The sequence below is a fragment of the Hyaena hyaena genome, unplaced genomic scaffold (assembly GCF_003009895.1).
Source record: "Hyaena hyaena isolate Hyena2069 unplaced genomic scaffold, ASM300989v1 scaffold_1032, whole genome shotgun sequence".
Classification (NCBI taxonomy): domain Eukaryota; kingdom Metazoa; phylum Chordata; class Mammalia; order Carnivora; family Hyaenidae; genus Hyaena; species Hyaena hyaena.
The window spans coordinates 340,529-628,886 of record NW_024081665.1 but is presented as its reverse complement, the minus strand read 5'-3'; the positions used below and the strand labels follow the sequence as shown (position 1 = coordinate 628,886).

At 36.1% G+C, this 288,358-nt stretch overlaps 1 protein-coding gene across 1 annotated transcript; it reads right to left on the bottom strand.

Moving 5' to 3' along the window:
- Positions 1-53,773: 53,773 nt before the first annotated feature.
- Positions 53,774-198,369, bottom strand: KCNJ3 (potassium inwardly rectifying channel subfamily J member 3). The gene is made up of 3 exons (XM_039221942.1): positions 197,668-198,369; positions 187,322-187,538; positions 53,774-54,598 (listed from the first exon to the last, which is right to left on the bottom strand). The coding sequence occupies exons 1-3, from the start codon at positions 198,367-198,369 to the stop codon at positions 54,012-54,014; spliced, it is 1,506 nt and encodes a 501-aa protein (XP_039077873.1). The 3' UTR covers positions 53,774-54,011.
- Positions 198,370-288,358: the final 89,989 nt, after the last annotated feature.

Here is a 288,358-nt window from a genome sequence, read left to right as displayed (position 1 = left end):
TGTATGTAAAATTTATCATAATTTTTAAAATTAAAATTGAAAAAAAGCTGTTTCGAGGCTGTCTAAACATTATAGGCAACAGATCAAGGGATCTTTTCTAAGACAATTATTTTTAAAATAATGACATTTGAATTATAGGCAGGGCTGCTATGAGTCATGACAATCATTAATATTGTCATTATCACAAAATGGAAAATGTGTTGCACGATATACAAAACAGATTTGAAATGGACCCTCTCAGAGACTATTCTTGTTTTAAAATGTTATGTGTTTCTCGGCAGAAAAGTAATTAAAACTGACGAAGAGATACTTCAAATGCATAGTCCAAAAATTAATTTTAGATAGAAAGGCATAATAAATACATAATCTAATAAAGATATTTGTAACTTTCAGAGCTTCAAATTTCTGGATTGATTCTCTTGTGTCTTTTCTCTTTGCTGGGACTCAGCCTGAGGCTTTCAGAGACATTAAATCTGTTCTGAAAAAAATAAAAGTGAAAAAGAAATCTGTTCTGTTGACAGTATTTCTGCCCAAAGTTTTCTAACTTATATCTGGTGAAACAAAGTTGAAACATAATAGTCAGCTACCTTTTGTTTCTAGCATCTTATGACAACATATCCTGAAACAAACGATTGGACTTTACGTTGCTCATCTGAACAACAGTGGACCGTATTTTTGTGAGGTCAAGCTTGCTGAGGAATAAGTTGATTATTCATTGTAAGAATATAATTTCCTTATATAAATTAAACCATTCTCAGTGAATAGTTCAATAGTTTTATCAAATGTATACACCTTTTAACCACTAATATTATCAATATGTAGAATATTTCTATCACCCCAAAATGTTCCCCCCTTACCCTGTCCAATCAGTCCCAAGTTCCACCTGTGATCAGGAAACCACTTATCTGATGTTTAGAGCTGTAGATTTGGGTTTTCTAACATTTTCATAGAGGAAATTGTACAACCTCTGTTCTTTTGCATCTAAATTCCTAAAACTAGAGAACTCCCTGGAGGAAGAAGAGATGTGTCAAAAAGAGAAGCTCCGGAAGGGCATGGCTTGCTGACACTGGTGTGAGGACCAGGGGAAGCGGGGGAATGGGGAGGGCACCACAACAGCAACGCGAGTGGCACTAAAGAGCTGAGTGAGGTGCCTTGCTGACTCACAGCAAAGCAATGAAGACCTCAGTCTATGGCCACAATGAAGACGTACCAATGCCATGAATTAGCTGAGAGGCGGGTTCTCCCTCAGATAAAAATGCAGGGAGGCCAACAGCTGGATGGTGGCCTTGTGGGACCAAGAACAGAGGAATCAGTAAAGCTCATCAGGGCTTCTGACTATACGAATGTAAGACCATGTGAGCAGGGTTAAGCCACCAGGTTAATAGTGAGTTTTACAGCAGCAATAGCAAACAAATGCAATATACAAATCAGGAAGAAGAGAAAAAATGTACCTGCAGGAATAATTACAATAGAAACGGACTACAAATTAAGAAATGACAAAAAATAGGAGAATGAAGCTCTTTGAAAGCACTCATGAAAGAGAAAAACACTACTGCAAGAAAAGTAAGAAACCTAGATGATTTTAGAAAGATAAGAATAATAATGCTAAAAACTTACACTACTGATATCCAGATTTATTCCACATTATGATATTTAAGATATGGTAATTTGGGCATAAGTTTAGAAAAACAAATCATTGGAACAGAATAGGGTCTATAAATAGACTTACGTGTACACAGTAACTTGATTTATAACCAAAAACCCATTATAATTTATTGAAGAAAAAATAATCTTCAACTGAAAATGGTACTCGGTCAATTAAATATTCATATAAAAAAGAGACAAAACTGTAACCATTATCTCAAACCATGCATAAAAATTAATTTGAGATAGATTCGAGGCCTAAATGTTAAAGATAAAACAAGTGGCTGCTAGAGAAAAAAACCAGAGCAATAAATTCATAACCTTGGGAGAGTAATAGATTTTTTAAAGAAGATGCAGAAAGTACTATCTATAAAAGTAAAAAATAACCTCCTTCATCAAAAGACAAAAAAAAAAGTTAAAAAGAAAAGTCAGCCATGTAATAAATGCACTTGAAAAATATACCCATAAATTCTGTAGCATGCGTAGGATAATATGTGCAGCATCATTAGTCATCAGGAAAAGACCAGTAAAACCAGGAGACAATTAGACCCCATCACAATGGTTATAATTAAAATGACTAGTGATATTGAGTATGTATCTAGGATATAGACATCTAGAACTCATACAATTCCAACAGGAGTTTAAATTGATACAGCTGCTTGGAAAATTAGGTATATCTATATGTAAAAGTTATCAAGTTATACATTTACAATTAGTGTATATGTAATTCTTCAAGAAAAATTTAAAAAGTAATGTATAAAAAGGAAAACCATAAGGATAAACAGTAGTTATAAGAAGTACTATGAACTACATTATGAGAATAAATTTGAAAAAAATGATCTAATTAATCCAAAGAATTATGCTTTTTTAAGACTGAATCAAGAAGATATTTTTGTCATTTCAAGTAGTTAGCGAAAGAAATGAGATTTAATGATTGGTAAAAAACTGATTATTCATAAATGATACATTTTTATTTTATATTTTATTTTTGAGAGACAGACAGAGACAGAAAGAGAGAGAGAGTGCAGGAGAGGCAGAAATAGGAGGAGACAAAGAATCCCAAGCAGATCCTGTGGGTCTCAAACTCACAAACTATGAGATCATGACCTGAGCCAAAGTCAAGAGTCAGACACTTACCCAACTGAGCCACCCAGGTGCCCCATAAATGATATACTTTTAAGCATAGAAAATCCAAAAACAACTACAAAATATCTTGAAAATGTATGAGATGTTTCAGCAATATTGTCACTTCTAAAATCTACATACAAAAATGGATAAAATTTCATATACCAGTAACTTGATAATATTACTTGCAAAACCATCTTTTTATAAAACTCTAATAAATATAAATATAAATATAAAAACTCTATTCTAAACTAAAATAAGAAAAAAATAAAATTCTATGCTAAATATCTAAATTGTGATAACAAACCAAGAAGTAAGGATATCAAATATTTTCCATATTAGAAGGTGGTCTTGGAAGCAGTGCTCTGGATCAGCAAGGAAAAGATGTACTTTTCCTACAAATTACGGAAGGACCACTGGCTCTCCATGTCGAGAATGATAAACTAGATGCCTACCTCATACACACTCAAAAATAAATTCCAGATAAATACCTATATGTGGAAAAAATAAAACATTGCAGCATTTATAAGAAAATATGTGAAAGTATCTTTATGACATCACTGCAGAGAGAGAGAAAACAGCAACAACAATAACAACTACAAAAACAAGACAAACAACATTATCCTTCTAAGATTTAAAAGAAATCCACAGTCTCAGAAAAGTATTACCAATATATATAAACAATCCAAGTTTGGTGGTCTTTCTCCTTCTGGAAACACAACACATGCACAAGGATAGCTATGAAGAATCTTAGGTGAAGTATTGTTTGAAAGAGTGAAAAAAAGTGAAATTTGGAATTATACACACATATACCTAAGTATACTTACATGTATATTAGATAGAGAGATAGAGAGATAGAGAGATAGATAGATAGATAGATAGATAGATAGATAGATAGATAGATGATAGATAGATAGGTATGTACTGTAAGTATGTTTGTGCGTGTACAATAATACATGTATACATTTTATATAAAGACATTGTATTTTCCCTTCCAATAAGTACAGTGTTTTCTTTTCCCTGTGCACATACTCAGTTTCAAGAATCAAGAATGGCCAGATATTTACTATAGCAACTGAACTTTAAATTTGCTACCAATTTGGCTCCTTCAATGTTTTTTTGGTGTAGAATAAGGCTATGTCTATGCTAAGGTGGACTTAGTCAACCTTTTTAATGGTGGGCCCAGAAAAAGCACCACCAAGTGGAGAGTCTCCCCAACCAGGGACGCTCCCAGGCATGCCTTGTGCACTCTGGAGCTTGGCAATGGTGTGGCTGCAGACTTCCCAGCTCTTGCTGCTGATGTTTAGATTCTTTTTACCTGAAGTCTGATTCTTATCAAGGCGGTTGCTAATTTCATTACATTTGTCAAAAATCTTCTGTTTGTCCTCATTTTTGATCTTGACTTCAACAATAGAATTCATCTTGAATGCATAGTGTTCAAGCAGCTTCTTGGAAAATATCTTGCTTCACTACTTTTCATCTTCATCTTTGTACTTCTCAGCTTCCTAGACCATATGCTCGATATCTTTCTTGCTCTCATATGTATACATATATGTGTGTATGTGTTCTCTTTCTTGAAGTATGTATAGGATAAACACACATATACATATATGCATACACACATATATACACGTATATTCATTTATGTATATTTCTTAAAAAAACACAAGACGGAAAATGACATGAACTATTTAATCTGAATTTTGTCATACTCATGACCTACAAAGATACTTACCAAATATATATATTTAAAAAAAAAGGCAACAGAAGTGAGGAGAGAAAAATAATAGATTTTAAATGCATGCATAATGTTCTACTTTCATGAAAACTTTGAAGCAAAATGAGATGTTAACTGTGACAAATCTTAGTGAGGTATATATGGATTCACTTATATTTTATTCTGTATTTTATTATTCTTGTTATTGTTAGTTTCCAAAGTATCAAAATAAAATGACTTTGAAAGGCATGCTAGATTTCCCAATGAATGTCCTTTTACCTATAAATTTTATAGTTTCCATCAACAACTACATAAAATGGATCTATTCTGTGCAAATTTATTTGAAAGGAGTAGAAATTACATATAAAATATTACCTCTCTCAAGCAATACCATGACAGATATAGATGTCATGGCATGAAATATAAATATAATAGGACAAAAGGAATAGACACACGGGAAGACAATATAAATGTAAAAGTTTTCATAACCTCAAATGGGCCTCAAAATTCATACAAGAAAAAGAAACAGGTCAGCGCAGTGGATCTTACTAAGATATGTTGAAAGGTGAATGAGGAACCTAATCTAAATGGAGCAGATATTACATTCTGGGGCAAAGTGATAATGTAATTAGGGATTTAGAGGATGGCATTGTGTCATGATGGGCCTTGAAACTAGTTAGAGACATTAGCAGTTGATGTATATATATTTCCTACTTGAACAAATTTAATCTTTATAATTAGAGTGTATTTGATTGGCTCAACAATGGGTATGTCTAGTTGTCTCCCAGGGCGGATTAATCCTCGTATTAACCTACTGGCCTCCAGCTGCTTCAACACCAGATATAAACTGGTCCAGAACGACAATGATGCTTTTACCCTTTAATGATATCAGGCTCGCCTAACTTTCCACTTCCCAAACATCTTCCCATAAGAAACACAGTCTGTATATCCAATGGAAAGTTTAATAATTTCCTGATGAAAGGACCTGGAGATTATTCCACAACAGTAACATCGGATTGACTTGGAAAAGTGAAGTCACAGCATGCTTGATTTCTGGATTTTTCCTTTTCCTAGGTTTTTCTGAGTTGGTATCTCGATTTGGACACTCAAGGCCTTCAGAAGTTCTCCCACAATCTCCTCTAATTCCCCCACTACCCATCCTGTCTCTGGATACATTAGAAATATTTTTTTTCTTTTCATATAACTTTGACTCTGTATCTTCTTAAAAAAAAAAAAAAAAAAAGTAATACGTTTTCTCTGAAACCAAACTGCCTGGGTTGGAATATACGTTTTGTTACTATCCATACAACATCAGGCAAATTTTTACTTTCTTGGGTTCTCTATTTCCTCATATAGTAAAGATGTATCTCTGAATAGGGTTTTTCTGAATATTAAGTAATTCAATGCATATTAAGCACTTGTAATAGTGCCCGGCACATAGTAAGAATCCGAGTTGTTAATTGTTTGCTGTTTTATTATCTGATATTTATTTTACATGTTTCCTGGTAACCTCCCACTGACATCCTTGAGGGAGGCTAGTAGTCTCTCTGTTTCTAGAGTAGTAGATTCCCACTCCTTTCTCTCCAAGTGGGCATTGGACTGAAGCCTGCCAGATTAGAGCAACACATTCCTCTAGCCATTTGGTCAGTAGGGGGATTGGGAATATGGTTCAGTTAAGGGCAATGAGAAGGAAGAGAATTGTGGGGTGAAAGTGGGGGAGGGCAGAGCAAGGTACAAGAAATGAGACGGCTGTCTTTTTCTTTTTGCTTATGGGAGTTGTGAAAATGCCAAATGAAAGTTACTGGTAGTTATTTCAGTATGCCACAGTCAAAACTGAGACCATGTCCGATTACATGTTTCCTATTTTTCTAGCTTAAGTTGTGCTTCTTGTCACTTGAAACAAATATTCTAAATTATGTAGTTGGTCTAATAAGCTAAAAAGGAAGATCGTTGCCTTTCTATACTTAGTTAAATCACAAAATTCCTTCTTAACATTTGGAGGAACTGGGTCTATAGCCTTTAATCCTTCATATGTCTTATCCATCTAAAGAAATAGTAATGAAAATAAATGTTCAAGGAATATACATGTTTTCTTGCAATCTTTGCAAATGAAAACACCAAGCTGGGCTAAAAAGGGTAAAAACTAAAGATCAGTCCAGCTACCTAAAAAAATAAGTCCAATCTTGAACAATTAGTGAGTCATTCTCTCACCATTTAAACTAGTTGATATGTTCATTATTGTTGTTTAAAACTATATGTAAAGGGGCGCCTGGCCAGTTGGTTAAGTGTCCAACTTTAGCTCAGGTCATGATCTCATGGTTCATGAGTTCTGTGCTGACAGCTCAGAGCCTGGAGCCTGCTCCAGATTCTGTGTCTCCCTCTCTCTCTGCCTCTCCCCTGCTCACACTGTGTCTTTCTCTCTCTCATTCAAAAATAAATAAACATTAAACAAAACCTATATGTAAATATAGTTTGACATTTTACTTTGATATCTCACTGTAGTTAATGAGGCAAAAAGTAATTTTATAGGAAGTATTTTGTTATTATAGTCATGAATAGCAAAGTACTCAGACTTCTCAATCATTCGATTTTATGTTAGAAAATCCAAAAAAGAGATTTTTTTTCAATATAAAAGAACAGAAAGAGGGAAATATCTATGGCAAATCTATTCAAACTACAGAGATTCAATAAAATCTGCAGCGTCTGATTCAACAAATTGATACATGCCGAAAAGAGTCAATGAAAAGGTGATCTTATACACGTTCATGGTTATTCCTAGATGAGCAGATTACTTTCTTACTGTTTAAAGGTTTAGAAACATTTCAAACTCCTAATGGCCCTTAAGCATTTAATTTTGATAAAATGTATTGCAGATTAAAAACAAAGATTGAAATTTCTTTTGATTACACACTGGGATATTTTCTTCATTGTAACATCACCTTAGCATTTTCTAGATTTACTTACAGAGAGATGTATTTTGATTTTGTTTTTAATTTTAGTATACACAGTAGAGTTAATAAGTGACACTTCAAAAAAGAGTCTCATTTTACTTTCCCCGTATAATAAAAACAGGTCATTCTTATTTATTTACTCAACGTGATCTGAATTTTAATATATAGTAAGGCTGTAACTTGCAGATTAATGCAAATGGAAAAATAAGTTTAAATTAAATTTGGTCTCAGAACCAATGCTTATCCATTTCTTAAATAAGCATTTTGTTCTTCATTTAAATTTTAGAGTAAGACATGTTGGAAAGCTCTCTATCTCCTGTATTGCACAAATGAAAAGGGAGTCTAAAATTAGAAAGCATTACACAATTAATTTTGAGAATCTGAGTAATGAAATGCAAATACTGACTTAGAAATCTAAATATCAAAAAAATATATAGTACTCCAAAACATTTATTTTGTCACTGATTGTTCATGACATTATATTAAGCTTGACAATAATCAAGCGTCCTCAATTTCAGTGATATCTGTTATACTGTGCGTTTCTAAAGGATAGAAAATACACTATTTCCTTTTAGAATTTCTCTGCTCTCTGAAGTTCTGTTGGTGATTGGCTAATAAGCATAAATAAGCATCAAGAAAGGCTATATTAAATCCACTGTTTGGAAACACCTTTCCCAATGTTATAAGAACTATAGCTATTTTAATTTAAAGCATTTTAGTCATATTTTGTAGAACGTAATTCACATTTGATAAAAATCACCTTTTTAAAAGCTCAACAAGTGTTGACAAATGAATACAGTAGTGAAACCATATTATAGTCTAAATATATTTCATCTTAAAATTGCCTAGCTCTTTGTAATCAATCCCTTCCAGCCATCTAAAACCCCTGGAAATCACTGATCTAATTTCTGGCTTTACAGTTTTGTCTTTTCCATAATGTCATATAACCACCATTAATGAATGCATAACCTGATCAGTCTGGTTTCTTTCACCTAACATAATGCTTTAGTGATTCATTTATAATGTTGCATACAGCAGTAGCTCTTTCCTTTTGATTACTGAGAAGTATCCCACTGTGTAGATATACCATGTGTTCTTCCATTTCCATGTTCACAGTCATTTGGATTGTTGCCACTTGGGGGCAATTATGAATAAAACTGCCACATCTATTTGTGTACATGTCTTTATGTAGACATATGTTTTCATTTTTATTGGGGAAATACATAAAAGTAGAATTGGGGTTATATGTCCTGTGTATAGTTAACTTTATAACTGCCAAACTGTTTTCCAAAGTGTTGCACCACACTGCCTTCTCAGAATTTGGAATTACTAGTATTTATGAATTTAATTTTTTAATGTTTATTTTTAAGAGAGAAACAGAGTGCAAGCAGGGGAGGGGCAGAGAGAGAGAGAGAGAGGGAGAGAGAGAGAGAGAGAGAGAGAGAGAATCTGAAGCAGGCTCCAGGCTCTCAGCTGTCAGCACAGAGCCCTAAGTGGGGCTCAAACCCACTGACTATGAGATCATGACCTGAGCGGGAGTCAGATGCCTAATCGACTGAGCCACCCAGACCCAATGCATTTAAAGATTATAGTAAGTATATTGAAGTAGCTCATGATGAATGTAATTTGCATTTCCTTCATGACTAATGATGGCTGGACATCTTTTCATGAATTTATTTGCCATATATATGTGTCTTTGTTCACATCTTTAACCATATAATTCACTGTTTTTATTATTATTGTTGAATTGGAGTAACTTTCACATGGTTTATATACAAGTACTTTAACAGATATGTATTTTGTAAGTGTTTTCTGCCAATCCACGACTTATATTTTTATTCTTCATATGGTATCTTCTGAAGAGCAGACATCTTAAATTTTGATGTTTAAATTATCATTTTTTTCTTTATGGTTCATGTTCTTTTTCTTCTAAGAAATCTTTGCCTAAATCAAGGTACAAATTTTTTTCTTATGTTTTAACTGAAATTGTTATAGCTTTATGTTTTACATTTAGGTCTATTTCTTCAAGTTAATTTTGTATATAGTGTGAAATAAGGGTAAAGGTTAATTTTATTTTTACATATGAAAGTCTAATATTGCATTCTTTATTCAAAAGGCTAATCTTTTTCCCTTTGAATTATTTTGGCCTTATTGTTAAAAATCAATAAATTTCTATATGTGAGTTTATTTCTGTACTGTGTATTTTTTTTCATTGATGTTTATGTCTTTGTTTTCCAAAATGACATTGTCTTGAATTTTCTCAGCTATTGTTTTTCTGAAAATGTCTTCATTTAGAGTAAATCTTAAAATCCAATAGTTTGTGCCTTTCAATTTATGCCTTCTTTTAAAAAATAGTTTGGTTGCACTGGTGCTTTTCCATATAAATTTTATAACTGAGCAGCCAATGTAAAAAAAGTCAGGAATTTTTATTGAGATTGCATTGGTTTTGTAAGTCATTTTGGAAAGAATTTGATAGCTGAACATATTTTTTCTTCCAATTCCTAAACTTCATACATGTTTCCCTTCACTTAGGTCTTCCTTAACTTATCTCCACAATATTTTACAGTTTTTAGTGCAGAAATTCTTAAATCTTTCATCTTTGGACATTATTCTAAAAGGTATTATTAAATTTCAATTCCCAATGTCTCTTTGTAATCTTCAAACAAAAGTCTTCTTTCTATCCGAGTGTGATGTCCCTGAGTAGGTGGGGGAATGGAGGTTAATGTACAACAAATGGGGCTTTAGTTAAGATCATAAATTATTTATGTATGTATGTATGTATGTATGTATTCATTTAAAATTTAATTTTGAGAGAGAAAGACAGACTGCAAGGCAGGGGAAGGGCAGAGAGAAAAGAAGACACAGAATCTGAAGCAGGCTTCAGGCTCTGAGCTGTCAGCAAAGAGCCTGATGTGGGGCTCACACTTGTGAACTGCAAGATTATGACCTGAGTTGAAGTCAGATGCTCAATGGACTGGGCTACTCAAGCACTCCAAGAATTTACTTATTAAAGCTGAATAAAAGGCATAGCCCACAATAACAGTTCTGATCATTCATAAATCTTACAGTGAACTACATTTGAAAGATATTACGTATCTTCCAGATTTACATGCTGGTCTTAGATATTCTTCTGAAATAAGAGGTAAAGAAATGGTCAGCGGTAGTAGGTTATTAAACAAACAAACAAAAAAAGCCTACATTGCCCCTCATTCAAATATTAGGTTACCACCAAGCATTTCAAATAATTTTACTGTGTGAGTAATATCATATTTGTATTCTGACCTTTTTTAAGAAAATTCTTTTAAGTTTTTTGTTTGTTTGTTTTGGTTTTTGTTTTTATTTTTTGAGAGAGAGAGAGCACAAGTGGAGAGGAATAGAGTGAGAGAGGGAGAGAGGAAATCCCGAGCAGGCTCTGCAGAGCTGGATGTGAGGTCTCAAACTCATGAACTCTGAGATCATGACTTGAACTGGAATCAAGAAGTCAGTCACTTTACTGACTGAGCCACCCAGGAGTCCCATGTGTTCTGGCCTTTTAAGAGGGATAATATGCTTTTTTTAAGAAATGGCTTCCATATTTAGAAACCTATAATGAAACACCCTGGAAAATAAAAATAGAGTAGAATTTATACAACAAACTATCAGTACTTTGAAATAAAATTCTCATCAATTTAGGTGTGAAATAAAGTTAACTTGAAGAAACCATCATTCAACAACAATAAAAAGCATCGTAAAGTAGAAGTTAAATTATGTAGAATATCCTACTATATATTAGTAACAATAATTACAGATTTGGTCCCTCAACAGGTAAATTTTTGGTTTATGTAAATATAAACTTTTAATTGTCTTATATTTTCTAGGTCTGGGGGTATTAAAATATTATGTTCTAGCTCATACTACCCTCTGCCATTTTTATGATTCCAGATTGTTTTTTTTTTTTAATTTTTACATGTTTTATTTATTTCTGAGAGAGAGAGAGAGAGAGAGAGAGAGCATCAGCGTGAGCAGGGGAGGGTCAGAGAGAGAGGGAAACAAAGAATCCGAGCAGGCTTCAGGCTCTGAGCTAGCTGTCAGCACAGAGCCCGACACTGGGCTCGAATCCTCAAACTGTAAGATCATGACTTGAGCCTAAGTCAGACACTTAACCGACTGAGCCACCTAGGCGCCCCAGATTGTTTTAATTAAATGGGAAAATGATATAAATGATTCTCAAAACTAAAATATGATGATGTTTGTATTTATATTTTATTTCAATTGAGGAAATAAGATTTTAAAATTTTACAAATTTAAATGTCAAAAAAGAAATAGAAAGATAAAATTATAAAGGAATATCTCACCAAAATTCCCCAAAAATTGAATCCATAAAAAATTTTAATTTGTTTTTTATTAGCAATTCATGTCAATATTTACTAAAAGCATTAACAAAAATTTCTATTATAAAACAGACCAATCCCACATAATGAAGATCCCACACCTCTAGATCCCACCTTACACCACATATTTTTTTTCTATTAAAATAAATCAAGATACCATGGGAAAATAAATGATTCCATGCCTGGAAAAAGAAACAAAGAAAGTGAGACTGAAAGTTCTTAGTATAGTAGGAAGTAAGGATACTATAAAGACAACTAAAGATATGTATGGTAACCTGCCTCCAAAAAGGCTGTGAATGACCTGCATATCTTGTTAGTCATGGGCTTAAATAGCTCCCTCAATAGTGAGGAGAGCTGACCGATGTAATCAATAGGATACTGAGAAATAACTGTGCGTGTATCCGGAGGCTAGGTCAGAAAAGACACAGGTGCTTGTGCCTTGCTCTTTCTGACGCGACTTGCTCTGGGGAAAGCCACCATACCATATCATGAAAGCACTACAATGGCCCTCTGGAGAGATCCATGTGGTAAGGACTTGAGGGCTCCTGCCAACAAGCAATACAAACTTACCAATTATGTGAGTGGGTCATCTCAAAAGTGGGTCCTCTGTTACCATTCAAGTCTTCATAGGATTGTACTTCAGACAAATATCTTGACTGAAAGTTCATAAGAGATGTCAATCCAGAACTACCCAGCAGAGGTGTTCCTGAATTCCTGATGCACAGAAACTATGCAAGATAGTGAGGATTTTTTTGTTGTTTACAGCTATTAAGTTTTAAAGTAGTTAGCAATATAGTAACAGTCAATATAATAGGTCAAAAGGAGTAATGAATCAATTGGACTTGGCTTCCATTATCCAAAGATAGGATAATTTGAACTTCAATAAGAAATATATAACTGCATAGGTCAAATCACTGCAAATATATTTAAATCCATATTATAATGATCCCCACCCAAAAAACCCTTAAACTCTTATTTTTTTTCCTTTTGGAAGATACTAGATGACCAGTGCATCATATTCAAAATTTATAAATATGAGGAAGAATTCAAGTACTTATTCTGACATCCCTGTGTTAATAAACATCATAATGCTAAACAAATATTTGGTAATGGGGAGTGTTAAAGAGTTCCCTCTACTTCTGCAGATGTCGGGAAATCTCCATAATAAAAGCCAAAGAACAATACTTAATGATGAAAGGGGATGATATTATCTTAACCCACTAATTCTGTTTGGAACATATAATAAAATGCCATCATAGGACCTCAGCCTCAAGGAAAATGGACTGGATTTTGCCTATTCCTCCCACTAAATATAATTTAAAAGTATGGGCATTATATGTGAAATAAATAGACTTCAGAAGACTCTCAAAGGTAGACAGAAAAAGGGGCATAGGAAAGGGATCTTGGGATCTAAAAATGACACAGTGTGTAGTTTACTGGGTTTAGTTTTAAGTTCATGTGTATCAGACATGGTAATGAAAAAGCTAGCAACAAGAAATGTCAAACAGTAAGGAAAAATCAGAGACTGACAAATAGCTTCCCTTTTCTAGCCAAAGGACCAGAAAAGGAGGATCTCTGTAAAACAGAAAGTGTTAGACAATATTGAATAACTTCTCTACTTCAAAGAACAAAGGAAAAAGAAACAAATGTGGTCCGTCCCCATGCATGACTACAGAAGCTGAGTGGGGAGCCTAGGCTTCTGTCCTGAGAAGACTGTTAGGAAGCAACACAATCCTCCAGCTGGTAGAAAGAGGGGACGAGGGAGGATGATGTCAGTGGTGGGACGTTCAACCATACTGGGTGGGAATGATGACCTTCAGCATCAATGAAAACCACATGGGGAACCTGAGCATCAAGCCCCAGCGGGCAGTGATGAGACACCATACTTCCGAGATTGGTGTTAGAGGAACCCTAGGGAAAGTCAGAACTTTCATCTCAACATAAGGTAATGAGGGCACCTCCCATTGTTTGGTAGTGAGGGCACATGAGGAGCAATAATGAGACACTTCTCTACTTCTCAGCCAGAGATAGATCAGTGGAGACCTACTGGTGAGCCAGAACTATCACTTCTACCTGTGTCAATTGAGATGACAATCCAGAGTCTCCTAGTACAATACCCAAACTCCCAGTTCAAATTGAACACCAATCAGGCTTCCAAGAACCAAGAAGATCCCAACTGAATGATAAAAGACATTCAGTGCTGATACCCAAATGACAGAGATGTTTGAATTATCTGATAAAGATGTTAACACAACCATCATAAAAATGGTCAATAAGAAATTGGAACTTTCTTTAACAAAATACAAAGTAGAATCTTAGCAAATAAATAAAAATCCCCAGCAAAGAAATAGAAGATGTCAATAAAAAGACAAATGGATATTTTAGAACTTAAAAGTATAACTAAAAAAGCAAAGTACAATAAAAACAGAAAAGTACTGAAAGAAATAATGACTAAAAATGTTCCAAAGTTGACAAAAAAAAGAATTCTACAGATTGTGGAAGCTTGGTGAATCCCCCAAAAGTAAAACTTAATCCACCTCATTTCAAGATGTATAAAGTTACAGTCAACAAAATTATAGCATTGTTAGCAAGTAAAATTAGGGGCAAGTGAATATCCATATGCCAATATATATATCAACCTACACCCCATACTTATACAAACCTATATCAAACTGTCTCAAAGTGGATTACAGACACACATATAAAACAGAAAACTATAAAACTTCTAGATAAAAGCCTATCACAAAATCTTTAGTATCTTACTGCAAGGCAAAGTGGTTTTAGACTTGATACCAAAAATAGGAACCATAAAAGAAATATCAATAAGTTGGAGAGTATAAAGTTAAGAAGTTTTGTTTTGCAAAGGTCCATGTAAAGAGGATGAAAGGACAACATACAAACAGAGAAAATATTTGCAAAACTTACATTTCAACAGAGTATTACTATCTAGTACATATGAATTATTCTCAAATCTCAGCTGTCAAAGAAACCCTAAGAGAAACTATAGAGAACAAATTGAGGGTTGGCGGAGGGGAGGGAGAGCGATGGGCTAAGTGGGTGATGGACATTAAGGAGGGCACTTGTTTTGATGAGCACTGGGTATTACATATAAGTGAAAAATCACTAAGTTCAACTTCTGAAAATAATATTATATGTTAACTAACTAGAATTTAAATAAGCACTTGAAACATTAAAAAAAACATAATTCAATATGAAAGTAGAGAGAGACTTGAACAAGACATTTCCCTGAGGAAGACAGAAGGCACACAAGCACATGCAAAGATGTGTGACATCATTAGCCATTGGGAGAATGCAAGTTAAACCTTCAATGAGATATGGTACCTATCAGGATGACTCAAATAAAAAAGTAGCAACTGAAAGAATTTTTTTGGCCAGCATAAATAGTGACAAAAACAAATTCTCTGAAGAATTCCTAGGTAACTTAAACATCGCTGATGGGAATGTAAAATAATATGACTCTGGAACACAGTTTAACAGTTTCTTTAAAAAAATAAACATAAATTACCATATGACCTAAAAATTGTACTCATGGAGAACTACCCCAGAGATTAAAACAAATAAAGGGTTATGTTCACATAAAAATCTTCACACAGGGGCACCTGGGTGGCTCAGTTGGTTAAGTGTCTGACTCTCAATTTCAGCTCAGATCATGATCTCATGGTTCATGAGTTTGAGCTCCACCCTGGGCTCCATGCTGACAGCATGGAGGCTGCTTGGGATTTTCTCTCTCTCCCTCTCTCCCTGTGTCCATTTCCTCTCTCTCTCAAATAAACTTAAAAAAAAAATCTTCCCACAAATGTTCATAGAAATTTGATCCACAATAGCTCAAAAGCAGAAACAACTCAGAAGTGTCTCAAGGAGAAAATCGTTAATCTGTGCTACATTCATACCTGGAATACCAGTTAGCAATAAAATAAACAAATTTCTGATACAAATGACAATTAAATGAATTTCTAGAGAATCCTGGATGAAAACAGCCAATCCCCAACATTTACATTCTCTATATTTTCATTTATGTAACATTTTTGTGATGGCAAAATTATAGAAATGGAGAATAGATTAGTAGTTACCAGGGATCAGGGGTGGGGTGGACTAAAAGGGATGTGACATGGGTCTGAAAGGGCCACATGAGGGGGGCTTAAGGGTGATGGAAATGTTCTGCATCTCAGTAGAAATGTATGAATGCAATCTAACTTGGAAACGTACTGGTAACATTTGTTTATTGAAAAAAATATACATTTCAAGTATAAATTAAACAACTGTAACTTTTATTACATTGCAGAAATATTTGCCTCATGGATCCTTTATGATATTGTTGTGAGGCCTAGAGGTTTTATCATGTTTATACTGCTTCTGGTTTGTATATGACACTGTTAATATTATTAATAGCATCATTTATATTAATGACAACCATTCAATTTTTAGTAAACATTATTTTTCCCCAACTACTATTGCAAATATCAATATTTATTTGATGAATACCTTTCTCCATATTTATTCATGCTTTCTTTCATATTTTTGGTTAGCTGTATTTCCACAAAGACAATTTCTCAGGGGATACGTATACTTTAATTTTTGAAGTATAATGTAAAATAATCCTCCAGAAAGGCCATACCATAAAACTTTTCCATCAAAAGTGTGTGAATGTTCCCATTTATCCAATATTAGTTGACCTCCAGGAATGGATACTAGCCAGGAAACTCACTTTGGCAATTCCAGAGCAAACTTACTAGCTATTATTATGATAGAGGCAAGGGGATATACAGGTAGTGAAAGCTTCTGTCCAGAGTTGAATAACAGAGTGAGGCAAAAAGATGGAAAGAGAAAACTTACACCTTTCAAACACCTGAGAAAGAATCCAAGCCAAAATGAGGTAAAAATCAATATTGTTCATGATAGGGTTGCTTTCTGATGACAACAATTGATTATTTTAACAAAAAACAATCTGTTTATCACTGTTTCAGAATAGGAGAGTAAATTATTATGACAAAAAACTGTGTCTTACTATTTCAAATTAGGAATTGTATATTTTCACCCCAGAGTTACATGAACATAGTCTGATGAGTTTGATTTTAGTGCCAAGTGATTCAGATGCCCGTGAACACTGGCCAGCATCCCTCTCTATTCCTCCTAAAGCCATCTACGCACGGTTGCAGGGTTTATGTCCTGATTTGCTCCATTTTACAGAGGAGGCGTCTTCTTAAAGCCAAGATATTTTAAACGGGATAGACTTAACTGTAGATCATCAACTCCCAGGAAAGGACAGAAAGACACCAAAATGAGCTCCACAGCATCAAAATACATCATTAACGTGTCATCAAAACAAAACTTTTGATGTCTCAAGTGTGGTAGGCAATTTATGGATAAACTTTCTAGACTTGATTATTTTGTATGGAATGAGCTGTTTTAATGAATTGATTATACAGAAAACATTTTGCTAATCCTAGAATATAAATATAAACACATAAGTTGTCTTTATATCGTTGTGCTTATAAAAATAGATGTGCGAAATAGAGAGGTTTGTGTAGATTATGAAGTTGTAAACACAGTCACTAGCCCTGCGATGTAAGCCTGACTCCACCCATCCTTTCCCAGCATAGGACATTAATAAGCTATTACCTCTTTAATCTTCCTTCATCTTTATCTGTAAAGAGCAAAAGAAAACCTGCCTGATAGGGTTTTTGTGATAACTAGAGATAATGTCACAAAGAGTGCCTGATACAGAAAAGCTAATCAATAACTATTATTTATGGTGACTATCATAAAGCTGGTGCCTTATGGGAGATTTCACCTAACACAGTGAATTATACTTATGTACTGCATATCTATGTTGGCCAACTAAACTGTGAGTTCTCTGAGCATAAGGATTATGTCTTATCTCTGGGCCCTATTACCTAACACATGGTTGTTGCTACATAAATTTTTCCTGGGTTCAACCGAAAAATGCCTCAAGTTCCTGAAATCATTTCATGCCAGATACAGGGATTACTGTAATCAATTTTAAGGATATGAAGAGAATGTTTATGTGAATAATTAAAGTAACCCACATGGATTTTATGCAATTTCAACCACTACTGAGTATAATATTATTAAAGCAAATCAACGTATGCAAAAACTTACAGTTTATTCTTTATTATGTAGTTATTAATATCCTGAGGCTTCACAAGCCAGTGTTTGTAAAACCTGAAACGTTTTCTCTACAAATAGCCAAATGTTTCTAAAATGAATTCTATAGACATAGCGAAATTTATTCAATAATTTCAATAATTTCCTGAAGTGCTTTGTCATATATCAGGAGAAAGATAAACTGCATTTTAAAAATAAAAAAGAATATTTAAAACTCCATATACTCCAAGGGAATAGAGGAAAATGGTTAAATATTGAGACTCCGGGGAGAGAAGTCAATCTAGACCTCCTTGTGTTTCTCTTTGGTGATGAACTAGTACACATGCAAATTAAGGAACTTCTGATGCCAACTGTATCCACCTCTTAATAGCATATCTACATTCTAGGAGTCTGATGGCTTACTATTATTTATATCATATTATATATACTATATGTTATACAATAAACATATTTTGTATGCATATTATGTAATATTAAAATGTCTTATATAAAGTATGTCAAGTATGTGTTATTTCAGATTACTATTACACATTGCCTATTATTTTCTTGTCCAAATAGTGAGCATGGGCCCATAAACTATGGACATTTTTAGATCTTTTTGACTTGCATTTTCTTTCTTATGAGTTTTAATGTAATCATCATTTCTGCTATCATTTTATTCCTAACTTTTCACAGACTGTGTGTCTATTCCTGCAGATAGTTGTCTATCTGCCCCCTCCACTCCCGCCCCAACCTCTAGTAGAGCTGGTTGCTTTTCCTGAAGCAGGGTTCTCACACTCCGCCTTCCAAACCCAAATGTGTCAGTATGATTTTTACTTGTAACATCCTGCCATCATGGTGTATATTAGTGTAATGCTTAACGCGATAATCCATACTAATGTGTTCTGATAGAGAAAGGGCAGGTAATGATCACCCCTGTATAGGTCATTTCGGTGCATTTTTGAAGTGACCTTTTAGAGGACAGTCCATCCACTGTACCGAATGTTTCAGTCTAGAAGGGAAGTGTTGTTACCTTTCTGTCAGTTCCACAATCGGGTCAACAGAAGTTGAAGTATCTAGAAGGACAGACGTTGTTCTTTTCTCAGGCGCCCACAGGCACAGCACCCAGGCAATCACAAGGTTGAGACAATCTGCTTTGCACATTCCTTAACCACTTCCTCTACTTCATTAGCTTCCTTTTATCTAAGGAACTCCTAATCCCTTGCCTGAACACCCAATAGCTACCTCTCTGGATCCTAGTACCTGAATCCTTCTAGTTATCACTTCTGCCAAGGGAGACTCATCATGCAAATCCCAACATGTCATGACCTTGTTGAAAATTCCTCAGTGGTTCTCATCAAATGAAGGATAAACGTTCATGTTTATTACATGACATGCAGGGCCTTTGTTGTTTGGTCCACCTTCCCACCTCTATCCTGAAACTCTATGCTACAGAAATGTTGAATTATTTTCAGTCTCCAGAGTGCAATGCACAACTAGAGCACTAGCTCTGCATTTGTTGTTCGTCTCTCTGAAATACTCAACCTGACTTGGTACCGGTATCTTTTCTTGGTAAGAAAAATCTTACCCTTCTTTCAAGTCTTGGATTAGTGTTGCCCATTTTGTGATACACTACGTGGCTTTACGAAATGATCTAAAATCTTCAGCTATTTTTCCACTTCATCTTGTAAATGATATTCATTATGAGTAGTGTTTTTATCATTTTTAATTTGCACAATCATCTTCCTACTAAACCACACACTTTCTGAGGATGGAGAATAATTATCGTCAGCACTGTGTTCCCAGGCAGCAACATAGTCATGGCACATACTAGGAACTCAATAGATATTTGTTGAATATGAGTGCAAGAAGGCCCTGGGCTACCACCCACATCCTAATTGAGTACATTAATGACTAGTTCATTGCTTGATCAACCTATGTGATTGTTTTTAATATTCACGGATCTGGGGGTGAAAGCCTGGTTTTCTTGTAAGTAGATACCACCCAGTTCCTACTCTTAGAATGGAGTACTCACAGAGAGTTAAAGTGGAAAAGGGAATCATGGTCACTGTTAGTGACTAAATCATATCCTTATTTTAGAGAAACATTAGTATTATCTAGTGTTTCTCATTTGACATTTTCTAATACCTAATATTCCTAATACTTAATATTACCTACTGCTCTGTATCCTTGGAAATATCTAAGGATTGTACATGGGTTAACTCAATTAATATATAGGTGCTATAATTGTTTTGATTTTATAGATGAGGGAATTGAGAGAGGTGTTGTAGCTTACCCAAGATATTATAAAAAGTAGCTGAAGGAGCAAGAATTTAAACACGGGTCGTGTAGTGTTAGTGATATATGTTCCCAACCATTGCACTCTATCACCTTATAATTGACTATGGTGTCAAAAACTTTTGACTCAGTCTATTTCTAGACTTGTCTGATGTGTAGTCGGTAAGTACACCATGAGTTATTTGCAAAAGGGGTTATTTTTAACCTGAAAAAAAAAAAGTTAGGGAAGAGGTTTCTGTGCAGGTGCCAGGGGGAATTGGAAAAGACTATGGAAAATAGCATGGTACCTGTTTGGGAAATTGTTGCCCAGTAAGGGCAATGAACTTGTGCTTGAGGCTTAAGGAGAGAGAACTCTAAACCAGAAATAAGAAGCTGTTTTTACAAGAGGCACAAGGCACAAACAGCTCTCCGAACTCCAGATGACCACTCTGGGGAGATTAACATTTATCTCACTTCAGCATCGTGCACAGCATGGATCTGGCCTCTCAGCACTTTAGGGCAGTGCTTCTAAAACTTTAATGTACATAGGAACCCCCTGTGGGGTTGTTAACATACATCAGATTCGGTAGGTCTAGGGTGGGCCTGAGATTCTTCATTTCTAACAAGCTCCAGGCAATATTAATGCAGCTGGATGAGAGATTGCACTCAGAATGGGAAGACTCCAAGGAAAATTGAGGAACTTTGCTTTTAAGGTCTGTCCTTTGAAAACCTTGGTCCACAGAATGAACATTGGACCTCCTAGCTGTGATAATGACGGGGCTCTCTTTGGCAGCGTGCTGTGGCACCCAACGAGGAAGCTAAACAACCACCACTGCCGCTGCCGCAGCCGCCATCAACATGGGGGAAGACTATTTGCAAGTGAACAGGTGAGGCAACATGCAAACATGAAATTATCTGATTGAAGCTCTGAGGTGATCTAGATTCCCTGTATTATTTAGCAGCAGTGGGAAGTCCTTCTTAAAACATAAGTAAAACTCTGATAGTTTACATTTTCATAGCAACTTTGAACTACCAATCCTGGCCTCTGCTGAAGTAATTCTTACTTGAACCCCTTCTTCTGTGGATGTTTGTTTTCTGCTTTACACTCTGACCCAGATGGACAGTTGAAGTACTTTTTCTAGTTTTCACTCCAAAACATTGCATTCAAAGTTTTTAAGGAACAGCAAATTTCAGTGATGCTTTTGGGTGGTGAAGGATTTTTATATATGTGAAAAGTGTCCATCTTACCATTTTTTGTATAAGTTCTTTGGCCTTCTCATCTCTGGGCATTTTTCTCTTGCCAACTTTCTCTACAAAATCCAGCATCATGCGTCCTCTTACATGACGACTTCCCTTCTCACACTCCACTTTTCCCTGATTGTAGCAAATTCCCAATTCCTTATTATTGTTTTACAAATAACAGTAAAACAGTTTACCCTTGAACGGCTTGAGTTTGAACCTCATGGGTCCACTTACACGTGGATTTTCATTGATACATATGGTACAGCACTGTAAATGTATCTTCTCTTCCTTATGATTCCTTAGTAACATTTTCTTTTCTCTGGCTTACTTTATGGTAAGAATACAGCATATAATACATATAACGTATAAAATACGTGTTACTAGACTATGTTACTGGTAAGGCTTCTGGTCAACACTAGGCTATTAGCAGTTACATTTAGGGAGAGTTAGAAGTTATATGTGGATATTGATTGCATACGGGTCAGCACCTCTAACCCCCACATTGTTCCAAGGTCAGTTATACATTGTTTTGCATAGACCAAGCCATCAAAGGCCCAGATCTCTTCTCCCAGGGCTGCCTTTCAAAGTAGCCTCCCCGGGGCGCCTGGGTGGCTTAGTTGGTTAAGCGTCCGACTTTCGCTTAGGTCATGATCTCGCAGTTCGTGGGTTCGAGCCCCGCGTCGGGCTCTGTGCTGACTGCCAGCTCGGAGCCTGGAGCCTGTTTCAGTCTGTGACTCCCTCTCTCTCTGACCCTCCCCTGCTCACGCTGTCTCTCTCTCTCTCCTAAAAATAAATAAAACATTAAAAATTTAAAAAAAAAAAACAAAAAAAAACAAAGTAGCCTCCCCAAACTAAAAATAATAAGCTCAGTTTTAAAAAAATCCCTTCTTTACAGAGTTCCTGATGGTAGAAATTAAAATAACTTTTACATCCTACCACCTACGAATGTGTATTCTTTATTGATTGTCAAATGGATGGGTAGTACAATCCTGTGCATGTCATCAAGATTTGCAAAAACTTCCACAAGCTCTCACTAATTATTTACAAAGAAATTGTCTCATCACGTTTTAAAATCACAGTTTAATTAATTTGTGTTTTCATTAATTGATCGAGCTTAGCAATTTAAATAAAAATTTTACTTTTTTAAATGTTTTATTTATTTCTGAGAGACAGAGAGAAAGACAGCATGAGCAGGGGAGGGTCAGAGAGAGGGAGACACAGAATCCGAAGGAGGATCCAGGCTCTGAGCTGGCTGTCATCACAGAGCCCGACGCGGGGCTCGAACCCACCAACCGTGAGATCATGACTTGAGCTGAAGTCAGATGCCCAACCGACTGAGCCACCCAGGAGCCTCTAAAAATTTTACTTTTACATACAAACTCATGTATATTTAAATTTACATGAATAAAACAAATGTAAGCATATCCCCAAATATTTTCATTTTAGGGCAGTATTTCTTTTTTCTTTTATGCTGGTGTCTCCCTATTCTTCTTCTCCTTCTTCACTCTATATTTGAGCCCTTATTCCCATGGTACTTGTTAAAAAATAAGTGTCTTCCTGTATTCATTGTACCAATAGAAACATAAATAGAGCCATATGTCTATCATACACATAGGCACACAGATACATGTGCACGTGTACATATGCAAAAGGGAGATTGCTCATTTTCTCACTCAAAAATACATCCAGGAAGGGGCACCTAGGTGGCTTAGTCGGTTTAGCGAATGACTCTAGATTTCAGCTCAGGTCATGATCACACAGTTTGTGAGTTCTAGCCCCGTGCTGTACTCTGTGCTCTTCCTGTTTGCCCTCTCTTTCTCTGCCCCTCACCTGCTCACTATCTCTCTCTCTGAAAATAAACAAGCAAAAACATGCAACCAAGGAGTGCCTCTATGAAACTCATATAGCCATAGTTAAATCTTTTTTTTTAGTTTTTTTTTTTTTTTAATGTTTTATTTATTTCTGAGAGAGGGACAGCACAAGCAGGGGGGAGGGTCAGAGAGAGAGGGAGACACAGAATCTGAAACAGGCTGCAGGCTCTGAGCTGGTTGTCAGCACAGAGCCCTACAAGGGCTCGAACCCACAAACTGTGAGATCGTGACCTGAGCCAAAGTCGGACGCTTAACCGACTGAACCACCCAGGCACCCCAGGTATAGTTAAATCTTCTTAATGGCTATATTTGACTTCTTAAAATTTACAGACGAGTAGATAAACATGTCTGTCAAATGACCCTTTTTCTAAAGCAATGAGTTTATTCCCAAATAACCAGGGAGAGCAATCAATAAAACCATGCCTTTTATAAACTCTAAGTTATTTTATAAAAGCAAACATCCATATCACCTAGACAACTACAAAATTGTGCTCTGAGGGATCCCATCGTACTTTGCATTGTAACAACCAAAAATGATATTTTTGTTTGTTGTTGTTAAATTTACTAGTAGAAGGCAATTATGGTGGCTCTTGGACAGAGTCATTGGTTTAAAGATCCAGTTGTTTATAGTATATTATGAAACTTGCATTTGGAAGACTCATATGCGTTTTCATTGACATAAGGAGGTTAGCCAGTATTTTTTTAAATTTTGCCAAACAAAGATCTTAAGTATTTTTTCCTACATTGATAAATTCATTGCAAATGCATAATGAACACTGGCAGGCATCATAAGCGAATGCAGTATGGTTTCAGACAATGGCTCCTCTGCATACTAGCTAGCATTCATAGCTCAGTAGGGAAAATGCCAATTTACCTGGATGACCTAAATGGAAAAGGAACATAGGTTACGTTTAATGTAAGAACAATGCAGAAGACTGTGCTCACATGTCAGGCCATAGGGTAATTACAACAGGCGAAAAAAGATGTTAAAAAATAGAAAACACATCATAATCGCCAGAATCAAACAATAATTAACAGACCTATTTGTATAAGACTGTTTAAATAACAGCCATCTTGTGAGTAGTAAATAAATGCTTTTGTTTGCTCTATTGGCAATAGTAGTTCATTATTAGGAGAGCAATATAGATATTCACCCTGGTTAGTAAAAGACTATCTGTTTTCATATCTTACTGCCTATTTCTGGAAACTCTTTTTATCAGATTGCTGGATTTTTGCACAGAGTGTGTCAGAACATGCTGTGTGTTGGTGTGCTGGAGGGTAAACTGCATTGTTACAGCGGTCTTTTTATCTGGAATCTCTTGTTCTAGATCCCAGCCTGGCCCTTCCTCTTTCTTTTCACAGTAGGAGAAAATGCCAACAATGCTCTTTGCTCCAGAGAACAGATAGAACACGCCATTTATTTGTTATTTATTTCTCGTGTTTCTTAGCAATAGATGCTCTGTGGTGCTGAGACTCTGATCTATAGTAACATCTTTTTCTTCAAAAACAACAAGGCTCCAACCATAATAGTCTGGAGACAATAAGAAAGATGAGGGAAGAAGAAAAGAAGGAGAATAGGTGTGGTGGAAATGAGGTATAAGTGAGAGTAAATTGAGAAGTAAGAAACAGAGTGACACAAAGTGCAGGAAACGGAAGATTAAAAAGTAACGAAACAATTAAAATGTAAGAGCTTGTGCTAAGAAAAGATTCTTTAGGATCTTGTGACTGTTCATTTGTTTTCTTGACTCAATAAATCTGAGCAATCACCAGAAATCTGTACTCCTGTCCCCAGAAATCCTGAGGTCTGTAAGTCAATTACCCAATAAGATTGCCAAGTATTTTCTTTGTGGTTTCTATCATGCATATGCTGCTGTTGGTTCCCCCACTACCTACACTCACACGAGGAGAATTTTTCATAAAGTTATACTCCTATTTTAATTTTTAATAATGTCTTTATTATTTCTTTATTTTTCGAAAGTTTGTTTAGTTATTTGAGAGAGAGGGAGAGAGAGAGAGAATCTCAAGTAGGCTCTGTGCCGACAGCGCATTGAGTTCAATGCCGGCTTGAACTCAAAAACCATGAGATCATGACCGGAGCTGAACTCAAGAGCTGGACACTTAACCAACTGAGCCCCCCAGGTGCCCCTATATTACTGTTTTAAAACATGTATATTGTATGATAATTATGACCTTAGATAATTTTGCAGAGCAAATGTATCCAATAAAAATTGGACAAATTTACAAAGATAAACATGACGTTAATAAAGCTATCACTTCATATCAAATTCACGTCTTATCTTTGTTATCTATCCAAAGTAATATGGTAAAAATCTCTAATCTCTATTGCTGTTTTTTTCAGTTCTGTTTATGCAATTTAATATAGTTCTAATACTTTATTTCCATTTAAAACAGAGTACATAGTCTTCTCATTTTATTGACATTGTGGTATCCATTTTGCTGGTTGCTTGGGAGAGTGTTTCCTTTTAACTCTCGTGCAGTACACTATATTGTGTTCCTTGCTAAAAAAATTAATAATAATTTTTTTCTTCATATATATTCCCAGAGTGTAGACTCAAACATGCAATTGCAAAGTCTAGGTTTATGTTTGAGTCTCAAACTCCAATTCCTCTTAATGGTTCAAAGATTACCTGTGTTCTTGGGATGACTTATGATCTGTTTGCTTTGTGTTAAGTTACTTACCCACTTTGAGGACTTGCTAACTTTAAATCAACAATAATCTAGACAGTCTGGTCATACAATAAGGATAGACTAGTTGATCAATAGAACAGACTTGATAATCCAAAAATAAACCTTTACATCTGTGGTACATTGATTTTTCACAAAGGCACCAAAGCAATTTGATAGGGAAAAGATGGGCTTTTCAAGAGAAAGTCCTGAGACAATCAGGTATATACATGGAGATCTTTATCCTAATCTCACACCAAACATAGAAATTAGCTTAAAATAAATGACAGACTTAAATACAAGAGCTAAAACCATAAAACTTATAGGAAAACATGAGAGCATTTTCATGGCTTTGAATTAAGATTTCAAAGATGTGACACTAACCATATGATAAAAAAACCCCCACAAATGATAAGTTGAATGTCATAAATATTAAAAACATTTGATTTTAAGGAGATCATTAAAAAAACGAAAGCAAGCCATATACAGGTCAGATATGATAAAAATATTTATATTTTAAAAAATAAAAATAATCTGAGGGGCATCTGGGTGGCTCAGTCAGTTAAGCATCCGACTTCAGCTCAGGTCATGATCTCACAGTTCGTGGGTTTGAGCCCTGCATCAGGCTCTATACTGACAGCTAGCTCAGAGCCTGGAGCCTGCTTCTGATTCTGTGTCTCCCTCTCTCTCTGACCCTCCCCTGCTCACGCTGCCTCTCTCTCTCTCAGAAATAAATAAAACAAAAAAAAATTAAAAAAAAAATTCTGAGCCCAATAAAGTGATAAAAAATCTTGGAATTGATAACTCATCAATGGAAATACACACTTGGACACTAAATACATGGAAAGATGTTCATTGTCATCAATTATTAGGGAAATGTACATTAAACTACAGCAAGATATCACTTCACAATGAAATAGACAGTAGTAACTGGGGTAAGAGTAAGAAATGGGAACCCCCCTACCATGCTGGTGGGAAATGGTGAAACCAGTTTGAAAATTGGTAATTTTCAGGATGTTAACCATAAATTTACATACAAACAATTTGCATACAACATTCACTTTTGGGATTCTACCCAAAAGAAATAAAAACACAGGACCACAAAAAGACTTCTGTGATAATGTTTATAGCAGAATTATTCCTAATAGACAAAAACTGGAAACACCCAACACAATGTGATATATCCATACAATGGAATATAAGTGAGCAATAGAAAAGAAGAAATTAACAATGCATCATGCTACAACATGGATGACCCACAAAATTATTATGGTAAGTGAATTAATTCAGACACAAAAGATTACATATTTTATGATTCTGTACATATGAAATATTTAGAAAAAAAGCAAATGTAGACACAGAAAGGAGACTAGTGATTGCCTACAGGTAGGAGTAGGAAAAAGTAGTGATTGCAAAAGAGGGAAATTTGGGGGGTAATGGGAATGTTCTAAAATTGGATTAAGTGACGGTTGCAGGACTTTGCATATTTACTAAAACTCATTGAATTGAATGTTTAAACTGAATACATTTTATGTGTGTAAATTCTACCTCAGCAAATGGTTAAAAACCAAATTCCTTGTGCAACCTAAAGCATTACCATTGAATTCAGCATGGAAACACAAAGTGTTTGTGTAGTGTCATGAGTCTGTAATTGATGCATAATGTAGATTGGGCATGATTTAAATAAATAAATTATGCACACGATTACTCTACGTTTTAGAGGTTCATACCTAAACTCTTGAAAAATCCATACCTGCTAAACCTATGTTTCCCGATACTACCTTGAGACTTTTTTTTTTTTCCTTTCAAGAAATATATTTTGGTTGCCTGCCAGGTGGGATGCAGAAATAGAAGTTGAAAGTGGTGAGACAGGGCAGAGTCGATTCATTGAGGACTGTGTAAGCACAGGAAGGAATTTAAATGATCGATTAATTTGTCTGTCAAGAATTTTAATTCCCAGAACTACTCTTTCATTGGACACCAGTTTTATGTATCCTTTTCCCTAAACTTGCCATTCTTAGTGTAGTCACATTTGAAACCTTTATACTTATTTCCCTGACACTCTATCCCTGACACTCTATTTGGAAATGCCCTTTTGTACTTGGTAAGACTCACAAAATCAGTGGCAATAACTTACAGTTTCACCTCCTTTTGTACCAAAAGCAGCTTTTCACACTGTTTTTATTCACAAAACTAAGCCAAATACCATTGGGCTCTTTCCAAAATCAAATCCATTTTCAAATATAAATGTTTGTTCTCTTCGGGAGTAATAGAAGAAAATTGGGCTACAGGCTCTGAAAACCTGAAAATGGATTTAAAAACCTGTTTAAATGACTTTAGCAAATTACAATAATGTACAGCAAGTGACTCCTTTAAAAAGGGCAACTCTAAAAAAATAAAAGAAAAAAAGAAAAAGAAAAAAAAATTTAATTCCTGGACTACTCTTTCATTGGACACCAGTTTTATGTATCGTTTCCCCTAAACTTATCTCTTTTTTTAAATTTATTTTTTAAGTGTTTTTTTATTTATTTCTAGGAAAGAGAGAGAGAGACAGCGTGAGCAGGGGAGGGTCAGAGAGAGAGGGAGTCACAGACTGAAAGAGGCTCCAGGCTCTGAGCTGGCAGTCAGCACAGAGCCCGACTCAGGGCTCGAACCCACAAACCACGAGATCATGACCTAAGCGAAAGTCGGACGCTTAACCGACTAAGCCACCCCGGCGCCCCTCCCCTAAACTTATCTTTAAAGTAATAATCTGAAAGGATGTAGAAAGGAAATTATAATCTCTGGAAGTTGCCAAGAAAGATCTGTTTGTATATTTGGAAATATCACAAAAAATCTATTTGTATTGTATTTCTGTAACACATTGAATAGTGCTTCTCATGGTACCCTTTAGTACATTCATTTATTTATTTATGAGGTTTATTTATTTTGAGAAAGAGTGTGCGTACATCTGTGTGGCGGGGTGGGGGTGGGGGGGCGGTGCAGAGAGAGAGGAAGAGAGAGAATCCCAAGCAGGCTCTGTGCTGTCAGTGTGGAGCCAGGCGCGGGTTCAAACTCATGAACTGTAGATCATGGCCTGAGCCGAAACTAAGAGTCAGACATTTAACCAACTGAACCACCCAGGTGCCTCTCACCCTTTAGTACATTTAGAATAGTGCATTTTCTCAATAGATTTACTGCTACCTATGGTGATTTAGACTTTGGCCTCAAATAACCAGATAAAGATCTAATGAAATACACTGGAAAAAAATAGAGTTGTCAAAAAATATAGAGAATGGTCCATTATGGTAGTATTTTTTTTCTGGGGTTTTCGGGGGGAGGAAGTGGGTTTTGGATATCTATTCTTCTAGGTAATATCTTTCTAATTTATTCTATTGCATATACATGGTAGCTATCTTTTATACCCCTCAGAAACAGGAGACATATTTTATTCATTTTTAAATTACCAAAGCCCTAAAATGTTTGAACCCTGGTGAAATTGTTTATTGAGATGGAAGGTTTTAGCTACCAATGCATTCTCTGGCAGTGGAATAAATCCACTTCTCAGCTCATTTGGCCTCTAGGAAAGCCTCTTTTGTTTAAGAGTCTTTAAAAAAGAAATTAATCTCTTATACATGGTATTCTTTTTTTTTTTTTTAATGTTTTATTTATTTCTAGGAGAGAGAGAGACAACGTGAGCAGGGGAGGGTCAGAGAGAGAGGGAGTCACAGACCGAGACAGGCTCCAGGCTCCGAGATGGCAGTCAGCACAGAGCCCGACGTGGGGCTGGAACCCACGAACCGCGAGATCATGACCTAAGCGAAAGTCGGACGCTTAACCGGCTAAGCCACCCAGGCGCCCCTATACATGGTATTCTTATGCCCAGATATTTTGTACATTCTCTGAGAACTTAAAAGGAATTCTTTTGTCTCATATATACATATATATGCATATATATATATACATACACATCATATAACTGCCATACTGTCATAACTGTAACTGTATACATATATGCATATGTGTGTGTGTGTGTGTGTGTGTGTGTGTGTGTGTACTGTGCTTTTAGGAATACCACTAAGTGGTCTACCCACATATACTTGTATTTTCTTTATTATTGTCATTTCTTTGGATTAAGAGCTGGGTGTTGAGAAAAATATTCTGCTAACAGTGAAATATGTTACATAAAGGATTTGGTCTTTGGCAACTAATCAGTGTTTGCAACTAGGGTAATATGTTTATTTATTAGAGATCCTCATAGTCAAAGATACAGAGAGGCAGTAAACTTAAAGAATAACATGAGCTCAAAGTGGCCATGGTTTGATAGGCTCCTCCACTTCTTTATGAGGTGTCTTGAATTAAACTACATTTATGAATGTAATGTAAATTACAACAAAGATTGTAAAGGTGTAGTTTTCCCTCAGTGGAAAGGTCAATTAAAAAACAAACAAGATTTTTGCCTTCCTTTCCTAATCATAAAAACATTGCTTCTAAGGAAAGAGGAAAAATTTCTTCTATTATATCTCTTTTATTAAAATAGTGGCAAACTTGAAAATATTATTTTAATCTTTTAATATTCATCTTTGTTTTTGAGTGAGAGGGAGGCAGAGCATGAGTGGAGGAGGGGTAGAGAGAGCTGGAGACACAGAATCAGAAGCAGGCTCCAGGCTCTGAGCTGACAACACAACACAGTTCATGGGCTCAGCTCATGAACTGTGAGTTCATGACCTGGACTAAAGTCTGATGCTTAACTGACTGAGCCACACAGAAGCCCTGAAACTGTTCTTTTAAATATTGTACTAGGCTTATGCTAGTGTCATAAAACAGTTTGGGGAGTGCACTCATTCTCAATTCTCTGAAATTGTTTAATATTTCAATAATTTGTTTTATGACTATTTACAGAATTTACCAGAAAAACCATTTATTCATGGAGTTTTCTGTCACGAGATTTTTGTTTGCTGATTCATTTCCTATAAAGATTATAGAACTATTGCAATTTCTATACATTCCTTTGGTAACTGAAATATTTTCTAGGAAAAAATTCCATTTTCAAAAGCATCAACATAGAATAGTTCATAATATCCTTTTTAAAAATCATTGTATTGATGACAGCATCTTAGTAATACTTACTTTTTTATTCCTGATGTTTTGGTAATTTCTTTTTCTTCGTGATCAATCTTGTCAGAGGATTGTCAAAACTTTACCTCTGTTAAACATTGCTATTTTTAATTTCCTTTATGACTCATTATTCTTGCTGTCATCTCTATTATTTATTCATCTTATTTTTAAAATTTATTTCATTCTTTAACTTCTTGAGAGATATTCTTTGCTGATTGATTTTTATTATTTTTCTTTTCTAATATTTGCATAAATTTGAGGTATAAAATGCTCTTTGCTTTAACTGCATCTATAAATTTTTATAAGTTGTATTTCTGTTACCATGTCATTCATATATTACCATCATTATAATTTCTTTGAGCCTTGGAAACTGCAAAATGTTTTCTCTTTAAATATATGGTTTTTTCTAGTTATCTTTGTATTATTGATTAATAGTCAAACTGTGCTATGATCAGATAGCATTTTTTAACTTTCAGTAATTTGAGACATTTTTAAGTTTATTACTTTATTTTGAGAGAAAGAAAGCACGAGTGGGAAAGGAGCAGAGAGAGAGGGAGAGATAGAATCCCAAACAGGCTTTCTACTACCAGTGCAGAGCCCAATGTGGAGCTTGAACTCACAAACCACAAGATCATGAACTGAGCACATTTAAAGTTATTAAATGTGTTCTGATTTTTATTTTTTCTACTATCCGTAATAATTTTTGTCTGATTTTCAATCCATTACTGAAAGAAATGTGTGAAAATACCCCACTGTGAATTTGTTGATATCTACTTTTAGTTTATTAATTTTTTATATATCCTGTGTTTATATTTTTAAATTGCTTTGACTGAAATGTGATGTATTTTCTTGTGATTTATGCCTTTCTTCATTTTTGGTGAAGTGTTTTAACTATTATTAATACACCTACCCCAGGTTTGTTTTGGATATCAGTGTCTCATTCAATGTCTACTTGCATTCTTGACACATGTCTTAGAAAAAAAGCCGGAGTTTCATTTTGTTTACTATTCAATCATACAATAGAATTGGTTGATAAATTCCATTTCTATTAGAGTTTGCAGTTTTAACCACAGTGGAATTAGGATACCTGCCAAGAAATTTCTGAGCTATGGAAGTATTAATTATGCCAAAATATTCTTAAATTGCCCTTAGTAACAAAATGTAATACAGTGTAATTACAAATGTAACACATTTTAAGATCTATTTTCAGAATTTAACTGATCAATTTTATAGTCTCATTTCCTTTTAGCTGTGATAGTCCCTTGCATTTTTATTTGCACTGTATGAAATATTGATAGGCAAGAATAACAGATTTTGATTTAATCAACTAAGGGGGAAAAAGAAGACTGTGTAGAAAGACTTTTGAAATTGCTTCAGTTTTTCCATTTTCTAACCAATCATGTATCATTTTCCATACGATTCTTATTCTAGTTCTGTATCCTAATCGCATTTCTGGAAATTGCTAGTCTTTCTTTTCATTTAGTTGGCCTATGCTCCCATCCAATTTACAGGCAATTTTTTACCCCTAAACTCAATTCCAACATATTGTATTGCAACGTGTATATAAAGTAATGCTTCTAAAATATAGTCAGATATCTAATCATTTTGTGCAAAAGTGATTGTCCAGGTTTTTTTCTGAATATATTCACAATATTGTTAAGAAACTGAGAGCCTGAATAGCCCTTACAAGATGAGGAAGTTCTTACCTTTAGCTGGGTTATGACACAGGTTCAAGTGGATTCTGAATTCAGATCATTGTAGACACTAACATTAGTAACCAGTTGTGGACTTTTTACTGGTAAAGGTCATCATTGAAATCTTTAAAATCAAATCATTTGAAAATATTCATATAGCATACACTAAATAGGATATATTATTTTGGTAAACTTAAAAAAATGGTAAACTACTGAAAAATAAAATACAAAGTTATATATTCGTATATACATTCAAGTAAAAAACAAGATGTCTTTATTTTTATTAGATCATAATTCTAAAATATTATAAGCTGATTAATAATTTTGGGTATATAATCACATATTTCAATCTGTTTCTCAGTCATATCTGTCTCTAATATTGTGTCCTTGGTTTCCCTCTCAAATGTTTCTAATATGGCCTTATTATTTTTTATTGTTTCAAATTTTATGCATTCTTATTCAAAGTAGCAAAATAAATTTAATATTTTGGCACCTCAAATAGTTTTTAGTGAAAACAAAACATAAAACATCTCTCTCTAGGTGTGAGATAACTGGCAACTGCTGATCAAAATCTTCTGAATGAAGCCTGTAGTTCAGAAGGTAGTTTATATCTGCAATATGTACAAAGAAATGGAACAACTTAATCTCATAAAAACTATGAAGACTTCCACCTTCTTAACAATAGTGTTAATGTATTTAGAAAAAAAAAAAGAATTAAACTCATGAAATGCCTAAAAACAAGAGGTACATGTAATTCAAATGTCATTCAGTGCCAAGTACCAAGTATACGCACCGCAAGAGAATCAGCGACAGAGACCAGCGGTATTAAGGTTTTATCAGAACTCTGTCCTCATCGGCTGCGGATGCTGTGATGGGCACTCATCCAAGGCCCCTTTAGTGACTGAAGGACTAGTTAACCCTTGCTTTGGGGACGTTGTGGGCTTTCAGTCATCAGTCTAAACAAAGGTCGCCTCTGTTCCAAAGTATCAAGGACGTTTTCTTTGGCAGGTGACTTAACATTCAGTGTTTGATCAGTGAAGGTACCTGTTGGCCTGGCGTCACAGGGGAATTGTAGTCCCGGAGCTCTCTCTGAGGCAGCAGAACTCTCCTGGGGCTGCATCACAGCTGAACTTTTCCTTCTGCGGCTTCCTCAGATTTTGATAATCAAGGCCCTCCTTAATCAGCATCTCACACTAAACGCTATCCAAAGAATCTAATCTGCGACACCGGAGAATAAATGTGTGTTTGTGCACGATAGGAAAAAACTTAGATCGAAGCTCTACAGAAGAACTCTAGGAGAAGTAGGGGCATTGACATTCCACACAATTGGACTAGTCACAGGAGAATGTAGAGATTGAGACATAAGAAAAAGCCGACTCACCAAGAGAATGGGCAAAGGTCATGAACGGGATATGCGCAGGACTTCAGAATACGACCATATGCTGAACCTCTCTCATCATGAAAGAAATTCAGCCAGCAACCGCACAGCACTTAGGTTTCATCTACCAGTCTGAAAAATGTTAAGTTCATAACTAATTGTACAAGTGAGGATGGATGGGCAGTGGGCCAGCCGATCACATCGAAGGTGAGAGTAAAGTGGGCGCCTCAAAAGTACGCAGCTCAAAAGGGCAATATTTATCACAATGTAAAATTTACATGCTATGCTTGACCCAGCAAACTCACTGTCAGCCTCTGTTTTACAGGTGTATTCCGAGACATGTTACATGAAAAGAAGAAAGGTTTGGATGTGGGAGGAAATAAACTTTAAAATATGTAGCAGTATAATAAAATATGTAACTGTATACATAAAATATGTATATAAATATGCATATTAATAAACTACATAATAATATACATACATAATAAACTATATACATAAAATATGTAACTATATAATAGAGAGCCATAAATAATTATCGAAACACAAATATGTGTGAAAGTGTGTGTGCATATAAGTTTTTACAAACTCTAGGTTTAGAACTGTATAAAATGTCTCCAGAATATTCAGTGAATAATATCTGTATACATATACAGAATATTTCTGGATACATAAAAAATGAACTGGCCACAGTCTTTGTCTCTGGGAATGGGAACAAAGCAGTTCAGTGAGAAAAGTATAGAAGATACACTCTTCACTATACAGTCGATTGTAAATTCTGAATCTTGTACTGTGAAATTGCATTTACTACTTGAAAAATAATATTAACCCAAAATATTGAGACATAAAGTCGTACCCAATATGCCATAACAATTACCTTCAAATCATCAGCTGGAGATGAACAATGAGTTTTCCTTCAAATCAAATATGAGATGTTTTGAGTGCTCAGATTTTCTGGAATTTCTTTGAACAATTCTAGGGTTCCTTGCAATAATTATAAGTTAAAAATAATGGTCTCTGCTAACAGTTATGACATCCTTTATCATTTTAAAAAAAATTCTGTCTATAACTTTTTCTCTTCTAAACAGATGTTAATAAAAATGGGCATTGCTTTATTTAAAAAATCCGATTTGTGTTGACTTTATAAGAAAAATTTAGCCTTCCTTAACTGAAATTTTTCTCCAGCCATATGTCTTTTAGTTATCTGAGTTTGCCCTTCAGGAGTCCTCTGAATATTGACTAGTTACACACCTGTTTTGGGTTAAATTCATTAACTATGTATAATTCTGAAATATGAGAGATGTCTTAGGAAAGCTAATATTTCTGTTTCTCTTAATTTTTTTATAGAGTATCACAGGTAAAAGTCTCTTTTTTTCTTTCATCAAATGCTGACACGAACTTGAAGACAAGAATACTTTTACCTAGATCAGTCATACTGCAGTATATGACACTGCTTTCAAAATCTCAGTATTACAGCACTTTGATGAAAATTAGATAAAGGAGCTCTTTCTGTAAAGACACATTAGAGAAAAATTTCTTCTGTGGACTGAGCAATTAGACAAAAAAGGATGCCCATCTGGTAAAAAGCACAGTGCACAGCTTAGTTGACTGGGCAGAGGCTGAATAATACCACCCCCAACCCCCCAGCGAAAGCATAAAGCACCCAATACCATGAGGAGAGTTGCCTTCACCAGCCTAAGGGTGGAGACAAATTCCAGGTGCAGTTCAGAACTATTGGTCTACTTCATATCAACTAATATAAGTGATGTCAAAGAAAACTAGCATCTTTCCCTGCCTCCACTTAAAGAGAGCTTGCATTAGAACTTAAGGCAGAGAAAAAAAGAACTTTGTTCTCTCAGATAAAGCAAAACAAACAAACAAATGAACAAATTTCTCCAAACAGAGCCACCCCATCTCCACTTAGTTCCAGTCTTCTAAATAAATGATACCTTGAACTTTTCCTGAATTTTCCCCCAGGAGACACCAATTTTCCTGATTTTAGAGGACTCATGTCTGAAAATCTATGATAAGACTTGCAAATATGATAATCATATGGAAAAATAGCTTTTCATCAACAAGTGGTTTCCATTAATAATCTTGCTCTATGTGTGGATTTTTTTTAAATTTGAGAGAGTACATGATTTGGGGAGTGGGGCAGAGGGAGAGAGAAAAAAATCCTAAGCAGGCTCCATATTTAGCACAGAGCCCTTTGGGGCAAATCCTGTGATCTTGGAATCATGATGTGAGCTGAAATTGAGTCAGATGCTCAACCAACTGACCCACCCAGGCACCCGGATTTTTTCCTTTAAATACTTGAGACATTTTAATTTGATGAGCCACCACCTCTTTTACATGCTTCTTTGCAAGAAAATTTCTTTTCTTTTACTTTTTCTGTGTCTTATTTGATTGTTATCATTGGTGAGAGAGACAAGGTTACAATGTATGTATGGACAGTTTGATTGGTCATGTTGTGTTAAAATTATAAAGGCCATTGTATTCTACCATGCCAGCTACCTTCAAAAATATTCAGACTGCAACCACTTCTCACTGAATCCATAGCTGCCTTCCTGGTTCTTTTGTTAGCATCTCCCACGTAGATTATTGCAAAAGCCTTCTAAATTATCTCCCTGGGTCATTTGTGCCCCTTATCAGTCTCTTTCCAACATTGCAAGCTGTGTGACCGTGGTAAAATGTAAATGAGATCAATGTCAGTCTTTTGCTCAAAATTCTACCAACAACTCATTTCACGTCAGTAAAAGTCAATAAAATATTCCACACATCTTTACACATTTCCACTCACCACCACATCCCATTACACCACTTACTTCATCTCACCCTTCTCCATTCTTTCTAGCTAAATTGTCCTTGCTGCTTCTTGAAATCAAATCCCTAAACATGTCCATCTTGAAAACAGACCCACTAAAGAGAGTGTCTGGGCTCCTTCAGATCATTATTCAAATCCCACTACCTCAGGCCTTCCTGTGACCCCACTCTGGCACTTCTAATCTGACATTTTTCTGGGTAGTATATATCACTCTCTGCATATCACATATTCTACCTATTTGTTTTATTTATTGCTTATATTTGCAACACTACAACATAGGTTCCATGAGAAAATTTCTTTTTGTTTTGAGTGTTTTGTCTTCTGTAACATATGTTTGTTTACAAAATACATTCATTGGATTCACTGAGCATGCACTTGCCTCTGTCAATATCTTCATTTTTATCATTTTTTTAGAAGTGAACTCTATACCCAATGTGGAACTTGAACTCAGGAGATCAAGAGTCGCGTGCTCTACCAATTGAACCAGCCAAGCGCCCAACACCTTTATTGTCAGCATAAGAGTAATAATTATATTTGTCCCATTGAATTTGTGTGAAGGTTAAAAAGAAGAAAATGCACATAAAAGAGTTATTATTATGTCACATAGTAAAGCTCCATTAATATTAACTGTTAATAATTATTGTGAATGGTAATGATTTGCTATAATTCAGGGAATACTTGGTTGGATTTGGTTTCTCAGGACACAAAAAGCAAAACAAAAATCCTACTGCCTATTCCTTAAAGAACTTAGCCAAGCAAAGGTTAGTTGACTGGAGAAGATTTTTGTTCTCACACACTTATTACTATTTCCTTGCCATTCTACCTTCGTCAGGACACTACACTTCACATCTGTAATTCTGTTTCCTTTTCTTTCTTTCCTATTCACTTCATTATAATTTTTTCTCCCTAGATATATTGTCCAACTCAAAATCATCTTTTGAAACAAATGATTCTCTTTTCACTTGTTTTATTTTTCAGCTGTGCAGTCCAAAACATACAGGCAAACATTTCATCTCCCCAAGGCTTTAATTCTCAGATGGAATTATAGCCTCCAAATCATTCATTCCAAATCATTTCACTTTTTAATATAACTTCTATAGCAATGTTTTCCATTTCCCCTAAATAGCCACTCTCCCTTCCACATTATTAGAATGTTACCTATATGTACTCCCTTTTCCTGTTATCTTTAACTGTATGCTTTTACTGTTTTGCCACACTGCCTAAATGTCATTCCCTAGAGAACTAGATACTATTTTACCAGCAACTTAGTGATACTATTATTACTCCATCAAAACATTTAAGAACCCAAATGTCAAAATTATTATGCACTACTATTCTGCAATCAGCTTTTATCTAAGGATCACACTGACTTTGAAGTATTCTATACAAGATATTGTCTTAAGTATGTTCTATACAAATTTTTGATTGCATTTTACAAATTAAATTTTCCATATTAGATTTGAAAACTGATCTCAGAAGCTGAAATATATATATGGCTTAGTTTTTCAACAGTTTTACACAACACACTTTGAATATAAACACACACACACACACACACACACAAAGTTACCTTGTTTTTACCCAGAGAAGTGAAGATTTTAAGGCCACAATCATAGCTTGTTTTGCTTTAAAAAAAAACCTCAAAGAAAAGAACAAACAAAAACAGGAATAGATTCATAAATATAAATAATAAACTAGTGGTTGCCAGAGGGGGCAGGGGCTTGGGGGATGGGTGAAATAGGTGAAGGGAATGAAGAAGCACCTGGGTGGCTCAGTTGGTTACGTGTCAGACTCATGGTTTCCATTCAGGTCATGATCTCACCATTTGTGACACTGAGCCCTGTGTTGGGCTCTGAGCTCAGTGTGAAGCTTACTTAGGATTCTCTCCCTCTATTTTTGCCCCTCTCCCACTCACACTCTTGTGCTCTCTCTCTCTCAAAATAAATTTAAAAAGCATTAACAATAATATTTTAAAAAAAGATAGAGGGGCACCTAGGTGGCTCAGTCATTTAAACATCCAACGTCAGCTCAGGTCATGATCTCACATGAGTTTGAGCCCCACATCAGGTTCTGTGCTATCAGAGCCTACTTCAGATCAGCTGTCCCCCTCTCTCTACCCCTTTCCCACTTGTGCTCTCTCTCTTCTCAAAATAAATATTTAAAAAAATTTTTTTTGAATAGATACAAACTTGTAGTCATAAAGTAAGTCACAGGGATAAAAAGCACAGTATAGAAAACATAGTCAGTAATGTTATAACTTTGTATGATGACAGATGGTAACTACACTTTTCATGGTATTTTGTAATGAATGTAATTGCCAAATCACTATTCAGTAGCCTGGAACTAATACAATATTGTATATTAATTTTTCTTCAAAAATTAAAAGTAAAATATATAACATTAAAAAATTAGTGAACTAGAACGTTGCTCTTATCTGTATTTTTAAAGTTTAATTGTGCTTTGATCTTACTACAAAGAGATATGTTTGTACATAAGTCAGTTTTAACAGTGCTTGCTGTTTGAAAGTAGTTCTTGAATTCAGTGACAGACTGAACTTGTGTGCACAGGCTTGTATTGATACTGGAGTTACTTCTGAAAGATTTCATTTTAAATGAAAAAAAAATTCATTATCAAAGAAATAATTCTTTGAAAAATTATTTCCTTTTAATACAAAACATCAGTATTATCTATGCGCTTACACAGAATATACAAAAAACAAATTCAAAACTTAGAATATAAATGCCATTTTGCTTTTGGAAACAGGATAAGGTTTAGTCTATGTGTGCAAAAATTGTCATCTTATTGGGTACTTTTGTGGGAAAAACAGCGTTACATTTCTTGCTGAGCCTTTATAAATTCTTATCCAAATAAGTATGTTAAAATGCTCACATTTTATCCAGTGAGGTTTTGTGGTAAGCTTTCATGGTTTATGACTTACAGAGGCAGGCTCCAGGATAAAACTGTCGGAGCCTGGTAATGCCAGTACCGGTTGCAGACAGAATATGATTGACGACATAATCCACGGTATCTGTCAAGTTGTCCTTTGCAAAAACACATGTGGGAAGTTAATTTTCATTTTTTTTCTTTTTTATACAATGTTTTGCTTGCAAAATTAATCTATGTTGTTATTTGTGGTCTAGTTCCTTTATTTTCATTGCTTTATAGAATTCAATACCATAGACTAAAATTTCATTTTTCCTTTCTACTATTGCAGGACATGTAGGGGTTTTTTGTTGTTGTTGCTTTGATAATATAGACAATGCTATTGTGAACATTCTTTCATGAATCCTGGCCTTACTGTGCCTTTATTGTGCCTATGGAGGAGTGAAAACACTTACTGTAGATGGAGATAGCTTTAATTTTAACACATAAGACCATATTTTCCTACGAGTTTTTCTGTACAAAAAAAATGAAATAATTGTTCCTTCTATCATTTTGCCTGTAAAGTCAGCCCAAATTCTCAGTCTAGTTAAAAGACAATGTAAGACCTTTTATGTCACATATTTCTGTTTAATTTTCTGTCTTTTTAGTTTGGTCATGCTTATGTTTGATTTTTTAAAATCTTTTTGTTTACATTTTGCAGTTTTATTGTATTTAAAAGGCTACTTCAGAGTCTTTGTGGTTGAGAATCTAAAAAGCAGGAAAAAGAATTAAATACAAAATTAATAAATAGACAAGAAAACAGAAGGGGCACATGTGTGTAATTAGGAACAGAACATATTAAGAATAAAGAAAATATATATATATAACATACATGTATATGTATATAGCAGTGATTAGGAGAATATATATATATATATAAGTGTATGTATGTATATCTATCTCTATCTATCTACCTATTATACATATACATACATACAGTAATACCTTGGATTGCAAATAAGTTATTCTGTGAGTATTCCATAAGATGAGCAAACATTTCTAATTGTAACTTGATAAATGAGTGATGTCTTGCAATACGAGTAGTACCTGATGCCAACTGTCACATGATCACAACTGAGCCAATGGTTCTTTGAAATTTGCTTTGATATACAAGTGCTTTGGATTACAAGCATGTTTTCAGAATGAATTATGCTCACAAACCAAGGTTTCATTGTGTGTGTGTGTGTGTGTGTGTGCACACATATATGTATATGTAATATATGTATGTATTCCAGTAAAAGTCTCACTGAACATCGTGAGTGAGGTCTGACTCAGAGGTATACATCTTTCTTTCATGTCATTTTGTAAGTCCTACTTTTGTAGGACTAAATAAAAAAGTAATTGTCAAGCTACTTGGAGGTTTGTGTAGAATGCTACCCATTTGATATTTGATATTTTTTAAAGATGGAGTGAACAGCAGAGGATATTTTTTAAAGATGATGACAACAGCAGAAAACATATTCTGTCAATTTTGGGAATTCATCTTTTCATATTGTGAAATTCTTTTCAAAATTGTCATAGTCTCCAAGGCAGACCAAAAAAAAAGTTCCTCAGATGATCCCTATCTCCTTCATGTAATCCCCACATGTGAATATCGGTAAGACCTGTGGCTGGCTTAAAGGGAATGAGTGTGGCAAAGGTGATGAGATTTAGAGGGTTATAATATACATGACACATAAGAGGTGCCTGGGTGTCTCAGTCAGTTAAGTGTTCTGGGTTTCTGCTCACGTCATAATCTCATGGTTCATGTGTTCGAGTCCCGGTCAGGCTCTGCACTGGCCACTCAGAGCCTGCTTGGAATGCTCTCTCCCTCTCTCTCTCCACTCCTGCTTTGCTTGTGTGCATGCCCTCTTTTCCTCAAAATAAATTAATAAAACTTAAAAATAAACAAATACAGGGGCGCCTGGGTGGCTTAGTCGGTTAAGCGTCCGACTTTCGCTTAGGTCATGATCTCGTGGTTCATGGGTTGGAGCCCCGCGTCGGGCTCTGTGCTGACTGCCAGCTCAGAGCCTGGAGCCTGTTTCATTCTGTGACTCCCTCTCTCTCTGACCCTCCCCTGCTCACGTTGTCTCTCTCTCTCTCTCTCCTAGAAATAAATAAAACATTAAAAAATTAAAAAAAAACAACAACAAATACATAAAAAGTGTAACACCTATCTCTCTTTCCATTCTTGGCTTTGAGGAAGCAAGCTGCCATGGATCCTACAGCCCCAAGTGAAGAAATATTTCTTACCTGTCTTGATCATATTACTTCTAAGTAGGAGAGTTTTTATAATGCATAATTTAATTATTATTCAAAGACGAGCAGGCCCATATATTTCTCACCCAAGAAGATCTCTCATTTTAATTAGATTTTGTAAGAAAAATAGCACCCAGCAACTATTACTCCATATTTTATGATAGAAGCAACCATTGTGTTGAAAAGGAAAGGAGCAGATTAAGGAAGAGTTCAGTGGGCTCCTATTGAAAACCTTCTGAGGATGGTTGGACTCATAATTGCACGCCCACTATTACCTGAGGAATGTTTCCTTGTACCACAGTTCTGGAAGACAATCTGATACATCCTCATTGGCATGATGCTAACTTCTATTTGGAAGATGATTATGGAAAAGAAAATGGCTCTCCAGTCTGGCAAATTAGATGTCATCTCTTAACTGAAAAGAATTACTGACAATCAAGCCATGGCATGAAGCAAATGATTTGAACCATCCAGATTGCACAGAGGCCTGATGCAATGACTTGTAATATAATGTAATGACTTTTCTCCATTACAGTATTAGTTTCCTCCTCTAGACTGAACTGAATTTATTCTATGACCTAAAATTATTCTATGAGAACTGAGTGTCTCATTTGTAGATAAGTACAAAAGTAGTCCTTGTAAATGTGTTTTTAAAAAAAAGTATCAGAGAATTTAATCTATTTTTCATATCCTCTTTCCACTTGCATATTTAGTTTGAAATCACATATATGTGAGTGCACACATCTAAAATCATGATTACCTCTTTCTTCTCTATCAAAGGGCATAATTTTCACATTTTCAACTTTCTGGAAATGTGAATAAATATATGGATACTGAAACACATTGGGTCATATATTATTTTGAAACTTTAGTTATTCTTTATGTATTAAACAGACATGACTTCTAACACTAATTAAAACAAATACTTGGCTTTCTGTGGGTTATAATACTCTTTATAAACAGGCCACTACTTATCTTTTGTAGATGGAGTATGGCTGACTTGCTGCTTTGGCACTGTGTCCTTTTTGCTTTTGGCCAAGTCACCTGCCAGTAAGCATTTTGAGTGCTCAGGTAAGTCCAGAAATGAATTTCTTCCAAGAAAGCCTCTACACTGAGGTTTTTCTTTTTCTGAGAGAAAACTGAAAACAAATCTGTTAATAAGACCAAAAAGCGTCTGCATGTTTATACTTTTACAAGGTATATATTAAACTTGAGTTATATGGAGACTGAATAAAGGTTGACACATGTCTGACCTAACCAACCAGCTCAGAGAGTGCACTGGATCTGTGCCCATTACTGCAGATATGATTAGGGTGGTCAATTGAATTAAATTTCTATCAACATTCCAAATGACCTGTATGATTTTGGGGACACTTAGATATATACCACTGATGGGCTGTGCCTTCATTTTTCTTTCCATGGATGTGAGAAATTAGCTATAAGTTAAACTTCTAAAGGGGCAAGTCGAATTTGCATCTTGTCAAAGTTCACACAGTTCTAGGGATGAAAATACACGTGGCTTAAGTATCAGTCCACATATGGTTTATACTGATGGGTCACTACGCTGAATCCCTAGATTCAGGGAAAGGGTCAATGTGTAAACATTTATTTCTTAGTGAGATGTCTGATAGCAATCAAGTTTTAATTTCCAATCAAGTAATTATTGGAAAAAGATGTCTTGTTGAATACATTTTAAACTCTAGTAATTTAACCAGTGCATCATTAATTATTAAACTTTAAATAATGAAGAGCCTATGATATTATGTCAGATAATTCCAATTTATTTGCCCACACTGGGTATTGCATTTATTTTTATTCCATCTCGTACTAAAGATGAATAGGAGTTATTTCCCTGAAACATGTACCTGATACAAAAATCACCTTCTGATTAGCAAGCAGTCCCAAATCAAAACTGTTCTGTTTTTCAATCTTTTCTTCTTTACAATTTGCATTTTGCCATCTTTATTTAACTCAACTTAATGCTCTTAAATGTAACAAAAGAAGGAAAGAGAGGAAATAAACTTTCAAATAACACTTTCCTTTGGGAACAGTTCAGGTGATTTGGAATGCTTGATTACAACGGCTAAGAAAAGAGACATTGTGTGAAAGTCTAATGAGATATGAAGAGATCTGAAATTATTGGTTCCTTAGGGAATTGTTGGTTTTATCCTTTCAGATAAGGAAAAACACATAACATAATTTCTTTTTTTTTCTTACCTGCCAGATGTGAAATATTATATTCAGTTACAGCATCTATATTAACTTTTGCAGTTAGAATGTATTTTTGGGTTTTTCCCCTTCATCTCTCTGGTGTATTCATTTTATGCATATTTTCCTCTAACATTTTGTAAGCCTCGTAAAGTCTTTTTTTTTCCTGAGGGATATAAGCTATAAATAGAGTTTAATGAAAAATATATTGGATCCAATGAAATGGAAATTGTAGAGTTCATTTTTTCCCTACTGTATGTTGGAATAGCAAACTTTCTAAAATACATATCTGATCCCATTATCCTTTTAGACTTTACAGTTTGTCTTCAACATAAAAACAACAACAACTGTATTCTGTGGGTTATAATATTCTTTGTGAATGGGTCACTACTTATAATTATCTTCCATATTAATCTTACAGCCCATATCCTAGTCTTTCTGAACTACTTATATTTGCAAAACATAATATGATTTCCAAACCCCATGAATCTGTACACATTGCTTCTTTTACTTCTCCTCCTTTTAGTTATCTTTTCATATGTCTGATAACACATTCATTATCCCTTACAACAAAATACTTCAGAAGATTTTCCCACCTTCTTTACCTTACCCAACCCCACCCACACAGATATGAGTTCGCCACTTTCTTTCTCGAACTACCCAGTATTCTTTACAGTTATGTTTCAAAACATTTAAGACCCTATATTTTAATTAGGAGTATATAATTCTCAAGCAAGAGCTCCCCCATTAAAAAAACAATCTGTTGAATAACTTGGAAAGTTTTAGTAGGATATTGGGGAAAGAACCAAATATATCATATAACCAGTGACTAAAAAATAACTTACTAGTTTAGAATAGATTATTGATACGAATACTGCTCATTCAGTTTGTGCTCCATTTCAACTGTAACCAACATTTTGATTCTCATCTATGGGGAAACTGCCTTCAAGACTAAAGTACAATGCATACTTCCTGAAGCATTTTTTTCCCTCCAACTTGGTCATCAATAATTACTTTATCCAGATATTAATAAGCTTAGGGTTTATAACTAATCCTTACTTTAAAAAAGAAAATATATATTCCTATCATGGTACAGATTTCAATTTACCAAATATTTGAGACTTAATGTCTTTTTTTATAGCTGAATATCAACTCTGTAAGTCATGCAGAATGGAAAATGTCTGGTGTTAAACATGAATTGTAGTTAAAAAACTATGGTTGGATGACAGAGTTCATTCACATATCCAAATCCAGATATTTTAATAAAAGGAAAGATGTCAATGATGTGAAATATGTATCTAGAATGTAACGTAACATAATATCATACTACAAATTTTATGTATAGGGGAATTGGGAGCCAGTGAAATCACACTTATATAGGGTTAGAAAAATCAGAGTCCATAATCTAATTAATTGTCTCGTTCCGTGCACAATTTTCCCTATAAGATAGCTTGTTTTGTAAAACTAAGAAGTCACTCTGGCAGTGAAGGGGGGGGGGGTAAAAGGGATAATAAAAACCCCAATCATTTATTTAGTAACGTTCAATGAGAAAGGAAGCCATAAATCTCATTAGACATCACAATGGGATATTGGGTAGAGGACACACTACAGGCTTTCATTTACAAAAATAAACCTGCATCTAAATGACATTTTCCACTTTGCCCTTCTCATTCAGTTAGCCACTGAAACTTAACCCTTGATCAACGTGCCTACTCCCATGCCCCCTTCCCCCCCAAATCTCGGCATGCAGCTCATTGATCATTTGGTTAAAATACAATGGGATTTATTTCTAAAATTAATTTCTAGGTTACAAGCTTATATACATTTTAAGGGTCTACATGGCACAGTAATATTTATCTGTCAACAAATACCAACACCAGCTTATCGGTTGATCTACTGAAACTTTAATCCACCCTTGAGAGTGTTTGAAGATCGGAGGGTGGGGTTGGCCAGCCAAGAAAAAAGTGGACCTGACATCAAAGCTTAGATTCACGACACTGAAGTTATGATGTTGCGTTCAATCTACTTCATGAAGCATTGTTTTGCTTTCTTTTATTTTGTTGTGTTTGTTTTATTTTCTCCTCTATGAAGAGCTGTAAAATAAAACCTGGTCAGGTATTTGCTCACAGACTATGACAAAAATAGATTCCTAAGGGAATAATTAAATAGTGTCTGGTTAAATATGTTTTGTTCCATGGAAGGATGTCACTAATGAAAATAAATGCCTGCCCTTATTTTTAAATCTACATGAAAATATATTTAAGATTTCAGAAGGAAAATACTATTGTCCAAATTATATATTCTCTTTATATAAAAGAGGATAAATAAGAAAGGTTTGTGAAGTAGTCAAAATAATGGTCCCTCAAGTCCACATGCTAACCTCCAATGCATGAATATGGTAACTTACTTGGCAAAAGGGATTGGCATATACAATTAAGTTAAGGACCTCAACATGAGAAGCTTATTCTGCATTATGTAGGTGGGCCCATTATAATCACAGTGGTCCTTAAAAGTAGAAGAGCAAAGCAGACCAGTCAAAACAAGATGTGTCTGTAAAAGAAAGGCACAAAGAGATTCAGTTTTTCTTATTGTAATGATGGAAGGGGGTGGAACCCTCCCATGATTGTGGGTGGCCTCTGGAAACTGAATAGACCAAGGAAATGAATTCTCTTCTAGAGTTATTAAAAGCAAACACAGCCCTAGGGACATACTAATCTTAGCCCAGTGAGACCCATGTCGGATTTCTAGCTACGGTCTGTAAGATAATAAATTTGTATTACTTATGTTGCTGGATTTGTGGTAATTTATTATAACAGTGACAAAAAACTAATACGGTTGACTAGGGTTTCTTCTCAAAGTGGAAGATCAAATACAAGCAGTAATCTCTGATGCTCTCTGAAACACTGAAACAGAAAGATGTTAGGAGCATCGGGGTGGCTCAGTCCATTGAGCCTCGACTCTACACTCTAGCTCAGGTCATGATCCCGGGGGTTGTGGCATAGAGCCCTGCATCAAACTCTGTGTTTAGCATGGAGCCTACTTAAGATTCTCTCCCTCTCTCTCTCTCTCTCTCTCTCTCTCTCCATCCCTCACTCCCTCTGCTCCTCTCCTCTGCTGGTGCCGTCTCTTTCTAAAAAATAAATATAAATAAATAAAAAGGAAGGATTTCAGAGGGATTTTAAAAGCACAGCAAGGCAACGATGTCAGGAAAAGGCACACATTACTCCATTCTAATCAACTTTTTAAATGCTTTTTTATTTATTTTTGAGAGAGAGAGAGCACATGTGAGCAGGGGATGGGGAGAGACATAGGGAGAGAGAAACTCCCAAGCAGGCTTCAGGCTGTCAGTGCCAGAACTCTAGACAGAGCTCCATCCCAGGAACTGTGAGGTCATGATCTGAGCAGAAATCAACAGTTGGACACTTAACCAACACAGCCACCCAGACGTGCCTTGACTTCAGGTAAGTATTAAACCATATCACTCAGCAGTGAAGACCATGGTTGGACTTACTCCATACATTTGCAAAAAGCCTCAGTCATCTTTGCAATTGGCCCATTAGAAAATAGACTAAAAAACACATACATTGGAAAATACTACAAAAGAAATGGTGAAAGAAGAAACATTTAAAATACACCATCATTAATAATTTGAAAGAGCTAAGATTCTTTATCCATGGCACAAAGAAAACTTAAAAAAATGTAGAGAACCAAAAATTTTTTAAAATCTTGAAAATTAAAATTATTAGGTAATAATTTAAAACTTTAGAAGACAAATGAAATCAAATAAATGGACATAAATGAAAGTCATAGATGATAAGAAAATCTTCGAGAGAGTAGAGAAAAATGCAATGAAATAACAAAGGAAAGAATATGAGACTATTAAAAAATCATTCCAAGAATTCTAGCATCCAAATAAGGAAAATCCCAGAAAGACAGAGGTAAATGGAGAGGAATAAATAAAGACAGAGCTTGAGAAGATTTCCCTAAAGTATGAATTTCCAGATTGAAAGGGCACTGCAAAATGGACTAAAACGGGCTCATGCTTAGGCAGATCATCTTGGAATTTTAGAATACTGTGGAAGACTAGAATATTCTAAAACCTTTAATCCTTTGTTTTATACAACAGACTCAGAATGGCATCAGACATCTTAATAGCAACATTATGAAGTAGGAGGAAAAACACAACAAGGCCACTAAAATTCAGAAGGAAAGTAATGTTTACACTGGGCCAAACTATCACTATTCATTATGAAGAAAAGATTTATTTTAACATATCAAGTTATCAAAAAGTTTACTTCCACATTTTCTTTCCCAGATCTAGAAAATGGTTACATTAAAAAAAAAAAAAAAGAGTAAACCAGAAAGATGAAAGCATAAGTTGCATGAAACTGGGAATGTGGGAAACAGAATCCTCCTGGATGATGATAAAGGAGTTCCAAAAAACAAAAGCTGTATAGGAGACTTAAAGAAATTTACCTAACTGATCAGGTCAGAATGCTTCAGGAAAGATTTCCTTAAGAAGATAAAATTGTTCAAATATTAATGTGTTTGATGAATAGGAAAGTATTTATAACTGGGAAAACCTGTGGCTGAATGTGTATATATATATATATATATATACACACACACACAGATATACACATATATACACACATATATATACATATATATATATATTCAAACCATATATTTAATATATATGCAAAGAAAAAAATATATATGCAAAGACAAAACAAGACAATTATTGACCCTATGGGGGAATATGGTGTGAAGGGTGAGAAAAATGATCCAAACACATGGGCTCAACTGTGATAACACTAATGAAAACACTGATAATTAATCTAATAAATATGATATAAAAATGTTGAAAATTTGGCAGAGGGTGGATGTGATGAAGGAACAGTGGGTAGCAGGAATTGAAACAGAACTAGATCTTTATCTACCAGAGTATAAAAAGCAAATAGATAATACTCCCCAATGGAAAATCAGGAAGAAACATCGTAAGAATGGTTAGAGATTTGCGTGTAAATAACATCAGCACCACCCAGAGAGCAGGGACTAGTCTTGTTTGTGGATTTCATTGAACTAAAAACTGGCTAAACAGCCTTTCTGAGGCTCAGTTTTTTTTTTTCAAGTATAAAATGGAAATAATCTTTACCATGGAGAATTATTTTAAAGACTTAAATAATGTGTGCAAGTCACCATGCAAGTGATGGACACGGGGAGCTGGGAAAAGACAAGCAAGGGCTAAAGATGCGATTCTTAATAAGCAATAAGGAGCTAATGGACTGTCCTGTATTTGCTGTTTATAGCATCCATTGATCAGACGCAACCCACGTACTCTGAAACAGCCATGATTTCAAGGCAACTTTTCAGGGAAAAAAGGCAGAATTTGGAGAAAAAAAAATTCTACTTACTGAATGATGAGGAGGATATTTTTTGAACTTCACTAGGGCAGAAGCTTCAGGAACGTGACTTTTTAACTTAATTTTATGAGGTGCCAGGGAATTGGACACATGACATATCATAGAAGTTGTCTGATTAAAATTAGGAATACACTATTTTAGTGAAACATTTTCAGGAAAAGTAGCTCAATGCTTTTTTAAAAAGGGGATTTGATTTTTAAACAAAATTGGGAAATTATGTATTTGACTGCTTTACTTACTATGGCTTTTGAAACAGTGGTTCAGCCAAGGACAGGATGGTCATGGAGATTCCTTTAAAAGAAATGCAGGTCTGAAACAGTCTGCATTATTATGAGCAGGTTCCGTATTACTGAAGCATCTCACAAATAAAGAGCAAAAATAAAAGTACCCCTCAAGGAATGTGTTGTGATGGATTGAATCATTGTGTTTTGAGAGGGAAGAGGCTCATGATAAACAAACCAAGTCAAGGAATATGACTAATTCACTGTTGGAAAGTGGAAAAATGATGAACACACTAAAAATTAAACCCAATCATGTTTTGAAAGTTTAATATAGTTTTTATAAAACGTGAATACATGAATTTATATTTTTGTAACCTAAATGATCTTGCACATTTAAATAATTCTTAATTGCATGCCAGAAAATGCAATTAGTTGGATTCTCGTTTGAATACGATGTACAATGTAATTTAATCACAAGTTCTGAAGTAGAGCCCACAGATGTGTTGTGCAGTCAACCTGGACTCTCTTCACACTATGGAACTGTAGGAAATTTTCATAAATCAGATAGAGTAGAGGCCACATTCCCCGTAATCTCACTCATCCCCCAACAGAAACAATCCATTATTGCCCCATCCTGTCTAGACAAATTGGCTTTTTAGTACTGAGACAACTAAATACATATCTGAGAATTTAAAGCCATATATGGATGAATTTAAAAGCACATAAGAATTTTTCAGAAGTAACTAATGATAAAATATCCTTATTTTTAATTTGTATACATTTACAAAACTGTATTCACATATTGCTGAGAAGGATGAATATTTCAATTGAAGATAAACATTATCAAAATAATCGTATTTCTTTTATTCACATAATTTTGTTAAATAGAATGAAATATTTTACTATGACAGGAGCTATACCATGAAAATCCCATAAAAGGGACTAATTTCCAGTTGTTAAGTAGAGTTATCCAGTTCAATGAATACATTACATTTTGCTTTCCAAGAGTAACCACATTGGTGGGCTGACAATTATCTTGGCTTCAGTTGACTTTATTCTCTTTGATTTGAGCTCTTATAACTTCCTGAAATGGAAATACCAGAGATTTATTTTTTATTCAGTCAATAAAATGCAGAACTTTTCACTGCTGAGAAAACATGTCATATACAGATTGAACAAATGTTACATGAAATCACTTTGACAAGAAGTCCTCCAGGCTGAAATAGATGAAACAGAGATGATCTTTTTTGGAATGATCAGCATCAAAAAAAAAAAATCAGCAAAAGGAGAAGAAAAAGCAATTTTTTTATTTTTATCCAAATATATCAGACTTCATCATTTAATTAGTTTCAACAAAAACGTAGAGTCACCATATAATGTATCATCGAAACCAGGACACTCTAAGAGTGAAGGGGAGTGCAATTAATTATTACACAGGTACAATAGGTATAAACTGGAACTCTCCCTGGTAAACTGGGACCTCGGATCAACTTAGCAATATGGGCTAAACTGCAATTACATGCAGAAATCATACCTTTCCCATACGTATGTGGAAAAGATAAAGGAATAGCATCATGAAGAAAAAATTAATTTGGCAACAGTGTTTTTTTTTTCTCGTCAATCAGATTTCTGTTGAAATATCACCCCTCCCTAAGCCAGTCACCTCTTCTAAGATAATCAGCGCTATTCCACCCAGTCATTTTCCATTTTGTTATCCTGTTTTCCTTACCTTAAACTGTTACTTTGAGTATCTGAAATCATCTTATCCATGTTCCCTCTGTCTCCACAGGGCCCCTCCCCACTCTCCTACCAGTATTCAGTCAGTTCAAATGGGCACCAACTCCTCTTAGTCAGAGCCAAGTCTTCAGGAGATACAACTGCCGAGGACATAAAAGGCATGCAAAAATTTTGTTGAATGAATGAGTACATTCAGAGAGTTCGTTTTTGGTCCCATATTTTCCTTGGTACCAAAGACAAATCAGAATGACTCTCCAAATTAAATTATGGCTCTATTTAGTTTTAAGTGTTTGGACTAAATGATCTATGGAGTTTCTTCCACTGATGATAAATATCTCACGCCCCCTAGACCCCCTTCTGTCTGTGCTAGTTCATTTCCTATACCTAGAAAATGGGATCAAGGGGTAGAGCAAGGAGCTCTATTCACAGTGGATGAATGCTCAAAGTTGATCATTTTGCCAGTAACAGTTCCCTGGGATATGTTTGCACCTACAGAATCGGGTTGATACAGAGGTAGCCAGAAGATATTATTGTAGTTAATGACAGGATTGTTGACATAATCATTTTCCAGTTAGAAAATCATCACAGGCTTGCTAAAAAATGGGAAATGATGGGAACCAGCCATGAAGGATTTAGATATTAATAAGGAGAAATAGCTTAATTCTGGACAGACTTACAATGCAATGCCCAAAGAAATTTCATAGGAAAATCTCTGCCATTTTGATAAGGAGCACTTATAAATTTTCATAAAAATCTCTGTATTCCAAATATTCATTTTGTAGGTGTTCTTCTGAGCAGTAGTTTTTATTTCCACTAATAAGTAATAAATATCAGACCTTGGGGATAGAAAAATAGTACTGCTAAAATTACTTTGGCGGGCCAGGCATCCAAGACACCGATAAAATCAGTGTTTACCAAACAAACAAACAAACAAACAAAAAAGCCCAAATGGGTAAAATATCTTCAATTCATCTAATTAAAATTCTCTCAGGTATATACATAACATTCTTCCTGAACCCAGTGACAGGCATGGGGTGGGATAGGTTCCCCAGGTGAGGAAAAAAGGCCTGTCCTGATACAGTAAATGCCACAAACAAGAGAACAGAATTAAAAAAGAGACTCATCTAGACATACATACTTTAAGCATAGATATTTATCATCTGTTTCACTGTACTGCCATATCTCTTCAAGGATAAATTATTCTTTTTAAAAATGACAGAACTTCCAGAAAAAGAGTGAAAATGTTACCAATTGTCTCAGTTTGGAACAGGGACCATCAATTATGTAATTTCAAGCAGATTCTGACATATTCAATATAAGTTGGCTACTGATAATTACAATGATTCAGCATTTGTTCAGAGCTCATGGTTGTATTAGATCATATACAAAACACATTTCCAGACTTCAAATAGTCCAGAAAAGGACCAATTCTCAAATTAACCAAATTTCCCCTAGTACTAGCAACTTTTAAAAATTGTAAGAAATTTTTAGCATATTGGTGGTATGCTCTAAAATTTACAAGTTAAATATAATGGTTATATTTATGCAGGGCCATAAATAGCATAGACTTGTGTGACTCCCTCATATAAAGTACAATTGATAACCTCCTAGGACCTTAAACAGCAGAAAACATTAAATCAGATTTTAAAATGACAAATAATTTAAGGCTAAAATATTTGGTATTAATAATTAATGCCAGAAGCCTTCCTAGCCTAATAAAGTAAACATGCACAAGAACTACAACTTTGAACAAAACATCACAATTTTATCAGATATATATTTATGTATGTGTGTGTATGTGTATATATAGACACACATATGTATGTATACATATACACACACACACAAAATATAGTTTTATCGCCCTGAAAGCTATGCACTCATGTTTGGTTTAATACATATGTTAGAAATGTCGTGAAGAGTACCACCTCTTTAAATATATATATATTTTTCCAGAATATACAATATAAATATACCATATATAAATCATGCCATAAAACTAAATGCAAAATTTGCACATTATTGCATGCTTGATGTGATAATACATGCCCGTTAATAAGAACTTTCTTATGGTGTCCTCTCTTTACACAACTTTTGCTTTCTGCACAGTGGCAATACTTGGGAAGAAAGGGTTCTCAAATATGCATATATGACTGGGGGAAAATGTACCCTTCAGATTCCTTCGAGGATTACCTCATCCGCCAAATATTGGACTATTACTAAATCAAACAATAAATAATGCCTACGGGGGTGTTTTGTTATGTGAATCGATCCGAGTTCATTTTTCTTAATTTGGCTGGGAGATTCCCTTCCATCCTGGCTGCTCCTCCTGCCATCTTTTGAAGCTTTGGTGGCAAATCAGCCACTGACTGGCTCATGGGATCAGACAACATCTTGGTGGTTTTAGATACCAGTTTTTCTTCTGAGTTGCCAGGAACTGAACTTATTCGTTGAAGTTTCATGGGCAAATCTCCCAAGCTGTAGGCTTTTTCTGAAGTTGTAGAACTCATCCTCAAGAGTTTTTTGGGAAAGTCTTCTCTTCCGGTAATTTTCTGCAGCTTAGACGGAAGTTTTGTAGTAATGTCATCAAGTCCATCTAAGCATTCCACAGAATTATGTCTTTCTTTGCTGTTAGTTATGGCTGGTGCTATTAAAGGAGACGACATAAGAAGCATTTCCTCCTGTTCTTTCACACTATAAGGTGGGGTGGGGACTTCAAATGTCGCATGAAACTGGGAATAATCAACTTTAAAGAACCCTTCTTCTAAGGAAATCACAGGAAAAAAACGATGACCCCAAAGAACTTCATCTTCAGTGTAAGATGTTCGAGCTTGGCAAGTCATCCCTATAAAGCAAAAAGAAAATCTTTGATAAGTTATGTATAGTAGACGGACATATAAAGCCAGATTGACCTAAGGAATTCATTTTGCTTTCTTATTTAAATTTTGAACTCTTGTCTAAAAAAAAAAAAACGAGTAACGAATATGTTAAGAGTTTTAATATGTTAATAGCTTTGATACATATACTTTCTTCCAATGAAAAACCCAGGGCACTTTTACTGTACATATGTGAAGGGCAATACATCAGGCATAATTAATTACTTTTTATCCATAAGCCAAAAGTAAAAATGGCATAAATATGTGAGCATACATATTTCTAGAAATGGAGAAGTCACAAAATCATTTTCTATCATTCAAGAAGCCATGTGATATATGAAACAAACCCAACTTTGCATCTAAACTTTACCACCATGTAAACTTTAGAAAGATACTTAATGGAGTATGATTTCCCTCTTCTGTAAAGAACAAAATACCTGCATCAAGGCATTGCTGTGAGCACAAAATAAATGAACAGGTACAAAAATGTAAAATGTGTCATTGAGTGTCTCAATAAATGAGAGCAAACAGAAACTACCCCAAGTATTTGCTAAATGAATAAAAGTTGAAAATAGTTTCATATTGGGTAATGGGAAATCATCATGGTGGGCCTATTCTTCTGGACCTTTCTGGCTAGCATGGACTTTTGCTCAAGTCTTAGAAATCCACATGCTAAAATCAAGAATTGGTGCCAATGTGAGGCTTCAAATTTTATTCCTGCCATAGGAATCTTGAAAACTGGATGCTGGGTATCAGGTATAAAATTTTGCTACTTACATATTATGTTCCTTCATGCCACTCTTATTTACTCAATTGTGTTGTCTTCACAAATCAGATATTTAGAGTGGGTTTACTATTAGTCAATCTCGGATATTCATTAGACGTGTGAAGACTGGAAGTACACGAATACATTTAAAACATGTTGTCAAGTTTCAGTTTTACTTTAGTCAGAAGATGGAAATTTTTCTAACTTGCAAAATTCATGACCTTCTTTAACCTTTACTATCAGACTTCTATTTGAGGCTAGTAAAGTGTAAAATTTGAAAAATGCATTTCTGTAATAATTAAGAATAATTTAAACAAATAATGACAGTCTTTCTGCTTACATTTCTATTCTCTCTCTGTCACTTTATAAATTATTTCTATTGGGTTTAAGCCTGGAGTAATTTGGATAAAGGGATAGTGTGTCTTTTTGCCTGATTAGTGATCATACATAAAATAGTGAGAAAAAGGATAAATGCATAATTGAAAAGCCATATTGAACATAATTTTCTTCCTGGGATCTTTACAAAATCTCACCTTATAACTATTGTCAGCTATGTATCACCAAAGAAGCAGCTGTTATACTTATAAAACATCGTTTTCCAGATGTTTCTTAAAGAAACAAATGTAGAAAATAAATATCTATCATATCTCAGACACTGTGTTAGGTATTCTCTGTATATTATTTCTAATCTTCAATATCATCCTAATAAGAAAATATTCTTGGGGCCCTGGGGTGGGTCAGTCAGTTAAGCATCTGACCTGGCTCAGGTAATGGTCTCATGGTTTGTGAGTTCAAGCCCTGCATCAGGCTCACTGCTGTCATCACAAAGCCTGCTCCAGATCCTTTGTCCCCACCTCTCTCTGCTCCTCTCCTGCTCAGACTGTGCTTTTTCTCTCTCTCTCCTAATAACACACATTTTTTGTGAAAGAAAATCTTCTTATGTGCATTTTAAAGGTAAGAAATATAGCACACAGAGAAATGATACACCTTGACCTTCCTTGGGCACAGATCAAGGAAGCTAAAGAGAAAACACAGTATTATTCTAATTTTGGGAGTTTTTTTTTTTAATTCTTTATTTATTTCTGAGAGAGAGAGACAGCATGAGCAGGGGAGGGTCAGAAAGAGAGGGAGATAAAGAATCTGAAGCAGGTTCCAGGCTCTGAGCTAGCTGTCAGCACAGAGTCCGACGCGGGGCTCGAAACCATGAACAACCAGATCATGACCTGAGCTGAAGTTGGATGCTTAACCGACTGAGCCACCCAGGAGCCCCATTGGGAGGTTTTGATATTGTTCTTTTTACTTTGCCTTTGTGTCACTATTATTTTAGTTAGGAACCCGATTCTAAACAACCTGTCAAATTAAGTGTCATGGTGAAAATCATGCTGGCCAAATACCAGTCTTCATAATCAACATTTTATCAGGAATAGCCCTCAGAAACGTTTATACATTGAAATAACAAAATTAGTTTAAAAACTAATTTGTAGCTTTTACTGACATATGCATAGTGGCATTCTGTATCTTCAAACAATTTTCTAGCCTCCATTTCATGAAAAAAATTACAGATCATCATTCAGAAAAGATTTAAAAATGTAGTTCCCAATATATATCCTTGACTTTATTTTGAATGGTTTAAAGATCATGCAAAATTAGAATAAACAACAACTATCAATGTTCCTATCCATTAAGATATGAAAAATAAAATAAGTACCCTGTATTTGTTTAAACAAGTACCTTTAAGTTTCTCTCCAAAAGCAATCATTCTCATAATTTCTTTATGCATGTTTCCAAGCCCAGGATATTAATTTAAATTTAAGAACAAAAATAAGAGGGCTCCTGGGTGGCTCAGTCAGTTGAGCATCCAACTCTCAATTTTGGCTCAGGTCATGATCCCAGAGTCGTGGGATTGAGCCCATGTTAGGATCTGTGCTGAGTGTCAGCTTACTTAGGATTCTCTCTCTCTCTTACCATCTGCCCCTCTTCCCTGCTCGTGTGCGCTCTCTCTTTCTCTCTCAAAAGAAAGTAAAAGAAAAAAAATCATAAATATATATTTACTGTTAAGTGACAGTACTTCCTTCACAACCCCATTTTAATTTTTAACAGTTATGCCACTGAAAATTGATGGTGGATAGAATTATCTGAAATAAGTGCATATATTCTGTATAACTCAGTATAACATAGATTTGTAGGTTTGTCCTTTGGTCACTATAAATGGATGTACATATTAAGAGTTGAAGTAAATTCAGATCATAAACTTTGCTCAGTTACTTGTAACGACAAAAGAGTAAACACTGAAACAAAATTTGATTACTATCAACATCTTAGCTCATTCCATTTTAATGACATTTCTTGACATTGGGAAAGGACATGAAATGAGAAATCAAAATTCTGTCCCTATTATTTATCTTTATAACATACCACCTTGCTGATCTCCAGTGCTTACTTATCTTGAGCTATTTCCTGGGTAGTTATCAGCAGTCATTGAAAAAAAGTAAAATTATTTAAATGGTAGGGAAACATGGAAGGAATAAAATCTTATAGAATTTTCACTTTGGGGAAACAGGACATTGAATATTAAGGTGCTGAAGGTACAATGGCATCTACAATGTAAACAGGTATTTCAAACATCTGTTCACATAAAGATACCTGTAAGCATTGTTACTCAAATGCCAGTGGATGATTTTGACAGAAGAGGAAGGTGGGAAGATTTATTTCTACTATATGAAATTAAACTAATTTCTTTCCAGAGTGAACTAATTGTTGTTGTATATGAATTATGAATTTGGCTGTCAATTCAATATTACTTGGATATCATTTACCTCATGCCACTAAATAGCATGTGAAAAATACCGGAAACTCTCTGAGCTTCAGTTCTCTCGTCTACAAAGTAGAGAAGAAGTACCCTCTCATAAAGCTATTGAGAGCTTTGGACAAGTGCACAGAATAGTGCTTGCTATGTAGGCAATGCTTACTAATGACTGCTGGGTGTATTGATCTATAGTAATAATCACTTCCATTTCCTGTTCTTCCTGAAAATTAGTGTTAATGCATTAACATAAGTGGGGAATTTTGGCATATCAGTAATTTGCTCCACATTAGCAGTACAGAAAATTAAATTAAAAAATTGCTAGATATCAGATGGCAATTCTCTTTTTGGAAATGATCAATTAAAAACTCAAAATGTTCTAAAATCTAGAAAAAGATATATTGCTCCTATTTCCAATTTTTAGAGTTTATTTTCCATCTACGTATCTCTAATAGCTTAGGAGAATGAGTGCAGAAGCTTGGGGAGTATTAAAAAGGGCTGCAACAAGGTGATTAAAACCATGACAATACTTTCGTAATTATACCAAGAACATTGCATCTGACTCATATTTGCTTCTCTGCTCCTTCTTTTACACTTTCATTAGACAGGTACACAAATATAAACGTCTCCAATTCAACATCACAGTTTTTGTTTTAATTTACGTTTCTTCATTTTTTCGTTTTTATTTAAATTCCAGTTAGGTAACATAGAGTATAATATTGGTTTCAGAACAATTTTGTGATTCATCACTTACATACAACACCCAGTGCTCAACAGAGATGCCCTCCTTAATGCCCATCACCCGTTTAACCTCTCCCCACCAATGTCCCCTCCAGTAATTCTGTATGTCCTCTATAGTGAAGAATCTGGTTTTTGGCTTGCCTCTTTCCCCCCTCACGTTCATCTGTTTTGTTTCTTAAATTCCAGATATGAGTGAAATCATATGGTGTTTTTCTTTCTCTGACTTAGTTCGCTTAGCACAATACACTCTAGTTCTATCCACATCATCGCAAATGGAAAGATTTCATTCTTTTCAATGGCTGAGTAATATTCCATCATATATATACACCACATCTTCTTTGTCCATTCATCAATGGATGGACATTTGGTCTCTTTCCAAAATTTGGCTATTGTTGATAGTGCTCCTATAAACATCAAAGGGCATGTGTCTCTTTCAATCAGTATTTTTGTATCTAACCTCACAGTTTTTAAATATGGTTTCAACTCAGAATATTCATATGCAGTCAACATATGGATAACGATATTAAAGCATTATAAGCTGGAAAACAGAAAGATGTCCATGTGGTCAATCTGCAGTTTGGACAGTGTTCTAAGGTAAGACACAATTGACAGACTACTTCTTTTCACAGATGTTTACCCAAAATGGTCTTGAAAAAGCAAAACACAGATTTCAACTGAAAAGATTTAAAGATAATATGTTTCCTAAGAATACGTGTGTATCATAGTATTCTTTCTTGTCAAATGTTTTATTATGTTTCTTACTCTAAGTCATTATTTTCTTTTTTTTAAGTCATTTAAAAATAACCCATGCTTAGATTCATAATTGGAAATGTTGTTTGAATCAAAATAAATGCAGGTGAATGGCACTATTCACAGGGTACTATATGATTGCAACTCTTAACTGGCAATGTGACTGTTTGCGTATTTTAACCAGATTCTAGGCTTGAACAAATGTGATGAAAATCAACACGAGCTCATCTCTGTGGAAACTGGTAAAGCAACAGATGCTGCTACTGGAAATAGCTGGGACTTTTGATCCTTAGATAAAAAACATTTTGTGAAAAGAGAATTTATTCCCTGCACTAATTCTTAGATGAAAAAGCTATAGATCACTGTTTAATTTATTCCAGCAGTAGTGTGTTGATCTAAAAGGACTGAGGCAATGGAGTCTAACCTTTTTACTCTTGACTTGTCCCCTTCCTGATTCTACCTTTAAGTTCCTCTTTAAGTGAACTGAACACTCATTCAAATAACAAGTCTGAGAGCTTTTTAAAGTGAAAATGGCCAAGTCAGTTGCTATTTGAGAAGTCCTTAATTAAACTTTCAGAATACCTCTAACTCAGCTATTCTTTGTTGTTTCTGTGGGTTAGAGACGGTTCCCTACATGAAGTGAGTGAGAGATAGTTAAATACAATATAACCAGGCCAGGGGGGATGTCTGGATGTTGTGACACAGAAAATATCAAATAATCAATAACTTTGCACAGCAGTGGCTTTATCTAAACCTTAATATGGAATCTGATCTGGGAGAGAAAGAGAATTCTCCTATAGTAGTGGCTGTGTTCTATGTGTGCACTAAACAAAAGGGGGAAATACAGAAAAATCTCCTTTAATTAAGCTATGTAATAATAATAATAGGTAATAATAATGAGTAATATTGGCATAAGGGCTTACTGTGTGCCAAGAATCTTTCTAAGCACATTGTACATGTTATCTTCACTCCTCATAGCTCTGAGGACATACTTGAACCCCTGATCCACCACAAATTAATGTGTGAACTTGAAAACAACTATTAAATCTCTTTAATCCTTGGTTTCATCATCTGTAAATTAAGGCCTACTCTCTTGACTTTACATAGGACAAACTGAGAGGATTAAATGAAATTAAGTAACATATATAAATTGCATGTACAGTAAATATTGCTCATTTTCTTCCAGAAGAGTCCCTAAATGCAGGACATCTGACTGCTCTACAAATTTCATTTATACACATACACACACACAAAACTGAAAAGTTTAGCTAACTGATATATTGTTTTTCTTCATTAAATTTGTTGTTTTTGTCTTTTTTTCCCCCAAATTGGCAGTGGTTTTTGCAGCTTAGCATGTAAAGCATGTGCTGTATCACAAGTAATTTCCTAGGCTGCCCTCTATTATTGCTCTGAGCATTAGTGAATAGTCAGTCTGGAGCTGCTGCTTCCCTTAAGTACTCCCGATTCCGCACATCCCCCAAGCTACAATAACTATAAGGCATACTTGGCATTCTCTGCCTGCTCTCCATTATATTGTACTGAGCTGAACCCAAGCTCAAACTGTAAACTTTCTGAGGCAGTATAGGATGTTAGTTTTTTTTTTTTTTAATCTTGTTTATAAAACAAAGATACTTTGTACACAACTGTTCAATAATACTCAGGTTATGGCATCAGGCTCCTCTGGGATATAGGTTGCAAAGCTATTAGGAATATATAAATTGCTTCCAGAAGCTGCAGTTTTCAAATAGATGGAATCTCTTTAAAGTTCAACACATTCTGCTGAGACACTTTAGAGGAGAAGTTTCTGGCATGCATTCAACCTGATATTATCCTCTATTATTTACAAGCACTTGGTCTTAACACTTGGTCTGTGTTCTCAGACATCACTTTGCCGTTATTGCTCAAGCTAGGTCAAGAAATTCGAAAGTGATTAAAAGCCAAAAACAGGAAAATTCAATTATCTTTCTTAGAAAAGAAAGTACCAATAGGAAATTTAATAGTTTAGGCTTCTTACTTTCCAGAAGAACAAAAGAAAGGAGAGTAGGTTTTTAACAAAAACAAAGAAGATGTGAGATTCCCCAAATGGAAGGAATGCAAGTGGGGGTGTAAAAGGTCAATGACAGGTAGAAAACATGACAGATAATTCATGATCATACTGCTAAAAACATATTTAAGAGAGTGAGGGTGATAGTAAGCCAAAGAGCATGGGCTTTGAATAAGAACTTGAGGTTGCTGTGGTTTTAACCACACAGTATTAGTAAGACCTTAGGCATATTATTGAAATTATCTGAACTTAATTGCCATAAAATATGGATAGTTATAAGGGATAAAAATATATAATTTATTAGGTTATTACAATTACAAGTGATATAACCTATTAATGGGTCTCCCATATTACCTGGTAAATAATTAAGGTTTGATAACTGGTAGCTATTAACAATCATCATTATTGGGTTTTAACTGGTTAAAAAGTCTTTTTAGATATATTTCAATTCTTTAGTGATCACCCTATTTCTCAGAATCAACTCAAAGCAAATGAAATAATTTTTGCCTTGTTAGTTTCTATTACTTTGATGTAGACCATGTTGTCTATACTTATCTGGAATAAGAGGAAAGGCTTATTAATACACGCCATGTAGATGGAGTCAAGTCTGGGTCTCTCATCGTGTTCTACTCTGTACAAATATGACTGACTTTACTGTAGCAAATACCCCCCTCAAAATATAAGTAACTTCTCTGCTGTGTTGATGAACAAGGCACTACCTTCAGCTTTCCACTTTCACTTCATACAGAAGCATTACAGAATTTGACCAATACACTTTCAACTGACTATCATTCCCTTAACCTAACAGTGGAAATGTTCCATTCTTCCAGTGTCTCTTTCTCTTCTTCTTTATGGTACCTATTAATACTTTTTTTTTTTGCACTGACAATTATAGAATCAGAACTCAACCTATTCATTCTATAGTTTTCCCTTGTTTAAATATGATTTTATATTCTAAAACTCCTTAATGATGGAAATAGAATGGAACCAAATTACTTTTGGAAAATACTCCATATCGTAAGACTGGCCTCAGAAAAGATGTTTTTCAAATGGAAAATGTAATATATTTCTTGTTTAAAAATAGTATTTTTCAGATATTGCCGGAATTTAATTATTTCGAAGCACATTATCTCTACTCATAGGGAAGAAAACTTTTAAAAATACTGTCTGAAGCAACACACAGGACAGCTTTTAAAAAATGTTACATACAAATTACAACAATTAAATGTTTAGACTATTTCCTGTTCTTAAAAGATATTCCTAGAACTTGGCTTTAAAATGTCATTCATAGGGGCGCCTGGGTGGCTTAGTTGGTTAAGCATCCAACTTTCGCTTAGGTCATGATCTCGCGGTTCGTGGGTTCGAGCCCCACGCCGGGCTCTGTGCTGACTGCCAGCTTGGAGCCTGGAGTCTATTTCAGAGTCTGTATCTCCCTCTCTCTCTGACCCTCCCCTGCTCATGCTGTCTCTCTCTCTCTCTCTCCTAGAAATAAATAAAACATTAAAAAATAAATAAATAAAATATCATTCATAATCACTTTATATGGTGTTATGGACTGAATGTTTGTGTAATCTTAAGATAGAGGCTGAAATTCTATCCTCTAATGTGATAGTATTAGGATGCAAGGCCTAGTAGCTTTTAAACTATGTGATATGTAAACAAAATAAATAAATACTAATTTAAACAAGGAATAAAGAATAAACCCCAAACTTACCAGCATGTCTTCCTAGTTTCTTTAAAATCGACTCCTAAATGTCCATTTTATTTTTACCTCTTTAAAAACTCTCAAATTAACTACAATACATAGTAGAAAATACATGCTGGATCCCAAGTATTTTCTGAGTTATTATAATTATCTTCACCATACTATTCTTTTTCTCATATAACAGATAACAATACTGAGGTATCTGGAGGGGAAGTAGCTTGTCCAATGTCACATGACAAGATATGGTTGTAGCTGAGATGTAAACTTAAGCCCTCCAATTCCAGAGCCAGCCTTTTTAACCTCTATGCTATTCTGCTCCATTTTTTTTTAATGGATGACTTTCCCACTAATAATTATTGTTTTCCATGCATATTACTTGTTCCATGCTGTTTTAACTGCTTGAAATGTCCTCTTTCATCTCTCTACCTCTTGACATAATTCCTCATATTCAAAGCTCGAATTAAATGCCACTAAATGTATGAAGTCTTTCCTAATTTATTTTAATTTATTGTCTTTGAAATATATATACAAGCACACATGCACAGGCACATACGCCCATATTTCTCAACCACCAGGTACTATAAATATCTCAGTGACCTAATACTGATACTTAACATTTATTAAACATTCCCTTTCTGCCAGGTACTCTTCAAGATGCTGAATTACAAGATGCTATGGCAATCGAATGAAGGATCACCCCATTCAACCTCTATGTTTAAACCTAGTCTTGAAAAATGAGTAGTAGTTTGTTACACAGTCCCTTGTCTACCATGTGAGAAAGACAAATTCTGGGGTGAGTAAAGAGCATATACAAAGGCACCACCAATTACACTTAAGTTTAAGACACAGTTCCTTTTTGTCCATTAATGCAGTTACAGACACATATTAGATTAGAATAAGCTTTTTTATTAAAAAATTTTAATGTTTTCCATTTATTTTTGAGAGAGAGAGACAGATCATGAGTGCAGGAGAGGCAGAGAGAGAGGGAGTCACAGAATTCGAAGCAGGCTCCAGGCTCTGAGCTGTCAGCACAAAGCCTGACACAAAGCTCAAATCTGTGAACCATGAGATTATGACCTGAGCCAAAGTTGGACGCTCAACCGATTGAGCTACTCAGATACCTGGATTAGAATAAACTTCTTAAGGAAGCTCTTATCCAACCTGGCATCTCTAGTATCCAACAGTGTGCCTGATATTAGATGCTTAATGCATTCTTGAAGAGACGTAGTAGGAGGAGTGGAGGAACAAGAAGAATGGGAAGATTAAAAATGTCATTGCTGGAGAAGTCAACTTTTTAAAAAGTTTATTTATTGTGTATGTGAGAGAGAAAGCACAAATTGAGGAAGGGCAGAGAGAAGATTCCAAGCAGGCTCCACACTGTCAGCACAGAGCCTACATGGGGCTTGATCCCATGACCCATGAGATCATGACGTGAGCCGAGATCAAGAGTCAGACACTTAGCTGACTGAGCCACCCATGCGCTCTGAGAAATAAATTTTTTGAATGATACAGAATTCCCATACTGGTTAGCAATTTACTAGATTGCCAGATCTACTAGAAGTGGGGACTAAAATTCACTTTGATATATAAGTGCTTTGGATTACAAGCATGTTTCTGGAATGCATTAGTCTCACAAACTAAGGTATAAAAGACTCCTGCACAAAGAAGATACCCTGGTTCATAAGTTACAGTCAATGATTTAACTGGTTGTCTCGTTAGGTTTTTCCTCACACTTTTGTGAAAATACACAGATAGATGTAGATCTGGATACATTTTCTAGGGAGGTTAGATTTTATTTTCATGGAACCATTAAGCCACATGATAATTAAATCAACTGGTATTTTGATATACTTGAACACTTGCTTGATATCTCATGAAATCTAAACTTTTGGTGAAATTTCTATCTCTCATGTAACTATCATGATCACTTTATAAAATGCAGCATTATCCACTTATACCTGACAATCTAAAACTTGTTTTCTCCCTGAGTCATGAGGCTTACTTTTTGTATAGGCTATTACTTCTTTTTCAATATCAAACTATAGCTATTTTTAAACATCTTCTTTGGCAGAAATTCAAATATATATTTTTTTGTTTTCTTGCAGGCTTAGATCAGAGCCTGGATAAACATTTGCAATTCAGTAGTTATTATGGCTCCATGCTTTGCAGTGAAAAGTCAGAGAATTTTCCTTCCAATTTTTGTCCTTATTTATAGACCCTAAATGAAAAACAAAATAGCTATAATTTTATGGACATTATTACTGAGTGTTTTTTATTCTAGTTGTGAAAATGCCACTTCACAGTAATAATTACAAATATATGATATTTCAGCCCATGTATATTAAAAGAAAAATGAATGATGGGTTTGGGCATGTACATACAAGTCTTATGAAATAATTTAATCTTCTGCCATGACAAAAACACATGTTTAAAGGTCAAAGTATTAAAATTTCCCTATCAATATCACTAAACATCAGGGAAGTACAAATCAAATCTACAGTATCACCTCGTACCTGTCAGAACAGCTAAAATCAAAAACACCAGAAACAACAAGTTTTGGCAAGGATGTAGAGAAAAAGGAACTCTAGTTCACTGGTAGAGACACTGTAGAAAACAGTAAAGAGGTTTCTCAAAAAATTAGAGAATTACCGTATTATCCAGTAATTGCACTACTGGGTATTTACCCAAAGAATATAGAAAAAGAACCTAATTTGGAAAGAAATATGCATTCCTATGTTTATTGCAGCATTGTTTACAATAGCCAAAATATGGAAGCAATACAAGTGCCCACTGATAGATGGATGAATAAAAAAAGTGATATATATATATGTATATGTATATGTATATATGTAGTGGAACATTACTCAGCCATAAAAATAATGAAATCTTGCTTTCTGCAACAGCATGGGTGGATCTACAGGGTACACTCCTATGTGAAATAAGTCAGAGAAATAAGCCATATGATCTCACTCCTGTGGAATTTAAGAAACAAAACAGATGAACAAAGAAAAAAGGGGACAAACAAAACCCAGACTTACATACAGAGAAGAAACTGGTGGTTATCAGAGGGAAGATGAATGGGGGGATGGCTAAAAAAGGTGAAGGTTATCAAGAGTAAATCTATCATGATGAGTACAGAGCAAAGGATATAATTACTGAATCATGGTAACCTATACCTGAAACTAACATAGCACTGTACATTAATTATACTGGAATTAGAAAAAAAAAAGTTTCCCTAAACCACATGGTTTCCCATCTTCTTAGACAGTGTTTTAATTTACTTTAATGAGAAAAAATAAAACCACTTAAAGAAAAAAAACTACAATATAAAAATCCTAAGGCAAATAGGGTATGAGCTGTAAACAGAAACTTCCTTGAGATTGACATTTTCAAAAAGGAAAAGATAACTGAACTCTCTAAAGTTTGTCTTAAAATATAGCTCAACCCCCAAGGCAGTCTTAATTTTCTCCCAGGTTTTAAAGTGCAAAACAATCTGTGTGCAAGCAATCTGTTAATGTAGAGAGCCAGGGTATACAGACCTGGTGATCTTTGGGGGAGATTTTATCATATATAAATGTTCATGTATCACTTATGCACAGAATTATTTTTATCATACAAATAATGCTAAGAGAAACAATATATAGTAATGTCTAATATTCAAAGGGTTATTGATATTACAAACACTATAGCCAAGGTCTAAACAAGAAAGAAAGAGAGAAAGAAGAAAAGGCAAGTGAGTTAATCCACTTGGAATACTGAAAATCAACCTCTCTGGCCAGATGGCCACATAGGAATCATAAGATAGAGTTAATGACTGGTAAAGAAGACACTTTCATTTTATGGCTATACATACCCACAGGTATCCATTTTCATGGTATTCATAATCAGAAACTGCATTTCTATATATTCTAACAATTTTAATAGATTTTGAAAGAGTGATGTTTATTCTTAGACATATCACTTTTGCACAACAAACAAAAAAGAAGAATTAAGAAATAATCTCAATTATGCAGTTGTATTCTCTGCCTAGTAAACATTTCAGAAATTAACAAGGTGATACTTCATTTGATCCACCTGACACATACATTAACTGTGTTATGATTAAATATGTGTGTGTGTGTGTGTGTTTGTGTGTGATTTAACCTCATATACATGAGACAGAGAAGTACCTAACATACTTCTGAGATTGTTTCATTCATTAATTTAAAAATTCCATAGGAAAAAAATTGGCAAAATTGGTCTGCACTTAAGGGATGAGTCAAGATTAACAGGAAATTTAAAACCAAATCAAAAGGAAAAATATTGAGAAACTGATTTTTTTAAATGAAGAAGGAAGCTGGTTGTTGGAGTGGAGTGAGGAGAACGTTGTTTCAGACATGTTATTATGAAGTAATGTAGATAATTCATAAGAATATCATCTAATACTTAATGCACTTATATCATAGGGTCTATGCTAAAATATCTAAGTGAATTAGTTTATTTTCAAAATCCCTGTAGAGTAGTTACTATCTTCTTTTTTAGACGATTAACCTTTCCCTAAAAAAAAATGGGCAAAAGGTATGAACAGACCATTCATCAACAAAGGTATATAGATGGCAATTGATCATATGAAAAGATGCTCCACATTATATATCATTATATATTTGAAAATTAAAACAACAATGAGATACCACTACATATCTATTAAAAATGACCAAAATACGGAACACTGAAAACAGCAAACGCTGGTGAGGGTGCAGAAAAACAGGATTGCTCACTCATTGCTGTTGGGAATGCAAAATAATATAGCCACTCTGGAAGACAGTTTGGCCGTTTCTTACAAAACTAAATATACTCTGACCATACGATTCTGTAATTGAGTTCTTTGGTATTTACCCAAATGAGCTGAAAATTTATGTCCACACAAAAATCTGCACACAAATGTTTATAGCAACTTTATTCATATTTGCCAAAAGTGGAAGCAACCAAAATGTCCCTTAATTGGTGAAGGAATAAACAAACTGCTGTATATGTATACAATGGGATATCATTTAATGATTTTTTAAAAATGGGCTATTAAGCCACAAAAAACACAAGTAACCATAAATGCATATTACTAAGAGAAAGAAGATAATCTGAAACACCACACACTGCATGATTCCAATTACATAACACTCTGGAAAAATGCAACTATGCAGACAGAAAAAAGACCAGTGATTACCAGGATTTGGGGACAAAGAGGTGCCAGGCTGGGGATTTTTAGGGCAGTAAAAATATTCTATATGATAACTGTAACAGTAGATATAGGTCATTATGCATTTGTCAAAACCTAGACCGTACAACACAAAGTGTGAACCCTAATGTAAACCATGGACTTAATTTGACAATGATGTATCCATGTTGGCTCATTGACTGTAACAAACGTACCACACTGGGGCTCCATGTTTATGGTGAATGAGGCTGCCAGCAGCTGGACAGCAGGGGTCGGGATGTGCGGGAACTTAGTACTTGCTGCAGGATGTTACTGTGAGCCTAAAACATCTCGGAAACATAAGGTCTACTGATAACAAGTAAATTAAAAAGTTAAAAAAATTAAAACAAAAAAGCCAGCACTAAGAGGTTAAGTAACTTGCTCATGGCCTCCTGGCTTGTCAGAAATGGAGCCAGTTTACTTCTGTTGTTGGAGTTAACTATTCTGCTTCTCAAGAGCCCTCATCTATGCTCATGTGCTGCATTTCAACGATTTGGCCATGCCATAAAGGTGCACCTCTATACCATGACGCATATGGTGGGGGTGGGGAAAGACTTGCCACCAAATCTGTCTTTTTCTCTAACAGGTTCTAAATTTTGATTATTATAATTCATGAAGCCATAAATAAAGAGGTTTTAACAACTTTTAAGATTTACTTGAAAAAATGGCTTTTGAGGTTGAAATGAGAAGTCACACAAACATCCTGTTTTGCTGTTGGCAAATTTGTATATTCCAAACACCCTGCTCACTGCATTAGACAGTATCTAGCCTATTCATCATGTATAAGTAGGCACATCTGTTTTGCTGTACCTGTATATTATCTCTACAAAATGAATGGAGGCAAGAAATAGGTATGTTTTATATGGAGTCTATGCTAATTTCCAAAACCCACACCTAATGTAAAAGGAGTGCTTGAGTGGCTCAGCTGGTTAAGTGTCTAACTCTTGATTTTGGCTCAGGTCATGATCTTATGGTTCCTGACATGGAGCCCCAAGTTTGACTCTGTGCTGACAGTGTGGAGCCTGCTTGGGATTCTCTCTCTCCCTCTCTCTCTGCCCCTCTGCCATTCCAGTGCTCCAAAGGCAAACAAACAAAATACCTTTAATGTCAAAGTTTCCAGAAAGATAGAATTACATAATTTTTCTTTCAAAATATAAGAAAATTTCCATTATAATTTGAAACCATCATTACTGCTTATATTGTCTATGAGGGTTCCATTGCCTCTGATGCTGACAGCTTCAAGTTATTTTTTAGGCTGTTACCATGCTATATTAAATCTACTCCTTGCCTCAATTAATATATACTGTTTTCTTAATCCTTCTTGAGACATCAATTTTTTTAAGTGTATATAATATCGAATAAATTGTGGAAGAAGTAAAGCTCACTCTAAAGTACTATCATGCAAGATCTAAGTCTAGCACTGTTATTAGAATATGGGAGGATCTTAATGGAGAAATGTTACTATCACCATAAAAGAAAGGGAAGTACACAGGCTGTATTTCAAAAGAAACAGATTAAACATTCAAAAGTTCAAATGGCCAGAGGTGGACTTAACATGATATTTATACAAAGCTTAGGTTTCAGGGACTTTCACTAGCACAGGTCCTTTCCATTTTCATAAATGTGATGTCAGAATTTTGTATTCTTTTTATCTTAAAGAGAACCCCCCAAATTAGGGAAGCACACACTGCTAGATTTGCACCTGCAAAGTGCTGTAACATGTAATCAAAGCGAGACCTGGTGACTTACATTGCATGCATCCTTAGAAAGATTTCCCATTATCTTGGTGATATTGTTTTATAATTCACCTGTCTTTAATATTTAACTTTGGAAGGAGATTACACATTCTGCATACCTTTTATAGGCATTTCCTATTTCACCTCAAGTATGTACTCACAACTCATCCATATAAATTGCTCACCAAACACTCTTCTTTACCTGACTTCATGTTCCCCTAGACCAAAGCTGTGCAAGAACCAGCCTTCTACAGCATCTGGCAAGCATCTTGACTATGGACCCTTCCTCACAATTTCCATTCCTGTCCTTCATGGAGAACTCAATAAATGTTGGCTATGGTTACTATTATTAACATTTTAATATTTATTTTCAGAGACCAAGATCTTATTATGCAAAACTATTTTTACAGTGAAAGGTTAAACTTTTCTATTTCCTTGGCATGCTGACAAACCTCTATTGGATAAGGAGTATGTGGTGTTGCATATTGAGGGGAAATTGTACTTCTCACGTGAAAAAATGCATCAGTCCACTCACTGAGGGGTAACTGACATGTTTTATCAAAGGCTGTGGCACATTCTGCTAGTGTTTGGCAGAAATCATCTCGACTGCTCCATGGAGAAAATATCTGATCAGGGCAAGACTGAAGCAGCCAGACCAGTTGGGAAGCTCGAGTAAGGGACAACGGCCAAACAAATGGCTGTGGAGATAGATCTAAAAGATACTTAAGAGGCAAATCTAACAAGACTTGACAATTGATTGGATGTAGGAGGTTAGAAAGACTGGCGACCAACAATTTCATATTGTTAGGATGATGAAAATGGACATGCCATGAAACTTTACTTGGACACATAAGAAAAAGAAGCTAAAAATAGTAAATTAAATCATACCCTTTTATTTTCTGAACTTTCTGATTAAATTTGTCTGACAGTTTTGTACTATCATGCCTGCCAACTTATAATCCTAGCAGCCAGTAGCATGAGAAAAATAACCATTCTCATCTAATCATGTGCCATTAAACTCAGAACAATTACTTCCAACTAAACTGCCTCTCCATTCTGCTAGGCTCAAAGGATATGTTATGACCGAAATGTCACCTCAAATCTCAAGTTTCTATATCTGGCATTAATTTCCTTAATTATAGCTTCGTTGTTTTACTCCTGATCTGCTGACAGAGCACTGGCTGGGCCTCAGCCAACTAATCAGATTAAATACATTGGGTTTGAAATACATGATGTGCATCTTAATGAAATTGTTTTTCCTAGGCTCCTTTCTAAATAAATAGGTATCTATAATCCTACAGTGATTTGGTGATGCTAAAAACATGTTTTTAATGGAAGCCTTTACCTTTCTTATAATCAACATAAATCTGTTGGAGTACAGCCATAATTCACTATTTCTTTTCCAGGAATATAAGAGCAAAACAGGCAAAGAAAATACTATTAACAGCTTTGATGAGAGAATTATGTCTTTTGTAAACTCAATAACCTTATTGCTCAAGTAGTGCTAAAGAAACCCATAATGATATGAGTTAGAGAGGTCTTGGGAAACATAATCTAAAACATTAACTTGTATCAAAGAAAGAGAGGTACAGAAGAGTAGCCAACTTTACCTATTTTCACTTATTATAGCACAATTTGGCTTAAAGATGATGTCAACAATAGAAAGAGAAATGAGAACATGGGCTCAATGACCAGATAATTTGAACACAATATAAATTCTTCTTTTAAAATGAAAAAAAAATTGTTATTTTATCTAAATTACCCAGATTAACTTAATTCTCTGTATAGGTTTCGTCACATTCTTGAGTTGCCCCTTATTTTAATTAACAGCTCTAATTGCTATTAGAGCATATGAAAGGAACAACCATCTGTCTCTTTCTCTATTGCCATTTTAAAATGATATTTGTGTTTCAGCTCTTTGTATACCTATTCTGAGGTCCTATTAGATCCTAGTCAATTAGGGCAAGGAGGCAAGTAAAGAGCCAAGATGGCATGGTGGATGAAAATACACTATTAAATAAAGTTTTTTTTTTTAAGTTTATTACTTTAGACCTAAGTCTTATATAAAATCTATATATAAGATAGCATACCTGGAATAATAATTTTTTGATATAGTTACTTGGTTAAAAAATCTATTTCCACTGTCTTTGGTCTGAAAAACTCAAACTAAATATTCTAACCCTAAATCTATCTATCTAGCAATACAGAGCAAACTTTCTAGATTTTGAAAAATATATATATTAGATCACACATGTCCAAAGGTATGGATAAGAAGAGAGTAATAAGAAATTTTCAACCTTTGCCAGAAGGATCACCACTCAAGAGAACAGCTCAGGTACAATGCCTATGCCCAATTCTTATGTTTCCTTTTTCTTTTTTTAATTTTTTAAATACAATTTTGAGAATGAGACAGAGTGTGAATGGGGGAGGGACATAAGGAGAGGGAGACACAGAATCTGAAGCAGACTCCTGGCTCTGAGCTGTCAGCACAGAGGCTGATGTGGGGTTCAAACCCAGGAACCATGAGATCATAACTTGAGCTGAAGCTGGACGCTTAAGCAACTGAGCCACCCAGGCACCTCAACTCTTGTATTTTCTATACTGAAACACAATAACCTGGTTTTACCTGAGCTAAGAGTCCATGTTTAAATACTGTTCTTATTTCCATCTCATGTTGACAGATCTCAACCCTAATGGTCCCAACTCAACAGATAATTTCAAATCCCCTGACCAGTCTTGATAAGTCATCACATAGAAATGCCAACACTTCTCACTCATCTGCCACACTGATAACCTTTAACATGCTAGAAACTTCTAACTCAACCTTCCTCCTTCCCAGCATTGGGAACCTGCCTTTCCTTGCCTTGGCTATCCTTGCATTTGGAAGGTGGTCAAGACTGAAATCACAGAGGGTCCCAGTAGGCTATCTAAAGCTTTTAATTATCTATTCTAAATATTTGGATAGATTGTCCAGTTGTCCAAGTTTCGGGCATATAAGGTTTTTATATGATGGCTCATATCAATGAAATCTACAAATCCAGTGATCTTGTGAAAGCCATGGTTTATAATTTTTAAATGCAGATGCTAATAGATGAATAGTTATGATTTCAAGTAGTGACTCATTGTATTCTGGCTCTTTATTTAATCTTCTAAAATTTAATTTGAGCATAACTAAATGTCAAACTTGTATCACCTGTTTAATATGAAACAATGCAAATGTCAAACTAGTATCACTTGTTTAATATGAAAGTAACACAGTATATAAATGCATTAAAAATCATGTTCTTGAATATAAGGTATTATTAGACTATACTAACATATAACATGTTTGTATTTGTATATATGTATATACATATTTTTACAGATGTAACATACAAACACCAATGTATATACACACTAGTGAATATATTACATCAGATCTAGCTAACATAATAAAAGTCTAGTTAAGAAAAATATTTTAAATGCACATGTTTAACTAAAATTGATCATTTTCTGAACATTTATAGAAAGAACCTTTATAAGTCTGTCTTTACTTCTCACCATCCATCCTGTGTTCTTCAAATCTCACTAACTTGTGAGACTCCCGAGAGATTTAGAACCTGCTATAGATTGTATCACAAGCAGGGTCATCACTGAAAAAGGGTAAGAGTCTCTCTATACTTGCTAAGCAGAGACAGTCTCATTAACATGAGGCAGCCTATTTAGTAAAACATTTGTTAAGCTGATTAAGTAAAAATACTTTTTAGAAGAATTAGGGGAAATTTCTAGTTAACAGCACTAAGCCACAGAATTGATGATAGCTTTTATAAAGACACATCAAAAGAAATGGGGGCACTTTTTGATAACATTGTGGTTGAAATATTTAAAAAAATATTGCAACCCCTCCAAAAAATTATTGCAAGCCAATGACTAGAACATTTTGCCTCCAAAAGTTAGATTTTTTTTTCAGTAAATTAGAGAGAATATAAATTAAATAAAAGATATGCTTATGTCATACCAGACGAATGGGAAAATGAAGGGAAATAAAGGCAGATTTATTTAGCTGGAAGAATGAAGTATTTGATTTGTCAACTTAGACAACAGACAGCGCCAATAAGAAAGGGAAATGGAGATTTTGAAGGCTCAGATAAATAGCCAAAGAAAGGAAATGGAGATATACACATTCTAACCTGCTTTTGAACATGAAACTGTACAAGATGCTTGGAGGCCCCCAAGCCACAAATGCTGGTTTTGAACAGTAACTACAGATATATGCAAATCTATTAAGTTTAAAAATCTGTTAAATTCAGAGTACATGCTTTAAATGAAAATGAAATTGCAGAAAGTATTCTCCCTACTCGCAAATACACACACACACACACACACACACACAGACACACACACACACACCAATTATACAGGTAGCTTTGTACAAAAACTAAAATATTTGGTCACAATACGCAGAACAGAACCGGTGCCCTCGGGATTCACTGTACAGCATTTTGCAGCATTTGGGAGCACGCTGTGCTGCCTGAGCTCATAATAGCCTTGTCATCATCTCTTGTCAAAGAGAAACTATTCAAAAGTACCCACATGTATTTATTTCTAGTTCAATATAAAATTAGCCTTAACATTATGTTATGTCTGAAAAGCAAATTTTAGTGACAATTCTTAACAAATTATCTGTATGGAAATAGTAAAGGTTTTTCCCACATTAAATTAAATTAGCAAAACTCCATGAACTGATCCTACAAATGGCTGATATCTTCACTAAAAATTCCCTGTCATAGAAGTTAAAAGAAAATAAGGGTTAAAAAGCCCTTAAATATCTATAAATGTCTGAAAATTTTCAAATACAAGGTTAACATTTCAGAGAAAAAGCTGTTGCTGGCCAAAATGCTATGTTGTCTAAACTGTTTCTCTATGGACATTTGGACATATACCATTGGACAAAGACTCTTTCGTATTCATCTGTGCCCTTTCTAATGATTAGTTGAGACTAGTACATACCTGGCTCTCAATAAACAATTCATGAATCCTGAGTAGCAAGCTATCAAGTGACCAAGAATAGCAAAGGAGAGACAGAGCCTCAAATGGTCTCTCGTTCTCCCTCATTCTCCCCTCAAAGTCAAATATGCACTGAATCTACCCTGTAAGACTAATAAATAGGAGAGAAGTATTACTAAAGATTTTTTCAACAAAACAAATGCAGAGATCAGGTGAGTTAGTTTTACCACTGACCTTTGACTATTACTTTTATCTCAGTCCTGTGTTGTTGGTGAAGTGTAAATATACAACTAAGCTTGTTTACAATAGGTGATCAATAATATTTTGCATGGGTCCTTTGGTCCCTGTGCCTTTATTCCTGAATAACTTCTCAAACTTGCTACTTGTTACTTAACATTTCTCCAAATATTTCAGGTATGTCATCAATACATTCATTTACATGTCAAGGTACTGGTTAGCAAAACAGGTTCATTCTCCACTCTAGTGGATGTATGAGTCTAACAAAGAATTGATTTTTTATACACAGCATTTCACTGAATTGAGATAAATTCCATTCCAGGACCGTTTAGAACACAAAGCTGATGCATTCACCCTGGTTATTTAGAGGTCGGGGAAAGTGAGAAACCTTCCCCTAAAAAAAAAAAGGTAAGTTGGAGGAAGACTGTTCCAGGCCAAGAGATCTGCATGATCTGCATACCAGAATGCCTCGAGGAGAAGCCAGAAAGCACCCCAAGTCTATCAAAGGAAACAAGTTACAGACCAAGAAAACACAGGCTGCTGAAAAGCAGGGAGGGAAGAGACACCAACTAAGAAGACAGTAACCAGGTCACGGGGAACCCTGAAGCCACAGTAATCAGACTGAACTTTAAGAGACATACATGAAGCATCAAAGGATTTTAAATGTATCACATCTCTAGCAAGTGATCACTGCCCTCTCTGATATGTTTTGTTTTCCCCTTCAAAGACTGTTCAGTCTCATTTGCAAACATCTGTATATACCATGTTTCAAACCTAAATACTTGAGTCAGAAAAATATTACACTGCTGCTTGTTTTTAATATTTTTTGTGAAGAATATTATCATTAAAGCATGACAGGTGTGCTCTAGGTAGTGAACACTAACGGTGGCATGCTGAGGGACTCTATTAAGTCCAAAAATAAGAAAGTAGCATGACTGCAGCCTTAGAGTTAGGTCTGCTGTCAGACAGAGGCACACTTGTTTGAAAGAATTAGCATATTCTCTTTTCTTTTCTGGAAAGATTTTGGTGCTAGCATTCCCATTTAGTCACTGTAAGCTTCTGAGGGTAGGTTTTGCTTTCTTGAAACTGGAAAGCCATCCCAAGAAAGGCAGAAGATACAACTCATAAAATCTTGCAAAGTTACTATGTAGGCAATAATTAGCCAACAACATGATCTTGAAGGGCTGGAGAAAATTTTTTTATTCATTTAATTTGACACCTTTATATATATATATATAAATTCATATATATACATATATGAATTTCCCCAGTGCTTCTTACTCAAGTATACTTGACATATAGTATTGTATTAGTTTCAAGTATACAACATAGTGATTTCATAATTGTATACATTGTGATATGGTAGCCACAATAGGTGAAATTACCAACTGTCATGATATAAAGTTGTCACTACTGAATATGTTCTCCATGCTGCACATTACGTTCTCATGACTTATTATATATTATATATATTATATGTACATAATATATATAATAGTTTTTGTTTTGTTTTTGAGAGAGGGAGTGTGAGTGGCGGAGAGGAGCAGAGGGAGAAAGAAAAGATAGTAAGCAGGCTCCACTCCCAGTGCAGGCTCAATCCCATGACCATGAGATCATGACCTGAGCCACAATCAAGAGTTGGACACTCAACTGACTGAGTAGCCCAGGTGCCTGGAGGAAGTATGTACTTCTTAATCCCCGTACTCATTCTCCTCTGATCTCCTTCCCCTCTGGTAACCACCAATCTGTTCTCTGTATCTATGAGTCTGGGTTTTGTTCGGTTTCTAGAATTCATATGTAAATGAAATGAAATCATGTGGTGTTTGTCTTTGACTTTTTTCACTTAGTATAATATCCTCAGGGTCTATCCATGTTGTTGCAAATGACAAGATTTCATTCTTTTCTATGGCTTAGTGGAGTTCCATTGTGAGTGTGTGTGTATATATGGACACCTAGGTTGTTTCCATATCTTGGTTATTGTGAACAATGCTGCAATGAACATACATAGAGATGCATCTATCCTTTCAAATTAGTATGTTCATTTTCTTCTGATAGAAACCTAGTAGTGGAATTGCTAGATCATAAGTAGCTCTATTTTTAATTTTTTGAGGGAACTCCATGGTTTTCTTTCTTTTTAAATATTTATTTTTGAGAAAGAAAGAGAGACAGAGTGCAAGTGGGGGAGGGGCAGAGAGAGGGAGACACAGAATCTAAGCAGACTCCAGGCTCTGAGTTATCAGCACAGAGCCCAACACAGGGCTCAAACTCATGAACTGGGGGATCATGACTTAACCAACTGAGCCACCCAGGCACCCTCATGCTATTTTTCATAGTGGCTGGAAAAATTTATATTCTCACCAGGACACAAAGGTTCCCTTTTCTCCACATCCTCACCAACACATATATATTATCTTTTTGATAAAAGCTACTCTGGCAGATGTAGGGGGATATATCATTGTGGAGGAAAATATTTCTTTAAACAAAATTTCTAGCCTCTAAACCTTTGAAGTAAATTATTTTCTAAAAGTCAGTCACCTAGTGTTCTGCCCAAGAAAATCATGCACTTCAAGGAAACAGTGTCCATGTTGTTGACTCCCAGTGTCCAGGCTATGAATCCTCAAAACCAATTTCACACACATGTACAAAGGATACTGGGCTTTTTGAAGAATTGGCTCTTTTGAGTCTCAGATAAGTGATGCACAAGATGAGATTCTCACATCTTGTTATGCTGAAAAACAAGAAAACTGTCAAAGTCTAATGGGGTTGTGAGGAAATAACCAGGTTATGAGCTAAGACTGAGATGGGGAATTTCAGCATGGAAAAGAATAATGAGTCCAATGAATAAAACACTGATTTTAAGTAATACTTAAAAACATATCTGTAGATATACAGATACAGGCATAAAGAAAGAAAAAGGACTCATACAAGATAAAAAAGAAAAATAAAATCTCTGGTTTTTATGGGAAGTAGCTGGAGAACTAATCCTGATTTTAAAAATTAGTAATTAAAGGGAGAAAATTAAATTTCAGAGTGGTATAGACTGAATTGGGTTCCCTTAAAATTCACATGTTGAAGTCTTAACCCCCAGTACCTTAGAATGGTGACTATATTGGGTGACAGGTCTTTCAAAGGGGTAATTAAGGTTAAATGAGATCATAAGGGGGAAGCTCAAAGACAATATGACTGGTGTTATTAGAAGAGGAAGAAAATCCAAAGATTCACAAGCACAGAGAAAAGGCCACATGAGGACACAGTGAGGAAACTGCCGTTTGCACATCAAGGAGAGACTTCAGGAGAAACCAAACCTGTTGACATCTTGATCACTGAGTACCTGCGTCTAGAACTGAGACAAATTGCTGCTTTTAAGACACCCAGTCTGTAGTAGTTGGTTAGGGCAGCTCAAGGCAACTAATACACGGGGTAATTACATAATTCTAGCTATTAAGCACAAACGTTTCTTTATGGTGTGATTTCAGATAATAAATTATAAAAGAAACACTAAACTTAGAAAAAGATCACAAAGAGGCACCTGGTCAGTTAAGTGTCCGACTTCAGCTCAGGGCATGAGCTCATGGTTTGTGAGTTTGAGCCCCATGTTGGGCTCTGTGCTGACAGCTCAAAGCCTGGAGCCTCCTTCAGATTCTGTGCCTCCCCCTCTCTCTGCCCCTTCCCATGCTTATGCTCTGTGTCTCTCTGTCTCTCGATTAAAAAAATAAATTAAAAAAAAAGAAAAATGAAAAAGATCACAATTTTGAAATCCCAAATGAAATAAATGATTTAGACAATGATTATCAATGGATATTAAAATCATAACATGAAAAGCTGACAGGAAAATTTACAACATAACCTCATTGTGACCAGCTGTACTCGCCAGCCTCTCTCCATCATTAAAATGGGACAAGTGTGTCCTTCTGTGATACATAAAGTACACAGCATAGGCTTTGAAGTATTTTGTCAAAGAGATATACCTAAATTGAATCAAGGCTTTTGATATAACTTCTCAGTTCTCAGGAAAAATACTGGATCCAGGTACATATTCAATAAACACCATGAGGAAGCAGTCAGAAAGCTCAGTTTGCAGGACATTCTACCTAGCAACTGTTTTATTTTGTTTTTGTAACTTTATGATGGTGGGCAATGTAGACTGTAAATTAAACAAGGGGTCCTTTGAATCCTGTAATAAAAAGGACACCACTAAAAAAAAAATCAGGTAAAATTAAAGTATATAGTTTAGTTAATAATATTGCACCGATACTAATTTCTTCATTTTGATCATGGTTATATAAAATGTTAACCTTCAGAGAAGGTCAGTGAAAGCTTTTCGGCAACTCTCTGTGTGATTTTTGCACTGGTTCCATAACTGAAATTATTTCAAATTTACAAGCTATAAAAAAGAGAAATGTGAAGGTGTACAGCATATTTGGTTCCTCATTTGAACATATCAACTGATAAGGGGACTTTTTTTAGACTAAGAAATTCAAATATGAATTCAGTATTAGATATACTGAATTTTGTAGGTATGAAAAGGGTGCTATGGTTATAGAATAACTCCTTATTTTTAAGAAACAAATACAGAAGTATGTAGTGATAAATACCATGATGCCAACAATTCAACATTAAAAATCTACAGGAAGGACAAAAGGAAAATGAAACACTGGCTCTTTTTCAGATACGGTTCAATCTGGGGAAGGTATATGGGAGTTCACTATAATATCCTTTTGACATTTGTGCTTATTTGCAAACAATAAAAAGCTCTTAAGAAGTGTGGATTCCCTAACTTTTGCTCAGCTATCCAAGTACAAAAGAGTTCTGTGCATACTCTCAGTGTCTACCCACAGAGGTCATTGCTCTATGTTACTGAGCACAACAACTGCTCCGAGTCCTTGCTATTGTGAGGACTGCCTGGGATGCTCTGTGGCAATTTTTACATCTGCAGGAGGATTTCACAAAACAGAGAAAGGTTTTGCAACTAAAAGCTCAAGTGTTATGGATTTCCATTACATTTAGCCCGCTACTGAATTCTAATAAGACAAACAAAATGTCAAATGCATCCATTGTGCTCTGTCCACAATTATGATTTTCAGAAGTCTGAACAACCCATGCCTGGAATCACAGACTAATTAAAGAAGTACAGTTTCTTAAACATCTACATACCTAGTAATTATTATTTAAAAAACAAGCAAACAAACATGAGGCACTTGGATGGCTCAAATGATTAAGCATCCAACTTTGGCTCAGGTCATGATCTCAGGTTCGTGGGTTCAAGCCCTGCATTGGGTTCTGTGCTGACAGCTCAGAGCCTGGAGCCTGCTTCGGACTCTGTGTCTCCTTGTCTCTCTGCCCCTTACCTGCTCATTCTCTCTCTCTCTCAAAAATAAATAAACATAAAAAAATTTTTAAGAAAAAGAAAAAAAAGTAGCCCAAGCATAAGTGGAGGAGGGCAATGTGGTTAAAAACAGGATTCTGGGGTCAGACATTTACCAGTTAGCTTCTCTAAACTTCAGGTTCTGCATATCAGATGCAGAATGAGGGTAATGACAGCATTTAGAATTGTAGGAAATAACCAAAATATCACAAGTACAAGATTTAGCAAAATGTCTGATGCAAAATGATTGTTAAGTAACATAGGTAATAATGATGCTATGTCAACTCTGTTCTCAAGATAGAAAAGTAGATGTTCCTGTTGGAATAATGCTGGCCATATGACAGGATATAGGTAGCTAATCTATGTCCACTTGAAAAGAAAAGTATGTAGTTTCACTCACTAGCCACCTCTGTGAGAAAATATTTGCAAAGTTAATTCTAACCCAAGACCCATGGTTCTGGGTCTCTGCAGAGACTGGGGAAGATATGTTGTCCCACACTACCTAGAGGAGCTCAAAGTCACATGGAATGATAGAAGCACACTTTATTTCCTGATATGCCTGCTGTCTTAGTCTGCTTAGGTCACCGTAACAAAATAGCTCAGACTGGGTGGCCCAAACAACAGAAATTTATGTTCTACTGTTTTGGAACCTGGAAGTCCTAGATCAAGGTAACAGCTAATTCATCTCCTGGGGAGAGCTCTCTTTCTGGTTTATAGACAACCACCTTTTTCTTTTTTTTTTTTTTTTTTAATTTTTAATGTTTATTTTGGAGAGAAAGAGTGTGGGGAAGGGGCAGAGAGAGATGGAGACAGAATCCAAAGCAGGTTCACGCTCTGAGCTGTCAGCACAGAGTGCAATGCAGGACTCAAACCCACAAGCCATGAGATCATGACCTGAGTCTGTCAGATGCTTAACCAACTGAGCCACCCATGCACCTGGACAGCCACCTTCTTGATAAGGCCTCACATGACTTTCCTCTAAGTGCACATGGAGAGAGAAAAAGATCTGCCTCTCTTCCTCTTCTTATGAAGCCATAATCTTACTGGATAAGGGTGCTACCTTTATGACCCCATTCAACCTTAATTACCTCCCAAAGGCCCTATATCCAAAGACAGTCACATTGGGGATTAGGAGTTAAACATATGAATTTGGGACAAGGGAAAAAAAGTCAGTGCACAGCACATGTCATGGAATATTTGTGTTAACTCTCCCTTTACCACAAAGAGGATGGGGGGGGATGTAAACATCTCTGTATGATCAATTGTGGCTTGGTATTTTCATTAAGGACATGGAGGCAGAGACAATTCTATAAAAATGATTATCTCAGTTTTTATAGACACAAAATCAGGACATTTCTTAGTTGATAAATAAATACGACCTTGGTTGAACAAGTTTTTCCCCTTCATACGTTTTCTTATGGTCCACATTTTGAATCTCAACTGGTTAAATGTAAATCTTATTTGAGACGTGGGCTGAATATAAGGCACAGAAACAAATGGACAGTAAAACAAAGGTTAAAATAAGAGAATAGCATGAAATTAAAGGGGGGAAGATGTAGCAATTAGGGAAGCACTTCCCAACAATGAAATCTATTAGAGCAGAAAAAGTTCTCCTGGGGGAAGTATCGAGGTCTTATGGACCAAGTCATTTCAAATAGACTAGACAAAATAATCAAAAATGGCATTAAGAGAATAGTCCCTCAAGAGAAAGACAGGGGTAGGAGGTTGATTAGATAATCTAATAGAGCTGTCTCATCTTTAAATTTCCTTGAGTCTAAAATTCTATGAGATTTTTAGACAGTTTGATCACCCAGTAGAGAGATTTTAATTTCATTTTTTATGACATATCAAATAGGTGAACAGCAGTGATCATTCAAGCTTGGCCTGGCTTGCTCTCTGGGGCTTAGATTTCTGGCATAGAACTGACTAAGAGCTCTAACATAAACCTCAGTGAAACCAATAATTACTAAGTAATCCCTGTGCAGAATTTCCATCAGACATCGAAGGCTCACACCAGCACTGTTAATGTAGAATTATTGAAATTTAAATCAGAAGTGTTTATCCAACACTATGATGAGATAAAGTGATTTGAGACTGCTTATCATGATTAAGGCTGCAGATTGTGGGTTATTATTAAGATGCAAAAGGAATATGAAATTAATGGGAGAAAAACCAAACATAGGTTCTTATTACCAGGGGAAAGAAAAAGATTGTGTCTTGAATACAATGACTGCACTAAAATGGCTGTGGTGTTCTCTGGTTTCCTCCCATGGGTCACTTTTATGACCGAGGGTATGACACAATGCCTCGGGGCTGAATGACGTGTCAGCAGGGCAAACACAGTCCTGAGCTGTGTGAGAAAGTTCTCACAGGCTTTATCTTTTAGATACAAAAATATTATTAGTGATTAAAGTAAAGGGTGATGAGAAATTGCAGTAAGAATAAGAGGGCAGACTCTGAACTACACCTTAAGTCTACATTTCTGAATACTCCTATATAACAATTATTCACACTTATACGAAAATATCATCCCTGAGAAATTTTTTTTCCCCAAGACTTATATAAATTGAACGTTTAATCGTGAAGTTATTTACTAGGACATCTGCTGATGAATACAGAATTCTATAATACTTTATAACGCAGAGTTGTAAAGGATGCCGTTCATTGTTAGTTCCATTGCGATTCATTTTATGTTTTCAACAGTTCGCACGTCCTTAGTAACGTTAATAGATGTGCTTTCATCTCCAACAAGAAAATGACCTCCTTGGCTTAGGGATCTTTCATCCAAATACTACGTTGTGTGATATATATACCGCAGACAGTACAAAACAGGTGTATAAAGGGAAACAAATTAACAGCAATTCAAAACTGAAAACAATGATTTTTTTAAAATTTTCATCAGTGACAGCAATACTGTGGTGTGCAAATTATTTTTAAAAATCTACAGCTTTTGAAAAATATTGATCATGTCCCAGTAATCAATATTCTCTTTCATATAGCATTATATGCAGCAGTTTTTACTTGCTTACTGCAGCTTTTTTTGCATCTTCTTTATAATAGATTTTTTGCTTGATTCTATTAAGTAACTTTACTCCCTTTTATTTAAAAATATTCTGAATTTCTCATGAAGAATTTATTCATCATTTCAAGTATATTTTTGAGTATCTACTATATGCCAGGATATATATTGCATCCTCATGAAATTGACATTCTAATGGGAAAAGAGACCAAAACTAAACAATTGAATAACATCATGCCAGGCATTGATATCTTCTCTGAAGAAAGATAAAGCAGTGTGATGGAATGGAGCATGTGCTCACATACTGGGCATCAAGAGACACTACTCTGTAGATGTGTAGACAAAATGAGCAAAGGAAGTTGTGAAAATACCTGGCAAACAGGGTTTCAGCAAAAGGACAGTAAATGCAAAGGCCCTGAGGTGGATGCAAACTTAGCAAGTATGAGTAAAAGTAGGAAGATCAGTGACTCAAGGGCAAGGAGTGAGGCAATGAATATTAAGAATTGAATCAGGGAGTCTGCTCACTTAGACCTTGTAGATTTAAAGAAAGAGGTGCAGGGTTTAAGGAAGACAGGAAAGGGATCTCTCCCTTGTCAAAATGCATGAACACTTCATATATACCTATGCATAAGTACGCATAAAATCAATACTGGGTTGACTCATAATTTTTCCATCTATCCAGCACTGATTCTTTCTGGTGAACACAGGCATTTATCATAAACCTATAAATAAATTACAAAGAAGAACACTGTTGAAAGCTGACTATATAATCAATATTAATATCTAATGCAATTTTAAAAAGAAAAAAGGGGAGGTAAAAATAAAGACCTGAATAAATTATGCAGAACCTGTTTGGCATTATCAGTTACTAATACTGACTGCTGAACAGAGGTAGCTGTCGAGATTTTTTTTTTTTAATTCCTGAGTATTCTCTAGCGGAATTAAAAACCGCGTGCATTCACCTTCTTAGGACTGACTTACATTCGAAACATATGGTGAAGAAGCTAAGAAGAGCCTCTTCCTCAAGGAGAAAAAAAAACATACAGAAAAATAATTTATATGGAAATATGGCTTTAAAAGAAATGTTTCTGTCGAAAAGAAGTCAAATTAGGCCACTCTCTTCTCGTATGTGCCTGACTTGTGGGGGGAGAGCAGCTACTCCTGCACGTTCAACATGCCATAAATACACATGCCTTGCTTCTGGGTAAGTCACGGCGCCTGCTTTAACTGTCTTACCTATTTATGGCTGTGATCTTTTCCAGAATGGCTTTCTGGCTCTGAAATTATTTTGTTAAACAGTCCATCTTACAACAAATCCTTTTGTTATCCCCTTATTCTTAGGGTTTAACAATGATTCTAAAATGTTCCTGGGTGGCTACCTTCCAAAATGATGCACATACCATCACTGATTATAAATTTTCATCCGAAGGGCTTGTAAGGCATTGCTACTCAGATAATTATAAAAGGAAAAGACTGAAAAGGAAGCAAAAATAATTTTATCAACTTAATGTATTGAAGGATTTCCTCCCTTTTTATACATTATTTTCATATTCTACAAATTCACTGTGACTTATAGTACTATTATACTAGGCACTATATACTGGAAAACTTTGCTAGGAATTCATGGAATTACATTTATCCACTGGGAATGGAGCTATGCCACCTTATGTAAAAACTCAGAGACTTAAGCTTTAAACAAGAGAAATCATTAGATTTCATTTTAAGAAGCCAAGCTGCATCTTTAAAAAAAGAAAAGGTAATAATAAAGGTATCAGGTAATAATCTTGACAGAAGTGTTGGGGCATCAGTAACAGGACAAGGGAGAATGTGATGAGACTCTGGCGACAGAGTTTAGCTAAAGAGACATGTAGTCATCGCCCACTGAGTGGCACCTATGCAGACAGCACTACCGGTTAATTACACATTTTTAAAAGCTACAGGTTGCGACTACTTATCTGGGGCAAGTAAGCTCCACTCTGGAATATAATATTGCAGGGACAATCCATTTATACTATTTCTATATGAGGAAGATGCCAGTTGACGCCATCAGAGTCTATAACTCAAGCCCTTGCCCAGTCTTAACATTTTATCCTTAGGGCTAAAATGTTGAGTTGACAAGATCAATAAGAAGAGTTACATATTTCAATCTCTAATGTGAAGTCTGATTCAGCTCCCTATGTGATATCAACATCACATACACGTTATCTCGTATTCTGCTGAGCAAGATTCGAGAAATGTATGAAACTGGTTCCAAATAATTACAGATTTGTCTTGAACAGTGGCTAATTAGTAGATCTTTCTAAACCTACACTCTATCAGAATTGACCAAAGTAGGCAAAGACATGTAAGAAAAAAAGAGAAAAGGTGAATTAAACTTTGGGTCCTAAAAGAAGTAAATTGTGCCAAATAGAGCATAGGAAGTCTCAGACAATGGAAAGGTGACGTTGATCCATGAGTCCAGGTAGGATGAAAAAGCTCGTTTGGGAAACAAGTGGGGCACATCACAGAGGACCATGAATAACATGTTCTATCTTGGAGAGGTCATGGGTGGTGGGTTATTAGCAGCTGTTCCTTAGGTAGAGGTTCAGAAGGCTTCCTGTTGTTAGCACTTGGAAAAGACCACTGTGTCAGGCAGAAAAGAGGGGGACAGCTGCAAGTTGGTTCCTAATGTGGGCAAATAGGCTTAAAAAGAGGGGGTGGTCTGACCTTGCTGACTACTACATACATGAAAGAAACTCCTAAGCTATTCAACACAGCACTTATGAGTGTGAGTCCCACCTACTTACTAGCTACGTAACCTGAGGGAGTAAGTTAACATCAAGTCCTTACTAACATCAATTCCTGCCTCAGAAAAACAAGAATGATAATAATAATACTTATTTTGTGGATACTGCATAGATGAGTGAATCCAATGGAAAGCACTAATATAGGGATGCTTGGGTGGCTCGGTTGGTTAAGCATCTGACTTCTGTTCAGGTTATGATCTCACAGTTTGTGAGTTTGAGCCCCTCGTTGGGCTCTGTGCTGACAGCTCAGAACCTGGAGCCTGCTTCAGATTCTGTGTCCCTTTCTCTCTCTACCCCTCCTCTGCCCTCGTTCTTTCTCTCTCTAAAAAATAAATGAACATTAAAAAATTTTAAGTAAAGCACTAATATATATCACATGCACAGGAGGTGCTCAATAAATATTGGTTAAGATTATTAATATCTATGTTATCTATAATGAAGCTTTTTTGCATTTTTTCTAGCTTCACTATGTCCTATGACAGACAATCTGACATATGGTCTGGCAAAGTAAATTACAAACTATTTTAATATCCCTTCACCAGGTTATGGAGAACCATAATAAATTGAAACAAAATTCTACAAAGTTCATATCAACTTCCAATATTGTACCATGCCTATAGGAATGAGAAAACAGAAAGATCTCAGATGCGTTATTAAAAAAGATTCTTTAGTCTGAAACAGGGAGTTGCTGTGGAGACTCACCATTACCCTGGAGAATCACTGTCTTACTGCGAAATCAATGTTCTATAAGAAATATGAAACCCCAGAAAATTTCTAATTTGTCTTCTCAAAAGAATTCAAAAGATTCTGTAGTTTTCACAATGTAAACAGTCATGATACACTAAGAAAGCTTAGATAGAGATTTTTTTAAGATTGCTTTAAAGTTTTTTTCTTTTTTTAAATGTTTATTTCTTTGGTGAGGGGGGGGTGGTGGAGAAGGGACGGAAAGAGAGGGAGACACAGAATCTGAAGCAGGCTCCAGGCTATGAACCTACAAACTGTGAGATGACCTGAGCCAAAGTCGGACGCCTAACCGACTAAGCCACTGAGGTGCCCCAAGGTTGCTTTTAAATAAAAAATACAAATATATAAGCTAAAGTATAAAAGTATACATATACATATATACATGTACACCTACCTGTTATAATTTTTGTTCTTACTCTTCTTTTTCAACCAACAAATAGAATACATTCTGTGTCCCACACACTGTGACAGGCAGCCTCAACACTGCATTGATTATATAAATATGCTCCTGTTCAGGTCTACTGGGCTTTTGATTAGAATGGCATTAATTTTTGAGATCAATTTGAACAAAATTTTCCCTTCTTAATATTGATTCTTCTTGTCCGGGACAATGGCATTCAAATTTTGTATAATATACCATCAATAGGCACTTATGAAAGGAATGAATTAATGCCACCCAATTATTTTTTGCAATGTCCTTTAAAAAAAAGTCAGCATTTAAAGGTTATCGCAAAGCATTTTGTTTTTATAATTTGGTAATAAATGCTTATCTTCTTACAGAATTTTCTATTTAATTGTCAACTATCTAGTAGTAAAGGCTGCTGAGTTTGCCCAATAATTGACACCAGGGGAACAGCTTTTATGAAAACCCAAAGGAGGCTATAAGTATTTATTTTTATTTTGAAGAGAACTTCAAGCAGCAGGTCCTTCCACCAAGCTGCGTACATGTGGCAGAATTGGATAACTACCACCAGTCTCTGCTTCGAGCCCACAGTTCTCCCTCTGCAATCCCGTTTCTCTCAGATGGCTGTAAAGCACACTAACGAATGCTTCTTACCTGGACATTTCTGAAGAAGGTAGTTTTGCTGGAGCACTTGTGCTGGTAGGATGAGAAGGGACAATGGATGCTACCTTGGGTGGGATCTCACGTGAGCTGACAGGGGCCAGAGGGAGACAAAGCCGCTACTCTCCAAGGAAGTGATGGAAAGGCTTGAAATACTGTTCCCCAAATACTCTGTTCTTTCCTGAGAAAGCTACTCCATTGGCAACAACTCCAAACATGTACAGAACCAATTTAGAGCCCACCCTCTCATCACTATAACATTTAACATAACCTGTTATTTAACACCCACTGTATCTCCTATCTCTCTTTTGACCAAGCATTCCAGAAGATCTAAAAGGGGGGAGGGGAGGAGATGTCCCCAAAACACACTTCTCCAAAAGGCCCTGAATGAGTACACTATGGCCTTTCCCTACTGGAGTCCTTCACCTCAATTGGACTATGGCTAGGTTTAAATGGGTTATTATTTAGCTGTGTTTAGAGTAGTGTTTGGTACTTATAACATATGCAATAAATATAATAAATACATAAAGCTGAAGAAAATCATCCAGGCTTTATCCCATAGAGGAATAAACCTAGTCCTCCTATTTCCACTCTGGGCAAGATAATGCAAAAGGTATCACAACAACATGTTCTAAAATAACATTTTACTTGGAAAAGGAAAGGGCTACATGTGAGCAATAGAAAATAAAATGTCTTCATTCTGACAAAGTTTTATAAGATTTTGAAATCAAAGCCCTTGCCAGGAAAGAAAGTTTTATGTATTTAGGTCTTGGCCTGTATCTATTATAGTTTATTTTTACTGGTCTAATAAATGACTTAGCCCCAAGGAGCTCAAATAAATATTTAAATTAGATTCCCATCTTGTTAATTTTGGTTTACTTTTTATTTTCTTAATTCATCCATACTTTAGTATATTTTTGGATATTTTTCAAAAAGTAAACCAACTGTGGTAGTACCATTTAATGACTGTATTAATATAAATTTATGTGGAAAGCCAGGTTTAAGACATGCTGAATCCATTTCTGGGTCTTCTGCTTTGATTAACTGTCTTGTTTGGTCTTATAATTGTATTTTTTTTTTTTTATGTTTTATTTATTTCTAGGAGAGAGAGAGAGAGACAGCATGAGCAGGGGAGGGTCAGAGAGAGAGGGAGTCACAGACTGAAACAGGCTCCAGGCTCTGAGCTGGCAGTCAGCACAGAGCCCGACGCGGGGCTCGAACCCACGAACCGCGAGATCATGACCTAAGCGAAAGTCGGACGCTTAACCGACTAAGCCACCCAGGCGCCCCATAATTGTATTTTTTAAGTACATAATATCTTACCTCACAAATTGTTTTAATAATTGCATTTCTGATTTCCTATCTAATAGGATATTTTTTTAAGTTTATTTATTTATTTTGGGAGAGAAAGAGAGCACAAATAGGGGGAAAAAAGAGAGACAGGGAGAAAGACAGAATCCCAAGCAGGCTCTGTACTGTCAGCACAGAACCTGATGTGGGGCTCGATCACAACCTGAGCTGAAATCAAGAGTCAGGCACTTAACTGACTGAGCCACCCAGATGCCCCTAATAGGATATGCTTTTTGATGTGTCCCTTTCTTGCGTGTTTTTCTTACTCCCTGACCATAAAGTAGAGAACACATCTTAATAATTTTAAAAACCACATTTAGTGCCTCGAATACAGAAATGTTTCATTTATGTGGTACTGAACTAAATTTTGGAAAAATGTAAACAAAATAAATATGTGTATGTATGTATATGTGTCTATCTGTAGTTTTCAATGATGTGTAATTTCATATGTATTACGGGAAATAGCTATTTCTTTAGAAAAATTCATACAAAGGTATAAAGTCTTGTATGAAGTATGGATGCAATGCCGGCTCTTTGACTACTGGACAAAAAAATATTACGGTGGATAAGACTGTTCTACAAAGGATGTTATTGCTCTATATATGAATACATCGGCAAGATGGCTTTGGGTTTTGGCTCACAGTTCATAAAAGAGAAAACTGAGCTCTCTGCTTCTGATGGAACACCAGTGAATAAAGGAAAAAACTCTCAAGCTAAGGCTTTCTGTGGTATAAGGAGGTTAAACAGAAACCTGACCACATTTTGTCATTCCAATGTTACTTTTTGTCAGCCCTGTATGAGTGTTTCTGATAATTGCTTTGTAGACAATTCACTTTGCCCCTCAGTTTGGTAATTAACCTAATTATCTTATGTAATTAGCTAACTCTAGCCTTCTCATTTTCACAGCACTTCTGTAGGTGAGGTCACTGACCCCCTTTTCCAGGTTTCTGCCTATGGAAATGAAGTTCTAATTTCTCAAAGGTATTGGGGAAATGCCTCTCGCTAGTCTTACTCGTCTGAGTAGTAGGATCAGGAGAGAGAACTGGGTGGTTTATCAGGAGTGCAGAGTTCTTCCTGTTGCCTTTCTGTTCTGTGCTAAGGTGCTCACTCCCGGACGCGGCTGCCTGCAGTGTGAAGTGCTGCTTAAATACACTGAAGGGAGGGCAGCAAGAAGCTGTTACTATTCCAGTCTGATCAGCCACCTTCCTGCCACATCACTGTGTCCTGTGAAACTAAATTATGCCATATTCTCAGCCTTCAAGATTACTTAGGGCATTTACCGTCTGAAGATGGTACATCTTTGTCACAAAGGCCACCAAACACTGGGTCAGCCATTCAAGATATTTGATGGACATTTCACACTTCTTCCATCCTGAGATATCAGTGTCACTAAGAAGTGGCACGGCTTTTTTAAAAAAAATGCATTGAAAAGATTTCTGACTCCACCTGCCTCACTTTCTCCCGATCCACATACTTTAGTTAAGGCACTTTGGTCACCAAATGTGGCAGCTCTCCAAAGTGGCTCTTTTCCTGGTCTTCTCCTGAGTAGTGATCAGGACCACAGGGTAGAGGACTTGTACTGACCTATCTGAAAACCTGGGGTTCCAGTCTACTTTTCCTGGCAATGTTGCTTCTTTTTATGTCCTAACAACAGCCTCAGATCAGCCTGGCACATATTCTGGGTGACAACCTGGCCAAATGGTGCCCTACAGAATTTAAGCTTCATTCTGGTTCAGCCACCTGGATCCTCTTGTTGTGTCGCTAGGGTCACAAAGATAATTACTACTAAGTTGCATATACTGATCCTCTCTAGTCCATGATGGAGGGAGGGCAATGATGTATCTCAATAAATTTTACAGAGATGCTCTTATCCCTCTTGTATCTAACACTCCAGCTTAAAGGTCTGGGTACAAGTTGATGATGACTAGAGAACAGGTAAATTTATACAATGGGAAAAACTAATATTGGGGAGTACAGAGAGAATAATTCTGACATCTGGGAGGGAACACCTTAGGATCAGGGAGGGGGTGGGTACAGAGCAGGAAAGGACACTAATGATCTTTGGTCTTTCAGAATCAACCGGGAACCTTCTTCACAAAGAAAAACATACCAGTGCAGCTTTTGCAAAAGATGGCGAGCTACTTATTAAATGACTCCTAGATCCACCATTCCCCACCAAATGGTCATGACCATGACTTGATATTTAGTCTCTATAACTTGACTGAGAAGTCCATCAGGAACATTAGCGAGTGATCCCAGATCCTGCAGCTCCCACACAAAATGTCTGATAGCACCTCTAAATGTCTTTCCACCTCTATTCCCACCTTCACCAACGGGTCATGACAGCGGATGGATGTCACCTAACAGAGTGACAAATACTATATGTCAGTGTGACTGCCCTCATGTAATCTCTCCAAAGACTCAGGCTGAACCAGATCTGGGAAAACTACTATTTACCAGTTGCCCAGGAGGGCACTTCGGAAACTGTTAACCTTTGTCCCCTGGCTGATGTAGGTCCTATTTGCAGTGAACAACTACAATTAACACTCTCCTTCCAGGGGCCCCTGTGTCCTTCTGGGACTGAATTACCTCTGTGAAAGCTACACATTAACTTGCATAAACTTGCTATAATTTGTACCTAAGGAGTAACCAAAAGAGCTCTTCAAGTGTTTAAGAAAACACCACCAGCAGATCATGTGGCTCCCAGATGACTGTGAAGATCTCTCTGGAATAAGGGTACTCTTAGTTATTTGGAGAGTTCCCAGAAGGGATAAATCACTCACTGTATATGCATTCATTGGGTGGTTATCCCAACAATGGGAGCCATCCAATCAGAGAAGGTAGTAAGAATATGTCTCCCTGGACCTCAGCTGAAATGATCAATGATAACATTTTGGACACAGAAGGCATTCAGGTCAGTTTCAACTCATTGGCCAGAACTGCGACAGAAAACAGTTTTGTCCTACACACCCCTCTCTCAGGACCAAAGTGAGAGTGGTGCAGTCACTTCTACATTGCTATACCTGGATTAATTCCTCTGAAAAAGTGGAAAGGTCAGTGCGGACACTTAAAGAGGAAGTCATGTGTCCTTCTAAAGTACATACCTTTATGTTTTGGGAATTTCTTCAGCCAGCTTTGTCTGGGACACTAGGGGTCATGATTGAGGTCAATACTGCATTCAGCCTGCTTACTCTGGGAACCTGGGGGTCATGGTTGAGGTCAATGTTGCAGGTTGGCTCCCTCCTGCCACTTACAGAATTGTAGACAGCAGCTTTAATTAAATGTTGCATGAGACAAATCAAACAAATATTTCTACCTCTTCTGGTAAGATTAATCAGAATGGCCCACCGAGTGGCACACTCATGTGAAAATCTGATTTCGGCTAAGACTGTGTAGGGCTAAGGGGTGGTTTTTGGGAGAGGCAGTCTGCCAGGGCTCTGAGCATCCCTGCATATTCTTGTTGAGCGAGCCAAACTGGAAAGCTTACCCGTCTCCTGATACTGAGCAGTTTTTCTAGCTTGTCACATAAGCAACTGAGGAGGCCAAGTCCACTAGAGTGTGACAACCATGTAACTGCATGCTTTCCTGTGGAAGAGGAATGTGTTTTTTGCCATTTGCTATAATGTTTGCTGCTTGCTCAAAACATGAGTTGGCCCTGAGTGTTCAGTTGTGAAACAAACCCACGGCATGTGGGCCCACGGCATGGCCTCAGTAGGACTTGGGAGGCAAGGGGGGCAGGCAAATATGCTGATGCTCATGCTCCTGCTGTGCCAACAGTGATAAAGTTCTTTGTCTCTGAGCCGGGCGTCTTCAGTCTTCTGCCAAGATGGTGGCTGGCTCACTTGCTGGCTTGCAAGTAGGGAAAGTAAAATCTCAGAATCTCTATCATTCCTGAGAGAAATAATGTGAATATTGAATGGGATAGGATTGTTTTCTATTTAAGCATCTCTTAATCACCTTCCAAAAATTTTTTAAATATATCCTTTCAATTAATAAGAGGCACATTACCTGGAAAACAGCTGGAACAGGATTTGAACTAGGCAATATGGATGCAGAACATATTTTTATTCTCCTGTACTTTCTCTACATGTTGATGTGGTTTAAAGGCATTGGAACATTTTGCATTTTATTTAGTAAATTTTCCATGTCTCTTTTACGTGACTGTGTTTATAATGCATTACCCTACAAATTTTTCAAAGGCCTATTCTCTAAATTGGTAATTGCTTTAAATGTGACAAATCTTTAATTTTCTTTAATTTGTGTAGGATATATAAACATTTTCAAGACAAATTGACTGTAACATGCCCATGTTTCACACCATAAATATCATTTGAATATAACAAGCAGTTAAATGGTTGACTGAATATCAATTAAAACATAATTTAAACCTAGTTATGTCATAGTCCTTTAATTGAAAAATTCCAAAAATCTAGATGCCAAGATTTTACAAAGGAAAAATATAATCTTTTAGTTACCTTGTTCCAATTGGTAATTCATAAGATGTGCCCACTTTGGTTATTTTAAAATTTTTTAATGTTTATTTATTTTTGAGAGAGAGAGAGAGATACAGAGTGCAAGCAGAGAGGAGCAGAAAGAGCGAGGGAGACACAGAAACTGAAGCAGGCTCCAGGCTCTGAGTGTCAGCATAGAGCCCAACGTGGGGCTCGAACCCACGAACCATGACCTGAGCCGAAGTTGGTCACTCAACCAAGTGAGCCACCTAGGTCCCCCATGGATGTGCCCACTTTGAAATGATCCCTGTAGTATCATTTACGAATTGACCAAGAAAGGAAAAAGACAAATTTTTAAATCATTTCAACATGTTATTAAAATGTTTTCTGAAACTGGGAAAAAAAAAAAAGACTTACGGACACTCTATGTATGAGTACAGAAAAGTCAACTCTACCAGACTTCCACTTCCTCTTGGCCCAAGGCTATTCTGCTCCTCAAATATCTGCTCTGATCCAGCCACTTACTCCATTTCAGCAACGGAGCCACCTTAGGTTCATGGCACCAAAAACAAGAAGGCTATCCTGCCTCAAATGCCCATCACTTCCTTTTAGCCTCTCCTTAGTGTGGCAGGACAGGATTTTTACAAAATACTGCACATTCACCTCTATTTTTTAAATTATTCACCAGCTATTAAATCTACGTCTCTCGTACACACACCTATAGATTGCGACTGTTCCCTTACACACCTATTCTAACTGCTGAATGGAGTTCTTAAGAAAATTGTTCTTTTTCTCAAAATTCCATTCAAAGCACTCAGAAGGCCCCCTTTAGGAATTTTACACACCTCATATACTTCTTTGTCCCTTATGATTATACTAATTTTTCATCAGCTTTATTTTTTTATTTTTATTTTTATATCTGAGATAGAGAGACAGTGTGAGCAGGGGAGGGTCAGAGAAAGAAGGAGACACAGAATCTGCAACAGGCTTCAGGCTGTGAGCTAGCTGTCAGCACAGAGCCTGACGCGGGCTCGAACCACGAACCATGAGATCATGACCTGAGCCGAAGTCGGACGCTCAACTGACTGAGCCACTCAGGCGCCCCTTCATCAGCTTTAAAGACAATTTTAAATTTTAATTCTTATCCTCATCTTTAAAAAATGATTGGGCAATGAGCTTTGGGGACATAATCCATTTGTAACTTGGGGACTCCCTAGAATTTAACCTTAAAATGTAGGAAAACTCAAATGATATAACAATGGAAAATTGATAGTACGTACATCCTTTATATTATGGACTATTACGTCTAACGTTTAATAAGATTAGGAATGTGTCAAACATTGGCAAATACTTCTCAAGTTGGAAATATGGCTTCAAGTCAAACTGATCCAGATTTCAACATCAATGCTATTACTTTTTTAGTATGTGAATAAACTCCTTGAATAAATTCCTTAACTCCTTTTGTTTAGGGTTATTCATCAATAAAATGGGGCTATCACCTTGTTCACAGGAATGAATGCTATGTAAATGGCATCATACCAGGCACTTGCCACAGCTAGTGAAGTAAATCCTAGCTCTCATGATCTGATGAAAGATTCAGAAGAAAATTAATCATGAGAATATGGGGAATATGGTTTCCCTTCATCCTTACTCATTTAACTACTTTGTAACATTACCACAACGTGAAATTATTTGCTAGACAACTAGGAAACAAAATTTTTGCAAATTGGTCAATGAAAAAAAATTAAGAAAAGTCTGTGTGACTCAGAAGCAAATCAAGTGACATAGGATCAGAAAGAGCTCTACAGTAAATTCACTGGATTAGAGTTTAGCTAATTCTGGTCTTTTCTGTTAAGTTGAAACCCTCATAACTATTTCTTTAGAGATATTTTACAAGCTTGTATCCCTGGATGCAGTGTTTCCAAATCTTTGTACCATGAGCTGTGCTGTGCTGTTTTTCATGTGTTATTTTTCATGGTGTCTGAAAAACTACCCTTCAGAGTAGGTATTATTTTTACTATTTTATAAATGAAACCAATGCTTAAAAAAGTTAAACACTTTTAAGTGTTTTAAGTGTTTTAAGTGTTTAAGAAGAAAAATCATAGCTACTAAAATTCTAGGCTTCCAGATTTTGAAATAGCCCTTCTAAACCCTGAAACCTTTCATAGAAACATAAAAGCCTTTTAAAAATAAGCTTGAATACTTTAATACAGAATGCATTTTAATACTAATTAGATACTATCATAACTCTTAGATTTTGTAACCTTCCTTGCGCTCTTTTTAATTTTTTTCTTCTGTTCAAAAATAATAAAGTAGCAATTTTCTGTAGCAGGAACACCATTATTATTCACCTACAATGTAATCAACATTATTTACTCATTTTTTTTATAACACTCCAGTTCAAATTCAGTATTAATCTTGACTACATTTCATTTCCATGTCACAACATCTCTATTTGTATAGCTTGTTAATGAGATGTTCTAATTAACTGTTTCATTCTGATTTCCAATCTATGACAAAGAAAACAACATCAGCCTAATGCCATGTATACACATGTATAACAGCCAGAATTTAAATCCTAGGTTTGGGGAGTTATGATTAGAGAGATACATAATGTAGTTCAAGACTAAAGGATAAAATCATGATTAAGAACACGCAATCTAGATTTTCCTCATCCTCTGAGGCTGTTTGCTCAAAAACACCACAAAGACACACAGCCGCGAAAACTGGCAATATTACCTGGAATTACACTTCAGGTAACAGAACCAAGTTGTGGTGGGCACCAGAAAACCCGGCAGCCACCACTCTGCTGAAGGTCCCTCACCGAAGCCGCACTGAATCATGCCTCCCCGTGTGGCCACTCCTCTTTAGTCTCCACCAGCACTTTCTGTATCACTGAAGATGACCGGGAGACAAGAATACTAGAAACAGTACAGCAGGGGAGCAGTGGTGAAAAAACAAAGAAACAAATCTTCAAAACCCTGGAAACATCACATTATGGGTTCTTTCATCAAAGACACATCTAAGCAGCTATCCATTGCTCCTGACTGAACGACAGTTAGAATCAAATAGCCAGCAGGAGAGAATCCCAAAGCAGCAGCATACAGATCCCAACTGCATAAGTACATACTAACAAAATGGGAATCAAAAAAGAAGAAGAAAATGGGGCTCAAGGCTTTTCTTTTGGTTCTACTGTATATTCTAGGTCTAACAGAAAAGGGAGGGCTAGAAAAACTGAGGGAGGTAAACACAGTTCCTTCCTGGCGCCCAAAGCTAACAACTAATGTATGTGTTCTCTTTTACAGGTGACTAAACAGAAAAAAAATAAACAGAAACTATGGGATCTATAAATAAAATTAAGAACAAATTTGCTAACACATATAGTTCTTACTATTACTTTTATTTATTTATATACTTTTAATTTTTTTTAATGTTTATTTTTGAGGGAGAGAGGGAGCACAAACAGGGGAGGGGCAGAGAGAGGGGGAGGCACAGAATCCGAAGCAGGCTCCAGGCTCTGAGCTGTCAGCACAGAGCCTGACGCGGGGCTCAAACTCACAGACTGCAAGATCATGACTTGAGCTGAAGTCAGACACTTATCCGACTGAGCCACTCAGGCGCCCCTGCCAAACATTCTTTTAAATATTTAACAGGTCACTCTCATCTAATCCTAACAATAACTCTCTACAGCCAGTGGCACTTTATTTCCACCTTTTTAAATCAGAAAAAAGAAGCCAATTCATGTACCAAATTCATGTAAGGGATTTGCCCAGGGTCATGCAGCAGACATAAGTGAGCAAAAGTGGTATTTAACTCAGGTATCTGGCTCCAAAGGACACAGGCTTAATGCTCCCTTTATCTTCTATATGCGAGGCTTCAAAAACAAAAACAAAAACAAAAACAAACAAAAAACAGGAAGTGGGAATGCCTAAAACAGATTCTAAAACATTTAGTGGGGGGTCCTCCAAGTCAGTGGACAGATAGATGGGAAGCTTTTAGGGACAGGAACATCGCGGGAGCTTTGCTTCTCTGAGAGGAATGACACCAGAGTCCTGCTCTCACACACCCACCTTCCAATTGGGCTTTTGTGTTTTTTACTGAAAATATAATCGATACATTTAGCAAAAGTTTCCTCTAAAGGCATTATGGAAAAGCATGACAGTGAAATTATTTTAAAATAGGATTCAAACCACATTTTTGAAAATAATTTTTTGCTATCATCAAAGAGTGTCAAGCGCTATGAAACAAGACAATGAGCCATACGGAGAAGACAAGCTAGAATGAACAAGATACTACAAAGAAATTGTCAGAAATAAGGGAAAAATGCAAAATATTCTAACTACTGATGCTCAATTGAAAGCCATTTTGAAAGCAGTAAGTAGCAGAATTAAAAGCAGAAAATTAGTGATGAAGGAGAAACACAGAAGAAATACTCTAAAAGTTAAAAAAAAAAAAAAGGAAATCACTGAAATAAAAGCTACAAAAAGTCTGACAGATGAAGGGGCGCCTGGGTGGCTTAGTCGGTTAAGCGTCCGACTTTCGCTTAGGTCATGATCTCGAGGTTCGTGGGTTCGAGCCCCGCGTCGGGCTCTGTGCTGACTGCCAGCTCAGAGCCTGGACCCTGCTTCAGATTCTGTGTCTCCCTCTCTCTCTGACCCTCCCCTGCTCGCGCTGTCTCTCTCTCTCCTAGAAATAAATAAAACATTTAATAAAAAAAAAAAAAATCTGACAGATGCGAAGGAAATAGAATGGAGAGCCAACCTCTACACTCATTCCCATTCCTTTCATGCAACAAATACTTATTTTTTCCTCGGACTGCTCAAAACCCAAAACCTCTTGTGTCTAAAATCATGTCCATATTTTTATGGAATTCATAAATTGAGAGAAGGTGACCTCTTGCCCTCATTTTGGTTGAACTGAAATGGAATTCCAGGAGTTCTCATAGGAAAAAAACTAGAAAAAATAATCTATATTCAAAGATACTAAGAGTACACACTCCAGAGCTGGGAAGAGAGAGGACCTGAAGCTATAGATCAAAACAAGTCACTGAAGACCAGACAAATGTAACATGAATGAGCCAACATGTACATATCTTCTTGACATTTGTGTTGGAGTTTCAAGATAATAAAAACAAAGTTTTTACTGTAGAGTTCAGCTACAGGCACTGGTAATCCACTGGTCTCTTTCAAGACTGTACATAATGTCACCTTTTCACTGACCCTGTTCTGACCATCCTAATTAAAATTAAAATCCACCCCAACTTAATTCCACTTGCTCTGTTTTTATTTATCCTTAGCACTTAGCCCATGCTAATATACCATATAATTTCTCATATGTTATGTCTAGAACCTAAGCTCATTGAGGGATGGAACATTTTTGTGCTATACATTGATAAATCCCAAGAATTGAGAATAGTTTCTGACACATATTAAATATTAATTGTTAGTTTTGTTAAGGAGTGAAGCGCCCAGGAAAGGGACAGAGGGCAGAGTACATGCACAGAAGACATATCAGACCTCAGGTACCTATACTTGAAGAAAAGCCAGAAATGTGGTTGAAATGCCAGAGTGGGATCAAATGATGGAGAAGGGCATGTTTTGTTTTGTTCTAAAAATTTTTTAAGTGTTTGTTTGAGAGAGAGAGAGAGAAGAGACAGAGAGAGAAAACATGAGCGGGGAAGGGGCAGAGGGAGAGGGAGACACAGAATCCGAAGCAGGCTCCAGGCTCTGAGCTGGCAGCACAGAGCCTGACGACACAGGGATTGAACCCATGAACTGTGAGATAATGACCTTAGCTGAAGTCTGATGCTTAAGTGACTGAGCCACCCAGGCGCCCCCAGAGAAGGGCTTTTTATTCTAAGAAGTTTGGAGACAGTTCTATAGACAATAGGATGTAGATTTTGAGCTGTCCTAGGTAACAGGAGAACTAGTGTTTGAATCCAATGGGCAGAGACTTAGAAACATCTGGGACTTGAGTAGAACACTGGCTTTTCCATCCCCCCTCACTTTCCCTGCCAGCCTAGAACAAATTCATAGAATTGTATATACAATCCTCAAATACTCACCACCTTAGCACTGTTTCTCTACCATCCTAACACATACATGCGCGCACACACACACACACACACACACATGCACACTCACCTCCAGAACACACACAGTGTGTTACTCAGCCACACCAAACATGCTCACCACATACTAAATATAAGATACATGGCTAAATTTCAAAGGTTTCCAGACAAAGGTTTAGTAGTTTAAATATCACAAGTCTTCCCAGATACACCTGAAATTCAGTGTAATCTTAATAAAAAATCTCATGTTTTAGGTTGTTATTTTTTTCTTGGGAGAATTTGTCAATTCTAAAGTCCATCTGGAAGAAAAAGTGTCCAAGAACAGCCAAGATATTTCTGAAAAAAGTACAACAGTAAGGGAGGCTCAGCTTTCCTTGACATCAAAACATACAAAAGGTTGCAGTAATTAAGACAGTGTGGTTTTGGTGCAGGAATGTATTAATGACAAAGAATAAAGTCTGTGAGTATTAAAACCTGAGATTTAGGATAAATGAACTATATGACATTTGGTGCAATTTCATTTAGTATTAAAAACAAGAGGGGCACCTGGGTGGCTCAGTCGGTTAAGCCTCCAACTTCAGCTCAGGTCATGATCTCAGTTCGTGGGTTTGAGCCCTGCGTTGGGCTCTGTGCTGACAGCCAGCTCAGAGCCTGGAGCCTGTTTCAGATTCTGTATCTCCCTCTCTCTCTGACCCTCCCCTGCTCATGCTATCTCTCTCTCTTTCTCAGAAATAAATTTAAAAAAAAATAAAAAAAAACAAGAGAGGCAACCTAAATGTTCAACTTAAGAATGATTAAATAAATAACATACTCTATAAAATATGGTATACAGGGAAGAATTACAACAATATAACTTTCAGAAAAAAAGAGAAAGATACAATGTGTGTGTGTGTGTATGTATATGTATATATACACACATAAAACATGCTTCCATCTTTATAGAATAACACTAAAAACAGCAAAAATAAGAAAAAATATGTTTTCATATTTGGACATGAACAGACATGCATTATCAGAGAGTACACTAAAACTAAATGGTGAGATTTGGGAAGGAGGGATTTTTCACTTTCTAACTCTTTCACTTATTTATTTTTAATGTTTATTTTTGAGAGAGAAAGAGAGGCAGAGCACAAGGGGGGGGGCAGGAGGAGAGAGAGAGAGAGAGAGAGAGAGAGAGAGAGAGAGAAACAGAATCCAAAGCAGGCTCCAGGCCCTGAGCTGTCAGCAGAGAGCCTGACATGGGGCTTGAACTCACGAACCATGAAATCATGACCTGAGGTGACGTCAGGACACCTACCCAACTGAGCTACCCGGGTGCACCTTCACTTTCCATTTTAAAGAGTTTTGTGTTATTGGAAATTTTAAACAAGGAACATACTTTAGGTTTTCCTTTTGCAATTAAATGTATTTGTGCATGTATAATAGTGTCAAATCTCAGACTTTAAAAAAAAATATCCACAATCTAAGTTTTATATCAACTTTGTGAAACATAGCCACACATTAATATTCAATTTTAAAAATGAGAAAGAATTAAAAAAAAATTCTCTGTAGAATGTAATTGGAATGCTTATACACTGGAAAAGTGACAGCCCCCTTATTATATGCCAAGCAACTAGAACATTAAGTGATGTCTTCTATATCTTAATAAATGCTCAGTGACATGAATAAGAGACAGATTGCATCTAAAAGCCAGGAAGATAAATACCAAGATTGAGCCTCTTCCTTTTCCCGCTCCCTAAAACCGTAAGCCCTTTGCCAGATACTACTTAACAGCAATGGGCCACTGACTTACAGTCAGCAATGCAACAACACAATGGGCTCAAAAATGGGTCTAAAATTAAATGGACTTCAGTCAGCTGTAGTCACAGATTCTGAAGCAAGAGTTTTAAAAAGACTTTACTACTTTTAAAAGAAAACTTTACACAGTTGAATTTACAGCTCCTCCTAATAAATATATTCTACAACTCTTAAGTACTCTTCCAAATTTAAAGTGATAAATAGCAGTAAGACTAATAAGATAATCATTTGGTACTTATGTAGCCAACTTTCAAATGGTGTCTCCATAAAGTCCTTCGACCCTGTTATACAGTATGCTTTTTCATAACTATTATCACAAATAAAACTTTAAGACATGATTTGAATTCAGTGATTCAAAAATTAGTGGGCAACAGACTTCTCTATTAGTTTTTTTTTCTTTAATGTTTATTTATTTTGAAAGAGAGAGAGAGGACGTGCTCACACATGTGTGGGAGAGGAGCAGAGAGAGAGAGAGAGAGAGAGAATCCCAAGCAGGCCTCATGGGCTCAGTATAGTGTTTTGTGCTGGGCTCACGGGTCTCTATCTCACAAACTGTGAGAGATCATGACCTGAGATAAAATCAACAGTTTGATGCTTAACCGACTGGGCCAGCCAGGCACCCCTAAATTAGCTTTTTAAATGTTGAATGCTGTGCCTGCATTTGATAGAAAAACATGACCCAGTTTTCTCAACTGAGTAAAAGGCCAAAAGGTATTACTTCCTTGAACAAGATCATTAGTATTCAGAAGACAAAAACAAATAATTATGTCAATATATCAGTGAAATCTCTAAGAGAAAATGACAAAGGCAGGTACTTGGAACACTTAAACATTGTCCAGACAACATAATTGGAAAAACTGCATTTATCTTAATGTTTATTTTTGAGAGACAGAGATAGACAGAGCATGGGTGGGAGGGGCCGAGAGAGAGGGAGATATCTGAAGCTGGCTTTCAGCTCTGGACTGTCAGCATGGAGCCTGATGTGGGGGTTCAAACTCACAAACCAAGAGATCATGACTTGAGTAGAAGTTGGACGCGTTAGCCAACTGAGCCACCCATGCGCCCCAAGTAAAAACTACATTTTTAACATTTGTAATTAGATATTCTGTGGGATTATTTTTTGAATTTTTTTTTAACATTTATTTTTGAGAGACAGAGAGAGACAGAGCATGAGCAGGGGAGGGGCAAACAGAGAGGGAGACACAGAATCTGAAGCAGTTTCCAGGCTCTGAGCTGTCAACACAGAGCCAAAAGCAGGGCCCGAACCCATGAACTGTAAGATCATGACCTGAGCCGAAGTCGGCACTCAACCAACAGAGCCACCCACCCCCCTCTGTGGGACATTTTTTATATCCACAGAGATCCACAGAAGTTCTACTAAGTGCCTACTTGACCTGGCATTTCTTCTTTTCTGAATGTATCCCTTGAATGGCATTCCGAGAATGAGTCCCCCTGTTGCAGATCCTGTAAAGACAGACTTTAATTTCTTCAGATAACCTCTACGAAATTATGTCATTTAGCATTCCATCCCAACCTTTGTTTAGATGCCCAACCGAGTTGCTGCTTAGTCCATCACCCATGTTATGCAAGTGATAGTAGGAGAAAGGCCAGTGAAAGAAACGTGCAAGTCAGTAAAGAATAACAATGATCCAGGGTTTTGTGAATTGATCTGCAAGGACATTACAAAGGATACCCTTCTCTTAGAGCTTGAGCTACTGTCATTCATACTCCAATGGGGAAATCCAATTCCTCAAAATCCAATTTCTCAGGCAGAAATCTAATTCTCTAAGTCTTTTCCTACTCTGTAATGATGCCGTGGGCTCCACACCAGTTTAATAGGGAGAATAAAAAGGAAAGCATCTCACAAAGAAATGCAAAAATAAGACACCAAGTATTCTTTTATAAGTCCAAAAAGGCCTGCTTTTCAAGGGTATATGAGACAGAAGTATGGCTTATAATTTATTTCATCTAGATAGGTAGCAAATCAAATGAAACATTAATAAGAAAGGCTTTTAGCCTATTCGATATTCTTAATAAGCTAAAAGACTTGAAAAATTTTAAATAGGAAAAAAGTGATATATGAAGATAGTAAAATATGGGCTTTAGCATTTACATTTCCTGAAACATTTATAAAAAGTACAATATATAATATTACAATAGTAAAATAACAATAGGGAATTTATTTTAACCACTGACTGTCCACTAAATGTGGAGTGCTGTACACAACTTCAGCTTTTAAAGATGCAATTTTATTTGATTTTTGTATCTCTAGGTGACAGGCTATAGATTTGTGATCTCCAACTTTATAAAACCCATTTCCTCTAAAATTGTGGAAATTGCATCATAATTGTACACTAAGCCCATCTACAGGAGAAACAAGAAAGGTGGCATAATCGGCCTCCTTAGGCATAGATTTGCAAAGTTGCAAAGGCTCTGTATAGATGAAACCAACATATATATTTTTTGATGCTGTAAGTCTGAGTATAATCTACTAAAGGTTCATGATGTCAACCAAAGTGGTTTACTGAAGAACACTGGTTCTTCGAGGGACCTGGTGTTGCTGTTCAATAATGCACGCTCACTTGCCAAATGTAAAATATAAGCTTCACAGAGAGGATAAAAGGAAATTATAGTTGTTCAAAAAGCAGATCTTTCCAAGTGGCAGCTTTAATCAGATTACTCCAAGATACTTGCAAATGATACTTAGCAGATAGCCTTTCTTAATGAAGCTTCCTTAGCGTCTTATACAGCCTTTCTCTCTTGGTATCATAGATTGTGTTCTTCATTATTAGTTTCCTGATGGCCACAACACTGTTTTGTACTCATTTGTATATCTCATTACACAGTGGCTGGCATATAGTTTCGATAGAAGGAAAGAAAGCAATACATTGTATTTGTTCTTTGATAAGGAAAGTTCTAGGCAACATTTTACGGACTTTCAAGATGTCATCATTCACTAATACTCACTAAATACTTACCATGTGCTGAGCATTGTGTACATACTTACAGGGACTTAACTAGGAGCAAAATTATCCCTGAGTGAAAAGAATGAGGAGTCAGGTGACTCATTTATTATTCGACATATCAAGCTTCACAAAAATGGAAGTATTCATCAAAAGTAATGAACACACTTGTTCATAAATGAGATTCATTATGACTTTGAGGGCAAGATGCCATTTGGCAGGTTAATCCCCTTTGCTGGGGAAACGAAAAGAGAGAATTTAGCTGTTAGTGCTCTCCTAGATATATTTATTCCTGGATCTCTTTCTCTCCTCCACTCAGTCATACCGCAACATATTGCACACTGCTTTAACTTGGAACAAGCACCAACTTCAAAATTCAATTTGGAAAACCTTAAAAATAGACTGAACATATCATGACAAATCAAACGTTTTGAAATAACACTGTTGGCAAGGTAGCTTTTACTTAAAATTGAAAATGTTAACATTTTGCAAGAAGGTGAATTATTTTTCTTGGCAGATGTGCCTTAAAGAACATTGAAAGAAAATACTGACTAAGAACAAAAGTTTCTAAAGTAAAATCAGTTCCCTTAAAGGAAATAAAAACATCAAGGACAAATGACAACAAAATATATATTATTTCCTATCTGACAAAAACACTATCCGAACAAAAGCTTCCTACCAATAAAGCAACAGAAAGTCTTACTCAATAGCTCAAGACACAAAATTGTAGAATATATTCATCCAAGTCTTCCAGTTACATTTGAAATGTCAGCTTTTCATTCAGTAAAACCTAACTTTCCTCATACATTAGCTCTGAGGAGTTTCTAGACACCTCTACCTTACGCTGCTGAAACGCAAGGCACTAAACCCTGAATATAACAAGGCATTTGCTTCAGGGGGGAAAATGAATTACCATAATGTTTGGGCTCAGAATCAGCAGGATGAGTGTCTAGAGGCATTAAAGCCAAGCATCTGTATTCAATCCGTAGCCATTTCTTGTGGTACTTTTCACTCATTTACTCATTCAACCAACAAGTATTTGGTAAGTGCCAGGTGACTTGCACTGGTTGCTGACTTTACAGACATATACTGAAGGTGAGTTACCAGTTTCTGAAAACCTCCATCCCAGCCCCGTGTGTGTGTGTGTGTGTGTGTGTGTGTGTGTGTATTTAAAAGAACTATCTAGTAGCCAATACATGGCAAACATAAAATCTGAGAAGCTTAAGATGTTAAATGTATTATGTAATGCTCTCATCCAGGACATGTCTGCTTATAACCATACCGCTTTATGAAATCACTTTAGAAAAATTCATATGTCCTAAGAAATATAAAACAGGATTAAGGACCATATAGTCATGGTAAAGTGATTCAGTCAATCTTTCTGAACTTGTGGGGAAGTATAGCTCTGGAAATTATATTTTTAAAGAAGAGAATAAAAGACAGAACAAACACACTAAAAGGGGACACCTGGGTGGCTCAGTCAGTTGAACACCCAACTCTTGGTTTTGGCTCAAAACCAAAGAGTTGCCTGTGATTATTCAAAACAATTCAGTGTCATCCATGGATATTTTCTAATGAGCAAGGAGTTTGCAAGTACCGTACTTCCTCAAAGAGAAAGAAAGGACAGTGCAAACTCATCAGTATAAGGCTTATGATGCTGACGTGCAGTTTTCATGAACTCACTCATCTTCCCAAGAACTTGAAGCGCTGTCCTTTCAAGTGCCGTGACATAAGCCCTTAGAAACCACACTCTATTCTGAGGGAAAAAGAACACCTTAAATCAGCCTGGTGCCTACATCTATTCTGTTCCCATAAAACTGACCATTTTAAGAAGCACTTTCCAGTGCTCTATTTAGTACACCTTCAGCTTTTCATCTCCAATAAAATAATACCCTTCTGAAGATTTATGTTAGGTGTTTGTGGTAAAGATTTCCTTTATCTCTTTCCTACCTCTATGATCTTTATTTATAATAATGAAAGATTACTTTGTTCAGGAGACATTTTTTCATTAGAGTGGGTTGAAGCATGTTTGACAGCATGATGGACTAAGTTAATATTTTTAGGCAGGAGAGTCATGTCTCTAAACACATGAACACCTAAAAGAGAAATAAATAAACAAGGACAATCATTCTGTGAGGACGTGGGCCTCTCTGCCTTTGGCTTTGGCTATGATCAAAATATAGTATGATTCTACAATCACTGACGAGTGATTCCCTGATTTAAACAAAGCCTGCATTGGTCCTAATAGTATTTTGTTGGAATGTTACACTACTGTAAGAGGTGTGATGACGGGAAGGTAAGCTAGAAGCACGAGAATCCACACTGAAACAAGTCTACGAACTAATAAATTAGCCGGTCACAGATCCATGGATTTTCACAGAAAACACGAGACTTCTAGATCGGTAACCCTGAGCCTTATTACTCGCAGCAAAATCAGAAACAGGTTATCAGCATCGTTGAGCCCCAGCTCCCACAGGATAGCCCAGAGGTCTACATGGAGCAAGTGCAGCACGGCTGTGCCACCAGAGAAAAAACTTGGAGCTCGGGAAGCTGCTACTTTGACAGCAAGCAGTAAGCCAGTCTCTGTTATTGTTCATAGGGAGACCCTGAGATGCATTTCCTCACTTTTCAGGCTCACTCGCTGTGTAAACAATCCTGAGAGGGGCAGAGGTAAAGAAATGGTCTGCATCCTCTGCAAGACATATAAAAGCTCAAGTGGACCATGGCAGACTGTCTTGTAACTGATCTGAAATAGAGTCTGTATGTACCCAAAGGTGGGAAGTCCTGTGCTTTTCGCTAGCAACCTAAAAGTAGTTAAAAACAAACCATCCACTTCTACTTCTGCTTTGCTTTCTGAGGATGCTGCATAAGGACATAAGGATAACTGATGTAATCTCAGGGTCCAATATGGAACTTGGTCCATAATAGGGAATTCACAGGTTTTTCTTGAATGAATGAATGAATGAATGAATGAATTTTGTTTGCTAATGTACTTGTCCCATTCTGTTAAACACCCTGCTAACTGACCACTTGGATCTGGTGCATTTTCTGCTTATACCATTATTCTTTGCTATAAAAAAAGTGTGGTTTGTTCCTATAAACTAACACCAAAGACTTTCTAGACTCTGCTTTGACACCTTGGTTCCCAGATCCTTGCTCTAACTCTCTGGTGTTTTATCTCTCCCAGAGCTTTTATGTCACTGGTCTGTCTGCTCTCCAGAGTCATGCATCTTGTCTCCTATTCCATGGGTTCGAAAACCTGTCTGTACTGCTGTAAAGGGCAGATTTATTGGTCAAAATCTAGTTTCAAAACCTGACTTAGACATCTACTAGCTGCAGGAGATATGTCATGCTCTGCAATCTCTCTTGGACTGATATTCTTTAAAATATTAATGATAATAGGATCCACTTCATGAGAATTAAGTCAGGTAAAGCAAGTGTCACCAGCGAGCAGACTGGACTGGACTCGAAAGAATTCAACAAAAATAAAACACTTCATTTTTTTAAACATTATAGCCCTCTAAAAATCACTTCAGAGCACCATTTCTTCTCTTTCCTGGACAAAATTTAGGGCATACCTTGAGATTTGTAACCACTTTGAGAAATTAATTAACAAACCATTTTTATACTACGTTTTTTAAGCTACTAAAACTTTAATCTTAACCAGGTAAAACTGAAATAGTACTCTAGCTCGGGTATAACCAACAAATTCCAAAAGCATACAGTAAGGGCAGGATTTATGCTTTGTTTTTCTTCAGTGTTCTTCTCCTCTTAGCTTCACCTCCCTGTCTTAGCCTCTGCTATAAACATCTCCTGGTTCTCCTTACTGCAGGAAAGCAGATGTGAAGATAAAATCAAAGTCTTATTTAAGTAAGGCTGTTGAAATCCAAATACTACTAATCTCTTTGGGGATACTTCTCTGAGTTATTCAAAGACCACCCTCTATTCTCGGGGGGTCTTCTCACTACTCATCCCCTAGCAGAAGGGGCAAAACCCCTTTTGTCAGACTCCTCAAGACTCTCATTCAACTCCTGCTGTATATTCCACACAGCTTTCTGTTAGGATCCCCTGACCCATTGTTGGTGCATAGACTGAAAATCCCCCAAGATCTTAATCATTAACAAGAAGGAAACAGTTACATGTTACGATAGCCTTTCTAAACCTGTTTGATTTCTTTGAAGGGAGGAGCAACTTTCTTCAAAGCGTTTCAACCTCACAACGAAACTACCGTGAGAAATGAAAGACAAGCAAAATAGTTAAACATTAATGGATCTATCATCATACTTACTAGTCATTCATTTGGGAAGCCTCAGAGTAATTTGAGAGTGTCAGATTCAGGACAAGTATGTAAGAGGAGTAATGAAAGCAAGTGGAGGAGATAATTGAAGTTCGTGCAACAATATAATTAGGGAATCATTAAAGGTGTCAGGAGAGGGTACGAGTTATGTTTGGTGTCTGCTGCTCTATTTCCCTAGCAATTTGGTTGTCAGAGTAAGATTTGCTAAAGCTAACAGTTGTTCTACACATGACTGCCTTACCTGTAATGGCAAAGTATATATTCTATGGTATCTTTTTAGTTTTCTGTATTACTTTGAATAGTTTGGTCAACATATCTTAAAAGTTGTGCTATCTATAGACTTCTATTAATTACAACAGTATCTGTTATCTGATGTCATAAAGGAGAGCCAAGATCACGTCCCCCAAATGCAAGTAGTATTTATGATACATATCAGATCAGTTCGCTTCCTCTTTTCTTACATGTAATAAAACAGCTGCTTGTTTTCAGTCAGGCTTGATGGAACCTGATTTCTAAAACACTATAAAGTATTATTAATAATATCCTTATTAGAGAGCCCTGATCACATTAGTATTCATTTTGTATTCCTTTATTTTGCTCCAAATGCTCTCGGTTGCAAATCTTTATTCTCTTCCTCACAACTTCTTCAAAGTTTCTTCTTCTATCTATGTGTTTATCTTTGAATATCCAAAGCCTTCTTTATTTGGGCACTTTAACATACATATTACACATTTACCCACAGAATGTCGATGAAGATTTTGGATTCTAGATGTCAATCTAAAATACCTGGGTGAAAATACACATCTATAATGTTGAGGACAGAGGATAAAGGAAATTAATTTCTCTCTTCATCTTTGGTGGATCTGTCTGTCTTGCCAGGAAGAGTTTATGCTTTAATGAACTAACAACATCTAACATTTGAAAGGTGCTTTGTATATTTCAAGGCACTTTTGACTGTATTATCTCAGTAATCAGAAGCATAATGTGTAGAGTTATACTTCCCAAAGAAAGTAACCATGATTTCTGAGCTCCTTTTGCCCAGCTAGTTCCTAATAAAGCCTCCCATAAAGCAAACTCACATTAATTCGGATTCCTTAGTGTTTTCTTCACATAAAAGTCCCAGGATATTCAAGAAAACAATGTAAATTCAAAGAGATGGTGGGTTTAATTTCCCCTGGGGGCACTGTCTTCATTCAAAGCCTAGCCTGATTACTAGGAGGCCCTTTATACATGGTAACTTCTGGGCTTGTTGGTTAGAAAGAAATCTAATACTCAAAGATCCTTGTGCTTTCTTTTAGTGCTGCAGTATTATATAGCTAAGAAAAATGTCAGTCACCAAAGCTCTGAGTCCTCAGCATACTAAAGATTATAGAATCAACATAACACAGGATAACCAATAACAGCAAAAAGTTAACATTCACATCAAAATGTTATTGACCACCAGGTAAAGGGTTCTCAAACCCTAAAACTGAATTTCAGAATGAAAAGCACAAATAACTCTGAATCAAGAGCAGATAACATAGATTTGTTTAAAAGCCTCATATCCACACCAAGGCAAATTTAAGGTAACATTTTTTTTCCTCCAGTATATCCTTATTTTTCATGTAGCATGCTACCTCACTTCTTGAAAATCAGCCCGTCAAATATGTCTGACTAGTAGTTCTCACACTTGAGTTGAAAAACATTTCAAACTCACATAACGATATTTTTTCACCCATCTTAAAAGTGATAGCAATATTCATTACAGGAAACATAAAATCTATTTGAAATCAAGTTTTTAAAAATAAGAACAGGTGGCCAGGCAAAACATGTGTCTATAATAAAGATTACGAGCTGCCTTAATTTCTCCATCAACATTTATTTAAAAGATTAGTTTTGCTAACAGACAAGTAATTTTATACTGTGAAGTATAAAAGAAATAGAGAAAATGACCACACATCCACCAAGGCACAAGAAAATTCTAGCTAGTAAACTGCTTCTTCTGCAAAATGAGAAAAGACTGCCATATTTCTCAGTTGTAGCAGTATAGCACCTGACCTCAAATTTGGCAACACAAGCAACCTGTGATGCATACCCGGACCACCTGCTTCGCTCCTAAGTTTATATTTAAGCAGCCCCTTACTATCAAACAGCAACTGGATACAATTATTTGAAATACATTTTGCTATTTTATTACGTCTTCTCAATTATACCTTTTATTACATCTTCTCAATATTTGCCAGATGCACATTTTGGATGAACTATATTCATGTAGATTATATTTCCCTCATTTACGGTAAAGGCTATGGATACATGATATGTGTGTGTTTCTCCTTAGTCTCTCTGATTGGCCTCCTTTTCTGTATCTAAAATATTGGTTATCATCAAAGCTCTGTCCAAGCACCTGTCATCCAACTTTTCATGCATTTTATAGCAATCTCGGCCACTCCAATTCTTAAATTTCCCAACTGAAGATATGGGTGTGCATGAATCTAGGTATCTCCCTGAACACTCTTCCCTCCACACACGGAGTTTTTGGTCAATTAACACAGGTGTATGTTGGATTATATTACAAAGGATAAAATCATTGTCAAGAAGTGAATCTCATGTAGTTGGAAACCACCAGGGAATGAAAAGTTAGAATACCTAAAATGATTAGCCAAGGATGGACAGCTTTTCACAAAGCAAAGATGAAAAATCCAAAGATCCAAAGACGCTGTGTTCCACTTACAGAGAAAGTCATGGGGGGACAATCATAAATGCAGAAAGGCACAGGGTAGGTTTAAGGAACATGAGAAGCATAGGTTGAACAAGGGGGTAAGGTATACAACACAATACCTACATCTAAATCCACCCATGTATGGCTTTTCCCTCTATTTACTGCTGCTTGTTCTGAGAATTGGATTGTGGACGTTTGAGAAAATAGAAAGAATAACAGGAGTAACTAAACAAATCTGTAATGCTTGCAGCAGTCACATTCCTACCTTGCTTCTGGTTCACTAGGGTTTCCAAGAGTCTTCCCAGTGGTTGTTGGGGTGAGAAGGAGGAAAAAAAGAGGGAAGAACAGAGCTGACTCAATCATTGGTGCGGGGTAGCTCCATAAAGATATGTTGAAATTCTATTGCAATTTTTATTCAAAAAGAAGGATAAAGAGCAAAAAGGAAAATAAATATACTTGAAATCAATTTCTTAGAAAGAATGCTAGGAGAAAGAGCCATAGGCGAATGAAAGAATGGAAGAGCAAAGAGAGGAAGTCAAGGTAATATCAGGAGCACCTAATGTTATAGAAACACCAAGAAAATGAAACAGAACCTTAATTCCCAAACAGAATACAAAACATTGTTTTCTTTCGTTTTCCAATTATAAAGAGAAAGCTTTTTCACCTCAATTTACTTTTTTAGCTTTTTTAAAACTGGCAAACATTCTTTCTAGTGGCAAAAAACAAAAAACAAAACAAAAAAACAACCACTATCATCCATTAACAGCATATTCCCACTTGATAACTCAAGATTCCTCTGTACCATATAGTAAACTACATTTGAAAATAATGAAATAATATTCTCTGGTGTATGTTTGCAAACTGTTAAATCTTCTTCCCATCTAACATGGACATTATCCTTTGATAATGATATACTATGATATACTATGGTTACTTCATTCTGGGTTTGCTCTTCATTTAAAAACAATAAGTTTCATAATTCAGCTTCTGGTAAATGGTATATTAAACACAGGAGTATATACGCTTTCTTTTTTGTTGACTAAAATGAAGTTATTTTTATGATAATACCTTTATTATGACAATCCTGATGTTATCAAAAAATATTTTGATTTGTTTTGTCTTGCCCAAAGTAATAAATAATAAGAAAATCTTGCAAGTATGGTATATAAACATATATTTCTCTGTATTTATTATTTATATTAAGACTTCTCTTTCTTCATATATATGTGTATATGCATAGATATACACACCTCAATGGTACAAAATACAGTAGAATCAAGTACTAAGAAACAATTTGACTAAAAGTAACATGGATGATGACATTAATTCCTCACACAAACTCTGTCCAATAACCAATTGTTAATTTATATAGCTTTGGTCCCTAACATCATCAATCCTGAAGAACATTTTTAAGATCCATTGTCACTGCCCAGAAATTAGAGAAATATTTATAAATTTGAGTGTTTTATTTTCTTTAGGAAATGTATGGTTCTCAATGTCCCTTAAGTTCCCAGGGGAAGTCTATGAAGGGAAACTTCTGTAACTTTCTCCCTTCAGTTCTCAAAGTGACAGGATAAAAATTTCACCAGAAATTAACTGAACACTGATGGGAACACTGAATTTTTAATTAGTATTGGTGGTTATTTCAGTTGTAAATATATGGAGTCAAAGTTTACTTCAGAAGTTTCTATCAGATTTGGAACTCTTTAAAGTAGCTTTGATCTGATTACATTATAATCAATCCATTTCCTTAGGAGATAGCCTTCCATAACACAACAGGCAATCCTAAAAGACACATACCCATCAGTTTCAAGATTGAGACATTAAAAAGAGATGATGACATTTCACAGTTGGTCCAGACATTTAGTCACTGGTCTTAAATTCATTTGCTCCAAATATAACTGTTATGGGCTAATCTGTGTTCTCCCATAGCTGTTACATTGAAACCCTAATCCCCAGTAATTCAGAAAATGATTGTAGGGACTCCAAATAGGTAAGTTAAAATAAGGTTGTGAGGGTGGGTACTAATTCAATTTGATTAATGTTTTTAAATGAAGAGGAAATTTGAACAGAAAGAGACACCAGGAGTGCGCTCAGAAAGGGGAAATACATTGTGAGGGCACAGTGAGAAAGCAGCCATCTACAAGCCAAAGAGAAGGACCTCAGAATAAACTAAACATGCCAACACCTTGATCTTGGACTTCTAGTCTCCAGGACTGTTAGAAAATTTTGAAAAATGAATTTCTGCTGTTTAAGCTATGCAGTCTGTGATCTGTTGCTATGGTGGCCCTAGCAAACTAATGCAATGATTGTACCATCCATCAGTACCATGTACATGAAATGGCACATTTTCTTAAGTCACCATATGTTCTCTAGGAAAGGTTGATAGCTGCAACATTTGGAGTAATATTTCACTTATACAATGTTGTCCTGTCTTACCTGCTATTTATTGAGCATATTTAGATCACAGTCCAGTAACGCCCTCCTCCTCCTCTTCTCTTTCTTCCTCCTTCCTATCACCACCACCACCTCAACAACAAAAGTATAACTCGTATGTCATAGGCACTCTTCTAAATGCTTTCCCTATTAAATCATCTAATTCTTATGATTCTGCAATTACTGTGCTCATTATATTAACTGGGAAACAGATGCGGAGAGGTAGGTAACTTGACCAAAGACAAAGAGCTAGAATAGAAATCTAAGCAACCCAGTCAGAGACTATTCTTTAACCATTACCTGACAGGGTTTAAAAAACACCCCTCTGGGTATTAGAAAGTGAAGATGTCTTCCATTTGGGCTCAATTACTCTCCTTGGATAATCTGAACCTTTATTACAAAAGTGATGTCTACTTTTTACCCAAAGATTTTTCTCTTTTATATGATGCCAACAGCTTTTTGGCTGAAATTGATAAATAAGCTAAAGCTAAGCTTTGTGAAGGTTAGAAATGGTCATTGGTAATATTTTTGTGATACATGATAACTTTTAAGTATTAAACATTCTTTGAAAATCCTTGATAAGTTTACCAGTTGGAAAACCAAATTTACCCTTGCCACAATTATCGATATATCATTAAAGCAATACCTTAAAACCTAAACCAGGAATATTATAAACCTCCAATTTTTTCTCCTAACAGCAAAAAATAAATTTAAATTAGATTTTTCTTTAAAGCTTATTAAATGAGAAGAGTTCCAAACTCTTCCATCATTCACTCATAAATCAATGATAAATTTCATACGACATGTGCTTGAGAAATGGTTTTCTACACCTAATCCAATCAAATTGCAGTAATCCAAATATATTCTAAGGTTGCAGCATACAGAGCATTTCAAGTGGACATTTAAAAAAAACATAGAGTAATGGAAATAGTTATCACTGAGTTCCTAGTATGGAAAAGAACAGTCTCTTATAGTTTAGAAATGTAGAAGTGATGCCTGGGTGGCTCAGTCGGTTGAGCATCTGACTTCAGCTTAGGTCATGATCTCACAATTTGTGAGTTCGAGCCCCCCTGTTGGGCTCTTTGCTGACTGCTTAGAGCCTAGAGCCTGCTTCAGATTCTGTGTCTCCCTCTCTCTCTGCCCCTCCCCTGCTCTCTCTTTCAAAAATAAAAACATTTAAAAAAAAAAGAAAGAAAGAAATGTGAAGAGTTACCTGAGTTCAAGTTTGACTCTCCCACTTTGTAGCTGTGAGATCTTGGCCAGTTATTCAACCTCTTTGGGCCTCAATCTTTTCTCTGTGCGTATAATGAAAATGTATACCCCAGAGTTTTTATGAGGATTTAAAGGGTTAATATTTATAAGTCTCTTAACTGTGATTTGGGCATACCATCTTCTACATATGTTTTTTAAAGACATGGTATAATTTTGTAAACGAGGATGTTACTGTGGCCCAAGAACACCTACTAAGGAGCCATCTCTTACCATGTCAGGAGAAACCACATCCCCAATGTTTCCTTGTCTCTGTATTATTCCAAGCGAAACAAAGAATCCAACCAACAAGGAATAGATCTGTGAACATTACTAAAACCCGATAAAAACAAACAAACACATGAATCATGGAAAATGCACTTGGGGGTGCAAATGAAAATCTTTAAACATCCTTGACTATTCCAACACTTAAAACTCAAGCCACTTTTTGTTGTTCCAATGTCACCTTTGGATGTTTCTTCATCAAAATTACTAGAAGTACTCTTTCATGATTTACATGAGGAGCTCTTCATTCAAAGGAAATACGAAATTCTGTCTTATGTAATTTTAACCCCTTATTCTCCTTTTGTATCTACACATCCTGACCAATAGAGAAAGTAAACAAAATAGAAATGGAATTCCTGCTCTTTGATCAGAGTGAAATGCTACAAAGAGGCCTTCTGATTCAGACTTTTTCACTGAGGCAGACAGACTGCAAGAGAACGCCTTCTTAGCTCCCAGGCATGGGATCAGACAGGCAGCTGGGGATACAGTTGTATTTGTAGATATTTTAACATATCGTTTTGCTTCCACTTTCTGATCTATAAATTATACGCTGAAGATAAAAGTGTGTGTGCGTGCATGCACACGCGTGCGCGCGCACACACACACTTTGTAAGAATGTGAATATGTGTGTATGTATGTTCCATAAAAGTTTAAAATGTATATTTCACTCAGTTTCAAGCCCATGTAAAGTGAAGAATTATAGCTAACATTTACTTAGCACCTACTATGAGCCAGTCCCTGGTCTGAATACACACAAGGAACCTAAAGCATAGCAAGGATAAGGAACCTGCCCAGAACTGCATGGCGAGTGGGTGGAAGAACTGTGTTGGACCATGTATGTTGATTCTGGTAGGTAGTGTAGGCACTACCCAGGTTTCTTTCAACCACCTCATCAAATAACACTTCCTAAAAACCATGATGCGCATGAGGAAAATGGAGCTCCTCAATAACTACAAATGAAACAATACTTCAATTTCACTGGCAGGCCAAAAAAATTATAAGAGCAGCTGAAAAGGAGCCAAGAACTATGTCCCCACTTCAGAACATTTCTCAGCACTCAAAACCACTGAAGATTGTGCCCAGTAGTACATAGCAGGCATTCACCAGTTCGCCTGACCGTATTAAAACACTGAACAAAAGCAATTGAATTCATTATGTGTCTACTGAGCTCCTCTAAGTATTAGGTAGGCATAGTGGGAGAAATAAAAAGCACAGATGTGCTCACCATTTACATCATTAATCTCTGTATGAATTAGATATAATGACAGTATAAATTATTTAACAGTTCAGGCAAGTAAGAATTAACCAAATATTTATTTTTCCCTTTAAGATATATTTTTATTTTAATATATCATCAGTAACCAAGAGGCAAGCCAATTTGAATCCAAAATCTTGCATGTTATTGAATTCTACTGTCATTTCAGTAATTAAAATGCACATTACTTAAGTACGAATTTCTAAACAGATCCTCATGGCTAATTCTCACATCTGTACTTTTGTTTCATTGCGTGCTGCTTCTTTCTTTCCTTTCTAAACTATTTTTTTTTCCTACCAGCTAAAGACTAAAATTCAGAGCTAAAACTCCTTTGGATAGGTTGTGTATGATGTTTTATACTAATGTATTACTTGTAATTTTCATGTAAATAAATTGAGTACCAGAGAGTAGAAAAAAGAGCCTTAAGCCACATCTAAATTCCAGAGGTGAATTAATTTCTTAGTACTACTTTAACAAATTACCACAAATTTAGTGTTTGAAACAAATTTATTATCTCACAGTTCTGTAAACCAGAAATCTGAAAAGGGTCCCTATACGGTAAAATCAGTATGTTGGCCAGGTTGCAGTTCATCCTGGAGCCTCAAGGGCAGGCTCCATGTTCTTGCTTATTTCACCTTCTAATGAGTGCCTTAATTCTTCAGCTCATGGTCCCCTTCCATCTTCAAAGCCATCATTGGCCAGTCGAGTCTTTCTCACATCTCATCACTCTGACACTGACTCTTCTGCTTTTCTCTTCCACAATTTTTTTAAAAAAAAATTTAACATTTATTTATTTTTGACAGAGAGAGAGAGAGATGGAGCATGCATAGGGGAGGGGGCAGAGAGAAAGGGAGTCACAGAATCTGAAGCAGGCTCCAGGCTCTGAGGTGTCAGCACAGAGCCTGATGACGGGCTCAAACTCAGGAAAGGCAAGCTCATGACCTGAGCCGAAGTCAGATGCTTAACCAACTGAGCCACCCAGGCACCTCTCTCTTCTACATTTAAGGACCTCTGTGATCACACTGGGTCCACCCGGATAACTCAGGATAAAAGGTCAGTTTAACAACCTTAATCTAATCCACCACCCAGATAACTCAGGATAAAAGTCAGTTTAACAACCTTAATCCAATCCACCACTTTAATTCCCTGTTGCCAGGTGACATAACAGGATTAGAGGTTCTGGGACTCACATGGGAACATCTTCTGGGGGGCCATTACTCAGACTACCACAAGAAGCCATTCTTTCTTTGATACTTATAAATCATGCCCATCAATCTTTCTTTCCAAAAAATAGGAAATACTGATAGTTTCTAAATTTATGCATGTTATATTCTTATATGACATATGCATATATGTAATATATGCATAAAACAAGGATGTCATAAACACAAACTTCCTGAGAGAAGTTTCTCTTTGTAATCCAGCTCAAATAATTCTTCATAAGTAAATTCTTCCCTTGCGTTTCCAACGTTGGCTATTTATTCCTCTGTATTCCCTTAAATAAAAATATGTTTACTACTTTATTAGAGAGTTCATCACATTACTCTTGAATATATGTTCTCACATCTGTCTCTCCCACTCTCTCCCTCTCACACACACACAACTTCTCTCCTCTCTTGTCTCTCCTCTCATCTCTCCTCTTTCTCTCTTACTGGGATTTGATCCCTTCAAAAACAAGGCTACACAACTGCCATTTTTCAATCTATTCAACATATAACAAGCTTACTGGTGGCACTTAAACGCTTGTGAAATAAAAGCTATTCTTTTACAATTATATCATATATTCTTATATAATGTTATATATATGCATATTATATATAAAATTATCATACTGTTATGATTAGTATTTAGTTATTCTATCATAGGAAAATGGACGTTTACTCATAAGACAATAGTACGGAGGCATATTTTGAAACCCATAGAAAATAAAATTCCAATACTTTTTCATAGTCCCAACTAGAAGAACACACAAAGAGGTAAGCTCTTTGGGAGTCTAACTTTGGGAGCTAATTTGGGAGATTTCCTAACCAGTGCATTAGTCAGCTGTCACACTAAGAACTGGCCTGATAAGTAACCAAGTAGGTCAGCCCATTGGGCTGCTGGTGGGAGCTCCCATGTTAGAGAAGCAAGTATCCAAAACAACTTCAGGTTCCCAGGCACCACCCAGTATGCTCTCTTCCTATTAATCCCTGTGCACAAGGTCCACAGACACCAACTGGACAGAGATAGGTAACTTCAACCAACATACTTAAACTTCTCAAATCATTCTGCATTCAATCTCCAAATTGTACAACATGATGAACGCAACATATTGTAGTTTCCTCTCTACTCCCTGAAAACAGAATTAATAAATTCTTGTTAATAAATTAGTAATAAATTTTCTTTCATTTTTGAAGAAGTACTCTGCTATGTTTTCTTTGATATCTATTATGTTCCTATGGAATTTACACATATTCAACACTAATGGCACCTTACAGAAAGGCATACTAGTATCTCTATTTCATAGGAAGAAACTAGTTTATGGTTTTACACCATACTTTTGCTAAGTTCACAAAGCTTTAGCCCGCTCCAATGACTAAGCCCATGCCCTTAAGCTGTAAGCTTTTCTACTTCCCATGAATCTCAGGGGAAAAAAAATTGAGATAAACCTCCCTCTGACCGAAAGAAAGGAAGAGAAAGGAGAATAGATCCAATCTCAAATGTATATTCAGATTACTGCTCTTTAAAAGAGCCTTATGGATATATACTCTGATGATAAAATAAATCAATAATAATAATTAAAATGATCTCAGCTCCTAAAGCTGTTATATCATTTACATGTTTACATACTTAACTGTCTTAAGGAAAAACTATTCATGCTTAACTCTGTAATAAATCTCATCATAGGCTAAAAGTTTGAGGGAAGTTTAACATTTTAAATGGCCCAAAGTAACACTCTCTGAGTGATACTACAGAAAACATACCCTCTTCTAGAAATTTCAATCTACCAGGCAAAAACTACCAGAAATCTATCACGTATTCTTGAAAGGGTCTCAAAGCAACAGCCTGATTTGTCATATTGCTTTGGCCTTTAAGTATCTTAGTTCAAAACAGTAATCTTGGTAATAGCATACTAACGAGAAGCTGTGATTGATCATTAGCTCTGTTTTAACTTTAAAAAATGAATTATTTATATTTATCTTTTGAAATTCACTTTTTTTCAAAACACCAGTTCTTCCAGCGAACATACAAAATAAGCCTTTCGCTGTAAGATTTTTGAAGAAGACTTAGTGTCTCAGTATGATAAATAATCATATTGTGTAGACATAAAAGTTCTTCAATAAAGATTCAGAAGACAACACGGCTTTACAGGCATTGTGCCTAGTATCTGCCCTTAATGATTTCTGATCATCCCTCTTCTTTGTGAAGAACAATTAAGAGAGAATAAACCAATGAATACACTAGGGAATATCCATTACGTGGCACAGAGTTTGTGTATGAAGTGGTTCACATAAGTTCAGTTTTTTTTTTTTTTTTTTTTTTTTTTTGGCTCTTTGCCATTAAAGCTCCACCATTAAAACTCCCTATTTATATTGATGTGTTATTTCCTAGTGGCACTATGAAGGGAATAAAGCCAGTCACCCCCTTCCCATCAGTTTTCTTTTGTCAACTTAGTCTGTAAATTAAAGTGGTTCAATTCACTCAGAGTAGCTAAAGTTGAAAAAAATCAGCAGGTTTATATAAAAAAAAACCTCTTAAGAGTTTGAAATAAAGTATTACTGAAGAATGTACTTCAAAGGGAAAATAAGATAAAATAAAAGTTAAAATACTCCCAAAGTCCCACATGTTTTAGGAGAATATACCAGACAGTGGGGTTGAGAAGACAGGTGGTTGCTGGTTCAACTTAATAAGTTTGACATATACACATGCACGCACACACACATGCTCACATCCATACATTAAAAAAAAATCCAGGAATAGGATGTAGTCACAGGGAAATAACAAGGCCTACTTCAATTCAATCCACACATTCTCAATGAAAACTATTTATAAAGACCATGTTTATACAAATCATGTTTGTTTGTATTTTGCAAGAAGAGATAATTCAGAGTAGGTTTACTACTTTGTTCATTCAGAAGAATTTAGCCTATGTTCCAACTGGATCTTTCCAATTTGATAACCTGTGTACATGTGGATATTGGTGGGGAGTGTGGAATAGGGTCAGAGATTTTTTGAAAAAAATTTCTTTAGAACATTTAGAAACTGTGTGATTGGTATGTGTGATGTCATTGAAAAACATTTTTAATGTTTTTATTTTATTTTTAAGAGAGAGAGACAGAGCACAAGGAGAGGAGAGGCAGAGAGAGACATACACACACACAGAATCCAAAGCAGGCTCCAGGCTCTGAGTTATCAGCACAGAACCCGATGCAACGCTTGAACTCACAAACCATGAGATCATGACCTGAGCCAAAGTCAGACACTTAACCAACTGAGCCACTGAGGTGCCCCTGTGTGATGCCAGAATACTAGAATATAATTCTACTGTTCTGGATTTTTTTGTTTTAATGTAGAGGTTTTTGGGGGCGCCTGGGTGGCTCAGTCGGTTAAACATCCAACTTCGGCTCATGTCATGATCTCACAGTTTGTGGGTTCGAGCCCCACGTCGGGCTCTGTGCTGACGGCTAGCTCAGAGCCTGGAGCCTGCTTCAGATCCTATACCTCCCTCTCTCTCTGATCCTCCTCTCCTCATGCCGCCTCTCTCTCTCTCTCTCAGAAATAAATTTTAAAAAAACATTAAAAAAATAATGTAGAGGTTTTTCTCCTCCCTATTTATTGCCAAATCATTGGCAATAATGTGAAATTTTTGTAATATTAAAACACAAGACAAAAAGATAATAAAATATCAATAACCTTGTAGAACACTGTCATCTTTGTACTGTCATCTTTTTCTAGGATTATCATCATTTAACTATAAAATTTTTTAAACTGATACTAAAGATATAAATCTCTTCTTCAGTGGAACTAAGAAATTAATTCAATATAGTCAAGAATAAGTTTTTTAAAGAAAGTTATCTGTCCTTACTGGGTCATCGAAAGAATGTTTGCTATATTAGGTATGTGACAATTTCAACAAGGAAGGGACCTGTTTTACAAAATACTGTGGTTTGAAAATTACCATGAAATGTCTGAACCCTTTGGCTTTATATGCATTAAATGTAATTAAATAGTTTAGGAATTAATTCATTAATATGTATATCAATATATGATACATACTGTAGGGGCCAAGGCAGGTCACTCCCACATGTACCACTGTTGGCAGGTACATTATTCTGAGACCCAGAAGTCTTGATACTGCTCCCCTCCCACACCAAAAGTCTACAAGAATTTAGATGAAGAGCCTGGTGCAGGAAGAAAGCTATCACCGTAGATAACTACATTATAATAGGAACGAGGTATGGTAGACAGGGAGGAGCCTAGCAAGGCCTGTTTGACCCAAGTCTTCTTTGTGTTCCATTGTTTCTTTATGGCCCCACAAACAATTGTTTACCAAACATTTACTCTTTTTCATCTTCCTATGAATTTCAGTCCTTCCCTTTAAGGTCCCAGACCACTATCCCTCTTTTCCTTAGTTCATGGTGATGTATATAGCTGATTTTGAACTGTCTTTGGAATGTCTGTGTGGATTCTCCGTACATACAGAATTAAATTTGGGTTTTTTTTTTTCCTCTCATGTCAATTTGATTCTTAATTCAGTTAGAAAAATCCTGAAGGAGAGAGAAAAGTTTTCCTCCCCCATTGTACTTCTAGGTCTTTATCATAACCAATAGTGACTGCTGTTCTTGTTAAGGTCCTTCCCTATTTATTGACCAAATTTTCAGGCAGACAGGGAGGGTGAAAAAGGAAGAGCACTAAGTATCTCTTCCCCTGAATTCCTTTATTTATTATTTTATTTTATTTTATTTTATTTTATTTTATTTTATTTATTATTTATTGTGAGAGAGAGAGTGAGTGGGGCAGGGGCAAAGGAGACAGAGAGAATTCCAAGCAGGCTCTGTACTGTCAGCACAGAGCACAACACTGGGCTTGAATTTGCCAACCATGAAATCATGATCTGAGCCAAAATGAAGCTGGACGCTTAACTGACTAAGCCGAATTCAGCCGCCCTCCTGACTTTCTTTTTAAAATGATCGTGGTCTGGCAAAAATGCTTCTGTGAACACAAAATAAAATAAGAAAGCAAGCAAGCTCAGTCATTTGGAAGGAATTTTTGTCAGCCTCATAGACAAACTGGGTTGTAAACTCTGTTCTCTCCCTCCTTCCTGCTACTTCTTCCATCTCTCAAGGTTGCCCTAGTCCAACGTCTTGCTTTTTCAATGTTCGCTGAAATTACTTACGCCAAAATCATTTAGTAGAGTAGTTCTGTAAAATCCCAAAGGGACAGGCAGGTGTCCCTGGCTATCTGAAAGTAGAGCATAAGCCAAAATGGTGTAAAACAAAGAAGCATTTGCTGTATTAATTTATATGGAAAAAAAAAAATTGAGCATTCTCAGACCCAAAAAGTAACCTCTCTTGGGCTCTTCTGATACCTTAGGACACATCTTACTAATGGTGCACAAAATAAATTAAGGTATAGCACAGATGGTCACAGACATACTTCAAAACTATGGTGGCCTGACGCTCAGATGCTGAGTGTAGTTCCTGTGGGAGGAGCTGGGTGGCGCCGTTCTTCCTGGTCAGGGTGAGCACTGTCTCTGTAAAGGCTTCCTGCAAAACATACTTAATGTTTTCTTTTTTTCCCTCCCTTTTCGTCGTTTTTAGTGAGAGAAAATCTTTAGGTTTCAGTTAATGAAAACAGGTACTAATGTAGGTTTTTCACAGAAGTGACATAGTATAAGCATACTTTTGAAAAGCAAACTTTGAAAAAGCATAAGTATACTGAATTCCCTTGATTCTAAAATGAATGCTGTTATGAAAGACTTATATAAAAATGTGTCCTAAATTCAGTTAATATATATAATTAAATAACATTATTTGATTGTTTTTGATGTTGACTTAGTAATGTGGTGTAAGCTCAATTTTGTTTGCTTTACAGTCTGTCACATTAAGAAAAGGGGAAAACAAAAGAAATTATGCATTAGGGAAAAATTCAACATAGAAAAAGACAGGTGTCCAATTCTGTGAAGCAAACAGCACTGTAATATAGAAATATAATACGAAAACTATAGATAAGTGGCTTAGCAAAAACTGTTCTGCAAAATGTTGGCTTGTAAGTACCAAAAATAAAGTTTTTGGTACTTGGCCAAGTTTCTTCGAAATTATTGTTTTTAATTTTACCCAACTAGAAAGATTCATAATTTCCTGTGATAGTTCATAAATATTATTAAGAAGGTCATACTTCTATCTTGAAAAAAAGAAAAGTTAGCAAAAATAAAATTCAATGGAAGAGGTTAAAAAACTAGAGGAATAACCACATGCCATTGTTCGAGTTTAATAAATAAAAAAAGTATCCTATTATTATACTGTCATTATAAAAGCTAAAATAATAAAGTGACATCCAAAAAGGCTAATCATGATTTAAAAAAAAAACTGTCCCCTTTTCTAATAAGATCATAATTCTAAGATTCTTCCCTGTATTACAGAATTGCTTCCACATATTACTTATAAAACTAGTAATTTTTTAAAGTTTATTAGGAGCAAGCAGGGGAGAAGCAGAGAGAGAAGGAGAGAGAGAACCCCTACCGGGACCCACGCTGACCATGAAGCCTCGATCTCAAAACTGGGAGATCATGACCTGAGCCGAAATCAAGAGTCAGGTGCTTTACCAACTAAGCCACCCAGGCTCCTCTAAAATGGGTAATTTTAAGTGGAGTGCTTGGTTTCCATTACTGTTCATTATAGTTTTAACCATTTGATCAAAATACTTGCTCTTTTATTACTATAGTTAATCTTTGAGCCAATGGAAACACATTATCTCTAAAATATAAGTATTTTCACTATAGTGATTAACTGAAATAATTAAATCCTAAAGTAAGTTAAAGATGTTGCAAGAAATTGAAACATCAGTCACCTCTGAAAATAAAGCACTAAGCCAATCAATTATCTTATTTATACTTATGTTATTGGGCTATAATAAATATTGTTATATGTAAAAATATTAGATGTAAAAATATGACCACAAATTACTACATTAAATTAAAACAGTGAAGCAATGCAAGTAGTCAAGAGGTAGTACCTGAATGCAGCCTTCTTTTATCTAAGGGCTGTTAAACCATTCTTGGAGATGAAAGGAGGCAGAGTTTACAGGCATGGAAATCAGTTTCTATTTGAGGGAACTAGTTCTACTGTATAAAACTTCCTTTAAAGCATTTGTCCTGGAATAGTGAGGTTTTTTTTTTTTTTCATTTGGGAGATATGTAACACTTTAAACCTTATGTGCTGGAAACAAATTATGACTGGCAAATGAAAGCTGGTCTATTTGAGGTAATTAAATATTAAAGCATTACTGACTAATTTCTTTTTAATTTAATAAAACAGGAGACCAACATCCATCCGTGGTCAACCTAATTTATCGAAACTACATCTGAGGACCTTTTCTGCAGCTCACTGGGATGCCATAAATAGAAATACAGACTAACTCATAAGGACAGAATTAAAGAAAAGCATTCTAGCAATTATGCATTGGTGGTGTTAATAGTTGCATCGTAAGTTAAAAAATAGCTGAAGACTAATGAATCTGTGTCTAAAAATTCATTCTCTGACAAAATATTAAAAATTATGTAATATAATGATTACACAAATGTTTTTAGCAGGTGTAATTTACATATTAAGACATGCTTCCCAGTATGAATATTAGACATTCAATCACTTTAATAACTCTTTAAAACTTCTAAAAGCACATAAGGGAAAACTGTGCAACCAAAAAAAAAAATGGGATAGATATGAATTATTAAAATAACATTAAAAAATAGAATACTAGCAATTTTCAAGTCAGAATAAAATGGTATTAATTGAAGTACAATTTCACAAGATTCTAGCTGTACGGTTCTTGACGTGTGGGAGCGAAAGTCAATTTGGCAACACCATGGGTCTACTCAAAACTGAAAAATACTGCAAAGACGAAAATCATCTCTAGCTCATAAAATCTCTCCCCAAATTCTAGGTACCTTATATCCTAAGGCTGTCCTTAAGCTACCCTCAAATTCCTATTTTCAGAATCACACTTAAGCCAACCACTTAGTGAAACAGCCCATGGTCCAAAGATATCCCAGATTTAACACCACCCTTCACACACACAGTCTTAAAAATCATATTTTGGTGCTAAACTCAGCAGTTATGAAGAAGAAAGCAATCCCATCGTGTCATGCTTGGAGAAAATACAGTAAGCCATTCAAGGGGGTGTTTGTAGATTAAAAACAAAGATGAAATATATTAAAATAATGAAAAGCAAACTAAAGTAAAAGTTAATTTCAATAGTTAAAATATGCCATGCCCCTCATATTAAATGTGATAATTCTTAATGCAGGGTTTCTTCGTAGGTCCCATGCTTAATATATTTAACTGTCCTGTCCCAATCTGTTTGCTGGAATTTGCCACCCACTTCCCAAGGGCTGGTGGATTATATATCACAAAGCATTGAATACTACTACTAATAACGCAAACTTAAACTTGGAACTATTATTTTAGTGCAATACTGAGTTAGTAAAAATACTTCTGTGGAAAATAATCATATTTGGTTAACTGCACAGCTTGAATGATTAAAACTTTCTGAGCTTTTTTTCTAAGTTTTAATTAAATTCCAGTTAGTTAACATACAGTGTAACATTAGTTTCACGTGTACTATTTAGTGATTCAGCACTTCCATACATCACCTGGTACTCATCACAAGTGCACCCCTTAATTCCCATCACCTATTCAGCCCATACTCCTGCCCATCTCCCCTCTGGCTATCATCAGTTTGTTCTTTACAGTGAAGAGTCTGTTTCTTAGTTTGCCTCTCTCTCTCTCTCTTCCCCCTTTGCTCTTTTGTTTTGTTCCTTAAATCCCACGTATGAGTGAAATCATATGGGATTTGGCTTTCTCTGACTGACTTATTTTGCTTAGCATAATACTCTCTAGCTCCATCCGTGTCACACCGAGATTGGTAAAGGCAAGAAGGCTTGAAAAGATTGTCACTGCCATTTCTGAGCCGGCTTACAAGAAATGGCCTCTAAAAGCAGAAGTTTGAGGATAATAATTCAGAATGATCCTCAGCTTTCAAATTGCTCCAATTTTCTGGGTTAGTGTTCAAAATCAATCAAATATTTTAGATTAAGTTGACCATGCAGCATCAAACTGTCGAAAATCACATGTTGAGAACAAAAGCAACGGTTAATGGAGATATTTTATTACTTGTGTTTCAACCATTCCAAATTCCATGATGCATTTTTAATACACATGAGTTGCACATGAGAGTTTTCTTTATTCTAGCAGCAGGCAACAAATTTAAAAAATGAACTGAGATAAGAAACTGTTATCCATACTCATTCTCAGTTTTTCTCTTGCTCTCTTTATTCTAATGTACTCTCCCAATGTAAGACAATAAAGATAGGAGAATGAGACTGATTCCTAAGTATATTACATAAAATACAAAAATATCCCACATCTCTGCAAGCAATTAGAAAAACATTTATCAGTGTTTAGATTTCTCCCTAAATTCAAACTTTCCTTACAGATGACTGGTTGTCAGAGCCAGTGTAAGGCCTCACTCAAAACCAATCACCTCTCCCAGTACTGATTTGTGTATTTTAAGCAGCTTGACACCACATCTTTCATTCCCATCTCTGTATCTGTTTTCCAGCACACCGTGGGTCTAAATGTCTATACCAGGTGGCTTCTCTAATTAATCTTAAGTATCAGCAAGACCATATTATGCAGATACTTGGTAACAAGTCACTCATTGTGTAGAGCTACCACCAATGTTGTGTTCCAAGTTCCTTATCTAGAAACAGGGTTGGCTCCCCTCCCTAGTTATCCATTCCTCCTCTAAGGATTTAGAGTCTAATCCCTGACCTCAATCTAAGGCTATGGTCCTGCCACCTATTAACAACAATCTAGAATCTATGTCCTTCTTGAACAGTGTTCATTCCTTTTCCAGTGGACTCTCAGAATATTCTAACCATGTTGTAAATAGCTGATATCACCTGTAGTGAAGAATAACTTCTAAATGGCTGTCTCAAGCTATAATGGATTCATCTTTTTAATATACAGAAACTTTTAGCGTGCCTGGGTGGCTCAGTCAGCTAAGTCGTTGATTCTTGATTTCGGTTCAGGTCATGATCTCACAGTTGGTGAGTTTGAGCCTCACATTGGGCTCTGTGCTGACTGAGTGGAGCCTGTTTGGGATTTTATCTCTCCCTCTCTCTCTGCCCCTCCCCCTACTCACAAAGGCTTTCTCTCTCAAAATAAATAAATAAATATTTTTAAAAAATATAGAACCTTTCAACCGTGTGGTTGGATCTATGCTACGCTGCCTCCTCACCTTTACCATTTCAGCTCTCCCAGACCAGTAGTTTCAAACTTCCCTGTAGATTCCTTCCTACTACCATCAAATTAGTTTTTCACAGTACCATTCCATATTTACAAATCAATTCCCCAACATATTTCCAGAACTTTCATATTTTCAATATTTATATCTGATATGTTGGCGATTTACCTTATGTATGTCAAGTATGGATCCAAGTTTATTTTCCTTTCCAGATGACTGTTTACTTATTTCAACATCATTTAACAAAAAGCCCTGGGTTTTTTTGCGGGGGACAGAATCCCTAATGTTTTCCCCCCTTTTTTTCCATCTTCTGAACAAAGGCTTTTTTAACAAATAACTACTAAAAATCACCTTTTTGAAATTTACTGTTCATGAAAGGAAATGTAATGTTTTAACCATCACAAATATGTCACATACATCAAATTCTTTTGGCACTTTCAAAATGGTGATTTTGCTATTTGCTCTAAGATTGCTCATTTAGGGACGAGAGTAAGGAGTAACAAAGTTGTTTCTGATAAACTAGTTAATAGAAACTATGGAATTTTTATTGAATCTTATGATTCCAAACCTACCCCCAGTTCACTACCTCCCCTAGTACTCCAAAACAAGAGTGACAAAAAACTACTTTGAAAATACTCAGCATTGGAATGACTTCTGTCTAGAAGACCACTCAGAAAACTATCTCATTAGCAATGGCATGAAATGATCAAGATACTACACAATGATACATTTGCAAAACACTGCAGGCAAGAAAGAAAGAGAAAAAGAGAAAAAAAAAAAAAACCTAGAGGCAAAAAATCCTATTTCTCGGTTACTTCAATCTGCCAAATATGCTGCTTCCCATTTCCAAGAGCTGTGCTGGAACAGAATTTAGTACTAGGACAACTTCTACCCACATGACTTCTACTCATCTTTCCAAGAAGTCTCGGTGATACAGATTCCTAACTAGCTAGTTTGGTGTGCAGTATCTGGAATTTCAAAGAGAATTGTTGAACAGAGCAAAGCAAGACACAAACTAAGCAGAAGGCAAAAGAACATTCATTACTATATGCATTTTTTTGGTAAATGTGTTTAATACTGAGAATTGCAGATTGTTGAATTTCCTCTAAATGACACAGTTAAGGTGTGGAACTCATTCTGAAATTCAACCCATCATGTTAGTACTTTTACAGAAGTAGCAATAATATGTCTGAACATATTATCACCTTTTTGAAGAAGTTTTTTTAAAAGACCTGCATTTATTACTGAAAACTTCTGTATTAAAACTATCAATGGAGAAATGATATCAATAAGCAAAATTTATTAATGGTCTCAAGACTCATAAAGCTTCCCTTTCACCCATCTTTGAAGTAATTCATATCACCACTGGATGTTGGGATTGCTCTACAGTGTCCATTATAAACGTAAAGAATATCCCAGCAATTAAGTAAAAGTTAGATTTTCAGCTAATAAATTTGATTTAATTATAATGTCATTTAACTCCATCTATGGCACAATTTAGTGAAAATTATTGAAAAAGAAAAAGCAAGGAGATTTGGAGTTTAATGAAAAGTGATAGTTAAGGTCTATTCCAAATAAATTCTTATGAGAGCCTTATCTCATACAGCCAAATTATTAATAACTTCTGAGTATCTCAGGAACCCTCTGGTACATACAGTGATGAGGTCTTACATATGCTATTGATAACAGCTTAGTTTCAGCCTTAACAGACAGACACTATGAAAATGAAAACTGTAAATAACAATGGATTTTTTTTAAGGAAAATTTCCTCTTCCTGTTTCGAGCAACCTCAAAATCCTCTAAAATCCATTCTATTTTCCTTGAGAACTGCACTTCAACATAATGGCAAAAACCTGCAGCCCATATCTATTTTAAGTTTCTCATCATATTTTCTTTTCCAAATTATAATGATGCATCACATCATAAATATATTACAGTCAGACCTCTTAAAATATGTTACTGCTTATATAAAGAACTGGAAACTAGTGTCTATAAAAAGAAAGTGTTTAGAGTGGAAATGGTTAATTTGGGTAATGCTAAGACCCCCAAACTGTCTCTCTTTGTCACTCCCTCACTGCCTCGGTCATTTTTGTTCATTAGTCCTTTGCCCAAAAGAAATCTCTACTTGTCTATTCATTAAGTAGTTATGTTCAAACAATTTACTAATTATTTATGTCCTTAAAAACTTGGCAGTCATTTTAAAAACTAGTACCATGAATCAAAAGAGAAATGGTATTTTATTTCATTCTTAAATACCCACAGTTACTTGCTAATGGCATGTGTGCACCTGTTTGGCACCAACATTTCTCAAATCCTAGAATCAGTTCAAACGTCACAACCCCCTAATCTATTCCATACTGATTTTTCTTATGGTAGTTGCTTTGTATCAAAGCAACTGTCAAAAACCTGGCTTCCCAAGGAGATGGCATCATCAATAGTCATGCATTACAACCTAATATTGAAGCTGAACTAACTTGAGCTAGTAGTTTGTGGTGTGTATGGCAAATGTTGCTCTATTTTCCTTGAAAAAAAAGAAAATATTCCACATTTTTCCTTGGGAAAAAAACAGAAAATATTCCGGAAACTCCTGTGAGTTCCCTAAGCCACCTTGGCACATGCTTTGGAAATCAAAGGGCTAAAAATTATCACAATGACAATAATAAAACTTAACTTTGAGACTCTAATGACTGCAAAGAATAACTGATTTCAAAAAAATTGTCATTGTAGTAGTAGGAAACAAAGAGAACCAATATCAAAGTTCATTAGGTTTAAAAATGCGTAATGAGTGCAATATTTATGCAAGGCAATATGATGGGCACTAGAAATATAGGACAGAACCAGGCAGCAAAAAGTTACTTCCTTCCTGGAATTTACATTATAGCAAAAGCAAGTAATGCAAAATATCCAAGAAGGATTCATTCCATATTTTTGTTTGTGATAATTGTTATAAAGGAAACTAAGAGACAACCAGGATAGGCTGATTTGAGAATAATGCGGTAAGGAACCAAGTCCTTTTAGGACATTAGGTCTTCCTTCATAAGAAAATAGCATTTACAGTAAACTCTAAAGAGGTGGTCCTCAATCAAAGGTGAATTTGCCCAGCATGGGACATCTGGCAGAGCTTGGAGACATTTTGTTTGTCATGAATGGGTGGGATATTACAGGTATTCTGATGGTGGAAGCCAAGGATGCTGCAAACATCCTATAATGCAGAGGACAGTCCCCATGTACTACCACACCCAACAAAGAATTATCTGATCCAAAATATCAAGAATGCTAAGGAGAATTTGAAAAGGCAAAGGTATAGAAGTGGGTGTATGTTTGGAGGTAGGGGGCATCCGTGGGCCTTCCAGGAAAAGGGAACCACATATGCAAAGACTCTTAAATGGTAAGAATATAGTACATTTACTAAATCAACAGAAAGATAGTACAGATGGAGGCTACTGTAAATAATTGAAATAATTCTCAAGACTGACTCAAGAAAGTTAAAAGAAAATGTAAATCAAGAAAGAGAACCTGCCTTATAATCCTTAGGGTAAATGGACAAAGAGTAGTGGCTGTTATTTTAATTATTTAACCAAATGCCTGTATACAGTATTCAACTATTCTTACTGCTGTACGTTGTGACACAGCAAGCCAAGTGATCTACACAAAGGCCTACTTGGTCATTAAATGGCATTATCATGGCTTGTGCCAGTCACTGAACAGCTGTGAGGTTCTGCAGGTTGATCAAGCAAAAAACCTGAAGGGGCAAAGAGAGAAGAGCATTTTATAATCAGAGATGTTTTCACTCCCTCGCTTCCATTATAAATTACTTCTATTACTTTTGACGTTGACATTTCTTCCAGCCCAGAATATAATGAAGGTAGTTACAGCATTTTTAATACTTAAGTCAATGATATAGTAAGCAGACAACAAACACTGATACCACAACTGAGGACAGGAAGAACAGTTCATTATTTGAATGACAACTCTGGCTAATTCCGAAGTCGAAGAAAGGGCTGGAAGGAATATATAATCACGTTGGTAAGAAATACTGGTACTTCCAGCAGCTAGACCTGTGTAAAACCACCTGTAAAGGACAAGCACAGGAGGCTACACAGAGAAAATCCAACAGGGAAGTCAAAGATTCCATTTATTTTCTCTCCATACTGCACTAGCTTCTAAGCCTTAGTAGGAAGCCACAGACAAAGTGCTTCATTTATTTATTCTAGTGACAGCAAATAAAACAAATTAAAAAGGGGCACCTGGGTGGCTTAGTTCATTGTGTCCAACCTCTCTTCAGGTCTTGATCTTGTGGTTCATGAGTTCTGGCCCCACATCAGGCTCTGTGTTGACAACTGAGGCCTGGAACCGCTTCATATTCTGTCTCCCTCTCCCTCTGCCTCTCCCCTGCTTGTGCTCTGTCTCTCTCTCTCAAAAGTAAATAAAAACATTTTAAAAAATTACAAAAAAAGGCATACTCTAATGTATTTAAGCTTTCAATAACTAGGTAAAATTCTAATTAAATTGGTTGTCAGAAATTTAAATCCCAAACTTATGAATACAAACACACCAGACTGAGTATTTTCATTATATTACTTAATTGCATCATCACAACAGCTCTGCAGAGATTCAGGATTGTCCTCATGTTACAGAGAAAGAGACTACGTCTTGGAGAAATTAAGTAATTGGACTGAACAGGAGAATGGACAATTCTTTCCACTTTCCAGCAAACCACCTGTGGGGTACTGTTCCCCAACCCTTACCCCTCACTCCTCCCCACCCAAACTTCCACCCCTTTCTTCATCTAAGCCAAATAGCTTAAAGCTTCCCAGTCCTCTCAATAAGCAGTAGAGGTTACTTACAAAATTTTCAAGTCAATATCCAAGGTAATATAATGGCCACAGTTGGAAAGGATCTCATCTAATTTGATTACCAATTTGTTTGCTCTTTCTTACTATTTTCCTTTGTGTTGGCCTTGGGAAATGGAGTCCTTCTTACCATATCCCTCTGTATATCACCTGACAGATTGTGTATAAGATCTTATTTGTTTTTCCCAACAATTAGCAGAGATAGGAGATGTTATAAATCCTATTGCATGTCCACGCACATGCGCACACACACACACATTCAAGTTCCCAAGAGGCGAACTGGCTGGGAGTGCTTCTGTAAATAAGTTAACTATCAGGTCTTCAAATGCCTACTCCAGATACCACTTATTAATAAAGACTGCCTCTCATATTTTCAACCAGGCTTAAGCCCTGGCCCACCCTCGAGTGGCCTGTGGCTCCACCACGGATGAACAATTGGTAATGATGATCCAAGTCTATATGCCTCAACTCCTTTAGCTCAACTAAATAAACCAACTAAAATAACCAACTTTTCAAAATAGGTTAAACATTTGTTATTTAATTCATAATATTAAAGGCATCTTCTTCCTCACACTAAGTTAGATGAGACAGAGCCTTGTAAAGCAATTTCATCAGAAGGCCTATTTGGTTTCTACAGCTACTATCACAAATAGCCACAAACTTAGTGGCTAAAATCTGCAGAAATTTATTACCTTCTACTTTCTAGGGGTCAAAAGCATAAAACCAATGTATTGGTAGTACTGAATTTCTTCTAGAGGCTCTTGGGGAGATGCCATTCCTTGCCTTTTCCAGCCTCTAGAAGCTACCCACATTAGCTGGCTTGTGGCCACAGCAGTCTAGCCTCTACTTGCATCAGTTCCAAGTCCTTCTCTTCCTCTTTTACTTGTGAGAACCTTACGATGAAAGTAGGTCCACCTGAATAAGCTGGGATAACCTCCCCCTCATAAGATCCTTAACTTATATCTCTGCAAAGTCCCTTTCATCATGTAATGTATATATTCACGGGCTCTGGGGATTAAGACATAGACATCTTTGAGAGGTCATTTTTTTTCTGCCTACCACAAAAGGTAAACTTTAAAAAGCAAGTATCAAAATAACCACATTTTACATAACTCTCACAGGCTCTGATGCAGTCACTTCACAAAGTTAAAAAATGAAGCTAATTCATATTTAATGATAAAAACTAAAAGTATTCCCTTTAAAGTACAGAATAGGAACAATGTCAATGTCAATGAATACTGTCTATTCTATTCAATATTCATGGGTGTCCTAGAAAGCATAATAAAACAAGAAAAAAGTGTAAACCATATTAAGATGCAGATTATGAAGCTGCAAGTTTCCCAAAATAAATATTATGAAGATTGCAAGTCTTCCCAAATAACTCTAAAAATTCAATGAAATTCTGATCACCATTCCAATAAAGTTTTTTTTCTATATAACTTGACAAGCTGATCTTGCAATTATATATAGACCAAACAACCAAAAATAACATTAGGACACATCCCTGATAAGATCTCATGACTTCCTTTAAAACTCTAGTAACTAAAATAGTGGGGAATTGGGACAGGGATAGGCAGAACTCTGAAATAAGCTAAGAGACTAAAACTAATACAGGTATCAACAGACACTTGTGAAGCTAGAAGTGGCATTTCAATTTGGTGGAGAAAATACGTGATATTTCTTCTATTAAACTCAGCCATCCACATGGGAAAAAAATGAAGTTAAATCATTACCTCACATACTATAGATAAATGAATTCAAACGGGATTACAAGCCAAAATGAAAACAAAGCCTTATAATATTGAGAAAAATAAAAAGAGAATGCCCTTAGACCATTAGATTGAGAACAGATTCCAAAAAAAAAAGCAAGCTAATTTTAAAGAAAAAGACCAAATTTAACCACAAACTGAAATCTACTATACAACAAAAACTCCTTCATAAATGTTTAAAGCCAAAACCTGGAAAAAAATAGTTATAAAACACATATTGCATAAAACGTTATATTCAAAATAATCAAAGTATGCCTACAAATAAAAAATAATGAGCAATTTTGGCATTGTGTTATAGAACTTGGAAAATCTCTTGAGGTACATTCCCTACCACCCCATATTTCCTTCAACATTTCTGTAGTGCTAAAATGATATATGGTTCAGCCAAAACTTGTAGTACATGAAACTGGAAACAAACAATCCATCAATAAAACACTGATGAATGAACACTTTATTCATGCCATGGAAGACTACAGAGCTGTTAAGTGCATGAACAAAATGTAAGTTTTCAAAACATGCAATGAAATTTTTTTATTTTTTTAAGCAAGTTGTGAGTGATATAATTTGCCTACATTTTAAAACAGAAAAATCACTCTTTGTAAGGATGAATATAAATACGATGAAAAATTAAAAAAAAACTGTTCTTGGTATTCATGTATTTCATTGTGGAATTGTCATTTCCTTGGGGGAAGGAAGAATAGAAAGAAAATTATAGTTAGGTCTTAGTGATTTGTATTTTTTTTTGGCTTATTTTTACTTATTTTGAGAGAGAGAGTGAGAGAGGGTGAGCAAGTATGAGCAAGGGAGGGGCAGAAAGAGGGAGAGAGGGAATCCCAAGCAGGCCCCACACTGTTAGGGCAGAGCCTGACATGGGGCTCCACCTCATGGTTTGTGAGATCACGACTTGAGCGGAAATCGAGATGCTAACCAACCGAGTCACCCAGGTGCCCCATTAGTGATTTGTGTGTTTAAAAGAAAATCTGAAATAAATATTTCCTAATGTAAACGACTGCTAGATTTGGAATAGTGGACACCCAAATGTTTCTTCTAAACCATGTTTGAAATATTTTATAAATAAAATTAAATTCACCTAAAACCAATAAGAAGAAGGCCTTTTAGTTATTTTGAAAAAAGGATCAGCTTAAATGGCAAAAGAGCAGACTTCAAGACCCACACCGACACAACATCCTTCTAGTATAACTCAAAGTCATCCTCAGTCCAAATACTGGACTGTGGTGACTGTTCAAGTCCACTGAGGACGAGGAACTGATATTAATGTCTCGGTACTGTGAGTTTGTTCCAAGGTTCAATCCAATTCCACACAAACCTGTACTTTACGGCCCTGACACTCATCCTGGGTTGGGCACGGACACAAACATTGTAAAAGGGAATTCAATGGACGGATTAGGAGCACCGTCTGTTTATGAGTCAGCAAAAACAGAGAATTTCCATCAAGCATTTTAATTCTTTATTTATGAAACTTGTTTTACTGTTGTCAGAGGCCTCTAGGGCAAACTCAAGAGCCCAATCAACAGTGTAAACTGCAAAATTGAAATCACTAAGCATAATGGCCCGAAGAAAAAGCTAAACAAGAGCTGTCATGACAAATACTTCCAAAGCACCCTTTTGCTTTAAACTGGGCTCCCAAGTAGTTAAATTGTCCTCCTGTATATCCAGCTTATTATTTAATCCAGTCAAGGAATAATCATTTATTTCACACCAAAAAAGCAGCTTTTTCCCTTAACACATTTTACCTATTGTCCAAGATAGCAATTCCTCCAGGAACCTCCAACATCAATATGCACAAGTACTTAGTCACAGCTCCAAATTACTAACCTTTGCACTTTCTGTTTTCATTCAATTGCATCAAATCTACCAGTTCTTCGGAAGTCAGCACTGGGTATATAATCTCAACAAGGTTGAGACCAAGGGCCATCCTCACCACACTAGAAACAATTCTTGTTCTGGAATTCTGATTCTCCACAAAAAGCCCTGTAAACGCACTCAGCTTAAACATAAAAAAAAAAAAAAAAAATGACTGTCAAGAGATTTTCTATTGTTAACACATTTTTAGGAAGCTCACTTACTTGAGATTATGTTCAATAGGCTTGAAATGCTGAGCCCCTCTCCAATCTTAAGCAGAGAATTTTTAAAGATGTCATCAAAATCAAAGATTAAAACTAAGCTTATAAAATTGAGCAAGGTATCCAAATATTTTTTATTTTTTTCTTTCCTTCATACTACATAATGATACTTCATACAGAGAAAAAAGCCAAAATGTGAGCATACATAAAGTTGGAAGATACAGAGACAAATTTAAAGAGGGAAAAGGGGCAAAGAGTTTACTCAGTTGAGTGAAAATTGTATTTTAAGCTCCTATTCTACTTTTGATAGTCTAGAAGCACTATTTATGATAAGGAAACAGCCTGAACCAGCTGTCGCAATATAAACCTTCCTCCCCAAAATATTCACTTCACTTATAATACTGCTCCACTGCTCACAAATACAAAATCAGCAGCTTTCCTTAGTTGCTCATCTAGAAAGAGCCAGGAAAAAAAAAAAAAAAAAAAAAAAGAAAGAAAAAGAAAAAGAGGAACCCAAAGAACATTCTGTTGCATTTAAATATATCTTGATTTATACTCTTGATTTATACTATTTTAACTATTAATATATGGTATTTCACTCTGGAAAACCCATACTTGCTATGAAAACATTTATATAATGATTTGACATTGGAAAGTACCTTTTAAATTCAGTATTGATATCTTTGTAATGGGCTATGAAGTTATCATTATCATTTTTCTTTTTACCTATTTCACTTGGAAGGATTCAGAAGCCTAGAGATATTCAGTTCTGTAATTTTTCCAAGATCATATTGTTCTACAAAGGAGACCTGAGTCAAAAATCCTGTCACATATAGTCTTGAACTTTTTCTCTTATCAATTTCTTACATGTTAAAACTCAAGAATTTACTTTTGTACTAAATATTAAATTATACTGAAAAGAAAGTGGTTTGTTGTCTTTTACCACATGTCACATTTAATGAAAATGACACTATGAAAATATAGCTACTTATAGCACTAGTTTTATAGAAATCTAATAGATACTATCAATATGTAAAAATATAAATTTTTACTTGATATTCACTGCATTGTCAAACATGAGTCACAATTAGGCACAATTAGAGGCTATCAGTGTTTGAGTACAGTGTACAGTGTTGTTTTGAAAAATAAAATAATGTGCATAAAGTTCTTAAGATGGAACTTTCCAGGGGTGCTTAGGTGGTTCAGTCAGTGCAGCGTCCAACTGGTTCAGTTCATGATCTTGTGGTTCGTGATTTGAAGACCTGCATCAGGCTTGCTGCTGTCAGTGCAAAGCCCACTTTAGATCTTCTGTCCCCTTCGATCTCTGCCCCTCCCTCACCCGTGCTTTCTTTTTCTCTCTCTCTCAAATATAAATAAAAACATTTTTAAAAAAAGATAGAACTTTCCAAATAGGAGGTGACTAATATATATGACAATTACTACAATCACCACCATCATTATATATATTCATGGATAATCACTAACTCCCTTTGGTACTGGTATCAAAGTGTATTGCACGTATATGAAATGAAGAATATTAGAAACTTGTAGACCGGAAGCAGCATCCCTATCTAAATGTAAAATTTCTATTGACTCAAGGTAAAGAAGACATGGATTAGATTCTAGGATTGGTCAAATGCTGATAATAAGAAAACATGTGCCACATGTTTACATAAAGAAAGAAACTGGGAATTGAAGAACCATAATGTCATGTAAAATGAAGAAGATCATCAAAATAAAAGAAAAAAGAGAATGTCCTCAAAGCAACATCTTCAAGGGCAGATGGTATGGAAGAACAACAGCATACTTAAAAGAAACAGAATTAGGGGTAGAATTTTCAGATATCTATATTAACTATCCCAATTCATAAATAAACTGCAGAAAAGTTAACTTACCTAATATCAAAAACCTAGTAAAAATCAGAACCAAACTCTCAACACAATTGTCCAATATAACACACTAACCTTTAGATGGAATAGTATACTTCTTACATTCTTTTTCTGTAAGTTCATTTCTATGTAAACTTAACCAATAAGGAACATGTCAGTCTAGATTTAATATCAAACAATAAAGTAAAGCAAGTTGTGAGAAAAATGTGAATGAGAACCTTAGGATAAATAAATGTCTATGTTTGACCTCATAGCTTTATGAAAGTGCTGACCATGGTGAGAAAGAATCTAGTATACTATAATAAAAATCAGAATTATTTGAATTTGACTACTTCCTGTGGCCATATATATTCACAGGATCCTTAATCTTTTGGGTTTGAATTTCTTAGGTAAAATAATGTTTGTAATGCATAAAATATAAAATTAAGTAAGATATTCAACATATCAGGAATTTAGCAACAAAATTTTTAAAAATGCCTATGTGACAGAATTTGTCAGAATAAAAACAAGGTAATATTTTGAATTCAGTGAAAAGGCAAGAATCAGGATTCTAAGCTTTCAATTCAAGAAGCTAAGAAAAAATGACAAATCAACCTCAAGAAAAATTAAAAGAAAAAAAAGGTTAATAGAAAAAAAACCAATGGCAAAGATGCCAGACTTACAACAGAGAACCTCAATAGAGCCAAAAGTTTATTCTTTGAAAAGCTTTAAAAATGTTGAACAACCTCAAGCAAGATTGGTCAAGTAAAAGGAAAGACTCTTTACTAATTATAGGAATGAAGAGAAGCACCATTATAGATCTTACAAATATTACAAAGATAATACAAAAAATACTACAAACAAGTTTGCATCAATATTTGACAGTTTAGAATAAATAGACAAATTCTTTGGAGATGCAACTCACTAAAACTAATAAAAAAAAAATAGAAAACCTGAATAGTTCCTTATGGTTAAAGGAATTATATTTGTAATCAAAACCTGCTACAACCTAAATGTCCTACAATGGATTAATGGATTAAAAAATGTAAACACACACACACACACACACACACACATTATTCAGCCATAAAAACAAAGGAAATCCTGCCATTTGGAACAATATGGATGAAACTGGAGGGCACTGATGCTAAAAATAAGCATATTTCATAGTGATAGGGAATAGAATGTGGTCACCGGGGCAGGTGAGAGGGGGAAATGGGATGATGTAAGTCAAAGGGTACAAATTTTAGCTATAGGATATGACGTACAGCATGGTGACTGTTCTTAATATGAATTGTGTATTTGAATGCTGCTTAAAGTAGATCTTAAACCCTCACACCCCAAAAAAAGAAAAAGAAGTTAACTACATTAACTGTGTGAGGTGATGGATGTGTTAATTATCTTGCTCCTGGTAACTGTTCTGCAATGTATAGGTTTATCAAATCATCACATTGTACAACTTAAATAACATGGGTTCGAACTGCAAGGGTCCACTTATACATGGATTTTCTTCAATAAATACAGCACAGTACTGTAAATGTACTTTCTCTTATGATTTTCTTAAAGCCTTCTCTTTTCTCTAGCTTGCTTTATTGTAAGAATATAGTATATAATACATGGAACATACAAAATATGTGTTAACCAACTGTTTATGTTATCAGTAAGGCTCTAGACAACAGTAGGCTGTAAGCAGTTAAATTTTGGAAGAGTCAAATATTACACATGGATTTTCAACTGTGGGAGGGGTCAATGCCCTTAACTCCACATTGTTTAAGGGTCAACTGTATTCCTCATAAAGTTGAAAAAAAATAAAACACCTGCTACAATAAAAACTCCAGAGCCAGATAATTTCACTAGTGAATTTTATCAAATACTGAAAGCAGAAATAATATCAATCTTAAATGTTTTCAAGAAGAAAAAAATGTCTTAAACTTGAGAAGTGTAATATATATATTTATAATGAATGTATTTGTTATATAGATATAGCAGGTTGTAGACTAATATATCTTATATAAATAGATGAAAACTCCTAAGTTAATTCCAAATCAAATTAACGATTATACAATAAAAATTCACTACTGTATAATACACCACATATAGAAGTATTAAGTTGAATAATGCTAGGTTGAGTAAATACTCCCAAATCAATGTAACTTGGTACATCAATGGAATAAGAACAAAAAAAGATTATACAACTATTCATGAAACCCAAACTAAAAATAGAAGGAAACCGTTATCTTTGCAATTTTTCTATAAATCCAACACTATTCTAAACTTAAGAGCTTATTTTAAAAAAGATACTCATGGGAAAACTGGGAAAGTTCACGTTAGATATGTAGTAAAGAATTGTTGAGTTAAAGTGAATTTGCTGATTCTGACAATTATACCATAGCTAATGAAGGACAACATCAGGAGTTAGGTGAGGTGGAAATTCTTTGTAGTATTTATGTAATTTTTCTGTAATTATGAAATTATTTCAAAATAACAAGGTTTTAATTGGAGAGAAAGAGAGAGCAAATGGGGGACAGGCAGAGACAGAGGGAGAGAGGGAGCGAGAGCATCACAGATAGGCTCTGCACTGTCAGTACAGAGCCCAATGCACGACTCAAATCATCAAACCTGAGATCATGACCTGAGCTGAAGTTGGATGATTAAGCAACTGAGCCACCCAGGCATCTCAGATAATCAGGTTTTTAAAAGAAAATATAAGGCAAATTTTATGTGTAAAGGAGCATCTGTGCATATCTGAAGTCAAAATATAAATATCACCTGAATGATATTTAAAATCTGTCATGTATTAATGCCAAAATGTCCTTCTTCTCCCTCACTCCCACCGTAGCCCCTGGAAGCTTTTTCCATACTGCATTTTTTCAGAGTTTCAGATACACTCTATTTTCAAAATGCAATTTAAAAAAGTGAGAGTAAAAGCTACTCACATGGTTAAAACAAACCAAAAAACTATTTACACTGTGGAATGCACTTTGCACTGGAAATCAACACTTGGGTGAAGGACAAAGCATTTATGCGTCAGTGCTAAAACCCAGAACAAATTCTACAGTGAAGATAATCTTTTACCATCTTAAATCTGGGTGAAGGCAACAATAAATAAAAGATAAATAAAATAAAGAAGAAATTTTTCCTAATGTTTGAGTCCATGCAATCTTAATTAATCAACATGCCATGCTCTTTGTAAATGGCAAGTTATTTCGAGTTTTAAAACAATCAGAAATCCTGCTATTAATGAATATGCTTCACTGGGAGGGCGTAATTGGTAAAACCTGTATTGAAAGTTATAGGGAGTGGCCATATTTCTGCCTTTGATCCCATAATTATAGCTTTACCAATCCATTACAAATATTTCAATAGCTCAAAAGGCTTATTATAACAACAACCATTGCTATATTATAATTCACTAGACAAAATTTGTGTCCAGTAAGAGAGGATTAGGGTCTTCATCTGAATCATAAAATTTCCCTAATATTACTTCCATTAGATTGTGTCATGCACTGATTAGTTATATCTATTAAATGTTTTAGACATGTTAATTGTTATACTTCATGTATGCTTTCTTTTTGTCTACCATTCACATTTAAACTCTATACACAATACTTTTAGGTTATGAAAGATTTAATCTGCATCTATTCATATTATCAATAGCTTCCTTTACTTGCTTTGAGTTTTATATCTGTATGTCTGATAGTTTAACAGAATTCCTAACTCCTTCTATCTTGCTGGAACAAATATTATCTCAATTTTACAGCTGAGAAGACCAAGGCATAAAGAAGTACAGAGGCTGATATAAAAACTTATGAAGAGGGTAAGTGTTTGAGAAATGTTCGGACCCAACAAATAATACATATTTGGGAAACTCTAGAAACTTACAAGTAGTAAATATTTAGGGAAAGGCTAGTAGTTATCACTGTAATCATCATATTATCAGCATAAAGTTTATAACATTTCCTATCTGTATAGTTAAGGATGCACCAAATAGATTATTTCTGGTAAACTACTATTTTACATCATAGAATTCTGTTTTAACTAGAAAAACGTCTCTCTCCATTTCTTTAAGTTTTTTATATCCTTCTATAAAGCTTCATACTTTTTGTATACTTTCTTCATTCCTTCTTGTATTTATTCATATGTATTTTGTAGTTTGTATTGCTTTTTATGTTGATATTATGAATGTGTTTGATTTTTCCCATCATAATTCCTAACTGGTTATTGATGTTGCAAAGAAATATTACTGATTTTTTGCTGCATTACTTTTGTAATGACAATAGTGCAGTTAAAAAAAACCACTTTGAGCACAACAGAATGTTCTTTCTGCATTCAGGAATATTTTTTGTTCTGCACGAAAGATAACATCAAGTCACTTCACTTAACTGGATAATTTTAAGAATGAATTAATTGAAATGAAAATAAAAGAAGCAACATTTCTTTGAGTCAAAAGCAATTTTAATAGATGCTATGAGTTGAATTGTGCTTCCTGAAAATTCATATCTTGAAGTCCTAGCTAAGGCCCAACACCTCAGAATGTGACTGTTTTTGGAGATAGGGCTTTCAAAGAGGGAATTAAGTTAAAATGAGATCATCAGGTGGGCCCTGGTTCAATATGACTGCTGTCATTAAAAATAAAAGGGTTTAGGACAGACAGATATAGAAGAAAGTCTATGTGAAGATACAGAGAAAAGGTATCAATCTATAAGCCAAGGAGTCAGAAGACACCAATGTAGCTGACACATTGGTTAGGTTTGGTCTTCTAGCTTCTAGAACTGTGAGAAAATACATTTCTATTGGGTCAGCCACCCAGTCTGTTGACCTTTGTTAGGGTGACCCTACCAAACTAATAAAAATAGAAGTAAACAATGGAGTCCGTTATTTTTTTCTGGAAGATATAATTCTGTGATTTTGTGCCATATTATGAGACCATTTTAGTCTTATAACCTCTTACAGTGAAATATAATATATAGAAAAAAAATCACATAGTAAAGATATATATTACAACTCAATGCATACCAATAATATAGAGCATATTCTTTGGGAATGAATTAAGGGAACTATTAATAATCAAGTTTAAATTGTCACAAATTTGGGGAAATTATGAAATAAAGTTCTAAATATCCAGGTTTGAAATAGTAATTAGAAAATATTTTTACATTTAATGTATATATTGTATATATACTACCCTGTGAGATAGAGCTAAAGTTTTCCTTAAGGTAAATCTTAGGAGGAATTTATAATATATCTGAAGATAAAAAAGACTGAAAGTTAACAGGTTAAACTATCTCAGGAAATCAGAAAAATAAAAATTCACCCCATTGTTATAATTTTAAAATGATATGGATAATAAAGTCTTTTGGCTTTATAATGATCATATACAAAGCTCAATTTGCCAAATCCGAAATACAAATTTTCAAAAATTATTTGAAGGAAAATAATTCCTTATCACTGAAAGCAAAAGTTAAAAATACTAATTTCTTACCAGAAAATACAGGCAATTAATATTTTTGTTATCATTCTAGCTACACAATTTACACTTTCTTTCTATTCTATTCATGATCTATGAAGAAAAGAGTTCAATGAAGAGGTAAGTAGCAAAACCCTCGCTGATAAAAAAAAAAATCCACAAGGGTAAATCAAAACCATATCTTTCACTGTTAGTTCTACCTTGTACTATGGGTGTATAGGAGGCATAAGCAGCTAAAAGACTGAGGATAAATTAATAATGTAGTGTTTTTGGTGTTTTTTATGTGTTCATCTATTTGTTCATGACAGACATGAAATAATGGAATCATGCCACCGGTCAGAACCTATTCCAATAAATGGTATAATTTCAAAGTAAGAATTCACAGATAGCCATAGATAAAGAATTCTAATCAGTTTTGGAATAAGTCACCACTATATTAAATAACAACAAAATATCAATGTTTTTTAAGTTCCATGATTTACATATATTTGTATCGTGTAAAACATTTTTCAGTATAGATATTTTAAATATATTAGCAATAGTTAATAGTACAATATTATTATGAATTAGCAAAGCTTATGACAAAACCCTAGAGGTATTGAAATTAAAATAAAAGCTTTTGTTAATTAACCATGTGATTAATTATAGCACCACAATATAAATGTGTTCAAATAAAATATAAAAAAGCTCTTTACATGGGCCTATTTATATGTTGCACATAATGTTTATACAGGTCTATTGTTTAATATTGTCTGTGGTTTTTTTTTTTTTTTTTTGGCTTTGTTTTATTTAATATTGTTTGATGGGAGAAATATAAGAAAAAGTTAACTCCGGAAATGTAGCATCTTAACTGGAGGGCATAATTTTCAGTTTTCAGTCTGTAAGAAGGGAGGTGAGTGAATATTTATTTTAGGGGTTAATACATACTCATCACTACTCCCTCAGAAATAGTCTTTTCCCATTTTACAGATGAGAAAAATAAGTATCAGAAAAGTCACAATTCTTTGCCAAGGTAATAAAACTAAGTGATAAAACAAGTATTCAACACAATGAAAAATGCAGAAACACAAAAGACAAAATATCTCAAGATATAACCCTTTGAAATGAGTTATATTCTCACACAGTTCAATAATTTTGAGTCACACTTTGGTTGAGTCAGGTACAACCAAAAATTGCATCAATTGTTTCCCCGACCATTCCTGTAGAACACCAAGATGGACAGAGAACTGGCTTACCATCCCAGGGACTGGCAAGCCCATTATCTTTATGAACCATAATGAGGCAGACCTCCTGAAACTTTTGAGCAAATCCAACTTTTCAATGGAGATATAGATGGGTCTGCTACAAGAGTAGATATCTGAGAAAACCTTAATAGTTGGGGGTCACTTGCATTTGAAAGGTTTCTTACTTATTAGTGAATCTAGTAATTACTGCTTAGGGGCAAAATTCCTAAATGATAATTTAAACAAAATTAACAGCTTCTATAAGAACAGTTTGACTTTGTTGACACAATTCACTCCACCACTGCTCATTCCAATAAAAAATAAAATCAGTGCTTCTCACTACATAGTGCATCTGGTAACCTGAAAAATGAAACTGGGGGAGGGGGTGCCTGGATGGCTCAGTTGAGTGTGCAACTTCAGCTCAGGTCATGATCTCATAGTTCCTGAGTTCGAGCCCCACATCAGGCTCACTGTTGTCACTATGAAGCCTGCTTGGGATCCTCTGTCCCCCTCTCTCTCTGCCCCTCTCTGCTCATGCGTGCTCTCTCTGTCTCTCTCCCACAAAAATTAAAAAAAAAATTAAACATTAAAAAATTGTAAGAAAGGAAATGGAAATAATCTCTACTAATGTTGAATAATGATGTTAACAGTTGTCCACTGCAAAGAGTCTGGTCAGTTGAAACTTGTAAAGTGCTTAAATTTTTTCATTTTTCACTATCATTGTTCACCATTAAGCTAAGAAAGGGTCAAGTAGCTAACAGATAATTTTCCATACATCCATATCTGTGGCATATTTACCAGATGTCTAATCTTACAAAATCAGATGAAGCAATTTGTGTTTTCTTAGTATGTCTATCATACTGTTCCACTGACGGCTGGGTTTAAATTTTAAAAAAATAATAAAATTTGGATTTTATCACTGCTTCTTCAGTATCTAAGTTTTCACTTTTTCTGTTTTCCTAATACATGTGACTAAAGAAAAGTATAGGTTTCTAAGCAATTTGTCCATCATTGTATAACTGATAGTTTTCAATTCCCTCATGTTTTTTTTCCTAACCTCTACCTTACAATTGAATGAGTCTGGTTACAACGCATAGGACAAAGGGTACCAGGCATCATAGAAATGTCACTGAGAACTGCTTCCTCACTTACTCTTACTAGATCATATCATACTCCATAACAATTTGAAAGGAAAAACCAGCCTCTAACAGAGAACCCACATAGAAATTTCTACTTTTCATTTCCTAAAGGGGACAATCAAAGTGAGCTATCATACGTCTAAGATGCCAACATATTTTTATTTTTTACAGAAATTTTAGCTGAAAGGTCAGTATATCTCTAGCACATAAAAGAGAAAAAGGAAAACAACAACAACAACCAGGGAATCAAACTATTTTAAAGTGGCTTAAAAATAGGAGGCACAGGGTGCCTGGGTAGCTCAGTCAGTTAAGCGTCTGACTATTGATTTCAGCTGAGGTCATGATCTCAGTGACCCTGCAGATTGTGGGATGGAGCCCTGCTTCAGGTAAAGCCCTGAGAATGAAGAGTTTACATGGAATTCTCACTCTCCCTCTGTCCTGCCCCTCCCCTGCTCTTGCTCTCTCATTCTCAAAATAAATGAACATTAAAAAAAAAAAGAGGCACATTACTTTTAAGTAATATTGTTTAATAGGCATGATTGAAACATGAACTTGGTTTATGAATGGCATTTAAGTGGAAGAAAAGTCCTCTTTCATAACTTTTTTATACACTTTTTAAATGTTTATTTATTTTTGAGAGAGAGAGAGACAGTGTGAGCAGGGTAGGAACACAGAGACAGGGAGACAGAATCTGAAGCCGACTCCAGGCTCTGAGCTGTCAGCACAGAGCCTGAAGCAGGGCTTGAACTCACGAACTGTGAGATCGTGACCTGGGCCAAAGTCAGACACTCAACAGACTGAGCCACTCAAGTGCCCCTCTTTCATATTTTTTTTAAAATATTAAAATAATCTAATATGGTTTATTCTTGTCACACAAGGATGGCAGGAAAGTCTAACTTAATCATGTATTGCACTCCAGGATAGGAGGTGGTACGGATAAGGATCCTCCACGATCTCTATGGTTTTTACTGGAGTCCCAAGGAGGAATATTTTGTCCAGAAAACTTGAGGAACTTTGGGCTTAGTGAGAACTGGTCACTGTGGGGATGTTCTCTGACCTGTCATGTTGTTCATTTGAAGACAAAATGCCTTCTGCCTTGAGCACTAGAATGCTTCACTTTATTTCCCAAAGCCATGAGCCTTGCTTGGTATTCAGCTCCCAGTAGCTATGTATCACTCCATCAAATATCTGACCTTCCTCTGGGGCTCTGTAGGGCTCTGGGCTCAAGGTTGTGCCATTTTTGAGACCTACAGCTCTAAGCCCATTTCTCTTGAAAAATTACTCCATGGTGGGCTACTTTTCCTTTTCAAATTACAGCAAATAACCTCTTCCATCTCTTATCTGAAATGATAAGACACAAAATAAGACAGAAAAATGAACTTGTAAAGCATTTTATTCGTAGGAGGGCTGATGAAAAGTAGTATAAAGTAAGCTCAAACTGTTAGAACACCTAATGTGGTGTCCTATCACCCCATTCCATTTCCACTTTCCAGAATAGAGGTAGGAGGGATTAGATTCATGTTTACTTAATGGGGCCACAGCAACAAAAAAATCCTGCACACTAGTTTTCTTCTTAAAAAATATACCTTGTTACAGAAGTTTGATTTAAAAAGATAAGCAAAAGATGAAAAGTGAAGAATACTAATGAAATTTTTTTTCAATTTCCCCCTCAAGAATTCTCTAGTCTTATCTCTCACAGCTTTTCTGTTTTGCAAAAACTTCTGTAAGATCTAAAGAAAATTGTCCTAATCACGCTGATGAGTAAAAAGAATAACTGTTAATAGCTCAAAAGGTATATGTTTTATGACAAGTACAATACTGATTTGTCAAGAGACACATTATTTTCAATTCATGTATTACTTAAGACAATTCTAAAGTGGTAGCAATGAAAGTAGAAAAGAAATAGTACTACACATTTGGTACACACCAGTTATTGTACAAAAATAATGTTCTGGGGCTTCCCTGTTCTTTGAGTAGCAATGGCAGGAAGTAGTTTGCCTGTCAGAAGCTCTCACTGTCATTTTACAACAGGCAGACTAGATTTTATTGCTATGACCTGAGCCATGTGCTATTATTGCTCATTTAGATAAAAACTTGCCCATAAAAATTATGGTGTAATAGCTTAGGACATTTATTTCACAATGATTTTCCAGGAAGTTATAGCAACAGTACATCCAAGGAAAGAGGCTAGGGCCTATTAATTTCCAGTACTACATCAGAAGCCTTTATGAACATTTGTGTGTCCACTGTGATCATTTTCAAAATAAATTTCGGAAAAAAAATATAATGTATGTATGTATATCCTTACCACCAGTAATGATAATGGAAGTCATGGTAGTACATACCATTATCATCTGAGTGGATATTTATCTAAGAATCAAAAATTTCATAAATTTCCTTGGGAAGCAACCAGCTAATAGATTATGCTAAATGCATTTTATTAACAAAAAAAGTTTGGAAGGACTTCCACTTCTGGGAAGACATACCAGATATACTTATCCCTGTTCCTCTGGTCGAGTAAAACTGAAAATCCTAAACACTGTATATGAAGCAAACAAAAACTGAAAGCTGGAGAAACTGAAAAAGGCAAAATGGCAGTGTGGATCTCAGGGACCAAAGCAAGATATGGCAATTAATTCAGTGGGTTTTCTTTTTGCTTCATATATTCCAGACTTGACAACTGAGAAGCTCTAATAGGCACAGATATAAAAGCCCCAACAAAGATCTACTCTCTCTAGCCAAAGGACAAGGAGAAGGGCAGCAGCAAGATAGAAAGCTCTTAGGCAATAATCACTCCACTCAAGTCAAACACTTCAAAAAAACACTTGCCCTGGCCCATTCACACTCTCAAATATTAAATGGGGAACCTAGATTTCCTACCTCACTTGGCTGTTTCCATCCAGATCTCTTGCTGGAGAAGTCTCACAGAAGACTGAATCGATTCCTCCCACCCTCACCCCTGCTACTTCAGTGGAGATCAAGAGAAGCCTGGACTTTCTCCCCAACTGGTAGAAACAAGATGCCCTCCCTCCTCCTGTTGCTACAGATAGTGTTGGGGGAGGTCTACTCAAGAGAGAGGATTTTCATCAGTAACCATGACAGCAACCCCTCCTGCCCAAAGAGTCAGTGGAGGCCACGTGGGGAGCAGTAAAGTGGCATTGCTACATTTCCCAGCCTAGCAGGGGGTCAGAACTGCCACCTCTGCCTAGCAGTGAGGAGTGCACTTCAAAGTCCATGAAGGCTGAGTGAGAACCTAGGATGCTAATTCCCACCTCACCTTACCCTCCCCAAAGCATGTCACAGGAAATCCACTAAACCAGAAGGGTGAAATAAGGTCCAACATTACTCTACTATGTAAATAGTAGAGTAATAAATTAAATCTCTACTAGTCATTCCAAGAACTGGGAAGGTCTCAAACTGAACGGTAAAGACAATGGATAGATACCCAAACTAAGAAACAAGATGTTAGAATTATCTGAGACAAAATTTAAAGTAAACATCTTAAAAATGCTTTAATGACCAATTGTAAACACATTTGAAAAAATGAAAACAATACCAGCAAATATATAGAAAATATAAAGATAAACAAAATGAAATTTTAGGGGTGAGAAATATAATAGCTGAAATAAAAATTACCAGGGATAAAGAAGGATGTTAAATAATGATAGAAGAGCCAATTCACCAAGAAGATATAACAACCCTAAATGTGTATGTACCAAATAGCCTAGATGAAAAACACATGAAACAAAATCTGATAGAAATTAAAAGAGAAATGTACAAATTAACAATAGCTGGAGACTCCAAAATCACCCTTTCCACAATTGATAGAACAACTACACAGAGGAGTAAGAAAGATATAGAACGAGAAACATCATTAACCAAAAGGATCTAATCAACATTTATAAAATATTCTACGAATCAACATGAAAATATACATTCCTTTCCAGTACCCACAGAACCTACACCAAGATAGACCATATACTGGGCCATACAACAAACCTCAACAACTTTGAGAGGTATAAAATCATGCAGCATTTGTACACTGACCACAAGCAGAAATCAGTGACAGAAACGTAACAAGAAAATTTCCAAACACTTGGAAATGAAACAACACACTTCCAAGTAATTCATGGGTCAAGTGGAAGTCTCTATGAAAACCTAAAAAGTACACTGAACTCAAAAAAAAAAAAATATAATGTATCTTATTTAGTGCAAGACAGCTAAAATAATGCTAGAGGTAAATGTATAGTATTAAGTACATACCTTAGAAATGAGGAAAGTTCTCAAATGAATAATCAAACACCCTACCTCAAGATCCTAGAAAAAGAAAAAATAAAGCCCAAAGCATCCAATAAGATTGAAAAATCTTTAAGGGGCACCTGGGTTACCCAAGTCAGTTAAGCACCTGACTTTTGGTTTTGGCTCAGGTCCTGATCTTATGGTTTTGTGAGTTCGAGCCCATTGGACTCTGCTGACAGCATGGAGCCTCCTTGGGATTCTCTCTCTCCCTCTCTCTCTGCTCCTCCTGCACTCACTCTGTCTCTGTCTCTCTCAAAAATAAATACACACACTTTGTGTATTTCAAAAATTTCAAAAATTTTTTGAAAAATCTTTATCAAAAGTCTAATAAGAAAAGAAGAAATGGCCTTTTTCAGTAATGAAACAAGGGATACCACCACAGGCCCTATAGACATTAGAAGGTTAACACTACAAACATTCTACAACCAAAATTTTAACAACTTAGATAAAATGACTAATCCCTTAAGAATAAAAGCAATGAAAACAATAGAAAATAGAAAATTTCAATAGAATTATAGTGTAAAGAAGTTGAATTTCTAATTAAAAGTGCCTAAAGTAGACATCTTCAGGCTGGTTTCACTGCAGAATTCTACCAAATATTTAAAAAAGAATTAATACCAACTTCCAGATAATCCTTTTCCAAAATGTAAAAGAGAAGGAAAAACTAATTTTATGAAGTTGGTATCAAGGTGATATCAAACAAAAGACAAACAAAAACAAAAACTGTACGAACAAAAGAAATCTACAGATCAGTAACCCTCATGAATACAGATGCCAAAATCTCTAACAAATGTAAGCAAACAGAATTCAGCAACATACAAAAAGAATTATAAATCATGACCAAGTGAGGTTAATTCCAGGAATGCAAGTCTCACTCAGTATTTAAAAACAATCAATATAATCACCATATTAACCTACTAAAAAAGAAAAATCAGTTTATCATATCAATTGATAAAGAAAAAGTATTGACAAAATATCCATTCAAGACAAAAACACTAAGAAAAATAGGAATAGAGGGGGAACTTCTTCAACTTTATAAAGAAAGAATGTCTACAAAAACTATAGGTAATACTCTATTTATTGTTAAAACAACTAAATGCTGGTCTAAAAAGAATAAGACAAAAATGTCCACACCAATAACCTGTGGTATCAAGTCTGTTGATAGCAATCAACAGAGTGCTTTTCTTTCTTTCTTTTTTATTTTATTTTATTTTATTTTATTTTATTTTATTTATTTTATTTTATTTTTTTGAGAGAGGGTCAGAGAGAGAGAGATACAGAATCTGAATCAGGCTCCAGGCTCTGAGCTGGCAGTCAGCACAGAGCGTGACCCGGGGCTCAAACCCATGAACCGTGAGATCAAGACCTGAGCTGAAGTTGAATGCTTAACTGATTGAGCCACCCAGACGCCCCCAGAGTGCTTAAGTTCAAGCCTGCAGAATTATGCAAAGAAGTAAAATAAAGCAGGTGCGCCAGGGTGGCTCAACTGGTTAAACATCCAACTGCGGCTCAGGTCATGATATCATGGTTCTTAAGTCTGAGCCCCGCACTGGGCTCTGTACTGACAGCTCAGAGCCCAGACCCTGCCATGAATTGTGTGTCTCCCTTTCTCTCTGTCCCTATCCTGCTCGTGCTCTGTATTCATATTTAATGAATAAACATTAAAAAATTTTTTTAATAAAATAAATTCATATCAGAAAGGAATTTATAAATAAAATTGTGCTTTTTCATAGATGGCATTATTTTCTATGTAGGAAATTTCAACAAATCAAAAAAGAAAAACAAAAAAACAACCTCCTAGAAGCAGTGAGTGAGTACAGCAAGGTTACATATATATTATAGTCTGTTGAGGCTACTAACAGAATTATTATAGACTGGGTGGCTTATAAACAAACAGAAATGCATGACCCTTTCAACAAATGGTGCTAGAGCAATTCAACATCCACTGTCACACAGGAAAAAATGAACCTTGACCTAAATTTCACACCTTCTATAAAAATTAATTCAAAATTGATCAAAGACTTACAGGTAAAAACATGAATCTAAAAAAAACTTAGAAAAAAGTAGAAGACACTCTTTGGGATCTAGGGCTAAGAAAAAGTTCTTATTCTCCTGTGAATTATGATTTAATGATGATAAAATATTGCATATACACACAGCTATAATCATCTCTCTGAGACCTGGACTAAGCATGCATGTATGCTAGAAACCTAAGGCCCAGGGAAGCAATCAACTGCCACTGGCTATTCAATTTCAGCCCCTACTTTGACCATACCCAGAAAAGAAGCCACATCCAGGGTAATCATTTAATTTACTACCCAAACTGGAGTGCTCTTAATAATTATGCTGTGATAATATGAACATACCAAGGCTGTCCTGAGAAAATGGGAACATAGAGTCATTCCAACCGTAAGCTCCTAAGATGACTGTGGACAAAGGATGAATGGTTAAACAAAGTATGCCACGTCAATACTATACAATACAAATAAAACACACTATGGATACACAAAATAATCAGGATGAATCTCCAGAGAACTGTGCTGAGTGGAAAAAAATCACAAAATGTTACATACTGTATGCTTCCATTTACATGGTATTCTGGAAATGACAGAGAATTAAAGAACAGATTAGCGGTTAACAGGTGTTAAGGAAAAGGTAAATGTGGGAGGGAAGTAGGTGTGGCCATAAAAGGGCAAAATGAGCAATCCATGTAGTGATGAAAATGTTCCATATCTTGATTGTTCCAACTGTCAGTATGTTATGATATTGTACTGTGGTTTTACAAGAGGTTACCACTAGGGAAAATGGGGTCAAGGGTACATGGGATTTCTATTATGTCTTAACAAGAGCATATGAATCAACAACTGTCTCAAAATAAAAAGCTTAATTAAAAAAATTAAAACTCAAAAATGTTAACTAACTGGCCCTGAAATCCGCAAGAAATATGCCCACATCCCTTCTTCTGAGTCACTCTGCCTGAGTTAATCAGCGTTAGAAGATAGGGTACAATCAAAACAAATGCTTGAAATGAAAGGAGTAATCAGAAAAGCAAGGGCTGACTGGTTCTAAATTAGATCAACCACAAACAAAAACCAAGTCTTAAAACAATGTCAGTAATAGGAGGTCTTCATCAAAGGGTCAAACCAATATTTTAAGGTTTCTGCCTTGACTACCAGAAGCCAAAAAGCAGACAATAGGAAAGAAAAAATTGCCCGAGAGTTTCAAATACTTGGCTACCTTAGTCATGACGGCACTTACTTCTCCATTTCCCTTGATTCAAAAGTTAACTCACACGTAACAAAGCTACCCTTCACCCTCTAGGGACCAGCCTTGGATAAGAAATCAACTAATGAATATTTATGGATGACCCATCAGAAATGTTCAGTACTCAGGAAAAGCAACGCATAAAATCTGGCCAGAAGGATTTAAAAATGTAACACAGAGAGAATTATTAAAGAAAGTTAAGTATAAATATACCATTATGAACATCAAGTTCAAGAGTAAACAGGTCAGCAGTATAGGACAATGACTTGTCCCACAATTTACTAGCTATGTACCTTTGCACACGTTTCTGAACCGCTTTGAGATTCTCAGCTTCTCCACTGATAACATTAGAATATTTTAAATATACAATGTTTTTATAAAGATCAAATGAGATCACAGATATTGACTGCTTATAAAAAAAGTGAATAAAAATCAAGTCTAAATTTATGTCTTGTCCTCAAGTCTATGAAAAGATAATCAGGTTATAAGATATTTGACTAAAGCTTCTTTTGTATTCTATAATTTAAATTGTCTTACAATCTTAAAAATAAACAACTACATTAATCATGTTTCCACCCTAAAATATAATTTTGTGCCTTTTGAAAAGTGTAAATATGTTTTTTAATGTGATCTAATTAATGCCTATGAAATTCATGAATTTGCCTAGACCCAGATCTTTTATTTATTTTTAAATTTTTTTTAACATTTTTTAATTTATTTCTGAGAGAGAGGAGAGAGAGCAAGTGAGAGCATGAGCAGGGGAGGGTCAGAGAGAGAGGGAGACACAGAATCTGAAGCAGGCTCCAGGCTCTGAGCTAGCTGTCAGCATAGAGCCTGACGCGGGGCTTGAACCCACGAATTGTGAGACCATGACCTGAGCCGAAGTCAGACGCTTAACCGACTGAGCCACCCAGGCGCCCCCAGGCCCAGATTTTTTAGTCTCAGCCAAACTGAACCTAAAGTATCTATTGGACTTCTCAACAGAAATATCAAATATAATTCCACTATAGATTTGAATAAGAAATTTAAAGAGAAAATTGTCCTTTGAAGAATCACCATGATTTTAAAACAGTTCACTGAGCCTTTGATTTTTTTAATTTTAAGCTCGATATTATGAAGAATAAAGAGGTATTCATGTTAATTTCTAAGTCCTTTCATAGGTATATCCACACTATTATTATATATCTATTTATCGTACTTAAGTTTATTGCTATAAAAATCATGACACTTTTACTGTCATATACATAAGCCTATATTTGTAGATATATACTTTTTTATGTGTCACTTTAGCAAAAATAAAACTATTATAGGAAGCTATAATTATAAATAACTATTGAATATAGTCATAAATAATTTAATGCACATAGAAACTTTGTCTCATGACTAAAACACCACAAATAAAAGATTCCAATCCGTAATGTGAATATACCACAGTATTTTTCATTAAAGCAGTGTTACTTTACAAAACAAAGTCACCTGAAGTTACTATGCAGTGATACATGTCTTTCCTTAGGAAGTTTCATCATGTGAAATCAGTAACTGAGTAGACTTCATGATTTCAAGTTTAAGAGACTTCATAGTAAGTTAAATACAACCAACAGGTGCCATGTAACCATGTCCTGTGAGTAGCAAACCTTGATTCCACAATTGTATGGGGTATTCTTTATCTGTATTTGATTTGTTGCTGATGTTAAGATTGTTGGTCACATTTTTTTTTTTCATCAAGAGCACTTTCCACAGAGTGTTCTCTCCCATCTTTTCCTTTTTCTCCCTCCATCTCTCTCTCTCTTAACTTTGTCAAAAACTTGTCAATTTTCTTACTCATTTGAACAAATCAAGCTTGGAGTTCAGTGCTTCCTTTCTGAGATACACAATCAGGGTTAGGAAGGTAAAGACTGTATTTTTTTGTTCTGAATTTTTATTTTATGTTAGCAAGAAAAGCGGCGAACATCAATTTTGGAAATATACTGGGATTTCCCCATGACCTAATGGATGAGTGATGTCTGAAACTATCCTATTAAAAGTCATTCTCAGTAGAGTACAAAGGTCACTTTACAATGTATCTAATAAACTAAATCTTTCTAATCTTTGTGAATAATATCCTTTGTATCCCACTTATATTTTGGTTGTTGTTGTTTGGTGTATTACTTTGGACAGAAATATTGTATCATCATAGATCTGTCAAATCGCCCTTGTATTTCTCTATTTTAATTCTTTTTTTAAAATATTTTTATTTATTTATAGGAGAGAGAGAGAGAGCATGAGCAGGGGAGGGTCAGAGAGAGAGGGAGATACAGACTCAAATTGGCTCCAGGCTCTGAGCTGGCAGTCAGCACAGAGCCCGACGTGGGGCTAGAACCCACAAACCGCGAGATCATGACCCAAGTGAAAGTTGGACGCTTAACCGACTAAGCCACCCAGGCGCCCCTGTATTTTAATTCTTTTATATTTGTTTTTGAGTCTCCTCTTTATATCACCTAAATGGTTATAGCACTATCTTCTAATACACTGTAACATTTAACAATTGTTTTTCTATTAAATGTATTCGTCTCAATATACTATCTGCTATTTTCTAATCATTAGTTCCTTTTGCTCGGTATATCTTTGTCTATCGATTTGCTATAATATTTTCATCTTCCTAACAGACCTTTCTTTGTCATGTTAAGCATAAAGAGCTGAGTGATGAACTAATCTAAGCAAGCCCTTCACACAGAAAATATACCTCTGATTTATCATGTTTATCGGTGTGAAAAACTGAGATTTCTGTGGCTTTTTTTTTTTTTTTTTTTTTTGCTCTTCTTTCAGTCCTTACTAAGATCATCATTCCCTCAACCTCAAACAAGTAAATTCTCTATTAACCTTGACATCTGTTCTCCCCGGCTTACTAAGGTTACAAACACTGAAGCCGCCAGAGGGGCAGAGGGGCCCAAGTAGACCCATGCTTTAGCAGACTTCTCTCTACGGGGAAGATATCTGTTGTGAGTTCTACAGTGAGGAATGTCTCTTTGCTCTGAAACAAATTCAGCCTCAATTTTTGTGTTTTAAAATATTCTGCTCTGATTTCTCCTTCACCCTATTTGTTTAACATATTTTAGAAATTCATCAAAATGTCTTATTTACTGCTTGTATCCTTTCCTGCTTACCAGGATTCTTACAGCCTCACTTCTTTGCACATACAAGTTTCTGTCATTTCAATGAAATTCAAGCAAGGATGGGAGCTTAAACTCATGTTTAACCTGCCATTTTGAACCTCAAGTCAATACTATAATTTATATTTCAGCTATGATTTGCCACATAGGTACTGCAAAATAAAAGGTTTTTGCTCCAATTTTATCCAATGCTAGCTACAGAAGATTTTAATGAAGAAATGACGATGTCCCAATATCAATAAAACAATTCAATTCTGACCATTTTTAACACACTCAATTCCTTGTCGTCCATTGAAAGATCAAATAAACAAATAAAAAGTCTGAGTGGGGGAGAGAGTAAAACCTCCATTAAAATAAAAAACTGGAAAACGATACAGCAAAGCTAAACAAAATACGGTTTTATGTCCCTGTAGGATAGTTTGAATTAAACTTATCAGGCAAATGTAGCACAAGATGGGCTTGTAAAGTATCCTAGAAATAATCAAGCGGTGCATCTACTGCTTACCGGCACGTGGCCTAGAGTCAGACAGCAAGGACTCTTATCTCGGCAGCACCATTAGCTAGCTGTGTGGCTTGGAGGAAGTATTTAACTTCTCTGACAATCAGTTTTATCATCTGTAAAATATGGTAACAGTGTCTACCTCACAAGGTGATGAGAAGCTTAAATAATATATGAAAGCGCTTCAAACAAGACCTAGAACTTAAGTACTCCATCAAGATTTCCTAAGATTATTAAAGCTGTTTTTCTCAGAAAGTATGGATGTAGTCGTGCCTAAAAACAGTACTACAACATTGTTTCCAATCACAGGATTCTCTAGAAAGCGATGTTGTCATTAGTAAAATATTCAGCTACGTGGTACTTGGTCCAAAAGCTTAAGAAAAATGACTGAAGTGTTTTGTATTAGTCTTATTTACAATTTGTATTATTTTCTGTCTGGCAGAATGCAGAGCCAGAATTTGAGGATTCTGCCAATACACAACGTGTGGTTTTGATTTGATATCATGTGCCACAGCAAAATGGTTTTATACGAGAAACTTGTCATTTTTAGTTACATAAAATTTTCTGCAAGAAATATAGGAAGAGGATTAAAACAAGTCAGTACTAAGGCAGACTCTTTAGAAGCAAAAACCCACCATCTGCAGCAAGAGGACTTCATAAAACCCAGGGGTGTCTTCTTACCCAACTGTCAACACCAGGAAATGTGCCAAGGGGACAGATGCTAAAATTGGAAAGTCTCATCTAGGGCGTGACATCAGAGTTCTATAATTTCTCTCTAAAAAAGCATCAGTCACCAACACAGCAACAAAGTATTAAGGAGAAAACAAAACCACCCTCCTTAATAAAGAATGGCTTCCATTAAATAGTTATACTACTAAAATTCTATTAACCAAAATGAACATACTGGTTTGTGGGATGGGAGATAAAATCTGTATTGAGCTAGTTTCCAAGAGACCAGGAGGTATTTTTTTTAATTATTGGCAACAACAGGGAACATATGATCAATAAGGAAAATAATAACAGAAGCCATAACCAAAAATAATTTCTAACGACAGTGCAGAGTTGAAGATAAACAATAAGGAAATCTCTCCCGCTGTTTTAACAAAACGCTAACAAAGACCTGATAATGAAAATTGATAACTCAAAGATTGCCTTCAGCACTAAAAATGGAAACAATCTATAATTAATAACATTACTAGAGGAATTTATGGTCCAGAAACACAGATATCCTTCAGTAAAACATATTTCATGCTCATTTAGGAATGGCTGAATTTGGATCTTTACTACCATTAGATTTTCATTTCTATCGGAGAAGAAATTTGGCTTTTAAGATTTTAGACTCTTCAGCTGTTTTACAGCCAGGCTGAATCTGAAAGTGTACGTGTGGCTTTCATTTCTAAAGCAGAGGTTGCAAACTCAAAGCGTATGCCGAGTGAGTGAGTGAAGCCATGAATGAGTGAAGCCAACTGTGGAAGAACTATAGGAAACTGGACAGAGGATGCCCCACGTACAAGGGACGGATGCTTTTAGCTTCATGCTAACAAGCAAGCCTGGTATTGTCAAATCTCGTTTTTCAAGAGAAAGTTTTAAAAGCCACACTTCCATTTGAATCACCAAGTTATGTAAGTGTTGGTGAAAGAAAGAAAGAGAAAGAGAAAGGGAGAGAGAATCAAGCATTATTTTAAAACTATGAGTGCCAACTACAGCAATAAACTAAATCCAACACACAGGTTACCAGATGGTAATCTCAGAGGGTTTCCATTATAATTAAAGCTCATAAGGGTAAATATAGCTGTTTTGTTTGTTTTTCTCTGTCTAGGAAGTATGATGACTTAACCATACATGCCCCCAAAATCACATGACTTTTCAAATGAAGATAAAGCCTCTGATTTGCAAATCCTGTTCAGTTTCTTTGGCATGTAATGTATACAAAAGATCTAAACTGATTAAGACAAACTAGATTATAAAGCTTTATTCAGCACCCCAATATCAGAAGTATTTCTGCTAGATTTCCTCAAGAAATCAAGATAAAATGAGAGAAATCTAGCAGTTATTTGCTTTATTTCTAAAGGGTAAGAGAATAATACTAAATTTCTATTTGTGTTTCTGGTAAGGAGAAACACTAATGTAACCCAGTTTGGCTGTTGGCTTCTTCAGTGTTTCAGAGGAAAATGAGATCATGAATAATGGCTGTGTTTTAATGAGATATGGGCTGATAAATACCATTCTACTAAAAGAGACTCAAATAAATATATATGCCTTTCTCCTTTTTGATATATGAGTAAAATCAACCACCACCAATAAAAATACACCAAAGGGAAAAATTAATATAATGACTACCAAAGGTGAATATTTTATGAATTTCAACTACTGTTCCACTCCAGGAAACTCTTAATACCCACTTTTATTTCATTTCATTCTTAAGGAAAATTGATAAGGAAATGTTTTTTTTTTAATGTTTTTTATTTATTTCCAGGTGAGAGAGAGAGAGACAGCGTGAGCAGGGGAGGGTCAGAGAGAGAGGGAGTCACAGACTGAAACAGGCTCCAGGCTCTGAGCTGGCAGTCAGCACAGAGCCCGATGTGGGGCTCGAACCCACGAACCGCAAGACCATGACCTAAGCGAAAGTCGGACGCTTAACCGACTAAGCCACCCAGGCGCCCTGATAAGGAAATGTTCTTACCATTAGACAGTCTTTTCCATTTTTCTTTCTCATTGCTTCTCATTCTATTTATAGAAGATTCATATATATGTCTAGATGACACAATGCCATCCATATTAGTCATAAAACACAAATGAAGATACTACATTATTTCTTAAATATCCAAATAAAGGCAGAAAGAACATATTGATCAGAGCATATATGACAGATTATATCTTGAAATATTAGCTTGAGTACTATAGCTTGAGTAATATTACACCCAATGCCCCTTGAATTATGAGGTTTTCCACTCCAGATGGTATGAACAGGAACTCTCCCTGGCTTTGTGGGATTTCCAGCTACTGCTCCCTCTTAATCCTTTTGAGTGATTTACTCCTTAGCCTTGGGTGGCTTCTTCCCGCACATGAGTTGAAGATTGTAGATCTCCAAAATTATCTCTCTTTGTAGCTCTCACCTCTCATGTATTCCACCTTGTGGACAAGAGCCACTTTGATCTCTCTTGGCTCCCAACTCTTGCCCTCAACTCAGGGAAGCCTCCAGGCTCCAGGAAGCCTCCCCTCCCTACACCACAATCTGTAAACTGTTCAGGCAGCCAGCAGGGGGCAGACTTATGGCTCCCCTCATTTGTTCCTCATCTCTTGGGGATCAGTGACATTCCTCATCTGAGAGCCAATGTCCTGAAACATGTTAATACAGTTGTTCATTTTTAATTTTTTTAACGTTTATTTATTTTGAGAGAAAGAGACAGACAGAGCATGAGCAGGGGAGGGGCAGAGAGAGAGGGAGACACAGGATCTGAAGCAGCTCCAGGCTCTGAGCTGTCAGCACACAGCCCGATGTGTGGCTCCAACCCACAGACTGCGAGATCATCACCTAAGCCTAAGTCGGATGCTTAACTGACTGAGCCACCCAGGCACCCCCAGTTGTTCATTTTTAGATGTTTCATGTGAGAGAGTGTACCTTGTCCCTATTACTTCATCTTTACTTCGTGGAATTTGTTTTTTTTCTTTCATGCATATATAATTGCAAGAATCTGTTCTTTTCTCCCCACATTCATTACCCTTTACAATTTCTATTGCTTCATTAAATATGCACATTGTGGGGCATCTGGGTGGCTCAGTTGGTTAAACATTCGACTTTGGCTCAGGTCATGACCTCACACTTTGTGGGTTTGAGCCCCACATCAGACTCTGTGCTGACAGTGCAGAGCCTGGAGCCTGCTATGAATTCTGTCTCTTTCTCTGTCTCTCCCCCTCTGCCACTCATGCTCTGTCTCTGTCTCTCAAGATAAATAAAAATTAAAAAAAAAAATATATATATATATATATATATATACACACACTCATTGTAAACCCTCAGGGTGGGTAAGTGGTACTAGAATAAGTTGAACCAGGGTGGCTGCAAGCAGAATCCAATGTTAGGTCTTTTTGTTTTGTTTTGTTGCTTTATACTTAGGACCAGTCATTCCCTGTCACTTTCTTCCACTCTCAAAAGGCAAAAAAACAATGGCAAGAAGGTAAAAGACTTCTTATGGGATTGAATATTTCTTTGTTTTGAAATAGACTCAGATCCAGGGCATTAAAATGACCTGAATCAATAATTACAATTGTGATTTATTATACCAAACAATGTATAAGTTCAGGAAAACTGTATACAGTTTATAGCAATGAGAGAAAAAGGAAGGACCAAAGGAACAAAGTCCCAGGAAGATTTGGAAGACACTGGAAGTTTCCAGAAACTGTCATAATAATACTTTGTGCACTCTGCTCTAGGATAGTAATAGAGACACAGCAGCCTTTTTCTTACAGTCAAGAATTATAATATAAAATTCAAAATAGAACTTATTACATATTTTATCAAATTAGAAGGATACAGCTAAAATTGCTTAAGCCAAGCCATAGCATCCTTCTATGAAACAGACCAAAGTCTATCACTCAGAATCAAATTTTCTCAGTTCTTTTTTGCTTCTTCTCAAAGATATTAAGTGGGATAAAAAATATACATCACTGATGACTTTCTTCAGAAATTCTGACAATTCTGAAGGAAATAAATATTAAAATAGTAATTAAATGAAGTCATCTACGATAACACATAAAGGAAAAATTAAATTTTCAGAACAATCAGCAGCATCTCTATATATGCCTAGCTCCACTTCTAAATTGGCCTTCTTAATATTCAATGCCAGTCTGTCCTAGCATCAATAATTCAAGCCAATTTAATTAACTACACGCCAGATGAAAAAAGAGTAACGCAGGATTTTGCTAAGTGTATTTCTGGGGTTTCCCTTCATGTTGGGAGAAAAGCTGCCACATAATTAACCTCTTCCTCCCCTAAGGCTGATTCTCTTGCAATTTTAGGTGGTTTGTGTCAACAGGAACACAAAGATACTCATTCCAGTGACCTGGAGACCGCTCGTAATGAGGGTGCAAAGTCCATCAAGGTAAAGCCGTCACTATTCCTTGATGAAGCATAAATGGACTTGGTTATTGAACAGCCTGCACATGCTATGGACAGGAAGGACCTTTTTCCCTGTTTTTTTTTTTTGTCTTTCAATTCACTCTGTAGGATCTCAATTCTTCAGTGAATGACATCTCAGCTTTTGGGTAGCCTCTGGGTATACAGCAGCCCTTTACTGATCATTACAATTCACCTTTACTACAGAATGGTTCAGTCTTGTCTAAAATCAAATTTCTATCTTGTATTTAATTTGTTTAGTACACAGGAGCAGAACCATGTGGTCTCCTCCTTCCCTCTCTCTCTCTCTCCTCCATCACTTTCTGCATCTGCTGCTTCTGCAGACCTGGAAAGGGCAGTGGGAGAAGGGATTAGAGAGAGAGAAGTGAAACAATGGCACCTCCAGTTTGAGCTCGTCCAACCAAGCTAGTTGTCTTGCTCTCCATTCTAGCAGTCACTAGTTACTGGTGCTTTTATAAGGCACGTGTATGTGTGTGTTGGGGGGTGTGGGTTGAAGCACCTCACAATTTCTTATGATAGGTATTTCATGAATTCACTTTCTTTTTGAGGGGGTCAAGTGGGTTATAATGACTTCTTTCTCAGAAAGAAGGGATTTCAGACTGTGGGGAATCATCCCAGATTCTCATGGCTTCTCTCCAGCACACAGCCTTCTTGGGAAGGATTCCCTTCAGGACAGAAGCAGTCACACTACTTCTTCTGAATGCAGTTTGCTTATAGCAAACTATAGCATTCTTGCCACGCAAAATACTAGATATGTTAGCTGTTTCCAATCCTATATTTACCTCAAGCATCTCAAGCAAATTTCCAAGAATTCCCATGAATTCTATAAGTGGGAAAAAAATATCAGTTTATATTATGGGTGGATTTATCATTAACATAAGAACATTTATGTTCACCCCAACCCCTTCCCACCACCACTTGCATGAGTCCTATTCAAAATTCTGAAAGGGGCCTCAGCAATGTGTTCATTATGGTCAAACAGTTTGTAAAATGTGCAAAACTACTGTAAGGAATAACATAATTAAACTGCATATTGTATAAGTTTCAGGTCCCACAAAATTGGATCTTCTCTATATTCGTTTATGCTCATTGAACTGCAAGAGGGACAAACACATATCAACTTCTCTAGGAACTCTTATAGGATTTCCACTTGTCAATCTTCTATAGGACAGGGCTGAACAACCCCCCACCCCCCAGTAGGCTGACACAGTCTACATTAATAAATTTTAACAATATCCTTCAAAATGGAAGTTGGCAATGGGCATTAATAATCCTGAACCAGTTTTGCTGTCTTTTTTTTTTTTTAATCTTACATAAATGTATCTAGCGCCCTCTTTTTCTTTTCTTTTTATTTTTTTAGAGAGAGAAAGACTGCATGAGTGAGGGGAGAGAGGCAGAGGGAAAGATGGGCAGAGGGTGAGAGAGAGAATAAATCTTAAGCAGGGCTCACTCCCAGGACGCTGGGATCATGACAGAGCCAAAATTAAGAGCCAGACACTGAAGGAACCAAGTCGCCCAGGTGCCTCACACTTTTTTTCCATATGGTACATATCACTTAAGAATTTCCACTTTAGAGCTTCTGCTTCAAAATGCAAAGCAATACGATGGAATACTACATGGCAATGAGAAAGAATGAAATCTGGCCATGTATAGCAACATGGATGGAATGTGAAGGTGTTATGCTGAGCAAAATAAGTCAGGCAGAGAAGGACAGCTACCATATGTTTGCACGTATAGGAGGATTAGGAGGAACTTAATGGAGGACCATGGGGGAGAAGAAGCGGGGAAATAGTGGGGGAAAGGGAGGGAGGCAAACCATGAGAGACTCTTGAATGCTGAGACCAAACTGAGGACTGATGGGTGTCGGGGGCAGGGGGGGTGATGGGCATGGAGGAGGGCACTTGTGGGGATGAGCACTGGGTGTTGTTGGAAACCAACTTGACAATAAACTATTTATAAAAAATAAAATAAAAATAAATAAAATGCAAGGCAATAAGAAAATTTTCATGCAATTCCCTATTACATAAGCATTCACTTGAGACAGGACAGATGGGTATCACTGGCTCAAGCTCCTTCAGCTATCTATAAGAGCCTCCACTCAAAAATATTCAGGATGATATATTATATTTTATATTTTATATTTTATTTTCCTCAGAAAAAAACATTTTTTTCTCTTTAAGGGACAATGGAAACAAAGCTGACTGTTCGCCAAAATGTTTATTATATCTCAATGAAAAGCAAAACATTTTATTTTAAAGAAGGCAAGAATACATGGCCTTTAAATTTAAATTTATAACTAATATAGAGTAAGAAAAAACTCACTTAATAACTAGGTTTAAAATAGCCAATTCAATACAAGTTACAATAGAGTAACTAAAAAAAATCCAATTAATTCTACAACTAAAAGAAAAGGTAAAGTGGAATCTGCTAAAAACAGAATCTGTTTCAATACTCAAAATGGGTTATGACCAAGGCGTACTGGCTGTTTTAATCTCTACGTCTCTATGAAGGAATGTAGATTTTAAAAACCAAAGTGCATACATACCAATAATAGGCTAAATCAAAACTCCATACTAAAGTATGTTTGCTTTTTCAGTGTTGTGCTGGGCAGTCTTGGGTCCCATTTTCTTGGAAACACACTAAACATCTGATTTAGTTTCCACTTTTAAAATAAGTCACTGATAAAAGCTAAATGTGTTTTGTACTCTCCATCCTTGATTAATCTGTAGTGCTTTCAAGCCATCTGTAAATAACAGCTCACATAATGCTTGTGAATGGTATCTTGCCCGATAGTTTTTAGCAGGCCTGGAGCCACACATTGAATTTTGATGGGCAGTGAGTGAAACAATGCAAAGATGAACAGCTAATGAGCTACTTGGGATGCCAGCCTGGTGTTTTGTCCAGGAAACACTTCAAACCAAGTGCTGATACAAAGGGGAAAAAAAAAATGATTGAAGCCACAAATCTTTTGAATCTAGTTCCAGAATAGGACACTGTAAGATGTTTTTATGTTTCTCAAGAGCCCATTGAAGTCTGCAGTTGTCTTTCATTTACCTAAACGCCAGTGGGTCAGAAAAGTACGGACTGCCATGAAGAAAAGGAAGTGTGGGTTGAAACAGAGGGGGGAAACATAAATGTTATGATCATGAGGAAACAATGACAAATTTCGCAGCTACCAATTGTCCTGGGACATCTAGGGCATTTAGAAATTTAAAATATGAAGATATGCAGCATCAGACAAGGCACAAAACTCATTTCCTAAAAAGCTGTGCCTCTGTAGTTTCATTATGGCAGGAAAATTGAATAAATTGTACTACTAGCACTTTTTAATCTATTAGGTGGGTATCTTGGCTTATCTCACAGGTTTAATTTAAGACTTTGACATATAAAAGGCAAATATTCTCAGATTGTTTCCTCATCTAACAAATATGAGAAAAATAATGGAGGTTGTTGAGGTTGTTGTGGAGGTTGTTGAGTAAACAAAAGGTGTATTTCAATGTATGTAGCCTCTTTCCCGGCACATTATAATCAATGTACTGTAACTGTACTAGTGCCACATGTTGGTAGAGCACGATGCTAACTTTTGGCACACAAAGCCTCCCTAAAATGAATTAGCATTTTCATCTTGACTACTCATTTAGTAGGAAAAATTTTTTAAAAAGTCTGTCTGAGAATGCATGGCTGACCTAGGAATCCCCTGCATTAAAAAACAAACAACAACAACAACAAAATGAATTGAATTGTTTTGTTTGAAAAAGTACTAACAAATTTTTTTTTTCCAGAGCAAGAATTCTACCTCCTATTTGAAGAGGTAATTTCATTTGACAACTATACAAGACAGTAATGCATAAATACGATCATTAATTTTATAAACAAAAAGTACTAGTTACATACATTAAGAAGATACCCAAAGAAGTGATCTGGCTTGTTCAGAACAAGTCAGGTATGGATATAACATGAATATGTTAAAAAAAAATGTCCTTGAGTTAACTAGGTTAATTCTTTTACTCACAAAACAGCTAAACTCGTATAGATACTTTGACAAAAAGTACAAAGGAGATAGACAACAGAAGCTAGTAATTTTATGATAAAAATTTCTACCACATACATTTGACATTTTTTAATATTTTATTTATTTTAGGGGGGAGGGGCAGAAAGAAGCGGGCAAGGACAGAGGATCTGAAGTGGGCTCGATGCCAACAGCACAGAGCCCAGCGCAGGGCTTGAACCCAGGAACCATGAGATCATGACTCGAGCATATGTCAGACACCCAGCTGTCTGAGCCACCCAGGCACCCTACGTTTGAATTTTTTAAAGGACCCAGAATCCTGTTAATCTCAAAGGAGCTCCTGGAGTGTCTTTGTTATCTGGAAACCCCATGTCTTACTTTGTGTCCCTTACAGAAGGCCACATAGCTACCCAAATGATACCACACTGTCTCACTCCTTCAACCCTTTGCTGTTGGTGCTGGGTAAAATTCTATTCATCTTTTAAAATCCTAGTGAAGTCACACTTCATCTGAAAATGCTGCCTTGACCTCAAACTCTCAGGAGCACTTAATCATACTTTCCTCGAGCACTTAATCATACTTTCCTCCACAGGGTACTTCTTTATTACATGCCCTTCTATTTTTTGAATCACACCACAGAGTTTAAATGAATTACTCATTTTTCTCTTTACAAAAAAAATGCTATGTTACTTTTTAAATATGATTTAAAAGTTTTAGTAGGCCTACTCCCTCAAGTAGGAGTAAGTGCAGCTTCTTGAAGGATGTGATTTAACAATACATTGTAGATGAAGAACCATCTACTAGGTGTACTAACTGTACTAGAAGTACATTTTTAATATGTGATGAGATTCAAACTAGAGTGTGCTTAGGGGAAAAAAGGTCCTTGTATGAATGCACAATTAAGGATAGTATAAAATTAGATATCTGTATAATTTTTTATATGGGCTTTAAATGACAAAGTGAAAAAATTAAAATCAATTAAAACTAATGAAATATATTATAAAAATAACTTTAAATTTAAATTAAATGAGACAGTGGGAAAAAAGTTTATGCTACTTTTCTTTCCTTAGACCTCAGCTTTATTCCACATTAAAAAAAAAATTGTAGGTTAACACCAAATCACTAGACTGGAAAATTTTAATATTCCTCATACACTGATTTTTCTTCCTTTATTTTAGCATTCATTGGAAAAATATGAAACTCTTGTGTTTGATTATTTGCATGTTTAATTTAAGTAGAAGAAATATCATTTAAAAATAATACCTTTTATTATATTGTGTTATTGACATAACTTCTAAAACTTGGTTAAGCAAGGATTTCCTTTTTTCTGAGATTATCCATTTCCCCATCCCATCATTCTTACTAAAAAAGAAAAAAAAATATACAAAAAACAACCCCTTTACTTAATTTAAGAAATTATGTGCAGCTAAAATAATCAATTTCCAAAACTCTTCTAATTGGAAGAGTCTGAGGACGTTCAGACCAATGCAAGGAGACGAGTTTGCCTAGGAAATGGTCCTTCCTGAATATAACACCAAAGACTCCCAAGGATAAAGCTCTGTTGGCTTTTCCTGGTCCCCACTCATTTCACTTGAACCTCTGAAATGACACCTAAAGGTGCAGCAGCTTTCATGGCCACTGGTAGGAAATACAAATGTTAAAGAGAGCAGGGGGTGCCTGGGTGGCTTAGTCGGTTAAGCGTCCGACTTTCACTTAGGTCATGATCTTGCGGTTCGTGGGTTCGAGCCCTGCGTCGGGCTCTGTGCTGACTGCCAGCTCAGAGCCTGGAGCCTGTTTCAGAGTCTGTGTCTCCCTCTCTCTCTGACCCTCCCCTGCTCACAATGTCTCTCTCTCTCTCTCCTAGAAATAAATAAAAATTAAAAAAAAAAAAAAAGATGGCAGAGCAGGAAGACAAGAGGAGCCTGATGATCCCCCGCAGGTCCTAGATGCCATCCTGGAGCAGCTGAACCCTCCTGACTGCCTGCTCTGAACATACTGTTACAGGCGGAAAATAAAGTTTTAGCTGATGAAGTCACTGCTGTTGGATTTTCTACTGTTTGCAACAAATGCATGCCTAATTCATATAATACTATTTAGGAGAAGACATACTGCAAACATACATCAAGTCTTCTGATTCAATGCCATTCTGACTTAAAATTATTTCATTAGGATTTCCTTTATAATAAAACATTAATTCTTCTTATTCACTATGTTTTTAAAAACTGATTTATATAGTGCACGTTGCTCTGGATATGTAGTGTGTTAGTTCCCAGTCATACCTTCCCATTGATGATAAGAAGTCACAATAATTAACCTTTTTGTCGGTCATTATAAACCAATATAATGTACAGGTGATGGTTTATAAAAGGATTGAGTATTGAAAAGTACTTTCAAAAACATAGTATAACAGAATTAAAAAAAAAAAAAAGGCCTAAGTCAATTATGAGTTAAATACACAGCTGCTAATAAAATAAGATCTAAGAGAGATCTGAATGTTGGATACTATATTCAGGCCCATTGACCAGTTCTAAAGGAACTTAATTAAATGACCAGGAGTTGGTTAAGAGAAAGCCCCTTACTCTCATTAGCACTCTATGATATTTCATAGCCTTTAATTAAAGGATGGTAAAATTCCTCTATATTTGGTTGGCAAAGGTAATTATAAAAACTATAAATTTTCGATGCAATCAATACTGGCATAAATAGATACAATTCTCATTCATTCTAGTCATGCTAAACCATTACTTCTCCATTAAAAAAAACATGCTGGAACTGTGAAAGGCTTCATTTCTAGTACTTCTTAATAAAATTGCATTGTAATTTCATGTAAGGACCCATTCTTGGTCAAAAGTTCAAGAGAATTAGTCCAAGGAAATTGGTATATATAACATAATAATACATTATTATTCTTCAAACATGAATTCAACTAAAACTGTCTATTACTAATGATTTTGATATCAATAACATCAATTTTATTGAGTGCCCCTTAAATGCTAGAAAATACACCAAGTGCACTCTCTATAGTATATTATTTTAATATAGTTAGTTTACTCCCCATCCCAGAAAAGATATAGGATTTCTACCTCCATTTTTATATTTGAAGAAACCAGGGAAAGGAAAATTAACCAACTTGCCCAGAATCACGTAAATAATACATGGCGCGTAGAATCTAAAATCAAACGATCTGACCGTGTAAACCCATAGGAAATTAATAGAGAAGAGGTTTACTATAACATTACAAACATTATAAAAATATATGATCTTCTTATATTCTTCCAAATTATATCAATAAAAAGTGGTCCAGGGAATTATATGGCTACTCCAACATCAGTGTATTCTAAAATACATAAAGATGAGAATATAATATGGTAGACAAAACCATAAGGCAATTTCTATATGGAATAAACAACATCAAGAATATCTGTGGTTTAACTGGCTATAACTACAATGTTATTAAAAATGAGGTCACAATGAATAACCGAGATTGTATTTTTACTAAACTTATATGCAAGGACACATAATACTATTGAAATTTTGATACAATCAGAAGAAGGGTTAAAGAAATATACCTGAAAAATAATGACATAAATGAAATACAGTACTAACAAGTTGAAAATGACACAAAAATGGTATTAAAATCATTTTCATTAATCAAAATTATTATATTTTACATATAGAACTTTATGATTTCATAAAATATTAATTTCTCTTTGCCTTAGCAAAAACCCAACAAGAAATATAATTTATATGCTGCAAATAAAAGAATTTACTCAAGGGGCACCTGGGTGGCTCAGTCAGTTAAGTGTGTGACTCTTGATTTTGGCTCAGATCATGACCTCACAGTTCAGGGGATTGAGCTCTGACTCATCGGGCTCTGCACTGACAGCATGGAGCCTGCTTGGAATTCTCTCTCTCCCTCTCTCCCAATATAAATAAATAAATTTTTTTTTAAAAAAAGAACTTAATATTATTGGACTTGGCAAATATATGGCCATTTAGGGGTAGAACTGGTTTCTAACTCAGAGTTCTTCCTACCACAGTAGCCAGCCATGCAGGTATAGGACTATTCTAGATGTTATTTTAAAAAGTTAGTACTGCATATAACCTCTGCATTCTAGAAGTTTTCAATGGAATCAAACTTTCAATGTTGGAAACCATACAGAAAGACCTATAATATTCTCTAAATACTGAAAGATGCAGCTTTTGAGTGAATGGAGTTTATACTCATTCCATAAATTAATTTTCAGGGCACTGTCAACTTTATAGATTATAACAAATAGTTAATAAAAACAGAAAGTTAAGAGTATTGTCAAGAGCTAGTGAAGTGGTTTGACATAAGAAAATTAATTGAATCTTTCTAAAGGAAAATATTGTAAACAGAACCATGAAAATTCATGTTTTCAAATAGGTGGCATGGAGGGGGGGCAGGTTGAGTGAAAACTAGCAGACACCATGAGTTTGAAGATGTGTTCCTACACAGGGCTTGAATTCTTCATGGCATGGTCTATACATCAGGTCTTTGAAGTCTCAGGATAATTAACTTTGAGAGATAAGTAGAGAGGATATGTATTATTACCATTTTCAAAAAAAAAAAAAAAGGAAAATTTTAAAGAAAAAATATCTGCCCAAAACATCCAGGTATTTGGAGGATCCAAGATATAAAATGTAAAATGTAGTAGAAGATGAGTCTCCAAAGGTTAATTCTGGAGACAAAACAAACACAAAAACACATTTATTGTATGACTAATGAATGACGACAGAGAAGGAATATGACCAAATGAGTAACAATTTGAAGGATTTGATTTTTGGGGAAAAAAAGGCTATAGAGGATATTATTACCAATACAATTATATTTCTCAAAGGAGATTTTTAAGTGTAAGAAAATTATTTTTGAAACATGGACCATTAAGCAGCAAAAGAATCTCCTATGGAAAACATTAACAGCCCAGATGAGTCATTAAAAACTCTTTGGAGTCAGATAATACTTCTTCATGTCTCAGCCCTGCACTAAAGTAGGCATGTAAGGTTTCAAAAAGTAACATTTTTGTTATATTTACAAATAATGTAAAGTAAAATATTACATGGGTAATGTAACAGTGATATAGAATTTTCTTTCACCCATTACATCAGATTTTATTCTGGCAACCAGTTAAGATCCTCATTTTCCAATTTGAAACTATATCATATGGGGGACAGGGGGGCAGGCGGGCATGGCAAAATTAACACACAAAACCAATAAAACCATTTCTATGGTACATAATTGCTAGCATTATTCCAGGAAATGAAATGTGTCAGAGAAAGCATTTTTCAGCAGGTTATGCTCTATTCTCACATTTGCTTTCAGAGTAAAAGCTACTGCATGAGCAGGAAACCTGTAACAACTTAGACCAACTTGGTAACACAGCAAAAGAAACCCCTTTAGCCCTTGGAGAAATGGCTATGGAGAAATCATCTATACCTTTTTATTTTTTTACTCCTAAATCAATTTGAAGGGCATTTTATTCAAAAATAGTGCTGGATTTGTCTATTTTCAATACTTACCGAATTATCACTCTTATAATAGCATAAATCAAACTAATAACAGTAATAATAGATATTCTTGATTAACCATAAGTGTGCTTATGAGAGGACATATATGTACACACACAGTGACATTTTGTAATTTCAGATACTCATAGCATCTTTTAATTGGATATTATCACTAATAGACTAATCTCCATAACCATAAAATTTGTCATCTTCAAAGTGTTCATCTAATTTTAATATAGATCAAATTTCTGATATTTTTTTCTTCACAGAGTCATAATATGGTTTCTTAAAAGAACTCTGAAAGACAAATGGAGCGTGATTCAAAACCGTCTCAAACTTAATTTTTAAATTATAGAGTACAAATGCAAATTGAATGAATTCAAGTATTTTCAGAGATTTCCCCTAAAAAATGTTTTTAAATTCCACTTTTAACTTAACACTATTTTTCATATCGCTGTGTGGAGGATCATTAAGAGATCACATTAAAGACAAACTCATTTTAAGTACCTAAAGTTTTTTTTTAAAAAAGAAATCTGTGCAACAAATTTTGGTTAAAAAATAATTCAGCAGATTTCATTTGATATATGAAATGCACTATCACACTGATGTAAAGTGGTTTTTTCAAAAGCTAAATGAAATGAGAAAGACAATTTTATATCCAAAATTATTTATCTTATACATTATAATCTGGAGAACCTAAGTATAAATCTCATTGTCGTTTTTGATCATCCCCTCAAAAATCGGTGCTTCCTTCTTATCTGTTGGATAAACTGAAGTTCTGATACTCCAGGCCACGTCCACAACCTTCTCTCAACATCTTCCTGGCTGGACCTTTTACCCAGACTTCAAACATTACACTCTTCAGTCCAAGTATGTATTTAGAAGGTCTTCTGCTATATGGTCCCTGCATCTTCACACCCCAAGCCTGTACTCTTTCTTCATACACTCTTCAGGCATCAAACTTCATCAAAAGCAACAAGAAATTTTACACACTTCATGCTTTCAACAAATCTTTCTCAATAATCTAGCTGAAGGGGGATGCCTCTATGAACTGCCGTTAGCAACAGGTTACCACCGCTCATCTAAATTACCACGATAGCACCCTAAATGATCTACTAACCTCTGATTCTGCCCCATTTACTACTTTCTCCATAGACAGCCAGAGTGATTATTTTCCCTAAAACACAATTGTGATCCTGTCACACTTTCCTACTTAAAAACTATGTGTGGCTCCCAGTTACTCATAACAATTAAGTGCAAACACACAAATAACTTTAAAATGCTACATTTTCTAGTCTTTACTTTTCTACTACCATCTCTGGCAACTCTTTTTTCCCATTACCCCATACATATGCTGTCTTAACCCTGTGAATATCATTCAGGTACTGAAACATAGGACGTTTTCTCTTTCTCTTATTGTATCTGCCTAAAAAAGGACTTGGCAATGCTGTTCAAGGCCAGACGTATTTATAAAGCATAAATCTCTTGATTGCCTTTCCCCTCTGCTCAGCTAGACAAGTAGCTGATCTGATCTAAAACTTAGACCCCAGGAATAGAAAATCCTTGATCTGTCTTAAAAACAGTCTCCATCATTATAAATTATGTTAAGTTAGAGAAGAAATGCATTTAAATAACTGAATCATTTTTGGTAAGGAGAACGCCAGAATAAGAGTCAAAGCACAAAAGCATATTCCAGACTGTTCCACCAACTGCTTCTGAAAAGATAAGCAAGTTGTTTTACCTCACTGAATCATGCTTTCCACATTCCTAAAATGGAAGGTTTTAACTAGATTATCACTAAGAGGCATTTTATCTTTATAGTTTATATCATTCTAATTCTACTATTCAATTATGTGACGGTTGTTTCAAAAATCATAAATGTGTCTCTTTTCTTCTTTCAACTCTTTCTGGTTCCAATGATATTATGATTTCTAGTGTAAAGGAAGAAATATGCTTCTTAAAAGTTAAAAGTAGCATATTAGATTTTACAAAGTGTCTCCAACCTAGGGAGGACATAATATCAGGCAGATATAATTAAATGACCAATTCAAATAAGAAACAATATTTTAACGGTATCTATACTACTGGTCTAGTAGAACTTGGAACATAGGAGGACACTGTATAAAGTCAGGTGCCAGTACATTCTGGACACATTTAAAGATAAGCAAAATTCAGCTGGACTAGACTGAACTTAAACAATATTCACTAACTGAATTAAAAACAAAAGACCATCAGTATACTGCACAGAATGAACATAGAGAGTTCTGACCCAGAGTCTGTCCCCAATTTCAGCCAGTTAGCCTTAAAAATTTAAGATATCTAGACCTTATTAAAAGGACTACTGTGGGGCACTGCCATTCTACAATTTATAGGCTATAACATATTAAATTCTTAAGTAAATGAAGAGAATAAGCCATAGAAATTTGAGAAAGCTGTGCATTTCATGTATAAAAATTAAAATGGAGAGTAATGAAGCATATTTGAAAAAAGGCCACTGGGAGAAATGTAGAGCAAAGCAAAACCGGGAAGAAACAGATAACACATGTTAAGACATTTTTGGAACCGATAATGCTAATCTGAATAAATACACATATACAAAGAGACTACATCATTTTCTCTCTACATTTTCTAAGTAGTGCTGCCAAATATGGAAGGATTGGAGCCATTTCTGGGAAACTGCTGAATCAGGAGCGTGAGTCAGAAAGTAAACCCTTAGCACAGAAAAAGTACTAAAAAAAAAAAAACGTTGAGAGCTCATACACAGACAGACATACATTCAGTTCATCAGGTCCAAACTTTCTCTAGTCATCAAAGCACCATGCACTCTTCCCTTCCCAAACCTATCTCCTTACAGCATGTGTATCTGGAAGAAATCTGTCTGCCTGAGGAGCCAGATTTTACCTGGATCTAAATGCTGAAGTGTAGCACAGAGTTGGTACCGCCTGGGACTTAAGATGGCTCTGAGAACTAACGGCAGGGCATTTTCTATCTTAAATGACAAGAAATCTAAAACAAAAATAAAATTAACCAAAACAAAATAAGGCACTTATATTAAAAATTAACTTTTAATACAAAAAATTGCTTGACAGTCATTTAAAGGAGACTAAGATGCTCCTACTCCAAAAGCCTTTAGGATGTAATTATCTCTCTGAAATGTTCTGGACATCACTCTTCTCTGAACTAAGCAGCAGGGATAGATCATGAGCTATTCTCAGGCTTATGAGTATATTTTTGGCACAGGAGGTTCAACAAATACACCCCATACAAAATCAACACAATTAAGGTTATATTCCAAGGGTAAGTCAGCCTTGGACAACAACAAAATTATTTTCCTCCTTCCTGTTTTGCTCCATGACAGGACCTTCTCAATGTTGTAATGACACTCTACTAGCATCATTAATAGATATTAAAATACCACAGTTTATACAATAATTTCATATTATTTTTAGCTCATTCAACATTTTCAACAACAATAATAACAGTAGCAGCAATGGCTTTGCACCTGAATTTCAGTTCTAAGCTCTCCTGAGCTGAATGGACTAATGATCTTAGCTCCTTTTCAGACAGAGCCCAGGGCATACAAATAACAAAGTAATAACTATTCAAAGTAAAATAACATCAACCTGGGCCTACTCTCCTTATTTGTCAAAATAAGCTTAGTCTATCTGGATCTCAACTCTTACTCATTATCATTTTTTATTAAAAAGCAAATTTATATTTATACTTAATCTCTGTAATCTCCAAAGGATGTATCCCAGAAAACTCTTCAAATAGTTTAGCTTTAAAGACTAATAGCCAGTGTTGGTATAAAATTGTGAAATTGTTCTTTTGAACTTTATAGGAAGCATAATGACATTCTGTCCTATGAAAAACTAAATAACTACAGACAGTGTTCTGGTCTAATGCATGTGTTACAATTTCAATGATCAGAATTCTCTCCATCAGTGAGTGGCACTAACATCCTTGCTTGGCATTTATAGTACATCTTCACACAATGTTCCACAATAGCTATCACATCTTGTTCTCGGTTATGATGATGAATAGCAAAGCATTTTAATTCATACTCCTGATTTTCACTGTTTTTCTACCCATATTAATTTGCATTTGGCTACATTGATCAGCACAGTTTGCATTGATACAAAGCACTCATTTCTGAAGACTTTAAAAATATAAAGAGTCATGGTGACTTTCATTTTTATAACATGCCAATGTGGTATATCAGGCCAACATATTGCAGTTGAGTAGATAATTCAATAAATATAAATGGCTTTCCTAGTTGCTGGATTGCGGCGGTATCAAATATAATGTTCTTAATAAGAATAACCTGGGTGCTTATTAAAAATGTAAATTTCCTGAGCCACAAACAGCAGACATTGTAACACTGTAAATCTATATAAAAGCCCAGAACTCTGTATTTTAATAAGTATACCATAGGGTCCAACAAAGCTGGTCCCAAAACTTTACACTGAAAATTTCTGAGAATGGGTTAATGCCCGAACTGGGAAGTTCCCAGTCATTGGACTATGCCACATCTTACCCAAAACTGCTTTACTCCACAATAATTCTCCTATGCCTATATTTAACAATTAAATAGATTATCTATAAAGTCTGCTGACTTATTTTATTCCTATCAGCCATAGGCAAGATTGTGACAAAAATAGTGTCACCCTCCCAAAACCATTTCACTTCCAGTGATTTTACCCAGACCAACCTCCTACACAGCAACAGAGAAAAGTCCATCCTAACATGTTAGGGTTATATTAATTAAATATTCTATAAAATATAGCAATAGAACTAAGAGAAAATAATATATGTGAAAATACTCTTTGTGAGTATTTTGGGGACTCCAATGCTGAAAAAGGTGGAGTAAGGAAAATGGTGGAGTAACTCCAATCATGAGTTTAAAAAGATCTAGTCCACTATTATGACCAAATATCTCATTTTTCTCAGGACTCAGTTTTAGCACTGAAAGCCCCATGCCTCAGGAATCTTTTAGTCACAGGCCAACCAATATGGTTGGCCCCCTATTTCATGCTTCAATATTTGGGCTTTAAATTTGTAAAGGACATGAAAAATGCCTACAATGGCCTATCAAAAGAAAATGTTAAAGGCAGGTTTTACTTAGGAATTGCTCATGAAAATTAAGGCCTTGTATTAAGAAAAGGTACCATGTCACCCTAAAATTTGAGCTTTAGTTCTGACTCAACAAATTATTGAAAAAGGGTCTCTGAAAAAGAAAACAAAATCACAATTAAGAAGCAATAAATACTTAACAAATATATAATCATAGAAGTTATTACGAGGAGTATACTTTGAGATTTCCAATATATACAGATCCATATGCCCTGGACTTTTAGCTGATAAGGTAGAAAGTCTTGCGAAACGTCAATTACTTTAGAAGGTAACAGTAATTTGGGCAGGAACAGGAAAACCATAGTGTTAAACAAGTCACCCCTTGATTTAAGTCCTGGCTACAAAAGGTATGAAGAACTCAATGATTTAGAGCCTGCAATGAGGACAGATAAATAAAATTTCCAACGGTCAGAAGAGCACTAACTCATTTACAATTCCAAGTAGGGGAGTTGCTGGATCACTATTTTCTGACAGATCGCTGAGGAGTCATGATTAATTACAATTAATAAAGCTAAAGAGTGTAGAATCATTCATAGGGGAAATTATAGGCACATCTCAATTATTAAAAGTTGAACTTCTGCTCCGTGATTTATTCATTAGAAAATGTCGAACTGTTTTTCACTAGTAGGAGAAGAGTTAGCTGTTTTATTGATCTTCCTGCATTTATCTTTTTGTTTCTTTGGGTGCTTCAGTTTCTAAGTAGCCTGCAAAACTTCAGTGGGAAAGATCCTGGGGCCCTTTTTCCCATTCCTGTTTAATCACAACTAACAGCTTTGAAACCAGAGGCCTTTTTCATTATTTTCAACAGTCACATAGTTGCCTGAGCCAGGCAATTTCATGCAGGACCTAATTACCTCTGGTCTGGCCTACTGTAACAGCCTAATAACTGGTCTGTCTCCGGTCTCAGCCCCCACTCAATCCATCCTCCACCTGCAACCAGAGGGACCTTTCAATCATGCAAATATGACCATGGCATTCTAACTGCTTAAAATCTTTCAAGGGATTTATTGCCTGCAGAATTAGGTCCAAACTATGACTCAGTGATAGGTTCATCTCCAGTCAGTTTCCTTCCACCTACTCTATACTCAGACCACACCAAAGTATTTGATTACTCTGACAACATGAAGCCTTACTTGCTGTCCCTCTGGCCAGGGTGCCAAGCTCTCTTTACCCTCCTGATGACCATCTGCTTCCCCTTCCTGTCTCAGCTCATGCTATGTCCTCTGGCGTGGGACGGGTGTCTTCCCAGACCTCCTTAAGAACAAATCCATCAGGGATCACTATTCTAGGCCCCTATTATAGCCTGACACATATCTTTTTGGGTATATAGTGTTAATACTCAATGTCACTCAATTTCTTTCTCCCTGTGGATGCGGGCTTCTTCCTTAATCATTTCTATACTGTCTTACACTTAACGTAGATATCAACAGGTATGTACTGACTGATTTCCTATAAGAAACAATTTATAACTCAGAAAGCAAACTTATAAAAAGAGAGAAACTCTATTAAAAGTCAGTTAAAAATAACAAACAGATCAGAAATCTTTACTTGGATCTACAAAATACAAAACAAATAGCCAGAAAATAAAGTCTTCAATCAATCTTAGAAATTTACAGTTTATCTGGAGATGTAATAAAGTATATAAGTGATGAATGTGAAAAATTATACATGTATATTACATAAAGAAAATACATTTGTAATAATATACAGACTATTAGGGATGTGGTTTCTCATAATAATGTGCTAATTTTGCCAGTAACTTAGGCATAAAAAGAAATACAGGCAATGGGCACTATTAACTGAGAACTCATAAAATAAAACTAGTAGCCCATAAATACAATAATTTCTAATTCACTAGTAATAAAAAAGAACAAAATTATGGCAAATTGGCAAAAAAGTTATAATATCCATTTTTGGCAAGGGTACGAGGAAATGGGCAACTTCAGACACAACTGTAAATTATTACCAATATTCTGGAAAGCAATCTTGACACACATTAAAAACCAACAGATTTATATACTTCTTTACCCAAGAATCCCATCTACAGGAATTTATAGAAAGTTAGGGGTAAAATAATTAAAACTATGGACTATAAAATATTTACATTATTAAAAGGAGACGCCTAAAAGTCCCAGACTAGAAAATGGCACAGATTAGTATACAATAAAGCCATTAAAACTAATGGTGTAGAATTATAATTTGATTTGAAAGGTGTTAATAACATATTATACAATAAAGTTGTAACACAGCACATGTAGCATAATAACGATATACCTGAATGCAGACATCTGAAAGGTTAATGACCAATATGATAACAGGAACAGTATAGTGGTTGAAATCAGGAGTAACGTTTTTATTTTGCATATTTGTGGTTTTTAATTGTTCTATAATGAGCATGTGTGTAATAGCCCTTTCGTAGTAAAAACAGTTCTTTGTGATAAATTATTAAAGAAAAATATAGACTAAAAAAACACACAGGCAAGACTGAATAAATATGGTAGTGAAAATGGTATTATAGAAGACACGGGCGCCAAGAGTGAGCATCAGTCGGGGCACCTGGGTGGCTCAGTTGGTTAAGCATCCCACTTTGGCTCAGGTCATGATCTCACAGTCTGTGAGTTCGAGCCCTGCATGGGGCTCTGTGCTGACAGTTCAGAGCCTAGAACCTGCTTTGAGTTCTGTCTCTACCTCTCTGTCTCCCCCACCCTCCTCAAGCTCTGTCTCTCAAAAATAAACATTAAAAAAAAAAAAAAAAAAAGAGTGAGCATCAGCATATGGACATTTCAGTATGGGTCATTTTCTCAGGAAGAAATACACGCATTTTGAGATGGTAGTCATTGGGGATTTCTGAACACAGATATATCATGAAAGTAGTGTTGTAAGCAAATTTACAGGGCACTAGTGGGTAATCTTCATGTACGCAGAGATCCTAAGTCCATTCCTGAGATAACCGCTGTGATTCAGAAGTATTATTATATGGGCTTAAAGAAGAATTGAGAGACATCGGTAAGAGGGAGGGGCAACCAAGCACCCTACTCCTTTGGAGCCTTTTCTGATACCTCTCCCAGGAATGTCCTTCTCCCAGGTATTAGCTCTACTTAAGATACTGTGTTTAGGCTCAAATGTCACCTTCTCATTACACCACCCTGATTTCCCCATGCTCCCAATCCCTCCCGCCTTACTTTATTTTTTCCATAGCACCAATCACTTTCAACATCCTAGATGAAGCACTTCATTTTGCTTTCTGTTTCCTACATAAGAATATATATGTGCCCTCAAGACTGGGAAATTTTGTTGCTGTTGTTGTTACCTAATGGGTCCTGTAGGGTCAAAATAGTATTTAGTCTGTAACGGTTGTTCAATAGGAACTTGTGGAGTGAACAATCAGATATAAAAAGGGAAAGAGATAGGGAATCTGAGATAAAACTGCAAACACTAATATTGACAAACTTTCCAAATGAGAATGCTTAACTTGAATATAAAATGGAGACGTGGTATTCAGGTAAGTTGACTCAAGATTAAAAGAGTGGCATTGAGGGGCGCCTGGGTGGCTCAGTCTGTTAAGCCTCCAACTCTTGATTTCATTTCAGGTCATAATTTCACGGTTCATGAGTTATGAGTTCAAGCCCTGCAGTGGGCTCAGAGCCTGCTTGGGATTTTTCTCTCCCTCTCCCCTTGCCCCTCCCCCAAACTGCTCATGTTCACTCGTTCTCTCCCTCTCTCTCTCTCTCTCTCTCAAAATAAATTAATAAATATTAAAAAAAACAGTGGCATCCAAGTAAGGAAAGTGCACTGGAAATTAACAATAACTATAGGACCATAGTTGGTGAGAGGTTTCATAGCTAAGTACAAAAGGAATAGTGAACTTGTGATTATTTTGTGAATTCATGTAAAAAAAAAAAAAGGAAAGAAAAGGTGAGTATCTAGATTTGGAAAGAAAGGAGGCAATGGCAGAGATTTACACTTACAGGAAAGAGGAGGAGGCAGTGATGTAGGATATAAGGAACAACTGGAAACTACAGATTAGAAGAAGCAGAAAAATAGAGAGAGGGAGAATGTGATGTCTCTGAATCTGGGGAAGAACTAGGAGTATAAAGGGACAAATACTTTTTTGTATTTTTTTCAAATTCCTCAAAATGTGTGAGAGCAGATACAGTCAACGAGATATTAGGTATTAGGTATGTTAAGTATAGGAACTTGAGTCAAGGGTGGTGGGGGACAGAACTAACTATAAAGGATAAGATTTTAGAGAAGAATAAGGACACTTTTCCCCACAGACACCCAGAAAGAGAAGATGATTATGAGAAAAGGATAAGGAGAGTAAAAAAATGTATAAAAACTGAAGCATCACATTCTTTTTGATAGAATAGGTGGAGATGACATGCCAAGCAGAGGAGAGGACAGCTGGGATGGGGAGCATGGAAAGAGAGAAAAGGTCTAAAATAGCTCCCACAGGGAGAGAGCCTGGGAGTACAGAAAAGACAATTAAAAAGACTGCCAAATAGCAGCAGAGAGCAGATTGAAGTTTGAAAGCATCCAGTTCTAATGAGCCAAATCTGCAATGCTGTTTGCCTCTAGCAGTGCTCTCTCTCCTGGGAAAAGAAGCAGAGGGAGGTGAGAGGTAACACAGGTTTCAGGAATTGGCTGGACTAGCAAAGAAGCAAAGGTTATTAATGAAGAGGCAAATAACATGCTCCTCGTTGGGACTGAAATTCCAACTCATTTGAAGCAAGGACGGCAACAATGCCTGAGCCTAATCACTGAGGGGTACTTCCAAGGAAGCGGGGAAAATAATTATTGTGAGTTCTTAGCCAAAAGCTAAACTTTCAAGGAAATTAGAAAGATTCTCATTTCTCACCACCACCATCACTGCTGCTGAGACTAGAGGAATGGGAAGAAGCAAAACCTAAATGAGATGAGAAGATTCTTATCAGAGGACTGCTAGGAAGTAAGCAACTTTGTGACTCTGTGTGTGTGTGTGTGTGTTTGTGTGTGTGTGTGTGTGCGCACACATGCATGCGTGCTGGGGAAGGTGGGCTGGATACCTCTAATACAAAAAAAAAGTGGTAACTGTCTAAAGTTTTATGCATTTTAAAGACATTAGGGTCACTCATTTAAAAAAAAATTTTTTTTAAGCTTATTTATCTTGAGAAAGAGAGGGAGAGAGAATATCAAATAGGCTCCACACTGTCAGTCAGCAGTGTGGATTCAAACTCACAAACTGTGAGATCACGACCTGAGCCAAAATCTAGAGCCGGATGCTCAACCGACTGAGCCACCCAGATGCCCCAGGGTTATTCATTTTTAAGTAAACTACAAGGCAACCTACTGGAAAAAAAGTGTGTTTTGTTTATTACACACACTTTGGGGTTACTAAATTATTCCTCTCTCACGTAAGTTTACGCTTTGCTTTTGAATCAAATCCTAACACTTCCCACTGGTAAGATATACTTATTTGTAGGGCAGAGGTGGCCCCCCCTCCTTCTCGGACCTCTCACTCTACTCCCACATTGTTCACTCTGCTCCCATCACCTCTGCCTTCCTTTAGTGTCTAGAATAGTTCAAGTTGATTCCCAACTTAGGTCTCTTATCTACCATGCTGTTCCCCCAGACAGGCCTAGGAGGCCTTCTTGACAGTCAGGCCTCTGCTTAGGTGTCACCTCAGAGAACTCTTCTGTCAACCTTAAGTGCCCTGAGATGCACCCTTTATCCCATCACCTGGTTTTGTATTGGCTTTTCTTCCTGACACATTTTACCTGGTAGCATATTGCTAATTTTTCCTTGTTTTGCCATCTGCCTCCTCCACTTAGAATATGACCCCCATGAGGAAAGGGATTCTGCCAGTCTTGGCCATCGCCATATGGCCAGCATTTCAAATACTAGCAAACACACAACATACATTCAAGTATTTGGTGAATGAATGAATGACGGGCACTTAGTATTTAATGCTAAATATAATGGAAAGAAACACGGAGTATATGGTTTACGCATCAGACTTTGTACCAAAAAACATGAGAGGTAAAAATTATATTGCTCTTGTCTCAAAACATCCCAAAATACCATATCTATCTATCTTATTCTAAGCAATAAATAATATGAGAAAGTAAACTTGATCATGAATGCAAGGACAGAGGAAGAAACATCCTTGAAGATGAATCTACATACATCTCAGTGAAGATATAAATGATCAAAATGACATAAAAATGTTTATGTTATTTTTATTAGCCTCAGGGAAGTCTGGAAATATAGACAGATTTTACAGAATTTGAACAGTGTGGGATTTAATTAGTTAGGGCATATACACAAACAAATGTCAGATAAATTTTCCACAAAATAACTCTATAAATTATGAGTAATGCTTTTACTGTTTGTCTTGCTATATTAGATCTAGAAACATGCTTAATTAAGAGGTTAAGAGGAAGCAGATCTTAATCTCTTCTCCATAAACGGCAATCTCAAAGTAAGAAATTCAGTCTCAAGTCAGGTTTTCACACATTCTATGGAAAATATTCTCTGCCAGTTCATTGTTACCAAAAAAAAAAAAAAAAAAAAAAGGCAAAACAAAATAAACAAACAAACAGAATACAGGAAATGTTAAAATCTGCAGTCTTAGTGAATAATTTAATGTACAAAACTCCTAATGACCTTATGTAGGACATTATTTATTAACAAATTCCTCTGAAATCTGATGAAGACAAATCAGTCAATACACAGGTATATTTTGAAAACAACCCACTTTGGTATTCTCTTAACATGCCCCTGTAGAAGCCAAAACTCAAAAGATTAATGAACAAGGAAACCTCTGATGAATCCAAATGGAGACACGCTCTACAAAACACCTGGCCTATACTCTTCCAGTATATCAAGGGCAAGAACACAAAGTAAGGTTGAAGAAGAATTCCATCTTGAGATTAAGAAGACAAGTAAACAAATGAAGGGCAAAATCCTTAAACTGATGTTGGAGGGAGGTGGGAAGACAGCTAGGCAGGAAATCACTAGAACAGATGAAACTTGAACATGGACTCTGCACTAAATGGTAGCATTCTATCATTGTTAAATTTCCTATCTTTTTGTAAATTGTACTGTGATTTTGTAGAAAAATTTTCTCATTCTTAAGAAACACAAACTAGGGATAAACAGGAAAAAATGGATGGGTGAATGGAATGGATCAATCGATCAATCTATCAACTGACTGGCCTAACAAAAAATTTCAAAGACTGTCAAGTGAAACAGAAACTTCACTCATGTCAGTGATTATTAGAATAACAATAAGTAACTAGTAAACAGACGTGTCAAAGATAGAACCATATGCTATAAAAATCAATAAAAATCACAACATCTGCTGTCTAAGTTCTAAGAATATATTATTACTTCAATAGATGAAACTTTATAAAAATCAAAATTAAAATATAAAGATTTATTGAACTAAATATTTTTGTAAATTTATTTCATTACTTATCAATATACAGTATATTCAAAATATACCAGGACATCGTCTCACTGTTAAGTTAAAAACATAATTGGAGGATTTAATCCACAAAATAGTCCACAGAAATCAAATTCCAGATATAGATTGATAAGTTAAACCTTCACTCACTGACATTAAAAATCTTAAATTTTAAACTGAAGCACTAATAACAATAAGATAATAATATGACAACATGCAGCTTTGGGGTGGTTATTACATCATTCTTACTTTACAGAGAAAGAAAGGAAGCTTATAGAGATTAAGTGTCTTGCCTAAAACTGAAACAGTGGTCAGTGAAAGATGTACAAAGATTATAAGGGCCTGCCTTCCCTTGATCCTTGGACAAAACTTTTTACCAGGACGGGAAATTTTTTTCATTATGTAACACTTCCAATCTTTTGTATAAAGCTTGAAGGTGTCCATGTACTGCCTATGTTACTTTCATAATTCCTACAGTTTATACTAAACTATAAACTTAAAATTAGCATTTTAAGATGGAAAATGATATTGGTAGAAAAAAACTCACAGCTAAAATATTTCTTGCTTTTTCATAACTTGTAGAAAGGGTAAAATTCAAGATATACAACATACATGTATCCATACATTTACTATGTGTGTGTGTGTGTGTGTGTGTGTATGTGTGTGTAGATATTATATTGGTCTCAGGCATGTAGCAGGTTCCAAATCAACTGGGCAATACTCAGACCCCAAATAATGTACTCCGATTTCTTGTTTCTCTCTTTTGCAACCTTACTCTTCTCACAATGCAGCAAACTGACTATTTGGGACATACCAACATTAAAGCGAATCTTAAGGAATGACATGCAGGACATAGCTATACTGAAGCAGAAAAAGAAGAACACCCTCTTTTAACATTTTTTTGGTCAAGGTTCAGCTGAGGAAATCTACTGACCCACTTTGAAATGAAAATGCTGCTTTAGCACAGACACACACAGGGAAATTTCCACTGAGGCTGCACATAGTAGCATATCAAAGCCCTACCAATGACACCCGAATCACCATCCCCAAGGCAAGAATACACATGCTGCATTTAGGCGGCTCACTAATTACCTCGAATTTATTTTAACCTTAAATCTTTAAAGAAAAAATATGATTATAGGAAATTCAAGTTTGCAATTAAACCAGAATATTATAATCATTTCTAGGAGTCATCTGTTTCTTTCTTTCTTTCTTTCTTTCTTTCTTTCTTTCTTTCTTTCTTTCTTTCTTTCTTTCTTTCTTTCTTTTTTTGCGGTATTCCTGAGTTATCATTACATACGTAATTATCATAACAGTAATCTTCATTTTCAAAGTGGTATCAACTTAATATTACAAAAGAAATAAGAGACAAGTCACTACTTTCATTATCGTGAACTGAGACATTTTGACCAATTCATGACAGATATTGTGCACATAACATAATGTTATTATGGAATAAAGAAACTTGATGACATATCCATGTTTTTACTCACCAGTTGTTTCCACAATGCCTTCTAGGATGACGACAATCTCGAACTGTTCAGTTTGCATGCTTCGCTGGGATAGGTCATAAAAGGGGCTTTTGGCATCGATCACGTGGCAAATTGTGAGGGGGGAAACAAGAAAAAGTTGATCTGCCCCTGTACTAAAACCTACATCCAGTTCAAGTTGGTCAAGGGGAAGGAACTCACCCTCAGGTGTCTGCCGAGACTAGACAAGCACACAGAAAAAGAGAAGAAATCACCACTTGTACTGAAATTTTCAAGGCAGCCCAACAGTAATTTACATCATTGCCAACATTCTGCACTATCAATCATCTGCAACAAAATCCAAACAAATCATTATGCAGCTATGTTCTAGCAAACGGGCCGAAATCCCACATAGCTCATGGGGAACATACATGCATTATTTATAATATACGACTTACTATAATTACCATTCCCTAACTCATGAGCTTTGGAGAAATGCCTGCGCCAACAATGTCTGTTAGCACAAACTGTGGAACTCAGTGTACATTGTACATGGCTACTGCTTGACATAAATCACTCCAGGATAACTCACTGCATGCCAGATTTGTTTTCCTCACAAAGCAAATAAGTAAGCAATTCTTCAGGAGTTTGTTAAAGCTGAAAAAGGCTGATCATAATTTAAGAGGAGATTTATTGCATCATTACAAGGCCAAACAACAATTTTTCTAGGGCTTTTGAAAGGTAAGAGATATAAACTTTAATATAAAAGTGAAGATGTTATCATATTATGTACACAGCAGCTCACAGAATATAAAGAAAAGGCATATGCTGTTAGCCGATGGCTTTCTAACTCCTAATGGTATACTGCATTCAAGTGTTTGGCTCTCTATTTTATGAATTTTAAAACTCAGTGTAAAAATTGTGCCAAACTGAAGTTTTCTAATCAAAATGCAATTAAATATCTATACTGGGTAAACTCACAGTTTACCAAAACTTTCACAAGATGGTGGCCTTCAGTACCAGCAGAAATCAACATAAAACTTAAATTGCATACATGATAAAATTCTGAAAGTTAATTAATATGGACTACTAACAATTTGCAAACCATGAAAGTAAACTTCTTTCTGTTCTATTCATTCTCACCTTATTTTCCATATCTGTTCCTTATAAGGATAATGTATAATCGAACATGTGTTTAATTTAAATGATGATGCCAGTAAAACAGGGTTAAACAGTTGTATACAGAAGAATGTGAGGGAAATGGGGCTTGGAAGACTCCAATATATTTAACAGACTCTGCCAAGCTAATTTAACAAACAAAACAGAATCTGTAACACTGGTCTGTCCACTGAAGTGGCAGTTTAAAGACAAAATCCTCACTTTCAGGATTTCAAGAAACACAATGGCTTTTTATGTAGAATAAATGAGTCTGAAAACACTGAAAAATATGGTTTAGTAAGATGTCCTCTGTGGCAAAATGGAACCAAGCTAGTGGCAGACTGTTAGGGCAGCAATTGCTGCTAAGTCTGAATAGCAAAATCAGTCAATTAGGCAGGCTACTTTGTATTTAGTGATACTCAGGAATTTTGCTTGTGTAGAAAAAAGTCAATGAAAATATTGAGGTATGACTTGTGAACAGTTGAGAAAAAGAAGAAGAAGAAGAAGGGGGGGAGGAGGAGGAAGAGGGGCAGGGGGAGGTAGGGGGGAAGGAGGAGGAGGAAGAAGAAGACACAGACGGGTAAGGGGATCAGAAGGAGGGGAAGGGGGAGAGGGAGAAGGAGGAGGAAGAGAAGAAATAACAACAACAACAGTAATGATTCTGACAAGAAAAAAATCCAAGGAAAAACCTGCTAGTCCAAAAATAAAAAGAGTAGCTCTATACAACCAATGTTGGAGAAAACAAGACATTTTTAAGCTAGTAGAAGTTACTTATACTTCTAAATTCATTCTCAAATCAGTAAAACACGGATGAGCATCCTTCCAACCATAGAATTGCATAACAAGTATTCATTAAAATTACAAAGCAAAAGCCAAAAACAAAACAAAAACAAATAAAAACAAAAACCCTGTGTCATTATTCTCTCACCTAGTAAGAAACAGGTGCTATATGAACACAAGGTGGTATTCAGGTGTTTAGAATTAGTGAACAGAATTTGGGTCGTTTCACTAACTATTCTAAGCTCTGCTTTTTTTGTACTAAATGAAAATGTTCCCCAAAATAATCCGTTAAAAACTCAATTCTCCATTTATTTTAAAATAATTCTCCCCCCAAAAGATGTCGTTTTCTAATTCTTAGGTATATAAATCAAAACTAAAATTAATCTTCCTTTTTTATATATTTGTTATTTATACCTGTGCCACATTCTAAAAGGCTATAATTACTAACTTTTATGTTCTCTGATCACTCAACACAAACCATAAAGGGATGCAGCCTAAAAAAAGCTTTCAGGAGAATGCCAACCTAGAATAAGATATATTCCATTTTTAGCAAATCAGTTAATTCACATATAGGTAATTTAGACTGAAATACGTAGGAGTCTATTCCATTCAGACCCATAAATGTTCTGATTTAAAAAATTTGTTCTGTATATTCAAAATTATACCTATGTATAATTATGCCTATGTTCTCCCTCCCCAAAATGTTTTATATGCTATCCAAGTCATAGAAGAAACAAAGTTGACACTGTACCTATTATGTGACAGTATGTGGAAAGTAGCACTTCCATTACTTTGAAGGATGGTTTCCATGCTTATATATTTTTCAGATAAAATTCCCTGTATACTCATTGAAAATTATTTTCCAGTGGATGCCATATAATTTAATGTTTCTTTAAATGACTCTGAGACACGATAGGTATCCGTAACTTTATCTTTTAGGTCTTCGTCCTTCATGTTAGGCCAACAAATATTTCAACTATAAATATGCTCACCTCCTCGATTTTTGTTCACTTCTCTAACCCTGTGATACACTGGGAAGCCTATCAATGACTGTGAACTAAATAGAAAGATGATCTATTTAGAGGAGGGAGGGGTGTGGTTTGAGTGTGGCAGGTGCTGGAAGTATTGAGATTGAATTCTGAGCTCCTGGCTAGAGCAAGGTTATCCCAACAGTGCTCAGCCAAATACTTACAATGTTCCAGAAACCTACATATGCTTACCAAATACATTTTCAGAAGCATACACATTTTACTATAGGCTTACAAGGAATTCTAATCTAGGCTCTTCTAATTCTGGTGCAATTCGAGATTTTTCTGGAGCAAAGGGGGGGGAACCCTATGTTAGTTCTAAGTCTCTCAACTTGTATAAATGGAGAAAACTTTTGTTCAAGGAACTGACATACACATGTAAGTGAAAAGGAAAGACAGAAAGAAGGGGAGCTATGTATGTGCCTTCATAAAATTAAAGTATGATCTCTACCTTGAATACATGATAAATCAGTAGCACTGATATTCCATCAGTTTCAAGTTTTCTTATTTAGCTACCAATTACCATATTTCACCCAGGAATTTTTATAACAGGCAGAAAAACTGTAGATAAAAATCAAGCTAACCTTTCTTTATTATGTCATCTTAAGAATTTTGAGAAGAAATCCTACATTAATAGAGTGGTTTGCTGATGGTCCGCATTATTTTCCTTAGCTCTATAAACTTCCTAATCCTAAAGGGAATACAGAACCATGATAATTTTCTAGATAAAAATGTATAAATAAATGCAGTCAGGATCAATAATAATTAAAGATAATTGCTAGAGACTAACATTGATGTTAGTAAATTGTTAAAATTTCTAAAAATCTGTTAACTAAGGTTAATTTACTTTGATGAAATAATCATTTAGAAGCATAAAAGGATTAAATGAATAAGAAAGTGACAAAAAGGTACCAAAAAAACAGTTCATTGAAAATTTGTAATTCTCAAAAATTTAGAACTCAATTTAAAAACACTAGGACCTGAGGATGACTTCCATAAAACTTTTGTTTTCAATTGCATGGAATCTGGGGAAGAAAATAAGGACCTTTCTTCCATTTTAAAACCGTTCTGGTTGATTATATTACAAATTCTGAGGGTTAAGAAAAAAATCAAAGAAATCTAAGGTTTAAAGTTTATTTAAATTTACTGTACAAAAATTATAAGTAGAATATATGCAGCAAGAATTTCTAAGTTATTCTTCATTATAAAAATATTGCTATTTAAAAGTAGTATTTTTATGACACATTTTAATTATGTAGAAAATGACTTTAAACTTCCTTAAAGTCTAAAAGAGACCTACAAGATAGTCAACTACAAATTCTGACTAAAGGTGGAAAAATATTCAAAAGTCACAGATGCCTGAAAGGGACTATCAATGTCATAGACTTTATAGACAACAGTTTTCATATTACAGATGAAAGACTGTTGAGTACATGTCCAAAGACACACACACACACACACACACACACACAGTTCTGGTATGTACATTTAGAACTGCCCAGTCAGACCCACATTTGGCCATCCTCCTTCTGTGAGATTTGCAAGCAGTTGTCCACATTCATTCAACAGGAACACACTGCACCAATACAATCAATCTCTTTGCAGCCTTTCTCTCATGTCTCTAACCCATAACAGTGTTCTAATTATAACCACTGTACTCTTTCCTAGCTCGGAGGGAGGCTAGGGGAATTTTGAAAAGAACATTTAATCACTACCATTTGATTCATGAGATGTTCCTCTATCGTATTCTAAGGCTTGTCCAGGGCCCCACTACCTCCCACAAGTCTCCAGTGCAAAAGGGCACTGAGGGACGGCCAGTGGTTAGGAAAGGAAAAGACAGAGAAAGAGGCCAACATAGAGAGAGCAAGCCCTTCTGGCTTCCCACTTCCTGCCATTTTATCTGTAATTTCATTTTTCATTTCTCCTCTTAAACATGGAGTGTGTATGTGTGTGTGTGTGTGTGTGTGTGTTGAATATATGCTGAAAACACAAAGAACATGAAATGAGGTCGGAGTGCTATCTGCAAGCTAAAATTAGGAAATAAGCCAAAAGCAGGTACAAGAAGAAGGAACGAAAATGTCCTCCTATGACTCGCAGCAGTTCTGGCAATGGTTTTGGGACTCAGATCAAAATTCAAGTCCAGAAGAGGAGAGTGTGGACCTAGAATTTTATTTGGACTGTCTATAATTAAACTGTACATTTCTTCTGACTCCATAAGCTTGAACTCCCATCAATACTTGTGTAGAAAAATATGACCAACACCAAGTTTAAAATAATAATTTTTAATGCTGAGATAATCATCCCATAAATATGTTTATTTTAATGACAAGAAAGTACCCTATAGAATGGAATGGAATTTATCTTGTAATGAATTATATGAGGCTTTTATACTATTCAAATGAAAGAACAGCTTTATAAATCCTTGAGGGCCTTTTGTGGAATTTATAATAACTGTGGACAGAATTTGTAACCCTACATGCATATTTCCCCTCCTACTCACCAAACACCCTCAAATCCACCAAATGCCTTTTCCTACTTCTCTTTATCATTTGTTCTTACCTACTGCTGTTTATTTGTGGGTCTTTATGTCCCTTATTTCTTTCTGTTCACACTGTATTCCCCTGAGCACAAGCCACTCTGTACTTTTCAGGAATCATATTAAAAATAAAGCAAAACAAAGAAAACAAAACAACATATCACTACTATTTTTTAAAAGAATGAGAATTCTACTTAAAAAAGTTCTGTACCTATTGGAGAATTACTGTACTTGTGTCGAAGAAAGCAAAGCTAGGCTAAGTAGGAACTGTGCTTTCTTTTTAAAGACATAATGAATCCATCTAAAGAAAAATCACCAACCATTATAGGATCTAGCCCCTAGAGTTCTCGGGAACTCAGTCTTAAACTTTTTTAATATTTTTACTGATAATTTGTATGATATTCAGAAGAACAAGTGTTTATTAGGTATTCATTTGTGGATTTAATTTTTTAAAAGGAAGTGACTATCTCAAGATCAAAACAAAATTGGCTAAGACCAATTGGTAGAAAGAGTCAGTCATACAAAATAAAGTCACATAGAGTCAAATACATAACTACATTTCAGTGCAAGGTATGAAATGAAGACAAGCTAATAAATATATGAAAAAAAAAAAAAACAGGAATCACATGGTCCAGAAATCATTGTGGTTAAAAGATTAACACAAGGTTAGGGTAGGTCAAGAGGATGAACAACTTATTGGTTTTAAAAACAACAATCAATTTTGTTTTTTATTGCATCTGCACTTGCTCACGTTCATATGGGGAAACCAGATAGCACCCAAATTGAGTATCCGCATAAATAGAAAAATTTTAAAGGTAAATACAAAAAGAATATATACGATACATCAGAAGGTGATGACACACCAGTACCTTTCAATAAGTGAAAGTTAAGTGTTGCATAGCTGCTTTTCTAGGAAAGAAAGGTAACTATATGCAATGAATACCAATATGAAGAAATACAATTATGCTGCCATGAGAAAAATGTATCCTTATTTCTACATTTCAAAATATGTGTCCAACAATAATTGCTTTTAAATTTACTTTATGTAAATATAGTTTGACTGGGTGCCTATAATAAATACATAATGGCTTCTGGATAATAAGTTTGTAAACTTTTGAATAATGTATCAAGAAATATTATTTAAATTTTCCCTAACAAGATGTATATCAAGGACAGTTAAGCATTAGTGTTAGATGTATACAAAGGTGTAAGTGAGATTTCCAAATGCTTTAAATCCAATAGTAAATTACAGGGTCCAGAGTTTGAGCCATCAGCCTCAAGTCTCAGGCATTTTTATTAAAACTTTCAACTGGATGATAAATTAGCTTAACGTGAGCAGGCTACTCATTAGTTCCTATAGTCTAGGTTTTTTTTTTTTTTTAAGAAGATAACTAAAATAAATTAAAAATTCAAAAAAAGGAAAAAAATAAAATAAAACTTTAATATGGGGATGAGAAGAGGAAATGAGAAAGAACATTCATATTAAAAGAACTTTCTGTGGCTATATTTATAAAAACGTATATATTTTAAAGAATAACTTCCAATTATACCCTTTAATTTTTATTTAATCTGGCTTTTTTTTTTTATTTCTGAGCAGAAAAAAGACCAACCACTCCAGGCATAAAGTTGGAAGATCTATATTTGAGTATCAAAATAAATTTCAGATTTGCATGGTTGAAGACGGGAAGAGTTGAAATAAAATTTGCTTTCACATAGCGGTGTGTGGTTGGGTCAAAAGGTAGAGCATGTGACTCTTGATCTCAGGGTCCTGAATTCTAGCCTCACATTGGGGGTAGAGATTACTTAAAAAATTGTTTTACTATAAGACAGAGAAGTTTTATAGAAAAACTTTAATCAAAACTTAGAAAATTCAAAAGAAGTATGCATGGAGAATTCATAGTAACAAAGATAAGATAGACATATCCATGTTCTTACTGACTTCCCAAGAACAGAAATTACTTTATAACTATTAAATAATACTAATACTGTTAAATAAGTTGTTATTCAAACAATAAGAAAACAACAGAAAAAATATAAATGAAATTAAATTAGATAATAGGAAGAACATTGACTATAATTATCATTGACGATTATGGTTTTTTGCTGCCTTAAAATTCCAAGTGTTTCTCTACATTAAAAATAAATAACTCTTATATTTAAAATGTCAAGCAAAGGTTAAAAGAGGAAACTAAATATGTGTAATAATGTTTAACAAGAAGACTGCAAAAGACTGGTATCAAAGCATTCTACTTGAGGATTATGGTACAGCTCCCCTTTCAAAATATAGTTACTGTCTTAGGTCACTTCATCTCAGTCCCTATGAGAAAATGAGAGTAACTTGTTAAGGGCAAATCTCCCCTCTAATTTTGTTGAATGTTATTAGTTCCCTAATAAAACAGGACTCCTTTTTAATGAAGTCTAAGGAACTGACAAGAAATATGAGAATTCATTTCAATTACCATGGCTACAGGAAAAATCAACTCAAACAAACTTCACTAATTGGCTGGCTGAAGAGCTGACCAACCCGCCTCACAGAAAGCAGGATATTTCACCATAATTTTGTTTAAATATAAATTGACACCACATGTCAATTATTTTTTACTTCTAGCACTGATACCTTTTAACAAATCATCAGAATTTTTAAAAGAATATTAGGTATATTAATTTAAATAAACTTTGTTTAATCACCTTGTGTTAATATAGCACCCTGCTCCAAATTTGCCAATGCTATATATACACTTAAAAAAAAATTTTTTTTAATCAGAACACTACTTATGGTATATGCGGTACACGGCCTTTGCATAAAAATCATTATCAGCGTCCTGAACCACTGTTAGACTGGATACAACACATTCATTGTACCTTTGTAAAAACAACACACACACACACACACACACACACACACACACACACAGATGCACCACGCACACAAAATGACAAAAAAACTGGTACGTAGATTAATTCTAATTATTCTGGCTTTCGTAAGACAAAATGTCATAAAGCCTAGAAATAAATGTGTTGCCTCCAAAGAGTCTGTTTTAATAAATGACTTTATATATTTGAAAAACTAAAGAACATCAATAAGTGACCTTTAAAGCCTAATATTAAATTTCCAATATCCAATCAACATGGTAAACTATTCTTAGTAAGAATCTAGAAATGTCACATAAACATGAATTCTTTGACAGAGAAGTTTGCACTATATTAACGAGGTGTTCCTATCTTCCAGGTAGGCCTAACATAAAGAGAGAGATTATATATCTTGATCTATTCATACAAACGGGCACATGCAAGTAACACCACAATAAACATGTCTACAAACACAAATGCTTGGCCTAATCCAAACAACTCACTTAATACAACATGCTAAGTTATAGAAAAAAAATCAGTATGCAGATCTTTGAAGTTAAATACAAAGAACATGATTTCAAATTATTGATTCAGTTATCTTAACGAACATGCACATCAAAACCAAGTTGAAAATGTGCCACTGACCTTTGCAAATGCTACTATTTGTTACTGTCCATAGCATAGTAAATATGTGTAATGATGTGCAGTGACTGCACAACTGAGCTATGTTAACTCTAACACTTTACTGAGCAACATGATGAAAAGTAACTCGGGTTAAGATCTTATAAACAAATAATGAAAATGACACAAGAGCCAAACTTTTTAAAAGCACTTTTAACTACAGTGTAAGTGGAGGCTTACACTTTCAGGGTGGAATTGAACTTTCAAAGGCAAAATTTCAACTTAAATATTTATCAGATTTCATTTTATTAATGCTAAGTTCTGAATCTGGCCATGATTCTCTATGCAATCTTAGACAACTTTTATAAAGATTTTATTTGAAGTCATCTTTTTCAATTTATGAACATTTGAAAACTACCTAAGGCAGATACCTGAAAAAGTGTAACTGAAAAAAAAAAGTTGAATTAAATGACACACGGAGAGAGAACTGAGCTTTTTATTCCTCAGTCCCAGGCTCTAACTGGGTGAGTGATTAGGGTGGGCTTCTCTTGTTTGTACTGGTGCCCTCTAAGGACTAGATGGACCTTGCTTTAATAAACACTCCGTGTGCAATCTCTTCTAGCATTTACACTACTAATGGTAAGAAGCAATCTTCTTTAATGGATGCTGAAAAGCTCCAAGTGAAATCTGTAATTGACAAAGGCTTCACAGAAACTGGCAATTAAGAATAAAATTAACAAGAGGCTCGACAGGATAAGCACTCAAGCTTTCACAGAATACTTCTCTAGGAAAATATTTAGTAAAAGTAAAAATATGAAAGAACCAAGTGTTGTTTCTTCCACATTATTAACTGCTTCTCAGGTCACTGTGCGTGTTAAAAAGATGACCACAGAGTTAATGTTAGGGAGTCGAAAGAAATAATCCACCTGCTAACACTCTTAGGAGGAAAAAGAAGAAAAGAGTAAAGAAAAGCCCTAAGTGAAAGTTAAGGGAAGTTCAGCACCGATTTCTTCAGAATAAAAGCTGCTCAGTTTTAGTACCTCAAGATCAGTGGAGTAGTGTATTGACAACATCAAAAACTCTTTAAAGGAGAACAAGGCACTCTACCTCAAGGCTCCAGGAGCCAACACCACTCCGTAAGTGTTCCTAATCCAGAAAGTGATACAAGCACATCCGAATTATAAATATAAATAAAAGCGGGAGAGTGAATGGAAAGGAAAGAGAAGTCAGATGTGCTCTCATGGCCCAATCCTCCCCCTCCCGCCCCCCGCGTGCCCTCAGGGAGGTTTACCTGTGTGACAGGTTAGACTAAAAGCCTGGGGATCCGTGTCAGGTGAGCTAATTTCCGCCTTGGAGGGTTGGCGGGAGCCGGTGGGGAAGGGGCGGGTAACACTTACTTTCAGCAGCTTACAGCGGATCTGCGCGGAGACCATGTGGCTGTTGCGCAGGTTGCCCACCCGGAACATGAGCGTGAGTTTTCCGTCCCTCATGGAGATCACCGCGTGCTCGCTAAACATCAGGGTCTCCGCGCGCTTCTTGGGCTGGGACATCTTGATGAACATGCAGCCGATGAGGAAGGCGTCCACGATGGAGCCGAGGATGGACTGGAAGAGGAAGAGGATGATGCCCTCGGGGCACTTGTCGGTGATGTAGCGGTAGCCATAGCCGATGGTGGCCTCGGTCTCGATGAAGAAGAGGAAGGCGGAGGGGAAGTTGTAGACATTGGCCACGCAGGGCGTGTAGTTGCCAACGTGGGCTTTGTTCAGGTCGCCCCGAGTGTAGGCGATCACCCACCACATGGACGCCATGAAGAGCCAGGCCACGGTGTAGGTGAGGATGAAGATGAAGAGGTTCCAGCGCCACTTGAGGTCCACCAGGGTGGTGAAGAGGTCCGAGAGGTAGCGGCTCGTCTCGCTGCCCAGGTTGCCGTGCTGCACATTGCACCGGCCGTTCTTGTCCACGAACCGCTGCCGCTTCTTCTTGGGCACAAGCTGCTGCTGCGGCCCCTGGCCCGGCCCCTGGGGCTGCAAGCCCGACCCGCTGGACGAGGTGGTCACTACCTGGTAATCGTCCCCAAATTTCCTTCGGAGTGCAGACATAATACGGAGGGGCGAGCCAGATTCAAACGCGAAGCGAAGGCGCAGGGGCCGAGCGCTGCAAACCAGCACCAACGAGGAGGTGGGGGCGGGGGAGACAGGGGGGACAAAAGCGAGCGCGCCCGGGGTGGGGGGCGCACCCGGCAGGTAGCGGTGCTCTCCGCCCCCCTGCGGACTCCTCTCCTCCCCTGGGACAGAGGCTTTCTCTCCGAGCTGAGCCTTAAAACAACAAAGTGTTCTCGCGCACTCAAGGCAGGGGGGATGCGAGGACCAGGAACCCGAGCGGAATTTTGCCTCCAAGGTTTTCGAGGCTTCTCTTTTCTTCCCCCCCCATCGGCATCCCGGGCCACCTCTTGCCTTGCCACGGCCCTCTTGACTATGCTGCAGCACTCCCAAACTGACTTTTAAAATTAACGAGTCGACAGGCGAGTCCCACCCCACCTGCCAACTCGCCAGGCTGCCGAAACTGCGCTACCTGCTCGGACCAGACCCTCCCCCCCCTCCCCGCCGCTACCCGATCGCCCGCCCCCCGGAACAGCTCCCGGCTCCCTCCCCCCCCCGCCACTCCCGCCTCCTATCTTTTGGCCAAAATCCCGCCCAGAGGCATGTCTGCCGGGCACTGGTGCAACCCCCCCCCCCCCACCCACGCCCTCCGGGCTCCGAGTCCCCCGCTCCGGACTCCAGAGATGCGCCCGCCAGGCGTCCGCCGGCCGCAGAGTTTCCGCGGGCGCCCCCAGGGCCCTCCGGCGGACTCTCCGAGGCCCCCAGGCCGCCCCCGCGCTCAGCGGAGACGCCGCGGTGCGCGCACCCCGAGCACTCACCCGCCGGGAGAGGGCAGGAGGCGGCGCAGCGGGCGGCAGCGGCAGCCTGGCCTCGCGCTCCGCGCTCACGGCTGATTTCCTCGCCCCCACTTTTCCTGGTGTACCGCGGTGGGCACTGATACAGGTTCCCGAAGCTCTGTGCCTCCCTGAGGGCACCGCGCTGCCCCCACCAGAAGGATCCTGGAGCGCCCGCGCGGACTGACTTGGGCGCGGGACTTGAGGGTTCCTTGGCGCTGTGCTCTCTTAGCAGGGGACGGCGGTGCTGCTGTAAGGGGTTCGAGCCTGGAGCTGCTGGTCAGACGTTCAGGTTAAATACTAGCGCCGCTTCAGCTTTTCTGTTGCTTCACAGTGCTTCCTTTGCCTCTCCCCTCCTCGGTCCCCCTCTCCCCGTGCGCGCCGCGGTGGCTCCGGGTGGTGGATGCGAGGCGCGAGCAGGGGCGGCGGGAGAGCGGTGTCTGTGCTGGTGCGTGTGATCAGCTGCAGAGCCGCGCCAGCCCCGCCTGTCCCTGCCTTCCCCCGCTGTTCCACCAGCCTGAATTGCACCTCCGCGCCTCAGTTGAGCCCGCAGTGTCTGACAGCTCAGGAAAAAGCGAACCCCTCCAATGAGGAGCAACTAAATCCGCTCCCAACCGCCAGCCAACTCTCCTTCCTCGCCCCCATCCCCACCCCGCATCAAGTCGGAAAGCCCCCAGCAAGCAGCAAATGCTGCACTCTCAAAGAAGTAACAATAGTCGCTGTAACTAGGGCGCTCATTTCAACCGATGCGTGGATTTGGACATGCACCATAAACAGAACCCAACCGGCTTCACAATAAAGATGTTCAAGAGTTGCAAGTAGCAAGGGGGGGGGGAGGGGGCTCCGAACGGGAACGGAAAGGACGGGAGACACTGATAGGAAAACTCACAATACTCCCTGAAAATTGAAAATGGTTCTATTAGAAATGCTTAGTATGTCCACAGTTAATGCGTGGTTGTAATGGAGGGAAGAAAGCTGGATTTTAAAGCCCCAGGCCTGGCAGTTAACTTAATGAGGGGCAAAGCGAGGAAATCATTAATATAGCGCCCATGTTATGCACCACGTTTCATGTTTGTTTTAAAATGTCATTATATCTTATGACATATTCCACTTAGCCCCCAGATACATAAAATTGATTTTGTTGGAAAATCATCAAATCATGGTGTTATAAAAGCAAAGGGATGCTGTAAGACTCCCATGCAAATGAAAATTAGCACATAATCATTCAACCAGTTCTCTGCCAATAGGTACTCTCTTCTACCTCTCTAGCCCTAAACCCTAGTGCAGGTAAACCTTGCACCGTGTCAGCCTTAAGTAGAGAACTCTCCTTGTCCTTTGGTCTTTCATTGTCATTTGTCATCTATCCCGAGTTACAGAGTGTTCTCCAGCAGGCTCTCTGATAAGAGGTCAGTAACTCTGTTATTCTTTAGGATTACATAAGAAGTGACAGTGACACTGTGGGATGTGGAAACTGCTGTGGGTCTGCAATCATGAGACCTGATGTGAATCCTGGCCTTGCCAAACTGTGTGACCTTGAGCAAGTAGCTAAACATCATTGAGCCTCAATCTTCTGCTCTGGAAAACCTGGGAGTTTTAACATTTTCCCAATGTTGGTATGAAAAATATAAACTATTTTTGCTGTGAAGGATGTTAGATACTGGGCTGTAAAGTTGCAACAAGGCCAAGAGATTAGGAATGAGTTTTGGGGGTGGGCCCCGTGCTGTTGTTAACACATAGATTCTTTTCTCATTTGTGAAATGCTCTCCTTCTAAGTGTCTATGCCCTTGCCAGGCTGGCTGCTTCACCTCCTGAAACCTACAAAGGTACGATCCCCATGCTTGCACCTTTACCGTGTCTGTTCCCTCTTCCTGGAGTGTTCTTCCCCTGCTGTTCCATGTTGCTGGCTCCTTCAGTGATTCAGCTGTCAACATGAATGTATCCTCCTGAGGGAGGTCTTAGCTGCTTCTCAGGTACCCCCATCATATCAGCTTGATTCATCTTCATTTTACTTGTATTTTCCTAGCCAATGTTTTCTTCAGTTGTCTGTTTCTCTCCCTGCTCCTTCACGGTTCTGGCATGTAAACTCTACAAGAGCAAGAATTTTGTCTGTCTTGTTCACTGCTACATCCCGGACACCCAGGACACCACCTGTCACATACTAGGCCACCATAAATATTTGTTGGATCAACAACACGTACCAAACTGCATCACTAGAAACTCCACATACATTGACCCTCTGTGAGTAATACAGAACTAAAAGTCATCGCTAGACCAATTATATGACTTAATATAAAAGAATGTGTCAGTTTTTAAAAAAAATTTTTAATGTTTTATTTATTTCTAGGAGAGAGAGAGAGAGAGACAGCGTGAGCAGGGGAGGTTCAGAGAGAGATGGAGTTACAGACTCTGAAACAGGCTCCAGGCTCTGAGCTGGCAGTCAGCACAGAGCCCGACGCGGGGCTCGAACCCATGAACCGCAAGATCATGACCTAAGCGAAAGTCGGATGCTTAACTGACTAACCCACCCAGGAGCCCCAAGAATGTGTCAGTTTTTAAAAAGTGATACATTCTGTGCTTGTTAGCTTTAGAACTGATATTCAATGAGTTGCCAAATCGCTTTGATTTTACTTCTGCAATAGCTCTCATGATTTCCTCTCTCTTTAAAAAAAAAAATTCTACTTTCTTCAAATCCCCATTTCATTTTAAGCCCAAATCACAAGATTCTTTTGCCTTCAGTCTTTTACTCCTTCAAACTGTCCTATACAATATTACCAGATCTATATCCTTAGAACCATAAGCTTAGCAGTGGAATGGAAACCAAAGAGTTCTGTGATTATTACATTTCCAAACTTCTATGCATTCCCACTTTTCAAAAACCACTTCTCTATGAAGAACCTTTGCCATTTTCCAACAACCAAATTTATAAACAAATAACTGTATACTTCAAGAGACATGGGCTAGTCTAATCCTCTCATTTAACAGAAGCAAATTGAAGCTATAAAGAGAGAATAAGTTGCTCAATGTCACAAAGTTGATGAGTGGAATCCTTGGTATTTGAACCCAGAATACCACATCTCCAGAATCTGGGTACTGTGCTATCCCTCACCAGGTGCCTAGAAATGAGTGTGGGATTCCTGCTCCACAGCCAGGGTTTTCTTCCATTATGTCATTCTTCTCATATAGATTGAGATCAAAGGTCCTCCAAAATATGGCCTGCTCTATCTTTCCAAAATTATCTCCTACTGTCCCTTTAGTGTGGGCTCTGCTCCAGCCAACTTCGACTCTTAGCAGTTCCCCAAACATACTCTATGTTAACTTCATTTGCTCAACTGTGTTCTTGTCACATAAGTATCCTTTCTGCTATCCCTGTAGAGTCCAAATCACCATCTCTGGTGTGTAGGGAATGGAAGGATTTCTTCAGCATTTATTTCAAGTGCTACTTCCTCCATGAAGTTTTATTTTCTTCTGCCACTAACAGTAATCTGTCTCATCTCTGAACTCCCATTCCCTTAGATTTGCAATGTGGCATTTATTTTTATACAGTCTATATATTTGAGTTCAGAATTTACTGAGATTTCCTCTATAAAATGGCAAGCACCAGTGTCCACTTCTTAATATTTTGATACTAACCAGAACACCAGGTCTCCAATTTTTCCATGCTCATGGTAAATAATTAATAAAATTTTAGGGAAACCTAAAAATTTTTTAGCCCACTTTAATGTGTCAATCAATATGCTTGGAACTTTATAGTTGGTATTTACGTAGCTAGAAAGATGGTAGAGTAGGGATTCCAAAACATGCCCATTTCTGCCATTTTCAGGTCCTTACTCTCTTAGAGAAACAGTACTGCCTGATAAGTTACATATTTTTTAGGATCCCATCATGTCACACTTTAAATGTGACTGGGCCTTTGACCTGTTTGTGACATTGAGGCCAACTCCTTGAAAATGTTTAAAGATGAACCAAACTCTTCTTCCCCTGTCAGGACAGCTGCTCCCATGATGATGTTCTGGAGGGCAGCCAGCCCCACTGTGCTGAGGCCAGGCGGGGTGTGTGGGGAATAGATGACAGAAGGCCACCTAATCAGGTGCTGTCTGATGAACTGAAGTAGAAACGCTGTAAACAGAGTGGGTCAAAGGAAGGAGAGGCACACAATTTCAGCCAAGGCCAGAAAGCTAGAAAAATCTGGAAAATAGAACTATACAATACACAATCATGTGGAGTCTCACATTTAGAGATAGGGTGATAGATTTTAAAGAGACTACCATACAGTTCTTGGGGGGAAGGGGAACCAAAGCTATATTTAACAACAAACTCAGTTAAAAACAAGCTCAATACTTAGTCTGCCCAGAAAGTACCTCTGGCAACATCTTATTTTCTGTGTCTAAAATTAGTAATATCATGAATAACTAGAACTTCAAAAATGAAGGATATGATTTTGTGGCTTAATACTAAAAAGGCATGACTTTGCACATGCAACTCACCCTATTATGTAACTGAACAGTGTAAGGAAGAGTATATTTAATGTAAAAGAAGAAAAAAAACCCTGCCCCTGAGAAGTCCAAATTCTAAAAATTACTTAATCGGCCAACTGTGAAAAAAGGAAGGCTTTGAACATCTCCATATACCTGGAGTCTGTCTTCTCGCCATTCATTTATTGCTACTGTGACTCCCACCATGGGATAGTCTGCATGGCCAGAGACATTAATTACATTCAGATGACAATGACATATTTCATATTCCTTTACTCCTAATCCTCTCGTTCTCCAAAGTACAATGAAGACATGGGCAGGCCTGGGATCTGAAGTGTTTATGCTTCAAAAGGTGACACATTCCATTGCCACCATAAGTTCTGCTATATCTGGGAAGAGGTCACCCTTTGAAATTCTATATGCAATTTTTGGCAATAGGATGGTGTTACTTTTTTTTTTTTTAACCCTCCTAAAAAAAGAATACTGAAGTTATTTTCTCTCTTGCCAAAAAGAGGAGGAAAAAAATGAAAGAAGAAATCAGTTGGAGATTTGATTGCGCAGACTTGGATAGAGGCACAGCCATACCATGGCGGATGACTCATCTAGCCCTTAATCTTGGCTCCAAACTCTGGCCTCTGCCTGAGGATTCAGAGAAAGGCAAAACGCCATTGTCACTTGGAAGCCATTTGTTTAACAAGGTTTTCCTGATTTAAACCCCCTTTTTACTCCAACGTTGTACATGGGAGTACTCTGGTTTATGAGGGCATAAGGGCTTTTACAAGAGCCTTCCAGAACTCAATGTCCACAAAAAATAATAATAAGTGTTTTATCAGACCCAAGAGTTTGTTGGCAGAGCATCAAGGAAACATGACAATTTCCTGTCCTTATCCATGTCAGTTGAAGTGCTATTTCTAAGGATTTCTTCCCTAAGAACATCAATGAAGTCCCAGATATCAAAATATGTACAAGAACATTGCTTAGTTTAATACTTAGCATACACAAACCATGTGCCTAGCACTATGCCAAGGTTGTACAGATCAGAAATTAGGACAGCATCATGTGAACAAAATATATTAACAACGATGATAAGAATACAGTGTGGTAAGTGCCTGAAGGAAGAGGATTGCTTTAACATTCAGAGAAACAATTATTTTAAGGAAATACTGCTCCAGCAAATGTGACTTCTCCAAACCTACTAAACTGGACTAACATTTTGTTGAGTATTAAACTACCTCTGTCCAAATGACTTTATTTTAGAAATCTGCAGATTTATTTTTAATGACAAGACTTCTAAGAGGAATGATGTAGTAAGAGGAGAAATAAATTGTACTCATTTTGTAGAACCTTGCAAATATGGATTAAAATCCTGGATGAAAAAATACAGGATTGGAGTTGGTAGAGTAGATTTTTCATTCTTTCCGTGTTGGTGTATACAGAAAAGATTGGAATTGTTTTCCAAGACTGGAAAATAAAAATGCAAATTTTGTAACTTTATTTTTAAATGTTAAAAAAGATTGGCAGATTGTGTCAATACAGTTTATCTTGGAAGCAAATACTGAGACAAAGCGGGGAGGGCAAAAGTTTTCTTAGGAGGCAACACTCAGGAAAGACAAAAAAGGAAGAGGATGAAGCAGAAGGAGCCCACAGACTGTGAGGCTGACCTGACACCACTGATAAGAAGGACAGGAGGGGGCAGAATTGAGTAGAGAGATGCTCTGACTATGATGCAAATTTGATAAAGTCTTGGCCAACCCAATGGGGAGCTCCAGAGCAAAGTCATTCATTTGAATAGCACCATACTGAACAGGGTTGGCCCTGTCCTAGTGGACCCATTGAGCTGGCACTGGTTAGAGGCCGCTCTCAGAAGGACAGGATTCCTGCTGAATGCTACATCAGATTGGGAAAGGTGCTATAGCTGGAGGCTATCAGCTAAATGTATTCCTTCCAGCAGAAAGGCAAGTTCTTCTTGAAGCGAGATTAAGCAGCACTCCTCCATGGCTGCCAGTCAGAGTAGAGAAGTGGAATTTATCAGTGTCTTTCTAGAAGTTTTGTTACAAATATCCAGAAATACTAATATAGTCTAGCCAACTGATGAAGAATGTGTGCATAAATCTTCAGTTTTGTCTGAATTACATGAATCTGGTAGAATCACAAATCTCTTATTTTGGTTGGGAGAGGTAATAGCTAATGGCCATGTTGATCTCAGCTTTGATTGTGGTCTGCTAGAGGGTAGGAATATACATACATCTATATATGCTTCTTGACAACACCAATGAATGACAGGCTGCCTCTATGGCTGAGAAAGGTTGCATACCAATTGTGAGAGGTAACATAGACGAAGGACAATGTAGTCTATAGAATTTATTTACATTGTGCCATTAAATTAGATATGTTGCCAGTAGCCAACACAGTAAATATTACTATAATTCTCCAGAAAGACAAACATGTATATCTTTCAGAATCCTCCAAGTGAGGCAGTATTAAAGCTGCATGAAGGAGAGAGAGAGGCAGGAGTAGTAGAGCAGTTGGGCCACAGGACAGGATGGGAAAATAAAGGAGATGGCACAAAGACCATTATGACAAATGAAGAGAACTCAAACATTTCACAGCATGTAACCCAGGCTAGAAAGGAAGGAAGAAGGATGAATAGAATTTTCTGAAATCAAATTGCCCTGTTTATAGTTTCTAGCTATGCATTAGATTTGCCTTGGGAGTCTATCCCAGACCATTCATTATATCAGATTATGTAGGTTTAAAGCCCAGGCAAAAGTATTTTTCAAAAGGTTCCTTAGTGATTAGCAATTAGGACAGGATTGAGAAACCTTGATCTGTAGGAATTCATGCTTATTAGTAGAGGAGCTTCCCTGGGAAAGGTCACACAGACATCCATTTTCCCTCCCAACTCCTGAGAGCCCTCATCCTTTGGCACCAGAGACACACTAGGGATTAGTGACCTGTGGTCCCCTGGACTCTCACATCACTGAAGTCCAACACGTGTGGATCTAAATTCAAGGTACAGAAGGCTCTTCCTCTGATTGGAAAAGCAGATGGGCAAAGCAAGTCACAGTGTGACTTGAGCTGCAGTTTAATCCAATCCTACTTCTTACAATCATAAATAATGAACATGAATGGAAGAATCTGGGGCCCCTGAATTCTAAATCCCAGAAATCTTTTTAAATTTTATTTTTATTAATAATGTTTCTACTGCTCTCTTTGGATGCAGATGTGAATTGTAGGAAGTCTGTCTTTACCATCTCTCTTCACTACTATATGTCATGCTGTCCCAAATTTAAAAAGGTAAAAAGAAAGGGAGGGAGAGAAGAAGAAAGGGAAGGAAGAAGAAAGAAAAGATGAAAGAGCATAAAAAAATTAAAATTCTCACAAAGATGACTGATAAGCCAATAGAAAAGCACTGGCATATCTGTGGACACATTGGCAAATGGCCAAGCTAGGATGAGCAGACCTGGCCATTTGCTTTCAGTATATGATTATGTGGCAAGGGTTGGTGAGGAATTACAGAAATAAAAATGATAAGCACGAGAAACTAAGATATCATTTTTGTACATGCTTATTTCTAGATTTCCTCCCAGTTTTTACTCGGTGAAAACTCTCAATATTTTTTATTTAGCTTTTCCTTCCGGGAAAGATAACTGTTTAAGAGTTCACCCAGTAAAATGACAATGTAAACTCACCCACGTTAGTGATTACCCAGTAGCCCACAGATGAGCTTCCTGTTGCCCATGAGATAATGGAGGAAGCCCTGGGGATTAGTTTAGGGGTGGAGTGGGCGTGCATTAAACTCTCCACTTCCTGGTCATGCAGTTACCTCCTCCAACTTACAAAGTAGGTGCTTAAAGCAATTCAAATTTCCAGTTGAGTAAGTAGCAGTTGTTCAAAACTGATCTGAATGTAAAACTTTAAAAAGTAAAAATTGTATCTAAATCACGTATAAGGAGTTTTGACCTATTTATTATGACCCCATAGATAATACCACAGCTCTAGAAATATCTTGGTAATGGGGTAATAATTGAATGTAATGGTTCTCTACAGCCACTCTTTCTCCTTGTCTCATTTTAATCTATTAATTGGAAAGCCTGTTCTCCAAACAGAACTGAAATGATTGACAGATCATTTTTTTTAATTAGTGAATTTCTCTGTTAGAGAGAGTAGATGGGTGTTAGCACGCTCTTCTGCACATAACATAAAGAAGATGCTTGCTGTTCAGCATTTACATCTCAGTATTGTTTTTGTTTCACATTAAGTTTCATTTTGCATCAAGATTAAAAAAAGAAAGAAAAAACATGCTGTGAAATGACCAAATCATGTAAGGATTTTCTATACCTGGGGAAAGTTCTTTCAGTGAGTTCTTCTTAGTAAAATCAAAGAATAAAGATGTAACAATTAGAAAAAGGGAGAGAAAGAAGCAAAATGTAAAAGGGGGTCAGAGCCCAGTCACAGCTCCCAGTAATGTGCATATTCTTTTTTGCATTCTGTGAGGCTGGAGTTGCTGTTGATGAAATGTCCTCACATATTCTGTCAATGTCAGGATGCAAACATCACTAAATAAACCCTTGTGTCAAAATGTCACGTAGTGATTATTTATGCTTCTTGACAACACCAATGAATGACAAGGCTGCCTCTATGGCTGAGAAAGGTTGCATACCAATTGCAAAAAGTAATGTAGATGAAGGACAATGTAGACATCAGAATTCATTTAAACTGTGCCATTAAATTAGATATGTTATCAGTAGCCACACAGTAAATACTACTATAATTCTCCTGAAAGAAAAATATTGACTAACAACTTAATGTAAATTATTTAATAATTAAGATATCTTTCTGAATCTCTGCTATCAAGTAGATAATCATACTGAAAGAGAAGTGTCATTTATTTTTTCTTCTTTCTTTTTTCACTGTTTCAAAATGTTCCTTCTTTTGGAATTGAATTTGGAATCCATATTTTTAGAGGATGCTGCAATTACTAACGAAGTTTGGATAACAGAGAAAACCCAGATAACACAATGGTAAAGTCTTTGCAGTACAAACACAAGGTGAGAAAAATATTCAAGCCCTTGATTATTCCTGAATCCCATATTGTCTCATGTTTCAACATTGAGTACTCAGTGAGAAATCTGAGGCATGGCATCAGTCATTGGGGCCAAAACGTATATTATGAAAATATTTCATCAAATTATCAGTAAAATTATAAGGTTATTATAAATCTGTTATCATACATTTTAAGTATTAGAGAATAATTAAAAGATACTGTTTTATTAGGGATAATGTTCTACTAACATACCACTCTATTAATCATACTGACCCCTACCATGCTTAAAATACAATTCGAAGTCATCTAAATCACTATGATTTTAGGATCTTGACCAAGACCTTTGATGCCAGCATAGAATTGTTGGCATAAGAATCCTTGCTTCGAAGTTTCTAGCTTTGTGATCTTAAATAATTTACTAACCTCCCTGGGCTTGGCTTTTCTCACTGCTAAAATGAGATAGAAACAGCTTCTACCACTTTGATGGAGCTTGATGTGAGAATTTGATGAGAAAACCTACATAAATCACAAAGCCTAATATACCACACAAGATATTTTCAAGTTCAGTCCAAAACAAATTAAAAAATTATCTTTAAATGAAGAACAAATCCACATGAAGAACCTCTAATTTGCTATTAGCCCACAAATGATTTTAAAGCTACAGACATGTACTGAAGTGAAAGAAATAACTTAGTTTGAAAGAATACTCATGTTTCCACCTTTCTTTACAACATTGTAGGCTCATAAGTTACATATGCCATTTTTTAAACTCAACTCAACTGAATTGAGTATGCTTGCTTTTATTCCCTACACTCCTCCATTGTCTTGCTCCTCTCTTAATGTTGGCTGTTATCTGAAGTAACCCAAAATTGGTTCTGCTTTTCATGGTCTAATTAGTACCTTCAGTAACTCAGGATACCTTTGCCTATAAATGGAGAAGAAATCCACTTACCATCTCATCCCACCCCACCCCACCCCAAGTGCTTGCTTTTAAATAAGAAAAAAAAAAAGAAAAGAAAAATTGGCTTCTTGGCAGTCCAATGAAAAGATAGCCCCTACCCATTCTTAGCAACAACAAAACTGCTCCCAGGAGCAAAACAAAACAAAACTTTTCTTATTTTTTCTGTAATAAGATGGTGAAAGATCCATTCACCAAAACACTTCTTATGAAGTGAAAGTGTTTGGGCAGACTCTGAGTGGTTGTGACTGTTCCAATGTAAGAACTCAGGATTCCTTGCTAGTACTGGGAGGGAGGGATAAAGACAAGAGAAAGAAAAGAAAGAAAGGAAGAAAGGAAGAAAGGAAGGAAGGAAGGAAGGAAGGAAGGAAGGAAGGAAGGAAGGAAGGAAGGAAGGAAGAGAAAGAAAGAAAGAGAAAGAAAGAAAAAGAAAGAAAGAAAGAAAGAAAGAAAGAAAGAAAGAAAGAAAGAAAGAAAGAAAGAAAGAAAGGAGTCAAAGTGGCATTAGCACTGGGATGGGAGGCCTGCTACTCTGGGAGGTGACCCATCCCCATGATAGTCATTTGCAAAGTTCATCAGTCTGATAATTGTTTTTAATTTTTTTTTATGTTTTATTTATTTCTGAGAGAGAGAGAGAGACAGCGTGAGCAGGGGAGGGTCAGAGAGAGAGGGAGATATAGAATCTGAAGCAGGCTCCAGGCTCTGAGCTGTCAGCACAGAGCCCGACGCGGAGCTCAACCCACGAAATATGAGATCATGACCTGAGCTGAAGTCTGATGCTTAACTGACTGAGCCACCCAGGTGCCCCTGATAATTGTTTTTGAAAGATGAAGTGTTCCAGGCCAATGAAGTGCCTGAAACTCACACTCACCTTGATACAAGGCAAAGCCAAGGTGGCTCTTGCAGATGTGAGAGCTGAAAGGTAAGCTATGCAGGAAGAACTAGCCCCTGAAAACAGAAATATCAGGGCGCCTGGGTGGCTCAGTCGGTTAAGTGTCCAACTTCAGCTCAAGTCATGATCTCACAGTCCATGGGTTTGAGCCCGGTGTCCAGCTCTGTGCTGACAGCTAGCTCACAGCCTGGAGCCTGCTTCAGATTCTGTGTCTCCCTCTCTCTCTGCCCTTCCTCGGCTCACTTTCTGTCTCTGTCTCTCAGAATAAAGACATAAAAAAACCAAAACAGAAATCTCTTGGAGGGCTTTGCACCGCCTAAGGCCATAAGGTTCAACTAAGCTGGAATAGTTCTTTGAGGAGCAATGGGGCTCAAGCTGACCCTTGCCTTATTCTCAATTTTGTTTTGGGGGTTTATTTTAAAACACTTTCCTAAGTCAAAAAGAAGGTCCAAGGATGCCTGGGTGCCTCAGTAGGTTAAGCATCCTACCCTTGCTTTCAGCTCAGGTCATGATCTCACAGCTCTGGGGATTAAGCACTGCTTGGGGTTCAGGTCATGATCTCACAGCTCTGGGGATTAAGCACTGCTTGGGGCTGTGAAGCCTGCTTGCGATTCTCTCTTTTCCTCTCTCTCTGACCCTCCCCTGCGCTCTCTCTCCCTCTTTCAAAATAAATAAATATTTAAAAGAGAGAGAGATGGTCTAAATCAGCCTTTTCACCATTAAGCATTCATTGTGTTTTGTGTGGGTTACAAAATGATGCAGCTGAAAAAAAGAACAGTTTGAAATTCAGAGATAGGGGTGGGCCAGGCCATTAAAATAACTGTGCAAATAACCATCTAGAAGCACTAGTAGAGTGTTTCATATGATGGCTTTGGAAAATAAACCCACCTAACATAATAATGCACATTTAAATTGGTGCTATTTAAAGGCAAAATAGCAGTACTGTAAAAAGTGTGTCACTGATACTTCAATTCTACACGCCTCTCAAACAGTATGAAAAGCTGTAACTTCAGGGGATGTTCAAATAAAAGCAAAAATTGTAGCAATGATAAATATATATATATGTATAACATATATAATTTATATATATGTGTAATTTATATGTATTATATATATTATTTCCTGAGAAACATCTTTATGCACACATTCTAGAGCAAGAGATTTTCATTTTCAAAACAAGAGCACTTATACATAATAAATTAATTTTTTACAACCATGATGGGAGTGTGAAAGAAAAATTTTACACTGAAAGTATGCCTCTCAAAATTGCATATTATTCACCATCTATTTGCAAGAAAATATGATTGGCCACACTAATACCAGAATAGCTGCTAATAATTACCAGGGCTAAGTAACTCACGACCCTAAGCACCTTCTAGTACTGTGATCGAAGATAGAGACAAATAAGATCCTTAGAACTTCTTAAGAAAACTTATGAAGGAGGAACAATAAAACAGATCAAAGCAAAGCTACTCCTGTTGAAGCTGGGTTGGGGCACAGAACCCCACCAGCTTGATCTTTCCTCCTTTCTCATGGTGGTCCCCAGGAAAGCTGAGAAACTGCAGGGCTCTGAGGGGCATAGTCTATCCTCCATGGCTCTCTGGAATTAAGAGATAAAATAGAGGGAGGTGCAGTAAGGGAAAAGTGCCAACTTCATCCGAAACCTTGTCCACTTTTGACATTTGGATGAATGATAAGGCCACTTTGATAAATATGAATTCCTTGAGGGATTTGAAAGCCTAATGAAAGACACTCATGGCTTTGAAGAGAAGAAGGAATGAGGCCAAGAAACTGGTAATAAAGCCTTAGTCACAGAAGGATGATCAATTTTGCCATAGTTTACATGGCACACAGAATGTCTCTCAGGGCATTTGGGTGACTCAGTCAGTTAAGCATCTGACTCTTGATTTCAGCTCAGGACTTAATCTCACAGTTGGTTAAGATCGAACTCCACACCTGCAAGGTCAGCACAGATCCTGCTTGGGATTCTCTCTCTACCTCTCTCTCTGCCCCTCCACTGCACTCTTTCTCTCGCTCTCCCCGCTTCTCAAAATAAATAAATAAACATTTAAAAAGAATGTCTCTCATCCAGGCACTAACAATCTAATATAATGCATGACTATTACAAATGTGCAGGTGTGAAAAAGAGTCAATGGAATTCTTAATAAAGAAAGAGTAATCTGTTTCATTAAGAATTCTGTGGGGGAAAATGTTAAGTATAAGCAACATATTTTGATACCCTTGTGAAAAAATATTAACACTGTAGGAGAGAGTTGTTTTGAAGAAGCTTGGTTTCTGAGCATCAGGTTATCCAAAGAATACCTACCCTAACTACTCTGGGAAGGAGTGGACTTGACCCCAGTTTCAGAATCCAGGTGGGGATGTCACATTAATAGTAATGACTGGCCATCAGAAGATTCCCCTAAAATTGTGATGGATGATAGAAGTTGCATTAATTGCAAAAGAAAATGCTAGGAGGGGGCACCTGGATGTCTCAGTTGGTTAAGCTTCCGACTTCGGCCCAGGTCACGATCTCACAGTTCATGAGTTTGAGCCCCGTGAGGGCTCTATGCTGACAGCTCAGAGTCTGGAACCTGCTTTGGATTCTGTGTCCTCCTCACTCTCTACCCCTCCCCTGCTCATGCTCTGTCTCTCTCTCCCTCTAAAAAATAAATAAACATTAAAAAAAAAAAAGAAAATAAAATGCTAGGATCAAGTGGCAATGAAAAAGGATAACCACAAGAATGGGATTGTACACACTTTACTCTTTTAAGTTGTAGGAAAATCATGGGTCAAATTCCTTGCCTTTCCTAGAATATTCCAATCATTTCACATTGTGCTAAGTAGATATCTATGGCCCCCTGGGACTCACACATTGTAGGTACCCTTCCAGCCTAGTTGTCTTACAAAATATTGCATGTATGGGTCCCCTCCCTGTTTCTTCTTTAATGTGAGAAGCTGGTGCTACATTACAAGATAAATTAAAACAGGAAGTTACTATAGAATCACTAAGGATAACATTGCTTAGGAGAATAATCCATATCGGAATCACTGGGAGTTTCTCTCCTTAAGTACAGTAGGAGGCCATAGATTTAATTTGGTAGACGTTGTAGCCCTGTGTGGATGGGAGAGAAGGCAATAGTGGCCATGTGCTCTGCGTTCATCAAGTAGCAGGAAGTCTGCCCTGACCCAGTGCCCATGGACTAGATTTGTCTTCCTGGAGTGAGAGCCATATATATGATAAGAAAATTCTAGGGGTGCCTGGGTGGCTCAGTCGGTTAAGCGTCCGACTTCGGCTCAGGACACTATCTTGTAATTTGTGAGGGAGCCCCGCGTCAGGCTCTGTGCCAACAGCTCAGAGCCAGGAGCCTCCTTCAGATTCTGTGCCTCCCCCTCTCTCTGCCCCTCCCCTGCTCATGCTCTGTCTCTCTCTGTCTCTCAATAATAAATTTTAAAAAACTTAAAAAAAATTGAAAAAAGAAAATTCTAGTCACCAGATCTGGAACTTTGGATAGAGAAAACAGTCTCTTAGTTGTGCTCCAGATACACAGGTGCTGGTTAAGCCAGTGCCTCTCCTTGAGCCACATCATCCCCCTCATCAGATCCAATGTGCCCCCACTGCTGCCACCCCCCCATAGCCCAAACCTCACTGTCTCATATTCATGAAGTGACAGAGCATTAAAAGGACTTGAACCTCAGGGGCATTAGCCCCTTTAATTGAATATTTTCACCTTTAAAGAAGTTTTGAGTGTTCTTTTTGAAAGCCCTCAGAATTTCCCTACTAGTGTCCTCCAATTGTAGATGGCCCAACCATGCTGGCTGCCAACAACTGCTTCCTCAGCTTCCCACCTTGGGGAGTAAATCTCCTGTCATCATTGCTTTCCCAGCAAGAGCAGCCTTGGGGAGTGTCTCCAAAATGGCTCAGCTAGCCCCACTCTCCACAGACACTTTGCCCCACCAGGCACAGCTTGCTCACAGTGAAAGCTCTCTTATCTGGCTGCCTTGGCTGGTACACCCAGGCATAGCTCATCATTATACTTTCTAGGTGTGATCCACATTCTTGTTCCAGTGTTCCTCACCCCCGGGAGTCCATGGCACCCTTCCCAAAATATTCTCTTGAAATTCTTTCCATCTGGTTTTATCTTCCTCTTTCCCTCATGGGCAATTGTGAAGAGGACACATAGTAATCTGTCAACTCTTTACAAAGCAATTCTCATTACAGCCTTTTAAACCTCAAATAATTCTCTGTTTTCTCACAACCAACTGGAAATGGCTAGTGGAAAAGAATTAGCTAAACCACTTTCATAATATTTAAGCATGTCTCAGAGAGCTCGGGCACTTCATTCTAGAAATGTAAGGACATGCTAGCTACTGTGTCATTCATAACTTCTGAGGCCTATGATGGATGAAACATAGCAATGACACTGATCACATTCCACATGGATTGCATTACACAGTGATCATATTGTACATGGATAACGTTACACATTAACAGAGAGAAATAAAACATTTTGAAAATAAATAATAATGTGGAGAGAATGGATAAATCTCATATTAAAATGTGACTGAGCTTACTATAATAAGTAAGCTAAAGAGACATCAACTGGACATACTATATACCCAGAGTCCCTCTTTGTACTCTGTCATATTGTGAAAGAATTCTAAACCTGAGAAGATGGGCTCTTAATAAATGTTATTATTGAATAATGTCTTAGCTTTGGATCCATGGAAAGTAGATCCTGAGGCAAAGGCTAATAGGCTACCCTTTTATCAGGGAGCCTAATCCCAGACAGAGAGAATAATGAAACGGAAAAAGAAGTAAGAAAAGGAGAAAGCCAATGGAAAGTTCAAGAACTGTATTGACTGATTGACTACTCCAACTCAGACACTATTTTCTAAGAGACAGTGTAGACTGTTGCTTCTCGTGACACACCATCTGAGGTTAAAGGCAAAAAAAAAAAAAAAAAAAAGATCTTTAGCTTTCTCCTCTCCCATCTGTCATTTGATTGGTCAAGGATGTTCCCCAAGGAGATTTATTCTAGTTACAACACACACACACACACCAGCATGCACACACACACATACACACACACCAGCATTTCTACTTATTTTCTCATTGAACAGGAACTGTTGCCTTTCACACCTCTGTATCGGTAAGGAAGCCTTAGGGCAGGGACCAGGAGATCTGTTTGGGGAAGTAGGTTCACAGTTAGTCCTAGCAATAGTCACGGGGCTGGAGCAAGTGAATCAGATGACACAGAAGAGTTGAGATGGAACCATTTTGAAGTAGTGGATATCTGAGATGGATAAATTATTTTTTGGGTAGAAGAGGGGCATCAACTTAAACCTATATGCCACATTTTATCCTAAAATGAATTCCATTGGATTGAATGATTAAATATAGAAAATAAAACTATCAAATAGAAGACAATGTCAGTACATATTTAGCATGTCTATATTTAGCATGTCTAGAGAAGAGCTTCTAAGCACACCAGCAGGGGCATAGACTGCAAAGGAGAAAAAAAATAATAAGGGAAGTTAAAACTCTATGCAGCACTGAAGGATACATGGATGCATTTCTTGAAACTCCTTCCTTCTTTCTTGTTCTCCTTGAATGTTTTTGAATTACATCCTCTTGGTCTTCTCCAAACGTTCTCTCTCATTAGTTCATAATATACACATCACTCTTAGCCAGATTCCTTCTTCTTTCTGTTTCCTCTTTATTTGATGTGCTTTCTGAATGTTCTCACCCACAGTCTTAACTTCAGTTATCTATAGGTTGATGACTTGAAAGAAATTTGTCAACCCTGATGTCTTTTGAGTTTCATACAGAATGGATGTCCATGTTGTTCCCTTCCAGGCATAACAAAGTTCATGAGTTCAAGTCTGAAATCAATACCACCTTTCCTTCTTCTCTGTCCTGAGATGTTATTGGAAGTATTACCCATGTCATGTCCTAAGGTACAAATCTTAGGGTAATCTTTGTCACCTTTCCATCTCCCTTCCTTCCCCATATTCAAAATGGCACCCTCTCCTGTCAGTTCTTCTCAGAATGTCTCTCAAATCAGGCCTGTCTTCAATTCTACTGCAACTGCCTTAGTTCATAAACTCAGGATCGCTCATCTGAAATATTGTCATAGCTTCTCTTCTGTTCTTTCTTTCACCAGGCTCTTCATACTATAGCACCTCCACCATAGTCCTACCAAGTGATCTCCCTGAAAGCATTTTTAATTGATCAAGTCTCAGTCTTTCTTTAAAACATCATTTTGGGGAGCCTGGGTGGCTCAGTCATTTGAGTGTCTGACTTTAGCTTGGGTCATGATCTCAGTCTGTGAGTTCGAGCCCCACATCAGGCTCTGTGCTGACAGCTCAGAGCATGGAGCATGCTTCGGATTCTTTGTCTCCCTCTCTCTCTTCCCCTCCCCTGCTCACTCTCTCAAAAATAAATAAAATTAAAAATTAAAAAAATAACAAAAAAAAATCCTCTTCTTGTTCCCACTTTTCACAGAAGGATTATGCTTATTCAAAACCATAATTTTTTAACCTTAAGTTTACCAAGAAAGCAAAATAGAACCCTTAACCCCTTGTAACACTCAGTTTGGGCCTCTATTAAATGTGTAGGTCATAGTTTTGCAATTTATCCACTTATGTGTCTGAAAATTCCAAACCATGCCTTCCCTCATAACAGAAGTTTTATATTACTCATATTTGTATGTCCCAGAACACAATATATGGCCTAGAACTGAGAAGGATCTCAAAAGGTTATTATTGAATGAATAATTAAAGACAGAAATTGCTAAATGAGCATCTTCCAAAATATGCTCCAGAAAAATGTTAAATAATGTCATATAAAAACATGGTTTTATATATAAGCCAGTTTAGGACATTTTAGGAAAACAAATGGAACAATTTCTTTAAACTAGAGAACTTGTTGGAAGCATTAATAGTCCTTAATGCTTATCATGACACTTAAAAAAATCAATGCAATATAAAACATTCACTGAACTTTTTGCCTTGTGAACCAATTTTTAAAATTAGTACTGATCTCGGGGCGCCTGGGTGGCTTAGTCGGTTAAGCGTCCGACTTTCGCTTGGGTCACGATCTCGCGGTTCGTGGGTTCGAACCCCGTGTCGGGCTCTGTGCTGACTGCCAGCTCAGAGCCTGGAGCCTATTTCAGAGTCTGTGTCTCCCTCTCTCCCTGACCCTCCTCTGCTCACGCTGTCTCTCTCTCTCTCTCTCCTAGAAATAAATAAAAATATTTAAAATAAAATAAAATAAAATAAAATTAGTACTGATCTTAAATGGTTCTATATACATACTTGTTAATTCACTGTAAGAAGATAATAAAAACAGATTCTTTTCATGCATGTCTTTATTCTTCATGAGAATATGTAATATGACCCAAGATACAATGTTCTTATAATTACATTTAGAAATTCTGCAAAGCAGGTGAAAGCAGCTTAGGGCAAGGCTAACTTTCCAATGCCATTCCAAGCAAATATCACAGATAATGTCCTATTCCGTGTAACCACAATAATAGTAAAAGGATCATGTAATTTTCTTCCAGGATTATATTCATATCCTTCATGAAACTGTTGGTTCAAGCCCTTGAGAACTCCTTGAGGGTGATGCTAATAATGGAAAGCATGCACACCGATCATTACTGTGTATGTAGTAAAGCAAACAATTCAAGGAAACAATACCATATGATTCAATTATTTCAGAAGACACAGAATTAAATCATTCTCAAATTTTACTAGGGAGAAAAATGATTTCCTCAATTTACTAAAAGACAAGTTCTGAGTCTATTAATCTGTATAGGATCCAGGAATTTGTCCTTTAGTAAGTTTTCCTTGTAATTCTTATTCAAATGACTCATAAATTAACAGATAACACCTTAGATACCCTGAGTTCAACTGTAACAGTCTATTAAAAGATTACACAAAGGAAAGTAAATAAACAGTGTGATGGTTAATTTTATGTCCCAATTTGGCTGGGCCATGATGCCCAGACATTTGGTCCAATATTATTCTGGATGTTTCTATGAGGGTGTTTTGGGATGAGACTTACATTTAATCAGTGAATTTTGATAAAGCAGATTGCCAACTATACTGTGGGTGGGCCTTATCTAATTAGTTGAAGGCTTGAGTTACAATAAAAGGCTGAACTCCCACTCACCCTATGTCCCACCCAAGGAAGAGCAAAGTCTCCAGAAGACTGCATACATCATATGCAACACCAGTTCTTCCTAGCTTGTCAGAAGACTGCCCTTGGACTAGGCAGAACTACAACATTCCTGAGTCCTTAAACGAGCCTCCTCCATCAAATGAAGATTGGCTCTAAGGGGCCAATTCCTTACAGTGAATGAGTGAATGAATAAATGAATATCCTCTGGGTTCTACTTCTCAGGAGAACTCTGACTGACATGTAGGTAAACCATGACAGTAATTATACAGTGACTCTAGTTCCAACATTTCTCAAGCTAGAATATGGAATTTCTGCTGATTGGTTTACTAGCATTCTATAATCTTCTGGGAATTCCCGTTATATTTATTCCTCTACCTGTCCAGTCCACCATGTATGTCTGGTTAAATCAACCAGATTCTATATCTGGAACATCAGAAATAAAACCAAGAAAGTGAAATCAGCTTCCCTTGAGGTACCGAAGAAAAGGATCCTAGGCAAGTATAATTTGAAGCCAGGACTGAGAACTGTTGATCCAGTACCTATCAGAATGATTGGTTTGTTTCCTTCTTTGCTTTGATTTTAATTTTAGTAGCCATGGGAATCCACTAAAAACTCTGAAATAAAAGAGTGTCATTATCAGGTTTGAGGGGTTTTTTTATATGCTCATTTTGGCAGCTGGGGGAGTGTGAATTGGGTGAGGAGGGAAAAGTGTGGATACAAAAGATTAAGTAACTTGAGTGAGGGATACAGTAGTAGTGAAGGATGAAAAGTCGATGTAGTCAAGGTATATTAAGAGATGAAACTGACAGAAAAGTATCAATTGATTGTCTGATGTGGGCTTTGAAAAAAGTGAAGGGGTCAGAGTTGACTTCTAGATTTGTACAAGTAATAGATGATGGCAACAAGACTCTGACACTTACTAAATATGAAACAATGCAAGTTTTGAATTCTCTCTTGGGAATTTGGGTAGGAAATGCAAGTTAACTATGTATGTCTAAAATACAGATATAAATGTGGGAGTGATAATCACTGGTAAACTCAGTGCACTTTCTTCTCTAGTAACATACTCATTTCAGGGAGTATGAATTATTATAGAGATGAGAAAGCAGATGAATTAGGAAGAAAGTAGGAAATATTTCAGTCAGGACAGTGTTTTTTTTTTGTTTTTTTTTTTTAAGTTAAAGTATGGTCAAGATGTGTTTGTTTTAATTCTACTCAAGATACTACATTGCCTGATCTGAGAAAAAGGAAAAAAAAAAGATCAATATAGTTTCTAAATAATCCTTGAAAGCGTTTTGTTCTTTATTTTTCAGAATGAAAGGGAGGTCACAATGAATAAGCAGTTCCTAGTGGCAGTGAAAGTCAATAATAATCTAACTCTAATCATTTCAATAAATGTGTACCTGATTTTTATTTAAGATATTAATAGATCTACATATGCCAATATTATTTATTCTTAATGTTAGAAAAATATGTGTAAATGTTGCCTCACCTATCAAGGGAATGGGTTTTCTTGATGATGGATTTTACTTTCATGAAGATAGTGACCATGACATCAGACAGTTATGGATGACTAGAGAACAGTAGTCATCAAAAGTCCTTCAGAAGTTATCAGCAGTGCTTCTCTGGGAAAAACTGAGTTTCCCAACAGAGTGATCATTCTCTTGTGGCTTGGAAGATTTCAGGTATAGACTCTGTAATCACTAATCTCTAAAGTTGACAGAGCTGTGAATGCAAACAATGGTGGATGACAGTCAAAAACATGGTGGCTTTTCTTAGCAAATACATTTTTCCAAAAGATGAAAGATATTGACAGATTACTGACATAGAAGCAACCAATGAAAAACAAGATGAAATAAAAAATTGATTATGACAATCAAAGAAATAATCTGTAATTTGGAGGTTTATTTATCTGTTCTTCTAGGTCAAAAACTTAAGTTGATAGCCATTTATTATTTTTTAAAGCAACTTAGACTTATTCATTGTAATAGAAAAAAGTTCAGAGCAATAGTTTAAAAGATCCAAGTGACTTCATGATCACAAATGTGTCAAGCCATTTGACCTCCATTTTTACCACTCAAGTTGTATTTTTTAAATAAGAAATCCTTTTTGGATCTTAAGAGTTCACTATAACTACTCAAGGGTTCCCTGTGGAAGAACCTACGTAGGCTGTCTGGAAGGACCTTAACTGCCAACCCATCTCCTTGGCTGTGGGCACTGGGATTGGCAGAAGCTCTGTCACAGAGTTGTTAAATATTTTGAATACGTCTCCTGGGCCTACCTAAAGCTATTATTGGCTAAAACCTGGAGGAATACTTACACCTTATCAAGAGATTTGGTTAATCCAAAATGATACATGGCATGAAGAGCATTCATATTTAGCTTTGAAATGTATTTTTGTGCTAACATTTGAGTGTGTGTCTGATGTTCAGAGAAATTACTTCAAAGAAATTAATGAAGCCAAACTGTGAAGACCTGACTCAGGAGAGCTGGGAAATTGTCCAGTGTTCTCTTCATTCTGCTTCCCTGCTGAACTCCTCTTTGACACCCACTCTTTGACACTACAACGAATAGCTAACATGTCTTTCAGAATAATGTCAGTCTTTATAGAATGAGAGATGAGTGTTTGTGTACCAGACTATTTTTTCTTTGCAGCAGCAGATAATGAAGATTAAAGAAAATAACTATTTATTGATTATTTCTGTAGTATGAATTTTACTTTCACCCTACCCTTTTTCAACCATCCTAGTTTTCACTTAGAAATACCAATGTTTCCAGGACAATTGGCTCCCCTCGCAGCTTCAGGTGTGGGAATGTGACCATGACTCAGTACATCCCAATCACTTCACCAGAGTCATGGGGTTGAGAGCTAAACATTCATGCGAAGCTGGCCCAATGATAGTAAACCTCACAACTGGTGAACTGTTGCAACTGGATTCTCTTCCCTTAGGCATATATGAGGCCTACATCTACTGCAGTTATTTTTAATAAAGCCATACAGGAAAAACCAATATGTGAAGATGAATAAAGCTGAGAGACATAGAGCTGGATCCCTCATGATACTTGAAGTTATGCCTCCTCTTCCTCTTCCACCAGCACATGCCCTCAACCCAAAGTTTCCTATATTTGTTTAGTCAACTACAGTGGGCTTTCTGTTATTTGCAATGTAAGGCCTCTTAATTAATACAGCAAGTCAACAAACAAGTAATTAGGCTGATTGGGAACTGTCAATTATGTTAAAACATAAATACTGCCAATTAATATAAAGCAAAATTTCACCACAGATTATTACATGTTGATATACACATACCCACACTGACTTTGCTCTTCACATAAGCACACATACTCACACACACAAACACCACCAATCTATATTGCCTGCTACACTTTAATTTAGTTGAGCTGTATAGTTTCCAAGAATACATGACAAGAAGATAGAAAAGTAAATTCTATGTTATGAATTAAGTTTCACTTGGTCCTTGGAGAGCAGCCTATGAGAAAGCCAAAGGATACCCAATATTGGTATGTTTATCCTCAAAACTTCTAGTAGACTAAGCCTCTGTACTTAAACCTGAAGTAAATGGAATCTTTTTGTACAAAGAAGTATACAAATGTATACAAATTCTGATTGGTAGAAGGATAACCAGAAATGGCGTTAGCAATGAGTGAAAATAAACCAAATGCTGTGAATTAGACTTGTTTTTGTGCAACTGTAATCACACTGGCATGCCATCACTGTCAATATTTTGAAATATTCAAAAGTAAGAGTTTTATGTCACTTATAGGTGTTTCTTTTGTTATATTACACAGGTAATAATATTTTACTTTTCTGACATATGTTAGAACCAAAGGCAAAAGAAGTCAGCAGTCAACAAAGTTAATGAAGTGAAAATGATGCTTTGTCATTTTTGAAATATGATGGTAAATGTAAACATGTAATGAGTCTTTCCTTCCAAATTTTGCTACAGCCAATTCTTTGATCTATGATCCAGGGGTTGTCCAAAAACCAATTCACCAGATAAAATGATACCAACATTACTGGATTCCTTGCACAGTAGTGATATAAAAAATTAATAAACAGAGTGCCATGATCAAAGATTGTGTTGCGCTCACTCAAGCCCCATCACTAGGGACTTGCTTTCTCTAAGAAAATTCTTGGAGATTCTTCATTAGCCTTGCCCTGTAGTTAGAACTTTTGTAGTGAGGCTGTCATAAAAGCGCTCGCTGACACATGCTGCCAGGATAAACGGCTTTCTTCGGCACTCTGCTTTCAGCTGCAGAGATGTGTGGGACCAATTGACAGGCTCATCATCAGCAACAACCAGGAAATAGGACTTAGGACACAATGGAAAGAAAAATCTATTCCAGCCACAGCAGCCAGAGAGAAAGACAGAAAGAGAAATTCAGTGATAGAGGAGGCGGTTTGGGTGGCTTCAGTTGCAGACTCTAAGATTGAGTTAGCAACTAAATTCTGAAATTCAGCAGAATCTGAGAAATTGCAAAAAATCTTTACATCCAACAATTGGTTTTGGTAATGAAACAGTTTAAAAAAAGAAGCTGTCCTTACTCTATAAATAGGCAAGGGGATAAATGGTCTTACCTGTAGATTTTTGACTTCCTGTAATTCAAAAAAAGAGGAATTTATTATATGATGTTATATCATATCATATAAATTGTATATTGATAATCAAATAAATTGTATAATATTCATAAATTTTTTTTCTTTTTTAGTACATGGGACCAATGTGAGGTGTCTGTCTTTTTGTCCTAGCTATGAAGTTGTAAATAAAAAGGAAAAAAAAAACCCACCAAGATTATGATCATTGAGTTAAATTGTAAATACAGGTTTTAAAGAATTAAAACTGAGGATCACAAAGCACCATCATCATTTTTGCCACAACATCATCATCATTAGATCACTATCATCTTCATCATAAGACAAAATGTCAGACAGGGGCACCTGGGTGGCTCAGTCAGTTGGGCGTCTGACTTCAGCTCAGGTCATGATCTTGCAATCTGTGGGTTTGAGCCCCACATTGGTCTCTGTGCTGACAGCTCAGAGCCTGGAGCCTGCTTTGGATTCTCTCTCTCTCTCTCTCTCTCTGCCCCTCCCCTGCTCATGCTCTATTCTCTCTGTCTCTCAAAAATGAGTAAGTGTTAAAAAAATTAAAAAAAAAGACAAAATGTCAGACAGCTATATTCTTTAACTATACTCTGAAATTTGCCAAAATTAACGTATATACTATGAGACTTGTGAGACTCTACTATCAGGAAGTGAGTTTCTCTGCTGTGAACACAGAGAACAAATAAGCCCCATTAGTAATTGCTGAAGTGCTAGCAGCACCCCATAAACAGGATTACAGTTTCTATATAACAGACATGTCCAAGTATAGGGAAAGTTTCATTCTATTCATGGCTCAATAACCTTGGCCATAGAAATATTGCAACTCGCTCTCCACTTTGCAACTTCATGGTCACTCAGCATTTTTAAATAATAATTTGGCTTCTCACATAACATGCCCTACAGCAGTTATAATTATTCTTCTCATTGACTATTAGTCATTTGACATTCATATTTTTATGCATCAGCTCCTTGTTAGTATTGTTAACAGGAGGCTTGTCCCCTACAAACCTATGATCTCCAAATTTAATGTAATATCTAATCCTGAGTAAAAGAAGTATAGATTTTGAATCAAGGACTCTGATCTATGTAGCAAAACATCCTTCCTAGGTAGCATCCCATTCTCTTTCTCTGTGCCTTTGGTTTTCTGATGTTCATTACCGTTCTCTCCCATTTACCAAGGGAAAAATTCTTATTATGGTTCTAATTGTCATTTTTTCTAATTCACAATAATTATCCTAAAAAAATTGGTATATAAGAAAATGGTTAATTCTTTACTAGCGAGATGTAAGTAAACAGCAAAGGAGGCTAGGAAAGAATAGTGCACATATTATTTCAAAGGAAAGTATATATTTGATAAATAAAAATTTCCCTAGTCATAATAGTAAATTGAAATACTAGAAAAATTCACAAAAACATTGAGATGGGTAAAATATGAAAAAAGTGGGAACAATGATGGGTTTTTTTTTCCTTCAATTTACTGATTTTAATAGGAATGCCAGATCTAAAGGGAAATGAACACACATTTCTAATGGGGGCATATGTTAGTATCAATCTTGTGAGTAGATTCCAAGAAACTTAAAAATGTTCACACACTTTGGACTTGATATCCAATGACTAACATTGGATAGCATTCTAAGGAGTAATTCTGTATGCAGAAATTAGGTTCATCCACAAAGATATTCATTGAGGCATTGCTTACAATGTAACAAAACTAGTCAAACTCAATGACCTACAATAAGAAAATATTTATGTAAATAATTGGCTCGATTGTAAAAATAATATTTACTAAGATATTGTAATAAAAGAAAATATCTTTTTTCGTTTTAATTCCAGTATTGTTAACATAGTGTTATAATAGTGTGAGGTATACAATATAGTGACTCAACAATTCCATATATTACTTGGTGCTTATCAAGATAAGTATACTCAATTTTAATCCTTTTCACTTCTTTCATCCATCCCCCACCTATGTCCCAACTGATAACCATCTGTATGCTGTCTATAATTAAGAGTCTGCTTTTTTGGTTTGTCTCTCTCTTGTATCCTTTTCATTTGTTTCATTTCTTAATTTCCACATATGAGTGAAATCATGTATTTAAATTTCTCTGATGTGCTTCACTTACCATTATACTCTCTAGATTCATCCATGTTGTAAGTGGCAAGATTTCATTATGTTTTATGGCTGAATAATATTCCATTGTATACGTAAACCAAGTTTTCTTTATCCATTCATCAATCAGTGGACACTTGGGCTTCTTCCATAATTTGGGATTGTACATAATGCTACAATAAGCACAAAGCTGCACATATCCCTTTGAATTAGTGTTTTTGCATTTTTTGGGTCAATATCCAGCAGCACAATCCCAGTTATATTTTTAACTTTTTGAGGAATCTCTATTCTGTCTTCCACAATGGCTACAAGAGTTTGCATTCCCACCAACAGTGCATGAGGTTTCATTTTTCTCCATATCTTTGTCAGCACTTGTTTTCCTTGAGTTGCTGATTTTAGCCATTCTGACAGGTTTGAGGTGATATTTCATTGTGGTTTTGACTTTCATTTCCCAGATGATGAGTGACACTGAGCATCTTTTCATGTATCTGTTGGCCATCTGTGTGTCTTTTTTGAAGAAATGTCTGTTCATATCTTCTGCCCAATTTTAAATTGGATTATTTGGTTTTTTGGGTGTTGAGTTGTGTAAGATCTTTATAAATTTTGGAGACCAACCCTTTATTGAATATGTCATTTGGAAATATCTTCTCCCATTCAGTAGGTTGTGTTTTAGTTTTGTTGGTTGTTTCCTTTGTTGTGCAAAAGCTTTTGTTTTGATGTAGTCTCAAGAGTTTATTTTTGCTTTTCTTTCCTTTGCTTCAGGAGATATATCTAGAAAGATGTTGCTACATCCAATGTCAGAGAAATTACTTCCTGTGCTCTCTTCTAAGATATTTATGGCTTCCTGTCTTACATTTAAGTCCTTAGTCCACTCTTAGTTTATTTTTAGGTATGGTGTAAGAAAGTGGTCCAGTTTCATTCTTTTGTATGTAGCTGTCCGGTTTTCCCAACACCATTTGTTGAAGAGACTTTTTGCCATTATATCCTTTTATCCTTTGTCATAAATTAATTGGCCATATAATTGTGGGTTTATTTCTGGCTTTTTTATTCTGTTCTATTGATCTATGTGTCTATTTTTGTGCCAGTACCATAATGTTTTGATTACTAGAAATTTGTAATACAACCTTAAGTTTGAAATTATGATACTTCCAGTTTTGTTTTTCTTTTTCCATATTGCTTTGGCTATTAAGGGTCTTTTGTACAGTCCATACAAATTTTAGGATTGTTTGTTCTAGTTCTGTGAAAAATGCTGTTGATATTTTGATAGGGATTGCATCTAATCTGTAAATTGCTTTGGGTAGTATAGACATTTTAACATCATTTGTTCTTCCAGTCCACAAGCCTGGAATATTTTTCCAGTTTTTCGTGTTGCCTTCAATTTCTTTCATGAGTGTTTTATAGTTTTAAGAGTATAGGTATTTCAACTATTTGGTAAAGTTTATTCCTAGGTATTTTATTATTTTTGGTGCAATTGTAAGTTGGGTTACTTTTTTAACTTCTCTTTCTGCTGCTTCATTACTGTATAGAAATGCGACAGATTTCTGTATATTGATTTTGTATCCTGCAACCTTACTGAATTCATTTATCAGTTCTAGTAGCTTTTTGGTGGAGTCTGTAGGGTTTTCTATATATAGTATCATTCATCTGCCACATTGTTTTTTAAAATAAATAAAAGGACAAAATTTACAGGTGCAGTTTAAGTGACACATATCACATAAATTCATATTTAAGAAGAAATGATTATATTAAAATATTAATATTCATATTTGGGTGAAATTATTATGGGTATTTTTTATCATTTGTTTTTCCTTCTTTTAATAATAATCTTGCAATTATTTTATAATGGAAAATTGCTTCCTATTGACTTAATATTTAAAAACACTGTTGGATGTGGGTGAGAGGGGGGATGGGCATGGAGGAGGGCACTTGTGGGAATGAGCACTGGGTGTTATATGGAAAACAATTTGACAATAAACTATTTGTAAAATAAATAAATAAAATAAAATAAAATAAAAATTTAAAAAATAAATAAAAAATAAAAACACTGTTTGATAGTAGAAATGATAATTGTCATTCTATATAATTGATTTATGTATAAGCATAATATCTCTTTCAAGTATTTATTTTAAGCATTCTAAATCTTTGAATCAAATACCTCTTCTCCACTGATTTATTTACTTATGTAAATAATATTTATAGAACACTGACTGTGTGTCTGATGCAATGAAATGTTCTGAGAATGCAATGAAATCTAAGACTCTTCTTCACAAGATGTTTCTAGTTTGTGTCATGATGCTATTATAACATGAGCTTAAAATGGTTGTGGTAACACGGAAATACATGGAAAGCAGAAAACTCCGGCTGGGGGAGGAGGTTAAAGAGAATTTCCCTGTGCTGAATCTTCATAACTAACACCTATTAAGTGCTTATAATGGGCCCAACGATGTTCTCCTTACATGTATTAGCTTATTTATTAAGTATAGCAATCCTAGGATGTTAACTTTGATATAAATTTTATCATACAGATATATATGGATGAGAAAACTGAGGCAGAGAGAGGTCATAAAGTAACAAGTGACAAAACGGGGATATGAACCCATAAAGTCTAGTTCCAGAATCCCTAATCTTAGTCACTATACTCATTTCTCAAGTGTGGTATGGTTGACCAACAGTAACTCCAAATAAAGAGGGAAACAGGTGGAATGGCAAATAGGTAAGGAAACCCAGGAACATAGCTGGTGGCGGAGGTGGATTACAGAGCATTAATTACACGACTGGGGGTTCTGGGGGGGCGGTTGGGAAGATGGCAGGCATCAACGTACCATAGACTCTTGGTGTCAGGCTCAAGAGGTTAAAATTTATTGAATCAATGGAGGAATACTTGGAGTGTCTCCCCAGAAGTGACATACCCAAATATATCTTATACAGATTTCTCTTTTGAGTGAGAAGAATTGATTGGAGGAAATGTAGAAAGAAAGAGAGGCTGAGATGGAAGAAAATTTTATGATTTGATTTTTTGGATTAACTCAATACCAGCTAGTGCTTCTTTTCGAATGTTTGACAATTTTATATGATTGTGTAGATCTAACTAATATAATACCATATAATTTAAACAACCAGTAATTAAGTATAAAGATGATTATGATTACCACCTCTAAAATTAGACAGAAAAAAATAATACCAGGATATTCATTTTGTAGATGCAGGGCTCTCTGAATTGGCTTTCTTTTTTTTTTTTTTTTTTTTTTTAAATTTTTTTTTAATGTTTTATTTCTTTCTAGGAGAGAGAGAGAGACAGCGTGAGCAGGGGAGGGTCCGAGAGAGAGGGAGTCACAGACTGAAACAGGCTCCAGGCTCTGAGCTGGCAGTCAGCACAGAGCCCGACGCGGGGCTCGAACCCACGAACTGTGAGATCATGACCCAAGCGAAAGTCGGACGCTCAACCGACTAAGCCACCCAGGCGCCCCATGAATTGGCTTTCTTTATACAGCAATTAACCATTTGTCTAGCAAGTTATTGAGTGAGGAATGGCCGAGAGGTAAGCTGTCAATTTGCTCTCTTGAGTTGCAGTTTGTTTTTGTTATATATCCAGACTTATTATACAAATAAGAATCTTAATAAACCCCATCTACCTGTATGCCATAACAAATTACCACAAACTGGGTGTCTTAAGCAACAGATTTCTTTTTCTCACAGTTCTGGGGGCTGAAAGGCCAAGTTCAAGATGTCAGCAGCAGGTTTGGTTTCTATTAAGGCCTTTCTCCTTGGCTTGTAGATGGCCATGATTTTGTTGTTCCTTCATAGGAACTTTTCTGTGTGGGAGCCCACACCCCTAGACTTTTTTTTGTTTTTCTTATAAGGACACTTGTCATATCGAATTGGGGTTTCACCCTATGACCTCATTTAAACTAAGTATCTCTTTAGAGCCCCTATCTCCAAATACAGTCACATCCTGAGATACCAATGGCCTAGCTTCCAACATATGAATTTGGAGGAGATAGAAGTCATCATATAACAATAGCTGTTCTAATACAGTATATGAAATTACAAGTTATAAGAGATGTTAATTATTTATTTTAATTTCCTAAAATAAAGGCAAATAATTGTAAAGCAGACCACTTGGCCAGGAGAATATGTATAATTGCAGAAACCAAGCATGATATTTTTTTTTTTTTCCCAGCTATCTGGAGATAGAATTGACAAGTAACTTTGTGTAAGTTTAAGTTGATCATTTGCTATACATATATATTGTGCACTAATTAGAACAATAAGATTAGTTAACACATCTATCATCTCATGTAACTACCATTTATTTTTCTACAGTGAGAACATTTAAGATCTACTGTATTTGCAACTCATATAATATTTGGAAAAGTAAGTACAAAATGTCAGATGAAGCCAGTCAAAATGTGTGTGTGTGTGTGAGTGTGTGTGTGTGTGTGTGTGTGTGGCAGAAAAATTACTTTAAAATAACATCCAAAATAAATTAATCAGATTTAGGAATAGGGAAAAAAATCTGTTGAAAGAACCAAAATATAGCCAAATATTTTTATTTCTTAGCTACTAGTTGGAATGGAAAAACATGTAAGTAGTAATGCATAAATTCAAATTGATAATAACCCAAATCCAGAAGTATGATATAGGGGAGATTTTATACTTTTTGAAGGAAAAAAAGCCTTTGGTATCATCTATTACACCAAAACAAATGATCAGTGAGCACTGTCTACGTGGGAGACAGCCCAAGCATTAATCACCTAGTTAGTTCAACATTTTTTTTCTCAATCATATTTGTGTATCTAAAGGAACAGTTACTTCAGTTTTGAGTTTACTAAAATATACAGCATTGATTTTTGTTGCTGTTCACATTATCCCCCCAAAAGATGAACAGAAAAGAGATCAGGGCTAGTTTACTAACATAATGCCACACCCTCTGTTCTCTTAAAGTATCATTTTCTTGTAGAGATAATGAGAGAAAAAAAAAGAGGTTGGAACCAAGAATGGTATTGGTTGTAGTTTTGAAAGATCTAGTTGTCCTGACCAAAATATCTCACATTAAATTAGAAAAGGGGCACCTGGGTGGCTCAGTCGCTTGTGTCTGACTTCGGCTCAGGCCATGATCTCACGGTTCGTGGGTTCGAGCCCTGCATCGGGCTCTGTGCTGACAGCTAGCTAAGAGCCTGGAGCCTGTCTTCGGATTCTGAGTCTCCCTCTCTGACCCTCCTCTGCTCATGCTGTCTCTATCCCTCTCTCAAAAATAAATAAAAACATTTTAAAAAATTAAATTAGAATAAATACAGTACCTATTATTTTTAACTACTTAACCAAATTATTGTAAGGGTTGAATAAGATAATGCTTAACTTAAATGCTTAACTCAGTGCTTAAAACGGAATAAAAAGAAGGGCTTTGTGTCCTATTCCTTCACACACATACTCTGTCTCTGTCTCTCTCTTTTTTTCTCTCTCTCTCCAAAAACTAGTGGAGGCGTAGTTTTGTATTTTTGGAAACCAGGAATGAGGAAATCATACCAAAATCTAATATGATTGTTATTTTTGTTATTATTTTAGTTTGCATGTCTTTTTTATTGTTTTATATAAGAGCAGCCCTAGTATTTCCTTCAGGCTAAAAAGTTTGTCTCCGACGCAATATTTGTAGGTAAGTAGCGGAAGAGACTTCTTTCAAGAAATATCTACTCTCCAGGCCTGTTGTGTTACTTTCTAAAACTTCACATTGAACTTCTAGAAAGTCAAACATTGATCTCTCTTCTTTGCAACAGAAATATCTTTACAGGAGTAGGTTTCATACGTTTCTCTTTGGTAGCAGAATGCCTTGTTAAAACAAGCACCAGTGACTTTGGGAGAAGCAAAACAAGGAAAAGCAGAACTACACTGGTGGAAGCCGACTCAGGAAGCCAGGAATCCAGAACAGCACACTAAAATAGCAAATTTTGAATGCCATTATCTTACAGAATGGTATGTTTCCCTGTGAGTGAGTTTAGCAATTCATTTTCTGCAAAGGCCACAAAAATGACAATTGTAACTGAAATAGAAAGACAACTGGATATAAGATGTCTTGGGGATTGAGGCCAGTACTAATTGGCCTCAATTCGGAGTCCAGTTTCTGAAGTGCTTCTTTTCTAGGGCTCGGCTATGGCAACTAGAAGTGGATGGACAGAGCTTACTTATTTTCCAACTAGGCTGCTTTTCCTAGAATTAGTTTATCAGTGTTTCTGGTTGCTCACCAAACCATGTGGTTGTCTATCTCCAAGAAGAACATTTTCATTCAGAGACTTATTTAGAACTGTATAATATTATAACTTACCCAAATAAATGATTCAAATAGGGCCACATGGTTTTCAATGCCTAGGTGGTACCGGAGTACTTAATCTAAGACATCAACAGCCACCACTTCATTGACTGATTTGAAAACTGTCTACTCAATTATAAGGCATGTAGCCAAATCCAGATGTTCATTAGTTATTGCTTATTCAGAGGAGTGGCTATATTGGTCTTCATATATTTTTAGGTTTATTAGAGTGTGAACATATACTGTAATTACAAGATGCAGATGAGCAACCATCTGCACATATTTCTCCTCCTCTCAAGGACTTTCAGATCAAACTGAGTCATATTCCACTGATGAGTTTCCCCTGGATTAAAGCTTGAGAGCACTGTAAATGACAATAATTATGGTGCTGAAAATATGTTTCTTTGGACTGGAAACTTCCTTTTCTGTCCTTTCATGCTTTTAAAATAACTTGGAAAGTAAACAATGTCTTGTGTGATATGTTAATAAGCCCCTTAGGTCAACATTATTAGTTATGTTTTAAATGGACTATTATTGACAAATGAGCAATTTATTTTTATGTCACAATTTAAGGATCATAGCCAGCAACCGAAATATTTGATCATAATTCTTAAAGACATATCTTTATGCAGTTAGTCACCTCGACACATCTTTCTTCCTAATAAAAAGAATCCTCCTGTCTCAGTTGTGGCCTGTGTATATTTTATGGTATTTTGAGAAATATTTATCAGAAATGTCTACAGTAGAAAGGTCCGTAGTTCTCCAGGTATTCCTGCCATAGCTTTATATCCCATGGAACATTCCAATTCTATCAGCAATTTTTGCTCATGAAAAACATGAATTTAGGAAAACTATTTGAAACATGTATTTTTCGATTGTTTTTTCCTTTGGAGGAATACACGCTCAGAAATATATCATTTCAATATCATGGAGCAAACTAGTATAGGCATACCTCATTTTGAGCTTTGCTTTACTGCATTTTATTGCATTTTTTACGAATGGAAGTTTTGTGGCAACCCTGTATCAAGCAAGTTTATCAGCACCATTTTTCCAACAGCATTTGCTCACTTTGTGTCTGTCACATTTTGATAATTATCACAATATCTTAGGCTTTTTCATTATTATATTTATTACAGTGATTCCTGATCAGTGATTACCACTTGCTGAAAGTATAGTTGATGGTTAGCATTTTTTTAGCAAGAAAGTACTTCTGAATTAAGGTGTCCACGTTAGTTTTTAGACATAATGTTATTGAGCACTGAATAGACGATAGTATAGTATAAATCTAACTTTTATATGCATTGGGAAACCGGAAAAGTTCATTTGACTCACTTTATTGCAATATCGACTTTGCTGTGGTGGTCTGGAACCAAACCCACATAATCTCTGAGGTATACCCGTATGACTTTGTATGGTCTCTCAGAGAACACCACCTTTGTTTTTGAATTATAACAAGTTAGTGGGCTCTGGGGAGATAATTCAGGTAACTATGAAAGTAGTATGTCCAGTTTGAAAGATTTCATTCCCATCTCAATGTTACATTATTCAGCACAGACTTATTGAATGTCTAAAATGGGCAGAGTACTACTGAATATCTGGCAGATTGAAAAATAATAACACAGCATGGTTTGTGATGTCCTGCTTATTAACTAGCAGGAGTAGATACACTTAAAACTGTTAAGTATGGTAAGAAGAACTAAGCTGATATCAGAATATAGACTCAAGCAATATCCTGGACAAAGGAAGCTGAATAGAAAGAATTAATTCTGGTTGGGATTTCTCAGACTCTTGTCTACCAAGCAATTCCCTTTCATGTTTTCTAGCTCAGCTCTTTAAGTATTTACATTCTTTTTATTTCATTTTTATAAATTAGGTGTAGGAAGTTAAGACTCCCATTTAAAATCAGTCTTCAGGGGCACCTCAGTGGCTCAGTCAGTTGGTGTCTGACTTTGACTCAGGTCTTGATCTCACAGTTGGTGGGTTTGAGCCCCGCATCAGGCTCTGTGCTGACAGCTTGGAGCCTGGAGCCTAATTCAGATTCTGTGTCTCCATCTCTCTCTGCCCCTCCCTTGCTTGCTCGCTCTCTCTCCCTCTTGAAAATAAATAAACATTAAATTTTTTAAAATAAAAATAAAAACCTAAACTCCATCTTCAAATCTGAAAGTCAACAAATGACAAGCTACTTAGCATGCCTATGAGAATGCAAATTTAATAAAAATAATATATCCCCCTCCAAGAAAAAGGTTGATGAGTTTTGGCAAATGTATGGAGAAATTGGGAGTCTCAAACACTGCTGATGTGAGTATAAATTGAGGGTGGTCAATTTGGCAATGTCTACCACAATTAAAAATAATCTTGTACTCTTTTATAGCAACTCAGCTTCTGTATATTTATCTTAGAAAAACAGCCATATATAACCACAAAGAAAAATGTATAAGGGTGCTCAGAGCAGCCGTTTTGAAAGAGTAAATGTTAGAATAAAATTCACTCACTAAATCTCCATCAGGGTGTGAGTGGCTAAATTATCCAGGAATAAAATAGATCTAGAGATATTAAAATAGATTTCTAAGATACAAAAATGACAAAGTTTGTTATGCAAAGTAATCTACACTTAGAAATAATATATATCTTTTTAGAGGTATACACATGTGTATATAATACAAAGAAATTGTTCTGCTGAAATAGCTTATCAGGAGAAAGGTATTGTTATTAGAAGTAGTTTAGCATTCAGTCATACATGAAATAAAGCAAAGGATGCTCAGAGGTAGAAGGGAAGTGAAAAGACTACAGCCAGACACAGATCTGTGATCCTCAAAGCTTGTTTTTAGTTCCATGTTGTGTAATTTTTACAGAATTAGAGTGGATTGCCAGTACGTCAATCTTGGATTTGCCCTTCACTAGTTCTTTCTCATTATAGAAATCTTCAGAGAATATGGGGTCAAATGCAGAAAGGTTTCTAAATAGCAGGCCCCAAATTTCTAGCCCATTCCCATAATTCATATCTCTATTGTTTGCTTAAAAGATATTTCCATTTTTGTTCCTGATCAATCTGTTAGACTTTGAGACAAAAGTCTCCAACAAAACGTCTGGTTTTTTCATTTCATTGTAAAAACTTTTTTGACCATCTCCTTTGTCTCTTCTTCCATTGGTTGGTGAACTTGCAACCTTGAAATGTTATGCTACAAAGATCTCACTTCTGCTTCTTGATCTGACTCATTCTGTTAGTAGATCTAAGACATATTCAAGCCAGTAACTTCTTTTGTTTTTTCCTAATGTTGCCCATTTGGCAATTTTTCAGCCATATTCACATTAATATTCATGAGAAGGTCGATTAAACTTGAAATTAAGATCAAATACATGTTTTGCGTTATAGCAGAGCTAATAAAAGTTAATGTGAAAAGGACTGTCATTGCATGACCAAAATAAAGACATTTAATTTTCCAGAATTTATTTCTTATTAGTCATAACTTTTGTCTCACTTTGCCAAGATAGTCAAAAGATTACATATTTGCAAAACTCATGACATTAATATTTGCAAAGCTTTTCTCTTAAATTCAGTGTTCACATTTGCCTTCTTATTTGATGAATGCAATGTGTTGAATATAGAGGGAGCTCATTAAGTTTCGTTAACCTACTGAGTGACAAATGAATGGATATTCACATTGAATCTGCCTAAAACAAAAATATAAATATACAAAAATGTTCTAAAATATTAATCGGTTAATTTACTTAAGATGACTCTGACTACAATGAAAATAACTGCATCTGATTTAGTATCTCTGTTTCATCCTGACAAACTTTAAAGCTACATTTTCATCCAAGACCACAGTCTTAGTCCATTTGGACTGCTATAACAGAATACTATAAATTGGGTAGCTTATAAGTAACAGAAATTGTCACAGTGTCTTGTGAGACTCTGCTTCCTAGAAGTCCTCTCACTGTGTCCCCACATGGCACAAGGGATGAAAGAGTGCTTCTGAGCCTCTTATGAAATCACTAATCCCAGTTCCCAGTCATGGGGATTCCACCCTCATGACCTAATCAGGTCCCAAAGACTCCATTTCCTAATATCATCATGTTGGGGGTTAGAATTTCAACATAATGAATTTTGAGGGAGACACAAACATTCAATCTAGAGCAACCATCTTGTTATGCTCTTTTTACAATTTAATATGCAGCGTTTATAATGGGAAATACTACACATTCCTAGAAATAAAGAGTTTGTGTCTGGAAAACTAGTGGTCTGATAAAATCTTAATTCCATGACGGCCAGGAAGGAACCTTAGGACCCTGAAAATCTCTGAATTAAATACAAAAGTCCTAGACACCAAAGGGTCTTCTAGGAATGACACAGAAACAAGGAAAGCTATTGAACAGTGCTCACTCATCCTCATTCAGCGCTCTTCTATTTATCTTGGGAACTGGCACAAAACCAAGGTAACCATGGTGGTGAGGAAATGAAGCATTATTTATCCAAGTTTTTATTTTAATGGTTAAGTTCATAGACTCTAGAATGTAGCAGAGTGAAATCTGGAGTCCTGGATCTGCTACTTACCAGCATATAAACCTGTCTGAGCTCAGACTGCTATAACAAAATACCAAAGACCATGTGGCTTAAACAACAGAGATATATTTCTCACAGTTTTGGAGGCTGAAAGTCCAAGATCAAAGTACCAGCAGATTCGGCAACAGTTGAGAGTTCTTCACCTGGATCTCAGATGGCAGCCTTGTTGCTGTATCCTCACATTACCTTTCCTCAGTATGTACTCCTGGACAGACAGCTCTCCTGCCTCTTCTACTTATAAGGGCACTAATCGCATAATAAGCATTTCACCCTCATGACTTCACCTAAGCCTAATTACTTCCCAAAGTCCCTACTTCCAAATACCATCACACTGGAGATTAGGGCTTTGACATATGAATTTTGGAGGGACACAAACATTCAGTTCATAAAACAAAAAGAAGCAATTTAGTTAATCTTTCTAAGTTTCAGTTGCCCCATCTGAAAATCAGGACAATTGTAGTACCTATCAAAACATTTTTATATTAAATAAGGTAACACATGTAAAACACATATCATCTCCATATATTTTGGCATAGCTTATACGGTAACAAATGAAAATGTTATGTGTTAATCATTTACTGGATTGTCTTTTCTTCTGTGAGACAACTGTTAAGCTAGCATCCTTCTCATGTTAATTTCAGCTATAATAACTGGTTTTATTTTACTCATCTGTAAAATAGATGTCTCTTTGCACCTCTGCCTGTTCATTTGTCTAGATAGATGACAGAGAGAGAGACAGAGATGATAGATTAGATATTTAGATAGAATTTCTCTATTGAAAAGTCTGTATTTATAATCCACATGTAAAATATCATTCTTTTATTTTTACTCCAATAGACAAAAAGTACCGAGTATCAAGAAAAACGTACGTGCACGATTGCGGTTTGAACACAGTCTTTGGCCAGTCTTTTTACCTGTGCTTCTTCACACTACAAAAACTAGCTCTTGCCTAACCTTTCCATCTCAAAAGAATATTCTGCTCCCAGATTATTAAGAATGAGTGAGGAAACAATGATGAGCTACAAGTACTTGCTTGGATGTAATTATAAAAGTCAACAAAACAATCTGAATCATTATATGTCTGTTGTAATTACACACTGGGCTCAGTATATCAGAATACACAAAGGTCAGGGCGCCTGGGTGGCTTAGTCGGTTGAGCGTCCGACTTTCGCTTGGGTCATGATCTCGCGGTTCGTGGGTTCGTGCCCCGCGTCGGGCTCTGTGCTGACTGCCAGCTCAGAGCCTGGAGCCTGTTTCAGTCTGTGACTCCCTCTCTCTCTGACCCTCCCCTGCTCATGCTGTCTCTAAAGAAAACATTTTAAAAAAATAAATAAAGAAAGAATATACAAAGGTCCTTCTATTCCCGGATGAGAGCCTGAGGTTCACTGGTCCATAAATAAGCCACACTGAAACTTACAATTGGAAGACAGCCATTTTGGAGAATTACTGAACCAAGTAAAAAGCTGGGTTGCTCAGACATATCTACAACGACAAGATATTTACTGAGAATGCACATTCACAAAACAAAAAACAACACAAAACAAAAGAAAAACAAAACAAAAAAAACACATTCTTAGAGGAAAAAAGATAAATTTCAAAAGTTATGCCCAAGACACAGTTGCCATTTTGCATTCCACAGTTTTCTTGTGAAGGAAGAATGAAACCTTTTAAAGTGTTATACAGTTTTGTTTCAGGGTTCTTGGATCTGTTGGCCTAAATGCCCTTCACTGTCAAACATTATGTCAGCAACACATTGTGGCAGAGGTGGCCAAATTTAGAACCATATTGAAAAAGAGAACAATCAAAAAATGTAACTACTCAAGCCAAAATATCTCTCAGTACTTTTTTTTTGTATTTTTCATAAAATTGGAGGATGGTCAATTACTATTGCTTTAGAAAAGTCATGGTGATGTTTTCAAAGTGTGCGGTCACACAAATTAATGTTTGAAATATCAACCAAAAAGGGCATTAAATTTGTTTATAATCCTTCCTTGTTTAAATAACTCCTGAGGAAGAAGTTCTACAGATCCTCTACATATTCTAATCACAAAACTCACAGACCTGGTACCATGTCTTAATTCAAGTTACAAAGTCAAAACACTCTGGGTGGTGTGTGTGTGTGTGTGTGTGTGTGTGTGTAAGAGAGAGATATACACAGAGACAGACAGAGAAAGGAGAGTGAGGAGAAAGTTACAGTCTGTACTTATGAGGGTAAATAGCAGTTATGTAGAATGTTCTCAAATTTTTAAACAGGGAAGATGGACAAGGGGAAGGTATGAGAGTTTCTTAAAACTTATACTTCTTTTTATACTCATAACCCTACACCTTCTTTGTATCCATTCCTATCTATTCATTATGTGGTCAGTATACAATCATTCCATCTAATTCACAGAATTATTGTGAGAATCAATTTTAATTCTATGTGCAAACATATTTTGTGTCAGTGTAACACATTAAATATTATGCCAGATTATAATTGTTTAGAAGAGTCATACAAGTTCAGTATATTTCAGTACATGCATTTTCCAAAGGTTTTACATCAGGAACATTTCATATGAACTCTGGTATTGTACATAACTAATTTGGTTATCTGGTATCTTGTTATTGTAAGAGCAGCATGGAAAAGTGGGAAGTGTCACAAGTATATAGTTAAGACCTATTTATGTTAAAATTGTAACCCCATTACATTATATGACTCATCCTTTAATCTTAATTTCTTATGAATAATGGATATAATAACATTCATCCATAGGGTTAAATATAGTTATGGAAATCCTAGTTTACCACAAATCAGATACTTAATAAATAGTAGTTGTATACAATTGTCTATTGAATAAAACATTAGTTGCTTTGTTTTATTCCCCTTCTTGGTTAATTTGGTCACTCTTCCTCAAAGTTCTAAACAGATGAGCAAATTAGAAAAAAAAAAAATCTTATGGAAAACAAACACTTCACGTCTGATAATTCTAGCAGAACACTAACAATAAATGGCCTTCCATTCTGTCACTTCAACTGTGAAATAAAGCCCTTTACCTTAAAATACCAACTATTTAAGAATATAGTTTTAGAACTCTATCTTTTCTCTACTCTGTTTCATTACTGTATGTTTAAGGAAGGAAAAATAACCTTAAATCTCTAAAGATGACTTAAGGATCACAGAATCTTTTTTTAAAAAGTTTTTTAACATTTATTTATTTTTGAGAGACAGAGAATGAGCAGGGGAGGGGCAGAGGGAGGAGACACAGAATCTGAAGCAGGCTCCAGGTTCTGAGCTGTCAGCACAGAGCCAGACATGGGGCTTGAGCCCACAAACCATGAGATCATGCCCTGAGCTGAAGTCAGATGCTCAACCGACTGAGCCACCCAGGTGCCACCCAGAATCTTGACCAGAAGTAAAATCACCATGTGAGAGTGCCAATTTTCATCTGCTCCTATTAATTAACTTTAAAATTTAAAAAGCTATAAAGATGGGTAACTAAATAAAATGTCCTCTTTTTAAAAATAATAAGTACACTAAGCTCCTGCTAAACATTGTATTTATAGAATAAGTATTTTAGCGTCAAATAGTGTTATACTTTTAGGATAGTCCAAAATAAAAATCAGGTTGAAGTATACTAAAAATTGAGAAGAATACTTCAGATCCATGTTTATGAATACTTTGTGCAATTTAGTAATCTTTGGAACTGTATATAACAGTGTTTGCAAAAGAAAACCCTGCCAGCAAGATAACTATGATTAGTAAGCTATGTTTTCTATTACCCAGAGCACTCCAAAAATTCTCCTGCTGGGATGACATTTGCAAGGTTACTGTACCAAAAAAGGACTTCTCCTTTAAAAAAAAGAATTTAAATATATTTTTACAGATCTGAAAATGAAGATAACCAAAAACTTCATTTTTCTAGAAATTGGAAGCTTGTACTACATCTCCTAATACGAACATCAGAGATAATAATAGGAAATACTTTTAAAATATTTCGGCTGCATATCTAAGTTTAGTTTTGAATTTAAATCCAATATAAAAACAGAGCAATGTATTTTACCAACAGCATTCACTTAAATAATTTATTTATACAATTAATATTATAAATCACATTAAATTTAGAATCCTAAAATAAACTAAAACTAGCCATGGCATTTTATGTAAACACTCTATTATTTACTCAAGATTGAGGTTCAGAGTAAGACAGACACATACATCCATTGACCTGTTGTCTGATTAGGCTTATTTTAAATACTCTACTACAAAAGTTAAGGGATGTTTTCCTGAAAACATATTAGAAATAGTGATACAGCTTCAGAAGGTAGATTTAAGCTCAGTGCCAGGTGCAGTTTCTGACAATTGGAACTCTCTGCCCTGAGATGAAGTGATTTGGTAGCATTCACCAGAAGACTGAACTATCTTTCAAGGATGATCACTAAAGGATCAGTGAAGTCACAGTGATCTAGGGGTTTTCTAAGAAGAATTTCATCGCACATTTGCGTGGACCAAATTGAAAATGAAGTGGGGCTAGCTAGAAGAATTGTCAGGAGAGAAAGATTGTTTTAAAGTAAGCAGAGACCTTATACTTTTTAATGAAAACAATAATATTTCAAATATTATTATTATTTTAGGAAATAATTCATAGTAATATATATATTTCCACTATTGCAAATAGCTTTGTAATCTTTTCCCACCTGCTAACACGAATTACAGAGTACCATTAAGGGTACTATATTTTTATTTTTTCCAGTTAATAGATTATGAGCACTTTTACAAGATTTTATCTATTCTTTTTTTAATATAATTTATTGTCATGTTAACTAACACTCTTGGCTTTGGGAGTAGATTCCTATGAGCCATCGCTTACATACAACACCCAGTGCTCATCCCAACAAAAAAGTTGATGAAAATGCAATGATAATAAAAGATAATGATCATGAAAATGGGGATGGTGATTACATCAGTTGAGTACTTCTTATATGCCAAATTGAAAGTATTTGGGGATAATTATCTTATTTAATCCTCACAACCCATCTACAGATGGTTTATTTAGGCAAAGAGAGTTTAAATATTTGCACAAGCATAAAACTATTATGTGGTATAACCAGTCTTTATACCAAGTAGATTCTCCATTGTGTCATGTCATAATTTCCTAAATAATGAAAACTTACTTTAGAGGCAAGTACCCATCAGAGCCTGAGGTAGGGGGGAATTTCGCATGTCAAGTGTGATTTAATTTTTATTTTCCCCTATCTTCTTAGAAATAAGAATGTATGAATTTCTGTATAACACTTCAGTATATTAAATGGAATTGAAAGATGATCGGGGCACCTGGGTGGCTCAGTTGGTTAAGCATCCAACTCTTGACTTCAGCTGAGATCATGACCTCACAGTTCATGAATTCTAGCTCCACTGTCAATGCAGAGCCTACCTGGGATTCTCTGCCCCTCCCCTGCTCGTGCTCTTTCTCTCTACAATAAAATAAACATAAAAATAAAAAGAGATGATAACCTGCATTCCTTTTTGAAACTCTTCAACTTGACACGTAGAAATTAGTACTACTTTGGTATTCCTAGGAAAAATTCTAGTAATACCTCTGAAACCTAGGTATTAGCATGCCTAGATGACTCTAGAACTTTTTCCAGGGTGGAAGGGATGGTACCCTGTGTCATAAAGTCTCAAAATTCACAAGAATAAGGCAAGATTCTTCAACTAAAAACTACCCCTTGAAGGGTCAAAGTGAGGTGCAACAGAGGACTTAGTTCTTATTTGTGTCCATATGGTAACAATCTGTATTTTTTTTAATATTATGGTAGTGTAAAGAAAGGAAACTAGGACAAAAGTTTCCAGTGTTTCAGTGAAAGAATTATTTTGGAATTTATAGAAGATTCAGCACTTGCTGCAGTGTAGCTAGCAGACTTCATGGAGGGAAGACCTGTAATCTTTTCTTTGTCTTCAACAGGATACATTGGAAATTCCAATGACTAGAAGTATAAAGAAAGAGTCTTTCTAACTATTTAGTTTGTTGAAAGAGTAGAAGAGAAAAAGAACATTTGTTTGCAAACAATTAGAACCACTTTCATTCTACTTAAGTCTATACATTATCCCCCTAGCGCATTTAAACTATTCATATCCTGGAATGATGCCCTAAAATTTCAATAATTTGCTTCCATTGATATTACCGAGTCTAGGAGGCTCTGTTTCTGAGTCAGAAATTCCTCTGGCTTCCATGTTTTTCTTTTCTTTGCCATCTCCTATCTGAGCATTTTTTGGCCTCACAACAGGCCTGGAATTAAACTCAAAGCTCCAAAATTAATCCCCAAATCAGTTTCTGATTTGTGAGCATTTTTCCTAACTTGCTCTGACATACTGTTCTGTGGATTCCTGCCTGACCTTGAGGGGAAATGGTAAGACTGGAAGAGGTCATGAAGGCAGTGAGTAAAGATAAAAAAAAGAAGGCTTGAAGTGAGACAATAAAGTACTGGGAGATGAGGAAGAACCAGCAAAAGAGACTGTTAAAAGTCAGGAAGGGGTTTAGAGGCAATAAACCGGAAAGAGGAGATACTGGTCTGAGGCTGAAACAAAGTTATTAATAATGACAAGACCTAGGTGAGTTATAACCATGAGAGTGGGCAGTGGAGAGACCTTGTTTAACACATGGGACATTTAGTAGAGATCCAACTATGGTCATATTTTGATAGTGGATGGAAAACCAGCCTTACGGGAAGGGCTACTCCAGACCCCATCTTTAAAGCTTAAAAACAAGCCCTGGAAGCAAAACAAGAAACCCAATCAGAAAGTCCTTATGTATGACTGGACTCAGGTCCTTCCAGGGCCTCTTGACTGCCCCCAAATTTTCAAATTTATTTGGATAATAATGATGATATGTTGATTTTTGTCTCAATATGTTTGCTTTATTTCAAATAATTAACTGGCATTAATTGCTGTGATTTGCTAAAAATTGGTATTTACTTTGAAGAGCAACAAAGGGTTTAGTTGGGATGAGAGTGCCATTTTAGGAATGGTATGAGCAAGGCTCAAGAAATCACTTAATAAATGTGAATGGTTCTGCTAAACATGAGGAAAATGAATTGTTTCTGTGTTCCAACAAAATTAAAAAGGCAGTTAATGTCATCATCAGACATCTCTATACTACAACCAATTTGTCATTTTTTTTTTACTTTTCTTTTCTATGTCTTGTTCCCCATTGCAAATACAAAATTATATCAGGTATTCCTATAAAATAAAAGCTTAAAATGAAAGTTTAAGAAGAGACAAAATCTCAGGGGAAAAATATAATGAGCTACCATTATTTAGCAATGATATATTAATGTCACAGAGAATTCTCTCCATGTAAGTAATTCAATACTTATTATAAGAGGGGAATTTCAGAAATGTATTGGTATGTGACATGATACGTTACATAGATTACCTTTAATATTATTAAATGTATATCTTTATTTTGTTCCCAAACTTCAGAGAGTTGAGAAGCACAATGAATTGCATATACACTTTGATCCAGCAATAACACCATATCTAAAAATAACAGACATACATATATTCTCATATATGTGAAGTGACATTAGCACAATGAATTTGATGCATTATTTGTCATAGTAAAATACTAGATACAATCTAAATTGGTTAAATAAATTATGTGCAAGCGCTAATGAAATACTATGGAATACTGTCCAGCAACAAAACAAAATGATGTTAGGAAACTATAGAGTTATACTATGAAGTTAAAGTTGATTCAAAGACATCTTTTCTCTTGGCTCTGACACAATTATCTGTGTATTTTGTCTACCACACCAAAACACTAATTTCTGAAATGCAGTGCATCACTTGCTCATATGAAATTAGTTATATGAAAATTAGTAATTTTGAGGCATCTCCGTTAGTCAGGTCTTCCTTATAAATCATGGTATACTGTATATACTTCTCTTCTGCATTTTAATAATAAATATCATTTTCCTCCCATTCCTGTTTACATTGCTAACTTCTAATTTTATTTTTCTGTTACATTATGTCTGCAAGTGACAAACTAATGATCTACATGATAGAAAATGATATAATTTCCTACTTTCTATTATTTAAATCCAATTTGAAATGTTTATTTATTTTTGAGGGAGAGAGAGAGCAGGGAAGGGGCAGAGAAAGGGGAACAGAGAATCCAAAGTGGGCTCTGTGCTGACAGCAGTGAGCCCAATGTGGGGCTTGAACTCAGAGACTCTGAGATCATGATTTGAGCCAAAGTTGGATGCTCAACCGAATGAGCCACTCAGGGGTCTCTATTTAAATCCATTTTTAAATAGCGCTTTTGGAGTCAGGAGTTTTATTGAAAAAGGTCATATTTAAGATCTCCCAGGTCCATCAACAATGAACAAAAAAGTGCTACTTTTTCAAAGCATCTCAAAAACTATTTTTTTATAACTTCCTTATTTTCTTTGTTCTTGCCATGTGAAACATATTTAAAATTAGAATAAAATAATACTGGGATTTCTTGTCTGCTAAATCAGAACGATAAATATTTGTTCAATGTCATCTAACAGTGGACAAGAAATGTAACAGTTTTCACATGTATTTATTTTAATAATCACCTCTAATTATGACAAACAATATATCTGAAAAGTAAAAATATATACACATACTTATATACTCCATATGGATAGTAAACACTTGAAGAGTGGATTCCCAAATAGCAAACTACAAAAAGAGGGATCAATTAATAAGCATGGTGTTGTAACATTTCTTTCTCACAGCTTTAAGGAAAGGAATTAGCACATGGTGAAACCCACTTCCATCAAGGAAACTGATGTGCAAAAAAAAAAAAAGATCTGGAAGTACTTAGACCACTAAACTGATGTGTGCACTGTGAGATAAAGGATACATATTGAACATATATAATGATATTCTTATTTGTTCTTTTCAAATTGGTTCTGACTACATACATATATCCAGCTTACTGAGTAATATATTTTTAAAGTGTTTGATTCTTTAACCACCCTGTAGGTGATGGGGAGCTAGGAGAGGAACATCATGAAAAGGATTTGGTTTCAGACATTTAGCTGGCTTAAAAGACAGGAATGCATTAAGTACAATCAATTGCAGGCACAATGTCCCTGCTTTATATAAGTATGATTTCTCTAAAATGTTTTAGAAAAGTGGCTTCCTGACAGCACCAGAATCCCTGAAGCCTGAACTCTTGTCAAGCCAAAGTGATACAGATAAATCTGTAACCAGATTAGTGACATCAGTTCAGATAGGCAGATTGGAAATATCAAGACGGTTTGTGGAAATGTTATCTTATATCATATGTTATGTCCTTTAGATGGAGCCTAGAATTTGTAACTTGCCTTGGTTTTAAGATTACCTCACTGGTAAATATCAATAGTCAGGATTCTACACTAGTGCAAGCTAGGCTGAATTTGTGTTGGCTCTACAAAGTGCATAAACACTCCATTGTAAACACACACACACACACACACACACAAACACACACACATTCACACACACACACACACAACACAAAAATCAACCTTCATTTTCAACCACATATATTTTAGACTGAAAACAAATAAGGTCTAGCATATTTTCTGGCTCTGATTTAAAAATTGATTTAAGTCTCCTACATAAATAAGTCCATATATAAATAAGATCATTAAATCATTAATACATACCAATTTTTAAAAATCCGTGATATATAAACTGTTTGGACTATAAAAATATTTAAAAATCTGTTTAAATCTACTGAGACAGTGAAGCTGACAGTGACTAGTGTTCTCCCTCAGTGTTTACCTGTGAGGCAGGGCAATTTCTTTATTGTCAGATATCTCAGGAATAGAAAAGTCCAGGCTTAGCCTCAAATTGCCCACTGGGGTGGAAGGGGTATCTAGAATATTCAACACAGCAGATCTGTTTTTTAATTCTATTCACTGTACAGACCAGGGCAGGTTGAAATAGTAGAAGTTAGGGTTCAGGTTCCTAGGTCTGAAGGAATCCTGTTCTGAAAGGCAGATTGAGGGACACTACAAGTTTTTGGAACAGAATAGGATCTGAATCAGGAACTAACTGACACAAGAAAATTGAGGCCTAGAAACAAGAGGCAGGGGTCAAGCTATCAGAAGGGGTCCTCTCTGAAGGTATCTGAATTGCAACTCAAGGAATGATGTGGAACACAGCAGACAGCATTAGGATGTGAAGTTCCAAGTAAGAATTATACCAAAATGACATCTGCTTTACACTATGGGATACAGATAATGCTGATGGATGAAGTACTAAAATCTTAACAGAAGCAAGGGAGGCTAACAAAGAATAAAGAGTGCATTAAATGTTTGATTTGGGAACGAGCATGGGTTTAAGACCTGATGGTGACGTTTTAATAACTCCCTCTATAAAAGAAGGATGGATGCCAGTGGTTTTGGCAATTAGCCAGAGTTGGAGATGCTTAGCAGTATGTGACTGAGTGGTATTATCAAAACCCACCTTCTTTATACCTTTTCAAACATAGGTATTTATATTCTTACACAAAATAACCTTTATGTCTTTGGGCCAATCCAAGCTTAAATAAGAACGTTCATCCCTCTACAAGATGAATTAGCATTAGTCTCAGCAGCCATTAGACACAAATACCAGGTAAGCAGTGGGAATGTCTGTGCTTATCTAGCAACAGCCCCTCCCAGTCAGTTATGGCAATTTTATAACTTACGTCAATGATGGCAAGCCTGTACCTCAATGATCTTCCCCTAGTGACTATTATTTGGCCAGAGATGGGCCCATATTTTAGCTGGTCCTATCAGTCTGCAGGGAACAGCTTTTATTTTCATGGATAATGAAATAACTCACTTTCTCTCTCTCTCTCTCTCCGCCCCTCCCCCGCCCCCCTCCCCAAGCATATAACCTTAATTGCTTCTAAGCCACTATTTGGTGTTGAGGAGGGAAGCAAGCCTGAGAAAGAGTTTGAAATTGAAAATCATTGCAACATTTGAGATAAATACTCTATGAAACCAATCTGAATCAGGTTTTTTGTTCATTGCATTCAAAAGCATTTTGAGTGAGAATGGTTTTATTTTCCTTTTATTCCTTTTTCTTTTTTTCTTTGTCTTTCCTAATCATCTGATCAGATAATCCTGATCACTATCTTTTTTCTTGATCTACATGCCTCCTTCAGTGATTTCATCCATTCCCATGGCTCTAATAACTTTCCATGCATTGACATAGTCATGTCAGAACTCACTACTGAGCAACAAACTCATATTTCCAAATGTCATTAGATATCCCTTCCTGAGTCACCAACAATCTTCTCAAATTTAGCATTCTATTACTGAAATTCTCATCTGTGTTAGTAACACTGATTCCTCCACCTACATTCTCATTATTTATTGTATCATTTTTCACCTAACTTGAAATCAAGATTTCATTCTCAACCTCTTTCCAGATCTAATCCAATTAGTAGCACATATGTGCCTTTTTAATTCCCTAAAGTATCCCTGAATTCATTTCTTCTTTACCCTGTATTATATATAACTCTGCAGGCCAAGTTCTTCATCATCTCTCACAGGGGGTTTTCTAATCTCTTGCTTGAATTCCCAGCCATGAATTTCTCCTTCCTCCATCTATTCTTGAGACACAAATGCCAGAGTTATCCTTCCCAATAAAAAATATGAATAATTCACCCTTTTCCCCTACAGGAAAATCAAACTGCTCATCATGTTTTCATCCACAGCTTTTCATGACTACACCCCAATCCACTTCTCTGTGCTTATTTTCTTCTACTGCCATTCTTTCACACATTTCTAGTTTCCAATTTAGAAACATTTGGTTGGTATGTCTCAATTTTTTTCCAAGCATGCCATCTTTCCTCTTTATCCATGCAGTTATACATGTTATGCTTGTTTCTTCTGCTGATTCAAATGTCCTGACCCTAATTCTCTGCCTGGAAAACTGTGGTTTATTCTTCAGCATCCAGCTAATTAGCTTCTCTGAAAACCTATCCCTGAGAGAAACCTCAGCTCTTGGGCAGAATTAATCTCCTCTTGCCTGGTTTCAAATCACATGTTATACATCACTTCTCACAGAGTATTCCCTACATCATACTATCAGTCATGGTTTATGAGTCTAGATCTACTCTTAAACCATTAGCACTTTAAAAAAGAGACAATGCACAATTCACCTGGGAATCTCTCAGACCGTATAATAATACTTCAGTAAAAGTCTGGAGGAAGGAAGCTGCAAGCTGTCTCAGGGCTCCACACAATGGAAAACACAACTTTCTCAGGAAAGGTTTAGATTTTGTATCGATCATAGTTTGTGCTAACTATACTCCTACTCTATCACCACTCTGTCACCTGGCAACTCCACCTCACCTCTAGGTTATCTTCAAGGACAAACAACTTGGAAACTCCTCTCCTAGCTAAAAGCTGAAAAAGTACATAGCTATGTCCTAGATCTAAGTGGAAGAATAAAGATAGTCATGAATTCATTTCTAATAAGCAACCCATCACATCCTAAGGCTGTTAGAGGTAAAAAAAAAAAAAAAAAAAAGTCATGAGAGGCACATCTACAAATGTAATGAGATTTGAATAAAATCATTGGAAAAACATAAATTGACATAATGTTCTCTTTTTTTTGTCCCTCTGTTATAGCTCTATAGGGATCTCCCTCCCTCTCTCTCTTTCTCTCTCTCTCCCTTCCTTCCTTCCTTCCTTCCTTCCTTCCTTCCTTCCTTCCTTCCTTCCTTCCTTTCTTTGCCTGGAGTAAAATCCTTTCTGGATAAAGGTAGATGTTTTACCAGAGCAGGACAGAGAATGCAGAGCCAAACTTGTCTCAACCCAAACAGATCACCTCTTAGTAGCCTTCATAAGGAACACTTCACCATATGTGCTCCAACACCTTGTGAGACACAGTGATACTCTGTTTTCAAGCTTCCTAACAGAGATAATGGTCTGCTGCCAAATATTATGTGTTATATTCCTGAGTGATTTTGCAATGGTGCTAAATTCTTCTAAAGTGTTGTTGTGCCCTTTCTTGCATGAAGGTCTTGGCACATGGATCAGGAAGCTCTATATGGTTTATGAGAATATAATTATTGAATTTCATGTAGGCCTGGCACATTCATGAAAATGATGAAATTATCTAGACTGAAATGAAATCCAAATTTTGATCCTGAGACAATTCTGAATACAGACATGTTCTCAGTTGAATCTAAGGTGGAATAAAGACTCCATAGTTTATGTGTGGCATATTTATTTATTGTAGTCACATTCTAAGCTTTTTTCAGTAAGAAAACAATTGAGAAAATCTAGAATAAGTCATTCATGAATACCTTTAAATCTCCCAAGAATCTTATGAAGCAAGAGGATGCTGCTGCTATACCCATTTTAGAGAAATTGAATTATAAGATCTTAAAGCAATTTGTTCAAGGGCACAAAGCTAGGAATTGGCAGAACAAGTAATAAAATTCAGTCTGGCTTCACAGTCTACATACTTTATCATTATGCAAATTGCTTCTTTATTTAGTGATGTCCAAGGAGAACTATTGGTTTTCTGAAAAAGGTGGAAGATTTACTGTGCGTTGCTGAAGTCAAGATATAATGCCAATTATAAAATTCACCTTATTTCAGTCTTTATTTATTTTTTTTTGTTTTTTTTTTTTATTTCAGTCTTTAATCATGCCATTTGCACTTGTGCGTAATCAAGTCCTGTATACTCAGGAGTCATTTACATGTAAATTGTCTTTACCTAACTTCTGTTAATTTAACATGATTTAAGCACCAAATTGTATATTTGAAAGTAATCTAGAAAATATACAAGAGCAAACACAACCCTCAATGTTTCAAACAACTAATTTGAATCCTTCCAAAACAATGAGCAAATTATTCAAGGTTATTTTGAAGTCCAACAGAAACCCAATTTAATCGGTATGTCATGGTCAGGTGGACTATACTGCATGGTACAGATGACATTACAAGGGAGCAATTCCTATGGAAGAGAGGAGTGGGCTATTCAGTCACCCCAAAAGGGAGTCTGCAATCACTTATGTGAATTAAATCATTTAATTAAAAATATCATCAATGGATTCCAATGACCAGCTTACCCTATTATTGTGAACGATGGAAAAGAAACCCTGAAAAATAGAAAGTTTCAGCTTAGGAGATATGAATCAAATCCTGCTAGAATATCTCTGTATCAAGTTAAGAGACACTTGCCAGCTCACCATGAGAAGGCATACTATCCATTTTTCAACGTCCTACAGGAGTTGAGAAGTAAAATATGTTCAGAAAGCAGAATGAAAGAGATCTCATAGCAACCAAATTAATCTTTCATTAGCAAATAAAAACCACATATTCTCATTCAATCTCAAAAGCTAAATAGTAAAAATCTCAGGAGCTTAAGACAGAAAACATACCATAAAAGCTTTAATATCCCCTTTATGAGTAAAATCAAGTTCAGAAATCCAACCATTAGTGCTGTCCTTTTCTAATTTATCAAGTCCAGCTTCCACCTTCAGTTAATGTATTTTGGGTGGAAAAAGCACCTTATATGAGCCATGCTGAGGAAGAGAATGAAATGTTTATAAGGTAGAAAGCTCAACACAGAAAAAGGAGGAGATGCTAGTAATGGCATTTCCACATCGACATTGCAAGGAAGGCATTCTGCCATAGAAACTGAACTAATTCCAAAGAAGATTAAGGGAAATAGAGACACATTTCAGACCTATTTAATGCATTGCAATCATTCCCCTTTGCTTTGGCTAAACCACCAAAGCAGGCAATTTGGTCTTTTCAAGAAGGAAGGAAAAGGGAAAGAAAAAGGAAACACACACACACTATACATACATACATACATACATACATACTTACATACATACATACATATACATACACACACAAACATAAATAAATTATATAAAATACACACACACACACACACACACAAAGAATCTTAACTGACATTTTCAATGTAATAGAAAGCATGCGAAATTGTTCAGCAATAGTTTTAAAATGTTATAGTGCCTGCCACCATAAATGCATAATTCAAGGTTAAATTGGTTTATACAATAAGAAGAGGCAATAGAGGGCTTTCTGCTGTGATAGCTCTAGGGGACAGGAGTCAAGTGTAATGTGGTAAAGTTCTGTGCCCCAATATTTTAGAGGTTGTCATATTTTGTTAATTAATTTTTCAATGGTACTGTTCTCCAAGTCTTTCTAACATACTACCTGTTCTATGGTTGAGACAGCACCGAAATTAGAATCAGAAAACATGGGCTTAAGCTGGGCCCTGTTATGTGCCATCATTTAGCAAAAGTAATTTCACTTCTAAAATGGAAAAGAATAAAACCAAAGTGACATATTTGTGATGATGACTGTGAGGCTGAATGTGTGAGACCTCTTGTAAACTCTATATACTCTACAATAAACCCTAGTTTGTAACTCTACTATGAACTATAAAATGTTAGGCAAATAATAATAATAATAATAAATAATTACTTTTAGTTAGCCATTTGTCAATATTAAGGTATAATAGTACATTATTACCTGGATCTAAGGCATGGATTTCGTAACACTGAACTTATAATCAGAAGACACTAACATTCTACACAGGAAGAAATTTTGTACAGAAATATAGAATTCCCCAGATAATATGGAAACAAGATTCTCCAGCTTTAATGCTTGTTCTGTACACATCCTGTTAAAATGTCTATGAATATATCCAAAGAGTCAAGAAATAAAATCGTATGTCAACAGGTAAAAGAAAGCTTATGAACTTTAGTATTGGTGAAAATTTATTGGGAAGCAGAGGCTTGAGTTATGCATGATGTGCTTTATCTTTGGTAAATAAACAAGCCAAAAAAAGTTTAAAAACTCTCTAAAAACAAACAAGGAGACATTTTTCTGAATTTCTGAATGTGGTCTGGGACCATGGGACTAGCAGCATCAGCATCAACTGGGAATTTGTTGAAATGCAAATACGGCCAATTACAGGGCCCTATTCAAGGCTCTTACCAACCAGGTGCTTTCTCTAACCACTGAAGTTTGGGAACCACTGGTACAAACACAAAAAACATAAAGGAAAATATTCTGATCCATACTTATCCTATGATTTAACTCCAAAAGAAGAATCTGCAATGGCTCAAAACAGATGAGTATTATTATTCCTACCTGCAGGTGAAAAAATGAAGAAACAACGTTTTAAGAGATTTGACCAACCAGCACAAACAGGAAGAGTCAGAAATAATGTGTTAATTATTTGACCTTGAAAATTATCTTTTAACCATTGATATATACTATTTCCCTAGCTTTGATATCAGTAGTTTGAAAAACTACTTCTTTAAGTAAATGGGAGGAGGGGCCGGAAGCTTCTTGCTTGATGTCTTCAAAAACATTCGAAAGGACAGGGTCCAGATATTTGTAAGATGTAAACAAAATTAAATGAGAGGAGAGAGACAAAAAAGATGGGTGAAGAAATAAGAGTGTGAGAAATCCCAAAAGACAGCAGCAGAATCTGATTTACATTTATAAGAGTAGAGTAAAGGCAAACAAACTGGGGAGACAGAACAGAATATGAAAGTAAAAGATGTACTGTTGAAATCATGACAGAGAAGATAAAAGATATAGAATTCTGACAACTGAGAGGTAAACAAGAATGACATTGGCTTCCAAGTAAAATATAAAAAGAGGAAGAGAAGCCCCAATATATGACACAACATGGGGGTTGGGAATCTGGCATTGAGAAAGGACTGAATATACATATGGGTAGTAATAACAGAATTCCACATAAAATTGATGATAGGACACCTGGCTAGCTCACTCGGTAGAGCATACAATTCTTGGTGTCAGGATTGTGAGTTCAAGCCCCATACTGGGTGTAGAGCTTACTTTAAAACCACAGCAGCAAGTGATGACGATAAAAGACCAATCTACAATATGACATATCATGATAACTTTATATATTATTCTAATTCCAAAGGCAGAAAATGTACACATTGGGAATAAACAAAGACCACCAAAATGAGAACAAAGAAAGTCTATTTATTTAGAGCTTGCTATATAGCAAGAGATTAAGCTACTATCACTTGGATTTGCCAGAGACCTAAAAGCAGGCAAGGAAGCGGGAAAGCTTTACAGTGAAAAGAGAAAAATAAACAAGAAAAAGAAGAATGCCTCAGGTATGCTCTGATTGGAAGTTGATGGCAAAAGAAGGTGGGCTAATTAGAAGCAGGGCACCTTCTGTGTTTTATTAGGGGAACATACATAGCTTCCTCTGCTTGGTCCTGAATTAGAAGTAGAGACAAGAATTAGAGACACTGAGAGTCACTGACCAACTCCTGACCATGCTAAACTAAGGTCTGTGGAGGCAGTGCTTTGGCTTCCAGGCCTGCTGCGACAGAGGCTGTGGGTCAGAGCTCCGCTGTCGCATACAGTCTTACTATTCTATACCAAATGAATGAAACAGTTAAATTCTCCTGCTTCTAAGTATAAGCTTTCAGGCAATAAAAATTCCATTTGGTCAAAACCACTTCTGTATTTATTAGACTTGTAGAGATGGAATGCATTAAAAGATATTTATAGTATTTCAAACATTAAAAAAGAACTTTTTTTGATAGTTTAAAAATCTAAGCCAATAAGACATAGAAAAACATATCAGAATATTTAACTGACATTTGGATAAAGAACAATTTTTAGAGCAATAGAGGATATCACCAATATCTCCAAGGAAAAGATGAGTAGATTTTACTGCATAAACATTTATGTAAATTGAAATGAAAATGTAATATTAAAAATGTACAAATAAGAAAATAAAAGGTATTTTATAATTTTAATTCTAGTATTGATAATATACAGTGTAATATTAGTTTTAGGTGTACAATACAGTGATTCAACAATTCCCATACAGCACCCAGTGCTCATCACAAACGTGCTCCTTAATCCCCATCACCTATTTCACTCATCCCCTCCGGTAACCAACAGTTTGTTCTCTTTTAGCTAAGAGTCTGTTTCTTGGGTTATCTTTCTCTCTTTTTTCCTTTGCTCATTTGTTTTATTTCTTAAATTCCACATACGAGTGAAATCACATTTGTCTTTCTCTGACCGAATTATTTTGCTTAGCATTGTTTTGCACATCTTTTCAGTCCATCATCTTATTATTTTACTTTGTTTCATACAACATGCATTCTAACTATGAATTTCTGATGTAGTACTGTTGATTTTCAAAATGACCCCACACATGGAAGGCAATGAGAGACTGAAGAGGCAGACAAGATTGGTGGGTGGCAGGTTTAATAAAGTGAAGGAACTTACAAGACTTGTCTTGGGCAGACACAAGACAATCAATCTCTGCACTTGCTCACCAGAATCTTAGAAGTTTATACAGAGGCCTTAACTGGGTTCAGTCGTATATACCCTCCAGATGGTCTCAACAACACATTGCTCTCTCGAGGCTGCATCCTTGAAAACAGTTCCCACTGTGGGAAAGTAGGCAGGGTGTACATTCCGAGGACAGGTGAGAGAGCGGGAAGCCTCGATAGCTGGGGTCCACTCCTGGGTCAACTGGTCAATCTCCTCTCAATTTCCTATTACCTCCTCCCAAAAACAAATTGTTTTTCAAATAAAAATTTTCCCCCTCCCCAATCTCCTGCACATCCCATTAAGAAAAAACAAAACAAAACACATAAAAACATTTTTAAAAGTGGAAGAACCTCTTCATGCTGATACAGAAAGGAAGACAGGCACGTGTATCCACTACGTGTAAAAGCATGAAATTGTACTATTTTTAGCAGGCAGTTTGACAAAACAAATCAAATGTTTAATTGGAAGTATCCTTTGACCTTGTGATGACAGCTACTTCTAAAACTTTACCCGCACCTTTTCTTGTCAACTTGATTTTTCCGTGTACCTTCAGGATATTGATATGGTATCCCAAGAGTTACTGGAAGCTATGGAGTAAACATTGTACTTTTTCCTGGCTCATGTTTTGAGGAGGGAATAAAAGGAAGTTCTGATTTTTTCTTAAACAACTTGGTCACATACATATATGCAAATTATCAGTACCCTGGTTTGACATGGGAGTATTCATTTCTTCCTGACATCAAAAAAGTAACATTTCCAGAGCACCTGGTGGCTCAGTTGGTTACACGTCTGACTCTTGATATTGGCTCACATTTGTGAGATCAAGCCCTATATCAGGCTAAATGAAGAGCCTAGAGCCTGCTTGGGATTCTCTCTCTCTTCCTCTCACTCTCTGCCACTCCGCTGCTTATGCTTTCTCTCTCAAAATAAATAATAAATAAATGAGAAAAACATATTTAAATAAAAGAAGCATTTCCATGAGTGTAGGCTGACAAACATGGAACTTTTGTCTTAGCAAACTTTGTAAAATACAGTCAACACAAATTGGGCTAATGGTTACTCTTGGCTTCTTTGAACAAGAAAGCTAGATAGTGTAATTTCTTGGTGAGCCCTAAGAGTTCCCTGAGATTCATGTTTTTAAATGTCTCTCAGTCATTTAAAGTGTTTCTCTATATTGTAATTCACCCTGAAAGAAATATATTTTCTAATAAATCAGTTAGCCTTCATGTGAATGTTGCAGCTAATCAGACTTAGTAATATTTCTCTTTGAGTTACTTATTAACTGCAAACATTTTTTAAAATGGGAGGCCAATAATTTTAATATCAATTTATGTGTCTTTTTTAAAAGAGCAATTTTAATTGTGAATGTAGTTGTGCATAAAACCAGAAATTTTATCTGTAAGTTAAAAACTCTGATAGATAAGATAGGAAAACACAATATATAAAATACTAAATCTCAAGTGTTTGTCATTATATTGACCTGAGGCTCCTGATAATGAACCTGACATAAAAGGCCTATGAGAGTGATAGTTCTTGTCAAAACCTTTATGAGCCAAAATCCCTTTCATCATTATTCAAAAAACACATGTTGCATTGAAGATTTTTTGTTTTTCTTGCTCTTTCTTCATTGTCAGCGGAATTAAATTTGAAAGAAATAAATAGCTTGGAAATTTATTTTTAAGAAATACTTAATGAAATGGAAAAAAAGTTGTAATAACTAGTTCTTCTGGGGAAATCTGTGCTAACCTCAAGAGAAAGAATGTTCTGATGGATTTTTTAAACTCTGTTGTATTTAAATTTTTGTTATGGAAGGAGAAATGGCCAAATGTGTGACTGTGTAGCTATTCATGGGCTGTAGCCAATGGTTTAGTTGTATGCTGAGGGACTGGGAAGGAGTATGAAAAACTGGTGGCAAGGAAATTTGAAACGTGGGGCACCTGGGTAGCCCAGTCCATTAAGCGACAGACTTTTGATTTCTGCTCAGGTCATGATCTCATGGTTAGTGAAACAGAGCCCCACGTCAGGCTGTGCACTGACAGCACAAAACTGGCTTGGGATTCTCTCTCTCCCTCTCTCTCTCTCCCCCTCCCCAGCTCATGCACTGTCTCTGTCTTTCTCTCAAAATAAATAAATAAACTTAAAAAAAGAAAAAGAAAATGTGGTATGTGGACACATCCTTCTGAATAGGCAAAAGATGTGAAGTTATGTGTGTCCCATATGGATTCTCACCATAGAGTGACCTCAGCAGAGGAAGATTTTAATACTCAGGTGGACACAATGACTGTCATGGAGGGGCAGTACTTTGTCTTTACTAAAACAAATATTTTAGATACAGACTTGCCTTCCCTGTGCACAATGCTTCTGCCAAACTACTACCTCTAGACTTATAGGATGCTTTATTCACCATCATGGTATTCCACAGCATTACGTCTAATCAAAGAACTTAATTTGAAGGGAAAAAAATACAAAACAAAAAACAGCAGCGACAAAAAACATGTGTCAATGGGCTCATGCTTGCATAATTCACTGGTCTTTTGTTGGGATGGTAGAATGGCCTTTGGGAGGCCCCAGAAGCTAGGTGGTGATACTCTGCAGTACAAGGGCAAAGTTCTCTAGAAGATTTTATATGCTCTGAATCAGCATGCAGTATACGCTGCTGTTTCTCTCATAGCTAAGATTCAGAGGTAGAAATGGAAGCAGCACCACTCACCATTATTTATACCTAGTAACCCGCTAGCTCTATTTTCCCTTCTTGTTCTCAAGGCTTCATGCTCTGCTGGCCCAGAGGACCTAGTTCTAGAGAGAAACATGTTTCCATCAGGAAACACAATGATTCTGCTGAACTAAATGTTGGAAACACAATGATTCTGCTGAACTAAATGTTAAGACTGCCACCCAGGCACTTTGGGCTCCGTAAGCCTCTGAATTAACAGGCAAAGTAGGGATTTATGGTGTTGGTTGGGGTAGTTGGTCATGACTACAGAGGGGAAATTGGAGTGCTTCTCCACAGTGGAGATAAGGAAGAGGGTGTCTGGAATACAGGAGATCCCTTAGAGCAACTCTTCAAGGCATTTCCATGCTCTGTGATTAAGGCCAATGGAATACTACAACAACCCAATTGTTGGGTTGGCAAGATTACTAAAGGCCCAGACTCTGCGAAATGAAGGTTTGGGTCACTCCTCACCCATAAAGAACAAGTACCAGCGAGGAGATTGCTAAAGGCAAACGGAATACAGAATGGGCAGAAGAAGATAGCTATAAATATCAGCTACATTCACATGACTAGTTAAGAACTGAGGACTATAACTGTCTTCAGTATTTGTTCCTTATTTTGTTACGAATATGTTTGCGGGTGTGGGTGCATATTTGCTTTCTTTCCTCTCTTACTCCCTTATCATGTAACCTTAAGATGTATTAATTAAATAATTTAAAGTTGTCAATGTTACAACATAGTATTTAGGTTACACGATATAAAGAAGAGTAAGTATTACTCAAGAACTTTACCTCTTCTTCTGGAGAAGCAGTTAGTATATTTTCAGTTGTATGCAGGATGTTTGCACCTTGTTAAGGCAGAGTTATAATCTTGTTAATCCATTAATTTGAAGGTAAGTATTGTTTAAGGAGTATGTTTCCATGCTAAGTCAGCATGGGATAATGGTCAAATTGACAGGGCCACACGATGCCCAGATAACTGGTTAAATACTGTTTCTGGGTGTGTCCCTGAGTAAAGCAGATGGCCCTCCCCAGTGTGGGTGGGCATTCTACAGTCACCCTGTCCTCTGAGGGCTTGAATAGATCAAGAAAGCAGAGAGTTTGAATTCACTCAGCCTGATTGCCATGCTGGGATGTGGATCTCCTTCTGCCCTGGGCACTTCTGGTTCTCAGGCACTCGTCCCCAGACCAGAATCTGTACCATTAGCTTTTTACCTCTCAAGCTTTACAGGCCCCTCACTTTCCTGGGTCTCCAACTTCAGATGGCAGATCATGGACTTCTCAGCCTCTGTAACCACGTGAGTCAATACCTCATAATAAATTTCTTGGTTCTATTTGTCTGAATAACTCTGACTAATATACTGTATCTTCAAAGATAGTAATTGCATGATTCTGATATGTATAAACTCTATAAGAAAATGGTTAAATCTAAATTTTAAAATAGTTAAAGTTAAAACATCAAAATAAAAATTTTATCTTTTATCTATTTGGGCTACTTTGAAGCCATATTTTATATTAAACCCAAAGAATTGAGAATATGAAGTTTCTAAAGTAACCATATGCTAAAGTCAACAATTTTTAAAATAAGCTTAATTCTTTAAAGATTTTAAATTCTTTTATACCAAATATATCAGACAGAGTAATAGCCTGACTCCTTAGATATTGTGAAATATTCCTTGAAGGTCCAGACTGCTTTACTACATTTAAATAGAGGCAGACATCTATATACAAATGCTAGTGAATGACAAATTGGTACAAAAACAAATGGTTTAAGATATTCAATCAGCCCAAAAATGTGAAACAAGTATTAAAATAAAATGAATTAATTTCCATGAATCTGATGCCATGTATCTAATGCAGGGCATATACTCTATAGTGTTAGTTTCTATGATAAAATATAATGATTATGATTTTTTAAATTGAATTATAATTAACCATACAATATTATATTAGTTTCAGTTATAAAATATAGAGATTTGATATTTTTATATATTATGAAATGATCACCATAGGTCCAGGTCTATTTATCATCTGCCACCATATAAAGTTATTATAATATAATTGACTATATTCTGTAAGCTGTATATTAAAGTTCTGTGACATATTTTCTAACAGAAAGTTTGGCATCTTCTAACCCCTTCACCATTTTGCCCATACCCCTACACCCCTCCTCTCTGGCAACCACCAGTTTGTTTTCTGTAGCTATGGGTCTGTTCTGTTTTGTTTTGTTTCTTAGATTCTACATATAAGTGAAGTTATTCAGAATTTGTCTTTCTCTGACTTATTTCACTTAGTATAATAACATTCAGGTCTGTCCATGTTGCCCCAAATGGCAAGATTTTATCCTTTTTATGGCTGTGTAATATTCCTTTATAAAGACACACACACACACACACACACACACACACACACACACACACCACATTTTCTTATCCATTTGATGCACACGTAGGTTACTTCCATGACTTGGCTACTGTAAATAATGCTACAACAAACATAGAGGTATACATCTTTTTAAATTACTGTTTTTGTTTTCTTTGAATAAATACCCAGAAGTGGAATTACTGGATTATAAGGTCGTTTTATTTTTAGTTTTTTTGAGGAACCTCCATAGTGTTTTCCACAGTGGCTGCACCAATTTACATTCCCATCAACAGTGTGTGAGGATTCCCTTTTCTCCACATTATTGCCAACATTTGTTATTTTTTATCTTTCTGATAATAGCCATTCTGACAGATGTGTGAAAGTATCTCACTGGAGTTCTGATTTGTATTGCCCTGATGATTAGTGATGTTGAACATCTTTTCATGTGTCTTCTGGCCATTTAGAAAATGTCCATTTAGGTCCTCTGCCCATTTTTTAATCGGGTTATTTGAGTTCTTATTATTAAGTTTCATGTGTTCTTTCTATATTTTGCACATCAACTCCTTATCTAATATATCATTTGCAAGTATGTTAAGGATGTATGTATGTATTGTGGGACATATGTGACGTCTGTGTCATTCATTATAGTGATCAGAAAATCATTTGTCAGGTGTCTTTAATGTACCAGAACCTGTGGTAAAGAATAGAAAAGTGAACAAGCTACAACTCTTCCTCTCAAGAATTCTGAGTCTGGTGAGCTCCAAAAGACACAGCTCAAAAAATGTGGATATGAAGGGTGAAAGGGAATCATGGAAAAGAAACTGAGGAAAAGGTGCTCTAAATCTTTCTGTCTGAATGGAATACAGACATGCCTTAATGTGGTCTGCTATTCTTTGGATGAAGAGCATGTGTGTGCGTGCGCATGCACCTGTGTAGGCACACGTGGCCACAAACACAGCTGGTGGAATGAGGAAATACCTGCCCATGAGTAGAAGCTATAGAAGCAAAGAAAAGGAGGACACAACAAAAGGCTAGAAATATCCCTTATTTCTTGACACCCACCTGAGAGTCACACTTAGAAATCATAGCTTTTCTTCAATGCACTGAGTTCATGACACACCAGGGCATGACAGATTGATTTTAGAAAGGAGCCAGTTCATCTTCTATAGATGGGAAGTTTATTTCACAAAGAATCATTGAGAGAAGGAAAAGGAAAATTATGAGCTAATATTTATTGGAAACCAACAGAATAAAGAGAGAGACTCGTATTCCAGTACACATTGAGAAATACACTTGAGAACAATTGTACTAGATGCCAATTTACAGTGTGCTCTAGGGTAAAAATGGGAAAAAATGGAAATGTTTTTCCAAACCCAATATGAAAATGAATACAAAGTGTAATAACACTAATAATATTTGTAAATGAGGCACTCAATTACAGAATATTTTTATACTCTGAATCCTGGTGCTTTTTAATTTTCAGATATAAATTTGGTTAAATTTCTTCTATTTTAAAAATGATTCCCTCTGCTATAATCTTCTTTAATATATAGTAATAGAACAGCTTGAAAGCTTCCTCACAGAAGGTTGCCACAGCAACATCCCTTCAATACGTATGCATGGAATTGGGGGGAGGGGGGAGAAATGCAGGTGAAATGCAGTGGACTATGGAATGTAATTTAGTCGACTATCGAGGAAGGAATAAAAAATCCAAAGGAAATGGAGAAAGGGGGAAAGATCAGCCTGCAGAACATGCAGACTATTTTACTTCTGGTCACCTCTGATCCTGTGTAACTGTGAACATACCTCTGGCTAACCTAAAGCAGAGGGATGCTGTTTCTGAAAGACGGGAAGGAGAATGGACACGAAGATGATTCTTAAGGTAGGAGCAGGGAGCACATTATATCCCAAGGCTGGCCCACAGCCAAACAGAGCCAAGGTGAGGTAGCTACCCAAGAGGGAGGCTCAGCCTACTTTCCTCCCAGCTGCCTTCAGTGCCAAGTGTGCATATGTCTTTGCCAATATTTTGATGCTTTTTACATTCTGCAGAAAAATTGACTTGAATTTAGCTATTTCACCCTCTTCGTGAACGCTTTGGTCTTACTGAAAGAAGTTGTTCCTGGCTGAACAAATCCAGTTACACTTTTAAAGAAGGCAGTGTTTGACTTAAATATCAAGTCCCTGTTTCTTTTGAGATTCAGAAACAGTCTCGGCACTCAGGTGTCTAATACCGTAGGACATGCTGGGCCACATCCAAATTTCATTACCCATCATTTCATCCCCTCCCTAGAATTTACGCCCTATATAATTTTCCTTTTTTCTCCATTTATATGGAAATTTACATTAACTTGCCCCTTTTCCTCAGGACCTGGTAAATAATTTCAATCAATCCAATAAGAAGACTAACTTTTATTAAGATACTATTGGCCTAGCTAAGCCCTTTATATGTATTATCTCATTTCATATGCAAAGCAATATCTACTTTATGGTCATAATATCTACTACTACTTCATAGTAGATATTATTCTCATCTTTAAGGTCAGAAACCTGAGTGTTAAAGGGGTTACATCATTGAATAGTGTCACACAACTAACATGTGAATGAGCCAGGAACTGATCCTGGCTCAATTGGAGTACTATCTCAAGGCTCATCTCTCTTTAAAAATTTTTTTTTTAACATTTACTTATTTTTGAGAGACAGAGTGAGACAGATCATGGTGGTGGGCTTGCAGACAGAGAGAGAGGGAGACATCCGAAGGAGGCTCCAGGCTCTGAGCTGACAGCACAGGGCCCGACGTGGGGCTCGAACACACCAACTGTGAGATCATTACCTGAGCCAAAGTCAGATGCTTAACCGACTGAGCCCCCCAGGCGCTCCTCAAGGTTCATCTCTTAGCCATCACATTCACTACTTCCTACTGACTAACTCATGCGAAACATCTATGATCTGTAATGGCCTAGAGTGTGTTTCTTTTATGTAGAAAACTATTTCCTTTTTTTTTCTTCTTCTTCTTTTTTTTTTTTTTTTCCTTCAGAGAAATCCTTAATGCATCAGTAGAAAGAACTGATCATGAAAGAGATTTCAGACTGGAGTATGTTTGCCCAATCTCTCAAATTCTACCACACAGTAACAATTCCTTCCACTTTCACTAGCACTTTTGTTTGAGTCTCTGCTCTGTTTCTGTCAGGGAAAACCTCACATTGGTATTTGTGCATCTGTCTACCTCAAGAGTCCAGTGTCAGGGGTGTAGGCCATAGAGGCTTTTCTAGGTGACACACTGCTCCCTCTGCTGGACTATGGGGGACACAGACAAAAGCATCTTCAAATTCTAAAGTCTGAGAAGGTACCTAACTTTCTTCACAATTATTGAGAAATTAGGAGACATAAACAAAATCACAAAGAAGTCAAGGGTATGATGGTCTAACACAGCTGAAAAATAAGGGATTCCAAAGAGACTGGTCCCTAGCACAGATGTTCCTTCTGTGACTAGGTTTTATGTTTTATTTAGGAGGGACTGCAAAGATAAGTTGTTCACACTGACAGGAGAAGCTGACTATTGTCATCGTGATCTCTTGAAGATAGAGCTAGCATCATTATCTTAAATTTCTGCTATTTGGGAACCATTTCTGGTTTGTAGGCTGTACCTGCTTTATTCTTCTGGGAATCTTCTATAATCTAGAAAAATACAAATGTGAAAGAATATGCACTGACAAGGTGAAGCAATTCACAGCAAAGATAATCTACATACACTACAACATAGACATGATTCTGCATTATGTGTAGTGTAAAAGAATGGCAAAAGTATAGTGGTTGAGTCATTTCAAACTTTAAAAGACTTTATATAAATTCAAGTAACACAGCAAGATTCGTGGTTTGTTAATTTTACTAGTCTATTCTTCCATTCATTCAACAGACACTTACGCAGTTCCAAGTATGTGATAGACTCAGAGTTGGCCACAGGGAACTTTTTATTTAATGTTCCTCCAAAAGGGAACCCTGCGACAGGGTTTGGTCGTAGGTTGTGTTTCTCTGGGAGGTGATGGCAGGAAGCACTTGGGGCAAGAGAGGCAGGTAAGGTACAGTAGACAATGAAGGGTGTGGTATTAAGTCAGCAACTACTGTGGGCACTAAAACTTAATCATGCTGGTGAATTCTGGAAGTAAGTGTAGAGCATGTGCTTCATAGTTTTCCCACCTGAGGGACAAAAGGGCTGAACTAGATATATCCCAGCTTTTAAAATTCATCAGTTGAGGGCAGAGCCCAGGCCAGAGGAAAGTGGTGATTAATTCCTAGGACCTCCACATAAGGCACTGCCCCTAGAGAAAGTGCAGACTAAGAGACATAAGAGTAAGTCTCAGGGGACACAGGCAGGTCCTTCACATGTCTGCTAGAGGACACGAGTGGTTAGGACACATTAATGTGCCTAGAAAAACTCACAGTTTAGTGAGAGACAGAGGTTAGGAACAGTTCGGGTTGATATGGGTTGACTGGGATTGACCTGAAAAAAGAGAAATATTCTGAATTATTTGTGATGAGAGGACAGATGATAAAGATAGTTGAGAAATAAGTGTCACTGGAAGTATAAGCAATTAATAAATTAAAGAACACAGGCCTCATCTTCTGAGGAAATAGAAATAATCCATGAGAGTTAGAAGAGACAAAGATTCGGTGAAAGATGTTCACGGAATTGGAAGGGGAGACAATAAAGGACTTTTTTTGTTTGTTTGGTAACACATAATGCTGAAAGATAGAAGTGTATTGGAAAGCATTTTATAGCAATTTTAGTTGCAAAACATAAATTTTGGGAGTCTCTTGGACCCCATTGTAGGGAAATATTTAATGAAGAGTAAACAATGTATATACTTTTCCATAGAATATCATCTGTGTTGTTACATGCTCAACGGATTTTACTGTGGCCAGCATTACTACCCCACATCAAATCAGTCACACTTAAAATCTTGGGTTATGGGACTAAAATCCATGGAACCTTGTTCAAGCAAAATGCTTTCTATCCTGAATCCGCTTCTATGAGTGTTTTCTTACTTACAGCACCAGAATACAGTTCTTACTCATAGCACCAGAAAGATGCATGCCAGAATCACATTTACTTACTGCCTCTTAGGATGCCTTTCACTGAATTATGAATACTTCTTATGTCTTCACATATTATTAAAGATCTGAAGTAATCATATTAAACTTGCTTTTATATTTGTTATGAATTTTTCATTAATAATATTGCTCATGATATCATCAATGCCTGTTTTGAAGACTCATATGAAAATTTTCTTACTTCAACTGAAGTAATGATAGGCATTCTCTCCTCTGATAGCAAAATGCTATAACTCCTTTTGCCAATATTACCCTGGCTAAAAGGAGACTGGAATCAAACATGAAACCTGATTTTTTTTTTTTTTTTCATTTACCATATGGGCCATTTGCTGTTTTGTTCTGTTATGATTTTTAAAAATTTTTTAAATTTATTTTTGAGAGAGAGACAGAACATGAGTGGGGGAGGGGTAGAAAGTAAGGGAGACACAGCATCTGAAGCAGGCTCCAGGCTCTCAGCTGTCCAACGCAGGGCTCGAACTCACAGACCGTGAGATCACGACCTGAGCCGAAGTCAGATGCTTAACTGACTGAGCCACCTAAGCACCCCTCAATTATGATTTTCTAGGTCTATTAATGTTATTATTATCATTGTGAATTTTTATGTGGTTGAACATCTCATTTTAGAAAAATATACATAAGTAAACTCTAAAGTAAAAATAATTTTTAGAGCAATGTAATTTTTAAAAGAATTACAAAACATGAATATCCAAAGGGCATATGGCTATACATAGAATGAAGCCACTTATTTATGCTTACCCCAGGGCAGCAAAATCACTGTTCTATCTTTGCCACCACATGTCTTTTTATGCTGATGTGATTTACGGTCTACAGGGAGTCTATGATATAAATATATTTGCATTTCAACATAATGAAGGAGCTCATTTTCTACCACCACACACCTAGGAAGAAGACCCAGATTCAGTGAGACTCAATTTGTCACTTTAAATTGATCAATGTATCACATCCTCCGAATAATCCCATGAGGTGAACCACATTTCATACAAGCTAAGTAAACTTGCTGGTAACAGAAGAGGTCAGAATTCAAACAACTCTGAATTCAGAATGTTTTTTCTGCCAAAACACTTCATTATGACTTTTGCCTTCCAACTATACAGATAATAGTATGTAAAGAAGAAAAGAAGCATGTTATCAACACACTTTCAAAGCCTGGTGATTATAAAAGTATGAAAAGCTTCACAGTGCCAGCGCTAGCAGACAATTATATCACATCATTAATTGTTTTTGTCATGTACGGTGGCATTTCATTCTTACATGCTTTTAAAAAATAGTTTATATGTCTGTACAAGGCTTTTCTTTTAAGCTGTGTCATAGGAAGTCATTACATGTACAAATATGTATTTTCTCTGTCAATGGAAATGAAGTCAGCCCAGTGGATAATTCCAATGGCAAGACTGAGACTCCTAAGGAGGGTAGCTGAACTAACTAACTCTATGCTGGCAGAACTAAAAGTAGAAAGATGGATGGTAGTGAGAAACACACACATCTGTGATACAGCAAAGTAGTCATCTATGAAATGGAGTCAATGGATCTCTCTTCTACAGTGTGGGGGCTATTGATCTCTAATTTGCACAGCAGTGTGAAAGAATCAGTGCACTGTCATTTGTGCTGAATAACAAGGATATCCACGAATAGATGATGTTATCATAAGGAAGGGCTGATGGCTAATAGTAAGGGGTTTCTCCTCTCCAGGTTCACCTGATTTGTTCCATCCCTTCACTAACAGTAAGAGCAGCTTCACAGGCCAAGGGTAGGACAAAAAACATCATTGAAAGTACTCGCTGTGATATCTGAGGGAAGATGCTTGGGGAAAATGCTACCCGTTATTACAGTCAAAACCCTGTTAACAAGATCGATTTTTGCCAAGAGTGAGGCTGCAGTGAGAGCTACATCTCAAGTGGCAGGTCACCCACCCAGTTACAATTACCAGTGGGGCTGGAAAATGTCAAGGAGATGTGTGACATGGGCACCTTTTATACCACGGCACACTTTTCCCCCGTGTGGTCCTAGTACTTGTGCACAAGATTCCCTTAAGGGTGGTTTTGAAAACCTACCAAATCAGAATTTCTGGAAGTGACAACCAGAAATCTGTATTTTTAGCAAACAGATCAAGAATTTTAATATTGAAGTTGACCATTACTCACTCTAGTTGGGCCATCAGTCTACTCCAGCTTGAAGGGAAAGACGTAACTTTTCCTTACTCTCTACCATCAAGTAAAACCCTTACACTAATAAAGATTATTTATAACGAATGAATGCTTCTTTTTCATTGTAAGTAGTTAAATATTTTAAAAATTCTGAAGCCTAGATCTCAGGCCATAAGTTAATTCTCCTTTATTATCATATTTAAAATACAATAATTCAAACAGTTCACATCAATGTGATAATTGTTGAATAATGTTTTAAATTATTACAAATATTTTAGAAAGCATAATGTCTGAACCCCTATATCCTTAAAGCCAGAGCTATTGTTTTAACAAATTATCCTTGTCTCCCTTTATACCAAAAAGGATTTTAGTAACTTTTGTGATTGGCTAATTATGGGACTAAGAGAGAATTATGCCAGTCTGATTAATACGGTTATGAATAAACCATACCTTTTAATTGTGAGTTCCTGGATGGCTAATTCTGTCACTTGCTCTTTGCAAGTTCACATAAAAGGAAAATGTGAATTATACAACCTCATTTTCTTACGAAATTCTGAGCAAATATGCGTGACCCATAAGATAATGGGCATATAATTAAGATAGCTATAGGTAGAGTAGGTGATAGTAGAGATTGGTGAAAAACTAAGGGGAAAAAGTAAAACAAATAAACAAAAAAATGGATAAACAAAACTTTGGTGAAGCCTTAGTTTCTTGGAAACACCTTAAGGGTAAGATTATTTTATATGAAATTGTTTTAACTTCTATATCCCTTGACTAGGATTTGATTCAATAGTGCTATATGAAGATTTCAATATTGTTTTCTTATATGAGAGGTATAAATTAGGAATTCATTTTTTTGGAAGAACAAGACAAAACTGAATTAACAGATCATGGTAGGATTTCTAGCTTTTCACAACTAATGACCAATTTAAGTTCTTCATGCTCTTATCAAACAGCCATTTAACAGAATATTAGTACTAGAACGCAAATAGCATTAGTGAAACATCAACTTCAGAAACTGTATGATATTTACAATGTATTACAATGTATAATGAAAATACAATTACAATGTATTACAATGGACATATAATGCAATAAATCAAATTTTAAAATACATTTTTACTTATTTACATATACATTGATTTTTCATGTATATTAATTAAGCATCTAATAAATGTGAAGGTTTATATAGACACTCATTAAATTGAAGAAACAATTATTTGATATATGTCATTTATGTGAAATCATGAAAGAATAATTTTTAAGTCTATTTAATTTTACATTTGCATAGTGTCTACAAACACTAACTCATGTAATCCTCACACCAGCCCGATGAATTACACATGACTCTTGTTGTCTCCATTTTTCATATAAGCAAAATCGTGATGCAGAAAAGAGCTTACCCACCATTACTTACTGTTAGTAAGCCACGATGTACAAAGATTCCAACGCAGTCTAAAAGTTCATGCACTTAATGGCTATGCTCTATGGATTCTGACACAGGACCACTGTTAAGAGGTAAGAATACAGTCATACATATAAATCATTTCCTTGCTATGCTTTTTGGTCTGTAACTATATTTTAATCTGTGAAAATTACAGACCTTTTGGGAAACCTTCATATCTATAACAATGACCTTATGACACTTGCATAAATCATTAAAAGCTCTGCACTCTATTAAGGTTCCAGAAAGTAAATTCAATTTTTTTCTTCAATAATTTATATTCCATATTTTTTCTAGAAACTATGTTCATTAATGACTATAGGTAGTAATAATTATTTATAATTTATAAAAATCACAGTAGAAATTACGGAGGTCTAGAGATAAAAATAGGATACTGTGATGATTATTCTGAATAAACTGATTTTGAAGATAAAGTTCAGAGAAATTAAACATTTTGTGCTTGTTTGGTGTACAATGGACATCATTCAATTTCTGTTTGCCAAGGATCGTGGCCTCTTCCCTCATAGGACCTCAATTTCCTATTGAAGAATGACTGGTCCCATTTCAGTCATATTGAAGGGGGCGAACAAGCGACATTGTGAATGTCAATGGGGCCAACATCTTCCCTCTCTTGGCCAACTACACCTGTAGCCCACATATGTCATAATCTTCACCCTTCAAGGGAATTTAATCTTGAGTATCTGACATAAGTATGAGAGAATATTTACAGATGAGTTGTCCCAGTGGAATACAGTGACAGTAGCTGATTATATCTGGCATCTTATACCTGTAGCTGTCTTTGCTTTGAAACAATTTCTGTTTTTCTTATTTCTAGCCCTTTAGAAGAATTGCTTGTCTTAGTTTATACTCCTTCATCTCCCAGGCTTACATAGATCCTTACAATAAATCAGGGTTCAGTTAATTAGCTAGAATTGGTTTTGGTAACTTACAACCAAGAGTTGAAACCTATACTTATTGGCTTAACGCAATAAATATCTTGCAATTTCTTTGTTCCTACTCATACAAACAGAAAGCACAGAAAAAGGACTTGAATGAGTCCTGCTCTCCTTACTTGAATTATCATACCCTTTCAAGTATTCTGCTTCCCCTATATACACAGTACCTTCACTGTCCTTCATACCCAAACTCTTGCTATATAAACTCTTGGCATACAAAATCCCGGAACCCTTTCTCTGCAAGTTATTTATCCAAATGATACTGATTCAAAATATAGAAACAAATCAATGAGGAGAGATGGGGAAATAAACTCATTCCATAATATTACCCATATGGCATAGCAAATGGACAGTTTCCAAATAAATGTTCTTTTTTCCTTAGTTTATTGTCAAGTTGGTTTCCATGTAACACCCAGTGCTCATCCCAATAGATCCCCTCCTCCATGCCCATCACCCCCCTTCACCTCTCCCCAACCCCATCAGCCCTCAGTTATAAATGTTCTGAATAAGGAGTGACATTTTATACTGGGACTCAGGTAGCCATTGCAGAATTAAAGCCTTCTGAAAAATGTAGTGGCAGCATACTACAATATCCTTTCAACTAGCTTTCATTTCCTTAAAGTATATACAACATTCTGTAATAAATATTATATGTAACTTCCTGCATCCTAAATTCTCCTGTGAATATTTATGACTCTTACAGAAAACTGTCTAAAAACCTATGCCCTATGATAGGACTCTGCTGAACCATAATTATAACTTGGTGCTTTAGAAGTTGCTTTCATGTAAGAATATTAGAAATTTTAATTCCTCCAGATTATGATAAAATAATCTAAGTGAGAAATCTATTATGTTAACACTCAGAGATTGTTCGACTTGCAAGGAATCATAGTGATTTTTTAGCTCAAAATTCACATATTTATAAATGTGGAATCAGAGGGTTAGGCTGATAAAGTGACTTGTAAAAGCTCCTAAGGCTCGTTAGTGGACTTTTCTGACTCTAGGGATACTGTTTGCCTATTATACTATACATATTATTGACAAATCACTTCCATTTTGTTATTGTTTTGTTATTATAATATTTGTTTCTCAAATTATATTCACTAAGTTTTATAAAACTTTACAATTCACAAACATGTTTTATTAGGCTCACTGTACCGTCTATTGTAAATCATCATGCTCTCAGACATTTAGGGCTTTGGAATGTCCTACTCTACTGAACAAGACCAGGTTACAAAGAATAGCTCCATATGGAACTATGGAGCAAAGAAGCCTGAGGTAAGAAGTAATTCAGAAGCAAAGTAAAATAGGAAAATACTCTAAGCAGAGAGACAATATATCAGGCTTAAGTCTAAAAGAGAATAATGTGGGTTTCTATTTGACAGGGAGAGAAAGGAAATGCTTGATGGGAAACATTAAAAAGGAAATGATTCATGACACTTCACTTGAGTCTTTATACATAAAAGATGTCACTTGTGTTCAGACAAGTGGAGAAGGCTACACTGTAGGAAGGAGTGCAGGAAGTCATTCTGACATAGCGAAGAATAAGATGACATGGATGAACTGTCATCTTATACCTTTATACCTGTCAGAATTATATTTTAATATTTTAAATAATGTTTTTCAATACTCTATCAAGTTAATATAAATGACTTTTGACATTCAGAAAGGAAAGATAGCCAGATGTAAAATCTGGAAAAACTAAAGAAGAAAAAAATTATTAAAGAGATGGAAACTCTTTAAATCTATCATCAAATCTTTCAAATAAAGTTTTCTTGTGGTTATAATCATTCAGAACATTAAAGATCCACTTTCTATTAAATATAAGAACCATTAATTTATTAACCAGTATGAAATTCCATCATAATTTCCTTCTGCCTCTACATATATACAGATCTGATGGTCTCTAATTGTTTTAATGATGCATTTCTTTATGAAGCAATGGCATTTAGCATAATCATTATAATATTCATTTTCTGACCAGTATCTCTACACTATAGCTGCTCATCAATTGTAGAAATTAATTAGATCATCGTTAGGTTTCTGAATATCAACATTAATAATTTGTACAATAGTTACTCTGTGGCTTCTCCAAGACATGAGAAGCGTGATCACTCCATAATTCAGAGATTTTTGACACCATGACTTACCAGTCATGCTTTGGCTCTGTTGAGAATTGAAGCCAGCCAGTGTCTGAATCACCAATCACTGTGGCCATAGGCTCCTAAATGGCATCTTTTGCCCCAGGTTTTGAGAAGAATTTCTTAGTGGCAGATAAGGCAGCACACCATAATGATAATGCCCTATCAAACATATCATGTCACCTGGTCCTTACATAGAAGAAGGTGGGTGGGATTTTATTTTGAGATGTGATATAAGCAGTGCATGGTCAAACGTCAATCAACTAGGCAGCAAATTAGAAAATTTTGATACAATGAGTGACTTCTTTGGGTCCTTCACACTATTACACCTTTGTCATATGCACTTATGTTGTTTGAGAGGTGCTATTTTTTTTAAATTCCCTAATCCCAGTGAATAAACATATAGAATTTAGTTCCTTACATTAATCAGAAATGGTTCAGAAGTTAGAAGACAAGTATGCTTTGATGGAAGAGAGAGGCTTAAAAAACAAGGCTACTAATTGGAGGAAATATGTAGATGAGATTTTCAGCAGTAAATGAACAGCATGAGTGCACTAGATTCTAACAGCAAATGGCTGAACAAAGACCAATATTGAAATCTGCCAATATCCTGTTCAGATGTGTGAGACTATATCCCAATTGGGATTACCTTTAATATCTGATCTTCTCTACGTTCTCCAAACGAGTGACCAAAAAACAAAAAATGGAAACTCCAAAGTTTGGGTTGATAGTAAGGGAAGTTTATGACCCATATATCATGCTATATAATTAACAAATGTCAGAATATTCCAGAAGAAACATTCTTCAGGCATACCGGTGAATACTGCTGTTTGCCTACTTCTAAGAAATTCTTTATGCTGCTCTTCCATCCTTGAAGACAGGACCTTGGTTTTGTTCATGTATTAGATGGTCACAAGTTTTGGGTGATGATGAGCCTATGCCAGACATGGTAGTCTCATTACTCTTGCCATTATACTTGATTAGCTTAGACTGAGCAAGTGTTTAAATTCTAACCAATGAAATACGAAGGCTAGTCTAGCTGACACAACCTAATTCTTACAAAGGGACGCAATATAAGAACCATCAGTTCTATGATATCTGGAACTAAGAATCATCCAGGGCCATGATGGTATCCAGGCTAAAAAGACAAGTAAGCTTAATGAGAATGGCAACCAGAAAGATTGAAAGAAAATGTATCCTTGATATTTAGCCTCTCAATTAATCAATCTAGTTTTTGCCTTATTTTTTGTGTTTAATGGATAAAAATATCTCATTAAAAATAGTTGTGTTGTTTTTTTATTATCTGTAGCTGAGCACATCTCCACTTTATATAGTAGCCAATTTATATCATCAATATGGAATTGCAACTCCTGTCTTCTTTAGATTGGAGTGATTTAGATAGATGGAATATAAATTCATGAATAGAAGGTATGAAGCAGCAGTATGTGAAAAATATGGCTGCTTTATGAAGCAGGACCTCCAAACAATACATAAATCCATTGCCTGTTAAAAGCAAATGGCTCATTCAAAATTAATTTATCTGTGAGGGAGACAACAAATACTAAATATGGTGACAAAACTAACAGGAAGTAGACATTTTCAACCCAAAACACAGAACATATTATACCTATCCTGAAGAAAGTCCATATTTACTATGCAAATGGAAAAAAAACACTATGGGAGAAAAAAGATGAAGTCAGGGTGATTTTGAGGACATTTGGAGGAAGTTCTAGTCTCTTAAGTGACTATACTTAGAAGACCTTTCCTGGATGGGTCAGGCAGTAAATTACTTGATTATCAGAATCCCAATCCAGCAAGTAGTCTAATCCTGAAGCTTTTTAAACTTCCTTAGCCTCCCTTCTCCTGGCAGATAAGCCTGAGTCGATCATTAACCTGGCCATGTCCACACCACCATAATTCTTGAATTCATCTCTATTTCCTATGTCTATTCCCACTTCCATAATCCAGGTCTTTAACACATCTGACCTAGATCATTTTAAAGATGTCTAACGGATCTTCCCACTACTAATCTCCACACACTTTCTTACCATTATCTTTCTAAAACAAATTCAGTAAAGTCAACCCCCTGCTCAAAAATTATTCACTGACTCTTCACTGAGGGCCTAAAAATTAATGCTCAAGCTCCTTATCACTGTTTCAAATATAAAGCTTTCCATTTCATTTCCTACTGTTGCCAGTGACATTAAAACTGTTCACTTTTTTCTCATGAAGTCATGCGCTTTCTGTTCTATTTTTAAAATCAGATATGCTCATACTTACATGCTTTACTTCATTCTGCTGCTTCTTGTATTTCAGGGATAATTTCATATTCAAATTTGCTTTGCCTAGAACCTCTTTAAGTCATCTTTAGGCCTTTCTCAAATACTACATTCCTTATGATATCTTCCCTAACTTCCCCAAATCAGAAATGTTCTCTCCTGCTTCTGTCTTTGATGTAATGTGTTCATAAAATGATACAACTCTTTTCAAAGTCTGACCACTTTTAGGGAATCAGCCACCGTTAGATTCCTACTTTGTTGGATGAAGTCAGTGGTGGAGGAAAATGTGGATTTACTGGAGACTTGGACTAACTGGTCTCTGTCTCATTGAGCGGAAGCTCCCTGCTGCTGCTCAAGGATGAAGGGCCAGAGAGAAACAAACAAACAAACAAATAAAAAACCAAACCAAACAAACAAAAAAGACACCTTATTTTTTTTTTAATGTTTTATTTATTTCTAGGAGAGAGAGAGAGAGACAGCGTGAGCAGGGGAGGGTCAGAGAGAGAGGGAGTCACAGACTGAAACAGGCTCCAGGCTCTGAGCTGGCAGTCAGCACAGAGCCCGACGCGGGGCTCGAACCCACGAGCCGCGAGATCATGACCTAAGCGAAAGTCGGACGCTTAATGGACTAAGCCACCCAGGCGCCCCAAGACACCTTATTAAAATGTATGTATAAGGTACACACTTAAAGGTTTCCGGCTGAAACATTTTTTTAACCTATAATATGACAGATTCTACAAAGAATCATGCCATTAGAGCATATTGCCTTTTAAATTGAGCAATATTGGGACAGATTCTCCTGTGTTTGAGCCTGTCGCTCTCCACATGGTTTAATTAGAGCCCATTCTTCATTCATATCTTTTCAAAGTATAAATTAGATCCTATATTCCCCATAATAAAAATGCTTACTGTAATATTTTTAGAAAACAAAAACCAAACCAAACCAAACCAAACGAAACAAAACAAAACCCTCCTTCCTTGCAAGGCCTACAAATCCTTTTCAATCTGGCCATTGGTGCCTCCCTCTGACTGTCATGTCTTCATTCGTCAGGCTTCAAAAAATCCTTTTTTCGGTCCCTCATCAAGTTCATTCCATGCCCAAGGGTTTAAGTCTTACGTTTCCTCTGCCTGGAGTCTTCTGAGACCAGACATGTGCACAGCTGGCTCACTCTCTCACTCGTGCCTCCACTCAAATGTATTCTTCCTGACATGGCCTTGTCACAACACGGTAGGTAGTTTTGTTCTGTTTTGTTTTGTTTTTACTGAATATTTTAATTATTAATTTATATGCTCGCTGTGGATTTTCCTTGGTTAGAATATAAACTTGCTGAGGGCAAGACAGATTTTCCTTTCTTGTTTACTGCTGTATCCCCAACAAAGAACACAGAATATAGTTAAAGATCAATACATTTTTATTGAATGAATAAAAAGTGGAATGAATGAATAATATTCTTAAAAGATTTGGGGGGAATTCTTGGGAGGAACAGGCTTCAGCATGCCAGCAGAAGTGCAATTGAAGTTGTGATGCACTGGACTTTCCAAACCACTTCCTGAATTAGGAACATACTGATGGAGGGCAACTTAGATATGAGGATTAAATATATTGGATAGATTTTTCCTTACAGTGTTCAATAGAATAGGGTGTACTCTTTAGGTTCTTTAAAAATATTATTTATTTACCCAGCTAACATGATACTCAATGGTGAAAAACTTAGACCTTTCCCCCTAAGATCAGGAAGAAGACAAAGACGTCCACTCCCACCTCTTTTATTGAACATAATACCAGAAGTCCTAGTCACAGCAGCCAGACAATAAAAAGAAATAAAAGGCATCCAAATCAGTAAGGAAGAAGCTTTCACTATATGCAGACAACATGATACTATATATAGAAAACCCTAAAGATTCCACCAAAAAACTACTTGAAATGATCATTGAATTCAGTAAGATCACAGGGAATAAATTCATATATCTCTGAAATCTCCTGCATTTCTATACACTTTAATGAAACAGCAGAAAAAGGCATTAAGAAAATAATCCTATTTACAATTCTACCACAAAGAATAAATTAACTAGGAATAAACTTAACCTAAGAGGTAAAGGACCTATACACTGAAAACTATAAAACACTCATGAAAAATTGAAGACAACACAAAGAAATGGTAAGACATCCCATGTTCATGGATTGGAAAAACAAATATTGTTGAAACATCTATACTACCCAAAGCCACCTACAGATTTAATGCAATTCCTATCAAAATACAAACAACATTTTTCATAGAACTAGAACAAACAATCCTAATATTTGTATGGAACCACAAAAGACCTAAAGCCAAAGCAATCTGGAAAAAGAAAAACAAAACTGAAGGTATCACAAACTCAGACTTCAATTTATATAACAAACTGTAGTAATCAAAACAGTATGATACTGCCAAAAATAGATACACAGCTTAAGAGAACAGAATAGAGAGCCTACAAACAAACCCACAATTATATGGTCAATTAATTTTTGACAAAGAAGGCAAGAATAAGCAATGGGAAAAGGTTTCTTCAACGAACAGTGTTGAGAAAACTGGACAGCTACATGCAAAAGAATGAAACTGGGCCACTAACTCACACCATACATGAAAATAAATTCAAAATAGATTAAGGACTTAAATTTGAGACAGAAAACTGTAAAAATTCTAGAAGAGAACACACGAAGTAATTTCTCTGACATTGGACACAGCAATACCCTTATAGAGATATCTCCTGAGGCAAGGGAAAGTAAAACAAAGATAAACTCTTGGGGATACTTCAAAATAAAAGCTTCTGCACAGCGAAGGAAACAACCAACAAAACTAAAAGAACACGTAGTGAATGAGAGAAGACATTTGCAAATGACATATCCAAGAAAAGGTTAGTATCCAAAGTCTATAAAGAAATTACACAACTCAACACCCCAAAAATGAATAATGAAATTTAAAAATGGGCAGAAGACATGAACATAAGTTTCTCCAAAGAAGACACACAGATGGCCAACAGACACATGAAGAGATGCTCAACATCACTAATTATCAAGGAGATGCAAATCAAATCTCCAAGGAGATATTACTTCATACCTGTCAGAATGGCTAAGATCAAAAACACAAGAAACAACAAGTGTTGGCAAGGATGTGGAGAAAAACAAAACAAAACCCTCATGCACCATTGGTGGGAGTTGAAACTGGTATAGACACTGTGGAAAACACTATGGAGCTTCCTCTAAACATTAAAAACCATATAATCCAGTAATTGCACTACTATTTACCCAAAGAATATGAAAACACCAGCTTGAGGGGATATATGCACCTGCATGTTTCTTGCAGCAGTATTTACATAGCCAAATTTTGGAAGTATCTCAAGGGTCCATCAATAGAGGAATGGATAAAGAATATGTGGTACATGTATACAGTAATATTATTCAACCATAAAAAAGAATGAAATCTTGCCATTTGCAATAACATAAATAGAGCTAGAAAGTATAATGATAAGTGAAACAAGTCAGTGAGAAAAAGAAAAATACCATATGATTTCACTCATATATGGAATTTAAGAAACAAAATAATGACAAAATAAAAGAAAGACAAACCAAACATCAGTCTCTTAACTACAGAAAACAAATTGATGGTTACCAGAGTGGGGAATTCAGTGAGGGGATGGGTGAAATAGGTAAAGGGGATTAAGAGTACACTTATTGTGATGAGCACTGAATAATATACAGAATTGGTGAATAACTATACTGTATACTTAAAACTAACATAACACTATAGGTTGACTCTCCTGGAATTAAAAGAAATATATATTTGTTTAAAAAATATATTTATTTAATTTTGACATCTTATTACAAACTATGAGGGAGCAAGACCATTCAACTTCTCCAAAAAATATCAGTTTTTGTTTCTTAGTTGCATAGTTACTTTTGAGGTTAATTGTACGCATGTTTTGTCTTAAAAGATTTTCTTTAGGCCTTCTATTTATAAATAAATAAGTAGAACATAAAAACTTAAGCACAAATGTTAAACTTTTTAGTGCTTTCACAGAGAATGGAAACTACATTTAACATGAAATAACCATTCTGTATTTTTAAAAATAAAGGCGATATTTTATAATCAGTAATTTTCCTTATTTTCTAAGCTACTGTTTTTTTTATATTATTTATTCTTTCAGCTGTTCTCACAGATTTCCTTCATCTAATGAGTTACTAGACAAACCTGAGTTAAGCAGTATCTGGCTTTTCAAATTATGTTTTTAGCGGAAGGCTGAATTTCTGGCAGAAAGTATATGAGTGTTGGGGCACCTGAGTGGCTCAGTCGGTTAAGCATCCGACTTTGGCTCAGGGCATGATCTCACAGTTCATGGGTTCAAGCCCCACGTGGGGCTCTGTGCTGGCAGCTCAGAGCCTGGAGCCTGTTTCAGATTCTGTGACTCCGTCTCTCTCTGCCCCTCCCCCGCTCATGTTCTGTCTCTCTCTGTGTCAAAAATAAATACACTATAAAAAATTAAAAAAAAAAAAAAAGAAAGTTATGTGAGTGTGGAGTCAAAGGTTTGGCTCTCTAAGTCTTTCAATTCTCACAACAGCTTCGTGTGGCTCATTAAGACATGCTCAATTGTAACAGATAAAAGATAAAATCCTGGGTTTTACTGAAAAACATAATAAGCTCACATCAAAGTGAAAAGGGTAAAAAAAAATAAGACATAGTTTCCATACAGATAGATTCAGAACTACTTTCCTTTCTCTCTTTAAACATGTTGACTTAAATGACAAGGACATAGTTGGGTTATTAAATTACGTGAATACTTCGAACTATCATTGCTATTTCTTGTTCAAAGCCAGGTATATCTCAGTATTTAAAAGCTGATTTTATATTTTTTCTTCGAAAGAGGAGGATAGCCATTATTTTAGGAAACTCGAAGCTATCCCTCATGGCAGTAGTCAGGAGACTGCTTGAAGTCACAGTTCCAATATGTGAGCAAAAATATAAGCTCAAGGGGACAAGAGCAAGACGTTAAAAAATTAAATATTTAATTGCCTCTCTACTTAAACCAAGTAATTTGTTGATTTATTTTTCAAGAATCAGGCTGACCTACCAAGTGTTTGTTTGGACATCCTATTGCTTAAGGACACAAGCATGACTGTATTGCTATGGCAATATATGCATTTCCCGGTGAGCAGTGGGAGTGTTAGAACACCCAGATAGATCAGGAATTGGCTGCCCCATTGATTATACGGGACTATCGCAATTCATAGAGGTAGCGTAAGATACAGTGCACTTGGAAAAGAAAGAGAAATAAATTACTTGTGTTAAACAAAAAGGTCATCAGACAGAAGTGACTGCAGTGCTTTGACGGCCTAGGTAAGCAAACCGAAACCTAATGCTGTAAAGGCCTTGAGTTAAAAAAATCAAAACTGAAGAACAACCAGTTACAGCCAACTAGGCTTTTCCAAATAAGACCAACACATAAGCTACAGCTGTTCAAATAACTTCGTTGCTTGGCATTCCTGTAAGCATTTCTCCTGAGCTCCTGTAGGTGGAGCACTCCTAACCACTCCCAGGTTGGCCCGCCCAATTAGATGATCTTTGCTCAATTAAAGTCTTAAAAATTTTAATATGCCTTGGTTTATCTTTTAACACCGGTGAATTAAAAAACTGTAGAGGATTCTAATATTCTGGAGGAGGAGGAGAATGACAAGGACAAGGAGGAGGAGGGAAAGGCAGCAGCCATGGAGTCCATGGTGGAAGAGGAGGAAAAGGAACAGGGGAAGGAGGAAAAAAATAATACGGATTCCACACACTTTTGTTTCATTAAGTGTGGAAAACAATAGGAAGATAGAATTTGATTGGAAGTATTTCATCTTCAGCCAGAATATGCTGAAAAGAATAAAAAATCGTTCATTAAAATAATTATTGAAAGGGGCGCCTGGGTGGCTTAGTTGGTTAAGCGTCCGACTTTCGCTTAGGTCATGATCTCGCGATTCGTGGGTTCGAGCCCCGTGTCGGGCTCTGTGCTGACTGCCAGCTCAGAGCCTGGAGCCTGTTTCAGAGTCTGTGTCTCCCTCTCTCTCTGACCCTCCCCTGCTCACGCTGTCTCTCTCTCTCTCTCTCTCTCTCCTAGAAATAAATAAAACATTAAAAATTTTTTGAAAAAAAAATATTGAAGTTTTCCAATGCAGTAAAACTCAAATATCTAAGTAGACACTTGTTATAGATTTATGGCTTAGGGAAAAAAAAAAAAAAAAGAAGGAAACACATATATTATAAATTCTATCTCCTTCCTGAAGTCATACTGGGTAGTGCTTTCTAATATCCCTAGAGCCATCAGTGGAATCTTTTTTGGGAACAGAGTTTCTCCTTCTCCTAAAGGTTCATATTAACAAGTAAGGTAGCAGTGAAGCCATTAATGAGAGCTACTGTTTATATATGCTACACACAGAGGAGAATCTGAGCAGCAAAGATCTCCAATTACTTTATCTGAATATTGAGTTGATCATACTGGGGAAATCTGACAAGACTCTGGGAAAACTGCAAAGAAGAAACACATTGACTTGAAAAATACCAAAATGCTCTAAAAACATTATTATGGTAAAGATGACATGAAAGATGATGAGATTTCAAAGGGATACACATATGCAGTCTTCTGAAAATAGCACCATTCAAAGAATCTTAGGATGCTCACAACATGAGGGAAAGAAAAAGAAAAGCCCAAGTATTTTACTACTTACAGTGCTTTAATCTCCACTTCTGGGGTTCTGGACAAGGGTGATGTCATTTGATGCTTCAAGTGTTCTGAGTATATATTGGAAACCATCTCTTCCTATGTGTAAGAGAAAAATTTTTTAACTTGACAAAACTAATCCAGTCCTGACATATCTCTGTTTATAACGATATCAGTGTATCTACAAACATTTTCAATGAAAAGCAGTTCATAGCTACTGTTTTGCAAATTAAAACAAAGGTATCCTGTCTTGGGTGATTATTATAGGATTCCCACCAATCTAGGTGCTAGCAACCTGACCACACTTCACTGCCAGTTATCTGCTTTGACCTTTTGTATGTAGTGCCAGAGATTGGTGCTTAATATGGGTCTATTAATGAATAGATAGAGGATAACATAAATGAGTGTGTAAGTAAATAACTGAGTAAACACCAAACCCCTCATCTTTTTGCATTAGAAATAATAGTATTTTATTTTAAAGTATTCTCTAGGAATTGTCTAACAAAGGCTAATAATTTGTTTGGCTAGCTCCCGATACATTTTTATAAGTCAGAGGTCACTCTTCTGATTGCTGTTGCCGTTATTTTTACAACAAATATTCTATGTCTGCAGTTTGCAAGTTCAAGTTTTTTTCTTTACTCTTTTTCCTTCTTTTGTAAGTGACAACTGATTAAGAAATCAGTCTCCTGCCTTAGTATGCTAATATCTGATGTACCATAGCCTACTGAATTTTAAAACTGTAATCTGTTCAAGCTCATAAAGGATATTGTACAATTGAAATTCATTTCAGTGTAAGCTAGTTTAGTTAAATATCAGATTTCCAGTCAATAAGGAAATAGTGAAGATAACCAATGGATAATGATCATTTGCTGCTTTAGAAAAGATCCCAAATTACCATTCCATACACACTAACAAGTATCACATTGGCATCGGCACAATGAAATAAATATATAGGTTTCTGTAAGGCTTTTACCATTTGGAAGATTTACTTGATTATCCTATAACCTGGTAAGGCATTTATACTTCACTAAATTCTTGATATATTCCGGTACCATGTCTTTTTGTTAATAACTATGCAATTCGTTTAGTCTTTGGAGTCCTCATTTACAATCTCTGTGAGCAGATGTTGGACTGAAGGAGACAAATAGTCACTGAAGAAATGGAAATCTGCTTTTAAGTAGACTGACACTACTTGCCAGGCTTGCCAGAAATACCATGTTTCATTATGAAAAGGCAGAGTGCACGTTATAACCCTGCACTTGAACAAGAGAAATAAATGGTGAGATAGAACATGAGTGAATATATTGCCATGGCTTTAGGCTTGAAGAGCTGCACCTACTCTGACAGCTGTAATATAAATAAATTTGGAATGCAAAAAAAGGATTTAATGGGGCATACACAGACTATTTTCTATTCTCATCAATAAATTTGATATTTCAAAAAAAAGTTTCCTTTCTGTTCTTTGGTTAGCCTTTTCTCTTAATTAAGAACATGTGAGCTTTTCCATATATAATCAAAGTGTCTCTCTTCTCCCACTTCCTTTAATGCAGATGCCACTCAGAAGGTAGATATACAAATATAAATCTACCTTTCTGCTGATAGTTTTCCTTTGTGTTACACACATAGTAGTAATGACTTTTTAGGTATTTTATTTTCTTTGGCATTTTTTCCACTTAAAATGTGAAGTGCTAAGCTACAAAATGGTAAAAATAGTATAAGAGAAGGTTTTCATTCTCTCTGTCACTGATGGTAATCAATACTGAAGTTTGCAACTTAAATTCTGCAAATCCCTTTCTGTCTCAAGCAATGCCTATGGTTCTACAAGCAAATGGATGGGAAGAACAAGTTTGTAAGGGAGGAAAGGATAGCTTTTCCCTCTATTCATCTAAATTCTCAACTGGGACCTTTGTAACAAAAGACAGATTAACAAGAGAAAAGCATACAAATTATTGACTCTAAGTTTTATGTGATAGAAACCTTCAGAAGGAAATGAAGAATCAAAGCAATGGTTAAACCCACGTACTTTTATGCTAGGTGTCATGAAGGGTGGAAAGTTGTGGAAAGATGTGATAGGACAAAGGTGAACTAAGTGTAGCAAAATGGGAGGAGGGGTGAATTAGCAAGGCCTGTTCATTTACATGCGTTCTCAGAGTCTCCTTGTCTTGGAGATAAGGATGCTCCTTTTCTCTGGGTATAGGAAGGGTGCCTCTCACATGAGGGTTTGTTTTGTTTTGTTTTGTTTTGTTTTGTTTTGTTTTTTACTTAACAGGGGAAGGTCAGTAAGCCCTTCCTTCACATGCCATTTCTCAGATTCCTACAGCTTGAAATATATAATATGCCAAGGTACCATATTTTGGGGTAGCATGTCCTGAACCACACTGGCTCCCATAAAACTATTTTTGAATTAAAAATAACAGCACAAACATCATACAGTAATGTCTTCAGACAGACATTCTTAGGCACAGAGCTGGTGGGATGACCTGAAGAGAGAGAGTCTGGCCAGCCAGGGCTGGATTTATTGTTATCTCACACTCCCTTGTTTTATGTTTGCAAAGAGTTGGGTAGGGTGGGGAGAGAACCAACCAAGCTAAAGAGGTAAAGCTTTGTGATCACGGTTTCTACTTGCTACTGTGGGAAACCAGCTATTCTGGGACACAAGCCTGGAGAATCTGAATATCAGGGGATTTTTTGCTCTTTTTCATCGGGCTTGGCTGCCTAACAGAGAACTGCATGAAGCACAAAATAGGTTTGTCTTTCTGTGGTTATAAGATTGTGAGTTTTCCTCAGGTGGTTAATAGCTCCAGAAAGAAACAAGCAAACTCTTGTCTATAGTGTTCTCACTACTATTTACCCCAAATGATTTTTCTATCAGTTTGTTGTACTCAAGGCAAGAAAATTCAGGGTTGAAGGGCCAAGGAGTACTCACTGAGAGATGTGCTTTGTCTCTGGGGGAAGGCTCTGAGTAAGGTTCTTAAAAGGCACTAAGCAAGGAGCAGGCATGATTTCAAGTAAAATAGCCCATTGAAATTCTTATTGCTGCATTTCTCTCACCGGTGACTCTAGAAGACCATCTGTTATACAATAAGGAAATTATATCTAATTGACAAGGGTGTTGTGAAGATTCAGTAAAACATTGTACATGAAGTTCTAGTCCAAATTTTTGCAAATACTTTAAGCTAAATATGCACATGTTTTCCTTCACCTCTAAATGTCCAATGCTCCCTCTAATAGGCAGTTAGTTAGGCTCTAACAGGATAGCTGGAGGCTGTCGTAGGGGAAGGCAAGGCCAGCTGTCAGAAAAGTCAGAGGCCTGTCCTGACAGCACTCCTCAAGAAGCAGGATCAAACCAGACAGGCCCAGGATGGTGGGTGCCATGACAGGAAACCACTGATCAAATAAGAAGAAAAGGCAACAAATCTTGCTTCCAAGAAATCCATGCCCCAAGTAATGAATATTCTACCCCCCAGTGAACAACCATCAATAAAAGTTAGAAACCCACCTCCAGAGTGTGCAGCTTATACTTGCTCTCTCTGTCTCTGTCTCCCTGTACCCACCTCCAGAGTGTGCAGCTTATACTTGCTCTCTCTGTCTCTGTCTCCCTGTCTCTCTCTCTCTCTCTCTTTCTCCACTTGCACCACCCAACCACTGTGTCAGTCTGTCCTTGAATTCTTTCTTAAGAGGAGACTAAGAGCCTCTACAACATTTTGGGGACAGGCTTGGATACAGCCTCAGGGCCACAGGTCTCCCAAGTTCACCCAGCAATACCTGCACATCTTGACTTAACTATTTGAAGTCCAAATTTTACTAAAATAAATCTACAGATTCAGGAAAACAAATGAATCTCATGGCTCTCCCTGAAATTATCCAGTTAGTAAGGATCAAATCTTCAGATCAGAATATCAACTATACCATATCTCATAACCACCTTTGAAAGAATGCCTTGTATTTAGTATCCAATAGACACCAGGGAAATACTTTTGTATATGATTGGAAAAGGTGTTATTTTACTTAAGAGAGCAGATGAAATTTGAACCTGTTTAAAAAAACAAAATTCAACGGAGTAAATTTTAATATCTTATTGTTTATATTCAATGATTCATGAATGGGGAAACATTTCACTTACAGAAAGAAAGGAGCTCTGAGGAGCTGTACAAAATGAAAGACTTAAATAGGGAGAAAGGAGCAGGAGAAGGAAGTTCTAACAGCAAGAAGACGATTGTGGCAAGGTCACCTTCCCTTAAGGGATGGCAGGGGTCTATCTGGCAAATTACTTCCCTAGTGTTGGCTAGGCATTTTAAATAGGCTGATTTTAAGATTCTATTCTTGGGAGAAGCTAAATTGGTAATGAATTTAGGTATTAAGTCTTGGTTTGGTGACATGGGTCTTAGCATAAGTGACTCCATTTGAAATATGTTGTCTTTTCTTTTAGCAAACCTGAATGACAAACTACGATTTTTCATCTCGGTTTAGCAATTTGCTAAGGAAATTTGATGACTCTGAGGAGTTTAAGAAACTTAAACTAACAAAAGTACATCTGTGACCCTCATCACCAATGAAATAAAAAATAATTACAGGTAGACTTTTATTTTATACCATCTCAAATAATTATGGTAAAAAGGACATGATATCTGATTGTTTTCCTAGATGTCTGGAAAACACATAGATTATCCTCACATAGTTCACTGGAAAAAGCAATAAAACCAATTACTACTTTCTAACACACAAAAAAAATAAAAATGAAACCAAAAAAACTCTCAATTAGATCCAAAGAAATCTCCCAGTGAATGACAAATGAATTATTATAATAGCCTTTGAAAAATTAGTTCAAGTCATCACACTCATATTTAAATATGGGAAATGAAATTAAATGCCCTTAGAATTCTAGAATGTTCTAACATGTCTTGAACTCAGTAGATGCCAAATAACTATTTCTTGTTAGATATGCATGCTTTGACCTTTGAAAATAGAACATACATTTAATTTCCCAAGCTTCATACATAATGCCAAAGCATAATTATGAATATAGTATGTTTCAAGGGGACAGTAGCCTGGAAAAGTGGGAAAGACTGTGATAAATTACTCCTCCAATAATGTTCTTTTTTGAAGGCACAGTGACCCAGTTAGTAGTGCCATGCTTTTTATGATGTCAAGTATATTCCTCCCTCCCCGCGCAAAATTAACAAGCATGGCTATAAGGAAGAAAATGTCTTAGAGATGATGTAGCTATAAAGTTTGTTTTTTTTTTTTTAAAGAAAATATTGGCCCTGGCTGCAATTTATAACGGGAGGTTTTGGTGGTGTTCTTGCTTCCATAGTCAGTGAAACCCATTCTTTTCCACCATTAGGACATAAGTGGCATGTTTTTGTACAAGCCACATATTTATTTCTAGGATATGAATAAAATGAAACCCAACACAGACCTTCTCTTGTCAAAATATCTTGGAATTTTATCTCTTGTTCTTTGATGATAATCTTTCTGGTAAACCAAGCTGTTGTGACAATGGATGTTACTTAGTTACCAGCTAACCTTCTTATTTTTATATAATGTTCTTGGAAAGTCTACCTTTTTGAAAAGTATTGGTTTTGGAGGAATAACTGAAATATAAAATATTGTGTCTCAGAAAACATGTTTCCCTTTAATTCTTTGAGGTAAAATGTTACCTAAGTACCTAATCAAATCTGTAGCTGAAACAATGGATATTTTTCTGATTTTCCCTGAGGACCTGGTTTGTAGCCTAGTTATATGAGCTAAGAGTAGAAAAGTGAATAATCTAATACCAACTGTGGCTCAGGGTCAGTTGCTATTATAAACCAGCCTTATCAGCAAAAAAAAAAAAAAAAAAAAATCAGATTAAAGTATTTTTTTACTTCTCAGGAAATTTTACAGCTATCATCAGAACCCTTAAAATATTTCTATTCTATATCCTCTAAAACTCCTTTATAAAAAAATATATCCAATAATTAGGTTAAGGACTAGGCAGAATACATAAGGCCAAAGAAGCTTTGGCTTCAAGATATTAAGTAATAACTTTTTACTACTGAAAAATATCTAAAACATATTTCTAATAAGGACAGAATGAAAAAGGAATTTAATCTTAGATTTTTTTTTATTATAAACTTAATATGTTTAACAATTTTTATACTATATATGTTGCTGAAAGTATATTTGTATTTTGGCATGTATGTTAAATAAAGTAACCCTAGCTACTGTATTAAATAAACTCTGAAATCTCCACAGCTTAATATTACTGAATTTTATTTCTTGCTTATTTAAAGTCCAGTTAGAGGCAAAGTCTTAAGAGATACACTCTAGTGATTCAGGAGCTCATACTGATGGAGCTTCTGCCGCCTTGAATACATGTCCCTGAAGATCATCTATATCGATATTCGATCAGCATGCAGAGAAAGATAGAGTCTGAAGGACAGAATGGGAGACTTTCACAGACCAAGCTTGGTAGTCACATACATCACTTCCATGAACAGTCTATTGCTTTAATTCAGTCACCTAATCTTCCCTATAGAGGTAGGCTGGGAAATAGTCAAAGAAGACAAGAAAGAACAGGAAACAGTTTTGCTAAATGGCTAGCCAGTGTCTTTTGCAGTCTCTAATTCCATTAACATCCCTGTAACCACATTATAATTTCAATGGGTCTTCCTTTAAAAATGTTTGATCTCCAGATATATTTTTTAGCTCATGTAAAATGCAAACAAAACTTATGTGTAACTAGAGATTAGTAGATTTCTTATAAATCGCTCTAATACAATAAAGGAATATTACGTACAATAAGAAGTTATGATTAACAATGAGGTAAGTATTTTTTATAAGCACTGGTTTCTGTAAAAGAGAGCTCTCAAGGGAATAAAGATATAACATATGATGACACTTAATGACTCAGTGGAATCATTTGTACTTGTTCAGTGTGCCTGTCCCTGAGTAGCCACCAGTGTTGATTAAGGCTCACATCTACAACTTCTCCAGATCCCTGCCCTTTGTTAATTGGAACGGCTTCTCTGGGAGTTTCCTTTGGGTTACACAGCAGGATGTATATTCAGTGAAAGAGTGGTGGGGTTTACAAAAGACTAGTTTCCTTGCCTAAACTTGGGACAGAATCTGCATTGCAGAGTAAGTTCTTGTTCCTTGAGGGAAACATGGAAGCTAGACTTCACCTAATACCAGGGACTTGTACTTTAGTTTCCTCTCTCCTACCTGGCTCCTCTCATTCCCTTACAGGTTTTGCCTAATATTACTCCCTTAACAAATCTCTTTCATGCACACAAATCCTCACTTCAATCTCTGGTTTTAGGAAAACTGACTCAATACAGAAGATAAGACATTTAAAGTATGTTTTTAAGTCCCTGGCACCTCTAGACATATTTAGTACAGGTAGTGAAGTTGCAAAGGCTCTGCACTGAAATTGTGGAAAATATGTCTGCATCATCTCTTTACAAATCAGGCTTTTCTTGTTTTGCAACTATGCTGAGAGCCTCTGGTTTCCCTTATACTCATCAGGAGCACATATGAAAAGATGTGAATAAATATAAATTTTAAAAGAATAAAGTTAGAAAACCAAGAAAGTTGACTTCAGCAAGTGATTAACAGAATAGAAGGAATGCAAGGAAATTGATTACCAATAGGAACTATTTCAAGTCAACCCAGATTCAGTAAGTACATATGTAACTAGAGTCAAGTATATTTAATGTCCTAAACAAGTTGGGTGTATACTGAATGATTCTGATCTACACAAGGCTAGTCTACTTTAAGAGATTTT

Excerpts from the sequence above, each read along its gene's own strand:
- KCNJ3 (XM_039221942.1), bottom strand. The coding sequence starts at position 198,369 with ATGTCTGCACTCCGAAGGAAATTTGGGGACGATTACCAGGTAGTGACC. Across the intron at positions 187,539-197,667 it reads TCCGCTGTAAGCTGCTGAAA|TCTCGGCAGACACCTGAGGG; the intron begins GTAAGTGTTACC and ends GTGCTTGTCTAG. Across the intron at positions 54,599-187,321 it reads AGGCATTGTGGAAACAACTG|GGATGACTTGCCAAGCTCGA; the intron begins GTGAGTAAAAAC and ends TTTGCTTTATAG.